This window comes from Hyperoodon ampullatus, assembly GCF_949752795.1.
Source record: "Hyperoodon ampullatus genome assembly, chromosome: 12".
Lineage (NCBI taxonomy): Eukaryota > Metazoa > Chordata > Mammalia > Artiodactyla > Ziphiidae > Hyperoodon > Hyperoodon ampullatus.
The window spans coordinates 77,106,478-77,394,835 of record NC_136925.1 but is presented as its reverse complement, the minus strand read 5'-3'; the positions used below and the strand labels follow the sequence as shown (position 1 = coordinate 77,394,835).

The window sequence follows — 288,358 nt, the reverse complement described above, 5'->3', positions numbered from 1 at the left end:
GCCTCCCAGCTCTTGAGTTTGAAAGTGAAGTGGTGAGGGGAGAGAGAGGGGTCAGAGAGGGGAGTCGGACTTCCAGTACCTGCATGCAGAGCACATCCACGAGATGGCCATGTTTAAAATATGACATCTACCTGTTACTGATATGAAGCAGAGATAAAGATCATTCTGATGACAGGTGGGAAGCTTTCGTTTCGTTTTGTTTGGGGATGTGATGTCTGACTGTGGGAGTTACCCTTACAAACAAAATGAGGCTTTGGCACTCAGCGTAGGGCACAGCTCAGCCTGCATTGATGCACTGGTACCTGTGGGTACCCCAGCGGCAGCGGGAAAGCTCCTGAAGCCTGAGAAATAAATACCCTGCATGCCCCCTTCGGGCACTCATCCCATCCCCAGTGAGGCCAGATTTGTATTAAAATAAGTCACACCTGTTCTGTACTTAGTGTAGTCAAGATATTGAAAACAGCTGTGGCTTAGAAAGCAGATGTGGCTTGAAATCCTTAAGAAAATCAGCAGCAGGGACTTCCTTGGTGGTGCAGTGGTTAAGAATCCGCCTGCCAAAACAGCAGACATGGGTTCAGATCCCTGGTCCGGGAAGATCCCACATGCTGCACAGCAACTAAACCCGCTGAGCCACAACTACTGAGAGGCCACGTGCCACAACTACTGAAGCCCGAGTGCCTAGAGCCGGCGCTCCACAACCAGAGAAGCCACTGTGATGAGAAGCCCGTGCACCGCAACGAAGAGTAGCCCCTGCTTGCTGCGACTAGAGAAAGCCCGCACGCAGCAACAAAGACCCAAGGTAGCCAAAAATAAATTAATACATTAATTAATCAAAAAAATTTTTAAAAAATCAGCAGCAAAATAGTGGCAAAAATTGCCAAGGTCATTTTAAGAAAAGGTGGTTTCCTAATCCTGTTCCACAGTATCATCATCATCACCATTCACAGCATCAGAAGCAGCACCTGTAACCCTGCAGGTGGCTGTAGCAGGGAGGGGGGTTGGAGGGGTGCTGTACTCTCTAAAGCAGCAGCAGCAGTTCTGATTCTGGGTAAAATGATAAATTAGGCAAAAAATTGTTTTGCCTTCTCATCTTCCTCTTCTTAGTCCTGGGGTGCTTTCTCCTTTAACTACCATTGTCTCTCTTTTACTCTTTTCCCTAGAAATTATTTTCATACATTTATTTATTCATCCAGCAGACATTTATTGAGGTCCTTCTATGCCATGTGCCAGGAATACAAAAACGAATAAGATATAGTCCTTCGTCTCCAGGATGGTCTAGTGAAGTGAGAAGATTATGAGGATAAGGGGGAAAAAAAATCACAAGAGAGAAATCTTTGCCAAAGGTATGACCTCCTTGAGTGGTTAGAGTGCCAATATTCTGGGTAAAAGCTGAAGGTGGTAATTAACTTCCCTACAGAGACATCCCATTTGCCAGAACATAAGAGCTTAGGATGTTCCTCAGCTCTGGAGTGTTTATGCCACTAGACTCAGAAAAGAAAGGAAGGAAAATAGTCTGTGCCAAGTTCCTATGTCTCACCATTTTCACATCCATTATCCCCAGGTAACAGATGTGGAAATAAGTGTTCACGGAAGAAGCGACGTGCTAAAAGTCCAGAGTGTGCAGAGAAGCTGAGATCTGAGCTCAGGTCTGCCTGAAATTGAAGTCCAGGCTCCCTCTACTTTATCACACTGCCTATGCAGGAAAAGCTCTCTAATTATACAACCTCAGATGCTGTAATAGATTAGGGACCAATATTTTAGGGGCACAGAGCCCTCCCAGCTTCCATTTTGTCATCCAGGCAGGCAAATGCATGTGAGACTGGCCCTTCATGGTGACAGCTGAACTCTCCTGTCCTTCTCTGCTGACAAAGCAAACCAGAGGACCAGCAGGCAGAGTGGATGCGCTCAGAGGGTCTGGCTCTGGATAGGCTGATCATTCAATCGGAGCCATACAAAGCAAGTCGGGTCCAGTGCCTTTTACTGTGGTTCTCTTCCCCATCCTCACACTGCAGTTCTCAGATCCCACACCTCCCAGAAGGGCCTCCGAAAGCTCTTTCAGGGCAGGGGACGTGCCCTGAATTAATTTTTTTTTTTTTTTTTTTTGCGGTACGCGGGCCTCTCACTGTTGTGGCCTCTCCCATTGTGGAGCCCAGGCTCCGGACGCGCAGGCTCAGCGGCCATGGCTCACGGGCCCAGCCGCTCCACGGCATGTGGGATCCTCCCGGACTGGGGCACAAACCCGTATCCCCCGCATCGGCAGGCGGACTCTCAACCACTGCACCACCAGGGAAGCCCCTGAATTAATTTTGTAGCCCCTTCTGTGCCCAACAATAAGATTCAAAACTTCTTCAGAAATCTTTTTGGCAAACTCTGGACACTATATTTTTACAGAATATTGCTTGGCTCTATTAAAGAGTTGAAAATTGGTATTTCATGACTAAGGTTTTCTCATGAACTCCACCTTGAAAGCACTGTTGTTGACTCAGACAGGAAGCGCTGTTGTGATCACAAAGAAATACACGATTCGCAGGAAAGCTTGCCTTGATTCCTCAGCTGCCTCCACAGTCATGTGGTTTGAGATGCTTGAGCATTCCGGGAGTTCCCAGTCTTGTTTTGATTCCTTTTCCATGAATTTCCCTCCTATCCAGGCCCTCCTCCCTGAAAGTGGCACGTTTTCCACGTCGTTAGAAACAAAACACAACAGGACAACACATCACAAACCCAGAAATTCTTAACCAGCCCACTGTGATCATTTAAAAATCAAACACACACGCACACACCCCTCACAACATTCCCTTCATTTCCTTCGACACTTTGCAGCTCAAGGCCAGCAACACCAACTCCAGAGGTTTTCTTTGGCAGGCAGACTCCAAACATATATTTTCCATCCCTTATAGAAAACAGACAAGAAACACTCTTTTCCTTTGCTTTCTCAGCGTCGCTGGGATTATTCTTTTTGTTTCCACTGGTGACTGGTGCAGAACTTGACCCCTGCCTGGTTCCTGGTTCTGGCCCAGGCTTCCAGCTCATATCTCACACTGGCTTGGCCAGTGTCTCCTGTTTATGGACTGTGAACACGGTGGTCTGCAGAATGTGATTCAAGTTCCCCTTTCTCAAAATACTGTTCTCCCTTTCTATGTGTTCCCAAGGCTGAACCATATAATTTCTTTTCTGGTTAGTGAGGCAGGTGGAGCGAGAGCAGAAGGCCACCCCAGAGGCAGGAGAGGCTTCATTAGCGCACATGATTCTGTCAGGTCAGCTGACTGGCAAGTGGGTAAATACAGGAAGCCACATCCTGAAGTGTAAAGACAATGGACAGGCAGAAGAAACGACAAACTTCAGGGGACTGTACACACCTGAAATTGAATCAAAGCAAAGGCAGGCACCCAGAGGAAGAGGGATATGACACGGGTTGAGAGCTTAAGCTTCCCATTTTGCCTTGAACTGGCCTCTACCCAGTTCGGGGGATAAACTAGCGTGTCTGGTTCTGTAAATGGAGGTGAGAAAAATAAGAAAGGAGAAATAAAAAATGAAAAATCGTAGAAAAGTGTCAGACAATTTGATTCAAAATGTAATAAGAGAGTAAACCTGTGTTGATACATTGTAACTACCCACAAACAGATGATCCTTCCAATAATGTAATTCAACTGTTTGTTTTCGGACAAAAAGTCTCTTTAGAAACGGACAAGCCTCCAAGTGAGGCAAGGACACTCTTATGAGTTGCCTTTTCGGGTGACGGAAAGGACTGACAGAAGTTAAGAGGCCTGCGAGATCACACAGCTGGTTAGTGACAGAGCTGTGACCCGAGTCACACATGTCCCGAGTTCAGTCCTCACCCACTGAGCCATGCTGCCTCCTGTGTTTCAGTGAGGCTCTGGGGAAAAGCCTAGCACAGATCTCTTCCTTCCTATTCTACTGGGGTGAAAACAATATAGTGATTTAGGATGAAAGTAAGACGGTATGAGAATATATTTGGACACTAATCCCCTGTGAAATATAGATGGACTTTTGGGGGAGGAATTGATTATATCGGATTAATTCTCTTTTCACTTAAAGTGACATTAAGGAAAAATGGGAAGAATAAGCAGTTCTGCAAATCTTACCTCGAGATACAGGTCTTGAGGCTGAAAATTCCAAGTCAGGATCAAACAGGACAGTTTTCTGCTTTTTCGCGCTCAGAGCAGACCAACCTGGCACCTGATACCAAGACTCCTCTTTGAAATTTCAAAGGGAGAAATTCCCCTTTCAAAACTATAGGAATATGTAGGACCAACTTGTCTCTTTGGGGATCTATTAATAGAGAACTTCCTGTGGTTTTTAAATTAAGGCTGGATCTCTTGCAATATACAATAGCTTATTAACCAAAACTTTGAGTTATGACTTGTTGGGTTTTGAGTGGAATTTCAGGTATCTCTCAAGCTGTCATGGGGGCAGACAAGATCATGCTCTGGTAACAATCAACCCCCAAATCTCAGTGGCTGAAAACAACAAAGGTTCCTTTCTCACTCATGCTACATTTTCTAGTGGGTTGGCAGAGGGGCTTTGCTTACAGTGGTCCTTCAGATCTTCAGGCTGATGGAGAAGGTTGCCATGAGAGAGGGAGAAAAGAGAGAACCCAGGAAATCTCACACTGAAAATCAAGTCCTCCAGAATAGGAGTGACATTGCTCACAGTCCACTGGCCAGATCAGTCATATGGCTCCACCCCTAATGGGACCAGGAAATCCAGTCCTACTGTGTGCCCAGAAGGCAGAAAACTGGAAATACTGGAAACTAGCACCAATGGCTCTCACGCTCCATACATAAATAGATGAGACCATGGTCAATAAAATCCTGTAAGTTAAATCTTTTTTCCTAATGATGTTGATGATACAATTATCTAAAAAATGGACTATTCTAAGATGCTTGTTCATAGCTATAGTCACTAAATGAGAAGTGTGGTTCAAGGTTAGGAGAAAAATGGGATTTTAATGTAGTCATTATTACATATTGTTCATGAGCTTAGGGGGAAGGAAGCTCTTCTTTGATCAGGAAGTAAAGTAGTAAGTCAAGTTTTTTGTTTGTTTTTTGTGCAGAAGATGCTGCAGTATGTTAGAGAGATTCTAGGGTAGGGATGGCAATTTGATTTTATCTTCTACAAAAATTCCAATTGATTGGTTATGGCACCTTAAAATAGCAAACTCCAAACTTCTTTGAGATTTCTCATTCCTATTGGTAAAGCATACAACTTATTTACTTTCACCTCCTCTCATATATATATTTATCTAATTATAAATTACTACTACTTATTGCATATACTGAAAAACATTGACAAAAATAGAAGTTAAAACTAGAAATAGGCAGTTTCTTCCTACCTCACAACGAACTGTCTTATCTGTCCACTTTGGAAACAACAGTTCTTTAGCACTTATTGAACTGGATTTTCAGGCTAGATTAAGGTTCAGTTCTTCTCCTTTTTTTTAAAATTGATCTTTATTGGAGCATAGATGATTGACAATGTTGTGTTAGTTTCTGCTGTACAGCAAAGTGAATCAGTTATACATATACATATATCCACTCTTTTTTGGATTCTTTTCCCACATAGGTCATTACAGAGTATTGAGTAGAGTTCCCTGTGCTATACAGTAGGTCCTTGTTAGTTATCTATTTGATATATAGTAGAGTGTATATGTCTACTATGTCACATGTCAGTCCCAGTCTCCCAATTTATCCCTCCCCCGCTTTCCCCCTTGGTAATCATAAGTTTGTGCTCTACATCTGTGACTCTATTTCTGTTTTGTAAATAAGTTCATTTGTACCATTTTTTTAGATTCCAGCTATAAGCAATATCATAAGATATTTGTCATTCTCTGTCTGACTTACTTCACTCCATATGACAATCTCTAGGTCCATCCATGTCACTGCAAATGGCATTATTTCATTCTCTTTTATGGCTGAGTAATATTCCTTTGTATATATGTACCACATCTTCTTTATCCATTCCTCTGTTTATGGACCTTTAGGTTGCCTCCATGCCCTGGCTATTGTAAATAGTGCTGCAGTGAACACTGGGGTGCATGTATCTTTTCAAATTATGTTTGTCTCCGGATATATGCTCAGGAGTAGGATTGCTGGATCATATGGTAGCTCTATTTTAAGGAACCTCCATACTGTTCTCCATAGTGGCTGTACCAATTTACATTCCCATCAACAGTGTAGGAAGTTTCCCTTTTCCCCACACCCTCTTCAGCATTTATAGATTTTTTGATAATGGCCATTCTGACTGGTGTGACGTGATACCTCATTGTAGTTTTGATTTGCGTTTCTCTAATAATTAGTGATGTTGAGCATATTTTTGTATGCTTTTTGGCCATCTGTATGTCTTCTTTGGAGAAATGTCTATTTAGATCTTCTGCCATTTTTTGATTGGGTTGTTTGGTCTTTTGATATTGAGCTGCATGAGCTGTGTGTATATTTTGGAGATTAATCCCTTGTCGGTTGCTTAGGAAACCATAAACAACCCACAGAATGGGAGAAGGCTCAGTTCTTCCTGAGTAGCAATGCCTGTCAAGCAAAGGGAGAAGGATGCTGTATGTTCCAGGTGGTTGACGTCTCTGATTGGAGTTAGGATTCTCTCACGTGGGTTGGCTACTCTACATTCATTTTTGCGTCTTTCCTATTGTCACAAGACATCCCACCCCAGGTCTCCATTTTTAGATCATGGTAAGTTACACCACTTGACAGCTCTTCCTTGACTCTTTCAAGTGGGTTCTTCCTAAGCTGGATCAAGTGGAAATTGTACAGAGGAATCAACAAGCATCTGAAAGTTTACAACTGCAAGCAATTAAACAATGGTTAGCAAGTTGGATCCAGAAACTGTAAACTGCATGTATAAGATTTCATGTGATATGTTTCTATAATATGGAAGATGCCTGAACTTTTTTGTAGTAAATATACTTCGACTCATCTATAACATTTTATATCAAAACTAATAACAAATTTAGGAATCATAAATTTGAAGCACAGGAACTACTATGTGCTAGACAGATTTTTTAAAATATATTTTTTGCATAATAGCTGATATCTTCCAGAAAAGGATTAAAGAACTCTCTGTGCTCATGGTTGGAACTACCCATGTTTTATTTATTTTTATCACAGAAAGTGATTTTATTTTATTTATTTATTTATTTTTAATATATTTATTTATTTATTTTTGGCTGCTTCAGGTCTTCGTTGCTGCGTGCGGGCTTTCTCTAGTTGCAGCGAGCGGGGGCTACTCTTCGTTGCGGTGCACGGGCTTCTCACTGCGGTGGCTTCTCTTGTTGCGGAGCACGGGCTTTAGGCACGCGGGCTTCAGCAGTTGTGGCACGTGGGCTCAGTAGTTATGGCTCACGGGCTGTAGAGCACAGGCTTAGTAGTTGTGGCGCACGGGCTTAGCTGCTCCGCGGCATGTGGGATCTTCCCGGACCAGGGCTCGAACCCATGTCCCCTGCATTGGCAGGTGGATTCTTAACCACTGCGTCACCAGGGAAGCCCACAGAAAGTGATTTTAAATTTATTTATTTATTTACTTATGGCTGTGTTGGGTCTTCGTTTCTGTGCGAGGGCTTTCTCTAGTTGTGGCAAGCAGGGGCCACTCTTCATCTGGTGCATGGGCCTCTCACTATCGCGGCCTCTCTTGTTGCGGAGCACAGGCTCCAGACGCGCAGGCTCAGTAATTGTGGCTCACGGGCCCAGTTGCTCCGTGGCATGTGGGATCTTCCCAGATCAGGGCTCGAACCCGTGTCCTCTGCATTGGTAGGCAGATTCTCAACCACTGCGCCACCAGGGAAGCCCAGAAAGTTCTTTTAGAAGCATTGAGTTTTTAGGAAGCTTGAAAGGTTGAGAAAAGAATTTGGATCTAAAAGATTGACTTCTAGGTCATTGTGATTAGTGATAATACATTTTCTTCCCTTCTTGTACTTACTGAACTCAAGCAGGAAGACCAGGTACTCTGGTGTTTAGATGTTTATGCATTGTACTAGGCCAGAAATTTTGTTCAAAATACGAAATAAACATATCATATTTCCCAAGGATTGGTATTGCAATGAGAATGTCTATTTATTTAAGTTTTAATTTATTTGTTTTGGAAAGAGGGTTTTAATATACTGTGCAAAATTTATTGACAATCACTTCAAATCTGGCAGTGGTTTATAGGAGTATAATATGTAACTATCAAAATCAGAAACTTCCAAAAATTCAGAGGAACAGATTCTGTGTGACAAGTGTAGTTGTTTCAGAGTTTAAAGAAGTGGAAGAAATAAAGGTGGTGACATTTCAAAGATATCTACAGGCTGCAAAAATTAATAAAGATTTTTATATTTATATATAAATAATATATAAATTATATATTATATATAAAATAATTTAGACTTTGTGTGTGTTTAACAGCCCAACCTACACAAATAGACTACTACACAAATGGGAGATGTGATATATAAACACAGTTTGGTACTTGTTCCACTGAACTGTGGCTTCTAATCCTAATATGGTTCTTTATCAAGCACTTTAGAAAGACAAACATTTTTTTCATATATCAAAAATGTTTAACTGGTGATTGACATTGCTTCTTTCCAACAGATGGTGCTGTCTTACTGCCAACTATTCCAGGGCAAACACTCCAGACAAATAAAATAAATCCCTCTCTCCACTTATCAACCACTGGTTCAGGTACATCTGCCCCATGAGCCAATCGAGTATCCTAATAGCTTAAGAACAAAGTCTCTTAAAAACTTTCTAATAATACATTTGTTGAATTCCTCAGTAATTTTCTTTCATTAGCCTCTTCTATTTATTGAAAGCCAGACATATAATGGATGCATAACTTATTTCTATTGACCTGGCTGTCAATAGATTAAAGCAAGCTATTTATTAACACAGCTGGATTGTGTTGACCTAAAATACCAAAGGGATTTTGATTAACTCTTCTATGCACATCTCTAAACATTTAAAAAGAAAAAGATAGCTTTATTGTGTGAGACATTTTCAGAAGCAAAGGTCATCTGGTGACTTCTCTAAGTCTCTTTAAGCTTTATGATTTCTTGACATCATGATTTTTGAGTTGTATTAAGCCAATTAACGTTGTTGGATGCAACATGTAAATACAGATATAGCTAATGTGTTAGTCATTTGCATCTCCTTGGTCAGGTTTCTGTTGAATATTCCCACATTTAATGGAATGCCTTGAAAAGTAAAGGTAAGTATAACAATTGAGTTATACTGAATACTTAATAGAGTGTGTCTTTATAAAGCAATTTTAATTTAATCTCTCATTACCTTTTTTAAAAGTTTTTACTGAGAAAAATTTCAAACATACATAAAAGTAGAAGGAATAGCATAATGAAACACCATTACCCATAATTATTAATATATTGCCAAACTTGTTTTATCTGTATGTCCCTACATCTGATCCCTTGCTGGTTATTTTTTTTAACAGTTTTATTGAGGTATAAGTTTACATACCATAAAAGTCACCCATTTTAAGCAAATGTACACTTATATTGAATTGTAATACAATCTTTCTTTAATTGAGGTATAACGTACAATATTATATGTTTCAGGTATATGATAATACTGATTCACAATTTTTAAAGATTATACTTCATTTATAGTTATTATAAAATATTGGCTATATTCCCTGTGCTGTACAATATATACTTGTAGCTTATTTATTTTATACATAGTAGTTTGTACCTCTTAATGCCCTACCCCTGTATAGTCCCTCTCCCTTTCTCTTGCCCCACTGGTAACCACTGGTTTGTTTTCTATACCTGTGAGTCTGTTTCTTTTTTGTTATATTCACTAGTTTGTTTTATTTCTTAGATTCCACATATAACTGATATCACACAGTGCTTGTCTTCCTCTGTCTGATTAAGCATAATACCCTCCAAGTGCATCCATGTTGCAAACGGCAAAATTTCATTCTTTTTTTATGACTGAGCGGTATTCCATTGTATATATATACCACATCTTCTTTATCCATTCATCTGTTGATGAACACTTAGGTTGCTTCCGTATCTTGGCTATTGTAAACAGTGTTGCTATGCACATTGTGGTGCATGTATCTTTTAGAATTAATGTTTTTGCTTTCTTTGGATATATAACCAGGAGTGGAATTGCTGGATCATATGGTATTCTATTTTTAGTTTTTTGAGGAACTGCTATACTGTTTTCCACAGTGACTACAGCAATTTACATTTACACCAACAGTGTAGGAGGGTTCCCTTTTCTCCACACCCTCTCCAACATTTGTTGTTTGTAGTCTTTTTTTTTTTGTGGTACGCAAGCCTCTCACTGTTGTGGCCTCTCCCGTTGCGGAGCACAGGCTCCGGACGTGCAGGCTCCGGATGCGCAGGCTCAGCGGCCATGGCTCAAGGGCCCAGCCGCTCCGCGGCATGTGGGATCTTCCCGGACCGGGGCACGAACCCGTGTTCCCTGCATCAGCAGGCGGACTCCCAACCACTGTACCACCAAGGAAGCCCTGTAGTCTTTTTTATGATAGTCATTCTGACTGGTGTGAGGTGATAACTCATTTGATTTTTATTTCTCTGATTTTTGTGCTCTGATGTGGAGCATGTTTTCATGTGCCTGTTGGAAATGTAATGTATCCATACAATGAAATACAATTCAGCAATAAAAAGATATGAGCTACTATTACATGCTATAGCATTGATGAACATTATATCAAAAACATTATGCTAAATTAAAAAAGTAAGATTCAAAAGACCATGTATTGTATAATTCCATTTATATATAAAGACTCAGTATAGCAGAAATATCAATTCTCCCCAGGGAATTCCCTGGCAGTCCAGTGGTTAGGACTCTGCACTTTCACTGTCATGGGCCTGGGTTCAATACCTGTTCAGGGAATTAAGATCCCACAAACCGCAGGGTGCAGCCAAAAAAAGAAAAAAAAATTCTCCCCAGTAGATTTGTAGATCAAATAAAATCCCAATAAAAATCACTGCAAGTATAATTTTTTGGACATTGAGTTGATATTTAGATTTATATAAAAATTTAACGGGTAAAAAATAGCCAGGACTATCTGCAGGAAGAACAAACTTGACAAACTTATATTACCAGATATCATGACTATAAAGTTATAGTTATATATATATAAAATGTTTAGAAAAAGGAAATCTATAGATATGGTGATTAGTGGTTACCTGAGGCTGAGTGTGGGAGTGGGGATTAACTGTAAACAGGCACCAGGAAACTTGCTGGGGTGACGGAAATTGTGGTGATCGTTTCACAACTCAATAAATTCACTTAAAATCATTGGATTACAGTACAATGTAAGTGCACATTTGCTTACAATGGGTGAATTATATGGAGGTTAGAAGTCTAAGATCAAGGTGTTGGCAGGGTTGGTTTCCCTTCTTGGCTTGTAGACAGCCATCCCCTCTCTGTGTCTTCACGTGATCTTCCGTCTGTACAAGTGTCCTAAGCTCTTCTAATAAGCAGTCATATTGGATTACGGTCCACCCTAAGGACCTCATTTCAACTTAATTATCTCTTTAAAGGCCCTAGCTCCAAATATGGTCACATTCTGAGGTATTGGTGGTTAGGACCTCAGTATATGAGTTTTGGAAGGACATAAGTCAGTCCATAACAATGACTAAAAAGGAAGAAACACAGCTCCTGTTACCCATGGATGACATGATTATTTACATAGCAGATCAAAAGGCTCTATGGCTAAACTATTAGAATTAATAAATGAATTTATTAAGTTGCTGGATATACGGTCAATATATAAAAATTATTTGTGTTTCTATAAAACAGCAAAAAAAAGAAAATAGAAATGAAAAATATCATTTATGTTAGCATCAAAACCACCACATTCCTGTTAACAAATCTGATAAATGCTACACAAGACCTTTTTACCAAAAGAAAAAAAACCCTACAAAATGTTATTTAGAAAATTGGAAGAAATGAAAGAAGACCTAACTATAGTTTTGGAAGACCCAATATAGCAGAAATATCCATTCTCCCCAAGGAATTCCTGACTATATCATGACTATAAAGTTATAGTAATTAGTGCTGCATCAGGGGTCCCCAAGACCATCTTGAGGTTTGATGATTCTTTAGGGGGACTCACAAAGGACTCAGCATATAGTCATACTCATGGATATGATTTATTACAGTGAAAGGATTCAAAGCAAAATCAGATATGGGAAAAGGCACATGAGGTGAAGTCTGGAGGACACCAGGGGCAAGCTTCCAAAAGTCTTCTCCTGGTGGAGTCACATTTAATTTCCCCAGCAAGTGATGACAACATACGTGAAATGTCTTGCAGAGAAGCTCTTATTCACTGCCCGGGATTTTTACCGGGGGCTTGTCATGTGCACGCATTCTATCTAGCATACACCCAAGTTCCAAACTCCTAGAAGGAAAACAAGGATTCAGCATAAACCATATTGTTTGTATAAACAGTTTAGACACAGTGAGACACTCTAATTAGGTCTGGGAGTAATAGGAACTCTCCCCAAATCTAAGTTCCCACACTCAAGCCAAGGACCAACCCCATATGCAGGCCTTTCAAAGGATAGCATCCTCAGGCCTGCTTTGTTAAATCTTTCCTGAACAGGTGCAAAGATGGATAAATAGAGCGATAGAACAGGAAAAAATCTGGAAGTAAATCTACACATATACCTGATATATGACAAAGATGTCACTGCAATACAGTGAGGAAAAGAAGGAATTTTTAATAAATGATGCTGGATCATCTGGTTATCTAAATGGAAAAAAAAGTAGATCTTGACACCTACTTTACATGATATCCAAATATCAATTCCAGATGGGTCAAAATAATAAAGCTTAGAGAAGGTAACTTGGTCAAGACGTCATCATGAACTTGTAGGCAAGGTGTTTTTGAAAGTTCCCAAAAAGCAGTAATCATAAAGGAAAAGATAGATACATTGGACATGATTAAAATTGGGAACTTTGTTTTCAAAAGATTGCAATGAGTAAAAGAAATAATCCATGGAAGAAAGCATGATAGATATTGTAATTTACAAAGGTCTTGAATGCAGAATATATAAGGAATTCCCACAATCAAAACAAACAAACAAAAATTTAAAAAAGTGGACAAAAGACTTAACCAGACAGCCACTTAACAAAAAAGGGTATCCATACAGCCAATAGACATATGAAAAGGTTACTATATGAGTTTCTAACTGCTGCTGTAACAAGTTACCACAAGCTTAGTGATCTATGAATGACTCCTTGGATTAAACCCAACAGAAGTGTGTACCGATACTTATCAAGATACATATGCTAGAATCCACACAGTAGTGCTATTCATAATAGCTTCCAACTGGAAACTATCCAAATCTCCAGCAACAGTAAAATGAATAAATAAATTGAGGCATATTCATGTAATGGAATACTAGACAGCAATGAGAATGAAGGAACTACTACTATTACTACGTGTAAGTACATGGATGACTCTCCCAAATGTAACAGAGAGCAAAAGCATCCAGACACACAGGGTACATACTGTCTGATTCCACTTACATAAACCTCAAAATTAGGCAAAATTATCGTACAGCATTAGAAGCCAGAATATCAGTCCGTTTGGGGATGGTAATGTAGAGGAAGAGGCAATGGGAAGTTTTGGCAGTGCTGGTGATGCTCTAGATCTTGATTTGGGGCTGGTTACACAGATGTGTTCATTCTAAAACGTTCAACAAGCTCTCACGGCTTGTGCACTTTCCTACATGTATGTTATATTTCAATAAAATGAACTTAACTTACAAAATAAGTAAATAAATATGCATAGAGTCTTCCTGAGAAATCTCTGAAGGGGAAGCAAATCATTATCTTGTAAACGTTTCCCTTTCCCACTCCACCTTGAAGTTTTTTACTTGAAGAAAAATTTGTTTCCTTTTCAGGATCCTCACAGTTTCCAGCTGAAGGCTGGGTCCAATTTTAAGTTAGCAGAGTAGTTGGAAAGTTGAGAATATCCTTTCAGGAAATGGGTCTTGAATAGTTTGGATGTGTTTCACAGGTTACAAAAACCAGCTTGGTGGGAATTTCAGTTTCAGTATTTAATCTACTGCCAACTGCACTTGACATAGATACTCCAGTGACTCATCATCTCAGGTTGTGACAATGAGATTAAGATGAGTCTGGAAGTTCAGGCACAGAGAGGATCAGTTACTAGCAAGCCAGTTTTACTTTGTTTTGTCTTTTCAATAATGTAGATGTTCTCAGCGGCTTTCAACCCTCTGTATGACTGAAGATGTCCTTTAAGTATAAGACTCCATACAGTTCTTTAAAGTTTCTTTTTATTTCACTGAAATTGTTTGCTTGTTTACTTATTTACAAACTTGCTTTAAGAAACCCTGTAGTGAAAGATAGAAAAGGAAGACTGCATTTCTTTCCTTTGGAATCACAGAATCTCGATTTATGGAGCCCTTAAGGATCATTCAGTCAACCACATATCCAAAGACTTGAGGGGACCATATTTCTGGATCTTCATGTTTTCATAAAAGAGAATGTCCACTCTAGTTCCTTAGAGGGAACCTTAGGAGGATAACTTCTGCTTTTCTGTCATCTACCTCCACTTGGTGACTTACCTGCTTGATGAGATTGGAGAGAACCCTGAGCCCTCAGTGGCTTGGTTCCCTGTCTCTCAGAGTGTGTCCTGAAGCTGTTGGCTTTATCTCTCATCCAGTGGAGCACTTCCTGGAGAGGGTGATGTCTCTGCAGTGGATGGGCTTGTGGGTATTTAAGCAGAACTCATGGCCATAGATACTAGGAGGTTGATTGTGGCTACAGGTCCAAGCTGCCTCATCAGCAATAAATCTTATAATTTGATCTCTTTTCCCTCTGACTCTGTGTCTCTTTCTTTTTTCTTTTTTTTTTTTTTGCGGTACAGGGGCCTCTCACTGTTGTGGCCTCTCCCGTTGCGGAGCACAGGCTCCGGATGCGCAGGCTCAGTGGCCATGGCTCACGGGCCCAGCCACTCCGCGGCATGTGGGATCCTCCCGGACCGGGGCATGAACCCATGTCCCCTGCATCAGCAGGCGGATTCTCAACCACTGTGCCACCAGGGAAGCCCTGTGTCTCCTTCTTAATTGGGCTCATTTCACTTTGATTTCAGATGGTCACAGTTCTTAGTCTGTTTAGACTGCTACAATAAAATACCAAACACAGTGGCTTATAAGCAACAGAAATTTATTTTTCACAGTTCTGGAGGCTGAGAAGTCCAAGGTCAAGTGTCCAGCAGATTTGGTGTCTGGTAAGGGCTGTTCTTTCACATGGTGGAAAGGGCAAGGTAACTTTCTGGGGGTCTCTGCTATAAGGGCACTAATCCCATTCATGAGGGCTCAGCCCTCGTGACCTAATCACCTCCCGAAGTTCCCACTTCCCAAAACCATCACATTGGGAGCTAGAATTTAACATACGAATTTTGAAAAACACAAACATTCAGTCTATAGCACCACACAATGTCCAGGAGTGTGCTGTTCTTCCTGCAAGGCTCAGAAAGCATGGCCATATCACCCTGCACAGTTGAACAGATTAGCTTGTTAGAAAGAAAAGAAAGCTTTGCTAAGTTTTAAGGAGAGATCAAAAAAGGAAAGCAAGAAATACACAAAGAAATACTGTATGATATCACTTATATGTGGAATCTAAAAATACAGCAAACTAGTGAATAGTAAAAAAAAAAGAAGCAGACTCACAGACAGAACAAACTAGTAGTTATCAGTGGGGAAGGGGCAATAAAGCAGTTGGGGGGGTGGAAGGTACAAACTATTGGGTGTAAGGCTACAAGGATGTATTATACAACGTAGGGGATATAGCCAATATTTTGTAATAACTGTAAATGAAGTGTAGCCTTGAAAAATTGTATAAAAATAAAAAAGAAATATACCAAGAAAAACAAGAATAATAAAATAGTTAAAGACTGAAAGCTATGTAAATGCTGGAATCAGGAATCTGGATGCCTCAAGTCTCTTTCCTTGAGATTGGTTCATCTGTAGATCTGCTGCTCCAAAAGTCAACAAGGAAAATGATGTTATTAGTCTTCTGATTATATAGGTAATACTAATGCAGAAAACTCTAGCAACAGAACAGTATAAAGAAGAAAGCTGAAAAATCACTTAAAATTCCTCCAGTAGGGTACAAACTCAATGTTTTTGGAAACATTCTTCAGAGAAGGGGCCTGAGGGAGCCTTTTGGAGTCCTGGAAATGTCCTATATTTTTATGTGGGTGGTAGTTACATGGGTGTATACAAAATAAAAATTCATCAAGCTGTAAAAGATTTGTGCACTTAACTGTATATGTTTTACATGTCAACTTAAAAATCTTCCAGTTACTTCTCTCTGTCTGTACAATTTTACAGAAACAGACTTTTATTATCCATGCTGTTTTGATAACTCACTCCTCAAGAAGTCACTCCTTATCTTTCCATAGCAATATACTTTCTTATACATCTTTGTCTCAGACAATGAATGTTTGGTGGCAAAGTTTAGAGTCTTATGAAAGTTGGTTTAAGAAAATAGAGGTTATGGGGGCTTCCCTGGTGGCACAGGGGTTGAGAGTCCGCCTGCCGATGCAGGGGACACGGGTTCGTGCCCCGGTCCGGGAAAATCCCACATGCCGCGGAGCGGCTGGGCCCGTGAGCCATGGCTGCTGAGCCTGCGCGTCCGGAGCCTGTGCTCCGCAATGGGAGAGGCCACAACAGTGAGAGGCCCACGTACCGCAAAAAAAAAAAAAAAAAAAAAAAAGAAAAGAAAATAGAGGTTTTAGGGAAAGCAAATAATAGGTATTCTCACAGCATCCCAGACCAATTATATGTTTTATTTTAAAATTTCTTGATTACCTTTAAGCCAATCTTCTGACCCTTCTCTAATTTTCCTACTTGCTATTAATTTGGGAATCTTAGAATTTCTTCGTAATCTCAGAGAGTAGTGTCATGATTTCCATCAGACAGAGTGCTTGCTGAAAGTTCATTTAATGAGGTCTAGATGAATCCATGGAATCCATTGTGTTCATATTCTGTGCTACCCAATGTAGCTATGCTCACAAAGCAGAAAAATAAATAACAGGGACGGTAACCTGCATCTTGCCAACAAATCAAAACCATTGGTTTAACTATGTGGGCAAATGGCAGAAATATCTTTTGTTATTATGTTAGAAATTCATTCAGTGGACATTTTTTGGTTGAGAATCTAATGGGTGCAACATTGTGTTGGATGCTGGGGATACAATAATGAGCATGATGTTTATACTGGACCCCAATGAACACAGATTCCAGTATAAAGATGAGTATAGAATGCTCCTTTCAAAACACGTTCCTAAGATGGATATTTCCTGATTCCCTGATTGCCCAAGGGTGAGAGCTGCATGATGAATGCCAAAAATGAAGGAAATGTGTAGTTAGAAAGAGTAAAGCTAAGCAGAGATCTAAAAACACGGAGAGGCATTTGGAGGGTGGTAAAAAAGTGAAGCAGGTCAGTAGAAGATAAGCAGGCCAGGTTTCAAAGCCAAAAATTTGAGACAAGGGCAACAAAAAGAAGTGAATCCACAGTAGAAGGGAATGGGGAAATTAACGTCCTAAAAGAGAGCGAAGAAGGGTAAAATGAAGCACAGGTAACTGCTGGCGTTGGAGGTTTGACATTAAGGGTAGGTACATTGGGCTAGGTGGCCCGGGGGACAAAAGAAAACAGATGAAAAAATATATGTGCAGGAAATTTGATATAACTCTGGAACTCACAAGAACCTGTGGTTAGGTCTGCTTTGTCTTAACTGCAAACCTAGATAAATTGCACTTGATTCCGTTTTAAGTATCATCTTTATTAAAAAGAAGATAAAAGTTTTAATTGCCTGGTAAAGGATGCATAAACATTGTTGGTCATACTCTCCCCCCACCAAGAACATATTACATCTTCTGGTATTTTCTTAGATTCCTACTCCTGTCCACTTAGGTTACATGTTAAATAGAAACAACAACAGGAAACTTGAGTCTTTTCATTAACGGAGTATAAATTCTACTGAAGATGGATTAAAAACACAACATAAAATACAACAAAATATTACCAGTTGGCAGTTGGTGGGTGGTCTGGTTTGTTAATTGTTCTAGAATAAGCCTCTTACTGTCAAACTGGAAAAATGTAAGAACCAAACAAAAATTATGACCCAAGATAGGATACTTAATTCTGATCATTAAGAATGAGAAAGGGCATTTGAAGAAGTAAAACACAGGTTAATTGAATGTGAATAAATGTCCATGTTTAATATAATGGCTAATGGACTCACCTCTACTAACCCCTAACCTGACATCTAAGCCAAATACTTAGCATGAAAGAAATGCTAATCAGCTCTGTGGAGTTTGATCCCAGTGGAAATTTCATATCTATTGTTTCTCAGAATAAGTAGATTTATCTTGGCTTCCATTGTTTAAGGAAATGCTTTGATTCCTGCGTTCTTTCCACCCAAGGGCACAGGGAAGACTTCCAGAGTAGGAAGCAAGCTGTGTGTGTGTGTGTCTCTGTTGCAGACTTGGACAGTTATTAGGAATTTTCAATTCAGAATTGATGTGGGAAGATGGAAAGAATCTTATGATGAAAAAAGCAACTACAACCCAGAGATTTGGTGCCTCTAACCTGCTGCATCAGGGCCAGTGATACTGAAGTTTTAACTTTGTTGCTTTCACTCTTCCATATACAAAATACATGCATTTTAATTAAATTTCTCATTCACAATAGCTTATCAGAGGGAGAGAGAGAGATACAGAGAGCTAGAGCGGGAGAGAGAGAAGCTTCTATTGTACTTCTATTGCTGTGGATGTAAAGTTGGTATTATTAAATATGGACACTTCCTAGTATTTGCTTTCTAATCAATTTTTTTTTTTTATATATCAATTGGCCATATCCAATGCTTTAGGTACCTAAGAATGATCTCATGACCATTGGATTAGTATGTACTTACCCAAAACACAGGAAACATAGAGACCTCATTCTATACCCAGGAAAGTACTGGCAGGATCACTGGACGTTGGTGTGTACTTGCTTATCATTAAAGTGCTTGAAAGACCCGTAGTCACGAAATATGAATGCTAAGGACCCCACTTGCAGGAAGAAAGAAGAAAAAGGAGGTGGAGGAAGATGAAGAAGAAGAAGAGGAGGAGGAGAAAGCAGCAGGAGCAGACCAGGAAAGGAAGGAAGGAAGGAAGGAAGGAAAAAAAAAGATACCACTAGCTCCCACTAGTTTAAGTATTCGTAGTTATTACCAAATTCTAGATACAGGCAGGCTGGCCACACATTTTTGTGCTAGTGCCGTGGCCTGGAATATTGACCCTTCCATGAGAGCACAGATGTTCTCCACGAGTCTTTCTGTCTCTAGCTCCTCTGCATGTCAGTTGCATTTACAAGTAAGGCCAAGAGGGAATTCCGTGGCGGTCCAGCAGTTAGGACTCCACACTCTCACTGCTGAGGGCCTGGGTTCAATCCCTGGTCCGGTAACTAAGATCCCACAATCTGTGCGGTGTGGCCAAAAAAAAAAAAAAAAAAAAGACAAGTAAGGCCAAGTAGTTTAATACATAATGGTTTTCTAATATATCATATTTGCTAGCTTTCTCTTTCTAATATGCTGTATCTTCATAAATCCTCCCTGTATGTCACAGTGTGTGGTGGTACAGAAACAGGAGAGAAGCGGGCAGGGTACAACCTTTAAAAGAATGACATAGCCCTTGAGGACATAACCTGGTTAGAACCATCTAGGTCCAAGATGATGAAAGATTCAACTTCCAGTGAAGTTGAGCCTCATTATATACTCACTGTAATGCATTAGCTAAATGACACACCAGCACCATGACAGTCCCAAGGCCAACCATAAAAGGCCAAAAAGTGGGCGGTGGCTGAATTCCTGGAAATCTCCGCCCTTTCACCAAATAGTTGGAATAATCCTCCCACTTATTAGCCTATGAAATTACCCAGCCCATAAAAACTAACCACCCCATATCTCAGGCCTCTCACCTTCTGAGATGGCCCACACTCTGCCTGTGGAGTGTGTGTTTCCCTTGGCCACTCTTACTTTCTGAGATGACCCCATGCCCTGGGGCTGCTCTCGTCTTTCGAGACAAATTGCATTCTTTCTATGAATGTGCATCTCTCTAAATAAATCCACTTCTTTTTTTTTTTTTTTTTTTTTTGCGGCAGGCGGGCCTCTCACTGTTGTGGCCTCTCCCCTTGCGGAGCACAGGCTCCGGAGCACAGGCTCAGTGGCCATGGCTCACGGGCCCAGCCGCTCTGCGGCATGCGGGATCTTCCCAGACCGGGGCACGAACCCGTGTCCCCTGCATCGGCAGGCGGACTCTCAACCACTGCGCCACCAGGGAAGCCCCAATCCACTTCTTATCTATCACTTTGTCTCTCACTGAATTATTTCTGTGACGAGACATCAAGAACCTGAACTTCATTAAGTCCTGAGACCAGGAGTGTGATCTCAATTAGAAGACAGTGGGTTCAAGTCCCAATCTGGGTTCTGGCTGGGCTCAAGTCCCTGCCCATGGGTTCAAGTCCCATCTGAGTTGTGCGGTTTCAGTACTACATAAGTAATAAGTACTCACTGATCCACGACTTTTGAAAAGTTACACTTTACGTTGTTCCCTATCCACCCAGTTACCCTCTTCAGAGGGGAACATTACCAGTTTCTTGGATGGCCTTCCAGTGACAATCTCTGCATATTCCAATTGTTACATGTATGGTTCCCCTGCCCCATTTTTACCCAAATGATATTCTGCATTTTGCTTTTTTTCATCTGAACATATATCTTGATTTTTGTTGCACATCAGAATATAAGGAGTGGACTTCCCTGGTGGCACAGTGGTTAAGAATCCGCCTGCCAATACAGGGGACACGGGTTCGCTCCCTGGTCCGGGAAGAGCCCACATGCCGCAGAGCAACTGAGCCCGTGCTCCACAACTACTGAGCCCACTCTCTAGAACCTGCACTCCAGAACAAGAGAAGCCACTGCAATGAGAAGCCCGAGCACCGCAATGAAGAGTAGCCCCCACTCGCCGCAAATAGAGAAAGCCCGCGCGCAGCAACGAAGACCCAATGCAGCCAAAAATAAATAAATAAATAAGTAAATAAATTTATTAAAAAAAAAAGAATATAAGGAGCTTCCTCATCCTATCTTTAAATAGCTCTTTAGCATTCTGTTCCAACATAGGAAGTGTCATGATTTTTCAAATCAGCCAACTCTTGATTGACTTTTATGGTACTTCTGCTATTTTGCTACTTAATATTCTACTATAATTAATGAATAGCCTTAAAATATATCATCTTATAGAGGTGTGAGTATATATGTAGTGTGTGTGTGTGTGTGTGTGTGTGTGTGTAACTGGCTAGGTTAAAACGTATGCATATTTAATTTAATTTATTTTTTTAAATTAGTTTTTATTAGAGTATAGTTGATTTACAACGTTGTGTTAGTTTCTGCTGTACGGCAAAGTGAATCAGTTATACATATACATATAGCCACTCTTTTTTAGATTCTATTCCCATATAGGTCATTATAAAGTATTGAGTAGAGTTTCCTGTGCTATACAGTAGGTATGCATATTTTAAATATTAGTAGTTATTACCAAATTCCCTCCATGGAGGCATCAAGTACAACCCAGTCAGTAATGTCCAAGCACTAACACACTACATCATTAAATTTTTCATCTTTACAAATCTGATCATTGGAAAAAAATACCTCAGTAAAATTTGAATTAGCATTTCCTTGATTTCAAGTGAGGTAGACTATCTTTTCATATGTTAAAAAGCTATTTGTATTTCCCTTTCTGTGATCTGTCTGGTAATATCTTTTACCTATTTTTCTACTGGTTGTTGTTGTTGTTAATATTTATTTATTTTGGCTGTGCCGGCTGTTAGTTGTGGCATGCAGATTCTTAGTTGCGGCATGTGGGCTTCTTAGTTGCAGCATCCAGACTCTTGGGGCATGCAGACTTCTTAGTTGTGGCATGCATATGGGATCTAGTTAAACGACCAGGGATTGAACCTGGGCTCCCTGCATTGGGAGCATGGAGTCTTAACTGCTGGACCACCAGGGAAGTCCCTGATTTTTTCCTTAATTCTGGGATATCTGTACATATTATGGAAATGAGCTCTTTGTCAGTGATAAGACTTACAAGTATTTTCCAGTTTAATATTACTTTTATGTAGCCAAGATTAGCAACTCTTTATTTAATGGTTTCTATATTTTGAGTCATATTTAAAAAGGCCTTCACCATGAGTTCTGTAAGGCTTTCTCTCTTTTTTTCTCTTCATTTACATTTAATTCTTTGATCCACCTGAAATTTATGTTGGTATAATTTGTGAGATCCTTTAATTTAAATTTGTTACAGTATCAGATGATTGCTTTGTCATTGATATGCCCACTCTCATAAAGTTAGTTACCATGTCAGTGTGGTTTATAGAACCAACAATGGCTCTTAGAAGGAATGAAACTTGAATCTAATAAGAAATAAATCAGTGTGCCATGTTAAATGTTATGAAACATTTAAAGCACTACCGAGTAGGTTGTTAACTGTATAAACGTTGTTTTCTGTAGTACAAGATCTCCATTATATCATTAAAAAATATCTTAATATTACAGATTGAAAAATGTATTTTGTGTAATTTGAGGCTGAACTTAATTGCACCTCTCAAAAATAAACACTTCCTGCAAAAGAATCAGCGTTTAACATATTGGGTAAAGTAAGTCTTATTGATGTATTTTAGGATGTTTTTCCATGTGAAAGAGGTCATTTTGTAAGCCCAGACCATACAGAAGCTTTTTGTAACTTTTGACTTCTCCAGCATGGGGGCATTGAAAGGATACCACAGCGGAAAGATAGGAAATGTCAATAAACAGATTTCAGGGCCAAAGGCAGAAGAAAAATTGTTAACTTTCTCTATCATTTTGCTAACTTTTACTGAACCTAATTAAGGAATTTAAAGTAAAAGCAGATAATTCAACTAAGTAAAACGTTTTGGATTTATGTCTACTTAAGAGTGACCTTGGTTGTTGTTTACTGTTTTTGTTAAAGTGGAGTGCCTGCTGAAGAAGGCCACTTGCTGCCACCCAGTTCTACAAGAATTAAGTCATTAGCCCCAGCAGTCGCTGACCTTCAACACACCCTGAAAGGAATTCAGGGCAGAGATCAGGAATGAGGCACTCTATGCTCTGGGAAAACTGGCAGAACAGGCCTTCAGATAATTAGATATTTTCAGGAGAAATTTTTATGAACCTGGATTCTTGCATCTTCCCATACTTAGAAAAGCACTAAAACCATTAACTAAGACGTCTGTTCCTTGGCACCAGCAGAACCTTCTACCAAGATGTGTGCTTGGTTGCAAGTACCCTTTGCCAAAATCACGTATATCCTGACCTCCTCCCTTACCTCTTTTTTTTTTGTTTGTTTTTTTGCGGTACGCGAGCCTCTCACTGTTGCGGCCTCTCCCCTTGCGGAGCACAGGCTCCGGACGCGCAGACTCAGCGGCCATGGCTCACAGGCCCAGCCGCTCCGCGGCATGTGGGATCCTCCCAGACTGGGGCACGAACCTGTGTCCCCTGCATCGGCAGGCGGACTCTCAACCACTGCGCCACCAGGGAAGGTCCCCCACCCCTTACCTCTTCATAACAGTTTCTCAGAGCTCTCTGAGAGGCAGTCTCCTGGGCAATAGTCCTCCTTAAAACACTGAATAAACTCAACTCACAGCTCTTACATTGTGCGTTTTTTTTCCCAAGTCAACAGTAGTGTAGGGCTGAAATAGAATGCATATTGTGAGTAAGTTTAAGCTTTCATTGAAAGTTCAGTTGAACCATAGAAAGTTACTTTGGAGGTAATCTTTAGCTAATCTTCTCATTTTGCTGATTAAGAAATAAAGGATCAATAAGATCAGATAACATGTCTACAGACTTCATATTACTAGCAAATAGGTTTAAAACAAAGTATTTATGGATTTATAGAAATGCATAAAAATACAGAAAGTAGGGAGAGAAAATTAAAAATCTTTTAATTCATCAGTCTTCCTAAGAGAAGGTAAAATGTGTTGCCTTATAAAGAAAATATTTGAAATAAGTTTTCAAATATCAGGAAGAGATTTAGGGGCAGCTTGGAAAGCTCAACTAAATCATTTTAGGACAAACAAGAATGATTTTTCTATGTGAAGAGTAAGTTCATGGAACTTATTTCCTCAGAAAATGCTCCCTGTTAAACTACAAAGAGGTTAAGTTTATGGATGATTATATTATTAAGAAAAACTAGAGTTTTTCTGAGTACATTTTTTACCTTTTGAGTTTAACTTCATGGAAGGCAACCATGGCTTTTCAGAATCCATGCCTGTCAGGAAGAGGATAGTAGGCTGGTTTAACTCAGTAGCAAGTTTTCTTAATGAAAGTCAGTTTAAATAGAAATAACATTATGTCTCTTCCAGTCACCAAAAACTTCCTTTCAGAATATTTATCCTTACAAATGAAAAACAAATATTAGGAACAGTATTTGTTCCTAATATTTGTTCCTAACAAATGAATGAGATTCCTTTTCCCTAACCGCCCAGGTTATTAGAAAAACAATAAAGTCAATTGCCCATTCTGGCTGTTGGAAAGCTGTCAAGAGGCACATTCAGGGAAATTCGTATTTGTGGAATTATAAAAGAAATGAAGTTTTGAAAGCCAGAGTCCTGTGGCGAGAATTAAAATCGGTAGAAATATTTAAATGCAAAAGGCTTTATGTTTAGAATTTGCCACAAATTCTTATCTTTTATGCTGGCTGTTTTTCTTCTAAAAAGAAAACAGGAAACTTCTCAAAAAGTCATTGGCTCTAGGCTTAAAATCAAAATGACCTTTAGAACTAACTGTAGGGTTTTAAAAAAATTAAATGAAGACTATTGTGTCACTGATTTCAAGACTTGATCTTTCTTTATCAGTTGTTTATTAAGCGGAGAGTGATGACATTTCAGGAAATTGAGGATAGATTGTCTGCAAAATATGAAAAAGGAAATATGAGAGCAGAATTCTTTTCTGAGATGTGTTCCTAGTTTTTTTCTCTTTGTTCCTAACTTAGCTAAGCCAGGTCCTGTGGCATGTGTCCTTTGAAGTTCACATTTTGGATTTTACCAAGCCAGACTTTCTTCTGTAAGAAAAATACTAAGTACTTATATACTTTAGATATTTATGTATATACTTTTATCAAAGAAGACATTAGCATTTTCTTCAAAAATTTGTACTTATAATTTATTCTTTTTTTAAAAAATTTATTTATTTATGGCTGTGTTGGGTCTTTATGCTGCATGCGGGCTTTCTCTAGTTGCGGCGAGCGGGGGCTACTCTTCGTTGCAGTGCGCGGGCTTCTCATGGCGGTGGCTTCTCTTGTTGCGGAGCACAGGCTCTGGGCCCGCAGGCTTCAGTAGTTGTGGCACGTGGGCTCAGTAGTTGTGGCTCACGGGCTTAGTTGCTCCGCGGCATGTGGGATCTTCCTGGACCAGGACTCGAACCCGTGTCCCTTGCACTGGCAGATGGATTCTTAACCACTGTGCCACCAGGGAAGTCCCTTATAATTTATTCTTATGATTTGGAATAAGACTTCGTTTCTAAAGAGTTTAAAATTTCCCTTGATCTCTCTTGTATTCCCTATCTCTGCTATGAAAATACATCAGTATTATATATGTTGTAATGTATATTGGATACATAAATCCAATAAGTAATTTGGGAATAACACTGTTTCTTTTTCTCTATATTTGGGAACAAATAGGGTTGATCTGTGTGAACATTGGCAGTTTGTGTTTTTTCTGTGCTACTATTAGAATATAAATTGAAATAGTCTGTAGATTCAGGGCAAAATGCTAAGGGGAGAGACAAAGGCAAGTTCTGGTCACAATTATTTAACTATATCCCTTAGAGAGAAAAGATGGCCTCAAGTTGGCTGGCTTAACTTGGCATCCATAAAATGGTCATTCTTTCCTTCTATTCCATAGCCAAAGATATAAGGGAGAATAAAAATATAAGGTTCTTTTGTGTTGGTTGGTTTTCCTTCTTTTGCATTCAATAAAACCATCTCTGATTTCATGCTTGAGTATGTGATTTCTTGAAAATCAGTTAGATATTTGAGAAGTAGGATGGCATAAGGACATTTTTATCTTCATTGATTTGAACAGTCAAACTAGATAGCTATCTTTTGCCAGAATTGTCTTTGCACAATTTAAAGAGAGAGAAAAGGGAAAATGTATTACATGACTTTAATTTGTCTTCCCATAGACAACAACAAAATACTGAGGTATTCCTAAGCTGAAACAAACAATCAGAATATAGCTGAATGTAGAAAATTACACTCTGAGAATAATTAGGATATTTCTTCCCAAGTGTGGATCTCTCACATATTTTACTTCTTACACATCTCTCTCTGTAGTCTTTGGAGTGATATTTGTAAATTTTTCCTTGCCAGCATTTGACCTCCCTTACCGTGTTGGAGAATCAGCCATGTGTAAGTTTTGGAAGCCAAAGAGTCACTTATGTGCTTCTCCTGACTCCTGGCAGTTAGGATACCAGCCATTGGCTCAGGAATTCAGAGGCTGCTCCTTAGACGCTGAGAGGCAGATAAAGCGGTGGAGCTGGCCTGCCTGGGTTTGAGGGCCTTAGGCAAGCTGCTCAGTTTTTGTGAGCCTCAGTAGCCTCACCTGTAAAATGGGACAATTACTCCCCTCCGGGTGTCAGTGAGAATTAAATGAGATGGTGTTAACTTGCTTAGAACAGACTCCACAGAGTATAAATTCACAGTAGATGTGAATTCTTACTGTGAAGGGGCCAACAAGGCAACCAAACAAAGACAATTTAGAATCCATCTGGCAGTGGCCGTGTCTTGTACCTGGAGTCTGGTGGTGGCTTAGCAACTAAGCAGTTCCTTTTACATGACTCCGGTTGTGGATTCCTTTGGTTCTGTCCTGTTTTCCAAATGTAGTCCTAGAGCCTTCCAATCAATTTTGTGAGCCACTCAATAACTTTCCAGAAAATTCTTTTTCGGCTTTAAGTTTGCCAGAACCCATATCCAGATGGATATTGTCTGTGACAACCAAATGAATGTCTGACTACTGTGTCAGAGTGTTTTACTTTGGTTTCGTTTATATGCACCTTTTCCTGATAAAGAGGGAGTTCACTTCTGAACTACAAAACCCTACCTTGCTTTTTGTTTGTATCAGCCTCAGAGTCCTGCATGGTCCTGGGTCCAGGACCAGCAGGTGCCACCTTCTCCTGGCACATGAGCTGGCACAGAGGAGGCCAAGGGAATACGTAAAGGGGAATGTTGGATGAAAGAATGAATGAACTCAATAGATGTTGTCGACTCAGGGCTCTGACATGGTCGAGCTGTGCTATCAATCCTTTAACAAGCTTCTGGTTAAATGAAACAGAAATTCTTATATTGTTTGTTATTTTTGAAATTCTTATATTGTTTGTTATTTTGGGTATTCTGTAATTGTAGTCAAATAGATTCTGACATTAAGATTAAAAGTGTTTTGGGACTTCCCTGGTGGTCCAGTCGTCAAGAATCTGTCTTGCAATGCAGAGGACGCCAGTTCAATCCCTGGTCAGGGAACTAAGATCCCACGTGCCACGGGGCAACTGAGCCCGTGTGCCACAACTAGACAGCCGGTGCGCCACAACTACTGAGCCCACTCACCTGGAACCCACGTGCCCGTTGCAATTAACAAGCCCTCGCTACCACTAGAGAGAAGCCCACACGCTGCAACAAAGAGCCCGCGTGCGGCAACTAAGACCCGACGCAGCCAAAAAAAAAAAAAATAAATATTTAAAAAAAGATTAAAAGTTTTTTTCCCTTAGACTCTAACCAACCCCCCTTTTGTTATCTGTCTGCTGCTGAAGAAGTACTTCTTGCCATTTTCTGAGAAGTGATTTACAAGTGTGCTCTACAAAATTCTGTTGGGAACAAATATTACTTTGGACAGATTTTGTATGGTTCACTGAAACCAGCACCGTTTCACTCTTTAACTGAGGAGAATCTCTTTCTGTGTGGTTGGTAGAACATCAGAACTGATGGAATAAGAGTAGATGAAATAAAAGATTGAGGCAAATGCTTTTCCTTCAGAATGAGCTTTTTGTAAAGTTTTTGCATGGTTTGTCATATTTTGCATTAATTTGTCATTAAGGGATAATAAAGTTATTTGGATTATACATGTTCCAAAAATTTTTTTAAAGATGAAAAAATTTTCTGTTTAATTCTGAACTGCCTCCATGACCTGTTTTTACAAAGGTATTTTATAAAACAGCTAGAGTCAACATAGAACGAGGAATCTGAGTGGGCACAACAAATCCTTGGAAAGAACTCTAACAGAACTTTCATCTGACCACCAACCTGAAATGCTGATCACAAGCCAGAGAATCTCTCCATGTCATCTCTCTTCAAGGGGTGTTAAATTGCAGTGTAGTCAGGATAAAAAAACAAGTCAGATTTTAATAATATCCAGTCTTCGATGCCATCAGTAAGATGACATTTCCTGGAAAGAACTATGTGATTACAGTATTATTATTTGTAATGATTTGCTTGACATGATCAACAAAGGAAAAGTAAATGATCCAAATGGGACTTCTGGCAGGGAACTGCATTCTCATTAAAAGAGGTATTAGTGGGCCAAACACATCTGAGTAAACACAGAATATGACCTTAATGTTAGAAAAGAGAGGTGTTCATGTAGACCACAGGAATTTATGAGGCCAAGGAATTCTGGTTTCACCCACTTCGAGTAAAACCAGGCTGACCTTTGTCAGACCTCTTGGCAGCCTGAGCCAGGATTTATATTTAAGGAAAACTTAAAAGTCAAAATTACATAGTTTACACGATGTCATGTGCTTTATCATTTCCATCTTTTAGATACACAGACATAATGGCGTAAACCCTAGCGCTCAGGCATGTCAGAAAAATACCAGGAAGAATGGGGGTAGGGGAAAAGACTTCAAGTTCTTTGCCATGAGGTCAGTAAGCTTGAAAGATAATCAAAAAATTAGAGCTGCCAGGCTCTGAATGCGTTACTGACTCAGTTTGCCAAGGAGAAAAACATGATACAAAAACTTTAACAATGAGATGTATGGGTTAGTTATACAAAGACTAGAGATAATTTAACCAAACCTGTTTATTTCTATGTTTTGTATAGTTGTCTTTTAAAAATACATAAGATGAAAAAAAAAAAAACAAGGAAAATTTGAGTTAGGTAAATGATGATCTGAGACAGTCTCCTGATAGACGCCTGCCAGTTCCTGCTGTAATAAATGTCAATATTATTTTCTAAAGATCCCTGTATAAATATAAGATCTCCAAGTCCCAGATGTTCAGTGATCTAATTCAAGTAATGTTAGATCCAAATCATAAATGGAAGACATTAAACAATTTAGAATTACTTGTAATAGAGTAAGAGCAATACTATTATTAAATAACTATGAAAGTACAGAAACATAACTGTTAATTATTCTACAAAGAAGATATATATATGTATATATATATATATATATATTTTTTTTTTTTTTTGCGGTACGCGGGCCTCTCACTTTTGTGGCCTCTCCCGTTGCGGAGCACAGGCTCCGGATGCGCAGGCTCAGCAGCCATGGCTCACGGGCGCAGCCACTCCGCGGCACGTGGGATCTTCCCGGACCGGGGCACGAACCCGTGTCCCCTGCATCGGCAGGCGGACTCTCAACCACTGCGCCACCAGGGAAGCCCTCTTCCAGGTTTTATACTAAGAAATAAATCAGTCTTTTTTTTTTTGGCTGTGGGGCATGTGGGATCTCATCTCCCCAACCAGGGATCGACCCTGCTTCTCATCCCCTGCATTGGAAACACAGAGTCTTAACCACTGGACCGCCAGGGAAGTTCCAATATGAATCAGTCTTGAATGATACTCCGTGCGTCTGCCAAACAGCAGTAGGTTCATTCAGAGGTTTGCTCAAAAGATGAAACTTTATGCAAAAATGCCTCCAAACCAGCTGGGGAGATGGATCCAAACGTCACATTCTTATATAGGGAATGTGCTACGCATTTACAAATGAGACAGTCTTAGGCTGGTGAGGGTAGGGGGAGAGTGAGATGCAAAGAAACTTGGGACCACTTTGTCAGTCTCTGACAAATTTGTGATCGATGGATTACAAAGGGTTACCAGAAGGCAGGCTCTCCTACGCTTCCGTGTAAAGTTCCTTTTAGGGACATCTACGACACTAGGACAACTGGACTGTTTACAGATGTAAACCTCCCTCTCCTGGCCCCTCCGCCTCCCCCTCTCCCTACCCCCCCCCATTAATAGTCCCTTCATTCCCGGCAGGGAATGAAGGTCCAGGTGGATGCCAAATTTGAGTCACTTTCTCATCCCTTAGGACCAAATATTCTGCACCTGGTCCCATTCTTATAACAATACCCTGCATGTAGTCCAGATTCTTTGATTAACATTTGTTGAATCGGAATGTAGAAAGAATTGGTTTCAAAGGGGATCTGGCTTTGGGGGCCTCCTGACCCATTTGCATTCATTAATGCTATTTGCAAGGTCTCTGGTACCATTAGATGAAGACCAGCCGGCCCAGGTGATGGTAATTATGGTTGAGGGCCAAACCTGGAGCTCCCGGAAACCCAAAGGGCAACTTGGAAAGAGAAGCTTGAGAGTTCTTCCCTCTTGGGTGGCTATTTTGCTTTTAACTGGAACAATGTACTCTTTCCATAGCTGGAAAAATAGTTCTGAATTTCAGAATTTACTTGAGTAGTTTTGAACACCCGCAGTAGGAACCATTTATGCTCACTCAAAATTTTCCACGTTCCTCTGCATGTTCTTCACCTCGTGTAAAACATAGTCTTCCCTTGGGGGCTTTCCCCTCCTCACTGCTGAAGTCAAAGCTCAGCTGTTACCTTTGCAACTGCATCTTGGGAAGGTTTCCCTTTCTGGGGTTGGGGCTCTACTTAGAATGTATCAATAAGAGAATCTAGATGCCCTTTTCTAAACCTCTGTTACTACTTCATTGATTCTGAGGCACACAGTTTTTCACATTAGTATTTCTGGAACAGAGATGCTTGTTTCAATCTGTGGCATCTCAAAAACATTTTTATAAACACTCACTTGTCAGTTACTTTCATTCTTGAATTGGGCATAATTTCCAATCAAGTAAATTCGGGCAAAAAAATTCTCCAGTTGTTAAATGTATATGAAAGAGCCACCATGTATGCCAGGCATCAGAATTGCATTTTGTCCTGATTTCTCTGCTTTGGAGCAGTGGCTCTTGCTGTTAATCTAAAAAACATTTTGGATTTTGTCATACCTGCATATTTGGGTTAGTGAATTGACTGTTTCTTTGTACTAGTTTGTAAATTTAAAAAACACTTAGGTTTCAATCAACTATAAATTATATAAAATTTATATGAAACTGTATAACTATATGAATTATATAAATTTATATATCAACTATAAATGCATGCAAAATTATATAAATGCCTCTTATTAGGCACTCCAAAGGCACAGTCTTGGGCCCGAAGGGAGAGTGATTTTCTTATCTAGTGCAAGTGATTTATTTATTTATTTATTTATATTTATTTATTTTTTAGGCCATGCACCATGTGGGATCTCAGTTCCCCGACCAGGGATCGAACCCGTGTCGCCAGTATTGGGAGCGTGGAGTCTTAACCACTGAACAGCCAGGGAAGTTCCAAGTGCAAGTGATTTAGTATTGCGGGAAAAACTTATAGGTAAGTGAGAAAATGACAAGAAAATAAGCAAAGACTTGGTTTTAGATGAATCCCAAGGGTAGCTCTGGAGCGTGGAGAGAAGGGATTGTGCTTTTTAGCTCAGCCAGTGGCGTGCCCTGCCCTAGCAGGGAGGGGTAGGAGACCCATAAACTTCTGGGTGGTTCTTGGTGAGGACAGTTCTCCTGGGAAGGGGGTAGCTGTGAGCCACCAGCAGCCAGCACTCATCGAAGCTGGCCAGGGGTTTGGGGATGGGCCACTCTCCTGGTAAAGGGACAGGGCAAGGCACCAACAGTGTCCACCACACACCCCAGGGAAGCGGGATAGGGAGAAATGAGCAGTAATCTCACAGAAATGGGAAACTTGGATTTGGCTGCCCTTTGACATTTGGAATTATTTTCCATCTTAATCAGTTATTAAGTGACTTTTGATCAGGGAAAGTGAACCTGCACATAGTTATGTCTATAACTCAAAAGAAAAGGGAGAACTGAATCGTCTTACCTTCAGACCTTTGAGAACTTAAAGTTTATTGCTAATTTAATAAACCTGAGATCAAAGTGTCCACTTTCTCTTAAACTCCTTTTGTAGCTCTTTAGGAAAGTGAAGTCCAGTTGGGGATAAAAAACAAAAACACCAACACCTATTTGATTAAAAACTGAAAGGAGTGCCTGTAAAAAAGAGTAATTATTGTATTCATTTTATTAAATGCCAAAACTACTAATCGCTCATTGGTACAATTTGGAGTATGCGAGGTATTTAAAGAAAGAGACAGTCATTTTGTCTCTTCCCGTTTCTGAACACATAAAACGTGAAGCACTTAAAGCTTCCTTTTCTATTTTTTTTTTTTTTTTTTTTTTTTTTTTGCGGTATGTGGGCCTCTCACTGTTGTGGCCTCTCCCGTTGCGGAGCACAGGCTCCGGACGCACAGGCCCAGCGGCCATGGCTCACGGGCCCAGCCGCTCCGCGGCATGTGGGATCCTCCCAGACCGGGGCACGAACCCGTTTCCCCTGCACCGGCAGGCGGACTCTCAACCACTGCGCCACCAGGGAAGCCCCCTTTTCTATTTTTTAACAAAAGGGATTACCTTTTTAAAAAAGTAGACGTATGATGATATACTGTGGCCCTGGGTTCAGTGAGCACCATTTGTGCTTAGCTCTGCTTTATTAAAATGATAAAAAGTCGAAATTCCACGCATAGGGACCCAGAGGTGAGGGTTACGGGATGTCATATCTGGTCAAGAAGGAAACGTGGCCCTTGGTCAGGGTAAGAGAACCAGAATAGCTGCACTGAGAGGTTGATGCCCTTGACCGTAAGTCAGGCTTTAGAGTTTTGAAGTCTGTAAGAACATTTTGGAGTCACTTTTGAAGAGAGCTAAGGTTTTCAATGTTTATGTTCTAGACTATCTCCTTGGAAGGTTACCTGTTGCTTTTCCTTATGACTGTATGCAGAGACAGCATAAACATTTCCCTTCTTGATAACAAGCTGCTGTTTTACATTAGTAGGCATCGCCCCAGGTCCCAGAGTTAAGGAACTGTTTAGAACTGAAAGGGAGCCACACAGTTATGGCCTATACCTTCTAGGACATTCAGCATAAGGGACTTACCCTCATCTACACTGTAGGCTCTGGTAGGTATCTATCTTCTAATGGCTGGTCCAGTCTCCTGGCACACACTGGGCCCCACTCATGTTTAGTCCTATTTTACTGATGGGGAAACTGAGACTCAGAGAGTTACATCACTTGCTCAGGGTCACATGGCCCAAGGTCACATACTTAGAGTCTGATAGAGCCTCCCTTTGAGTCTAGGTTTGTTTAACTTCAAATGCCATGTATTCTCCATTGCATTGCACTGACATTCACAATCCTGCGCCAGAATTTTACCAGTTGGTGGGCATTGCAAGTGTTTCTCCCACATGAAAAAAACTCTACCAGATATAGCAGCTGAGAGCAGAACAAGGTGCCAAAAGATTGAGATGGGAATGGTAAAGAGGATTACAAATCCAGAGACTTGGACTCCAGGGCAGCTGGTTAGTTTTAGGTGAGTCACTTAACCTAACTGGGCTCAGTCTCCCATTTGTCAATCAAGAGTGTGAGCAATAGAATTAGAAGTTCCAGTGCTAACATTTTCTGGCTCTGATCAAGGAAGTTTGGAAGGAACAAGTATACGAACTTTGTCTTGAAGGGAGAAGTGAAGGAATGATGGAAGGACAGTTCAGATTAGGAGAGTAATTTAAGCTCTGAGATGAGTTCAGACAAGCTGTATTCTTGGGGTCAGTAACAGACCTCATATGTTCATTCACAAAGCAAAGTACAGTACAGTTTAGACAGAGGGTGAGAGCAATGCCAGTGTAGAAAGGATTTGGAGGCCCATGCTTAACCCACTAGTTGTGGATGTCATCTCATCTATTTTCCCTCTAGTTAAAAGTTTCTTACTCTTCACTCTGAGATGGTGAATTGGAAATTTAATAATTCTTAAAATATAATGACATGGGAGTTCGCTGGCGGTCCAGTGGTTAAGAGTCCATGCTTCAGCTGCAGGGTGAAAGGATTTGATCCCTGGTCAGGGAACTAAGATCCTGCATGCCACACAGCCAAAAAACAAAACAAAACAAACAAACAAACAAACAAAAATATATATGGGACTACCTGCTAAATGCTACAGAGAAGCATTTTCTTACTGACAAGGAAAGAGATCAAATGGGGACTAGGGATTTGAGGAAACTCCCATATATGTACTGAGTAATGAGGTTGCATTTATCTTCTCTTATCCTTGCTGGGTGTTCAATGCCATCCAAGCAACAACTATGAAGAGCTGATTATACACATGGCGTTATGGATAAAAGCAGCTCACAGTCAAATGAGTTATGGGGTAAAGGACAGTGAAACTGCTAGAGAAGAGCTATGGGGCTATGGGAATTGAGCGATTAAACCAGGCCAGAGGGACTGGAAAAGGCTTCCTAGAGAAAGGGAAAATTGAACTGTAGAAGAAGGAAGGGAAGAAGAGGGAGGGAAAACCAAACCAGATGAAGGGAACAGCATGAGGAAAGGCACAGAAGCATGCCATGCCCAAGCTGATCAGAGAATGACAAGACCCCCAGGACATGGCAGGGGTGGTCCATGGAGAGTTGGAGAAGGACATAGATGAACGTGAGCTAAGGTCTCATAATGGCTCTGCAGGTGCTGAGCAAAAATTTTCTGAATTTTAAAAACATGTTAATTACCATACCACATCACAAGACATAGTATGGGATTCTGGGTTTGTTGGAACATTACTGTTGCAGGACAGAAAAAATGGAATAAAGTGGCTGACTGAAATCAAATGCCAAACCAAATACACTATTGAGGTTAATAGGCTAAAAAACAGAGGGGTGGGGAACTGAATATGGGGAAGATTAACTGAATATGGGCTGAATAAAGACTCTGGTATAAAATTATATTTTAAATTTACTGTAGAGCACGGGGAACTGTATTCACTATCTTCTTATAAACGATAATGGAAAAGAATAGAAAAAAAAAATATAGATATATACATATATATGTATAACCAAATCACTTTGCTGTACCCTTGAAACTAACACAATATTGTAAATCAACTATACTTCAATTTAAAAAATTATATTTAAAAAAATGAGTTTAGGTTCAGTCAGAATCATCAGAAATTGATTCAGTAGTTCAGGAAATAAAAATTTGACTTTTATCTTGTGCTATGTTGAAACTTTGTTAATTGGACTTTACCTTAAAACTAATTAAATGAAAAAAAATAACAACAACAACAAAAAAAACTAATTAAATGAACATGCCCTACTTAAAGAAAAGCACAGTTAAGTGATGGGTGTTTCTTAGAGTAAGGTTGGTTTATTACTGTTGTTCTTGGACCAGCACTGCTGAAGGCTGTCCCCCTGTGAAAATAATTTCAATAAATATTTAAAAGGTGATTCATTGCTCAAGATTGGACATTTGCACTTTTTTTTTTCATCTGAGGGCTCAGAAAATTATTTAATAGACTCAATTAGTTTAGTCAATGCCCATGCATTCATCAAACATTTATACTTTTTAGTTTTTACTGTACTTGGTTCTAAGTCAGTAGGAGGAAGAGATTCATAGACTCTCCATAGGTAGAGTATCATGAGTTTGCTTAAGAATCTCAATAGGAAAATGAAAAAAAAAACTAAGGGACAAGTTTGAAGTATTTTGTAAGCATATACACATTTTTAAAGTTAATTTTATTTATTGCATTTTATCTATCAATTACTAAATATAAAGGGGATGAGGAGACTCATCCTTGAAGCAGTATGCCACGGTAAAAATCTGAGTTATTCTTAGCTATTTTTCCTCTCCTTAATTTGCTCCCAGCCACCCCACTCAACCCCACCACTGATTCAGTCTGTCATCAAGCCCCACTGAGTCTACCTCTAAAGTGTAATCTTTCTGTGCTTTTTTTCTTCCCTGCTCTCTGTACCTTGGGCCTATTACCTACTCAGTGGTTCTCAAAGTATGTTCTCAAGATCCCTGGGATCCCTGAAACTCTTGCAGGAGAGCTGTGAGATCAAAATATTTTCATCACAATAGTGAAACATTAATTTCTTCTTTCACTCTCATGCTTTAGGGAGTAGAAAGTGGAGCTTTTCAGAAGCTGCAGAAACTATGATGCTATCACGTCTCTGATGGCTAACAGAATGTGTGCTTGCATTCTTGTATTTCAGAATTCTCTTAAGTTAAATTTATAACACAGTAGTATATAGATAGATATAACTCACATAAATGAAAGTTCTTTGGGGTCCCCAATAATTTTTAAGAGGGTAAAGAGGTCTTGAGACCACTAGTGTGAGAATTGCTGACCTCGATGGATGTCTTTACTTCTCATGCTTCTCCAGACTTGTCCCTACCCTGATCACCCTCCACACTCAACAGAGTCTTCTTTCTGAGACATAGTTCTGGTAGTTGCCTTGAGCTTAGATGTTTACAATGGTTTCACATTTTTGTACAGAATGACACCCTAGACGAACATTGAAAGGTTGTTACAGTCTGGCCTAAATCTTCCTTTCTAGTTCCATTTCCTACCATATACCACATCACCTAAACCCTAGGCATCCAGAGCTAAAGATGGCTGAAGATGACAATTCACTGAGTACGTTTTCTTAATAACCTCCCAATCAAAATGAACTACTCTCATGTTCATTGCAGCACTATTCACAATAGCCAAGATGTGGAAACAACCTAAGTGTCCATTGATAGATGAATGGATAAAGAAAATATGGTATAAATACAGTGGAATCTTACTCAGCCTTAAAAAAGAAGGAAATTCTGTAATATGTGACAATGTGAATAAATCTTGAGAATATTTGTTAAAAGAATAAGCCAATCACAGAAAGACAAACACTGTATGATTCCACTTATATGAGTTATCTAAAATTGTCAGATTTATAGAATCAAACAATGGGATGGTGGTTGCCAGGGACTGGTGAGAGAGGAGGAAATGGGGAGTTACTAATCAACAGCCAGAACTTTTCAGTTAAGCAAGATGAGCAACTTCTAGAGAATATTGTACCTCTAGTCAACAATACTGTATTGTACACATAAAAATTTGTTAAGAGGGTAGATTGTATGTTAAATGTTCTCCTCAATAAAAAATCACATCAAGGGGCTTCCCTGGTGGCGCAGTGGTTGAGAGTCCGCCTGCCGATGCAGGGGATACGGGTTCGTGCCCCGGTCTGGGAAGATCCCACATGCCGTAGAGCGGCTGGGCCCGTGAGCCATGGCCGCTGAGCCTGCACGTCTGGAGTCTGTGCTCCGCAATGGGAGAGGCCACAACAGTTAGAGGCCCGAGTACCAAAAAAAAAAAAAAAAATCACATCAAATCAAATCTTAAATTATTGCCAAATTAAAAAATAAGACCTACTCCAGAATCTGTGTTCCCAAAGTATAGTGTTTACACCATTATTTGTTATTGCTCACAGTCTGACTTGTGTGGTAAACAGGTAGATGTCTTGATTCACCTACCCTTGAATGTGAGTTCCTTAGGCACAGAGACCAGGTATCACCCATTCTTGCTGTACCTCAGACCTAGACAGTGCTATGCTTATTGAATTTTTAAAAAAGTACTTTGCTGAATGAATGAATGAATAAATCCTTATAATAACTAGATTCTATTATCTATATATGTAAGCATATCTATATATGTAAGCATTTTGTAGTAGGTACAGATTTAGTTATAAAATATTAAGACTGATTTTTACACCAAGTTACCTTATGACACATATAAAGACATTAATCTCATTATTTGCAGACATTTCTAGGTTTGTATAAAATAGCATTGCTCAGCCCAATTACCCACTTTGTTCATCAAAGTAGGTACTAATCTGCTTTGATCTTTTTATCATCATATATCTATCCTCAGAGCATTAAGATTTGCCACCACTGGGGTTGTTAAAAAGAATATGTCATCTGATGCTGGGCTTAATTACAGTTCTGTTCCATTCCAGTCCATTCCATTCAACAGGCACTTAGTGGGTTAGCAGCTTTGCAGGAGGCTGCAGAGATGGAGATGGAGGTAGAGATGGAGATGGAGGTGGAGATGGAGGTGGAGGTGGAGGTGGAGATGGAACACTCCCAAACTCATTCTGCGAGGCCACTATAACCCTGATACCAAAACCAGACAAAGATGTCACAAAGAAAGAAGACTACAGGCCAATATCACTGATGAACACAGATGCAAAAGTCCTCAACAAAATACTAGCAAACAGAATCCAACAGCACATTAAAAGGATCATACACCATGATCAAGTGGGGTTTATCCCAGGAATGCAAGCATTCTTCAATATATGCAAATGAATCAATGTGATACACCACATATTAACAAACTGAAGCATAAAAACCATATGATATTCTCAATAGATGCAGAGAAAGCTTTTGACAAAATTCAACACCCATTTATGATCAAAACTCTCTGGAAAGTAGGCATAGAGGGAACTTACCTCAACATAGTCAAGGTCATATACAACAAACCCACACCCAACATCATTCTCAATGGCGAAAAACTGAAACCATTTCCTCTAAGATCAGGAACAAGAAAAGGGTGCCAAGAAAAGGGAAGATTTAGCCACAGCAGTCAGAGAAGGAAAAGAAACAAAAATAATCCAAATGGGAAAAGAAGAAGTAAAACTGTCACTGCTTGCAGATGACGTGATACTATACATAGAGAATCCTAAAGATGCTACCAGAAAACTACTAGAGCTAATGAATGAATTTGGTAATGTAGCAGGATACAAAATTAATGCACAGAAATCTCTTGCATTCTTATACACTAATGATGAAAAATCTGAAAGAGAAATTAAGGAAACACTCCCATTTACCATTGCAACAAAAAGAATAAAATACCTAGGAATAAACGTACCTAAGGAGACAAAAGACCTGTATGCAGAAAACTATAAGACACTGATGAAAGAAATTAAAGATGATACAAGCAGATGAAGAGATATACCATGTTCTTGTATTGGAAAAATCAACATTGTGAAAATGACTCTACTACCCAAAGCAATCTACAGATTCATTGCAATCCCTATCAAACTACCACTGGCATTTTTCACAGAACTAGAACAAAAAATTTCACAATTTGTATGGAAACACAAAAGATCCTGAATAGCCAAAGCAATCTTGAGAAAGAAAAACAGAGCTGGAGGAATCAGACTCCCTGACTTCAGAGTATACTACAAACTTACAGTAATCAAGACAGTATGGTACTGGCACAAAAACAGAAATATAGATCAATGGAACAGGATAGAAAGCCCAGAGATAAACCCATGCGCATATGGTCACCTTATCTTTGACAAAGGAGGCAAGAATACACAATGGAGAAAAGACAGCCTCTCCAATAAGTGGTGCTGGGAAAACTGGACAGCTACATATAAAAGAATGAAATTAGAACACTTCCAGGAACTTCCTTGGTGGTGTGGTGGTTAAGAATCTTCCTGCCAATACAGGGGACATGGGTACGAGCCTTGGTCCGGGAAGATCCCACATGTCACGAAGCAACTAAGGCTGTGTGCCACAACTACTGAGGCCGCGTGCCACAACTACTGAAGCCTGCTTGCCTAGAGACCGTGCTCTGCAACAAGAGAAGCCACCGCAATGAGAAGCCCGTGCACCGCAACAAAAAGTAGACCCTGGTTGCTGAAACTAGAGAAAACCCGCACGCAGCAACAAAGACGCAAAGCAGCAACCCTCCCCCGAAAAGAATAACTAAATTAAAGAAAATAAAAAAAAAAGAACACTTCCTAACACCATACACAAAAATAAGTTCAAAATGGGTTAAAGGCCTAAATGTAAGGCCAGACAATATAAAACTTTTTTTTTAATTTTTAAGTTTTATTTTATTCATTTTTTTATACAGCAGTTTCTTATTGGTTATCCATTTTATACATATTAGTGTATACATGTCAATCCCAATATCCCAATTCATCACCCCCCCACACACACACCGCTTTCCCCCCTTGGTGTCCATACGTTTGTTCTCTACATCTGTGTCTCTATTTCTGCCCTGCAAACCGGTTCATCTGTACCATTTTTCTAGGTTCCACATATATGCATTAATATATGATATTTGTTTTTCTCTTTCTGACTTGCTTCACTCTGTATGACAGTCTCTAGATTCATCCACGTCTCTACAAATGACTCAATTTTGCTCCTTTTTATGGCTGAGTAATATTCCATTGTATATATGTACCGCATCTTCTTTATCCATTCATCTGTCAATGGGCATTTAGGTTGCTTCCATGACCTGGCTATTGTAAATAGAGCTGCAGTGAACATTGGGGTGCATGTGTCTCTTTGAATTATGGTTTTCTCTGGGTATATGCCCAGTAGTGGGATTGCTGGGTCATATGGTAATTCTATTTTTAGTTTTTTAAGGAACCTCCCTACTGTTCTCCATAGTGGCTGTATCAATTTACATTCCCACCAACAGTGCAAGAGGGTTCCCTTTTCTCCACACTCTTTACATCATTTATTGTTTGTAGATTTTTTGATGATGCCCATTCTAACTGGTGTGAGGTGATACCTCATTGTAGTCTTGATTTGTGTTTCTCTAATATTAATTAGTGATGTTGAGCAGCTTTTCATGTGCTTGTGGGCCATCTGTATGTCTTCTTAGGGGAAATATCTGTTTATGTCTTCTGCCCATTTTTGGATTGGGTTGTTTGTTTTTTCAATATTGAGCTGCATGAACTGTTTATATACTTTGGAGATTAATCCTTTGTCTGTTGATTCATTTGCAAATATTTTCTCCCATTCTGAGGGTTTTCTTTTCGTCTTGTCTGTAGTTTCTTTTGCTTTGCAAATGCTTTTAAGTTTCATTAGGTCCCATTTGTTTCTTTTTGTTTTTATTTCCATTACTCTAGGAGGTGCATCAAAAAAGATCTTGCTGTGATTTATGTCAAAGAGTGTTCTTCCTATGTTTTCCTCTAAGAGTTTTATAGTGTCTGGTCTTACATTTAGATCTTTAATCCATTTTGAGTTTATTTTTGTGAATGGTGTTAGGGAATGTTCTAATTTCATTCTTTTACATGTAGCTGTCCAGTTTTCCCAGCACCACTTACTGAAGAGACTGTCTTTTCTCCATTGTATATCCTTGCCTCCTTTGTCATAGATTAATTGACCATAGGTGCGTGGGTTTACCTCTGGGCTTTCTATCCTGTTCCATTGAGCTATATTTCTGTTTTTGTGCCAGTACCATATTGTCTTGATTACTGTAGCTTTGTAGTATAGTCTGAAGTCAGGGAGTCTGATTCCTCCAGCTCTGTTTTTTCCCCTTAAGACTGATTTGGCTATTAGGGGTCTTTTGTGTCTCCATACAAATTTTAAGATTTTTTGTTCTAGTTCTGTATAAAATGCCATTGGTAATTTGATAGGGATTGCATTGAATCTGTAGATTGCTTTGGACAGTATAGTCATTTTCACACTATTGATTCTTCCAATCCAAGACCATGGTATATCTTCCATCTGTTTGTATCATCTTTAATTTCTTTCATCAGTGTCTTATAGTTTTCTGCATACAGGTCTTTTGTCTCCCTAGGTAGGTTTATTCCTAGGTATTTTATTCTTTTTGTTGCAATGGTAAATGGGAGTGTTTCCTTAATTTCTCTTTCAGATTTTTCATCATTAGTGTATAGGAATGCAAGAGATTTCTGTGCATTAATTTTGTATCCTGCTACTTTACCAAATTCATTCATTAGCTCTAGTAGTTTCCTGGTGGCATCTTTAGGATTCTCTATGTATAGTATCATGTCATCTGCAAACAGTGACAGTTTTACTTCTTCTTTTCCCATTTATATTATTTTTATTCCTTTTTCTTCTCTGATTGCCATGGTTAGGACTTCCAAAACTATGTTGAATAATAGTAGTGAGAGTGGACATCCTTGTCTTGTTCCTGATCTTAGAGGAAATGCTTTCAGTTTTTCACCATTGAGAATGATGTTTGCTGTGGGTTTGTTGTATATGGCCTTCATTATGTTGAGGTTGGTTCCCTCTATGACCACTTTCTGGAGAGTTTTTTTTTTATCATAAATGGGTGTTGAACTTTGTCAAAAGCTTTTTCTGCATCTGTTGAGATGATCATGGTTTTTATTCTTCAATTTGTTAATATAGTGTATCACATTGATTGATTGGCGTATATTGAAGAATCCTCGCATCCCTGGGATAAATCCCACTTGATCATGGTGTATGATCCTTTTAATGTGTTGTTGGATTCTGTTTGCTAGTATTTTGTTGAGGATTTTTGTATCTACATTCATCAGTGATACTGGTCTGAAATTTTCTTTTTTTGTAGTATCTTTGTCTAGTTTTGGTATCAGGGTGATGGTGGCCTTATAGAATGACTTTGGGAGTATTCCTTCCTCATCAATTTTTTGGAAGAGTTTGAGAAGGATGGGTGTTAGCTCTTCTCTACATGTCTTATAGAATTCACCTGTGAAGCCATCTGGTCCTGGACTTTTGTTTGTTGGAAGATTTTTATTCACAGTTTCAATTTCATTACTTGTGATTGGTCCGTTCATATTTTCTATTTCTTCCTGGTTCGGTCTTGGAAGGTTATACCTTTCTAAGAATTTGTCCATTTCTTCCAGGTTGTCCATTTTATTGGCATAGAGTTGCTTGTAGTAGTCTCTTAGGATGCTTTGTATTTCTGCAGCAGAGACTATAAAACTCTTAGAGGAAAGCATAGGAAGAACTCTCTTTGACATAAGTCATAGCAAGAATCTTTTTGACCTACCTCCTAGAGAAATGGAATTAAAAACAAAAATAAACAAATGGGACCTAATAAAACTTAAAAGCTTTTGCACAGCAAAGGAAACCATAAAGAAGACAAAAAGATAACCCTCAGAATGGGAGAAAATATTTGCACATGAAGCAACTGACAAGGGATTTATCTCCAAAATTCGCAAGCAGCTCATGCAGCTCAATATAAAAAATACAAACAAACAACCCAATCCAAAAATGGGCAGAAGACCTAAATAGATGTTTGTCTGAAGAAGATATACACTTTGCCAACAAACACATGAAAGTATGTTCAACATCACTAATCATTAGAGAAATGCGAATCAAAACTACAGTGAGGTATCACCTCACACCTGTCATAACTGCCATCATCAAAAAACCTACAAACAATAAATGCTGTAGACGGTGTGGAGAAAAGGGAACCCTCTTGCACTGTTTTTGGAAATGTAAATTGATACAGCCACTATGGAGAACAGTATGGAGGTTCCTTAAAAAACTAAAAATAGAACTACCATTTGACCTAGCAATCCCGGTATTGGGTATATGACCTGAGAAAACCGTAATTCAAGAAGACACATGCACCCCAATGTTCATTGCAGCTCTATTTACAATAGCCAGGACATGGAAGCAACCTAAGTGTCCATCGACAGGTGAATGGATAAAGAAGATGTGGCACATATGTACAATGGAATATCACTCAGCCATAAAAAGAATGAAATTGAGTTATTTGTAGTTAAGTGGATGGACCTAGAGTCTGTCATACAGAGTGAAGTAAATCAGAAAGAGAAAAAGAAATACTGTATGCTAACACATATATATGGAATCTAAGAAAAAAAAACGTTCTTAAGAACCTAGGGCAGGACAGGAATAAAGATGCACATGTAGAGAATGGACTTGAGGACACGGGGAGGAGGAAGGGTAAGCTGGGAGGAAGTGAGAGAGTGGCATTGACATATATACACTACCAAATATAAAATAGATAGCTAGTGGGAAGCAGCCGCATAGCACAGGGAGATCAGCCTGGTGCTTTGTGACCACCTAGAGGGGTGGGATAGGGAGGGTGGGAGGGAGACGCAAGAGGGGGATTATGGGGATATATGTATACATGTGGCTGATTCACTTTGTTGTACGGTGGAAAGTAGCACAACACTGTAGGCAATTATACTGCAATAAAGATGTTAAAAGAATAGAAAAGTAAAATATAGATCGTTATAATGAAATTTGTTAGAGTCATTATTATTTATCTTCTTACTCAGGAAGTCCAGGAAGTCAAAGGAAATGTTTACTGTTTGAAAAACCAGGGCGGTATCTGTAACCACAGCCCAAATGAGAAGCAATTATAGAAATTCTGTGCTCATGAAATAAAAACATTCCACAACGACATTGTTTCCTCCTCCACGCTGAGAAATTAAGTTTGAAAACCGACGTAAATATTGGTAATGCTGCTTTGATGAGCCTGAATTCCTCACAGTGTGGTTAATGAGTTAGAGGCAGTGATGAAAAATAAACATATCTGAGCTGACACCGAAGGGAGGGTGACAGAATTCCTTTGGCTGGCCACGCACATGGGTTCAAAAACTCAGATTCGTCATGGCGGGTGCAATGGTATATCTGGTCCAGAATAACTTCCACAAGGAACCAGGAAGTGTAGGGAAGTGATCCAGATGAAATGCCACCTTTTACCCTATCCTTTGTTCAGCTACACTGGTCTATCAGTACTTTCTGTCCCTTAACTAATACTCCCCCTCGGAGCCCCCAAATATGCAGTTCCTACCCCACCCCCCAGAGTGTCCTCTTACCCAATCACAAGTCCTTCCTAGTATAAGACTTTCAACTTTCAATATTAAAGTTTCATCTCCTCAGGGAAGCCATGCCCTAATATTCCAGGCATCAGATTTATGAGTCAAATACAACTAGATTAAAATCCTGGTTCTGCTACTTGCTGGCTGTATGGCTTTGAACAAATACTCCTCAGTTTCCTTTTTGAAACTTGGAAAATGAATATAATAATACCTATCAATATTTCATTAGGCTGTTATAAGAATGAATGAAATACCCTTGGAAAACACCTCGCACAGGGCAGGCCCTCAGTGAAAGTGGGTTCCTGTCTTCTGTGTAATCACAGTAGTTTCTTGGAATCTCTGTTTTAGCATAGATCCCACTCTACAGTGATTTTTGGATCGTCTCCTTCCCCCAATTGATTGCAGTCTCCTTGAAGATAAGAAATGTTTCTTAATTTTATCTTAGAATCTTCCACACTATCTAGAAATATACTTGGCAGAAGAATGGACTTGATAATTGTTCAATGAATGAAGAAAGAATACATGAATAAATTAATAAATGAGTAATTAACTGATATCCCCTAATTCAGTAGTCTTTAAGCTCTTGTTTTTTTCAGAGAAGTATTAAATGATTACCTTCAGGAACTACATTGGTGTGTGTGTGTGCGGTGTGTGTGTATGTGTGTGTGTGTGGTGTGTGTGTATGTGTGCTGAAGACTGAACCTGTAGAACATGAGGTCAATGGCTATTTTCTACGTCAAGTTATAAATTGGGTTGAAATTTAACTTTCACCAATGATACAGATTTAAGGAGAGGTGCATGTGTTTTTATGGTTGGGCTGGGGGCCCCTGGGGATGGTGGTTATCAATCTGATTTTTATGGCATGTGTTTGTTATAGAGAGGTTTTTGGTTCTCACAGATACTGTGGAAGTGAGTTATTATGATTAGCCCAGCCTTTCAATGACTAAATTTTGATTGCCTTATATATTAAGTAGTAATGCCTTTGGCTGTCAATGTCTGCCGTGAGTTAATGACTGGATAGTTTTTTATTTAATTGTTTATAGCACTAGACCTAGATCATCTGGGGGCATTTGGTCTTAGATGACTCAATGGTTATTTCACATTCACCTCTATTTAATGAGGTACCCATCTCTCCCATACTCATTGCCTGGAGAACTTGATAGTGAATAAACTATATAACAATAATTTAATTCCTTTAACCTGCTAGAGAGAAAGCTCATGTTTCCCAACCTAGAGAGGGTCTGACACATGGGCAAGCGTTCATTCACCAATTCATTCATTCCCATTCATTCAAGGAATATTTATTGAGTCTATTATGTGTCAGGTACCGTTTTAGGTACTGAGCATACAACAGTGAACAAGGCAGCTAAGTTTAGAGGTAGATATATTGTTACTGAGGGCCTCCTAGGTTCCAGGCACTATAGTGCACTCTGGAGTTACACCAAGAAAAAATGAGTTCTGGCTGCACACAAATGATGGAACACATTCACAGATGGGGAGAATGTAAGTACCTGTAAAGATGGCTTTCTGCTTCCTTGAGTGTTAACACTTAAGAATAGCTGCCCAGCCTTGTATGGTTACTCTAAGTCTCCACTTTTATCCCTAATCATGCCCCAGGCACCACAATAAAGAGTTTCAGCAGAATTTTCCAGCTGTTGAACAGCTTTATTTTAAAATTATTTATTTATTTATTTATTTTTGGCTGCATTGGGTGTTCACTGCTGCATGAGGGCTTTTCTCTAGTTGCGGCGAGTGGGGGCTACTCTTCGTTGCAGTGCGCGGGCTCCTCATTGCAGTGGCTTCTCTTGTTGTGGAGCACAGGCTCTAGGAGTGCGGGCTTCAGTAGTTGTGGCACGCAGGCTCACTAGTTGTGGCTCATGGGCTCTAGGGCGCAGGCTCAGTAGTTGTGGCGCATGGGCTTAGCTGCTCTGCAGCATGTGGGATCCTCCCGGACCAGGGCTTGAACCCGTGTCCCCTGCATTGGCAGGCAGATTCTTAACCACTGCGCCACCAGGGAAGCCCTGTTGAATAGCTTTAATTTTGAAACAGTTGCCTTATTCCATACATGACATTTTTCCCTCCTTTTGGTTTTCCATTTTGTAGATTAACCTCGAATCTTGAACTTGTTGTTCATACCCTGGGTTCTCCTGGACCACAGTCAGAGCTTTCCCTCCATCTACACTTGCTCAGACTGCTTTGGCTTAACTCCTGTCCCAGTTCAGCCAGACCCAGGATTGCAGATGTTCCAGCTGACTGACATTTTATGAGGCCATCCCAAATCCAAGAGTAGGATTTGAACAAACCCAATTTATTTCAAATCTTGTTTCTCAAAATCTTTCTCAAATGTCTGTATCCATTTCCGCCTTATGTCTATTCAATACATTGACTTGAATCTTTCTTTGATACTTGAGGCTCTTGTATTGCTTTGCAGTTGATCAGCTTAAACCCTTATCCTTAAACATTACAGTAACCCTTATAAAAAGATTGTTATATTTAGAAACCAGCCTACACTTCATTAATATTCTTAGCCAATAAATCAAAATGAATTAAAAAAATTGAAGTATAGTTTACAATGTTGTATTAATTTCTGCTGTACAGCAAAGTGATTCAGTTATACATATATATATTCTTTTTCATATTCTTTTCCATTATGGTTTATTACAGGATATTGAATATAGTTCCTTATGCTATACAGTAGGACCTTGTTCTTTATCCATCCTATACATAATAGTTTGCATCTGCTAACCCCAAACTCCCAATCCATCCCTCCCACATCCGCCCTCCCCCTTGGCAACCACAAGTCTGTTCTCTATGTCTGTGAGTCTGTTTCTGTTTCATAGATAAGTTCATTTGTGTCATATTTTAAATTCCACTTATAAGTGATATCATATGGTAAAATGAATTTAAGTACTAATTATGTTTATGTGACTGAACTAAGAGGGCTAAATGCTAAGAGACATCAGAGTTCTAAAGGAATGAAATAGAGTGAGAAAGTTTACTTCATTGAAAGTCAGCAACATAATACAATCCATGATAGCTACCAAATTAGCGGCATGGGTAGCGAGTGCTATCAGAATTCAGAGCTGTGAGAAAATCACTTCCGAATGGGGTGGAATCTGAGCTTGGCCTTGAAGAAGAGCTGGGATTTCAATAGGAGGAGAGGAGGGGTGAAACCACAGGCAAGGTTGATGGCATGAACAAAGACAGAGGGGTGAGGAGGTACCAGCCTCTGCATAACATCAAAGAACTTCAGTTTTATTGACTGGCCGAAGCCTCCACGGCTTTCAGGAGGTCATTGTGTTACGGGAAAATTTGAGTTCCCAGATAAGGATGACTGGCAGCTTTCTGAAGACTTCAGTTGAAAAGCAGAAAGAGAAATGATGGTCCTGCGAGGCAGTTTGCTTAATTCTATAAACCTTGAATCTCTTTTGATACTGCTCAGGAGAGCCATTCCCTTCATCAGTGATTGGACTTTTAAGGTTTAGCTTCTCTACTAGGAAAAAAAAAATCTCTTTGGTTGCTTAACTCAGGTCATTAGAGGCCTTCTCTGGAGAATTACTCTGTGGATAATTTCACTCACTGCCCAGTCAGATTAAGACCTTCAGCTGCAGATAATGACATTATCCCTGGACTGTTGTTTCTGTGAACTCCATTGTGACAGCTTATATTTAAAAGGTGAATTTGTGTAAACAGTGTGTCTGATGGGATTTTTAAGTTTGGTATGAAAAGTGTTCAGTACAGCTGTGACTCAGAGAGTTTTGATTCTCTACAATTTTTCAGGAATGGATTTCCTGTATTAGCCAGCTGATTTCCGGTTTTGTGCCTAGGGAAGAGTGAAGTCTGGTGGTTGGTACCTGCCAGCCGGTCTGGGTCACATTGGAGAAATACACTTCCTTTGGGGAGGGATGGGAAAGGATTGCTATTGATCAGGGGGTCTGTAGAGGGTGTTCAGAGGAGAGCAATTGGTGTGAACCCCAATTGTAGATATTGAGATGCCAAGGATGCATCCAGAAGGATAGCGCTTGGTGTTAAATCTAAGGGTGGGAATAAGATACGTGTGAAAAGTTAGAAGTTTGAGGATTGTGGGAATTCCTTAGCGGTCCAGTGGTTAAGACTCCGGGCTCTCACTGCTGAGGGTCCAGGTTCAATCCCCGGTTGGGGAACTAAGATCCCACAAGCCGCGCAGTGTGGGCAGAAAGAAAAAACAACAACAAAGAAGTTTGAGGACTGAAAGCAGGACACAGTGCAATGTGAGAAACGGTTGTTATAGGCAGTTCTTCGAGAAAGGGCTGATGCCACAATGCCTGGTGTGTGATGCATCCGGGCCCAGAGGAACCATACGGAGACTGGACTCCATTCTTTCCTGGGTGGGGAGCAGGGGGGTGTTGGTGTCCTGTATGGGTGAGAGAGGGAGCTCTGTGTCAGGACCTCAGTGTAGAGGAACACATGGTGTTTCAGGGAACGTCAGAGTTGGAAGGTGGGTGACGCAGTCACCCTATGAGCAAAGGTCATGGGGCCAAGTGTCCTCAGAGCGACGTGGTTCATGCATTCCACATAGAATGGACGTGGAACCCGAGTGGCAGACACTGGGCACGTTTCTTTGTATGAATGGGATCTTGAAGAGTAACTTTGAACCGCAGAGACTTCCAGTGAAGTTTCTCTGGGCTTCAAGCTGGACATATTCAAGTGTGCTCAGGTGAAATCACGTTTTTGTTTATTTCACCCTGCGTGTGAGTGTGTGTGTGTGTGTGAGCACGTGCGCGCACATGCATGCCTACATGTGCAATGTTATAGAAATCCCACTGACTCCAAGCACAGGAAGGAAATTTTAATTTCAATGAAACTGCAGTTATGTCATTCAGACTGAAAGCTGAAAAGCCTGCTGGAACCTGAAACCGCTCCCCCAGTTTCTCATGGGAAACGTGGTTTCTTGCCTCTGTTTCTCTCTGTGCATTGACTGCAGTGTCCCCAACAGCAGACTTTCTCTGCTTTTTCATCTCACACATGGGCCAGCTTGGTTGCCAGCCCTGATGCTACATCAGACCATCACTGGCTGGGGCTATCTATTAGTTCACGTTTTTTCCAAGGGGGAAACCGCTTGGATGCTGGGAAGTCCATGGATTGGCTGGCCTGGATCACGTGTGCAGCTCCAATCCAGTCACCTATGGCTGTAGTGACAAAGACGTAGCACTGTCCCTTCAAAGGCTGGAGTAAACTGTGGCTGGAAGAAGAGTGTAGTCCTGAATTCCTCTATCTGCTGTGCTGCAGTGGGTTAGGCTGTAGTCTGACCATCCCTCTCGGAAGCAGAGTGACAAAGGCTGGTGCCAGCATGGCTGGTCCGACGAAGAAGAGGACTGTGGTGGCCGTGGGATGAGGAAGTGGCTCGTGCCAAAGTCTGTGGTTGTAGGATCCCAGGCAGGAGCAACCCTGCTGCCCTGACAGTGTCCCAGTGTGTCTTTGGTCTTGGCTGCGGCCTTCCCATTTTTTGCACATCTAGGTACAGTACAACACTGGGGACAGCCCTTCCACAGCAGTGGTCCTGGGTCTGCTGGGAGATTCAGCTGGTGTCAGTGACATGGGAATGCTCGAACCCTATGCCCGTTAACTGAGGCATGGAGGTGGCTCAGTCTCCATACGGGTTTTCAGTTCTAAATGGGGCTAACGAACTCCCGGTTCTGGAGGAAGGAAGTGCTGAAAGGCCATGCTTTGAGGGCTTGGCAATGGCCTGGCAGACTTGACTTTTGAGTAGGTGTGGTAGATGCAATGTCTGGGACAAGAACACAGCTAGAGGCCCTCCACCTGCCGTGCAGTGCCATTCACTCTCAGCGCTCCCCCGCCCCCGGCTTTGTCCTTCACTTCAAGGACCTCGCTCAGGAGTACAGACCCTCCAGCCCATGTGTCCCAGTGATGCGTACTCTCCCCACACACAGTCACCCACGGGCCATCCTTCTGTCCTGAGGGCGTGCATCCCAGCTGTGCAGTGTTGGCTCCCTTAGGAAAAGGCCTGTGTTGGTCCTACATGAAGTGAGCTCAGGATCACGTGGGCAGGAAATTCTGGGTCTTGGATGACCAGAGCAGATTCTAGGTGTGGTGAGTGGTGTGCACTCAGAGTGGGGACATCAGGTGAAGCTCAGAGTTGTCCCCTGGTCACTTCATCTGAACAGGAGGGGTGTGGCCAGAGAAGGTCCAGAACAGGACCCTCTAAAACAGGCGCTCCAGAACCTGGGGGCCATTCCGTTTATAGTTTTCAGCGTGGAATTATAACTTTGAAAGAATGGGCTCACAGAATCCAGTGTGGCTATTTTGATTAGCTCCAGAGAGGCAGACAGATCTCATGATCACGGGGTATTAGTCCTCTTGAAATCAAGTCTCTAAGCCCAGGTAGGATGCCTCCTGTCATACGGTACCATTGGTCTTGGCAAGGTCTGTTGAAATAGATATGTGTACACGACAGGTCTTTGGCAACACTTTCCAGCCCCTCTTTTCCCCTCCACTGCCTGCATTTGTTTGAGGAATTCTTCAGTTTGTGGGAAGCTACCCCTTGTTATAGAAATAAAAGATGAAAATTGCTACTTGCTTTCCCATCCTCCTTTGTAGCTAGGGAATATGACCTGGGCTCAGCCAAGTAGACATACCTACCTAGGGCAGAGCTTCTCAACCAGTGTGCTGTGGCAAAGCGGTAGACCATGAATAGATCATAGGAAGGCTGAGATAGGGAATTCTTCACTCCTTGGAAATGTCTGGTAGGGCCTGGGGTGGTCAAAGCTCCTGGACATGTCACCTCTGACTGCAGCATCCTCATGTACCCCAGTGTATTGTAAAAATACAATTTTCTGTAGTGCTGTGGCATGAAAAAGCTGGGAGGCACTGGACTGGGAAACTGAACTGGGAGCTTGGAAGGTTCTCTCCATTGTTGCTGCAAGATGTCACGTCGTGGGCTGCCCTGGGCCAAGTGTTCTCTCCTGGGACCACTTCTGTGACAGCGTTCTCCATTCCTTCAGTTAATATTTAAAAATTTTAATAGATTCATTTTCTGTCTCAATCAGTCAGCATTTTGTAATAGCTATACAATAATAGCTACTGCAACAGTTACAACACAGAAACTCTAAGGGAGGGGAAACTGGTTAGGAGAGCAAATACTTTTCTTCCCATTCCAGGGTAAACTTGAGCAATCTGAGCCTTTTGTTGGACAGAGATATTCCTGAAAAGTCACACACTATAAAATTTAGAGCTTGAAGGGGCTTTGAAGGTTCTTCTAGTTCAATCCTCTCATTATAGCCATACTACTACGAAGCCAAAGTGAAAGGGCTTGCAAGCTCACATAGTTAATGGAAGAATTTCTAGAAATTCAGAACCACGCGTTCCCCAAAGTTTTCCATCATTATAAAGGGTTTTGTTGCTGTTGCTTGGTTCCCCCGCCCCTCCCCAGAGCAAATGCAATCCAAACCAAGAATAAACTTTGAGCACTTTGTTTTTCAAAGTTAAAGTTTCCAGTTAGTTTGTTCTATAGAGTATTGATGAAGAAGTTGCTCAATAATCGACACTTCCATGGAAACAGAAGGCATTCCACTCAGGTGAAATCTGGTTTATTTCTATTATTTGAGGGGGTATTTCTTTTAGCAATGCCCTCTCTCGATTTTTAATAAAAACTTGGACCATTTCAGTGTCTAGCTGTTCCTGGCATTCCCTTTTCCATAGGAAAGAATGCTTTTAATGGCCTTAAGCTAAAGCAAATACTTCTTTTCCTGATGCTTGCTAAACAAGCCAACTATGTTCTTTGCTCCCTTGGAATTTTCTTGTATTTTACTTATTTATTTTTTAACGTGAAAAGTGTGCCAGACGACTAGGCAGATTGCCATGTAAATTTTACATGGATTAGCAAGAAGCCTTAGAGCTTCAGAAGGTTTACATTAAGCAATTAAAGGCGTGCTTGCAAAGAATCACTTTTTAAAAGTGTTTTGTTTGTTTCTTTTGTTTTGTTTTTAAGGCATATGAAAGATGCCTGGGGATGGGAGTTGGGCAGTGGGCGGGGCTGATGGGAGGAATTACCCAGGAGTGGGAGGAAACTTTTGGGGAGATGAGGATGTGCATCATCCTGATAACAGCAAACATACCTCAAAACTAATTAAATTGTACACTTTAAGCATGTGCAGTCTGTCCTATGTCAATTATAGCTCAACAAGGTTGTTTATAAAAAATGAAACAGTTCAAAAAAAGACTGTGTAAAAAGTTAGGGAAGGAGAGAGAGCCAAAGGATCAGAAAGTCTGCTGACCATGCTGCTGACCACATGGTTAAAGAGGATGTGGAAAGCATTATTTTGAAAAAGCTGCCAACTCAGCTCACAGGTGGTGGCCAGATCGGAAGACCCACACCACGACCAAAAGCCATTTCTTTATGAACGGCACTTCCAGTGGCCTCCTCCCAGGTCTGCTTTCTCTAAATGCTTTACCTAGGTTTTGTGAGTCCCTTGATCATCTCTGCTTAACGTGGGAGATGGGCCGTCTTTGTGTTTTAAAAAATTACCCATTTATTTTTCAGGAGAGTGCAGCAAGGATTTATGTTTATTAAATGTAATTCTGTAATTGATCTGAAGGTTCCTGGAATGTGTAAATTATAGATCAAACTCTTAGCCGTAAGCCATAAGGCACTACTCAAATTATTATGTTTCATAGGAATTCACTGGAATTTCATCCTATCAGCTGCTGTGTGGAATAAATGGGAGAGAGGCTCAGAAGCAGAGGCTGAGCTCCTATTGAAACTGGTTAGAAACAGAGTGACCATATAATTTATTATCCAAACAGAGACACTTTTGAGAGTGAGAAGAATCTACTGTTGATTTGTATTTATGTTGACAACACAGACGTAAACTAGGACTGTGCCTGATAAAGGAGGACATCTGGTCACCCTCGTTAGAAGACTCTTTGATTTTATAAAAGTAGAAATTGATGAGCCCAGGTCACCCTTTCTGTGTGCTGGGGAGTAAAGCAATGTTCACACAGACAAAGGGAGCTAGATCTGAGTATCTGGTGGACCTGCTTTACTTGGAGCTGGAGAGAGAATGAGGTGGGGAGGGAAAGAAGGCAGGGATTACTCACAGGGGTTTCAAGGACCCAAGTCAGCCACTGATGACAAGGACTGATTGTTCCTTACGAGGGTTTTGGGTGAATCTGTCTTTATTTCTTTGACCTGAGGAACATCAGAGCTATATATAAGGAAATCTTTGCATGATGGCAACATATTCCGCCTCTCATATTTGAAGAAAATGTTGGTTAAGACAAATATGACTTTTCTTCAATTCAGTTTCCTGAATCTGTCATGATTTTTGAAGCTCAGAAAGCAGAATTTAAGCAGACTCTTTTGGTTGTTTGTTTTGTTTTTTAATAAAAATTATAATTTTTTTTTATAGCTTGTACTTCCTTTTCCTACAGTCTTAAAGAATTACCATTAGGCCTAAGTAGCTAGAATTTGAAAATGGAAGAGTAGATGGCAACATCACAGAGATGAGAATTACAAAGGTTTTCAAAGATATGAAACTATCTTTATTATCCTGCCTGGGGATTAAAGGTACAGGATGTGTCTTGGATAAGCTTTCATGAGTCCACAGTAATTAGTTTTTATTACATTGTGTTGAACAGCTTTTCCTAACATGTACCTTTTGCCAAACACAGTGGTGCGCAAGGCTCTATATGATTTTATTCTTGCTTATCTTGCTAGCCTCATCTCTCAAGCCTTGCTTGACTCACACTTTAAATTCTAGCAATATTAAACTTCTTGTAGTACCCCCGTGCCCCACACAGAAGACTTCAGAGACTTTGAACAGCTCTTTATCTCTTAGTCCTGTTCATTGCTATGTTCTTTGTAGAGAATGTATTTCCTTCTACTTCACTCCTCCTCTTCTTTAAACATTCAGTGGTCACTGCTTCCAGGAAGCCCTCCCTAACTCATTTCCTCACTTCTCCCCTAGCTGCTTTAGGATTCCTTTTCTTCACCTCCTTAATATGTATGCAACTCTCTATTACTATGTGTTATATTTATGTAATAGGGAAGAATAAATCTGACTCCATATGGGATTGTTTCTTTTACTCTAACCTTTGTATTCTACTGCTTTTCCTACAAGTTAAGTATGCTGCCTATAGCCTGAAATATACAGGATAGCCCATTCTCAAGGTTCTGACCTTTAAAGGTACAACATTTTCCCATTCATACAAGATTCAAAAGTTGCAGAACAGAGAATAACCTCTGTCTTTTTTTTTTTTTTTTTTTTGCGGTACGCGGGCCTCTCACTGTTGTGGCCTCTCCCGTTGCGGAGCACAGGCTCCGGACGCGCAGGCTCAGCGGCCATGGCTCACGGGCCCAGCCGCTCCACGGCATGTGGGATCTTCCCGGACCGGGGCACGAGCCCGTGTCCCCTGCATCGGCAGGCGGACTCTCAACCACTGTGCCACCAGGGAAGCCCACCGCTGTCTTGTTGGAGGTTTATAGGAACATTGTGACCAGACCAACATGGGCAGCTGCAAGAACAAAGGATTCTAGCACCAAGAGGTTTACAGCAAGCAAATACACTCCCTCCCCTTTTAGTAAAAAAGAAGCCTTCTAACTCAGGGAAGATGGTTCTTTGGGACACTAGTCCACCATCTTCTCTGCCTTTTGAATAAAGTCGCTATTCTTTGCCCCAACAACTCATCTCTTGATTTATTGGCCTATCGGTCATGTGGGGAGCAGTATGAGCTTGGACTCAGTAACAGTTATAAGTTTTTATATTTGTGTCTGACGTACATTGAACAAGTATCTAGAAAACTAAATCTAGTATAGAATGTTCTCTCTCTCTCTGTGTCTCTCTAATGGCCAGCACAGTTGACTCAGAGTAGGTGTTTCCAAAGCCTATGAAAATGTACATGAACCTGAGAAAACAACCAGTTGAAACATTTCCAAGAAAGACAGGTGTGCAAACGATTCCAGCTGAGAGTAGATGCGGTGCTGTTTACTTTACTGCTCTTGAGCCAGCTTTGCTTTCTCATTTCCTCAGAGTACATATGTGTACATATTAGATAGCAGCAGATGTATAGAATTTAAGTGTAGTGGTGCTATCGTCAGATCAGAATAACACAGGCTTTGTTGATCCCACAATACTGGATTCATTTTTTGTTATTACTTTATTTCATGTCAGTTTCCATTTTTTCTTGGAACTGAGACATACCACATATTTAACTGCACATTTTTAAGGAAAATGATGATACTATAACAACTAGGAAGTGTTACTTCCAAACTACTACTAATGTGCTTGCAAGGTTTCTTTTTCCAATGTCCTTTTTGACTGAGCAAACACTGAATATTCTTGGACAGCATCTTTATTTTAGAAGAAGTATGTTACCCCAATTAGCAGGGGTATGAAAAGACTGGGGGAGAAAATGATGAGAAAAGTTCAAATATATTTAGTTTTTAACTTTCTGAAATCTTAATGCTTATTATCTGTTTAAATGGTAAACTTAAAAAAAATGATTAGTCCAAAAGCTGGGAATCAGGACTTGAAGTTAGTATAAAATGTTTCCCAAATTAATGTCACTAGAAAGCTAGCAAAAAGCAGGGTAATCTAAGCTTTGATTTCTGAATGCAGAAGAGAAGGTTAAGCAGTCTGATTGTTACCAAACCCAAGTTCATGTGCCTGACACACAGTGAGGCCACACAAACTGAAACATCGGAATTTGGAGCAGAGAAAAGTTTATTGCAGGGCCGAGCAAGGAGAATGGGTGGCTCATGCTCAAAAAACCCTGAACTCCCTGATGGTTTCTGGGAAGAAGTTTTTAATAGGCAAAATTTGGGGTGAGGGCTGCAGGGTGTGTGACTTTCTTCTGATTGGTTGATGGTGTGGTAACAGGGTGGTGCTCCAGGAATCTTGTGCTCAGCCTGAAGTTACCATCCTCCACTTGGGTGGGGGCCTTAGTTCTTGCAGAAGAACTCAGAGACATTGTTAGGTATATTCCTTGAGGAGGAACCAGGACCTTGGCCCAAGGCTCCACTATAGTTTCTTGACTGCTCCACCTTTGTTTCTGCCTTTCCTCCCTTCCCTGATTAGCAACTGTTTGAATTTGCCCTTGGAACTCAGTGAAGGTCAAGGAGGCTGAATGAAGCCTATTTTCTACAAACAAGAAACAGGGGACACAGAAAGGCTTTTGTGCCCAGGAGGGCCTCACAGGGTCCTGCTTGGTTTCATGATCTATTTATTAAGTGCACATGAGTATAATTATTTTTAACTATACAGATAAACCAATGGAATTTGGGATGGCTAGAGTATTCAGACCAAAATTCCCGGTCATTATTCAAAACACAAATGGGTAACTGGACAAAGGAAGGTGGCTCTGGATACATCACTCTAAGTACAACAGGGGTGAATTTTGTTAAAGCTTTCCTCTGCAGAAGCCCAAAGTTTAGGAATTACCAGTTCAGTGTGCAACAGGAGGAGGCATCGGGCTTCTGCAAGGTCCTTTCTTAATTAACCAAGGCTGAGGCACCTGTGCCTTCTGATTTTACATGTACTAGGCAGGTTAATTACAGTGCCTACTGCCATGAATTTTTTGTTTTTGTTTTGTCATTGTTGTTGTTTTTAAATAGCAGAACCCTCCTGGCCACAACCTCTTGCTTAGCGATGTGATGTCTGATGATAGTTGTACAGGGTCGCCTCTGGTATGGGATCAGCATTGAGCACCCAAACCAAGGATAGATGTGAAAGGCTTTGTTCTATGGAAGAGTAGTAATTAGCTAAGCCAACCAGACTAGTTCCCTCCAAAATTGTTTTTGGGGAATGCAGAGTAGATTCATAGAAATGTGGAGTAGATACATAGATCAGAGCAATGGTACTTTGAAGGAAAGAATACATGGGCGGTTGTTAGGGGAACCATTGACCGAAACTGCCTACCCTGGCCAGGCACTGTAGTAACCACTTGCATGAGTTATCTTGCAGCAGGAGGTCATGATAAGGAACACAGAACTAACAAGCCACCACCAGCTAGAAGAATTCGGGAAAGGCCAAAAGGAGAGAGGGACGTCAGTCCAGGTGTCCTACCAACCTCCCAGAATCCTTCTCGCTGGAATCCATCTTGGCTGAGTGATGTGTGCACCACCAGGAAGGACCCTGAGTCAGAGTGATTGGCTAGAGACAACCTGGAAACTAACCCCATCACCATAAACCCTGAGACTGTGAGCCACGTGGCAGGCAGAGCAGTTCTCCTGGGTTCCCTTACCCCACTGCTCTCCACCTGGATGCCCGTTCCCAATAAAGTCTCTTGCTTTGACAGCACGTGTGTCTCGTTGGACAATTCAGTTCGAGTGTTAGATAAGAGCCCACTCTTGGGCCCTGGAAGGGGTTCCCCCTTCCTGCAACACTATGGGAGAGGTGAAGCAGAGAGTTGTCTCAAGACCTGCCTAATATTCTCATAGCTAAGTTCTGACACTCACATACCTTTATATGTCCTCACTTTTCTTAAGGTGGCCTGAGAGAATCTCTGTTCCTGATAATCAAGGGTCTAATGACCACACCCAAGGGACAAAAGATGACTGCATAAAACCCTACAGCCAACAAAGAGAGAGTTGCTAATCAGAGACTCTTAACAGAAGGAGAAGTGGAGAAAAAAAGACACAAGGTGCAAAGTGCCAACTCCTTTAAAGCTCCAAACAAATGCTGGAGATTCCTCCCTATGCCAATCCTAGATGGCCCCAGGCAAAAATGACCATACTAAGATCAACTGAAATCATTGAAGAGGGTATGGCTAAGATAAAAAAATAGAAGTTCTAGTAATTATTTAATCCTCTTACATTGTTAGGACGTCAACTTTTGGCCAGAAGAGAGGAAGTCCCTTCCCCATGATATACAGATGGTCAAAAAGCTTTTGGTTTCCTGGAGCTGCTATTTAAAATTCCAAGTATCTGAGTATAAATTAGAGGCATTAAAGGTTTGGCTAGGGGACTTCCTTGGTGGCGCAGTGGTTAAGAATCCGCCTGCCAATGCAGGGGACAAGGGTTTGGGCCCTGGTATGGGAAGATCCCACATGCTGGGGAGCAACTAAGCCCATGTGCCACAACTACTGAAGCCCGCGCCTCTAGAGCCCATGCTCCGCAACAAGAGAAGCCATTGCAATGAGAAGCCCGCACACCGCAAAGAAGAGTGGCCCCCACTCGGTGCAACTAGAGAAAGCCCGCATTCATCAACGAAGACCCAACACAGCCAAAAATAAATAAAAATTAAAAAAAAAAGAGGCAACACGAGCTTTGTTTTTCAGAACTCACTTCCTACAAACCTCTTTGCTTAACATATTTTTTATTAGCTTTTCTAATTTATGAATATGGCAAAAACATACAAATGAGTGTAAGTATCCAGACATGGCATATAATATACAAAATCTCTTGTATTTTTAATTAAAAATTTTTTTGTTTTCTTATATATAACTTGGGTTCCTTTTGGCCGTTTGAAGTTAGGATCTCTTTAGATCTGGGACCTGCTACATCTGTGATCCCATGAACCTCCATCATCACAGACTCTATTCTAGGTGGGTTCACTACTCACCAGCTTTTTGGCCTTGGACAGCTGTATCTCTTGGCCTCTGTATCTCTTTAGTTCTTAGCTCCTTACCTGTAAATTGAGGGGCTGAGTAGATCAATGGTTTTCTGACTGTGTTCTATAAAGCCTTGATGTGACTGTGGATACCCTTAGGGACCTCTGGGTGGGATGGGAGCAGTGGGCACAAGCTGCTGGGGCTGTGGGATCCCATAGTACCTGCTCAAATGGAGCAGTTTTACTTACGTCTACTGGATTTATTGGAGTTCTATATGAGCTTTCACTTGATGAAAGAGTTGTAAGGCCAAAAAAAAAAAGAAAAAGATTTGCAAACCACTAGACTAGATAAAAATTGTTACTGTTTTGTTCTAGAATTAAATTATTCTACTCCAAGCACCTTAATCGGTTCTGGCATGAAATGGCTCTCAAGAAATATCTGTTAATGGGACTTCCCTGGCAGTCCAGTGGTTAAGACTTTGCCTGTCCTTCCCCTGCAAGGGACACGGGTTCAATTCCTGGTTGGGAAACTAAGATCCCACATGCCGTGTGGCATGGCCAAAAAAAAAAAAAAATCTGTTGGATGAATGGCGTCCCTGCCCTTAGGGAATTTATAACCAGATGAAAAATCTTCCTCATCTTAGAAAATACTATAGTTAAAATAATGCTTCTTTTACCCTATTGCCATCATACATTCAATTGTTTAATTTTTGTATTTTGTAAGAAGCAAAAGAGAATGTCTATTCTTCATCTTCAAATGGCCCACACTAAAATCGTCCCTTTCAGATGAATATCAGGTGACAAATTGCAGGCTATGATTGTTAGAAGTTTCATCATTAATTTGTGTAGTATCTATAAGAGAGATAGGCTAGAAACATTGATCTTACTGTACTAACATGGGACTTTTTGGTAGGATTAATGGAAATCTTTCTTTATAGAGAGAAAGCTCTTCCAATGGTATGTGCATGAGTACAAATGAATATATCTTAGTATGCTTTCTGAAGAATTTATCAGGAAATCTTTCAGTGAGTCCACATCAGAACAAGTGTAGAAAACCATGGAGTTGAAACAGTGTTGCAGTCCATGAAAATCCGGAGATCTTTAATATGTGATTGTCTTTTTTTAAAAAACGTATTTATTTTATTTATTTATTTTTGTCTGCGTTGGGTCTTCATTGCGGTGAGTGGGCTTCTCATTGTGGTGGCTTCTCTTGTTGCAGAGCACGGGCTCTAGGCATGTGGGCTTCAGTACTTGTGTCATGTGGGCTCAGTAGTTGTGGCTCACTGGCTCTAGAGCACAGGCTCAGTAATTGTGGCCCATGGGCTTAGTTGCTCTGCGGCATGTGGGATCTTCCCGGACCAGGGATCGTACCTGTGTCCCCTGCATTGGCAGGCGGATTCTCAACCACTGCACCACCAGGGAAGCCCTGTGATTGTCTTTTTGTCAACTCTTTGTACATCCGAAACTGTAGCCTTTCAGAATGTAACATTCTCAAAGTTATCCTGGTATTTCACATCTACATCTATTACAACTACTTAGAATGTCCTTCTCACATTTTCCACCTATGTCTGTCTTATTTAACCTTCAAAATGTCCTACAAGCATCGCCTACTCCAGGTTCACTTCTGGAGTGAATTATTTTTGCTGAGATATTCCTCCTCCATACCCCAAATCCTACCCATTTGTCTAATTTAACCTATATCCAATGACTGTAACCATGTGTTTACCTTTCTTTCTCCCTGGCCATAATGAAATCTCTTTTAGGATAGGGATCATATCTTATTTATTTAACTTTGTGTTCCTAGTGCCTAAAAAAGTGCCTGGCATGTTGTAATTGCCCAATGAATTATTATGATATTTTAATGAAAAACTGGTGGCTTTAAGAACGTTGTTCTATAGTCACTATATTAATCAGAGTCCTAACAGAAAAGTAGAGACCACTCTGAGTATTTCCGATAGAGCCAACTTACTATGGGGAGTTGGTTTCAAATGCATCAGAAGAGCTGGAGGAGCAAAAGAATGAAGAGGAGAGCCTGAAGAGCAAAAAAGAATAAGGGTGATCCCTGAAGACCAGAAGCCACAGATGCCCCTGAGCTGAAAGAAGCCCAGGATCCTGAGCCTTCACCTGCTGTTGCACTGTTGCTTCTGGATCTACTGAAGAAGTAGGTACCATTAAGGAAGTGGACACTTCCTGGACTGATGAGGTAGCTTCCCATCCTACCTCCATCTTACCAACTGCTGAAAAATACCAGCAGCTACCACTAAACCAAAGGCTTCTCTCTGCCTCAGATTACTGCTTCTTCCTGACAGAACCTAACAGAGAGCTGACAAGAATGTAGAGAATGTGGCATGCAGACCCACAGCCTTGGTGGGTCAGAGAGCTGGGAGACAAAAGTCACTAAGAGACTTCTGCTTCCAGGAAGCCCCCATTTTAGAATCCATGGTGCTAAATATCAATATATTGGAGTTTTTCAGCAGAACAATTACTGATTGATTAAAAAGCATGAATGTGAATATGTCAGACATTTCATCTCCTGCCTAAAGACATGCTAATCAAACTTATCTATGACACAAAAATGGGGGATAGGAGGCATCTCTATGAAATCCATCAGAATTAATATTCAAAATTATCACAGTAGACTAGAACTATGATTCTTAAGTCAGTGAAAGAAAATCTAACAGAAAAGAAGGAAGTTCTGACATATGCTACAGCATGGATGAACCTGGAGAACATTATGCTAAGTGAAATAAGCCAGTCACAAATACTGAATAATTCCACCTATATGAGGTACCTAGAATAGTCCAATTCATAAAGAAATACCAGTTTCTCCATCCTTTTGCTTTTAATTCATCTTTTTCTTTACATTTAAAGTTCTTTTCTCATAGACAGCACTGTAGTTAGGTCTTGCTATTTTTTATCTGACAACCTCTGTCTTTTAATTGGAGTGTTTAATGTAAATATTGATATGGTTGTGATTAAATCTACCATCTCGCTATTTGTTTTCTAGTTATCCAATTTAGATTTTTTTCCTCTTTTTTCTTGCTTCCTGCTTCCTTTTGGATTAATCAGGGTTTTTTTGTTTTTGTTTTTGTTTTGTTTTCCAAATGATTTCATTCTTTCCTCACTATTGGCTGATACATTTTGTTTTATTTTTTAGTGGCTGCTCCAAGGTTTACAGTATACATCTTTAAATGATCACAATCCATCTCCAAATAATATTATATGACTACACATATAATGTAAGGCCCTTACAACAGTGTACCTTTGTTTTTTTCCTTCTAGCCCTTTGCACTGTTGCTTCTTACATGTGTTACCATACATTGGCACAGTTTTTGTCATACATGCCCCACAGTACATACTATTATTGTGGCTTTAAATAATCACTTTTAAAGAGATTTAAAATGAGAGTCTTTTTATATGTTTCCACACGTCTATCATTTCCATGCTCTTCATTCCTTTGTGCAGATACAGAATTCCATTTGGCATTATTTTCCTTCTGTCTGAAAGAATTCTATTCATGTTGCTGTGTTGCATCTCTCTGGTGAAGAATTCTTTCAGCTTCTGTATGTAGAATTCTAGATAGAAAACTTTTTCTTCAATACTTTAGAGATGCCACTCCATTGCCTTCCAGCCTGCAAAGTTTCTGATGAGAAATCTGCTGTCATTTTTAATCTTTGTTCTTCCATATGTAATGTGTCCCTACAACTCTCCCTCCAGAACTTTTAAGATTTTCTCTTTATCATTGATTTTATGATGTTTCTTAGCTTTATTCTTTATGTTTGTTCTTCTTTGAGTTCCTTGAGAATCCTAAATCTGAGAGTTTATAACTTTCATCAAATTTGACAATTCCAGCTATCATTCTTTAGTTTTTCTGTTCCTCCCACCTATTCTAGCTGGTACTCCCTTTATACATGTTTTAGACCACTTGATGTTTTTCGATGTGTCACTGATCCTCTATTTTTTTCCTTCAATCTTTCTTCTCTTTATGCTTCATTTTGGAGAGATACTCTTGCTTCAAGTTTACTGATCATTTTTGCTGCAGTGTTTAATCTGCTATTAATCCCATCTAGTGTTTTTTCCTATCAGGTATCACATACATATTATATATATATATAAATATATATTTATATAATATATATATATTTCATTTATATAAATATATATATTTTTGGCTGCACTGTACGGCTTGCAGGATCTCATTTCTGGGACCAGGGATTGAACCCGGGCCATGGCAGTAAAAGCCTGAATCCTAACCACTAAGCCACCAGGGAACTCCTTCAGGTATCATATGTATCATCAGTATTTAGTAAAAAATTTGAGAGAAACTTTTTGCAGATCTCGGAGTTCTCTCTCTGTGTGCAGCTCCCTTCTTGCCAATACTCTGTCTCACAAATTCTAGCCACTCTGGCCTTTTTAACTCTAATCTCTGTCTCCTCATCTCAGTGAGATTCCTGGGCTGTGTGCCATGGTTTGGAAACTGCTTCTAGGCAGAAAGCTGGAGCAACGATAGCACTCATTTCATTAGATCTCTCCTTTCAGGGATCACAGTGTGGCTGGTGCTGCCAGTTGTCCAACATCTGAAAACAGATGTTTCATGTAGTTTGTTCAGTTTTCAATTCATGCATGGCAGGAAGATAATTACCATAGCCATGCATACTTTATGAGCAGTTGGTGCAAGTCTAAATAAGTAAATTGGAATGTTACTTTAGTATCACTGTGACTGCAACAGTTACAAAACAAACTGACATAGGTGCTCTCTTTTTGGTGCCTCCCATATCAGGAGCAATTGTTAGTGATTTTCTTCAATGGCTAATTACTTTTGGTAAATTTCCAAACAAAATAGGTCTCAATTTTCCCTGGTCACATGATAGTTGCATTCTTAGAGAATTTTGTAAATATTAAAATGAAAATACTTTGTGTTTAGATGTAAAATGGAGTTAGGTTCTGGGCTCAGATAATATACCTGTAAATGGGTGTTCCTTTTACAGAAAAGTCACATAGGGTATGGGACCACAATCCCTCGTGTAGGACTGTGGTGTGGCATCCTTGGCCCTTGTTGGAAACCACTGTCTGCATAATGAGTGCCTTTCATACTTCATGTATTTTATCTGCTGAATGCATAACCATGTGGTAATTTTGAAGCCTACATGTTGTGGGAAAGGCAACAAATAAGTTATATCTTAGCTGCAGTTCCTGTTATAAGGGAAAAGAAGAGCTACTTAACATTGTTTTACCAAGATAATCATGGTTAATAATCATTCCTTTATAATGAAGGAATCTATTCTTAGTTCACCTTCCAAACAAGGGACTCTTTCTGCAGAAAGTCATTGTAAAATGTTCCCACATCATCATTCGTTCATTCAACAAATTTTTATTGCGCTGCCATATGTGCCAGGTATTGAGGATATATGAGTGATCCAAACAGACAAGAATCTCTGTCCTCATGGAGCTTACATGTTTATTAAGGTTCAGGGCAGAGAAACTGGCCACCAAAGGAAACATTCACACATCCCTCAAATTTAAAGACAGAGTTTCCACATCACACATTTCCGTTAAGTAATAAAACAGGATACGAGAATTTTATTTATTTATTAAGATTTTTTTGATGTGGACCATTTTTAAAGTTTTTAATTGAATTTGTTACAATATTGCTTCTGGGGACTTCCCTGGTAGCCCAGCAGGTAAGACTCTATGCTCCCAATGCAGGGGGCTGGGGTTCAATCCCTGGGTGGGGAACTAGATCCCACATGCATGCTACAACTAAGAGTTCACATGCTGCAGTTAAGACCTGGTGCAGTCGAAATAAATAAATAAATAAATAATAAATATTAAAAACAAAACAAAAAAACCCCATTGCTCTGAAGAAGTGCATAACCAAAGTTGAAGACCAGGGCATCCAATCAAATTTGGATGATTTGCTTCAATTATATTGATAGGTTCAAAGGGATGATCAAATAATCCAGCTCAACCCACACTTCATGCTTTCCTGAAAGAGCAGAAGAAGCCTCCTTTCTCACAGAACTCAGTTGCCCTAGATCACCTTGGCTGTTGAAGAATTATTAGTTTGGCTGGGATCCCACCTTCAGAACATACTTCCTTAGATCCGGCAACTTGAATTCTGGATTGATGACCACTTGGCTAGTTTGAACGGATTCTCTGGTTCACTCTCTGATGTGGCCTCAAGTAAAATGCACATTGTCCCCCTCCCCCCAGACAGCTGCAATACCACCATGGGGCTGCAATGGGAAGTTTGGGATCTGCAACTCTATGGAATGTGTAGCCACAGAAATAAAACTTGGTGTTAGGAGTCCTAGGTTCAAATCCCTGACACAAGATCTACTTCATATGGATCCTGGGGGGAACCAATGAATTTTCTTCTGAGGCTCAGCGACTCCAACTCTAAAACAAGGACAATGGTAATTTTGTTCAAGAGTTGTTATAAGGATTACAATGAAACCATGTATGTCAGAATGAGTTGCAAGCCACACAGCACCATATACATACGGGCATACGTACACCATACATGTACGCATTGCTGTAGTGGTCAGTGATCATGAGTAGGGTAGGGGGCCTGTTGAAAGATTCTGAGGTCTGAAAACTCTGTAGCCCTCTGGCCTGTACTTCTGAATGTACTGTATTATTTTGCTGCTTTTCCTGATGAAACAACAGTAAGCTTTTGCTCTCAGTACGCTTTCCAGTTTTCACTTCCCTGTTGGATTTGTAGTCATTGCTTGTGGTCCAGTCTAAATGTGATTAAGTTTGATGCCCAAGAGACAGTGAAGTAGGTGCACTTGGTACCCAGCTTCCCTTCCCTTAGTGTGGGAGATTCTGCCCGGGGCTGACCGCCTTCTCTGGTTTGGGGGAGGTCCCAGTGTAGCTGCCTCAAACTGGCTGACCTGAAGGGGATCCAGACACACCTGTGAATTCCTTACCTTGCTGGGTGGTGCCAGTCCTGGGGCAGGCTTACTCCTGTGATCTCTGTGGCCCAGTAAAAGATGATTATGGCTCCACTTGCTGGGTGGGAGTCAGTGAGGTGATGACAGCCTCCCTTGAGAGATAGCAGGCATGTATTCTTGTACTAACAAGAATTTCTTGCTGGATCATCAAGACATTTCCCTTGTGGGGACTGGACCTTGTAGAATCTTACTCCTAGGTCTGACGCTTCAGCATCTGTGTTTTATCGTCAGTCTGACCTGTCTTCAAACAAAAGATCTGGCAAGAAACGCTTTTCCAGAAATCAGCCACGTGCTGTTGACTTTTACTTTCCACTGTATCCCTTTCTCCCTACCCCCAGCAATTTCCCATGAATACTACATAAGTGTCTTGGGCTAATTGAACCGACCTGCTTTGTCAGATCTATTTACAAGCTCCTTTTAGTTTGTTTACTTAGCTTCCATTCTGGGTATGCTATTTCACCGTTTTTTTGGTTTAGATAAAAAAACATACAAATCGCAGTGTTTCCATCATGTGATCAATATGATAATAATAATCATTTCCATACTCTATTATGAATCAGATGTCTTATACATCTGATCTGATTTAATCCCCATAATGTTCCAGAGTAGACATTATTATCTCCCTTTTACCCATGAAGCTTAGAGGGTACAATAATTTGTTTAAAACTACAAAGTTAGTAATTATTAGACCTGGAATTGAAATCTAGGTAGGTTTAAATCCAAGTCTACATTCTTTTCACTATATCATACTGGATCTTGAATCTTTAGTTACTATTTAGCATGGCGTTGGAAATCAGTACTATCTTTGAGCTTAAGCTCAGATTCCCTTTAGTTTTTCTGTGCAAGGCTGGAGGACAGGGTACAGGTGGTTCCAAATTTCACAAACCAACATGTTCCTAGAAAGCATGCTATGAAGCAGATTGTCAGGAATTACATTAAACACCCAGAGCTACGTCAAGATTATTGATAGTCAGAAGGAAAGCCTAACGCCATGAACAGTGTGAAATGGTAGATGGACCCCAAGTTCGGACTCCCTTCAAACTTCCGTTCAGTAGCCAGACTAATCATCTGAAAACACAAATCTGATTATGCCTTTACCACAATGTATAAATTTGCTTTCATCTGTGGGATCGTTCTTAAGTTAATGACAGTCTTCCCCAATAGACTCCAAGCTCTACACGGGCAAGGAGCATCTTTCTTTCATTTGGCCCTGGATCCCACGCTTAATGCACACCTGTCCCTAGTTCTTTAACACACCAGAGTTGGTCCTGGTTCCAGACAGTTGTGCTGACTGCTCCCTGTGCCTGGAAAGCCACCTCCCCTTCCCCTGACACCTGCATGTCCCTCTCTCATCTCATGCAAGATTCTGCTCAAATAGTCCCTCCTCTGTGAGCCCTGCTTGACCACCCTTTCTAAAGTGACACTCCCTGCCCCTACCCCATGTCCATCACCTCTGAATCTTTTGATTTTTATATTAAAAAAATGTTTTTCCTAGCACAAGTCACTGACCGACTTTACATTATTACTTATTAAAAAATCTGTCTTCCTCCACTAGATTCTAAGCTTATCGAGGGCAGGGACTTACTTTATTTACTACTGCAACCTTGGCCCTTAAAACAGTGCCTGGAGATAGTACATGCTGAGTAAATATTTGATGATCTAATCAATTAATAAATAATTTAATAAAGATTTATTGAATTCATGAACAATTCCCAAAACATGTCCCTCAATCTTGTCTGCAGCAGATACCACTGCTGCCCTGTGCCACATCCCTCTGCCCAGCTCTGCCTGCAGCTGTGCTGAGGCAGTGGGGTGGAGGTGGGCAGGAGGTGGACTTTCTGTGCACGTCGAATGCTGGTTCACCTCACCTGCAGGCAGAGTCCCCTGCTTCTCTGCATCAGGCTTTCTCAGAAGTTGTCTGGGAAGTTGCCTCATAGCCTGGAAGTGCTGGAGAGTTATATCCCCAGGGGCAGCCCTCTACCAGTAGAGGAAGGGAGTCAGGGGCAAGTGCCAGGATGCCCTCCTTCAGAGGGACAGTTGGGTACCTTCTACAGCAGTGGTCCCCAGTATTTTTGGCACCAGGGACCAGTTTCATGGAAGACAATTTTTCCATGGACTGGGGGGTTGGGGGGATGGTTTCGGGATGATTCAAGTGCATTACATTTATTGTGCACTTTATTTCTATTATTATTACATTGTAATATATAATGAAATAATTATACAACTCACCATAATGCAGAATCAGTGGGAACCCTGAGCTTGTTTTCCTGCAACTAGATGGTCCCATCCGGGGGTGACGGGAGACAGTGACACCAAAGTGTGTTGCTTATGTCCAGTCTACTCAGCTTAATTGTCACTTGCCACTCACTGATAGGGTTTTGATATGAGTCTGCAAGCAACTGATATATTACGGTCTCTGTGCAGTCAGACCTCTCTGCTAACGATAATCTGTATTTGCAGCCGCTCCCCAGCACCAGCATCACTGCCTCACCTCCACCTCAGATCATTAAGTATTAGATTCTCATAAGGAGCATGCAACCTGGATCCCTCGCATGTACAGTTCACAGTACGATTTGCGTCCCTATGAGAATCTAATGCCACTACTGATCTGACAGGACGCGGAGCTTAGGCGGTAATGCGAGCGATGGGGAGTGGCTGTAAATAGATGAAGCCTCACTCACTCGCCCACTGCTCACTGCCCTCTGTGCAGCCTGGTTCCTAATAGGCCATGGACACGTATCGGTCTGTGGCCCCGGGGTTGGGGACCCCTGTTCTACAGAGTTGCTGCGAGTCTCCAGCAGGGCTGCGTCCACAGCTTAGGAAGCCCTCTTCATGACGCTCCCTCCTCCCCCCTCACTCTGCCCCTTGCTCTGGCTTCCTTGGGTCACCTCTTAAAGTATCTGCCTCCAAGTCTCTGCATTGGGAAAACCAGTGGCTAAGGTTGGTTCAGTGGGTTGTGTAGGCTTCCTGGTGGAGGGGACTGGTTCTTGTGTTCTGGTGGATGAGGCTAGATCTTGTCTTTCTGATTGGCAGGACCACATCTGGTGGTGTGTTTTGGGGTGTCTGTGACCTTATTATGATTTTAGGCAGCCTTTCTGCTAATGGGTGGGGTTGTGTTCCTGTCTTGCTAGTTGTTTGGCTTGTGGTGTTCAGCACTGTAGCTTGTAGCTTGCTGGTCTTTGAGTGGAGCTGGGTCTTAACATTGAGATGGAGATTTCTTGGAGAGCTTTTGCCATTTGATATTATGTGGAGCAGGGAGGTCTCTGGTGGAGCAACGTCCTGAACTCAGAAATAAGCAACATCTCAAATAAACAACCCAACTTTACACCTAAAGCAGTTAGAGAAAGAAGAACAACAAGAAAAAACCCCCAAAGTTAGCAGAAGGAAAGATTTCATAAAGATCAGATCAGAAAAAAATGAAAAAGAAATGAAGGAAACAGTAGCAAAGATAAATAAAACTAAAAGCTGGTTCTTTGAGAAGATAAAATTGATAAACCAGTCAGACTCATCAAGAAAAAAAGGGAGAAGACTCAAATCAATAAAATTAGAAATGAAAAAGGAGAAGTAAAAACTGACACTGCAGAAATACAAAGGATCATGAGAGATCACTACAAGCCACTATATGCCAATAAAATGGACAACCTGGAAGAGGTGGACACATTCTTAGAAAAGCACAACTTTCCAAGACTGAACCAGGAAGAAAGAAAACATAAAAAGACCAATCACAAGCACTGAAATTGAAACTGTGATTAAAAATCTTCCAACAAACAAAAGCTCAGGACCAGATGGCTTCACAGGCGAATTCTATCAACCATTTAGGGAAGAGCTAACACCTATCCTTCTCCAGTTCTTCCAAAATATAGCAGAGGGAGGAACACTCCCAAACTCACTCTATGAGGCCACCACCACCCTGATACCAAAACCAAAGATGTCATAAAAAATGAAAACTATAGGCAATATCACTGATGAACATGGATGCAAAAATTCTCAACAAAATACTAGCAAACAGAATCCAGGCACATTAAAAGGATCATACACCATGATCAAGTGGGCTTTATCCCAAGATTTCAAGGATTCTACAATATATGCAAATCAATCAATGTGATACACCATATTAACAAATTGAAGGAAAAAACCATATGATCATCTCAATAGATGCAGAAAAAGCTTTTGACAAAATTCAACACCTATTTATGATTAAAACCCTCCAGAAAGTAGGCATAGAGGGAACTTACCTCAACATAATAAAGGCCATATATGACAAACCCATACCAACATCACTCTCAGTGGTGAAAAACTGAAACCATTTCCTCTAAGATCAGGAACAAGACAAGGTTGTTCACTCTCACCACTATTATTCAACATAGTTTTGGAAGTTATAGCCACAGCAAGCAGAGAAGAAAAAGAAATAAAAGGAATCTAAATCAGAAAAGAAGTAAAGCTGTCACTGTTTGCAGATGACATGATACTATACATAGAGAATCCTAAAGATGCTACCAGAAAACTACTAGAGCTAATGAATGAATTTGCTAAAGTAGCAGGATACAGAATTAATGCACAGAAATCCCTTGCATTCCTATACACTAATGATGAAATATCTGAAAGAGAAATTCAGGAAACACTCCCATTTACCACTGCAGCGAAAAAAATAAAATACCTAGGAGTAAACCTACCTAAGGAGACAAAAGAACTGTATGCAGAAAAGTATAAGACGCTGATGAAAGGAATTAAAGATGATACAAACAGATGGAGAGATATACCATGTTCTTGGATTGGAAGAACCAACATTGTGAAAATGACTATACTGTCCAAAGCAATCTACAGATTCAATGCAATCCCTATCAAACTACCAATGGCATTTTTCACAGTACTTGAACAAAAAATTTCACAATTTGTATGGAAACACAAAAGAATAGCCAAAGCAAACTTGAGAAAGAAAAATGGAGCTGGAGTATCTGGCTCCCTAACTTCAGACTATACTACAAACCTACAGTAATCAAGACAGTATGGTACTGGCACAAAAACAGAAATATAGATCAAAGGAGCAGGATAGAAAGCCCAGAGATAAACCTACACACATATGGTCACCTTATTTTTGATAAAGGAGGTGAGAATATACAATGGAGAAAAGACAGCCTCTTCAATAAGTGGTGCTGGGGGCTTCCCTGGTGGCACAGTGGTTGAGAGTCCGCCTGCCAATGCAGGGGACACGGGTTCGTGCCCCGGTCCGGGAGGATCCCACATGCCGCGGAGCGGCTGGGCCCGTGAGCCATGACCGCTGAGCCTGCGTGTCCGGAGCCCGTGCTCCACAACGGGAGAGGCCACAACAGTGAGAAGCCCGCGTACTGCAAAAAAAAAAGAAAAAAAAAAAGTAGTGCTGGGAAAACTGGACAGCTACATGTAAAAGAATGAAATTAGAACACTCCCTAACACCATACACAAAAATAAACTGAAAATGGACTAAAGACCTAAATGTAAGGCCAAACACTATAAAACTCTTAGAGGAAAACATAGGCAGAACACTCTGTGACATAAATCACAGCAAGGTCCTTTTTGACCCACCTCCTAGAGTAATGGAAATAAAAGCAAAAATCAACAAAGTGGACCTAATGAAATTTAAAAGCTTTTGCACAGCAAAGGAAACCATAAAAAAGACGAAAAGATAACCCTCAGAATGGGAGAAAATATTTACAAATGAAGCAAATGACAAGGATTAATCTCCAAAATTTACAAGCAGCTCATGCAGCTCAATAGCAAAAAAACAAACAACCCAATCCAAAAATGGGCAAAAGACCTAAACAGACATTTGTCCAAAGAAGGTATACAGACTGCCAACAAACACATGAAAGAATGCTCAACATCATTAATCATTAGAGAAATGCAAATCAAAACTACAATGAGATATCATCTCACACCAGTCAGAATGGCCATCATCAAAAAATCTACAAACAATAAATGATGTAAAGAGTGTGAGAAAAGGGAACCCTCTTGCACCGTTGGTGGGAATGTAAATTGATACAGCCACTATGGAGAACAGTATGGAGGTTCTTTAAAAAATTAAAAATAGGGCTTCCCTGGTGGCGCAGTGGTTGAGAGTCCGCCTGCCGATGCAGGGGACGCGGGTTCGTGCCCCGGTTCGGGAAGATCCCACATGCGGCTGGGCCCGTGAGCCATGGCCACTGAGCCTGCGCGTCCGGAGCCTGTGTTCCGCAACGGGAGAGGCCACAGCAGTGAGAGGCCCGCGAACTGAAAAAAAAAAAAAAAAAAAAAAAAAAAATTAAAAATAGAACTACCACATGACCCAGCAATCCCACTACTGGGCATATACACTGAGAAAACCATAATTCAAAAAGAGTCATGTACCACAATGTTCATTGCAGCTCTATTTACAATAGCCAGGACATAGAAGCAAGCTAAGCGTCCATCGACAGATGAATGGATAAAGAAGATGTGGCACATATATACAATGGAATATTACTCAGCCATAAAAAGAAACGTAACTGAGTTCTTTGTAGTGAGGTGGATGGACCTAGAGTCTGTCATACAGAGTGAAGTAAGTCAGAAAGAGAAAAACAAATACCATATGCTAACACATATATATGGAATCTAAAAAAAAAAAAAAAGGTCCTGAAGAACATAGGGGCAGGACAGGAAAAAAGACGCAGACATAGAGAATGGACTTGAGGACACAGGGAGGGGGAAGGGTAAGCTGGGATGAAGTGAGAGAATGACATGGACATATATACACCACTAAATGTAAAATAGATAGCTAGTGGGCAGCAGCCGCATAGCACAGGGAGATCAGCTTGGTGCTTTGTGACCACCTAGAGGGGTGGGATAGTGAGGGTGGGAGGGAGACGCAAGAGGGAGGAGATATGGGGACATATGTATATGTATAACTGATTCACTTTGTTATAAAGCAGAAACTAACACACCATTGTAAAGCAATTATACTCCAATAAAGATGTTAAAAAAAAATAGTGGATTTCACTTGTTAGTCCAAAATATAAAGGCCAGGTCTAGGCAAACAAAGCCCAGAACAAGAAAAGACTGTCATCATACTTCTCACCTAGGAGTTCCACAGAAATGAGACATCTCAATGGAAAGTTAGTACTCTGATTAGTTAAAATTTTCTGAAATGCACATCCTTCAAAGGACCTGAGCGTGTTTTAAGAAGAGCATCCAGCGTTACAACATCACTAAAGCACTGAGGACTCTCTCCTAACAATGGGCTAGCCTCTTATCACTAACAGACACTTTTTTGGGAAACTCTGGGGGCATTTTCCCTTGGACCACACCACGGTGTGTTCTCTGCTCATTCGCATGAGAGTTCCTCTGAGGATACAGTTGTGGATGTCCGTGGACACGTGTGTGCCAGCCGATCCCTGCTGGGGAGTTATCTGCTTGCACCCAGGCCTGCCATGCCCTGTAGTAAACTGTCTCTCAGTGATGAAAACCCCAAAGACAGATGTTTCCTACCAAACACAGCATGCTGCAGAAAGTTCCACGAGAAATGTAAATAAGCAGATTTTGAAACAATATTCAGTTTCTGAAAGGTTTCTCCAGATTAATACCCTCTCATTATTAAAACCAGAGTAGGAAAGAAGAACAGGTGTTGTAGCAAATGTTCTGATTTAGAAATTTCCCCCGCTTATTCCAGATTGAGAACGAGAGATGACATAAAACAACAAAAGCAGCCAATTGAAAGACTACCCAAATATTGAGGCAGTGACTACAAGGCGCTTTAGGAAGAAGCCTGTGAGTATTCTTAATTATTATCGGGTCTCTAAGACTTTGTGTACTTTTATTGAACTTGACAGTGAACAAGAAGCTGATTGTTTGAGATATAGAAATCTCTTGACAAAGTTAACGTTGACTTTTTTTCCCTCTTTAATAGGATACTTTTCTCCAAATTTGAAAACCATAACTCTCCCTCCCTCAACCCCCTGTTTGATTTTTTTTTCCTGAAAGAATAATCCCCTAATACAAAGCCCATTAGTAAGGGAAAGAACAATAATAACTCTTTTAACATGTGCTGAGTACCTGCCTTATGGGTTATTATGTCATTTAATGGACACACACCACTCTAAGGTGAATATTGTTATGTGCAGACTCCGGTTTGTACACGAGGAAAGTGAAGCTTGGAGGAGTTCAGTGACTTGCTCATGATCATCTGAATAATAAGTGGAAATGAGGAAGGTGGGATTTGAATCCTTGCAGACTTTTTTTTTTTTTACATCTTTATTGGAGTATAATTGCTTTACAATGGTGTGTTAGTTTCTGCTTTATAACAAAGTGAATCAGTTATACATATACATATGTTCCCATATCTCTTCCCTGTTGCGTCTCCCTCCCTCCCACCCTCCCTATCCCACCCCTCCAGGCGGTCACAAAGCACCGAGCTGATCTCCCTGTGCTATGTGGCTGCTTCCCACTAGCTATCTATTTTACGTTTGGTAGTGTATATATGTCCATGCCTCTCTCTCACTTTGTCACAGCTTACCCTTCCCCCTCCCCATATCCTCAAATCCATTCTCAAGTAGGTCTGTGTCTTTATTCCTGTTTTACCCTTAGGTTCTTCATGACATTTTTTTTCTTAAATTCCATATATATGTGTTAACATAGGGTATTTGTCTTTCTCTTTCTGACTTACTTCACTCTGTATGACAGACTCTAAGTCTATCCACCTCATTACAAATAGCTCAATTTCGTTTCTTTTTATGGCTGAGTAATATTCCATTGTATATATGTGCCACATCTTCTTTATCCATTCATCTGATGATGGACACTTAGGTTGTTTCCATCTCTGGGCTATTGTAAATAGAGCTGCAATGAACATTTTGGTACATGACTCTTTTTGAATTATGGTTTTCTCAGGGTATATGCCCAGTAGTGGGATTGCTGGGTCATATGGTAGTCCTATTTGTAGTTTTTTAAGGAACCTCCATACTGTTCTCCATAGTGGCTGTACCAATTCACATTCCCACCAGCAGTGCAAGAGTGTTCCCTTTTCTCCTTGCAGACTTTTTCTAAACGACTCTACAACGTCTTCTGAAGGAGGAACTCCCAAATAACACTGCATAAGAAATCCCTTGTCCCTGTTTATGACTTTTTTATCCTGTTGAAGTCTTGTTCAAATCAAAGGTAGCAATAGTGGGGAAGGTGGCAGGGAGAAGGCAATGGGAGACTGAGTTGGGATCGTGGAGCAGCTAGAGTTAGTATTCAGACAACTCTATTTGTTATTAATATTTTATGATAGTTATTTTGTCACCTTCATCTGATCTCCTTCCCCTGCCCCGCCCCTCCGCCGCCCAAGTTGAACTTGGGCTGCTGGATTCTCCCAGGAAGGCATGGGTCCTTTAAACCAAGGGGCCTCTGTGAGTCTGCCTGACTGCCTGTATCCCACTAACCATCTATAGTTTGCTTGACTATGATTGTAATTGATAGAGCAAATCTTTTCTGTGTCTCTGCAAAATTCAGGATCAGTTATCTAGTTCCTAATCCAAAACTGGGTAGCTATGTGTCTTAGGTCTGGGCAGCCCCTCCCTTGATATCCTGCCCACCACGCCCGCTGTTGACTTAGCCACTCTTTCCTCATGTGACTGAGGTACCTAAACTGTCAGCAAACGGGAATCCCCTCAGTTCCTCAGAGCGTGTACGGTGTAGGTAATGCCAGGCCATTCAGAACTGGGTAAATAAAATTACATTCTACAGCATTTTCTGTAAGTTGACTTGCTTGTTGCAGCCAGGGTTGAAATATCTCTAAAGATTAGTGTTTTTTGGTGTGGACTGTGAGGAAACCTACATTTGGGGTTTAGTGTGTGTGTCTGAAACAGTATGAGAGAATCATTGCCAACAGACATTTAATAGAAAGCAGGCATCAATACTGTCCAAGTATCCCTTTTACCTTAAAATTGTTAGAATTAGAGGTGAGAAATTTTTTATTGAGCAGGTCCCACTTATTTCTTCCCCCCTTTTTTCCTCTTACATATCATATCCCTGTCCACTCAAAATGATAATTCACACTTCTAATACTGTGTCGTTGATAGATCACATTCACAGACATTATCTTATGGCTCCTTGACCTCACCCTGTGAGCCAGGCTGGCTGGATTATACCCATTTAACAAGGGAGGAAACTCAAGGTCAGAGATCTTATGATCACATTAAGCTCACATCTGTGGCGAATTGCCTCTGGCAGGAAGCCAGGTCATGTGAGTCTCTCTCAGTTCATTTCCACTAGACTCGGGGGCCAGCTGGCCTGTTTAGTGCTGGGTTTGGGGGATTCTGTTTTGTTTCTTGGGGCATGAGGTTTTGGCCCACAAAGTAAGAATGTAGTATCAGCCAGTCATAAAAACACAAACCCAAAAATAAATATCACTTTCCAGGATGTTAGGAGAGCAAATGTTCCATGCCACACAGAATAATACTGTGTCCAACCCTATCTGGCACTTGGACGGAAACGTATTTTACAATGATACCATCATCCATCTCGTGACATTCAAACTGACCAGTAATGCATTCAGACCACTCCAGATGTTATTCTTCTAGTGGGCCATTTCCCCTCATTGTATGCACAAAATGGTTACTAAAACACGAAGCTATCCCTGTAGATTTCTGGTACCTGATTGAAATTTTCCTGGATGTTCTTCTACTTCCTGGCAGCAATTTAATTGATGCAGAAATAGGAACTGAACTTGCCTTCTGGTTTTGACGTGTCCTCAAATTACAAGATGTTTCCCCCCAAAACCTAACAGCTGGTGTATACAGAAAGATCTGAAAAAAATCATTCAATAAAGTTTATTGGAAAAACTGTCCACCCCAAAATGCTATTTTGACGGCTGTTTAAAACACAGGCAGCTAAAGTGAACCCACTCAAGCACCCTCAATTTTATATCTTTAAATTGATGTATTGAATTGCCTCGCCTGATTTCATTTATTGTTTGAGTTCATATTTTGGAACCTAAGTATTTGTCTTGTATTACAAACACAAAAGTCTATAGAAATGCTAACTTGTGCTTTTCTTAGGAGTTAACGATAGATTTTAAAAAAGATTTTGAATTATAATTTCTTTTCTCGAACATTCATTAATCCACCCGCTCATCCATGATCCATGTTTGAACTTGGTGTATACAGCTTTGCTTCTTGGTATTGCTCAGGACTTCAGGTGCGTGGGAAGTCTTTTATTTTTTATTTTTTGTTTTGGCCGCACTGCGCAGCACGTGGGATCTTAGTTCCCTGACCAGGGATTGAACCTATGCCCCCTGCAGTGGAAACGTGGAGTCTTAACCACTGGACCACCATGGAATTCCCTATTTTTGTTTTTTAAATATAACAGCTTTATAGATATATAATTTAAATACCATACAATTCACTTGTTTACAGTATAAAATTCAATGGTTTTTAGTATGTTTACAGAGTTGTGCGACCATAACCACAATAAATTTTAGGATATTTCATCACTCCCAAAAGAAACCTCACACTCACTAGTACTGCATGGACAATCTTTTGTATATGATTACAGCCCTGTAAATTCTGCTTAAACCCAGAAGATTAATACACGTGTTTATCTCTGCTTTTTCTCAAAGCCCCACTAAAATAATAATAAAGAAAAAATTTCTTTTAAAAGCTTAAAACCACAGATAGAAAGAAGAGAGGAGGTAACAGCCAGTGATTCTAAGTGATTTTGGAAACTGAACTGTGAATGGACCAGTTGTAACTGACTCAGACTAAAAGAGAGAACACTGAAAGCTAAGTACCTGCCAGGGGTGGCAGGTGGCAGCCAATCAGCAACAAGCTAATTCTCACTGCAGGACCCCAGAAAGGCTCAGAAATTTGAGGCACCTGCAACCTGAAAGCAGAGGTGCTGAATGGGGCTGCAGTTAGACTCTGATTATTGGGAAGCTGGTTGAAACACTTTTAAAGGAAGAGGTAATGTTTCAGTTTGAGGCTGAAGACACCATGAAAGAAAAAAAGAACAGTGTCCCCCCTTGAAAACAGTCAGGCAGGAGAAATGCCCTCTTATTCGAGGGAAGGTCAGCTTTTCTGTTCTATGCAGGCCTTCACCTGATTGGGTGATACCCACCCACATTAGGGAGGGCAATCTGCTTTACTCAGCCTACCCATTTAAATGTTAATCACATCCCAAAACACCCTCAAGAAATACCCAGAATAATGTTTGACCAAATATCTGGGCACCCCATGGCCCAGCCAAGTTGACATATAAAATTAACCATCACAGTCACCCTATCTGGAAGTCCAGCAACACTCAGAACTTTCGAGCAGCATTTGACTGTTTTATGCCCAAATATGAACAGAGAGCCCGGGATGGCCAGGCATCGGAGGACAGCCTCTAAGATGCAGGAGCGATCCCAAATAAAGGCAACTTGGAAGAAAACAGAAGGAAACATAAAAAACAAACAAACAAATAAACCGCTCACTATTAGTTAATATACTCGGAGAGGATGAGAGACAAAGTTCTTACCAAAAAAAATGAGAAAGCTTAAAAAAGTAACAGAGAATAAGAAAGAGCCTAATGGATATTAAAGTGAAGATGGCAAAGCTAAAAAATTAAATAGAAGGTAAGGAAAATGAAGTTGAGCAAACTCTTCCCAAAAATAGAGGGAAAAAAAGACACTGGGATAGAAAACAGGAGAAAAAAATAAAAAGAAAGAAAGAAAAGTAAATTAGAGGCTACGATGAAGAGTGGCCCCCGCTTGCCACAACTAGAGAAAGCCCGTGCACAGAAACGAAGACCCAACACAGCCATAAATAAATAAATAAATACATTAAAAAAAATAAAAGTAAATTAGAGGATCAATCAATAGTTGTACTGACTATTGAGAGAACAGCGAACACAAGGGATGGGTTGGGAATGGGAGGAGGAGTGGGAATTAGTTAGAAAACCAAGAGGCCTGTCAAGGGCTCAGAAGTAAATGCAGGGAACCATGTGACCCAAGCCAGAAGAGAGTATCTCCAGGATACAAATTAGGACCAAGAGAAGAAGACGGCTTTCCCTGCGAAGTTAGCAGGATGTAAGTTCAGTGTTTCTGGTGGTTGTTTCTGTTTCTCTTAACATTTGGAGAAAGCCACCTGCTTCATCCAGGGCAGAGATAAGAGATGGGGGGCTTCCCTGGTGGTGCAGTGGTTGAGAATCTGCCTGCTAATGCAGGGGACACGGGTTCGAACCCTGGTCTGGGAGGATCCCACATGCCATGGAGCAGCTAGGCCCGTGAGCCACAACTACTGAGCCTGCGCGTCTGGAGCCTGTGCTCCGCAACAAGAGAGGCCACGATAGCGAGAGGCCCGGGCACCGCGATGAGGAGTGGCCCCCGCTTGCCACAACTAGAGAAAGCCCTCGCACAGAAACGAAGACCCAGCACAGCAAAAATAAATAAATTAATTAATAAACTCCTACCCCCAACATCTAAAAAAAAAAAAGAGACCAGAGATGGGGAGAGAGACAGAGAGACAGACACAGAGAGAGAGAGAGGGAGGGAGGGAGGGAGGGAGAGAGGGATCCAGTGTTAGAACCTCTTCTTTTAGCCATTTGTGAGACCAGACTCAGCCTCCAGTCTTTCTCCTCGAGGATGATGGGAAACAATCAATTCTTTTCCCAATAAGGTTTTGAGAATTTTGTTTCCACCACTTACAACACGGCAGGTACAGGTGGTCTTGTGCTCATCACTGCTCTAGTCACCCTCACACCCACTCACGCATGCACGTGCACGTGCTATACACACATCTGCAAACTGCAGTTCACAAGAAAGAGCTTCATCTGATCACTCATGAAAGCAAATATTCTTATATGCTTATCACATTGCAGGCTCTGTGCTGAGCACCACAGATACAGCAAATGAGAGTCCGTCCCTGTTATTTAAGAAGCTTTCTGCCAAAAGGCAGAAAGACGTGCAATTTCACGTGGTTGATCCCTGAGGCACAGAGCACTAAAGGAAGACGTAGGAGGAACGTCCAGCCCGGCTTGGTGGCTGAGACAGTTCTCGGGAGGATGGTGTATCCGAGTTGAGTCTTCCTGAATAAATAAGGATGCCTGGCGGGCAGGAAGAGGAGGGGGAGGGTCTTTGGGAATTTGCAAGCAGTTCAGCGTGCCCAGAGCAAGAGATGAACTTGGGGAGGTCAGCGGGACCTAGGTCACGACGGAATAAACAACTACAAACATCAGTGCAGTGAAGCTAGTGAATAAGGGAATCGGAAAAGGACAAAAACACTCTCCTTACATGTTTCCCTAGTACTTGGCTGCAGTTTGTTGTGGTGAATATGTGAACTGGATATGACTTTTGGCTTTAAACTTGTCCCAATATCTCAAAATGCCTTTTCTCCACATCTGACAATTTCAGCTCTTGGGTCAGTTCCACGATTGCTGCTTGCCGGGTTGCAGCTAGACCCTGAGCGCAGGAGAATGCAGGGAGTTTGGGTGAATTGAGGGAGACTCCTGCCCTCCCCCGATTCCCTCTGAAGGATCCGGATGGTGGTGCCACTTTCCAGGATACCCCATTCGGCTATGCCAGGTGTGGTCAAGGTGCTGTCTTCAAAGGAGCAATAGAGTGATGCGGGCCAGCTCATGAAGCCCGGTCAGCCCCTGGAACACACTCACTGCTGGCCACCCATGGGCCTGTCCGTTGGTGACCTGCCAGACTCTAGACACTTTCTCCCACAGGCTCCTGAAAGGTCTCATGGGGCACGAAGATGTAAATGTCCAGACAGTTATTTAGATGGCTGCTAATCTGCTTTACATATTGGTAATTGTTTTCTCCCTCACATTCAAACCTGCTTTTAAATGTGGGGAGTGTGTTTTATTTTACCCATCCTCTATAGAATCATTACATGGTAGTAAAACAGAAAACACTTCAATCAGAGCAATACACCCAAGTTTTTACTCTGATTTGCTAACCCTGTACATGGTCAGAATATCTGTAGAGCTTTTTTTGCCCACATGAGAGAAAGACAAATAGAAAAAAACCTTTCTCTTCACCAGAAAATAAGTAGTGAGAGTTATAAGAACAGTTGCCAGTTTACACCCTAGAAGAAATTTCATAAGGATACTTGTCCCCTCTCTTCTGTCAGAAAAACCCTTTTGGTGTTGTGCCTGGCCTAGGATGGAATGGGTTTTCCAGGGCATTCCGACTGTAGCTGAAGAATTCAGGAGTGTTAGATGTCATGTTACCAAAACATTGACTCCTCATTTCAGCCTGTTCAGATGGGCGGCCTCTGACCCCTCTGACTTCTCACCCTCACGGTAACAAAACGGAGTTCATGCTTGCTTGCCGTGGGTGTTACTGTGCTCCAGGATTACACATTAATCCAGACTATGTAATTACCTTGAAACTTATTTCTCTTAATTGTGCTGAGGTATCTAAGGAATTCGACAGTGCTGGTGCTAAGGTTGGCATTTGTTTATACCAACAACATACATCATTAAGCAGCTTAGGTGGCATAAATTTAAGGCATTAGAAATGACATAGTTTAAAAGTGAAACCATATCACCGAGCATATCTTAACACAGGTGCAAAACTGTGACTTTTTATAATGAGTAAAAGGAGTCATTCCCTTGGGCTAGGTCATGGTTAAGTTGAACACAGAAACAACATCATCCTGACTTGGGGCGTTTGGCCTCATGTGTACTGTACGTTGCATCCTTAATAAAGGGGGGAGTTATCTTGTGTCTTTCAGTATGAGAAGAAAAGACATCAGGTTTAAAGCAAATTAAGTGCAAATCATTTTCACAGTCTTAAAACTGGGCTTCCTACAAGTGGACTCAAAGAAGCAGTATGTGAACTGGTTCAGGGAAAATCTGAAGTTGCCCACCTTTCCCTATTCTTTACCTGCCAATGATACTCTAGACACCACTAAATGGGAGATTCTATGTCCAGGAGGCGTGCTGAGCCTAGGACCCTAACGTCTCTGCAGAGAGAGTCGGCATGGTAATACCATACCAGTGGGGAGGGTCTAGAGATATGTGTATGGCTGTACGTTAAACGCTGAGCCTCCATGGATCACAAACCAAACAGTCTCATTTTTTTCCAATGTGCGTTTTGCTCAGGAAGGAAAAGGCTTGGGGCCGGGACAGAAACTTGAAGGGCAGGTGGAACCCTGGGCCTTATCCTGGTTCACTTTTAACTGTCTCTATGACTTTACACATAAAATGGAAGCATTTTGGAAGTGGTAAAATATACATAGATTTGCAACTTTTAAAAATAAATTGTGTGGGATAGGGGAACAATGACTGGTTTGGGCAGCAGAGAGGTCAGGTCTGAATCTTGGCTCTGGGACTGAGTTTCTGAATTGTCCAGGCAAGTTACCCTTGGAATCTCTCAGGGATTCCACTCCCTCCCTCTTAAGTAAAAATAGCTCCCTCATAGAGTGTCCTGTGAATTAATGCCATCATATCTGTTGTGCAACCAGGTCATTGCCTAAAAAGGAGGAGGTACTCAGTAAACAGTAAGAATTCTTATTATCTGTAAAATGTGCAGGTTGGGTAACATGATCTCTAGGGTCTTTGTTATCAGCAACTCCTTTGCTCCGTAGTAATACCTTCCTTACTTCAGAATTTGCAAGAACATCTTCCCCACGGCTTTGGAAACGCCTTCCAATCTCCATGAATTGGTACCACTTTTTATTCAGCTGTTCAGTCAAACACAAGGTCCTTCTTCCATCTAATTAGTATCCCTCAGATCCATTCATTGTTCCCCATATCCACTGCCACAGAGAACTACTGTTTAGATAATTATCTCTCTCTCTCTTTTTTTTTTTTTTGCTTTCCTCATTATCTCCATTAATCCTGTCACTTGCTACCTAATATCCTAGCATCACATACTGTTAGAAACCATCTTGGTGTATGAGCTGTGAAATTTCATTTAGAAATCTAAGTTTCTCTTCTGACTTTTCATCCACTTATGAGAGTATTAAACTTCCTGTTTGTTTTACTTTGAGAACTGTCCTAAGACTTAGATAATTATCTCTTGCATGAATTGTTGCAATTGCCTTTTTTTAAAAAATTGAAGTATGTATATATAATATATACATATATTCTTTTTCAGATTTTTTGCATTACAGTTTATGACAAGATATTGAATGTAGCTCTCTGTAATTTACAGTAGCACTGTGTTGTTTATCTAATATTTTATATATAGTAGTTTGTATCTGCGAATCCCAAACTCCTAATTTATCCCTCCCTGCCTTTCCCTTTTGGTAACCATAAGTTTGTTTTCCATGTCTGTGAGTCTGTTTCCGTTTTATTAATGAGTTCATTTGTATCACTTTTTTAGATTCCACATATTTGATGTCACATGGTATTTGTCTTTCTGTCTGACTTCTTTCACTTACTATGATAATCTCTAGGTCCATCCATGTTGCTGCAAATGGCATTATTTCATTCTTTTTTATGGCTGAGTAATATTCCCTTGTATATGTGTACCACATCTTCTTTAGCCATTCATCTGTCTGTCGATGGACACTTAGGTTGCTTCCACGTCTTGGCTATTGTAAACAGTGCTGCTATGAATGTAGAGGTGCACGTATCTTTTCGAACTAGAGTTTTCTCAGGATATATGCCCAGGAGTGGGATTGCTGGATCATATGGCAATTGCCTTTTAACTGGCTTCCTGCCTTCCAGACTTGTACTACCTACTTTATCAATGCGTAACCATGAAGGCACTCCAGGTGTGTTCATCCCCTCAGCCCTCGTGGAAGGGCCTGGGGCCACCTCTTTCTGTTCCCTCATGGTGTCTTACAATATTACCATTTTCCATGAGTGTCATGGGTGCAAAATCAGGGAAGACCTAGCATCTAATCCACTCTCTACACTGCAGCCAAAGGGACCTTTGAAAGAAAATACAATCATGTTTTTAAGTCAGTGGCTCTTCATGTTACCTTTAGGATCAATCAAAATTCCTTTAGCCTGCTTGATTAAGTTCACTTCATCAGCTTTAATTTATATCAGGCTTGCCAGGCTATCTTGAGAAAATATTTTCCAAATTATTTTAATTCCTTTTTTAGCATACCAACAACTAAGCTTGGAGAGGAGAGCTTACAGAATTTTCCCACAGTGTAGAGGAGAGACTCCTGCCCTCAACCGTAGATGAAGTCAGAAAGAGAAGGACAGGATGGTGGCAAAGTGCAAGAAAAGTCCACCTGTTCGTTTTCTGGCCCTGGGGAGGGTGGGAGGCGAAGGGAGACCGAGAGTGTTTGTATGAAGGCTAAGGCGAGGAAGGAGAGCCAGACATCAGTCCTGAATCTCTGAGAGGGTGGGGACCTGTTAAATCAGCGGGTTACATCGAGGGCAAGTTTGGGAGGTATCGCCACAGCCACCCTAGGGTGTGGCCTTGGAAAAATACAGCAGCATGGATACTTTCTGACGTTCAGCCTCAGTTTCTGTGTGACCACGAAGCTAAGTCAGCCTGGGGCCTGTTGAGGCATGGCAAGGCGACCTGCGGCAGGGCTCAGAGCCCAGGGCACTTGGGTCAGGGAAGAGAGCCGGCCGCAGCCCAGGTGAGGTGGGGGGCAGCCACAGGGCCCTTCTGGTCCTGACCAAGCCCAGAGGACCCGATTATAGGTCCCACAAACACCTAGGATGCCGAGGAACGCTGGATGATGCTGTGTGGATCTGAGAACCGTAGCATCTCCCCCAGACCTCAGAGACACATCCATCCCATACTTCTGTTCCTGTACACCCATAAACACTTCAAGAAAGACAGAGAAGATGAGCAGGCTTCTTAAGCATTTTTTCCAGAGAGACTTGGCATTCCCTTCCTGTGCTGTTTCAACTACTAGACTGAGCGACACTTTTAACAGATGTGAACTTCCCTTAATTTGTTTTTCTATTAAGTAGACTTATGAAAAAGACCAACCTAAAGAAATCACATGGTTCTGCACATCTCCGTTGGAATGTGTGAAACATTCTGCTCACTGTTATTTGTAAACTCGAAGAAGAGTGTGGTATAAAGTAGAATATAAAATGCTCACTTCCCTTTTCCCACTTTCCCCCTTTCTCCTGCTTCACGTGTTTTGCAAAGTCGGTAGAGAACAGAGGGCAATGTTTTGAGGCTCCAGTTTTGGGCGACTGATTGCATGAGGCTACTGCAAACACACGTGAGACTGGAGTGGATTGGGAACTGGGAATGTGATTATGACTGCATTTTGGACAAGTTTAACTTGATGTAATTATGCATGATCAACATCAAGATATATTTTGGAAGTTGGGGGTATCTACTTGGAGCTTAAGCAAGAGATTGGGGCAGGAGGTACAGATTGGAGAGTCTTCAATAGATGAGTGATATGTGAAGCTATGGGGCTGGATAAGGTCTCCTTTGGTGAATATGAAGAAGGATATGTATGGATGGCAGAGGAAAAGACCAGCAAAAAAGACTGAGAAAGAAGAATATTGTTCGTAAAGTGGCCAACTGGGAAAAAGCAAGACAATGTCGTGGAAGGCAAAGGAGAGAGAGTTTCAGGAAAGCGTCTGTGATAATCTGGGTCAAATTAGTGAATTAATTATTAATCCATTCGACAGCAATTAAGCACTCATCCTGGGCCCGGTGTGGAATTAGGCTCTGGAGATACAAAGATGAAAAGACAAAAGCTGCAAAGTCATTGGTAGCATGTGAATTTGGAAGAGGCCACTGGATTTTGCCACCAGGAAGGCACAGTGTATGTAGTTTTAATAAAGTGATGGGATTAGAGGTAAAGCTGCAGCAGCTGAGGCGGGGCTGAAGAGGAGGAGACTCTTTCAAGGCAATTTGGGGTGAAATGCAGGAAACCAGTGGGGCTCCCTGGAATGCATATTGGGAAGAATGGTGTTTTAGGGAGGGTATCAAGACAATGTGTGTAAACTGAGAGGAATAAGCCAAATGGATTCAATATGTTCTTTCGGCAAATATTTACGGAATAGCTCGACTGTGTCAGACACTGTTATTGCAGGGGGGCGTGCGAAACAGTGACTAAAACGCTGTCCTCAGGGGCCCCAATCTAGTCGGGGAGACAGACATAAATCTGAACGTATATAAACATTTTCAGACGGTGGCAAATGTTATAAACAACATACAAGGCGGGTGAAGTGAGGGAGGGGCCCTTGTGCAGAGGCCGGGACCCCTGGGGGGGGACGCTGAGACCTGAGTGAGGGGAGTGGCAGCGCCCAGTCACCCAGGTGAGCCGTCGGGGGGGGTCGGGGGGGTCGGGGCGGGGTGGGGGATGAGCGGGGTGGGGGTGGGTGGGAGGAAACGCCAGGCGGGAGCAGGGCTGCAGGAGGGGAGGCTGGAAACCCAGGCAGCGTCAGCTCGCGCAGGGCTTCGCTGGGCAGGGCAAAGCGATCGGCTTTTGTGTTTTAATGGCGCTGGGAAACTACTGGAGGTTTTAAACGGGGGCTTGATGTTTTCTCTTGAGGCACCTTGGCTATTAATGGAGAGAGTCTGTTGGGACAAGAGACACGGCAGGGAGGCCTGGGTGGTGGGTGAGGCCAGAGTGCTGGGCCTGGACCAGGCCTAGGAGTTTGGAACTGAGGATGTTGCCAGGTGGTGCCACTTAGGACATTTCTGGGAGGTAATGCCATCAGGAGACCCAGGAAAGTCGGTGGTGTGGTTCAGTCCCAACCCACAGGCCTGAGAACCAGGGGCCTGCTGGTTTAAGGCCGGGAGTCCGAAGGCTGGAGAAGCAGCAGTGCCGATGTGCCAGGGCAGCAGAGGATGGACGTCCCGCTCCAGGAGAAGAGTGAGGATTGGCCCTTCCTTCTGCTTGCCCGTGCCCGGCGGGCCCCCAAGAGACTGATGGTGCCGCCCTCGCGGGGGACGTGGAGCTCTTGACTCTTCACTCAGGTTCAAACGCTGATGGAGAAACAGCCTCACAGGCCCAGAAATACCAGCTATCTGCGCATCCCTCAGTCCAGTCAAGCTGGCACATAAAGTTTATCATCACCGGGGTTAACGGAAAGACTGGATTAGAAAAAGGGAAGTCACAGGAGGATGGAGCAATTGATAAAATCCCCGGAAGAGGTGAGAGGCACGGGTGTGTGTGCACAGGTGTGTGTGTGTGCGCGCGTGTGTGCAAGATTTGATAGGGATGCTTCGTTTTATCTTTTTTTTTTTTTTAATATTTAGTTATTTGGCTGCGTCGGGTCTTAATTGCGGCACATGGGATCTTTGTTGTGGCATGTGGGGTCCTTTGTTGTGGCACACGGCTCTTTGTTGAGGCACTCAGGCTCCAGAGCACGTGGGCTCAGTATTTGCGGTGCAGGGCCTCTCTAGTTGTGGCTCACGGGCTCTAGAGTGCTTGGGCTCTGTAGTTGCGGTGCATGGGCTTAGTTTCCCCATGGCAGGTGGGATCTTAGTTCCCTGACCAGGGATTGAACCTGCGTCTGGCAGATTCTTAACCACTGGACGACCAGGGAAGTCCCCGTTTTATTTTATCTTATTTTTTTAATTTTTTCCCAGTTTTTTGAGGCATAATTGACAAATACAATTGTAAGGTACGTAAAGTGTACAACGTGCTGATTTGATATATGTATACATCGTGAAGGATTCTCTCCCATCCCCTCCAGGGACTTACATCCATCACCTCACATATTTACTTTTTTTTTTTTTTTTTCTGGTGAGAACATTTAGTCCTACTCTCAGCAAATTTCAATTATGCAGCACAGTGTTATCAACTCTGGGATGCTTCTTTTTAGACGCAGAGGAGGAACACATAAGTGAAGAAACTCTGGTGAATTCCTGAACCTCTCTGAGCCTTTTTTGTAAAGCAGAGAATTATCCTTGGGATTAAATTGGCTCACACGTGCTAAGGGCCTGGCGTAATGCCTGGCACCATAGCAGGTAGGTAGCCAGTAGGCTGTACACATGGGGAGAGAGAAAGACTTTGAAACAGAGGCAGAGGGAGCTGAAGGGATACTTACCTTATGAACTGTATTGTCTTGGAGAGCTACTTCAGGAGCTTCTCTGAGAGCAAGGGCCTGGGGGGAGGAGCAGGATGGGGCCAGAGGAGAGTGATAACATTTAGAGAGCTGCCTGGGGGGAGGGGGACGGGGGGTGTTGGGAACTCCTAAGACTTCTAAGGTTTTTGTTACTCTGTAGTTCAGTGATATTTTTTCCCCCCTGAAGTATTTTTTTAAGCAAACGGTTTTATCCAAAACTGAAGTCTCTTTGTACTGTGCCCAAGAACAACAGAAGTCATATTACAATGACAAGACTTGACAGGAAAACAGTACCCAAGAGAGCTGTCCTGGTATATGCTTGGGAGGGGGGCTCCCTACCCAATCGCCCACCTTGACCTGAGTCTGTTCCAGCCTGAAGAGTCTTACCTTGAAAAGGGACCTTACCTTGGAAAGGATGGCATTGGTGATGGTGATGGTGGCTATGTCAGTTTACTTCTTGGTCCAGTCCATATGTGGGGTTCCTTTACTCAGAGCTATGGGATTTGGTTACATCCAGTAAGAGACTGAGGAATAGGCATTGATGTACAATGTTTTGATACACAGTTTATATGGCACAACATCCAATTAGGGTATATTTTGATGGATTTAAATACCCAGCTCATACTCTTTTTTCCATTTAAAAACATGTATATGTATATATTAGTTTTGGCTGCACCGTGCGGCTTGCGGGATCCTAGTTCCCCGACCAGGGATCGAACCTGGCCCCTTGGCAGTGAAAGCGCCAAGTCCTAACCACTGGACCACCAGAAAATTCCCTAAAAACATATTTTGAAAGCATATAATATGCATATAATACTCCTATCCTAAAAAATTACTTAAAATTTGTGCTATTTTTCTTTGTAAGTAGCTTTCCTTGCTCAACAAATACAGGTAATATTGCCATTAAAATATTGTGCTTTTATTTTTTTAACGTCCACTATCTTTGAAGTCATTAGATGAATTAAACTTCTTTTGTATGTCTTGTTTTCTTTATATAATAAATAAAATGTACAAGTATTTTCATGTAGCTATTAATAAAAGAAGTTAATTTAATCCTTTGTGATACTGATTTAACAATTTTTTTTCCTATAAATTTCCGTTGCTTATTTTAATGAAACAACCTGTGAAATTTCCTGAAGTACTGTTATTTTTCCTTCTCTTCCTTTTTCTCACATACTTTCAAATTTAATTTGGAAGTTTGCAACATCTTTATATTGGTTTCTAACTGTTAAGGTTCTTATCCTTAGAAAAGCTTTCTTACACAGAAATTAAAAATCCAGAATAAATTTATGGCTTTAGACTTGTGTTTAAGTTAGGAAGCAGTATCTGTTGCTGATGGGTAAGAAAAAGATCTTCACCCATGCAGTTCTCTTTGACTTTTCTTGGAAAGTGACCTTTTCCTGTTAAATGGCAGTTATTAGGAGAGTCATGAGAAGAGGTGGAAGGACACTGCATGGGGTTTATTAATGATGTTATCTCCTTGATATTAAGTCTATGAAATACATCAACACTTCAGATGTGGATATCCTATACAGATGCTTGGCTTGAAAATATGATCAGAGGTCAATGTAAGTGCAGTCCTTGGACCATCTAGCCCCCTCCACTGGTACTGTGACTCTTTTTGGCAGTCCAGGTGGTTCCACTTTCTGGACTATTCCTCTTTAGTTTAACTGAAGTTGTAAGTTGTTTTGGGTAGCTGTATAGTGGCATCTATGTACTGAATATGATGTCTGTAAACAGACGTCACCACGTGAGCAAACTGAAAAGCTGTTGACTTTGCTAATTACCAATGATTCAACCTATATTATAACACTATTTGCTTTAAGTATTTTTAACATTTTCTTGCTGTTTTGGACTGTGATCAAATCCACGAAGGAAATGATGCAAATATTAATTCAGACTGAACTTCTATGTGTGTTAAATTTCCACTCTTGGAAAAGTTAAAACATCCAGTGCTTTTGGTCAATCTTTTTTTTCTTGATTGTTTTATGATTCATGCTTTAAATTCGGCTTTAACGATCACAATGTGATATAGTTTGACATTTGAACAATGACAACACATTAGCTTTTGGCTGCACAGCACAGCCTGTGGGAGGTCCCCCACCAGGGCTTGAACCCGGGGCCCTGGCAGTGAAAGCACGGACTCCTAACTGCTGGACCGCCAGGGAATTCCCTAGCTCGCTAGCTATTTTTAAAAGAATGTCGTAGGCTTAGGATGGAGGGAAAGTGTGAAATAAAAGCATTGGGAATATAGATTTTCTGGTCACCAGGGAATGGATTTTTTTCCACCTGGCATGATGAAAATGAGAAAATTTGTTTAGAAGTCAGGGTCAGAGAATCATGAAATTTCTGAGGTATGGAGAATCTTTAATTCTAATATAATCGAATACAACTCTCTTATTTTTATACAGATGAAGGCAGAAGAGAAAGGAAGTGATTTGTCTGTAGATATTTAGCTGTTAGTGGTAGAGACGGAGCTGGGGCTGAACTGTAGTGTCCAAATTCAATGCTCTGCTTACTTTCCAACAAATCATGTAAGTGGAGGTAGGGGGAATAAGGGGGATTGGGACAGGATTTTGAAAACAATTATCACCGAGTTCTCTTTGCTGAGTCCAGCCTTTTTGGAACCCACAACTCTGAACCAAATGGAACTAACCAAGCAGGGTCAAGGGGAAAAAGCAGGTGAAATTTGCCTTGATGTGTTTCACACCTTGAAGCCTGCAAGAGATTTTGAATGGAATCCCAATTTTGACATTTACGATTTTAGGCTTAGATGCCTCAATTGTTTAAAAAAAAAAAATGTGTTGGCCTAAACGAGTGATTCTCCAACTTTACCACACATCACCTGGAGGGCTTGCTCAAAACTAGTCATCTAGGCCCAGCCCCCAAGTTTCGGGTTCAGTACCTCCAGGTGGGGCCTGAGAATTTGCATTTCTAACAAGCTTGTAGGTTGTCTGAGGACCATATTTTGAGAACTAGTGGCTTAGAGATCATTTTAAAGGTCTTTTCCTGCACAAAAGAATTCTTTCAAACAAAAACAACTTTATTGAGGTGTAATTTACATGGAATGAAATGCATGAATCTTAAGGAAATAGTGGGGTGGGACAAATGTATTCATGCATGTAACCACCGCCACAGGCAAGACGTGAAGACTTTTCCATCAAGGCAAAGAGCTCCCCAATGCCCTGCTGAAGTCAGCGTCATTTTCTTTTTTCTCTTTTTTTTAACCATTTTTTTAAATTGAAGTATAGTTAATTTACAATGTTGTGTTAGTTTCAAGTGTACAGCGAAGTGATTGTTACACATATACATATACATATATATATGTTGTTTTTCAGATTCTTTTCCATTATAGGTCCTGCACGAAAAATTCTTAACCTTCTCAACAAACAGAAGTTTATACATTCATGGCACTTGGAAAGCATGGGCAGGGAGATGTTTTATTTTATGAGAAACCAAGTTTTGTGAGGTCTTCAAATGAAAGATACAAGTTACTTTAAGTATGATTTTAATATAGTATTCTGTCCAAAGTCACAAATGTTGTTGGAAAAGGAATGAGGTAATTGTCAAGGTAATTGGCAAAGGAAAATTCTGGAAGGATTGTGCTATATATACTAAGTACAGCAAAGGCTTCTCATTAGTGCCTTGCCATGGAAGTGGATCTCAAAACAAACCTTATTTATTTAAATTGGAGTCAGTGGGAGTTCCCGACAAGAAAAATAGTTATAAGATCAAAGCACTAAGTGAAAAACCAGGAAACAAGAATTTTATGTAACTACCATCTAAAGAATTCTTAAGGTAAGAATTTTCAGTTACATTTTATTGATGTTCTTTCATAGTTGAAAGAGCATGAAGCTGTGGTTTGAAACCCACTTCACTCCTTTCTTAACCTTTAGTACAAATATGCTTGGTTATTTTATTGAGTTTGGCAGTTCTTTAATCATAACAAAGAGAAATGGGAAAGTCCAAATGTATAGTCAGTTCTTGTTCTTATTACAAATCCAGTATTATGTAACATTTTCTTGCAGGAATATACGTTGGCTGAGGTTGCTATGCTGGGGTTTTAGATATTACGGTTACATTTTGTACAATGTGTAATGTAATTGCTAAATGGATGCACTGTTTACACACTGTTTTAGGCCAGGTTTTAAAATATTCCCAAGAGTTGGAACATATCTTTTAAAAGGTAAAAATTACACTGTAGATGTAAAAATATACCCCCAGTATATAAGAATTTATTTTGTATTTCTTTAATTTAAAAATAACCCCAATTCTGATATAACCCACTTATAAAGAGGTGACTTTCTTTTTTCTGGTAAAGATCTAATGCACTGGTGATCTACTTTTGTCTTAATGAGATATGACCCTTGTAAAATGCAAATGTATAGGAAAGAAAGATGAACCCATACTTCTCAGTTGGCTTTCTGTTGCCTGTATAACAGTTAGCGTTTCACCTGTTTTTTCACCGACACAGCAGGGAGGAAGATGTGTGAGAAAGGGTTTTGTGATGAAAAGTAGCCTGATTGATCAGTTAAAGACCATCTGGGAAACTTGCCTCCAAATAGCTGGTGGGCGTCCCAGACACTGAGTGCTGGGCACCATTGTCCCACACAGCGTGGAGAAGCTCTGCGGCCCGTGTTTGGGGCTTAATTAGGGCTCGGAAATTTAAGACTTTCTTTTTTCCTAAATCTGAGTGATTTGTGACATTATCCGTGGTTTTATTTTAGAAGTAATTGCATCAGATTAAAAATGAAGTTCATTATGGTTATTTTTTTTAAAAGCTGGGTAATAACAAATGTTGGCAAAGATGTAGAGAAATTGGAACCCACGTATTTCATTGATGGGTTGCAAAATGGTGCAGCTGATTTGGAAAACAGTCTAGCACTTCCTTAAATGGTTAAACATAGAGTTCCTGTATGATTGGGCAATTCCACTCCTCTTTCTCTCTCCCCCTACCCCTTCTCCCTATATTCTTTCCAACTCTCCACCCTAGAGTGTAAGCTCCAGGAGAGTGCAGGCCTGGTCTGTCTGGTTGCTGCTCTGTCTCTGACATTTGGAACAGAGTTTGGCACATGGCAGGTACTCAATGGATTTTTAATTGAGCAAACCAGTAGGAAATAGGCATACAGTAAAGTTACTAAGAGCAAAGCCTCTGGAGTTAGCCTGCCTCACTGTGAATACTGGCCTAACTCTTCCTTTGGGACCTTGATTTTATTACTCAGTCTCTTTGAGCCTCAGTTTCCTCATCTGTGAAGTGGGATAGTAACAGCACATAAAATTTTTGAGTGACAAGCCCTCAAAAAATTTATTAAGAACAAAGAAAATTCATTTAAAAAACTTATTAGATATAAAGAAAATTCATTTAATAAAAAGTTATTAAGAATTGATTGCATAACACTTTGTACCATGTAATACGGGTATCATCTCTGTAGATGAATAAGACGTGGTCCCTGGCCTCAAGATAATAAGGAAGTGTCACCCTGGTAGGAAAGAGATCCCTAAAAGCCAAGAAAGGGGCCTAGGTCTGTGGAGAATACACTAAAGTTAAGGCACCTCCTTAGCCAAACGCATTAGGAATCATGCATCAGCCAAACTTTGTTCCCAGTTTTTAGCATTAAGGAGACAGTCATTTTGAAGTGAATTTATTTCTCCAGTATATTATATATGAAAATATTAATTCCTATGTATTTCAAGTGGACACAATTTAGCCATCATGAGAAAATTTAATTTTATGCCCGGCCAATTTACTTCATTTAAAAACAACGAAGGGAATTCCCTGGCAGTCCAGTGGTTGGGACTTCATGCGTTCACTGCCAAGGTCCTGGGTTCTATCCCTGGTCAGGGAACTAAGATCCCACAAGCTTCGCGGTGTGGCCAAAAATAAAAACAACAAAAATAAGTACATTGAGCACAGGATATATTCCAAAATATAGCTTTGTTTTGTCTTCTTTAAAATGTATTCAGTGGGAGTATTTTTCCCCTGTCCCTGATCATAACTTGGGCAGGTGCCTCAACTCTGGGGCTCACTTGTAGATCAATTTATTTCTGTTAGTTGTGATCATAGTAGCAGGTTGTGCCTTTCTTGACTTAAAGTTCCCCCTAGACCTGAGTTCCAGAAAATATGAAAGAATTCACAGTTCAGAAACATAATGCCTTATGGGAAAACAAAGCAGAGATGGGAGACTGGGCCACGATTCAATAGATCTATCCTCAGATTTACCAACTCTAGCTAATGACAATCAAATTTGGAACATTAATCAGCACAAAAGCAGCCCAAACTTCTGCAGGTGTTGTAAGATCACTTACAGTTGGAGAACGGTAGTTGGGACATTTTACAAAGTTTCTCAGAACATGCTATACAGATGTTTTCCAACATGGTGGCAAATGGAATCATTGCCAGGTGTGCCAGTTTGGGTGCTCCCAAGCTGGCTGTTTAAACCCCAGAAGACGTGTCTTGCTGACATCCTTAAAAGAGAGGAGACTCCCTGGGAGGAAAGGGTGGCAGCTGGGAGGTGGCACATTCTAATTCCTAGCAGACTGACATTAGGAAGTTTTGTAAGGAAATCATGGCTGGGTTTTTACCAACATATATATATTTTTAAAGGCATTGTTGGAAATAGCTGAAGTAAAAGTTGTTTATTGTTAAGAAAATTACTATAACCATAGGATGTCAAACCAATGGTTTACTGGTGTCACTATCATACCTAAAAAAATATTATATATATATATATATATATGTATATATATATGTATATATATATATGGGATGTGAGTATCTTTTTTATAGTCCTAATACTTGGCGAAGAGCCAAGTTTCAACATTCTGCTTTCAACTTAAATAGTGGAGGCATTTTCACCACTATTCTCTTAATACTGGAAATGTCAGTGCTTGCCACCTCTATAGGAGAGGCCCAGAGTGGCTTTTCTGTATAAAGCAAAACTAATTCTGTACAGAGCAGATGAAGATCCAATTAAGTAACAATCTTTGTGTGATGACAATTTATGTAGCCTTTACCAAGTCCCTTGTTCGTATTTTTACATTTAATAAAAGAAAAGAGTACCCTAAATTAAAATGCTTTTGGTGGCATCTTGTACACGTTACACTAATAGTAAGGGACCATTTCTTGTCATATACTCTAGCTAGAAGCTTTCTTTCTCTCCTCCTTGTCTAGCATCTTAAATAAATTAATTTTACTGTATAACAAAATAGATCCTAAGAGTAGCTTTTCCGCTTTCTGGTCCTCCATCCACACGTTCAGAGCCTCTTCTGGCTTCACCCTCCAGAGCTGTTAATGCTGGTCTCTGGGGTCCCAGTATGATCCCAGGAGGTGCAGACCTGAATAGTTGGGATGAGAAAAGTTTGGAGAAAACTTTACTTAAGCTATCTGATATAGTTAAACATTTCTCAATTTCCCAAACCCCCAGCCTCACTTTTCCCGGGACACAGGTTATACAGTCTTAGCTCTGCCCGCGATCACTTCTTGCCCGTGTGCCTGAATCTCTGTAGCCCGTCTAACTCTTCTGAGTCTCAGGTTTGCATTTCCATAAACTCCCACGTTACGTTCCTGGTCTGTACTGGACTTGATCACAAAAACCTTAGCTTCTGCTTTACGTAATTTTTTCTGTTCTTAACTCAGAGTATCTGCTTTTCTAATTATTTCCAAAAAAGTTTTATAATTCATGTGTACTGCATCAATCTTTGCTGTGATCTAAATACCACATAAAAGTGAATCCACTGTACCTGAAAATGGCATCAGGGAATGTGTGGCTGGGGAAGGAATTTAGTATTTAAAAACTAAAAGCTGGGGCTTCCCTGGTGGCGCAGTTGTTGAGAGTCCGCCTGCCGATGCAGGGGACACGGGTTCGTGCCCCGGTCCGGGAAGATCCCACATGCTGCGGAGCAGCTGGGCCCATGAGCCATGGCCGCTGAGCCTGCGTGTCCGGAGCCTGTGCTCCGCAACGGGAGAGGCCACAACAGCGAGAGGCCCGCGTACTGCAAAAAAAAAAAAAAAAAACTAAAAGCTGGACTTCCCTGGTGGCGCAGTGGTTAAGAATCCGCCTGCCAATGCAGGGGACGTGGGTTCGAGCCCTGGTCCAGGAAGATCCCACATGCCACAGAGCAACTAAGCCCATAAGCCACAACTACTGAGCCTGTGCTCCAAAGCCTCCGAGCCACAACTACGGAGCCCGCGCACTGCAATGAAGAGTAGCCCCCACGGGCTTCCCTGGTGGCGCAGTGGTTGAGAGTCCGCCTGCCGATGCAGGGGACACGGGTTCGTGCCCTGGTCCTGGAGGATCCCACATGCCTCCGAGCGGCTGGGCCTGTGGGCCATGGCCGCTGGGCCTGCGTGTCCGGAGCCTGTGCTCCGCGATGGGAGAGGCCGCAGCAGTGAGAGGCCTGCGTACCACAAAAACAAAACAAAAAAAACACAAAAAACAAAAAAAGAGTAGCCCCCACTCACCACAACTAGAGAAAGCCCACGCAGCAACGAAGACCCAACATAGCCAAAAATAAAATAAAATTAATTAATTAATTTAAAAAAACTAAAAGCAGATTGACAAATAGACACAACAAAACAAAAAAAATTTCAATTCACTGACTAACATCTTAATACAGGTTGTGCTACTTAAAAAATTATCATTGCTTGTTGCTAAATCTGTTCAGAAGATTTTGATAATGTACTGTAATATAGGCATTTTTTGCCCTCCTTTTCTTTAACCTTAAACTTTAATGAAAATATAAAACCTTTTGTTCTGCAGTTTCCTAGTGCATTGCTAAATGGGAAACCATAACATCTCCTTATATCACAGTTACAGTATCCACGACTGTCTGACCCTTGTACTATGTTGTAATGCCTCTGAAATCAGGGCTGGATTTTATTTATTTTCGCATTTCCCCCTGGCTCTTAACTTGTCAAATAAATTATTAGGGGAAAAATCTTTCTCATCACTGCTTTTTCTCTTCCTGGAAGATGATTTACAAAAAGTAATAAGGTCACTTGTCAGCATATACCCTCCAAAAAGAAATAAAATTTAATTTGTGCCAATTAGTCATTTATTTCAATGGGAAAGAATAAAGGATGAAAAATCAGGACAGTGTCTCCAGATCCTTTTCTAGCTAAAAAAGTCACACAAGGATCTTTCTTGTTTGAATGTTTTAGTTTGCTGCTGCTATTAGAAGAACTCTTAAATCACTACTCCAGACGCAGTTATTGTGGGCAAGTCTTCAAGATTCACCAACCTTTTCTCTTCAAACTAAAGCAGATCAATAAAAGGGAGAGATGGAAGACACAGAGAAGGAGGCGCGCGCGCACACACACACACACACACACACACACACGTGCACACTAACAAATGGCTGCCTCTGTGACGACCCTGCAGGCTCATGTGGTGTTTTATGGCCTTTATTGTCTTGCTCAGGACAGGGAACTGATGACCATACCACATGGTGACCTGTGCACACCCAGATGCAGCTGTGTGCTATTGTTGTCAAAGAAAGCAATACAGGTAAGCTCACACATGCCTAGTAATAAACGTAATTGTCACAGAGATGCATGGTAATTAAGCAGACATGTTCAGCATTTTATATAAATTGCTATCATAATTATTATATTTTTACAAAAAACGCAGGTTTTTGATTTTTTGCTTGGGTGTATTTGTAATCGGTCCAGAATATTCCCTGTAAAACCTACCATTCCTTTCTGTCATCCTCATCCCCCAATCCAGCTGCATTTGCTCACAGAGTACCTGGGACCCCTTACCCTCTGTGGCATCCCTCCTGTATCCCCAAGCCAACGTCCTGCCTGCGCACTCGGACCCTGGCCCAGCCTCCTCCATCCTCCCACACTACTCACACCAGCGGGGTCCTTACACCATGCTCCCTGCCCCCAGAACCAAGGAGGTGAGTGCAAGGTCAGAGGGCTGTGGACTCCACAGTGGCTGAGCAAGAAGATAATAATCCAGTGTAAAAGGGTGAGTAAGAAGGTAACAATCCGACATAAAAGGGATGGGAGGCCGAAGTTCAGGGACAGTCATGTAGGAATAAAAGGATCCACTGAGATTACGGGCTGACTCCCCAGAATCCTTGAATTGTGATCACATGTGCTGAAGGAGACGCGGCAGGAAGGAAGAGGAAGGAAGATGAGGGCCTGTCGCAAGCACCGTGTCAACCCTCCTCTCGGCATCACCTCCCACCCTGACCCGAAGCCACAGACTTCTAACCTGGCTCCCCTGCAGGACTCACAGGGGGTCTCTAACAGCCCCATCTACTATGGGGCATGCCTAGTGTGAATATTCTACATGGATGTGAAGTTTAGTAGGTTAATAATTATACCATGCCTATTGTGTTCGGAGCTATATAATTTTTTTTAAAATAAATTTATTTATTTTTGGCTGCATTGGGTCTTCGTTGCTGCGCGCGGGCTTTCTCTAGCTGCAGCGAGCGGGGGCTACTCTTTGTTGCGGTGCGCGGGCTTCTCATTGTGGTGGCCTCTCGTTGCAGAGCACAGGCTCTAGGAGCACAGGCTTCAGCAGTCGTGGCACGCACGCTCAGCAGTTGCGGCGCACGGGCTTAGTTGCTCCGCGGCATGCGGGATCCTCCCAGACCAGGGATCGAACCTGTGTCCCCTGCACTGGCAGGCGGACTCCCAACCACTGCGCCACCAGGGAAGTCCCCGGAGCTATATAATTTTATTTTATTTTATTATTATTTATTTATTTTTTTTTTTTTGCGGTACGCGGGCTTCTCACTGCTGTGGCCTCTCCCATTGCGGAGCACAGGTTCCGGACGCGCAGGCTCAGCGGCCACGGCTCACGGGCCCAGCCGCTCCGCAGCACGTGGGATCCTCCCGGACCGGGGCACGAACCCGCGTCCCCTGCATCGGCAGGCGGACTCTCAACCACTGCGCCACCAGGGAAGGCCCGCTATATAATTTTAAAAGAGTGTTCTCATTTTACTCCAATAACCCTGTGTGGTAGGCATTATTATCATTCCCATTTAAAAAATAATTTTTAAATTTCAGCTTCATTGAGTTATAATTGACGTATAAAATTGGAAGATAAAGTGTATATCACGGTAATCTGATACGTGCATATATTGTGAAAGGATTCCCCCATTTGGTTAATGAACATGTCCATCACCTCACATATTTATCTTTTTTTCCCCCCTTGGTGAGAACACTTAATTTCTACTCTCTTAGCAAATTTCAGTTATACCCATTTTTAAACAAGTCAGTTGAGGCTCAGAAATGAGCTGTCCCATAGTTAGCCGGTGGTCAAGCCAGAACCCTGACTCATGAAGCAGGGAACTCAGAGGAGGTGCTGTGAAGGTGAAGGCAAAGAAAATGGAAGATGGGGGCCCAAGAAGAGAGATTCGTGTCTCCCACTCCCCATTTTGTTGGGCTGGCCTCAGTTTACCTTCATCTTTGTGCAGTCAGTTAAGAACTGTCACAAGGGACTTCCCTGGTGGTGCAGTGGCTAAAACTCTGCACTCCCAATGCAGGGGGCTCGGGTTTCATCCCTAGTTGGGGAACTAGATCCCACATGCATGCCGCAACTAAGAGTTCTCATGCCACAACTAAGGATCCAGTGAGCCACAGCTAAGGAGCCAGAGAACTGCAACTAAGACCCGGTGCAACCAAATAAATAAATTAATTAATTAATTTTTTAAAAAGAGAGAGAACTGTCACAAAGGGGAATTGGGCCCTTGGAGGGTCTACTTTTTCATCTCAGCAAGAATTATTAGCTGCAATTTTGAAAAACTGAAAATAAAACTATCCTATTTTTGGAAATTGCTTCCTACAGTCTTCATTCTAGTCATATCACATTCTGTTTATAATGAATTTGAAGGGACCATAAAAACCCTTCAACTGTGCTGACATCTGGCATCAAATATTGCTTCTATGAGACATCTTAGGAAGCTTTCTTTCTCTTGGAATAGCTGAGTTCTGTTGTTTTAATGCCACCTATAAAATATTCTACCATAAAGTATTAAATATTGAACTGCTTCCCTGCTAATCCTACTCTTTTCTAATTTTAAAATAAGAAAAGAGGTTCATTTAATCTTTCAATGAGATTAAAAAAGTCTGTTGTTTTTCTATGGCAAGATATTGTCGGCCCACTCTTAGCAGCTGGGGAGCAGTTGCTCTTATGGACTTTTGCTTTTTACTCTTGCCTTTTGAATCCCATGTTCAGATCATTTTTCTATGAGTAGAGACAGGTTTATGTTACTTATAATGTACCAGCAGATCTGTAAATGACCAAATCAGTGGTTCTCAAACTTTTTAGTCTTAGGATCTTTTACACTCTTAAAAATTATCAAACAACCCCAGAAAATTCTTATGTGGGTTTTTCTGGGGTATATCTACCAATGTTTACCCATAATAGAAATGAAAACTAAGAAAATTGTGAAATATTTATTTATAATTCATTTAAAATAGCAATAATAATCTTAGCAGAAGTAACATTTTTTTAATGAAAAAATACCAAACCAAAAGAATTTTATGAGAATGGCATTGTTTTACATTTTTGCAAATGTCTTCAATATCTGCTTTAATAGAAGACAGCTGAATTCTCATATCTGTTTCTGCTTCAATCCGTTGCAATATCACACATCATGTAGTTTCTGGAAAACTCCACTGCAAAAAAGGCAAATAACTTCGTTTTATTATGAAAATAATTTTTTTTTAGAATAACATCTTTTTTGTGTGTGTGTGGTACGCGGGTCTCTCACTGTTGTGGCCTCTCCCTTTGCAGAGCACAGGCTCCAGACGCGCAGGCTCAGCGGCCATGGCTCATGGGCCCAGCCGCTCTGCAGCGTATGGGATCTTCCCAAACCGGGGCACGAACCCGTGTCCCCTGCATCGGCAGGCGGACTCTCAACCACTGCGCCACCAGGGAAGCCCAACATCTTTTTTTAAATTAAGTTATTTTTGTCTGCGTTGGGTCTTCGTTGCTGCAGGTGGGCTTTCTCTAGTTGAGGTGAGCGGGGGCTACTCTTCATTGTGGTGCGTGGGCTTCTCATTACGGTGACTTCTCTTGCTGCGGAGCACAGGCTCTAGGTACACAGGCTTCAGTAGTTGTGGCACGCAGGCTCAGTAGTTGTGGGGCACGGGCCTAGCTGCTCTGTGGCATGTGGGATCTTCCTGGACCAGGGCCGTAACCCGTGCCCCCTGCATTGGCAGGCGGATTCTTAACCACTGTGCCACCAGGGAAGTCCCTTGACCTGTTTCTTGCCCATTTTTTTTTAACCTGTAGATTGAAGTTATTGCTAGTATCTACCTCATAAGATTACTGTGAGTATTAAATGAGAAAGTAAAATAATATCGTTCTTGGCCCATAGAAGCGTGTGTTTTACTTATTATTGCTAATCATAATTACCATCACTTTATGAATCAAAGGCTTATTTTGAAAGTCACTAATCATTCTTTAATTTTCCTGTTACTGGGTGATTTGAAGTTTCATTAGACAACTATGGCAATGAAATTGCAATCATGATCTGCTCATTGAGGGGCTGTTAACAAGTCCAGATTAGTCTATCAAGTTTTGACTGCATCTTTTCATCCTTCTGCAGAATAATGTTTGTGCATAATCATACATCTTATGCCTCACACATGTCCTTGGTCAAACTTAACCTGGGCCTGGCTCATAGGTCCATGTTTCCTTTACTCTACGGCAGAATCCCTAGCTCTAGGCCAGCCAGTCTGAACTGGCTTTTTGCCCTTTTTATGCTTGAACGTTCTTCATTCTGCCCTGTCGTTCTTATATTGGATTTGGAATCATCTATTTTTAGTAAACTTCTTATTTCTTGATTATTCTCTTAGCTAGGATAAATTTTTAAGTTCCGGCTCCTCTGGTTTTGATTCTGTGTATGTTCCTGCCCTGAATGCATTACTCACTTCCTACTTAACTTAATATCCATATGATTACTTACTGCATGCATCCCATCCCATCATTCGGGTTTGATCCTTGATGGTCACTTCACAAGTATCTGAGCTTCATCTGTTAATTCTTTTTTTTTTTTTTTTGCAGTACACGGGCCTCTCACTGATGTGGCCTCTCCCGCTGCAGAGCACAGGCTCTGGACGCGCAGGCTCAGTGGCCATGGCTCACAGGCCCAGCCACTCCGCGGCATGTGGGATCCTCCCGGACCGGGGCACGAACCCGCGTCCCCTGCCTCGGCAGGCGGACTCGCAACCACTGCGCCACCAGGGAAGCCCCATTTACTAATTCTTGGTGCCTAACAAATCTAAACACTCCCATCTCAGTAATGTAAAGGTTTGTATGAGAAGTGGATTACGTGGCTTGATGAACAGTGGAGAACATAGAAATATCATTCTCTGATACATGTGAAATACATGGTGTACTCTAGCAGAGATGGGTCTGGTTGAGACAGCATTCTGTAATGGGTGCTGTTTATTAGATTTTGCCAGAATCTTGGTAGCAGTTGTTGTGAGTTCACCCAGCTCAGATATCTGTATAAAATAATAGCTATGAAATTATTAGGAAGACAGAAAGATTTATTGAGTAAGAAATGAGAAATGCATGCATTTTTCTATAGACCTATCCTAAATAAATTCTTATGGATTTATAGTAGGTTCAGATATCAATCTTTAAGTCCTTTTCAGTAAGGAGATGGTGGTAAACTTAAGGAGTATAGCTAAGAAAAGAGCCTCTATTTCAGTCTAGTTCAGTTTCTCAGCCTGGACACCATTGACATTTTGAGTGGATAATTCTATGTTGTCAGGGCCGTCCTGGGCATTGTCAGATGTTTAGCAGCTTCCCTGGCCCAACCTGCTAGATGCCAGTAGCATCCCCTTAGCCACGATGATCACAAATATCTCCAGACTTTGCGAAATGTCCTCTGGGGTTAAAAATCATCTCCTGTTGAGAACTGCTGGTCTAGTCTTTGTAAATTTATGACAGTATAGTCTAACTTGATTTTTCAGCAAAATGGGTACAAGAATATTGAACTTAATTTCTACCTTTAATTTTTTCATTTTGTGAAAGTATTTTATTATTGTAGCTTTTTGTTTTCATTCTTTTATTTTTTTGTTTCCCTTTTATTTTTTTGTTTCCCTTACCAGAATATTAAATTATTATACTGCACATATTCTTGTGAAATTGTTTTATTGTTATTATGATTACTATTATTATTAATCATTATCTGTTTTCCCCAGTAGCTTCTAAGCACTGTATGGAAAAAAACTTTTTCTAGACCAGTGTATGTCCTTGTCTATATTAATGGCTATCAGTTGGTAGATGCTTAATAAATATTGTGAGTGAATGAATGAATTCCTATGCTTGAATTGGGAGGCAGGATGTTCACTCAGGACCAGAAAAAGAGTCAGAAGGTCTGAGCGCACTGTGGGATTTTTGGCAAATCTTTTCATTTCACTGGCTTTCCATTTCCTCATAGGTAAAATGGTGACCCATGAAAGATCTTGTGTTAGTTTCCTAGGGCTCCTGTAACAAAGTACCAAGTACTGGGTGGCTTAAAACAGAAATTTATCTTTGCTCTTACGCTGGAAGTCTGAAATCAAAGTGTCCGCAGGGCCATGATCTCTCTCTGAAACCTGTAGGGGAGAATCCTTCCTTGCCTCTTCTCGCTTCTGATGTTTGTCAGTAATCCTTGGAGTTCCTTAGCTTCTAGATGCATCGCTCCAATCTCTACCTGCATTGTTAACACGATGTTCTTCCTGGCGTATGTCTCTGTCTCTGTGGCTCTTCTTACCTTATAAGGATTACCTTGTAAGGACACTACTTGTATTGAATTAGAACCCACCCTAATGACCTCATCTTAACTTGATTACATCTGCAAAGACCCTATTCCCAAATAAGGTCACATTCACAGGTAGCAGGGGTTAAGACTTCAACATATTTTTTTAGAGGGGTGGGCACATTTCAACCCATAACAGATCCTATTTCGTCTGAATGCTGCTATTATGGTCTTTGCCTTTGTCCATTGCTCTTAAATTATAGATCATAATTAATATTGAGAAAAGAATTAGAATCTGAATCCAGTTTCCTGGTTAGGTCCCTTGGAAAGAAATGGCCGAAATCTAACAGTGCTAGAGGAATCTCTCAGGGTTGGCTTTGTTTCACCGTCACCTACACTCTAATGTTGCTATCATGCAGACACCCAAGCTTCATCTCCACCCCCCTACACATAACCACACCTTAGAACTTGGGAGGGCACACTGGCAGCCTGTCCACACTTGGGAAGAGGGACTTGAGGAAGAGATTTGCACGGTCACTGACAGCAGACTTGGGTATATTGGGGCAGTATTATTTTCCTAAACTAAGGGCTGTTATAACAAAGTACCACAAATGGGTGGTTTCAACAACAGAAATTTATTGCCTCACAGTTCTGGAGGCCGAAGTCTGCATCAAGATGTTGGCAAAATTGGTTCCTTCTGAGGGCTGGGAGGCCTCTCCTCTTGGCTTGTAGATGGCCATCTCTTCCCTGGGTGTCTTCACATCATCTTCCGTCTACCTGTGTTTGCCCCTGTGCTCAAATTTCTTTTTTTTTTTTTTTTAATAAGGGCACCAATCATATTAGAGTAGGGTCCACTCTAATGACATCATTTTGATACTTCCCTGGCGGTCCAGTGGTTAAGACTCCATGCTTCCTTTGCAGGGGGCATGGGTTTGACCCCTGGTTGGGGAACTAAAATCCTGCATGCCACACAACACAGCAAACAAACCAACCAACAAACAAAACAAACATACAAATATCTAATGACATCATTTTAACTTATCTTTATAAAGACCCAATCTCCAAATGAGATCACATTCTGAGGTACTGGGGGTTAGGACTCCAACATATTTTTTATTTGGAGGATACAATTTATCCTTACCAGGCAGGAATTCTGGGATCCCATGGAGTGTGGTCCAGAAGGGGTTCCATGGATTCTGGGTGGCCATGTCCTCTTAGCTCCATGTCCTCTATACAGAGGAAGACCATAGGGGCCCAGTCAGTAGTGTGCCTGTGAGCAATGTACTCTATAATGTAGCATATATAATTATAAACTGTACCAAATTCTGCCCTACCCTTTCCCCCAGGCTTTGCCATTTCAGAGCAAGCTGGGTCTATGACCTACTGCCAGCATCTACATCCCTCGGCTAAAGGAGCCTGCTCTGTGCCAGGGAATTAACATTCCCCTGGGAGCAGCCCTCAACCCATGACTGAGGACGGCTAGGACACAGATGCTTCAGTTCCCTAGCTCCTTGGGAAGGATAATTCTGTGGAAAGGGTAAGTATGTGGGTCAATATCAAAGACTTTCCCCACTTTGTTTTATTTTTTTTTTATTTTTATTTTTTGCAGTACGCGGGCCCCTCATCGCTGCGGAGCACAGGCTCCGTGACCATGGCACACGGGCCCACCCGCTCCGCGGCATGTGGGATCTTCCTAGACCAGGGCATGAACCCGTGTCGCCTGCATCGGCAGGCGGACTCCCAACCACTGCGCCACCACGGAAGCCCCCCACTTTGTTTTAAAGTTTCATTGCAAGATATGTGTTTAATGTGAAAAAAAACACAATTGCCATATATAGACGTATTTTTTTCCTTCTGTATTTTATTTATTGTCTGTTTCCTCCACATTAAAGAGAAAGCCCCAAGAATACAGGGATTTTTGTCTGTTTAGTTGACTGCTGGATTCCCAAGCCAACACAGGGCCTGGCACGTGAGCAGGTGAGCAGTGCCTCCTGGGGATGTGAATGATGAGAGGGTGAGAATGACAGCACTCATGGGGTGGGGGAGGAAAGCAAGGAGGCCAAGTTCAGATTACTTTTTAAAAAAACATTTTTATCGGAGTATAGTTGGTTTACAATGTTGTGTTAGTTTCTGCTGTGCAGCAAAGTGAATCGGTTATACATATACATATATCCACTCTTTTTTAGATTCTTTTCCCATATAGGTCATTACAGAGTATTGAGTAGAGTTCCCCATGCTATACAGTAGGTCCTTATTAGTTATCTATTTTATATATAGTAGAGTGTATATGTCAGATTACTTATGATGTTGCGTTTAAGCATCTTATTTTGTTTTTACCATGATTTTCCTTCCCTCTAATATTATTATTATTTGAGAGTGGTTTCTACTTGACTCATGTTGTTTATTGGTATTTACATTTCCAAAATATCTGACCAAGGAAGAGATGTGGTTGTTGCCTGACTGGACCCATCCTAGGAACCATTCCGGTTACATACATACCCCTCAACCCACCCCCTGCTCTCTCTCCTTCCACACAAAAAATCATACAACAATTTAAATTCTTTCTCCTGGCACCAGTAATTCATAAAGAATCTCTTGTCATTTTTCTATTAAAGGAGGATCCCATTATTTAGTCAGTTTTTATGTAACTAATTGACTTGTACACTATTATTTTTCTCTGTCCATTCTCTTTTTCTTTTTTTATTTCCTAAGATTGTTTTCTTCAGGATGTGTAAGCCAATTTGGTTTTAGCTCAGACAACCCATACAAGGCCCGGCATTAAAGTTTTCTCCTTCTGAAATGTTGATCTATTTCTGATTTCACTGAACTTCCACAGTTTCCATTTCCGTGACACAATTCAGCTAGGAAATTGAATTAATTAATATACAATTTCCCCAGTTGCCTAACATAAGACTAGTGTGAGGATCTTTTCTATTACAGTAACATTTTGGGGGTGGGTTATATTTCCTTTTAGAAAAGATTATCTAATTTAAAAAAATCTTGTTTTATTTACATCACCTAGAACAGTAGGGGCTGGTGGTAGATATCAACTCCTTGTTGAACTGATAACAAGATAAGCACAGCCTTTTTAAAGCTGTCTTAGACCTGAATGGTAAAATATAGCATAGTCATTTACTAAGCATTTCTTTTATGTCCAGTGGGTACAAAGAAAATAAAATGACACAATGACTGCCATGGAAGAGTACAGAGGAACTTTACAACTTTAAAAAAGAGGTAATGTAATAGAGAAAGATTTAGTTGGACATGGGTAGAAAATAATTAGATTGACTAGATGGGTCTTTAGAGGCAAATAGGAAAGCTACTGAAATGGAGAAAACCAATGGACATATCTGAGTCTGTAGTAAACACAGGAAAGCAACAGCTTTGTAAGTGTTGGAAATGAACACTGTACTATTTATTTTGGCTCTGGGAGGACTTTGTACTCATGTTACCACATTGTACTCATGTTATGGTCCCTCAGCATTTTCAAGTTATCGATAGAGTTAATCACACGATTTAGAGAACATTTAGTCCATTCTCCCACACTGGATTCTGGGGTGGGGTGTGTGTGTGTTTGTGTGTGTTATTATCTTGATTTTTGTTTGTTTTTTTTTAATTGGATTCTCTTCTTGTACTTATTTGTTTGTTAACACTACATGGAGAGATTATAGAATTTATCTCCAGTTGAGCCTGTTCCTTTTGTCAACAAATTTCATAGATATTATATCTATCTAATGAAAATTATCTTAACATTAGAAAGGTTATTCCACCTTTACTATAAATATTATTACCACTTAGCCCCCTTACTGAACTTTATTTCGTTTACTACTGATGAAACAGTAGTTGGAAACTTTTTTTTAACCTGCACGTTTCATCTGATAGAGATTACGACAAATTCATCAAATGAGTCATACACTTAAGAAATATTTATTGAGCACCCACTCTGTGCCTTGCACTGTTTTTCACTGTAAATGCACAGCACAAAACAGGAATTTTCTGCTTTTAGGCAGCTGACATTCTATTGAGATGGGTTTGACAATGCAAAAATTAATAATGTTTGAGATAGTGACATATTGTATATTTATGTGAAAGAAATCTTAATGTAAAACTGGTTCAAATATTCTCTTTAGTCACCTAGTGCTGCAGAGCTTAACCCCAAATTTAGCTACTAAATAAATGCCTATTATCTCACCTACTTTCCATGAGTCAGGGATCCAGGGTCGGCCTAGCTAATGGTTCAGCCCAGGGTCTCTCATGAGGTTGGAATCAAGATGCTGGCCAAGGCTGGAATTATCTGAGGGTGGACTGGGTTTGAAGGATTCCTTTCAAGGAAGCTGACTCCCAGGGTTAGCAAGGTGGTGCTGGTCTTTGGCAGGAGGCCTCAGTTCCTCCCCACCTGGACCTCTCTGCAGGGCTGCTTGGGACGCCCACAACACAGAGGCTGGCTCCCACCCCAGAGGGTGATCCAAGAGCAAGAGGCAGAAGCCACATGTCCTGTAAGCCTTGGTCTCAACATCACTTATCTTCACCTCTGCCATATTCTGTTAGAAGAGAGTCAGTCACTCAAGGAGAGGAGAATTTAGAGTCTACCTTTTGAAGGGGTGGTATCAAAGAATTTGCACATTCTAAAAAAACCACCATAATTACTTAGATACATTTAAGAGCAAATTAAGCAAAGTAAATGGTATGTTTCAGAGATATTTCACAATGAATTATACCTTGTTTTATACTCATTGTTTGTGAGTATATAACGCCTTGTTATGCCTTATTTGCAGCTGTTTTTTAAAAATTGCTTTTTGGTGTTACTTTTGGACACAGAATCATTGAAAATTTAGGTTTCTTCTTACTCTTCTTCCTGCTTTGGTTGCTTTGCTACAATGCTGTCAACATTGTTTAGGGTTCCACAGATGAAAATATTTGAGATTTTTTTTTCATTTCTGGGATTAGTTGATGAATTCAAGATTATTTATATTACTTCATGTTTGTATTGAACATGAATTGTCTAAGTGACTGGGAGAATGGAATTTCATGGCCCAGGGGTAAAATAAAATCCCCTTTGGTTCTCAAATAAGTTACTTTTGGTGGGGCATCTAAAGTCTACAGAAACGTAGCTCCTGTGTGGAATCCACTTAAGCTTGTCTGCACATACATGCTGTACAATGGGATGACCATTTAAAATTGCGGTCAGCTCCACTTTAGCTTAGAAAGCTGGTGAGAGATTGTGTATGGCTGTTCAAAAGATAGAAATAACATATAGAGAAATGTGGGTGAAGGCTAATTCTTTGGCTACTTGGCTATAATATTTGTATATTTGACTAGAATAGATGAGAGTCTCCCCTTTGTGGCCCATGTATGATGACAGTTCCAGGGCTTATCTCTTAATGACTGAAATGATAAATTTGGAATTCATCAAACTTAACTTTTCTCCACGACTGGACTTCCCCTTTGGGCAGTCTTCCATGGGAAGCCTTTAGTGAGTCTTTAAAAGTACGGCAGCTCTACTGGAGATTGACAATGATTTAACCTTTGGACCTTTAAAGATAAAGGACTCTTGTCAACTGTATAAGGCCTCCTTTTCTCCGAAGGGAAGAATGCTTTTAAGTTTCTTAGAGGATTAATTAGTAACTGAAAATAGCACCATTCTTTGAATTGTTCCCACTTTTACAACAAATAACAATGGAAACAAGTGCTGTCAGAAGGAGAAATAAGAAAAAAGCATATAAAAGATGATCAAATTTCAGACCTTGTCATTTATGAGGAGATTTTATTCCTACTCCTAGATCCTGCCCTAAATAGAAGAAACTGTGGATGGAATCAGGTGTTAAAGAGGAAAGGGTGAGCAGGAGAGGTATTTTTCTCCCCCTGAATTCGTGGGAGTTTAGCGTCTTGAATATCTGAGACATTTCTAGTTGTACAGACAAGGATGGAAGCTTGTTGTCTCGGAAAGGCATACTATTTTACACAGTGAGAGTGAAATGAAGACTAAAAAAGAAATCAAGTGCTGATTAAAGCCATGCTTGGATCTGGGAATTCTTTTGCGTAGGAGGAGGCAGTCCTCAAATGTATTTATGTTGATTTTTAACCAATGTTAGGCAGCATTGCAATGGTTAAATTTATGATGACACAGAGCTGGGAGAGACTTTGTAGATGGTTTGGTTCTGACCCCAGAGAGATGAAATGACTTGGTGAATCATTACTCGGTGAAGAGATGTGGTCAGAGCTAGTTCTAGAAACTTCCAGTACATTTTTTTCTGGAAAAACCAAACCACCGATTTTGGATTTTTACATTTGGTAAAACAGTAATTTAATTAGAGGTTGTTTTGTGGATATGTTTTCATCTGAGGGGTAGGGAAAAAAAAAGGACCAAGAGCCACAGAATTAAATAGAATAGGAATTGTAAAAAAACCCCACAAACATTGAAATTATAATTCAAACAGTGTTTGCCTATGAGACCTCTTGGGCTGGGAAGAAGGCAGGGTGAAGGGGACAGGAAGTGAGACAGTGGTTCGGGTCCTAAATGAAACTGGGGCACCTCCCTTCACACCAGGTGACATTTCTCTCTTGGGGAGCCAGACCCTCAAGAGGAGTCAGAGTTGGCATCTGATGACTAGCAATGGTAATAAGTACTTCTCTGTGCATTTAATATTTTTGTTTATTTTGTTTTGATACTGACAGAAGTGAGACCCTTGGTTTGACAACCAAAGTATAATTTGCTATCATTACATTATTGATAGCTTCTCACAAATGGCAAAACTTCATTCTGACAAATTGCATATCTCCACTCCATGTTAAAATCTATAAACAATATACAGAATACTGAATCTCTATTTTCTCCTCTTATCATTATTCCACATCCTGCTTTCAAAGCCAATGTCAGCAAGTCAGTTTACACAACCATGGTGAGTCCTGCAGATTTACAGTAGACAGAAAGGAAGGGCTCAGGTCCCCATGGAAAACAGCCTTCCCCCCTGGTCTGCCCTCAACAACTGATATTGCAGCATTAGAAAAGATAATTTAAAAAAATTATTTATTTTAGGCTGCGTTGGGTCTTCGTTGCTGCACGCGGGCTTTCTCTAGTTGTGGAGAGCGGGGGCTACTCTTCGTTGCGGTGCACAGGCTTCTCATTGCAGTGGCTTCTCTTGTTGCGGAGCACAGGCTCTAGGCATGTGGGCTTCAGGAGTTGTGGCTCGCGGGCTTCAGTAGTTGTGGCTCGTGGGCTCTAGAGTGCAGGCTCAGTAGTTGTGGTGCACGGGCTTAGTTGCTCTGCGGCATGTGGGATCTTCCCAGACCAGGGATCGAACCCGTGTCCCCTGCATTGGCAGGTGGATTGTTAACCATTGTGCCACTAGGGAAGTCCCAGAAAAGGGAATTTTGAAGCTAATGCATCCTCAGAGTTCCTTTAGACCTAAATCCTCAATATATAGGCCCAAAGAAGCTGGTTTTCTCAAGGTTACAGGGCTGGTTATAGACTGCTTCAGAATTGGGATCATAAAGTCAGCTGGGATCTCAGAGAGTTTTCCTTCAAGATGAATTCTCTGAGAAAAGAACCATCTTAGGCCAGAATCTTGGTAGAGATGAAGTTATCTAACCACAAGACGTGGACACAAAGGGGGAGGAGGTGGCCCTGGGAGCAGAGGTGATACAGGAGCAGACTTGGCCTCCTTGACCATGTTGCCTGGGTCCCCGCAGGTGAGGCCAGCATCGTATTTCTCCTATTCTTATCTCCTGCTCCACCTGGCTGGCGACTGTGTGGCATCCACAGGGGACATTATTTGGAGCAGGACAGAGGTGAGGCCTGCTGGTTTGCCTCCCTGGCGTTATGCAGGTCCCCCCTTTGTTTCATTCCTCCCAGCACCAAGGATCTCCTAGGACCCAGGTAGCACGAGCTCAACCACCGAAGAGCTTTCTGTTCGCCCCTGAACTGAGGTTCCTTCAGCTCCTGGAATCCCCCACACCCTCACTCCACAGTTGTTTTACTGGGGCTAAGCCCAGGAGAAGGAAAACAACGTGGAAAAGGAACGAATACAACCCCATTCCTCTGTAACTCAAAGCAAAACTTATATGGAACGCAAATGGAAAAAGAGATTTGATCTGGGAGGTTTTTTTCCAGAGTGGAATGCATACTGTAAAATGATTACTGTAAAACAATTACTGTGGCTAGCATTTGTGAGTTAGTTGGTTGTGGATTTTAACAACCATTTTGCTGACTTTTAGGCAGCAAGTGTGAGTTTTCCTGTTCAATTAGACCATTGGGAGTGCTCTTAAAATCCTGTGGAATCATCTGACTTCCTCTGGGAAAACACTGATTGGTATTAACTTTCATCCTTTCCCTTTTGAGGCCGAAGTAGACTGAAATACTTCCTGCTTTTCTAATATGTTCTTTTTCTTTCCACCGTTCCCCCATCCCCAATGATTACAGTATTTCCAAGTACAAGGGACTAGTTGTGGAAAATTAAGGAACAGGCTCCCGTTACAGGCTCACATGTCTAAGGATCCCAAATGGGAGGTGTAAACGTGCTTTTAGTGAAAATGTGGGTGTGTTGAATATCAGGGGCTGCAGAATTTAAATACCCTTGATAGGTTACAACTAGAAGACAGTTTCCTCTTCTGTGTGCAAGTGTAACTATGTAATGAAAGAGCCAAGCATCCTTTAGACTGAACTCAAAGTTCATTAAAGCTGCTTAATTACAGTCTGGAGCACTTGAATTTATATTTCTTTTTCTTTTTAAAATATTTATTTATTTATTTGGCTGTGCCAGGTCTTTAGCTGTGGCATGTGGGATCTTTGTTGCAACATGCAGAATCTTTAGTTGTGGCATGCGAACTCTTAGTTGCAGCATGTGGGATCTAGTTCCCCGATCAGGAATTGAACCTGGGCTCCCCTGAATTGGGAGCATGGAGTCTTAGCCACTGGACCACAAATATTTCTATTTGATCTGAAGTGGCATTATAAAATATCTCTGTTATGCCAAAGTCAAATTAGGAAAATACAAAATAGTAAACAAATTATTTTTATATTCTTCTTGTTAACACTTTAGAGAATTTTGTAAAATTGTGGCTTAGTGTGTTTATGACCCTCAAATCTGTTTTTTATTTCTAATGTTAAAAGTGTACTTGGTTTACTATGGAGAACAGTATGGAGGTTCCTTAAAAAACTAAAAATAGTGTCACCATATGATCCAGCAATCCCACTCCTGGGCATATACCCAGAAAAGACCAAAGCTCTAATTAGAAAAGATACATGCACCCCAAAGTTCTAAGCAGCACTATTTACAATAGCCAAGACATGGAAACAACCTAAATGTCCATCGACAGATGAATGGATAAGGAAAATGTGGTACATATGTGCAATGGAATATTGCACAGCCATAAAAAAGAATGAAATAATGCCATTTGTAGCAACATGGATGGACCTAGAGATTATCATACTAAGTGAAGTAAATCAGACACAGAAAGAAAAATACCATGTGATATCACTTATATGTGGAATCTAACAAATGATACAATGAACTTATTTACAAAACAGAAAGAGAGTCAAAGACATAGAAAACAAACTTACGGTTACCAAAGGGGAAAGCAGGGTTGGGGGGAGGCATAAATTAGGAATTTGGGATTAATAGATACACACTACTATATATAAAATGTATAAAAAATAAGGACCTACTGTATAGCACAGGGAATTATATTCAAAATCTTGTAATAACCTAGAATGGAAAAGAATCTGAAAAAGAAAAAAATATATATATACATATATATACATATATATATACATACACATATATGCACACACATATATACATATATATGTGTGTGTGTATAACTAAATCACTTTGCTGTACACCTGAAACATTGTAAATCAACTATACTTCAATTAAAAAAATGTAAAAAATATTTTTACTTGGCCTAATTTATAGTTTTATTTTTAGGTTTAGCATGACAAACAATCTTTTTTCACCCTGAGCTTTTGTGTGTCATTATCAACATGGAACTTATGTTTGAAACAGAAGTCGTTGGGTCTGAAACTCTTGGCATTAGATTTACTGGTTCAGAGATGCTGAGCCCCACAATGTTAAACTGAAACTGTAAGAGCCACTGGTGCGAATGGAATTTGGTTCTTTCTGGACACTCCGCAACGTGATAGCTGGAAGGAAAGGTAGCATAAATCTGTGGGGGAAAGTGTAGGATTGATTGTTTCTTTTTGGTCTATAGCGTGCTCCCCCTGTTAACAGTTGCACATAAAGAAGCTCAACTTCTTTTCTGGGTATGGCCTCATATAACAACTCTTCAAAAATACAGCTATATGGGGAGGGTGGGAGGGAGGGAGATGCATGAGGGAAGGGATGTGGGAACAGATGTATATGTATGACTGATTCACTTTGTTATAAAGCAGAAACTAATAAAAAAATACAGCTATAAATCCTGGAAAAGAGGATTTAATGGTGTCAAATGCTTCTCTTTTGTGCTAGAAAAGCGTCATCAACTTCTCCAAGTCTGATATAAAATAGGTGAGGTTTTTGAACATTTATCCAATCAACATCGATCTCTGAGTTACAAATAGGGCTCAGTAAAAGAAAGCCAAATATCAGCTTTCCTACTGTTAGGAGGACTTAATTAATATGACTGATCAGAAGAATTTGAATACGTAGGGCAGCGCCTGTGAGACTTAAAAAAACAAAAAAAAAGTTGGAGGACTTTCCTACCTGAATTATCTGATAGGGAACCCGGCATATTAGGAAGATAACTACATGACTATGGTGTGAAGAATTCAGACCAAATGGAATTGAATGAAAGACAAGATCATCAACAGCCTGGATAATTTACTTAACTGATGACTTTGCAGTGAGGTAATGTTACAGATAAGAATGCTTAATGCAAACCAAGTAGGATATTTCCCAGGCAGCATTTTGAAGAATTGTTTGGGATCTTTCAAGATAAAAGATGGCATAAGAGGGGCTTCCCTGGTGGCGCAGTGGTTGAGAGTCCGCCTGCCGATGCAGGGGACATGGATTCGTGCCCTGGTGGGGGAGGATCCCACATGCCGCGGAGTGGCTAGGCCCGTGAGCCAGGGCCGCTGAGCCTGCGCGTCCGGAGCCTGTGCTCCGCAACGGGAGAGGCCACAGCAGTGAGAGGCCCGCGTACCGCAAAAAAAAAAAAAAAAAAAAAAAGATGTCATAAGAGACATACATGAGACAATATATGCAGAGAATGTTAAGTAATTTTGAATGTTCTGAAAAGAGTCAAAAAGCAATGTGATGGGAAAAAAGTGATAATCAAGAGAAAGATCATAGATTGTGAGATAAAGTAGATTATTTGGAGCAGCTCCCTTTTTTCATTTTTTCTCTCATTCTGGAAAACCTTGTTTTGAACTGGGGATGGAGCCTGGGTCTTTACAGATTAATTTGTTTAAAAGTTTGCTTATTTTGCTCCTTTTGTGTTTATCAAACAAAGTATGGTAATAACTACTAATTCAAACTGCTCCATTCCTAGTTCTCAAAAAATTAAGAAAATATGGACTGGCTCAAAATATTGATATCACATCGATCCTTAGAACTCTCCATCTGGGTCTAGCAGGGTACTTTCCTCTGATTAAAGACCAAAGAAGAAAATCCACCCTCTGAAAATCACATGATATCTTTGATCTACAAAGGCTACTTGGCATTTGTTTCTGAACCCTCCCTGTGCCTAGTTTAGTGCCTTACAAGTACAGAATAAATAAATGACCTAAATGTGCAACCCCAAGTCAGAAAAATAAAGGTGCTGAAAAGAGAAATCTAGGGAACCTGGGCTCTAGTATCAGTTCTACAAATTCAATTCAATTAAACAAAAAAAGGATTTATTCAGCTCTTTATTCTGTGTCAGGGATTGTGGTAAACATCAAGCTGCCCATGAGGAATTCTGCTTCTCAAGATGGCCTGGCTGTCATTTGGTAATGTGCATGCATATACAATGTAATAGGATGGCAAAGATTATAGCTAGCAGAGAAGAAAAATTAGCACATTCAAAAATGATCATTTTGTATCCACTTTAATTTCCAAAGCTATTTACCTAAGATTCTGCCTTTATTATCTGCCATTAGTGACACTGGATGTCTTCAAGTTTGCACTTCAGACAAGAAGGCCTCCCTCAAACTTTCACATGCTAACAACTGTAATTAAGGTAGAAGGCCTTATTTAGGTAGTAATTAGCCTCCAGGACTTGAAGTGTAAACAGAATGCTAATTCATTTAGATAGTTAATTGGTCTTCTGGGTTGGAGATCTTAGCATGGCCTTCTTCTTCAACAATGATGTATTTGTCATGAACATACAGATAGTGTGTTGACTTAGTGCAGTGAAATTTTGCAAACTCTTTGTTTGACTCTCAGAATTTTAGCTTTTAACTCTCTGGTAATGATGAATGCAAATGAATTTGAAAACATCATGAAAATATCAAGTAAAATTCTGTGGCAAAATCATGAACAGTTGACTTTTTCTTCATAATTACAGGGACCATATGGCTCAATCTATTCATGTTATTCCAGTGTAAGTATTGATAAATCCCCTTTCAGATTCAGGAATATCTTGGTTTGGAGATAAATTATGTGGTCACACTAATCATCATTAAAGATGATACAAAATACAGTGATTGCTGTAACTAAAGGTGTGGGTAAGATTGGTTACATTTTCCAGTGAATCCAATGACAGATGTTAAGATGCTCCCTACTTGCTGCCATAAAGAAAAGATGGTTAATAATTGATGTTATTAAGTTTTAAAAGTCATTTCTTTTTTGAAGGACAACTACGCCATCTGGAATTTTGTCATTGCCTTTACCAAGTCTCCTGGTCAACCAGCGACTCTTGCTCAAAAAACGACAACAAAAAATCATTGTGTTTGATAACTGCATGTCTTTGTGTTGTTGTGGCTCCCCTGCCGTAGATAAGTTGCATGGAAGGTGAGTCCGATGTTTCACTTTTTTTTTTTTTTTTTGCGGTACGCGGGCCTCTCACTGCTGTGGCCTCTCCCGTTGCGGAGCACAGGCTCTGGACGCGCAGGCTCAGCGGCCATGGCTCACGGGCCCAGCCGCTCCGCGGCATGTGGGATCTTCCCAGACCGGGGCACGAACCCGTGTCCCCTGCCTCAGGCAGGCGGACTCTCAACCACTGCGCCACCAGGGAAGCCCCGATGTTTCACTTTTTAAAGTAGGTTTCTTCTTCTTGGGTACTCCAGCTCATCACACTATGCAACAGATGCTTAGGCCTTCTGCTAGCCAGCCTTGCAACATGTGCATCCAAGTTGACCTGTATGAATAGTCCATATCATACTAATTCAACAGATATTTCATGAATGAAGTGGCTGGCACACAAGAGGCATCCAGATATATATTAAATGAATGAATAAATACCAACCGCACCTTTGACTCCCTGCTAGGTGGCACCAGCTAGGTGGTAGGAAGAGGGAGAGGAGAAAAAGCTCTATATAATATCAGGTAAGTTCTGCCTCCCAGGGGTTAACAGTCTCCAACGGGAAGATGTAAATACATAACGCAATGGAAGGTAAGAATCACTGAATGTCAGAGCATCTGTGAGTGGGGGTAGAGCTCACTGGGGCTGGAGAGGAGGGGGTGAAGTGAGGCTTGAAGGAGGAGAGGTAGGTTTTCAAATTTAGGATTTTCTCCCAGTTCGGGGTTAACTCTGGCCCCAGATTCAGCCCCTGAAAGTAAAAGGGCCCTTCTGTCAGTCGCTAGAACTGCACACAGTATCTTTTTTTCTTTTTTTGGAGCTGGCTAACAACTTTCCCTTCACGATTGATGACTAATTCAAATGAGCATTAGCTCACTTTGCAAATATGAATATTACAGTATGGCAATATAGAACGCTAAGAGCTACCACTTTATTATGATTCATCTTAGTTGCGAAGTTGAAATATTGCAGTAGCATTTAAAGAGAAGTGAGTTACAGACAGAGAGAACGGGTTGCCAAGGGGGAGGGGAGGTGGGAGAGGGATGGAGTGGGAGTTTGGGATTAGCAGATGCAAACTGTTGTGTAGAGAATGGATAAACAAGGTCCTACTGTAGAGCACAGGGAATTGTATTCAGTGTCCTGTGATAAACCGTAATGGGAAAGGATATGAAAAGGAATGTATATGTATAACTGAATCACTTTGCTGTAGAGCAGAAGTTAACACATGGTAAATCAACTATACTTCAGTAAAATAAATTTAAAAAGAAGTGAATTAGACTGTCACAATGTCATCCAAAATATAAATAAAATAAAATAATTTTCCCTTAAGCAATTTAAAAGGAGGAGGGCTTAATCGCATAGCAGTATTGACCCACAGCACTTAAAACGAACAGAACGTGCAGGTCTCACTTTAGTTTTGATTTTATTATTACTTTCTTTAGTGCACTGTTGCTCACAGCCAGACAGCCTGTACTGCTACCAATAGGACCCGGGCCTCACCAAAGCCGACGGGCTCTGCAGGATGCACGCGTATCTACAACCCGCCCCCTGAGAAAGAAAGTCCGGCCCGGGCCACTCTGAGTGTGCGGAGACCCGCTGAGAGAGGGAAAGTAACCGGAGTCGGCTGGCTGGGCGGCCCCGCCCCCTCCTAAGTTTCGCTGGGTGTCCAGCCCCGCCCCTTCTTTTATTCCGAGCGCGCAGCTTGGAGCTGGAACTTTGTAACCCGAGCGCACTCGCTCTGCGCTCCTCCCCGCCCCGGTGCAGCCCACGAGGGAGGCGCAGGAGGTGGGACCTGCGGGCGGGAAGACTCCGGACGCCGGCGCGCGAGGAGCCGGGACCCGGGAGAGCTCGCAGCCCAGAGGAGGAGCTGGAGGGGGAGCGGAGCGCGCGGTCCGAGAACCGGAGGCAGCGGTCCCGGCCGGAGGCGCAGAGGGGCGGCGGGGAGCAGCAGGTCCGCGAGAGTCCCGCTCGGAGCCGAGGCCGGGGGATCCGGGCTCACGGCCCCGAGGCTCAGCAGCTGCCGTCGCCCAGGAGCAGCAGCTGTGCCCGGGGTCCCGGCCGCGGCGGCCGCGGGAGGAGGAGCTGCAGCTGGACGGTGGCAGCTGGAGGAGGGGCCGCGCCGCCCGGGCTGAGCCGCGCTGGGATGTCCCGCTGACCGCGGCAGTCATGCAGCCTTGACGGGGCGCTCGGGCGCGGGAACCAGCCGCGGGGCGCGCCCTCCCTGGAAGGGGCAACGGGCGCGGGCAGCAGGACTTTACCGCCGACTCCAGCCCCGCTGGGTGCCCAGTCATCCACCATGGAGCCCGTGACCAAGTGGAGCCCCAAACAAGTGGTGGACTGGACCAGAGGTGAGCGAGCCTGGGGGGGCCCGGCATCTCCGGCCCCGGGCATCGGCTGGCGGGGAGCTGGGGTAGGGGGTGCTCAGCCCTTCCTGCAGGCGAGAAGCGTTGAGAGCGCAGCGCGGTGACAATGCAAACTTCTTCCCAGTGGCTTGTGCGTCCCTAGCTCTTGTGCCTGCTTTCGGGGGTGCGAGTGGTGGTGGCAAGCCGAGGAGAGGCCCGTCTTTAAACCGGGGGCGGGGTAGGGGTGGCCTCTGATGGAGGATGGAGGTCGGGGGTGCGGATCTCGGACGCGGGGCGCCCTCCCTGCCCTTCCCGGCGCCCCGGCTGCCTGTCCCGGAGCGCAGAGGCACAAGGCGCCTTTGTGTGGGTGACTCCCCTCGGACGTCGTCAACGCCGCCTGCCCAGAGCAGTTCGCAGGCGTGACGAGGAGGTTGGACAGGTAAAGGGAGACCCCGGCGGCTCGGCGAGCCTCTGTTTTTGTCGGAGAGGGAGAGAGGGCAGCGCAAAAACCAACACTGAGGCATTGGCGCCGGCGACGAGCCTTGAGCCAGACTCCCCGGGACTCGGCGACTTTCTCTCCGGGAAGGCGCCAGTACCCCCGGTGGCGCCGCATTTTTAGGCCATATTTAAACCCTGGGAAGAAGAAGTCTAACTGTTTGGAACCTTTTCCCTGAGTTATGCCGTCATTTGGGATGAGGAAAAGCAGGGTGTTGGTTGGCCAGGCGGCGGGTGCTGGAGCAGGGGTGGGTGGAAGCTTGGACTCTGAGCTGTCACGGTTACTTTTAAGTACCTGCCAAGATTTCGAGGGAAAAGTGACGGAGGTTTCTCAAGCCTCTTTGAACCTTCCAAGAGAACAAGCCCTCCAAGAACAGCCAATGTTTTAATGGGTTCCCCACCCACCTCCCAGCTCAGCATCTCTCTGTTTCAAGTTACTATTTTTTTTTTTTTTTTTTTTTACTTTCTTCTATCTGCTCTTCCAGGTGAGAGGAATGGTGTCCTTTCTCAATAATAATAACTAGAATTGTATAGCGCTTTACGGTTTGCTAAGAGCTCTCTCTCTGTTTTTGCCCTTGGTTATCAGTAAGCCTGAGAGGTAGGTAACACTGGTAAGATCAGGTCATCTTTCTAACTGTCTCACCCATGGCTGCGGCATCACAAACACTGGTCATCTCTGCATCTCATTTCTCATGCCTGCGTAGTACACACAGACCACGTGGAATGGGATGTCCCAGATGTATGGGAGGTATGGCACGTGTCAGCGGGGCATGTCTGACCATTTCCTGCTCCTTTGGGAGAAGGGACAGGGTACATCGCTCCTGAGAAGAGGTTTGCCCAGGGACCAAAATTTCCTGGGCTCATATTTAAAACAAACATGAAAACACCAAGTACTTGTACATTGAGTAACGTGTAAATAGCAATGTCACAGCTTGATACCAAACATAAACTTAAAAGCTATAAAGACCCAGATCCTATTTTGAAATGGGGTGTGTTCCCCCATTCAAGATACTACTAGGTCCCCTGTCTAGCGACTTGCCCAGTCTGAGTTGGTTGATCTATTTTACCAGTGTATCCATCATAGAAGCAAACCAAGAAACTGATGACTTCAGCAGTTTTTGACCTCAAGAGCTGCTTTGTCCAAAATGGTAACCAGACCACAAGTGGCTCTTGGGCCCTTGAAATATGGCTGGTCCAAATTGCCATGTGCTGTAAGTGTAAAATACACACTCGTGTGAAAAACAGCATATAAACTATCTCATTGCTAGTTTTTTATACTTACTACATGTTGAAATGATAATATTTTGATATATTGGGGTAAATAAAGTTTATTACTAAAATTAACTTCACCTGTTTATTTTTACCTTCTGAAAAGTGACTCCTAAAAAATTTAAAATTACACAGGCGGCTGACTTTTGCAGCTCACATTATATTTGTACTGGACAGTACTGCTCCTGAGTAAAAGAAAGGGTTACAATTTATCACTCTTTGGCTTTTCTGAGCTGCTGCCAGCCTACTTGATAAGGTACAACCAGAAAACCAGTAACAGGCAAACAGGGAGATTATGGAGTGAGATCTTCACACCCTCAAGATTTGTGTCTTTTTTTTTTTTTTTTTGGTCCCTCTTGGGATTGGGAGAGGAGAGGCATAAATTCACATCCTGTTATGTTTGTTTAGCATTTAAGTCAGAGCAGATTAAACTGTTTTTGGTATCCTGTTGCCTTGACGTTGTGACTTAGTTGAGATTGCTTTCACCCAGGGAAAGTTTTCTACTGACCTGAAAGAGGAATTATGGGTGGTTCAGTATCTTGGTGTCTGGAGCATTGGATACTGATTAGGTTACATACCTGTGGCTAGTACGTGGCAACTTTATACAAAATGCATGTACCCTTTTGGACCCTTAAGTACAGCCTCATAGAATGACCTGGATACTTTTTGTGTTAGAATCTAGAGAAGATAAAAGGAGGAAGTGTGTGGAGAACTATTAGACGAGAGGCTACATTCTCCCAAATTGGGTGGCACATTACTTGAATATTTCTCATAGTCATGATGTGAAAATATTGACTTTTTAATGAACTATTGGCTTATGCAAACTTGTTTGCATATAGAACTATTTTTAGCTGTCTTTGCTAACCTCCCTGCCCAACCCCCATTTTATAAATACATCCTACTGATAAGCAGCTCTTCTTGTAGATTGCCACTCCTGGCATTGCATGAGTGTGTCAGTGGTGATCCTGAGCGCTGTAGAAAGCCTTAGATTTAAAACTGTCTAAATCCGGCCACGACCTCCAGCTTGCTCTCATGTTGATGTTATTAGGCAGATGCATATATTAGGAAAAAGGTTGCTGTCTACAGAATGAAGTAATTCATCTGGCCTTTATTAGTAGTAGTATTTTATTATTATAGTTTTTATTTGTATTAATCGCTAGTTCTATTAACACCAGTGTTATAATATTAGTAGATCTTCAGTGCGTGTTAGCGCAGGTCTGAGCATTGTACAAGTGTTAGCTCATTTAAATACGTAAACACCCTTTGAGGTAGGAACTATCATTTCCATTTTGCACTTGAGGACACCGAGGCACAGGAAGGTTAAGTACTCTGACCAGTGTCACACAGCCACGAAGTGACAGAGCAGCGTTTGACCCTGGACAGTTTGGCTTCATTTCCTTCCATCTTCTTGGGAGCTTCTTCCCAGGGTCACCCCCAGAGGACGCTCAGCATCTTCACCACATTGACGAATAGAGCATCAGGATCCCTGTGATGAGTTATAGATCATTTAGTGGAGGAGAGTCATTCGCTATATGTATGTCTTATTCTGCCTATTCCGTATATGTCAGGAAAGTTATTTGTTAATCAAATTAATTCATAGTTTCATGCCACCTTGCCTTCCAAATGATTTGGTGAAGGCTTTTGCAAAGCAGATGAACTTTTATGATGTGCATCAGGCAAGAATAGGGTCAGCTGCGTATAACAGAAAACCCAGTTTTTGGTGGACTCTCCAAATGAGAGTTTTGATTTTTCCTTGGAAAAGAAGTCTGGAAATAGGGAATTCAGGATTGTGTGGGGTTTCCGTGGTGCCTCAGGACTCCAGGCTCCTTCTGTCATCCTGTTCAGCCATTCTGAGCAGGGGCCTGAACCCTTTATACCAAACACCTCAGTGCAGGATGGCTGCTCCACCACCAGGATCATGTTCTTGTTCCAGGCTGGAGAAAGGAGACCCAGAGGAGACAAAACACTGGTGGTAGCCAAGTCTTCCCCTTCAAAGAGCTCTCCTAGAGGTTCCATCAAATGACTTGGCTTACATCGTAGTTGCTACAACTGTCACGTGACTACCTCATGCTACAAGGGAAACTGGTCACTGTAGTTTTTTTAAAAAGTTTCATACACGGTGGCCTTGAAAAAAATTTGGAGTTTATTCAGTAAGGAAGAGGGGGAGAATAGATATTGGTAGGCAGCCAGTAGTGTCTGACATACAGTAATTTACATGTCCTGATACTCATAGATCAGCTCTCAAAGTAGGACACATGTCACAATTTCCCACTTCCCTCAAGCCCATGGGTCCGCCTTGTTTTAGAAATAGTGTTGTATTTTCATCCCTGTTAAGTTTTCTCAGGTCAGAACCTTAAGCTGATTATGAGGCCTTTGTCTCTAAGCCTGATTTTTTTTCTTGTTATATTTAATATGCTCATTTCATTTACAAAGATGTTTCATTGACAACAGTTAATTGCAACTTTATGGTAAAGAATTAAATTAAAAAATTCACATCTGGAGTTCCTTGTAATAATGGGAAAAGTTGGAAAGAGTCTGGCTTAAAGCCAAATCATTCTAAGCTTGATTTAAATATTAGAAGTTACATTGTAAAATGCCGCGTCCCAAGTTGTGTTTCTGCTTTCAGGCCTCTTCAGCAAGGAGCAACGGTTGCTGGTTTGTCCCTGCAGCCCTGTCTGTCCAGCCCTTGGTCGTTGATCGGTCTGCGACGGACAGTCTCGAAATAAGTGTTTTTGTTATTGAGGGAGCACATCTATAAAACCCGCTTTAGTCCCAGAACAGAAGTATCTCTGGCCACCTCCTGGTGCGGCCAGTGCGGTTAATGTTTCCCCATCACCAACCAAGAGGAAAGGGAGCTTTCTTGTTTGAGGTCTGAGCATGTGCTCAGGACATCTGCTCATTCTCTATATCTGGCCGTGGGCACTGCTTTTTTCTGATATGTTTGTAACATGTGGCAGGTCAGGAGTTTTAAAGTGCCTCACTATCTGGTCACAGAGGAGCTGGAGTTCCCGAGTTAACTGTAGAGGTCTTGTTCGTGGCTGGTCAAAGGCCAGTTCTTTTTGTCATTCTGATTCCAGTTAGGTTGTCCTTCCTTTAGCCTCTAGGGTCGCTGAAAAAGGGAGGTCGTTTCTTTTGGCAGTTGTAGGTCCACCATTTGGCTATAGGTCAAGAACTCTTTTCTTTATTCCAATTTCTTGCCAGTTCTATCTCTTGGACTCCAGCCACAGAGTTTTCTTAATCATAATAATAGAAAAACATTCACTGAAGTATTTAGTATGTATCAGACACTGGGCTAAGTGCTTTATTTAGACTCCCTCATTTACTCCTCAGAAAACCCGGTGAGGTGTGCGAACAATTATTAGCCCGTACTAAAGGCGAAGAAACTAAAGCAGAGACAGGGAGTCTCTGGTCTCGTGCTGACAGGCGGTGGTGCTCTTAAACGCTCTCCTCTCCTCCATCACTTCATCGCTCCTGTGGCTTGTACCAGGCGTTGGAACTTAAAGGTGAGAGTGTGGGCTCTGGAATCAGTCTCTGGCTTTGTATCCCAGTACCACCTCTGCCTGTGTGATCTTATGTAAGCTCTCAATAAATTACCACTTGTTTTTATTGCTTCCTCTCCTCTTTGATCGTATAGCTTCAGGACATAAATTATTCTCTCTGAGCCGCATGGTCTGTCATAAGGTTGATTCTTACCATTCAGGGACACCAGTCAGTGCCCTGGAGGTTTCCCTGCCATTTGCCAACCACTCAGAGGACCCGGGGTGGGACTTGCAGCTGGTCAGGAAGGTTCTTGTTTTTGTTTTTTGCTTTTTCTATGTTGATATTTTATTAAATTCTTTACATTTTATACTCACAACAATACTATTGCATCCTCTGTGCAAAGTAAATTCTAGGTGTATCTAAAGCTTAATTATGAAGAGCAAACTTAAAAATATTAGAACAAGTAGGGCTTCCCTGGTGGCGCAGTGGTTGAGAGTCCACCTGCCGATGCAGGGGACACGGGTTCGTGCCCCGGTCCGGGAAGATCCCACATGCCGCGGAGCGGCTGGGCCCGTGAGCCATGGCCGCTGAGCCTGCGCGTCCGGAGCCTGTGCTCCGCAACGGGAGAGGCCACAACAGTGAGAGGCCCACGTACCGCAAAAAAAAAAAAAAAAAAAAAAAAAAAAATTTAGAACAAGTATACGAAGGACTCTATTAATTCCTCTTAGGCATATTTCTTTTAAAAATACTAAGAAACAGAAATAATAACAAGTGACGAGACATACAGATGCCCAACAAGTATATGAAAGGATGCTCAACATCACTAATCAGGGGAAGGTTCTTGGTGCGCTGAGTGGTAGATGCCTCTTGCCAATATCATGAGCCCTCTTGGGGTAAATAAGTTCAAACTGTATTTTCTCAACTTTTTTCTTAGAGTCACTGGGCTTCCAGTGAGCATGGCGTTAGGACTGGCTCTTGCTTTGGACTGTTGACCCCTCTGTGGCACCTGGTCCATGACTAGTGGTACCCGCATTGCCCGGGAGCTTGTTGGAGATGCAGAAGCACAAGCCTGCTAACTCTGCATTCTAACAAGATCCCCTGGTGATCCATGTGCACATTGCAGCTGGAGAAGCTCTGCTCTAGCAGCCACTGCAAATGCGTTTTCGCACTTCACTGGTAGGTCCTGCTGTCTGATCTGACATGGGCTCCACCTATTTTATTTAAGTTCCCTGGTGATGACACTTGACTTGGCCACTAATTAAAACAGAAAAGCAGTCTTAGGGTGTGTGCTTATATTTATATATTTATAAGCACCACCTAGCGACAACATCAGGTGATTCTCTGTAAACTAAATGAGACATTTCCCTTGAGCTGTCTTCCATATTTCTTGGGATTTGAAGAGTTCTCATAACAATCCTTTTTTTTTTTTTTTTTTTTTTTAAAGCCAAGTAGGAAGAAGGGAGTCATGGGGTGGTCAGTGGGCTTGTGTGGTTGAAGTGTGTTCTCAGGATCCTTAGGTGGACTTTGGAGGATGAGCTGGGCTTTTGGCCAGCCACATGGTCCTGTAGTCTGTGACTGCACCAGGTTTATCAAACTTAGATGATTTTGGGGGGAGATTTCATTGTTGCTGGAAAGTGACACTGAATGTCATTCAGGGCAGTTCTTAAAATTTGGAAGTACATGCTGTGCCGAGGCCGGGTTCTGTGTCGGTGGAGATTGGGAGGTGACCTCTCCTTGTTCAGGCCTCACCGACATGCCTCCCTTTTGCATTCACATCATTGCGGAGAGCTGCAGGCACCTTAGTTTTCTGTCTTGCTGTTTCTGTGTCACTGCCTCGATGTTTGTTCATTCCTAGCCTGTTGTGTTCTAGCTCTGGGACATCCATGTTCTCACTTCCTTTTCCTCTTTGCTCTCATTTTGTGAGGTTTCTGGTGTTTTCACCACTGGTATAGCCATGAGCTAGGCTTTAAAGCTTGTTTTCATTTGATATTTTCACAAGCCCGAGAGGAGCACAGTGAAGGCCCAGTGAGGATAGAGGCTTTCGGACATGAAATGGTTGTCCAAGGTCAGAAGGCCAGGAGTTGGGACCAGACTCCACAGGCTTCTGTTCTCTTGTTCTGTGCAGCCCCTGGTTCCTCCTCTGGTCAAGGTGGCGCTTTTGGTTCTCTCTTCATCAAGTGTCAGGAGGGGCAACTTCAAAGAACTTTTGACTTTTGTGTTTCCTGATGATCCCTTCAGGGTTTACACTCATGGGATACATTCCTTTTCTTTCTCTTTCTTTTTCTTTTCTTTCTTTCTTTTTTTTAATTACACAGCTTAAGCAGGGCCCTACGTATTCTGAACCTGACCTTTTAGCATTTGAGACACTTCTTGCCCGTTATTTATTTTTATTGTAGTTTGTTGACTGTGTTGTATTGTTTCAGAATGCTACTCAGTAATGAATCATTTCTCTTTTTGACTCTCTTAATCTAATTTTTATTTTATCTTGAGTGTCATATGGCAGATTTTTTGTCTGGTACAATTCATATTTCTACTTGGTGGAATCACATCCATCCATCCATCCATTTAACTTTCTTAAATGATTTTTATGGCTTCATTTCCTGCTTGCCTTTGATTCTTCACAGCATTTTAACTGCTGAGGGAGAGATTGGGCATGGTGAATAACACACAGGCTTTGGAATAAAATAGAGCTGGATTCATATTCTGTATTTTTTAAAAAAAATTTTATTGAGGTGTAGTTGCTTCACAACAGATTCTGTATTTGATACTAACCGATTTGAAAACTTAGTAAAGTATCTTAAGTTCCCCAAGCCTGCCTTAGGTTTCTCATTTGTGAAATGTGACCGATAATTAGCTCACAGTGTTTTTGTTAGAATTAAAAGAGGTAACGCAGGGAAAGCATTTTGCATAATGTATGGCATATAAATGTTCACAAACTCATTATTGATTAATTCATAATAACTCCAAGTTAATACGTAGTATAATTGGATTATTGTTGCTTAAATATTTAATGATGTTGTGGCTGATAGTCACCTTTCACGTGTTTACTAATAATTTATGACAATTCCATCCTTCTCTGTATTGGTGGATAGGTGGTGAGTTAACTTAACTCTATTCTTTGTCTTCTCCTCGTTGTTTCCTTGGACACTTTTCCCTCACTTCCTTTGAGGACCTCGTATGTCCTGGAGGAAGGTGGCGCCATGGAAAGGTTTAGTAGTAGTTCTCTTGGAGACAGCTTCGGAGGAACACTTTCCTTGATGACAAATTCCACCCTGTAGTAATGAGAGAGTTTCATTCATTCAACAAGTGATTACTGAGGACCTACTAAGTTCCAGGTATTGTTCCAGGTGCTGGAAATCCAGCTGTGTTCTAGGTACAGGGTTCCAGCTGGGTCCCTCCTTTAATATGGTGGATGTGGGGATGACAAACAACAATACCAAAACCACCACCACAACAAAGCAGATGAACAAGAAAATATTCACTAGTGATAAGTGCTAAGAAGAAAGTAAAGCAGAGAGGTGAAGGAGAGTGACCTGGTGGGAGACTTCTTTGGATGGTGTCATTGGGGAAGCCTCTCTGAGAAGATGACACTTGGGTATGAATGACAAGAAGGAACCAGCCATTGGAAAATTAGGGGGAAGAGCATGTAGGCAGAAGGCACAGCTAGTGCAAAGGCCCTGAGGTGCAAATGAGCTTGGAGTGTTTGAGGAAAGGAAGCGCGGTGTAGTCATGAGGAGCAAGGACAGTGGGGTTGTGGTGGGTGGGGCGAGAGACACAGCTGTCAGATCATGGAGGGTCTTATAAGTCTTGGACAGGCATTTGCAACATTTTCTAATCATGAAAAGCAGGGGAGTGACGTGATCTGATTTGGGTTCTTGGGGCAGAAATGAGCTGAGGGAGCCCAGATGGAAGGCACTGCAGTATTCTGGAGATGATGGTGTCTTGAACGAAGGTATTGGTGGTTCTAGCATTTGTGAAGCCAAGTTCTAGGTAGAGTTGGTTCACTGATAGCTTCACATCCAGATAATTTAAAAACTATATTTGAACTTGGGGTGTAGATTCATTTTTTTCTTTCTCTGCCAGGGTTCAGAGCTCTCCCTGGCCTTCCCTCATCCTGATTACTCTCTTGTCATTTAAAAGGGAGAGCACAATCTGTCTTTCTGCGTTCACATGCTTTGTTTACATCATTGTTCTCTTCTGGCACATTTTGCAGGGAGCTACAGTTTCTGAAGCTGTTTATTCATCTATGAATAGGGTTTTTGTGAAAGTGGACTTAGCCTAGTTTGTTTTCTTTGACATCAGATGGCTGATGGAACAGTTTTTAACCTGGGATCAGAAGGGCAGATGCAGTTGTGTTTACTAGAGCAAAGCAGTTCCTTGGAATGCAGATCAGTAGTTGTCAAAATTAGAAAATTTTTTTATGAAAACGAAAAATAGTTGAGTCAAAGGAACTGGTCAATAGATCTAATTTAAAATATTTTGCTCTGCTGACAGACTGTCCTAATTTTACTTTGGAAAATAGAGTCACCATTTTTTGATTGAATAGATGGTATTTTGAGAAATTTCAACAGGTAGGAGTTGAACACATTTTTTTTTTTTTAAACACTCAATGCATCACTTACCAACAGGGTAGGAGTGAGTGGGAGAGAATCGAAGGTTGGTAGGTTTATATTAGAATAACCTAGAAACTTTACAACACACACCTCATGTCACCCCCTCTAGGGAGAGTATCTTTCAGACTTTTAGAGGAAAAACCCCTATGTGTCATCAGTCAGAAAAGGCGGTGATTATGATCATCTGAATCATGCTTTCCTGAGGAAAACCTTTTAGTGAAAAGAAACACTCTATTTCCTATTTTCAGAGATTTGCAGCAGAAGGGAAATTCAGTGCTTTTGGGTTTAGGAGTGGATGTGTGTGTACATGAGTGTGTGTGTGTGTGTGTGTGTCTGTTTATGTGTTTCTAACTTTAACCTGTGTTAACTGAACAGATTTTCATGTTCTCAGGGTAATTTTTTTTTTTTTTTTTTTGCGGTACGCAGGCCTCTCACTGCTGTGGCCTCTCCCATTGCGGAGCACAGGCTCCGGACGCGCAGGCTCAGCGGCCATGGCTCACGGGCCCAGCCGCTCTGCGGTACATGGGATCCTCCCAGACCGGGGCACGAACCCGCGTCCCCTGCATCGGCAGGCGGACTCCCAACCACTGCACCATGAGGGAAGCCCTCTCAGGATAATTTTATATTACCGTGTCTTAGGGAGAATCAAGTCAAAAGTCTACCTGGAATATGACCTTTGAAACAGGAAAACTAGCTTGATGTGTAGAGTGGAACAGATTTCATGAGGCACCATCTTAACATGGATTCCAACTGGAGTCTTTTCTTTTTTTTTTTTTTTGCGGTACACGGGCCTCTCACTGCTGTGGCCTCTCCCGTTGCGGAGCACAGGCTCTGGACGCGCAGGCTCAGCGGCCATGGCTCACGGGCCCAGCCGCTCCGTGGTACATGGGGTGCTCCCGGACCGGGGCACGAACCCACGTCCCCTGCATCGGCAGGCGGAGTCTCAACCACTGCGCCACCAGGGAAGCCCCCAACTGGAGTCTTAAACTAACCATGAGCAGATGACAGAGCTGTGAGTAGCATTTATGAAAATGGCTGTCTACACTAAAGCCTAAAATTGTTGGTAATAAGTGTTAAATAAAAAACACAAATACTGCTTGTGAGTAAGACATCTAAAGACAGATGGTATGAAGTGGTTTGGTTACAAGCACCCCTAGGCCAAGTTGAAGAATCTCATCTAAAACTGATCTGTAAAGAAAGACTCTTTTTGGAGGTGGAGAGACTCTTTGTTCTTATTTGGCGCCATCTAATCGGGATACTTAATGAGCACCTATAAATCTGTGACAATTGTCTCTGACTCCTGATGTTTTTAAAATTTTTTTATTTATTTGGTTGTGCCGGGTCTTAGTTGCAGCTCATGGTTTCCTTAGCTGTGGCATGCGAACTCTTAGTTGCGGCATGCATGTGGGATCCAGTTCCCTGACCAGGGATTGAACCCGGGCCCCCTGCATTGGGAGCGCAGAGTCCTAACCACTGTGCCACCAGGGAAGTCCCTCCTGATGTTTTTAAACGGAGATTTTCAAGACACCCTTTCCCAGCCACATATACGTGGCTCAACATCTTGTCACTGTTGTTCTTGAGCTTCCTCTTTTTTTTTTTCAGTGTTTGCAAAGTGTAATCTACTTTGTTTTAAACAAATATACACATTTAAAACCTAGATCCTGTTTTAGTTGGTCAGTTTTGTAAAAAGTTTTATTGAAGTATAGTTGATTTACAATGTCGTGTTTAATTTCTGCTGTACAGCAGAGTGACTCAGTTATACATATATATCGATATATTCTTTTTCATATTCTTTTCCATTATGGTTTATCACAGGATATTGAGTACAGTTCCTTGTGCTCTACAGTAGGACCTTGTTGTTTATCCATGGACCTTCCTTTTTCAACATGAGAGCTTAGATGTGTAAATCCTCAGGCCCCATCCCAGACTCACAGAATCAGAAACTCTGGGGGTGGGATGCAGGAAGCTGTGGTCCCTCAGTGATTCTAGTGCTGGCTAAAATTTGAGGACCACCAGTCTATACCAGTCGTGTGGAGCCTAGAAAAATAAATAATGTATGTCAGACCATCCCCCGTAATTCTTGTCTGCAGTTGGTTTTCAGCTAATACATAGTGATTGGGTAGGAAGGAGAACTTTTCTAGTAGGGACAGTTGTTGCATATTTCAGTAGGTGCATTAATGCATTGAGGTCTGTAAGTGTCCTTCCCACAGAGTGGGCAGGGAAGAGTTAAAGCCTTTGTCCCCATGGACTCCTAGACAGCTGTGCCACCCCAGGCCCAGGGGACCCTTTTGTTGTGTATCTCTGTGAGTGTTCAGCCCCAGGAAAACAGAATGAGGGGAATGTTTCCCAGTCTGAAGGGACCTGTTTAGGTTTTGTGTGGAATTTCCAGGCCTCGCTCTCTTAGAAGAGTAGAATGTGACACCCCGTCCCCCGTTCCATTTTGAGGGAGAGTGGATAGTTGTTCTCTTTCACGTAGCACTCAGGTTTTGGCTTTGAACAATGCATGCAGATGCAAAGGGAAATGAGAGGAAGAAAAAGCAGAAAAAAGAAATACTCAGAGTGGCAAATATGCTGCAGTCCAAGGTGAAAAGCTCTTTTGTTTTAGTTCATGGACATCGAATCAGTGCAGATGGAGTTTGAGAGTTCCCCATTCCCCCTCCACCCCACCCTGCCCTCTGCACAGTCAACAAAGGCCAAGAGAGTCCAAAATAAAAAAGCTGCTACAGAAGTGAACATTGAGGACTGGGAATGGCCCTGAGACTCGCAACAACAGTTGCAAACTTAGACGCCTACAGGGGCCAGGAGGCAATGTCAGAAATCGAAATGTAGGGGCAACTGAGACAGTAGGGAGTGGTGGAGACTGTGGCGAACCCAAAGATACATGGACTGCTCAGTTTCTGCTGACTGTGGACCTACAGTTTCTAGAATCTTATGCTTCTTTGTTGTTGTTCTTGTTTTCAAATGAAGTTGGGTGTCTGTATTTCTCTGTGACATTTTCCAGTTTTTAGAAATCTGTCAACAGTTTTTTTTTTGGTATAGGCCAAGCATAACATATCTGTGGGCTAGTGTGTTGATTCCCACTGTGGACAGCTGTGGTCAGGTTTGTCTTAGTGAGAAACAGGCGTATGATATGTGAATACAAGTAGCCGTAGAGCAACTCATTAATTATTTAGTAAATCTGTTTCTTAACCTATAATTTCATTTTGCTACTTAACTAATGACCTTATTTGTAAAATTGTAACATGTAACTCCCTACAGGTACTGTTAAGCCAGAAATACCGATACCTTGATGAACCCAGCAGGCCATTGAGTAGTTACTCTGCAGTGTAAAAGCAAGAATTTGGCTTCTTCTGAGTGAGTTTACTTTGCCACTCACTGGCTGTGTGGTATTGGTCCCTGACAGGAACTGTTTCTGTTTGTACAGAAAGATTCTATGTATAAAATAAAGCATATACCTTGGAAATAAGGTATGTGCTCCTAACTTCCGTGCTGGCTTGTGGGGTCCTGTTTGAAATAGTAAGTTATCAGTTTACTTAAGGTCTTTCTATCTTCCTAGTGCTCTGAATTGGGAGACAAAACAAACAGGAAAAGCACTAGTTTTAGTACTTAAACTGGAGTGCTACTGACCCCAGGATACAATCTGCAACACTTCTCAATAAAAATCTCAGAGCATTAGGCTTCCCTGGTGGCACAGTGGTTAAGAATCCGCCTGCCAGTGCAGAAGACGCGGGTTCGAGCCCTGGCCCTGGAAGATCCCACATGCCGCGGAGCAACTAAGCCCGCGAGCCACAACTACTGAGCCCACATGCCACAACTACTGAAGCCCACGAGCCACACCTACTGAAGCCTGTGTGCCTAGAGCCCATGCTCCGCAACAAGAGAAGCCATCACAGCGAAGAGTAGCCCCCACTTATGCAACTAGAGAAAGCCCACACTCAGCAATGAAGACCCAACGCAGCCAAAAATAAATAAGTAAATAGATAGATAGATAAATAAATAAATAAATAAAAATTTCCAGAATGTTTTAACTTTTCAGCTTATTTTGTAAGTGAACAGTCCATATACGTGTCTGTATACACATACACACATATAAGTATACAGACTATATTTACATATATATACACACACGTACATTCATTATGGATGATATTTTGTTAAACCTTCATGAGGTGTTTCTTTCAACCATTTATTCCCTTTAAAAACTTAAAATGAAAAAATATATAGATTTCCTTTCTAGCACCAGTTCCTCTGCTTCATGCTAGGAGCAAAAAGATGAATTATATGTAAACAAAGCCTGTCATGAAGAAGCACACTCCTCGGTCGGGGAGGCAGCAGTTAGCAGGTGCCATTTACTGAGATTTCTTATGTGCTCGGCCCTTGCTGTGGCTTTTCGTGAATTATCTCGTTTCGTCCTCACAATACTTGTTTGACGGCAGCACTTTTATCGTCTTCATTTCAGAGTTAAGGAGGCCAGGCCCTGACCCCTCTGAGGTTGTGTACACAGTAGATGGGGTTTGAGTCAAGAAACGTTTGATTCTAGAACCTGACCTTACCTGGCTGCTCTTGGGTAGGCACCGACGTAAGTTCGTCCTGATAATAAGTTTTTGTTTCTGTTTTTTTTGCGGTACGCAGGCCTCTCACTGCCATGGCCCCTCCCATTGTGGAGCACAGGCTCCAGACCCGCAGGCTCAGCGGCCATGGCTCACTGGCCCAGCCGCTCCGCAGCACGTGGCATCCTCCCGGACCGGGGCACGAACCCGTGTCCCCTGCATCGGCAGGCGGACTCTCAACCACTGCACCACCAGGGAAGCCCCTGATAATAAGTTTTGAGGGCAAGAGGAGAACACTGACGTTATTAACAGTATGGTCTGAATTGCTCTACTTAAATGTAACCTGTAATTTTACCACTCGATAAAGATAATTGTAGGGAATACTGTATCTATATTTTTTCTCTTTTTAATATTTGATAGGGTGACTGGAAAGGGAAGAAGAGGGATTTAAAAATGTACTTAATGGGGATTATGCACTTTTGGATAGTCACTTAATGTTTTCAAGTTCTAGTTTTGCCTAAGTTAAATTTCCGAGATTGTATGAATATATATGTACAAAAACTAGAAGGAAATATATTACAATGCCAGCATTGGTTCTCTATGGATGATGGAATTAGAGATGGCTTTTGTTCTCTTGTTTATACATTCTAGGGTAATCAGATGATTTTTCTACTGTATTCAGAGCCAGGGCTCCTTTCTGTTTGGCCTCATCCTTAGGCTGCTGGGGACTCAGAAGGGCCATAAAGGGCCACATGGGAGAGAATGTGGAACTTACTTTCCTGTCTTTCTCTCCAGGATTTTGAACCCTTAAGTTTGGCAGACTTAGCGGCTCTCTCTTACCTTCAAACTGCTAGCCCATCTTTTAAAAAATTTCGTTTTTACTCTTATGGGTTGGTTTGATATGTGTTAAGCCAGCACAGCCAGATGTGTCCAGCCATGTTGCTTGAATGCAAGACGTAGCGTGTTAGCACTTAGATTTTAGTGGGCCTGAGAGTCACTCGCTAATAAGGATTAAATGATTCCCGGCCCTAACTCCCCAGAGCCTGCTGCCGTAGGTGTGGGTGTAGGTGAGGCCCTGGTTGCTGGGTGCTTAGCAGGCAGCCCGTGAATCTTTTTCAGGTGTTCTGTGGACCACAGTTTGAGAGCCACTGACTTTTAGGAAGTTTGTACTTAATTCAGTGGTTAGTGGAGAAATGATAGAGGGGTTTGAAAGGAGGTGTGTTGCTGGCAGAACTGTGGGATGTAGGGAGGGCTTTGCAGGCAGGAGTGATTGGAATCTGAGAGACCAGCTCTGGGAGGCATTCGGGGTGGTCTCTTGGAGAGAGTTGAAGATGCCTGAGGAAGAGCAGGGGCCTTGAGAGAGAGAGAGAGACGGGAGAGGGGCTGCCGAGAGAGGCACCACCCATGAGTGTTCCAGAAGCCTTGGCAGGGTCTGCATGTGAGAGTGGAGAGAAGGGGACTTTCATGTCCACGATTTGTGCCTCGGTGCCTTAGCACGGCAGTACCACTGAAGCCTGCTGAATTCCGGGAGGAGCTGCTTTGCAGGTTCGAGAGTGAGCACACCTTGGGGGTAGCAACCTCAAAAGCCGTTCTAGGTTGTAGAAGAGACATCTTGCATGGTACCAGCATCTTACATGATTCAAATACTTCAGAAGACTCAGTGCCTTCTCTCACTGCAGCACTCTGATTGTCTCATGTTTTCATGAGGTGTAAATATCATGCAGCTTGGCACGCGGAATGTGTTAAAATAGGAGAGTGTTAGCTGAAATTCAGGTCCTCCAAGTTGAGTGTGAAATGATGCAATATACATGAATATGGCACCCTGAATTATTTCTGTACATCGCAGTCTAAGACATAGAACACATAGTGAAGTAGAGAAGATTAGGGTCCTACAGGAAGCTTGTCAATGGAGATATAAAATCAGTGCTGATAAATGCTAAATGCATCGTCGAGTAATCCTTGCAGTCTTGTCCAGTGCTTCGTGAGATCAGCAGTTCTGGCTGCAGTTGCTTTGTGGGATGGGGAGCCGGTTGCCTGAGATTAGTGCCTCCTTTGGATCGTACGGGCTGAGAGAGAGCCAAGGGCGTGGAGGGCTCTTCCAGGGTGTGGCGCTCAAGGGGGTGGCAGGTCTGTCCTTCACAGGCGTGATGGGGCCCGTTTTCTTGTTCGTCATTGGCCCATCCAACCCTTAGAAGTAGATGTGATTTCTTCTGTGAGTTTCAGGTAAAGTGAACAGATTCTTTACTTAATAGGATCAGCTATAAAACAATAGGTGATTTTTCTTATAACATCTCCCCGGTATTCTGCACAACTGACGTTTCCATTAAAATTTGCTCATTTCTGGGACTTCCCTGGCGGTCCAGTGGTTAAGACTCCTCGCTTCCACTGCAGGGGGGCACGGGTTCAGTCCCTGGCTGGGGAGCTAAAATCTTGCATGCCGCACGGCGCGGCCAAAAAAAAAAAGTTTTTTTTGCTCATTTCTCGTCTATGATTTTTAAAGTAATCCTAACTGCACAACCTGGTATTGTGAAATGATGCGCTTGTCTTTCACGTTAATTCGGGAAACGAAGTTTTGGATGAAGTAGGGCACCAGGTCACATTAGGAGAAATAGACCTAACTCTTTGCATTTAACTTTTCATCTGTTAACTAGAGTGCCCTCTTAACTGACACTTCCACTAAGTCTGATGAAAGTAGCTAGCCACTATGCATTCATTCAGCAGTGCTTACTGAGTGCTGACCCTGTACCAGGAGCTGTTCCAGGAGAGCTGAGGATAACAGCAGTGAATAGAAGAGACGGTAAGTAGTTCCTGTCTTCCCGGATCTGACATTCTAGTGGGGGTTGACATACAGTAAGTAAAACTCGTAACACATGGATGTGGTACATGTTGCAGGCAAGGGCCATAGGTGGATGCAGGTGGGAAGCAGGGATGCAGTGTTAACCGGGATGGCTGGGGGAAAGCCCTCAGTGAGCACTCGGCTAACAGGCGGAGGGGTGTTCTTGGCAGAGGGAACAGTAAGTGCAAATGCCCTGAGACAGGCCAGAGCCTGACACATGGAGGGAGCAGGGAGGCCAGCGTGGCTGGGATAGAGGGAGCCAAGGGCAGAGCAGCAGGAGGTGAGATCACGGGAGCGGGGGGGAAGATGGTGCTGAGCCTTAGGGACCGTTATGTGTGTTTTGGCTTTAATTTGATGTCTGGGGACCCATTGGAGGCTTTGGAGCCAAGGAGTGATATCAGATTCACATTTTAAGATTACAGTGGTTGCTGTGTTGAGTAGACAGAAGTTAGCAAGGGTGGAATCAGGGAGCCAGTTAAGATACTGGGGCAATAACCATCTGAAAGATGACACTTGGACCAGGTGGCAGCTGTGGTCACCATCACGAGAGGTGGCCATGTTCTGGGGGTTCCGAAAGGCCCGTGGGATTTACCAAGAGATCGGGTGGTGGTGTGAGAGGATACCCATGGCGTCTTTGGTCTGGGGAATTGGAAGGTTCGAGTGGCCATCCGCAGAGAGCTGGAAGAGCGTGGGAGGAGACGGTGAAGGGGATATTTGGGTTCGAAACATCTGTGCTTGTTAGTTTGCCAAGTGAAGTAGAGATGTGTGTCTGCATTAATGGGGGAGTTTGGGTGAAATTTGGTGGCCATTGGGGTATATACATGGTATGAAATCTCTGAGACTGGATGATATCACCCAATGAGTGGGCAGGGGGAGACAAGGGGAGAGAAGAAATCCAGGGCGTTCCCGCCCTTACAAGTCTGGGGGTTGAGCAACCAGCAAGTTGCTGCCAGTAAGTACAGGAAATCTTGGGAACGGTGGTGTCCTGGGGCCAGTGAGGAAAGTGCTCCCAGAAGGAAAGAGTGGTCAACTGGGCCCAGGACTGCTGGTGGACTAATAAGGGGAGACTGAGACTTGACCAGTGCATTTAGTGTGTGGAGAACATTGAACTTGAAAGTTAGTTTTGGTGGGTTGATGGGTGCAAACGTCTGAGTAAATTCAAGAGCAAATGGGAGAAGAGGCATCGATGTCCCGAGAGATCACACTGTGCTAAAGCATCTTCCTGAATGAACACAGCACAGTCTTAGTATGACTTAAGCACGGAATGCATTCTATTTGAATTCTTTAAAATCTGTAACCATCTTTTGGAATACATGACTGTTTGGTAAAGTAGATGTTTGATGAATTGGGACATGTTTCCTCCTTGAACTGGGTAACAGAACACCATAGATTATGGAGTCTCTTACTTTAATACTAACAGAGCTATTCATTCATTGAATGACTATGTACTAGTGGCTTCTATAGAGAAGAGTTATTCCACAGAAACTCTCTCTCTACTCCAAGTTTTCCCACAATTTTTTTTTTTTTGAAATGAGAGTAAATGCCTCTCTACCTGGGTTCTGTATTATTCCATAGTTTAACCATTTAGGTAGAAAAGATTTGTTATGGACGGCCCCAAAACCTTGGAAGAATACCTTGTTGCTTTTGATTTACCTTCGTATATTGTAGGATTTATCTGAAATATTCTGAATGCCGTGAAATTTTGTATAAATGATGTCTGTTACAGCCCAGAGGTGGAAGCCATTTGTTAGCAGGAACATTGGTGCAAATAGAGATTAACTAACTTTAAATATAAGTCATCAAACATATATAGAGCACCTATCATGTGTAATGTCTCTACTAGGTGCAGTGAAGTGGACAGGGTCCCTGTCTTTGGCACCTTCCATTGAGTGGAGAACACAGACAAGCCCACAGGTACGTCAGCAGAAGAGTAATTCACTCAGAGTTTGAACAGGCACAGCATGGAGGGCTTCTTGGAGGAAGCCACATCCAAATCCAGACCTGTAGGATGAGCAGGGGTAGCCAGGCCTAGAGGAGGGGAAAGAAAAGATTTGGGAGAAAACTGGGAGGCAAGAGAGATAAGGCATTTACTCACAACTGAAAGAACTTGATTGTTCTGGGTCTGTCCTGAGGTGGGGTGGAGAGAGGTGAACCTGGAGGGGTGCTGTGTGGGGAGGTGGGCTACATCACCAAGGCCCTGTTTATGCCTCTTAGTAGGTAGAGGCCAGTGGAGGACTTTATGTTTTTGAGTGGCCTTTCTTTGTGGAGGAAGTACGTGTGTGTGTGTGTGTGTATACATATGTAATACATATATAAATATCTATATCTATTTATCTATCTATCCTCACACACATATATAGAACTATACACATATGTGTATGAATTTTTTCAGGCTCCTAAATGTTATTTGATTCAGGATTCTATTAGGGCGGCACTTGCCTTTCTGTTAAGGAACATGGCAGTCTACTGGGTTTTAGACCTGGAGTGAACTGGTCCTTCTATTGTAGGGGAAGCCCCTGAATCTCAAGGAGAAAAACCAGTCAAAGGCTCTGTGCAAAACTTAACTTGACTTCCTGGGTATTTATTTCCTTTGATCTGTGAAATGTGAAATTGACTGGACTTTTATAGCATAAGGAAACATAAAGCCTCTTCATTGAAAAAAGGAGGAACTACTAAAACATTGACTAGAGTGAAAAAAAGAGATAGGAGTTTGGGCTGCCAGGCAGTGCAGGTGGGAGAGGGAGAAGGCGGTGAGGACCGGAGAGGAGAGGTGTCTGCAGAGGCGGCTGCTGCGGGAAGTGAGGGCTGAGGGGGTGTGGCCTGGAGGTCACAGCTGGAGCTGTGGGTGTCCTGTGTGTTAGCACCTGCCGTCCGCTGCCCGTGACTGATCAATGGTTAACCATCGCTCCTAGCTCTGCATATAAAGTGGTCTTTATATGTTCAGAGTCTTCACTCTAGTGGTTGAGCCAAAGCAATAGCAGAGCATTTGTAGGAATGTATGCTCTAGAAGTGGTCAGAAATAACATGCAAGCGTTTTTTTTTTTTTTTTTTTGTGACCACACCTGCATGTGGGATCTTAGCTCCCCAATCAGGGATCAAACCCTGCAGTGGATGCCCAGAGTTTTCATCACTGGACCACCAGGGAAGTCCCAGTCCAAGTGTTTGGAAGTCTCCCCACGCTTGCCACCCCAGAAGGATGCTGGAGCATGTAAGAAACACTGCCCTCTACTCCCATTTCCACTTTTAGTTTGGTGCATGGTGTACTGAAATCTTACAAATATATACTCTGAACATTTCAGACCCAGGCCCAGATGAATCATACCGGCTCTACCAGATCCAGAAGCAGCTGCATGGGTATTCATTTCTGAGGTCCTGAACTCTGGAAGAACACACAGATTATACTTAAAACTAATGGGGCTAGATTATGATAGGATGAAAAAAAAAAAAATGAGGACCCACCTCTGCAGGGTGTGGCTGCCCTTTCTCTTGCGCTGCATTGTTGCCCAGATTGTTGTGGGTGGTTGCCGTTGCCACATCATTCCCAGGGTTAAACATATACTCAGTTCTGGGAAAGCTTCCACCTTCAACCGTCCACACTGACAGTTCAGGGGAATGTGGTTTTAAAAATAATTTAACAAGGTAAATTTTTACTTTTTAGTAGTTACCACTTAAAAAAGCCAGCCAGTTTTTCTGCTTCTATTTCCACCTTGCTCCTTCCCCATGATTTCTGAGTGTGTGATCCCTTGGAGGATATTTATAGCTATTACTTTAATCAATTTAACACCTTTCTCTGTATATTTTAGCAATTTGAAATTCTGTTTGGTAATTTCTTCTTGCATCACTGAGGGTGTTTCTGTTTCTCCTTCATCTTTTTTTAAAAAGCCCTAGAATGGATATCGCAAAAGTATTTTATTAACCACTGTATAGCATAGGAACTCTGCTCAATGGTCTGTAATAACCTAAATGGGAAAAGAATTAGAAAAAGAATAGATACTTGTATATGGATAACTAAATCCACTTTGCTGTGCACCTAAAACTAACCCAACATTGTTAATCAACTATACTCCAATATAAAACAAAAATTAAAAAAATATCTTATTAAGGTAACATGCATATTGGTACCTTTTTCCTATTTTCTGATTTTAAAACTAACTTAATGTTAGATAATATGTAATGTTCCAGCTCAGCTGTAGAAATTTCATCTCCTAAAATCATGTTCTAATGAATCAGGGAGAAAAGAAACATTTAAGACAAACTAATAACAACAAAAAAAGAAAAGTATAAATGCCTAGAAGCAACCATAGGAATTCAGGGAGAACGCTGAGGATCTAAGAGAAAGCTATCTTATTAAATGTAGTTGTGGTACACTTTCTGGAAGTGATAAGTGTAGTGAAATCAATCTCTTATAATGACTTAATTGTCACCAGAAGATCTAAAAACAGTTTTGTGGGTTAAGGTATGTAATTATCATCCTTGGTGGTAACTATAATGACTATAATGTTCTAAAAACATTACAAGATTTTTTCTTATAAAAGCAGACTTCATATTATAGATCTTTTTATTATAATGGTTGGTTTTGTTTGCTTTTTATAGATCCAAAGATACAATATAATGAAAGTAACATATCGTTGCAGTGAGATGTAAGGAATAGAGTTGTTTTGTTTTGTTTTTTTTGTTCCATGCAGTTAACATTCTTTTTCTCTTTAAAAAAACCCAAACAAACATTTTCATTCCAAAGCCCAGTGACAGGATTAACATTTGCACTTGAGGTGGTCAGGGATGGTGTCTGTTTATCTGCCCAAATCAGGGCTCGTGCAATAAAGGCCTTTGGTCAACACTTGATGGGGGAGAAGGTAAAACCTGGGAATCTCCCTAACAAAGTTGGAATTAGTTTTTAAAAATCATGGCTCTCAATGGAATGTGTCTACTTTGGATGCCTGTAGTTAATTGCCTGCAATAGAGGAATAACTGTTTTACTCTTAAGGGTTTTGCCTGGAGAGAAAAGGTATTCATGTATCCATTCATAGTCTCTCTCTTTTCTGTCTGTTATGGTTGTCTAAATTTGTGTGTGTGTGTTTGGGCCATTCCTCATTCTAAAAACATCTGTGGCTGCTACAGTAGTACATGGTGGTTAAGACCAGGGCTGGCTGCTTACGTTTGGATCCTTTACCAATCACTTACTAGATGTGTGACGTTGGCCAATTTCTATGCATTGCTTAGTCAACTAGCTTATTTTTAAATTTGGGGTCATGCCGTTACTAAACTTTGAGGGTTTATGTTGAGGATTCAGTGAGATAATGCAGGTGAAGCGTTTACCACAATAAATGGTAAAATAAACTGTATAGCATATAGTAAGTGCTGAAAAAAACTCTAGCCGTTGTTTTGTTGCATACATTACAGGGATATCCTGGGGAATTTTTTTCACATTTCTGACAGAATAGTTTCAAAGTGAACACATACGCTGCCTTTTACAGATGGTAAATTACAACTCAGTGAGAAGAATGGTGAAGAGAAAGATTGGATCACATACCCTTTGGGGAGTGTGTCGACATCACATGGCATTAAAAAGGGGAGGTGCCGGGCTTCCCTGGTGCCGCAGTGGTTGAGAGTCCGCCTGCCGATGCAGGGGACGCGGGTTCGTGTCCCGGTCTGGGAGGATCCCACATGCCGCGGAGCGGCTGGGCCCGTGAGCCATGGCCGCTGAGCCTGCGCGTCCGGAGCCTGTGCTCTTCAACGGGAGAGGCCACAACAGTGAGAGGTCTGTGGACCAAAAAAAAAAAAAAAAAATGGGGGTGGGGAGGCGCCAATTATACCTCTTAAATTGTAAGATATGGATGATTTCTTAAATCTCACTCCCTGGTTATTCCACTAAGGTAGTGTTCTGAGGCTTGACAGCTGCTAATAGTAATCTGTAGAATACAGTCACTAAAAGTCAGAGGGAAGGCTGTCACCAAAGTCAGGCTCTTCAAGTTTGTATTTCCTGTTTTATCACAATTAATGTCCGCGGCAGCTTATTCCATTTCCTGCTTTGCTGTGGCATTGGATAACCGGTGGGTGTGACGGTAATCCCTGGGTGTGTCCCTGGTGTAGTGTGTGTTCCTCTGAGTAATCATCTTCTGTGATCAACTGGCCCATTAGCCCCCCATGGAAGGCAGTCTGTCTCACCAAGTCCAATTAAGGGAACCAGCCCGATTTCTTCTTGGGAGCCAAGAAGTTATTTCGTAAGATGTGCTCCTGTAAGCACTGTGGGAATAGCTGTCAGAATGGTGATTACTTCTGTTCTTTAGTCACCAGAGTCGATTCCCTCAGTTTCAAAACCTCAGAAAGTTGCAAACTTCTCAAAGGACTTTTATTTAGGGTTACACGTGCAAAGGGAGAAAGAATGGTCCCCACAGGTCTCAAAGAGGCATCTTTGCAGGTAGGCACCTGGAGTGATGTGGAGTCTGCTGTTAGTGCTAGAGCAGACCCGGGTTTATGGGCAAGACTCATCCCTGATGTTTCTTTGGGAGGCATAGGGAGTGAAAGGAAGAGCTTCAGAGTTTACCTGACTTGCTTATCTGTAGATGGAGTACTTTTTGTAAGACGTCCTTGAGCTGAGGGAATAAGTGTTTTTATATTTTAGTCCATGTGTACCTGCTTCTGGAACAGGATTTCAGCAGTGTTGAATGTAGACAAATTGTCTTAAAACTAGATTAATCTCTATTAGCCAGAGAAGGCCCTTTCCCCCTTGAGAAACTGTCACATGATTTCTTCTAGATCAGTTTCCAACTTAATATATTTGCTTAATTAGTTTCTATTTATTATTGCTTTAAAAATATGTGTTTGTAAGCTACCTATACTACTACTCCCCCCATTACAGCTTCAGAACTCTGTGTAGAGAGATGCAATCCGTTGTTAATGAATTAATGCACAGTATATTTTAGATGCTATCCATTTTTAGCTTATACATTGAATTTTTTTTTTTTTTGGTACACGGGCCTCTCACTGCCGTGGCCTCTCCCGCCGCGGGGCACAGGCTCTGGACGCGCAGGCTCAGCGGCCATGGCTCACGGGCCTAGCCGCTCTGTGGCATGTGGGATCCTCCCGGACCGGGGCGTGAACCCTTGTCCCCTGCATCGGCAGGCGGACTCCCAACCACTGCACCACCAGGGAAGCCCTATACATTGAATTTTTAAAAAAGATTATTTTTAAAATTGATGTATAGTTGATTTACAATGTTGTGTTAGTTTCAGGTGTACAGCAAAGAGATTCAGTTTTATATACATATATGTATATACATATATATATTCTTTTTCAGATTCTTTTCCCTTATAGATTATTACAAAATAGTGAGTATAGTTTCCTGTGCTATACAATGTACACTGAATTTAAAAGTTGAAAAAACATCCACCGAAAATCCCATAAAGAGAGAGTTAAAATCTGTGTTCATCAGCTGCGCTGTCTTCAGGGGAACTGCAGTTTTGCTCTTGAAGAAAGCAGGGGTGATGACTCAAGCTAAAAATCCCCCATCCAGGGGCTCGAAGCAGTCAGGCTGGGAGCAGCCACCAGGCCTGGGTGCCTACATTACCATCTGTTTACAAGCCTTAAAGACCCAGGTTCACTGTAAGCGTCCTTTGCTGCTTAAAATTGCAACAGAGGACTTTGCCGCAATTAAGATATTAGTGATTTATTTTTATTTTCATATTTTTTTCTTCATTTTGTTTGGAGGAAGTTGTAGGGGAAAATCATATTAGGTTTGAGATAAGGGAGACCAGGAGGATCTTTCTAGTGAAGGACTATTACGTGTTTGGAAATGCTAAGATGTTCATCTTGTTTCGGTTTGTGAACTGGAAGACGGCCTGTGTATTGGGAAAATTGGGGTGTTTCTTGACTTCTATTGGGAAAGGCAAGGGCATTTTTCCTAAGGCTCTGTGGTTCCAACACTCTGATTTCCATGTTTTTTTCCCATCGCTAACTATCTCATCTTGAGTGTTGGTGATAACCGTAGGTCACGCAGTCCAAATACGTGTTCTTTTGAGTGAATAAATTGTTTCAGTTTAACGCTAAAGAAACTGTGGCCCAGAGAGTTCCATGGCTAAGATGTAATGGCAGGACCCAGACTAGAATGGAATTCTCCAGACTCGCAGTTCTGGATGTTTCTGATTATGCTATTTTCCCAACCTTACCCGAATTACCCTCTACCCCCAAATCCTATAAAATTTATGGCCTTGTAGGTCCCACCCACCAGCTTTAGTGTGGAGCATCACTTGCCTGTCTGTACTGCCATCCAGGGCAGTCAGTGAGCCTGGTTAACCGTCTGTGATGCAGACTCAGTGTTGGCCTATGGGGGTCCAGTGGGGAGGCGTTTTCCATCTAGCAGGGAGGTAGGTGACAACACTGATTACGATACCATACTGTGTGGTGCATTTGATGATGGACATGTTTACAGGTGTAGGAGCCGTTCAGAGGAGCATAGAATGCATTGTGTGTGTGTGTGTGTGTGTGTGTGTGTATGTGTGCATGTAGTTTAGGGGGCAGTTTGCAGAGGGTTTTAAAGGATAAAGGGGACTTTGCCAGCCAGATTGGGGTTGAAGATGGATTCCTCTAGGTGAAGAGATTTGGGAAACTAAAAACCAGTCCATTGGCAGTGCTGGAGGGTGAACTTGGTGGTAGGATCGTGGCCCCCTGCTGACGTCTATAGGTTGTACTCACATCGTTCACCTGCTCCGACCTGTTTCAGAATGGAGAGAGGTGTTGAAAGTTCATCAGTGATCCTCTGTTTTCTTTCGGGCTAAAGAACATGAAATGTCTGAATAGGTATGACGTGGAGAGGTGGTGACGAGTGTGGACTGCCAGGTGCCTGGAGGCTCTGTGACTCAGGTGCGATCAGGGAAGAAAGTTCAGGAATAGTGCTTTGCTTTGGACTCAGAAATATAAAGGCAACAGGTTCTGTCCGGAGCCTTCCTGTCCTTCCTCCATGGTGCCACTGGGGTGAAGGGGTGGACACAGGTTTACATGTTCAGCTTCTGGAACCAGACACAACTGCCTTTCAGTTTTCACGGCCTTGGAGGAAACAGATAATGAATGATAGGAAACAGCTGCTCCTAACGTGGCAGCCAGAAATGCAGCCTCATGGAGCAACGTGGTAATCACGAGAATATTAATGGAAAGTCCTCTCTGATTAAACACTGGGAGCTGTGGAATGTGGTTTGTTTTCATATATTTACCCCTCCCCCCATTGTCTTTCTGTTGCCTGCAGATTTTATTTTTATTTGTCCAGTCATACAGAAATACTTTCTTGTGAAGTATTACAAGAAAGTTATCTAGAGTAGATAATTTAAAAAAATAGATAATTTCCTGCTAAACCCTTCACTTTTTTATTTTATTTTTTAATTTTTTAACATCTTTATTGGAGTATAATTGCTTAAAATGGTGTGTTAGTTTCTGCTTTATAACAAAGTGAATCAGTTATACATATACGTATGTTCCCATATCTCTTTCCTCTTGCGTCTCCCTCCCTCCCATCCTCCCTATCCCACCCCTCTAAGTGGTCACAAAGCATCGAGCTGATCTCCCTGTGCTATGTGGCTGCTTCCCACTAGCCATCTATTTTATGTTTGGTAGTGTATACATGTCCATGCCATTCTCTCACTTTGTCCCAGCTTACCCTTCCCCCTCCCCATAACCTCAAGTCCATTCTCTAGTAGGTCTGTGTCTTTATTCCCGTCTTACCCCTAGGTTCTTCATGACCTTTTTTTTCCCCCTTAGATTCCATATATATGTGTTAGCATATGGTATTTGTTTTTCTCTTTCTGACTTACTTCACTCTGTATGACAGACTCTGGATCCATCCACCTCACTACAAATATCTCAATTTCGTTTCTTTTTATGGCTGAGTAATATTCCATTGTATATATGTGCCACATCTTCTTTATCCATTCATCCGATGATGGACACTTAGGTTGCTTCCATGTCCTGGCTATTGTAAATAGAGCTGCAGTGAACATTTTGGTGCATGACTCTTTATGAATTATCGTCTTCTCAGGGTATATGCCCAGTAGTGGGATTGCTGGGTCGTATGGTAGTTCTATTTTTAGTTTTTTAAGGAACCTCCATACTATTCTCCATAGTGGCTGTATCATTTTACATTCCCACCAACAGTGCAAGAGTGTTCCCTTTTCTCCACACCCTCTCCAGCATTTATTGTTTCTAGGTTTTTTGATGATGGCCATTCTGACTGGTGTGAGATGATATCTCATTTAAACCCTTCACTTTTTTCAGAGTTGGGTGTGAGCACCTTCCAGAATCCTTCCTAGACATTTGCATACATGTTTATACAGATTAATGTATAATTATTTTCATTTACATAAATGGATTCACATGTAGCTTGAATCTGATCCAAAGTTTCTTTTTACGTTTCATACTGTCTTAAAAGTCTTTCCACATCACTCTATTTAGATAATCCTCAACCATTGCAGAAATAATTTTTTATACAATCAAACTTAATTAACTTTGTCAGTAATTTAGGAATGGCTGTATGGAAATATGGGTGCCTCTTAGGGACAGGAGGGTGTGATGGTTTACCCACATGGGTACCGAACAAGGATTCAGGATGTTTTACGGCAGACTGGCTGGCACCTGGCAAAATATCTTGGATCAGCCTGACAAGATAGAACTGATCTCTTGCTCTGAGAGTTTATTACTGTGACACCGGCTCTGCTTCAAGCACACCTTTAGTCTTTTCTTGCCAGAATCATATTAAAGTGAGAGGTGGCCTGATATATAATCTTTGAGATCTCCGACTAAGGCATCAGGAGAACGTGGGACTTGAATCTTTCTTCAAAGCTTGCTTCATAAACTTGCAAAGCTTGTTTAAGAGAAGTTGACCCAAAGGACAAGCGGAGTTTGAATTTTAACCCAGAGAAGTGGGACCCAGAATTGATGAGGGGGAAACCCTTTGGAAGGGGAAATGGGACAGGTCATTGTTTTGATACATTCATGGGCTGCTGACATGGGAAGCAGTTGGTGACATCTTGCTAAAATTGTACATTTGAGCTTGCCAAGCCCAAACAGACCACGGGCACTTGTGTCTGCTCCCCAAAGTGCGACAGCAGTTGTCCCAGGAGCTGTTGGAATGCCGTCGTTATGACCTCGGTACACGTTGTTTAGACAAAAGGGGGGGGAAGACGCCTTCTTGGCTTGACAATTTGCCAACCACCTGCTGCCATTCTTTTTCTTCAGTGCTTTGAAAGTGGCCAGAATCTGGTCATCGGGCCTCTTTTAAAAATAACAACGCAGGCATGTATAAAATCACAAAATCCAAAAAGCTGACGTAATTATAGAGGACACATGGCAATGGGTGCCTATTTTTCTCATCTCTTCTCTTGAAGGCATTGGGTCTCTTATATTTCACGTGGCCAGTTGCTGCCTTAAAGAGGGAAATTCTAGAGGAGAGATAGACTTTCATGGGAAAGTTCCTCAGATCTTTTACCGGAACGAACTGTTATCAAATAAGCATCAAAATGACCTTCAAGTTTCTCGACGATGTGTGGCCATGTCGTGGCTTTATAAAGAAATCGTAATCTCTAGATAAAATGGCACATGCGCAGTGAACTATTTTAATGTGGCTTTCAAGGAAGTTGGGGTTTGTGGGAGATTTAGAGGTTGGGAACGTGGTGTTTCTTCTGTTGGCTGTGAAATTGCTCTTTCCAGCTCCGTAGTGTCATGTCACCGTGGCTAATAGGGACAGGCTCACACATTTCTGTTTTTTTTTCACCCACTGCCTTCCTTCACTTAAGCATCCCTTAAACATCAGCCAGTTTGATCACATAGAGGACCAGTCAGGTAGACAGCTCTGTTTCCCTGTATCCATCCTGCTCTTGAGACCCTCCCACACTCGAGGGCATTACTTGCCTGGGGAGGTCACACTGCAGGAAGGGAGCTTCACATGCTATCACCTGCTGCCGGGAGAAGGTGGAGCCAGCCTGGGGCGGAGCAGAGAAGCCTGTGCGGAGTTCTCACTCCAGTGCTTTCTCTGGTGGGATAACCTTGCACGCTTAGCCCTTCAGAGCTTGCTTCCTCATCTGCAAAACGAGGATCATAATCCATCATGTGGTCCTTCTGAGAATTAATCAGACCCTGGGGGTGAGTGCCCAGCCCATGTTAGGGACTACAGAAAGGCCTAGGAAATGGTACTTGGGTGATTCCTTTCTTTCTTTCTTTCTTTCTTTTTCTTTCGTATTCCCTGTCCTGAAATGAGATGGCCCCAGCCCCGGACATTCTGGTGCTTGGTTCTCATTCACCAGGGATAACTTTCTTCTGTTGACAGTCAACAAAAAGAAAGTTGACCTCTCCAAAAATTACCTTCTGGAGTTGCAGCCATTCTGCCATCTGTTTGCCTCCGTCCCTCCCACACCCTGACCTCTGCAGTGCAGGAAACCCCAGATCTGTTCAAGGGCAAAATTAGTTTTAACCATGGCGTGAAGGAGTCTGGGGGCTGCGGGAACCAATAATATAAAGTTACAGTGAGTTGCACGTACAGAATCTCAGATTACTTTGGCACAAGTTTTACAGTTGAAAGTCTCTTCCAGGTGCTTCCTCTAGACTGAAGAAGTTAGAATTCCACAGAAAAGGACACTTCAGTTTTTAAAAAGCCATTTTGAAATACGGAAACACAAACTTTTCACAATAGGGATGGTCACTGCTGTAGTTGTGGGTTGTACATCTCCGTGTTAATCTTTAGCAGGGGGCTCAATTTGTGTGGTGATTGCTGTCAGCCCTGGTTTGACTCATGCATTCCTCACGGCCACAGTAAGATCTGTGTTTATGTGAAATATGGAAACGATTTCTTCCCCCTCTTTCTTTTGTGCTTGCGTTGGGATGGAGCCGCTGAGTTGTTTTCCTTTGTTATTTTTAAAGGGTCTTCAGTTTCAGAGCTCCACTCGGGGCTTGAGCAGGACAGCTGGCAGTGTGGCTTAGGCTGGTCCTCGTGAGATCTGGCTCTGAATCCAGCATCCTTACGTTGAAGCAGGAGGCTCTCCTTTCTAAAACTTTGACTTGCCCAACCCTAAAAACCAAATGGAAACTAAAATAGAGTAGAGGAATTTTCACTGAATGAAGAGTTTTTTACCCTGAATTTGTCTTCTTTATCATGACCCATATGTCTTGTGTCCTGCTCTCTGCCTTTTTTTTTTTTTTCCTTCTCCTCAACTGCTTGGGTACCATAAGGATGGGGAAGGCGTAGGCCGAGTTGTTAAAGGTCCAGAGTTTAACTGTACAAAAAGAAGAACCAAAAAAAAAGAGTGTGTGTTCCTCCCCATTTTTGAACAATTTATCCTCCTAAAAAAGAAAGTTTTGTGAGAAGGATCCCAGGCTATAAAAGAGAGGATTAGCTGCTTTCATTGGGTCCAACACCACATTCTCACTGCATCGTTGGCAATCCTTGTAAAGTGTCTTGGCAGATAGGGGCTCTTCCTTCACAGTGTAATGTTTTTCCAACTGCAGAGTTAGAGCTGCTTCATGTGCCATGACGCATGGCTAGGTGTCAAGATCATTTTATGGGACGAAAAACCCAAAAACACTTTTAAAATGTGCAGCTTTCGGGGAAAAAAAAAGTCAGTTTTACAAAGAGAGTTTTAAATAAAAGGGCATTCATGGGTTTATGCTTTCCTCACGGGCAGATCTTTTCAAAGATGGAATTGTAAAAAGAGGACATACATTTCTTTCATTCATTACCTGAGTCCGTAAGGTACAGCTGTCTTGAAGGACCAGGTGCTGGGGATACAGGGATGAGTGTCACCCTCTGGCCTTTAAGTAGCTCCCTTTTACTCAGGAGCCAGAGACATGAGTCAAAATACCTGGTCCAGATGGCAGGAAGGAGGGGGTGATGAACTTGGCTGGGGTGGGAGGTGCTGGGTGGCAGGTGTCCAGAGACGGCCTCATAAAGGAAGAGAAGCTTCAAGTGAATCTCGAAAGATCAGGAGGAATTTGCCGGATCAGATAGGAGTGTGGTAGGCCTTGCGGGCAGAAGAGCAAATGCAGAGGCTCCAATCTATGAAGCAGCAGGGTGTTGGGAGAAGGAATCCCAGCCCAGGGAGGCCGGAGTAGTCACATGCAGGAGGGAGAAAGCAGGGGAGAAGCGTGGCCAGGAAGCCCAGGGTCAACTTCCGGAGGCCTCTGCAGGTCGTAGGGTCATGCTGTCGCCTTCAGGACTTTGCTGCCCTCATGGGAGAGGCCTTCTCTGCCTAGTATCATTCTTGTTTCCTTCCCCTGCTTTAGCCTTCTTCCTAGCACTTACCCCCGACCTGTTTTAGGCTTATGAGTTTATTGCCTGTGCCCCATTGTTAGAATGAAGACCCCAGGAGGACAGGGACTTTCTTCTGGGTGGATGGCTATGTTCTCAGTGCCTGGCATCAGTGACGTTATAGAGTTTGGCTTCATCCTCTGGGTGCTGGGGAACCATTGCAGATGCTAAATAGGGGTGGGAGTGGAGGTGGGGTCACATGAGTACATGGGGGTGTTAGGAAGATCAAGGTGAATGTCACATATAGCCGATGACAGGTCTTTAGGAAGGGAGCTCCTTGGTGCATACGGAGGGCAAGAGAAGGAAGGAGGTTACTGATCTCACTCCTTGGCTACCTTGGACGATGCCCAGCTTTGCCGACCTGGTTAATTATCAGTAGCCAGTATCAATCTCATTTTGTGGCAAATGTTTGGAAACCTTGCTAAACAGCACAGAGAAGCTCCAAGAATTTTTTTTCCCTATTCTACAAACCCAGTAGCTGCCCAGGCATTCCAGTAGATGTCATGATGTCATACGTGATAATCATTTTCTTCACTTATTGCTACTTCCATGATAGATTTGAGAAATCTTAATGAATTATCTTTCTTTGCAATGCATTGAATGCTTTGATATAAAATGGCTTCTTTATGTAAAAATAGGTTTAATAGTTTCAAGAAGGCTGACCTCATAGCTGTTTGGGTCATGCAGTTAGGTTGTCTGGAAAGTTAAAAATAAAAAAGATAAGAAAGTGGACATTCTGCAGTTCTTCTGAGAGAATTGATATGATGTATCATCCTGTTGACTGGGAAATGATGAGGAAATGAACAGTTCCCCATATATAACTTTTCCTGGTAACTGAACTTCATCACTTTAAGACCTGGATATTTAAAATTTTTCTCTTCAATTTTGGATGGAAATCTTTCTAAAATTATTTACTTTCTTGTGCTCGTAAGCAGAGTGAATTCAACATTCCTTTCTTGGGAAAGAAAGAATTTTGCACGATGATTGAAGTATGTGATAATGTATTGGCACTTATGAGTGTCTTGCCAAGTGACCCCAGAATGCCATGTTTTCAACATTACTGCCCTTAGTTTTTAGGTAGTGGGTATGCTTCTAGCAGCATACCCACGTGTGCCTTTCTTGAATTTACTCAACTTGTCTCTTGAAGCCTGGGAAACAAGAAAGCTTACTCGCTTTGTAAAATGAGAATAAATATGCCTTGGGGGAGGCTGAGAAGGCCTGTGTAAGTCAAGTGAATGGATTTTATTGCACAGGCTTTATTATATCTTTAACATTTCAAAGAAAGAGGACTCATTTTATATTTTTCAAGTCTTCCTAACATTAAACTATCCGTATCTGAAAAAAAAAAAAGATTATAATATCTCCCCTTCTACTGTCAATGATGCTGGGTTTGCGAAGTGAAAGAAAAATCCCCAAGCCTCTTATAGTGTCTCTCCAGAGGCCTCCTCTCTTCCCTTTGGGTCCAAGGTGTATGAGGTGAGGTCACTGGAGGTGTTCCTATACTAAAGTTTGTTTGTCATCATCTTTGATTCCTTACTGGGCATCTATCATATGTAAGGCACTGTGAACAACACAGGGAGTGCCTTCTTCGTAGAAATTTAAATCCTAGTTTGGAAGAGGAAGTAGTGGAAGAGAAACAACTACAGTACTTGGATTTTGTCAGGGGATGCAGCAGCGTAGTACACCTCTAGAAAGTCCGGGGCTGAACAAGAGTCCTTTCTCCAGAAGGTTGACCTTTGACTGAGAATACAGACAAGCCAGATGGAGCCGAGGGGAATGAAGCAGCCCCAGGGAAGGCCCAGTAGCAGAATCAGCCGTGTCCATCCGTGGGGTGGCACATCGTGACCAGATCAGCATAGACAGGTTAAAGCTTGTCTGCACATGCCAGGAGAGCGAGGTGGACAGCAAGGGCCACGGGAGTTGGAGTAGGTGATCACATCCACGTGGGGAGGAGGGTGGTTCATGAAAACCGCATGGAGTGGGAGGGTTACTGTTGGATCTCGATGAATGAGTACAATTGCTGAACTGCAGAAGGGGAGAGAAGGCTGGCCAAGAGGAGAAGACTGCCTGGGATGGGGGGGGTGGGGGGTGCCGAAAGCCCAGGTGTGTGTTATAACTCTGTTCTGCTCTCTTCCCGAGAAGAAGACTTCTCTCTCTGAGCCTCCCAGTGGGAAGACAGTGGGTTCTGGAGTTGGATGAACTGGTCTCAAGACCAGTTCTTCCACTTTCTAGTTGTGTCATCCTCAGCAGCTTTCTTACTCCCTGTAACATCAACTCCCTCCTAAAAGTAAGGGAGATAATAAGACCGATCTGTGGACTCCTTGGAAGAATACATGAGAGTTATATTTGACCATGCACTATATAAACATAGCGTGTGCTCAGTCATTGGTAATTTTCTTGGGCCAGCCCTTCCTCACGGCCTTGAGCTGTGGCCTCCTGATGCCCACAGGCTGTGTCCACTTACTGACTCAATGAGAGGTCCAGTTCAACTCAGCAGGTGCAGGAGGAAGTGCATTGTGTCATCTTCTTCCTACACTTCTCCTCTCCCTTTTCACATCTCAATTGTTTGCCCTTCCCTGTTGCTGTTTCTATCTGGTTAGAGTTTGGAACAGTTAACCCAGCTCAAACCCTTGGTGTCGTCTTTGGTTAATTTTTGCCTTTCATGTGACATTTCTAGTCTGTCATCTGATCCTGTCCGTTTCTTCCTCTTGTGATGTTATCGCCTCCGTCTCCTGGGGGCTCACATCATGTCATGAATGGATTGCTCAGAAGCTTTCTGACTTTGGTCAGCCCTGTCCAGCTTGCACATTCTTTAGATACCACTGAACACCTCTGTCCTTCCATAATCCTTTGATTTGGCCGTACCTTTTCCATCTAACCTTGCTTTTCATTAGTTCTTAGAGTACTAACAGACACATTTATTTATGCTGCTTGTGTGCCAGGTATGTGTTAAGGACTTTATTTATATTAGACCATTTTCTTTATTTCAGCCCCCAACGTTGCACAGTTAATCAGTGTTTGAACCCAGGCAATCTGGGTTCACTCTTTTTTTGTTGTTTTTTGCTGCACCAGGTGGCATGCGGGATCTTAGTTCCCCAATTGGGGATCGAACCTACACCCCCTGCAGTGGAAGCTCGGAGTCCTAACCCCTGGTCCACCAGGGAAGTCCTCAGAGCCTACACTCTTAAGACCTGTGTGTCTTCATCGTCTTCCATCCATATAAACCCCTAGAGAGCAGGGGCCCCGTGATTTATCACTGCTCACCACACTCCGTGCCTTGTCCTGACATACAGTAGACACGACTGAATGCGTTCTCTGCATAATTTCCTCAATCCTTCTCTGGGCCCTAGTTCACGCCGTTCTCTCCCAGCATCATGGCGGGAGGTTCAGGAAGGGGTCGGTGGTCTGATATGAACTCATACAACCTGGGTTCATATCTCAGACATCTACCCACTATTTCACCTTGGTTGGGTCACTTCTCTGAAGCCACAGTTTTCCTCTACAAAATGGGGATATTAGTAACGCCACCTCATAAAGTTTATACGAAGAATCAATGAAGTCATGTGTGTCAAATGCTTTAGTCCTGTGCCTGGCACATGGAAAAGGGTCCATAAACATCAGCTCTTGTAAGCAGTAGAATTATGCCCTCCCCTGCCGCTTTCAGCTCACTTTTGTCTGTTCTTTTAGGCCTATCTCAACTGGCATCGTCTATCTGGCACTTGTGTAACTTCTTCAGCTCACAAAGAACCAGACACTTGCTTCTTTTTGACCATTTATTAGCTGCATGACTTTGAGCAGGTTACTGCATTGTACAAGTCTCAGTTGTATTATGGTGATAAAAAAGGGTTTTCTTTGTGTGGAGTAAAGACGGAGTATGTGACGCATTGTAAGCACTCAGTTCATTTTAGTTTTCTTGCCTCTTTTTCCCTCCCTCGTCACCAACTCCTCCTCTACCGACAGACCAGCAGGCCCCCATAAAGGCTCATTGACAGACTCAAGTCCTAACTTCGCTGTTGGAAGTTACATGGAAGAAAGGGAGGCTTCTACTGTATGGAAAGGACTGGATTGAGGTCCAGTAGCAGGAAACTCTAAGTTGAAGAACCCTTGCCCTGTGCCTTTGGTCTTGTTGAAATGTACTCTTGGTGGCCCTTATAAACATAGCCAAGTTTTATACTGTGTAACAAAATTTTGACATCCTTTGGACTCATTAATTCAACAAATGATTCTTGAATACCTACTTTGTGCCAAGAACTGTCCTAGCTGTCGAGGGTATGATGATGGACAAAACCAACCTGGTTTTTGTCTTCACAGAGCTTGTCCTGCCGGGGAGACAGACACCAGCCAGGCAAATATTACATTATAAAGCTGGATGTGTTACGAGGGGAAAGCAAAGGTGCTAGGAGATACATGCTAAGGGGATTTAGTGTTGAAGGCCAGGAAAATGTTCCCAGTGAAAAGGATGTTTGAGCTGAGATCTGAGGGCTGAGTACGAGTGCCCAAGGAAGGAGGCAAGGGAAACCTTCAGATTTAATACTCACTCTTATTCTCTTAATGTAAGATGCTATTTAGTGTTCTGTGAAGCTTGGATGATGACAGATGATAATTAGTTTTCAAACCTGGAGGTGCCTAAATATGCTGTCACTGACGGTTTTTATCTCACTTGTGCGTAAATAGTGTGTGTGTCGGGCTGGGAGAGGGAGGCTGAATGTACTTGAGCACAATCAGGCGTTGTATTTTTATTACACTCGGGGCCAATGCTGTCAGTCAGGCTCATCCAGGCACTTTGTCACGTGACGGGTCGCGTTGTCTGGGCTTGTCTGCTCAAGGGCAGGTGCTCTTTATTTTAATTTGTATTACGTATATTTGCTCTGTAAGTTGTTGTTTATTGGAACTTGGAGAGCCAGGTGCTTGCAGCTAGAGTATGGGCCAACTTTTTGGAAATTTGAATGAAGTTTGTTAACACAAATAAGGGACACCCTTCAGCCAAGTGTAACGGGCTACCGAAATATGACAGCTGTTAAGGAACCGTCCTTTAAACCCCTCCCCGCCGCTTCCCCTAGTATAATCATCTCAATGGAACACATTTTCTGACCTCTTTCAGGAAAGGTATTTCCTGAAACATTACAGCAGAGTTTTCCAAAGTGATGAGCCCATGATAGTATTAGAGATGATTTTAGACTGCCTGACTAGGTCAAGGGAAGACTGTGTTTGTAGCTAGCCTTTCTTCAACACCTGTCACTTGTGATTTCCCTTTTGACATCAAGAAGCAGGCCCTAGGACATTAATAACTTTGCTTTGTTTTCATTATACTTATGTTTATGATACTTTCTGTTTATGGCAAGTGATACTAATTTATAGCAGTGATTTACAGACTTTTTCAAAAATGATGTTAAAAATGAATTGATCTTTTAAAAAATAAAGTACATAATAGTAGAAATGGCACTCAGAGTTGACAAAATCATTAAGGTGGTTCTTGAATGACTGAAGTTTGGGAACACTGCCTTGGTGTAATCTGGACTTTTTTCCTGCTATCTGGCATTTGTATTCTGATTCTGAGGGCCTATAAAAATTTGGGTGTTAAAATCTGATAACACAATAAAATTATGTTACCCTCACTGTGGCTCTAATCAAAAAGATGGATAATAGTAAGTGTTGGTGAGGATATGGAGAAGTTGGAACCCTCATAAGTTGAGAGTAGGCATGAAAAATGGTGCAATTTCTTTGGGAAACAGTTTGACAGCTCCTCACAAAGTTAAAACATAGAGTTACCTTATGATCCAACAATTTCACTCCTAGGTATATACTCAAGAGAATTGAAAACCTATGTTCAGGTAAACACCTGTACCCGAATGCCTATTGCAGCGTTCTTCATAATGGCCAAAAAGTAGAAACAACCCATACGTCCAACAACTGATGAATGGATTAAAAGGTAGAGTGTATCCATCCATATCTGTATCCATCCATACAGATACTATTCAGCCATAAAAAGGAATGAAGTATTGATGCGTGCTGCAACATGGATAAACCTTGGAAACATTATGCTAAGTGAAATAAGCCAGACACAAAAGATTACATCTTGTAGCGTTCCATTTATAGGAAATGTCCAGAACAGGCATATCAGTAGAGGTAGAATGTAGATTAGTGACTGCAAGGTTTGGGTGGAGAGGGAATGGAGAGTGGTTGCCAGTGGGTATGGGGTTTATTTTTTGGGTGATGGAAATGTTCCCAAATTAGATGGTGGTCACACAACCTTTTTTTTTTAATAAACAGCTGAAATTTATTTCTCACGGTTCTGGAGGCCATACGTCCAAGTTCAAGGTGCTGGCATGGTTGGGTGAGGGTCCTCTTCTGAGTTGCAGACTTTTCTTTGTATCCTCACAAGGTTGAGGGACAAGCTATTAAATATACTAAAAATCACTGAATTGTACACTTTTTAAATTAGGATATAATTCCTAATACCATAGAATTTATGGCATGTGAATTGTATCTTAATAATAAAATTGGGCAGCATAAAGAAGTGTAGCTGTCCGTATGAAGGCTTCACGTGGCAGTGTTGACTACTACTGCTGCCAGTAGAATGACATTGCCCCTCTGTTATTAGGATTATGCTTTTCCCAGTAGTGCCCACGTGGCCTTTGGAGCCAGAATCCTAACACAGACCAACATGGGTAAGTTCTAACATGCTGTGCAAAGTGTAACATTACATTTCCATCTTCACAGCAGTACTCTGAGATCTGTGGGCTATTCATGTGTATGTGTATATACATATATATACCTAACTGAATATATATATGGATGTATGAATACATATATTACTCATACGTAATAGGGGGAGATGAGACTAAAGGAGTTGGGTGGTAGAGTAGGGCCTTGAACCAGTTCTTTGTGCTATACTTTCTCCTGTAATCTGTAAACAACTTGTCCCACACTTGAGAGGTAGCAGGCCAAGGTCACAGTTGCAAAATGGGGTTGAAGATGAGAAAGTTCACTCCTGCCAGATTAACTCACTTATTTAAAGATGTATTCTCATGAACCTTTTCATTGACGCCACTATAAATATTGACTCAAGATGTCTTAAACAGCCATAATAGAATACTTCGTAATTTACAAAGCACTCTCAAACACAGTACTTCATGTTATCTTAGTTTAAAGCTAGGGAAACCAAAGTCTGAAAGTTAAGTAACTGGCCCTAGACACATAGGAAAGTCAGAAGTCGAGTTGGATTTTAAGCCGGGTTGTCTGACTCCATGCCTGCTGTGTTTTCCGTCTTTCCCTACGCCCTCCCGTTGTTTTGTTTGGAACGTGTGGATCCATTCATTCTCCATTCATTTGACAGTTACTTACTGAGTGCCTCCTAGGGGTAAGAATCTGTTCTCGGAGCTGGAGCCAGGCTAGACGAGGACCCTAAATCTTACGGTGCAGATGGTTTAGGGGAGGGGCCCAGCTGGAGACCATTAGCCTAATAAAGCAAGGTACTTTCCAAGGGTGATGTCTTAAGAAGAAAATAAGAAGGTGGTGTGACAGAAGTGAGTGAGACGTGTCCAAGGACTTTTTTAGATTGGATGCTCAGGGAGCACCTCTCTGAAAGGTGACATTTGAGTTGAGACCAGAAGGACCTGAGAAAAGTCAGCCAGGCAAAGATCCAGCAGAAGATTTTTCTAGAAAGATGAACATCTAGTGTTCTGCATAGCCCCAGCGTTTCTAAGGCTCCTTCTAGGAATCGAATTCTGAGTCCTGAATTTAAACCATTGTTCTGGTCTTCTTCTGTATACACATCTGTCATTTTCTACTTTTTGGCAGTGTGTATGTATGTGTGTGTGTGTGTGTGTGTGTATACCTATATATATATATAATATAGCATGTGTATGTATGTATCTATAGATATACACACATGTTGTATTATACATAGTATAAATAAACAATTATAAAAATAAATTTCAAATTAAGTACTTCTTTTTCAGTAGAAAAATACCATTCTAAAGGTGTGATTTTCCTATCAGGCATAAGGCTTTTGCGAAATCACTTTGAGTGATTCCCTCTTAGGAATCTGACCTGGGGTTTTTGCTTGGGTGACTAAACAGTTGTTGTGATGACCATGAGAAGAAGATAGCATCTCCAGTTGTTGGCCGTCCTCAGGACCACCTGTTGACCATATATTTCATGAGACTCCCTGAAGGCATTTGCAAACCCTACACACACAAGTGCTGTTGGGCAGTGTCTATTTGATGCTAAATAAATAGATCTGAGTTGGCTCAGATGGAATGAATTCTTTGTTCCGGGGAAAATGTCATTCTTTCAGAACTTCCAAGCAGAAAGCTTTTGTTTTGTTGGTAGTGCCATGCATTCCAAAATAAGAAACAGGCCGATGAAAGGATAGAGGTGATTTGAGTCAAATACTGTGAGTTTCGGGGTGGGAGGTGGCTGGTGGTGACTGCGGTGGCATCTGGGGAGGATGAGGTAGGAGGTTCCGTGACAAGGATTTTGGTAGCTGTTGTCTCCCTTAAGAACTGGTCTCGGTGATGATCGTCAAGACTCTCTGGGGCTCTCAATGGAAACACAGCCGCTGTCGAACCTCAATTCCTCTTCCTCAAAGCTTCACCTTCCTCCTTGCTTTTCCGTATCTCCCTATACTGTATGTTCTCTCTGCAGTTAACTCTTTTCATAGAGCAACCCTTCCACATTTTCTTCCCCTTGTAAAAAAAAAATACAAGTGGAGGACAACAGCTCAGGACATCTCTGCCCCGCTCCCCCAGTCCCATCCCTCCCCAACAAAGGTTTCTCCCAGGGAGTTCTCCATTCTTTCCCTGAGAGCAGAGCCTGGGTCCCAGACTGTGGTAGAACCTTCCAGCTTTACGGTATTTCCCAGTTTCTGCAGCATCCTTGCTCATGCTTGCGTGTGCTTCTGGAGGGCAGGTGCTTCTTTTTGTGTGTATCGTAGATGCAAATCAGTACAGGAGCCCAGTGAACTGAGCTGTTCTCTGCCTAGAAAGCGTACCACACACGGGTTTTTTTCTTTTCTTTCTTTTTTTTCTCCTGTGGTTTACTTGGCTGATTTTTTTTTTAATTGAAGTATAGTTGATTTACAACATTGTGTTAGTTTCAGGTGTGCAGCAAAGTGATTCAGTTATATATATCTCCCTCTGTTCTTTTTCAGATTATTTTCCATTGTAGGTTATTAACAAGATATTGAATAAAGTTCCCTGTGCTATACAGTAGGTCCTTATTATCTATTTTATATATGGTAGTGTTTATCTGCCACACTCCTAATTTATCCCGCCCGCCCGCCTCTCCCCTTTGGTAACCACAGGTTTGTTTTCTGTGTCTGTGAGTCTATTTCTGTTTTGTAAATAAGTTCATTTGTATCACTTTTTTAGATTCCACATGTAAGTGATATCATATGATGCTTGTCTTCCTCTGTCTGACTTACTTCACTTAGTATGATAATCTCTTGGTCCGTCCGTGTTGCTGCAGATGGCATTTTTTCATTCTTTTGTATGGCTGAGTAATATTCCATTGTATATATGTACCACATCTTCATTATCCATTCATCTGTTGATGGACGCTTAGGTTGCTTCCATGCCCTGGCTATTGTAAATGGTGCTGCTATGAACGCTGGGGTGCGTGTCTTTTTTTGTTGTTTTTTTTCTGTAGCCCTCAGGATATACAGGTTGGTGTTGACCTGCACTGACAGCTACTTCTCATTTTCTCTCTCTCTCTCTTTTTTTTTTTGTAGTATTCTCTCTCTCTGCCTTTGTCTTTTCCTGGGATGCTAATGGCTTGCAGAAAACTTGAAGTATACCCCCTAATCTTCCCTATTTTTATTTGATCCTGAAAAGAGATAGCTTGCCTTTTTCTAAATTCAAGTTTTTGAAAAATTACTCTGGGAAATATAGATATGTAGAGAATTTTATGAATTCTGCAGATATTTAATCCTTTAAAGGCAGTCATTTTTACTGGTGTATCACCACCCTCTTATAGTCACTGCTGGCCTAAAAGGCCAGTTTCTAGAGTCACCTTCAAAAGTGAAAGAACTAGAAAAGAATTCAATTCAGATTTCCTAGAAAAAAAATAGAATCTATCTCACCTGTATTTTATGGTGTTGTTAAGAAACTTGGGACAGCGACTCAAGATGTTATCAACAGCAAGCCTGTAGGAATTGGTGTCCCAAGTTCCTTAATTTTCTCATTGACCCATCTAGGTGGGAGAGCCATTTCTATTTACATTACCATTAAAATTTCTGATGGTAGTCATAGACGGTAAACTAAGTCAGCTTAAATGACTTGAATAATTTCCTGGTATATAACACTGTACTTTCTTTAGATCATTTAAAGGGATGTCTGTGAATCTCCTGCATTGGAGGATGGAGAGGCACTGTATGGTGGTGAAGAGCAGAGACCCTGGCGCCAGCCCCCTGGCTCTCAGCCTGGCTCTGTGTGGCCTTGGGCAAGTCACCTCCCCTCTCTGTGCCTCAGCTTTTCAGCTCCGAAGTGGGACACTTCTAGTACCCAATCTTGGGGACCCTGGGAGGATTAAATGGTTTATATATATTAAATTTTGGCAAGGTGCCTGCCATGTGGTAAGTGACATTTAACTGTTCGTAATTTTATATATTTATTTTTCCTAATTCTAAGAAGTTTCTTCTTCTTAATTTTATATCACAGAAAACTTGATATCTTCTCAGCCATAGTATTTGGTGAGATAAATCAAGCCTATTTTATTTTGCATTAAAGGCTTTAGAATTTGTTTGAAGCCATCAATTTTGCAGGTCTTAAGACTGAAACTCCTCTGTTTATTCACCAAATACAGACCTCTTGGAGGGTTTTCACCTGCATTTCCTCCCGTACCCTGATGCCACACCTGAGAGGATCCTGGGAGCTTAGGCTTTATGGCTCATTCTGGCCCTTGACTTTCTTTTCTTTTTTTTTTTTTTTTTTAATAAATTTATTTATTTTGGCTGCGTTGGGTCTTTGTTGCTGCACAAGGGCTTTCTCTAGTTGAGGCAAGCGGGGGCTACTCTTCGTGGCGGTGCACGGGCTTCTCACTGCGGTGGCTTCTCTTGTTGCGGAGCATGGGCTTAGTTGCTCCGCGGCATGTGGGATCTTCCCGGACCAGGGCTCGAACCTGTGTCCCCTGCATTGGCAGGTGGATTCTTAACCACTGTGCCACCAGGGGAGCCCTGGCCCTTGACTTTCTTTAATGTTCTCTTAAAACCTATAATTTGTACTGTGTGTCAGTGTGCATGTTTCCACGTGTAGACTTTTTTCTTTTGTGTATCTCAGAAAGCTCTGTAGCCATCGTCTGGTCCCTCACTGAGGGAGACAGAGCAGGCGCTGCCGGCCCTGCTTCGTGAGGAGGGAGCGGGTACAGGGAGGCTAGTTGCACCGCATCCTGAGTCGGTGCTTGCTGAGCCAGCAGAGGGCCAGTGTCTAAACTATGTATACTTCAAAAACAAGAAGTATACTCTTGAATTCTGCCCTCATTCTGGGCGTATATGATCTTATAAGGTATTAACCTCAAAAGTACTATTTTTTCCTCGCGTCCATTGCTGTGTACAAATAGTGCCAACTACCTGCCCTGTGGGTGGGAGCTGGCTTTGGCATTTGGACCCTTGTCCTTTCTGTTAATAGGGGGCTGGATGATGGTGGTATCCTATTAATTTGAAGATGGGAAGAAGAAGACAGTGACCGAAGATTATAGGCCCGTATGGGAATTCCCTGGCGGTCCAATGGTTAGGGCTTGGCACTTTTACTGCCGTGGGCCTGGGTTGGATCCCTGGTTGGGGAACTAAGATCCTGCAAGCTGCACGGCGTGGCAAAAGAAAAAAGCAAAAAAGATTACAGAGTTGTAGAAATTCAGTGCTGGTTGGCCATGGGGTCAACTTTCCAGCCCCTGCCTTTACACACTGGAGAACAGGGGACAAGGTCTGCTCGAGGTCACATAGCTCCTAAGCTTAGAGCCACAGGCCTACATGGTGTTCCCCCTGCACAACATAAAGGCGACTTTGCAAGATGAGGACCTATGAGATCAATGTCACTCAGTAGCATAGGACATGATGCATTTCGTGTTTCCCTAGAGTGCAGTAAAAATGGGATTTTCTGGAGGACGAGGAGAAAGCTTCACTTTAATCACTCAGGAACCCAGAGTGGACGTTCTCTCAAGCCACAATCATAGTAAACTTGTGGGGAATTTGTGTTGAAGAATCTAGAAGATTCTTCCCCCGCCACACCATAAGCTGCGAGGGCTAGGACCTTCTCTATCGATTTTCCCATCAGGAATGTCTGCAGCTCTGGTCTCAGGGGGTTCATGAAAGAAAGATAAGAAGGTGCGAGCCGGACAGGGTCACTAAGAGGAATGTGAGACATGAGGGGGTCCTACAACCTCAAAAATTCACCCCTGTCAGAGTTGGGATCTTCAACCTCAACCAGGATTTCTTTTCTTTTCTCTTTTTTTTTTTTTTTTTTTTTTGCGGTACGCGGGCCTCTCACTGTTGTGGCCTGTCCCGTTGCGGAGCACAGGCTCCGGACGCGCAGGCTCAGCGGCCATGGCTCACGGGCCCAGCCACTCCGCGGCATGTGGGATCTTCCCGGACCGGGGCACGAACCTGTGTCCCCTGCATCGGCAGGCATACTCTCAACCACTGCACCACCAGGGAAGCCCTCTTTTCTCTCTTTTATCCAGCCAATATCTGAACGTCGCATTGTGCCAGGCAATGCATGAGACATAAGGCTGCGTCATCAACACAGGCATGGCCCCAGCCCCATATTTTAGAAAGGGAGAGAGGCAAATGCAGGATAATGAACAAATAAATACTCACAGGCTTGCTAAGTCCTGTGAAGGAAGCAAACGGGACACACAGGGAACAACAGCAATTTGGGGGCTCTGTTGCATACGGGGCTCCACCGGAGGCGTCCCTGTGATGTGATATTTGAGTTGAGACTGAGGGGTGAGAAGGCACGAACGTTCTAGGTTAAAGGAGCATCACAGTGACAGGCCTTGAGGTAGAAAGGGCCAGATATCCTCAGTGTCCAACGTGGTGGTCTGGGGAGAATGTGGCAGGAGACGAAGTTGGAGAGGCGGGCAGGACCCGGACAGACTAGCCTGGACTTTGCAGGCTGTGGATTTTCATCCCACAGGGCTTGGAGCAACATTTAAACTGTGTGTTGAGAAGGTTTTAATGAGTCTTCAGAACGTTAATCTACGTGAAAGACGCCCATCACCCAAGACCATATATTGTATGACTCGATTTATGTGCAATGTGCAGAATCCATTATGTGAAGTAGCCAGGCAAACCCAAAGAGACAGAGAATAGATTAGTGATGGCCCAGTGGTAGGTGGTGGGCCGTGTGACATGGACAGTGACTGATTTATGGGCCCAGGGAGTTTTTTTGGAGGGGGGGTGTTGAAAATAAAATTGGTTGTGGTTATGGTTGCATGAATATACCAGAACTCACTGAATTGTACACTCTATATAGGTGACTTGTAGGGTATATACATTATATTTCAACAAAGCTGTTATTAAAAAATAAAAAAGTCTACTGCTGCCTGACAAACCTGCTTCATTGTTCTAGGCAGCTGTCCCCAGTCTAGCAGCTGTGAGGGCCTTTCTCTGCCCTCCTGGCATGTGAGCATCTCCTGTGGCCTCACCAAGTAAAAGGCATCAGCTGCTGATAATGTCGCTTCTTTTTTTTTTTTTTTTTTTTTTTTTTGCGGTACGCGGGCCTCTCACTGTTGCGGCCTCTCCCGTTGCGGAGCACAGGCTCCGGACGCGCAGGCTCAGTGGTCATGGCTCACGGGCCCAGCCGCTCCGCGGCATGTGGGACCCTCCCGGACCGGGGCACGAACCCGTGTCCCCTGCATCAGCAGGCGGACTCTCAACCACTGCGCCACCAGGGAAGCCCCATGTCAGCTTATTGCATCAAACCTCCATGTCTTCCGATCCCGTACAGGCTTCTGTGCTGTCCTTTCACAATGCTCAGAAATGGTTTTAAATCCTGACTCTGCGTCTTGTTGGTTGTGTGACTTAGGCCAGTTATTCGACAGGTCCGTGAGCCCCAGTTTCATTTCTTTTTTTTTAAATTTAAAACTTTGTGGGCTTCCCTGGTTTGGTTCTTAGACCAAATCTAATTTATAGTTTTGGAAAAATAAACTGTGCTGGGGGTGGTGGAGCGTACAGTTTACTGGGTGAAGGACATTCTTTTCTCCTCTTTCACATGTTGCCCTCCTCCCCCCTTGGTCCAGGTGTTCCAGAATTGGATACAGTGGTTTGGTTACTGAATTACAACAACCAACCTTGGAAAGGACACGTTTCTTTTACCAGAGTGTTGTGCCATGCTTTGTGTTCATCTTCTCAATTTTGTTTTTGCTTTTAGAATCTGAAAACTTGGTTTGTAGTTTTTGTTGAATAACAACTATGATAGGTACGTATATGGTCGTTTACGCAAACACACGCATACACACACACACAACCTCAGACATCTACGTCACTGTTCAATTTCTTCCCTGCACTTGGTGTTATCTTTCAAGTTCATGATACTTTTTGGGGGTGGGGGTAAGGGAAGAGGAGCTCAATGCTGAGCATTCAGGGCTGTCATTATAGTCTGAATTCTGGTCTTTAGACCCTCAGTTCTTTGGTTGATTGTGATTTGCATGTCAGTTTTTTTCGCCAGTGTTTTAGAGCAGGTCTAAAGATCATCCAAAAGATGATTCCAGACAACACTAACTTCTGTCCTGTCCCCTGTCCCCTCTCTGGGCACTTTTCGCCTTCGTGGCTGGACTCAGGATGCTGTGGGCATGGCAGGCTGGGTCCCTTTCACAGCATCAGAAGTTGTGCAGAGTCTGGGTGGGTGGAACGCTGGGGGGCGGCGGGTGGGTTTGCCAGACCTTTAACTTGGAAGCCAGGCTTTCCTGGTTGAAATCTTCAGCTGGGATGCATTCCTTCCCAGTTCAGAAACCTCAAATGAGAGCAGTCCATCTGACTTGTTTTCTGGGTAGCTTGAATCCTTGAACTCCTATTTTCACTTCCTTAAATTATCCTGGCATGGACATATATGCTATTTCCAAGTTTTGTTTCAGTAATAAATCCTCTACTTATGTAGTAAAACCCAAAGAGTAGCTGTTTTTTGGTTACATCTTCTGATGTCTTCTGAGTGAGGTAAGTCTTAGAAGACACTGGTAACTAGTAAGAAAGTTGAGTTTGCTTTAGAAATAAAGTACTGTTTTTTTGTTGCTTCTTGTAAGAACTTGAAGCCATGGATTTGTTGCTGCATTCTTTTACAGCTCTTCCGGTGATGTGTGGACCAGCTTTGCCCAAATGTTTAAAAGCTGTGCCAAAGCGAGAGAGTGGCATGGACATATATACACTACCAACCGTAAAATAGATAGCTAGTGGGAAGCAGCCGCATAGCACAGGGAGATCAGCTCGGTCCTTTGTGACCACCTAGAGGGGTGGGATAGGGAGGGAGATGCAAGAGGGAAGAGATATGGGAACATATGTATATGTATAACTAATTCACTTTGTTATAAAGCAGAAACTAACACACCACTGTAAAGTAATTATACTCCAAGAAAGATGTTAAAAAAAAAAAAGCACAGACTTTCGTCTTCAGCATTTCTGTTCTTTCAGCTTGATGCCTTCCTCCCCACCCCAAATGGACAGCCGCGTGTTCCTCCTCCTTCACATCAGTTGCTCCATTCCATAAATGTAGTGAAGAGGCTTTGTTGGTTCTTAATTGAGCTTCCAGGGTCCTCGCCGCTGGATCTGTGGTTGTGTTTGGATTTCACACAGCTTCTGCTTTGAAGGCAGCGGGAGGCCTCAGCAACGACTGCACATGCTCACAGCTCTAATCAGGGCAGAAGACCTGACAGTTTTTCTCAGGACCAAGTTTATTGATTTGCTAATTGTTTTTGTCTCTGAGGAGGTTTGGGATTTAAGTTTCTAGGCAGTTTATTTCCTTCTTCATACTCTGCAATTGTAAGTACAGGTAACATACTAAGTGGAGAAGTGTAGACTTTTAGATCTGAAAGGTACTGAGAGTTCTTTTAACCTGCTTTTCAGACAGTGAATTTAGTTGTTGTCCCCTTTCTTCAAATTATATTAAACCAGAAGCCTGGCAGGATGACTGAGAAAATCAGAGTAGCGAGCAGTAGTGTATGTGGGTGTCAGGTTTTTTTTTTAATTTATTTTTTTTAAACATTTTTATTGGAGTATAAATTGCTTTACAATGGTGTGTTAGTTTCTGCTTTATAACAAAGTGAATCAGTTATACATATACATATGTTCCCATATCTCTTCCCTCTTGCGTCTCCCTCCCTCCCACCCTCCCTATCCCACCCCTCTAGGTGGTCACAAAGCACCGAGCTGATCTCCCTGTGCTATGCGGCTGCTTCCCACTAGCTATCTATTTTACGTTTGGTAGTGTATATATGTCCGTGCCACTCTCTCGCTTCATCCCAGCTTACCGTTCCCCTTCCCTGTGTCCTCAAGTCAGTTTTAAAGTAAGCCTGTTAGTTCACTCGAGGGGCCCAAGAACCAGAAGTAAGTGGTTTAGCCAGTGTTGTGCATGGCAGAACATGGACTAAAGCCAGACTAAGAAATCAGGTTCCCTTCATTAGAGAGCAGGTTATTGGCTGCCAGGGGCCGTAGGGAAAGAACTGACACAGCAAGAGGGCACAAGGGAACTGTCTGGGGGGACAGAAATGTTCACATCATGATTGTGGTGTGGTTACATGGCTGTATGTATTAGTCAAAACTCATCGACTGGTACACTGAAAATTGGTGAGTTTTATTATATACAAAGTGGATAAAAAGTTGTAAGGGGTCTCCTAAAACATGTTCAGGATTTTTTGGGGGAGGGAGGGAAGGAGATAACACTTTCTCTGCTTTTTAATTCAGTGTAATTATATTAAATGATTCTTTCAAAAATATCAAAAGAAAAGAAACAATCAGACTCACTTCATTCCCAGTCTCGTCTGTTTGTCCAGTTGGCAGATTTACCATCACTCTGGACTCCTTGCTGCTGTTAGTTATACCAAGGCTTTGCACACCTTTTCTCTAGAAGGCCAGATAGTAAGTATTTTGGGCCTTGTGGGCATTTGGTCTCTGTCTCAGTTACTCAATTCTGTTATTGTATCTTGAAAGCAGCCAGAGACAATATGTAAACAAAAGAGCATGGCTGTGTTCCCATAAAACTTTACCTCCAAAACTGGGTGGTGGGCCAGATTTGGCCCATGCCCTGTATTTGCCGATCTGTGAGTTACACCTTTGTTCCTTTTGGAGAAACTCAGCGAAATGGGCGTTTTTCTACATCCTCACCAGAGAGATGAATGTTATAGAAAAGCGGAATTGTAGAGGCGTTTGGCAGACAACAGGTCCTCAAGGGCTTGGAATGCCCAGCTAAGCTCACAGATTTCGCTCTGTCAAGGAGAGGATGGTTTTGCCCAGGTCGGATTGTGGAGGATGCACCAAGAGGGAGAAGGGACTGAGCATGGGAACCAGTTTCTGGATGATTGTAGAAACCTGGGCAGCTGTGACAGTAAGACAAGACGGAGGAGATCTAGTGGAGGGGTACTCAACATTAAGATGGAGAGAACTCAGAAACCTGAAGACTTGAAGTCCTGGGGATGAAGAATCTGGAGGAGGAGGCGGATGGCTTCCACCTTCTGGCTGGACAACTCTGTACGCCTTGGGGTCATTGACCAAAATAAGGAAAATGGGGGAGAGGCAGGCTTGATGAGAAAGATGAGTTTAGGTTTGAATTGTGTTGAGTTTTAGATTAGCAGAATTTGGAACACATCACTGTATAGCTCTGTAGCCTTCAGATTTTTGATCGTGCTTTTCCATAAGTAAACAATTTGCAGGCACACACTGACAGTACGTAGACATTTATCTCTAAGTAATACACACATTCTACTGGACTATAGTGCATATTATAAAACCTAACATAAGAATTAGGCATATCCAAAGGGTAAGAAATATTTTTTTTAAATTACAAGGCAAATATATGTTTAATGTGTGATTCTTCATGAACATTAGGATGTTACATCATTAGATGTGACACCATATTTCTAGTAGTGCTCTTAGATCTGGTCCTCATTTGATTAGAATCATCAATTCACCGTTTCTGATCGTTAGCTTGGGCTTGTGTTACCTTCAGTGTGCAGTTCATTTTGCTTTTCTTGCTACTCATTGTCCTTTTAAGATCGGTGTAGGATCCTGAGCCGAAGAAGGGAGGTCATGGCTGCAGTTGCCTCCCCTCAGAGTGCACACAGGATATTCTGACAGGGGTGAAAGAGGATGGCTTGTGAGGAAATTGGATCCTTCCACATCCAGAGGGAGGAACTGTGCTTCCATCAGGGGTCTCAGCAGGTGCAAAGGCAGCGACACAGCTGGCTGTGTCCTTTTGTCTCAGGCTGCTGCTGGGGCTGAGACAGGCTGGGACCTGGGACGCTTTGCTTCAGTGCCTGCACCTGGACACACGTCTCCTCGGGCAACAGAATACAAAGAAGCTACAAGGGATTAAAAATAACTGCGTGCATGCGCAGCTGGGGAAAATTCTGGACAAGATACAAAAAGACCAAAAATCCAACAGCTGCTTCTGAAGAGCCGGGAGAAAAAGCAGGACACTGCGCATGCCCCCTGCACTCAACCCCTCCAAAGGGGTGGGCAAAACACCTAAGCCCCGCCTCCAGCCCATCCCTCTGGACCCGCCCCCATCCTCACCCCATATAAGGAACCAGCTCGCCCCACCTCCGGGAGTGAGCAAAGGAACCTGTTACTTGTTTGTGCTCCCCCTGCTGCAGCAGGGGCCCCAATAAAGCCCTGCTTGAATTTTTTGTCTGGCCTCTGATCAACTTCTGTTGATTAAGGAGGCCAAGAACCCTGCTCGGTAACAGACTCCCCCCTTCACTGTTCTTCTTGGAGACACTGATTGTAGTTTTGACTCTTTAGGAAAGCCCAGTGGGTCAGGGGCCCGTCTGACCAGGCAAAAAGAATTCCTCAATCCTTCAACGTTATGGAGCTAAAACTCAGTACACCCTGTGTTTCAAACATGGTGTTATTGCCTGAATTCATACTGCTATACTTAAACCAGTTTTATCAGATAGTTTTTTGTTTTTGTTTTGTTTTTTAATATTTATTTATTTGGCTGCTCTGGGTCTTAGTTGCAGTACACGGGATCTTCGTTTCTGCATGCAGGATCTTTTCATTGCAGCATGTGAACTCTTAGTTGTGGCATGTGGGATCTAGTTCCGTGACCAGGGATCAAACCTGGGTCCCCTACATTGGGAAGGCAGAGTCTTAGCCACTGGATCATGAGGGAAGTCCCCTATCAGCTAGTTTTAAAATTAAGGCCTACAGACTTCAACAGAACGGGGTGACAAAGAAAGTTATTCTAGGGCTTCCCTGGTGGCGCAGTGGTTGAGAGTCCGCCTGCCAATGCAGGGGACGCGGGTTCATGCCCCACTCTGGGCAGATCCCACATGCCGCAGAGCGGCTGGGCCCGTGAGCCATGGCCGCTGAGCCTGCACGTCCGGAGCCTGTGCTCCGCAATGGGAGAGGCCACAACAGCGAGAGGCCTGCGTACCGCAAAAAAAAAAAAAAAAAGAAAAAAAAAGTCATTGTAGGATAGAGTTGGGTGTCTCACTTCACAAAAAGATACTTGGAGGTCCGAACAGTAGACCACCCTTCTGAATTTTGGGGAGACGTTATAATACGTTGAAGCAGGAGTGTCAGTAAGTTGAGAAGGCGGAGGAGTTTTGATGTCAGGTCCTTAACCATTTAATGTTTTTAGAAGTGTTGGGAATTCCGAGAATATTGTAATTAGATGTAAATGTTCCACCCAAGCCTTGCTTCCTTCCCTTTGGTTCAGATCATCAAGAACTGACCCCCTGCTAAGTGTTCCTCTCCTTTGCATTGGAGGTTCCTCCCCAGCACAGTGCCTTGTATGTGCTCGTTGCTCCATAGTGTTGCTGAATTAAATTGAATTGTGTGACCTGTGATTGATTCTCCTAGTCAAAGAATACAGTATACCCAAACCCTGTTTGCATCATCTGTCACTTGGTGGCCCTTTTAGGGAACCTACATGAGATGCAAATCTACAAACGTTAGTTAGATCGATTTCTGAATCAACACATTTACTTTATTTATTTATTTTTGAATTTTATTTTACTTATTTTTTTATACAGCTGGTTCTTATTAGTCATCCATTTAATACACATCAGTGTATACATGTCAATCCCAATCACCCAATTCATCACACCCCCACCCCCATCCCCTGCCGCTTTCCCCCCTTGGTGTCCATATGTTTGTTCTCTACATCTGTGTCTCTATTTCTGCCCTGCAAACTGGATGATCTGTACCATTTTTCTAGGTTCCACATATATGCATTAATATGCGGTATTTGTTTTTCTCTTTCTGACTTATTTCACTCTGTATGACAGTCTCTAGATTCATGCACATCTCTACAAATGACTCAATTTCGTTCCTTTTTATGGCTGAGTAATATTCCATTGTATATATGTACCGCATCTTCTTTATCCATTCATCTGTCGATGGGCATTTAGGTTGCTTCCATGACCTGGCTACTGTAAATAGTGCTGCAATGAACATTGGGGTGCAAGTGTCTTTTTGAATTATGGTTTTCTCTGGGTATACACCCAGTAGTGGGATTGCTGGGTCATATGGTAATTCTATTTTTAGTTTTTTAAGGAACCTCCATACTGTTCTCCATAGTGGCTGTATCAATTTACATTCCCACCAACAGTGCAAGAGGGTTCCCTTTTCTCCACACCCTCTCCAGCATTAGTTGTTTGTAGATTTTCTGATGGTACCCATTCTAACTGGTGTGAGATGATACCTCATTGTAGTTTTGATTTGCATTTCTCTAATAATTAGTGATGTTGAGCAGCTTTTCATGTGTTTCTTGGCCATCTGTATGTCTTCTTTGGAGAAATATCTATTTAGGTCTTCTGCCCATTTTTGGACTGGATTGTTTGTTTTTTAGTATTGAGCTGAATGAGCTGTTTATATATTTTTGAGATTAATCCTTTGTCCATTGATTTGTTTGCAAATATTTTCTCCCATTTTGAGGGTTGTCTTTTAGTCTTGTCTGTAGTTTCTTTTGCTTTGCAAACGCGTTTAAGTTTCGTTAGGTCCCATTTCTTTATTTTTGTTTTTATTTCCATTACTCTAGGAGGTGCATCAAAAAAGATCTTGCTGTGATTTATGTCAAAGAGTGTTCTTCCTATGTTTTCCTCTAAGAGTTTCATAGTGTCTGGCCTTACATTTAGGTCTTTAATCCCTTTTGAGTTTATTTTTGTGTATGGTGTTAGGGAGTGTTCTAATTTCATTCTTTTACATGTAGCTGTCCAGTTTCCCCAGCACCACTTATTGAAGAGACTGCCTTTTCTCCATTGTATATCCTTGCCTCCTTTGTCATAGATTAGTTGCCCATAGGTGCGTGGGTTTATCTCTGGGCTTTCTATCGTGTTCCATTGATCTATATTTCTGTTTTTGTGCCAGTACCATATTGTCTTGATTACTGTAGCTTTGTAGTATAGTCTGAAGTCAGGAAGTCTGATTTCTCCCGCTCCGTTTTTTTCCCTCAAGACTGCTTTGGCTATTCAGGGTCTTTTGTGTCTCTGTACAAATTTTAAGATTTTTTGTTCTAGTTCTGTAAAAAATTCCATTGGTAATTTGATACGGATCGCATTGAATCTGTAGATTGCTTTGGGTAGTATAGTCATTTTCACAATATTGATTCTTCCAATCCAAGAACATCTATCTGTTGGTATCATCTTTAATTTCTTTCATCAGTGTCTTATCATTTTCCACATACAGGTCTTTTGTCTTCCTAGGTAGGTTTATTCCTAGGTATTTTATTCTTTTTGTTGCAATGGTAAATGGGAGTGTTTCCTTAATTTCTCTTTCAGATTTTTCATCATTAGTATATAGGAATGCAAGAGATTTCTGTGCATTAATTTTGTATCCTGCAACTTTGCCAAATTCATTGATTAGCTCTAGTAGTTTTAGGATTCTCTATGTATAGTATTATGTCATCTGCAAATAGTGACAGTTTTACTTCTTCTTTTCCAATTTGTGTTCCTTTTATTCCTTTTTCTTCTCTGATTGCTGTGACCAGGACTTCCAAAACTATGTTGATAATAGTGATGAGAGTGGACATCCTTGTCTTTTTCCTATCTTAGAGGAAATGCTTTCAGTTTTTGACCATTGAGAGTGATGTTTGCTGTGGGTTTGTTGTATATGGCTTTTATTATGTTGAGGTAGGTTCCCTCTATGCCCATTTTCTGGAGAGTTTTGATCATAAATGGGTGTTGAATTTTGTCAAAAGCTTTTTCTGCATCTATTGAGATGACCATATGGTTTTTCTTCTTCAGTTTCTTAATATGGTGTATCACATTGATTGATTTATGTATATTGAAGAATGCTTGCATCCCTGGGATAAATCCCACTTGATCATGGTGTATGATCTTTTTAATGTGTTGTTGGATTCTGTTTGCTAGTATTTTGTTGAGGAGTTTTGCATCTATATTCATCAGTGATGTTGGTCTGTAATTTTCTTTTTCTGCAGTATCTTTGTCTGGTTTTGGTATCATGGTGATGGTGGCCTCATAGAATGAGTTTGGGAGTGTTCCTTCCTCTGCAAATTTTTGGAAGAGTTTGAGAAGGATAGGTGTTAGCTCTTCTCTAAATGTTTGATAAAATTCACCGGTGAAGACCTCTGGTCCTGGACTTTTATTTGTTGGAAGATTTTTAATCGCAGTTTCAATTTCATTACTTGTGATTGGTCTGTTCATATTTTCTATTTCTTCCTGGTTCAGTCTTGGAAGGTTATACCTTTCTAAGAATTTGTCCATTTCTTCCAGGTTGTCCATTTTATTGGTATAGAGTTGCTTGTAGTAGTCTCTTAGGATGCTTTGTATTTCTGCAGTGTCTGTTGTAACTTCTTTTTCAATTCTAACCCTATTGATTGGAGTCCTGCCCCTCTTTTTCTTGATGAGTCTGACTAATGGTTTATCAATTTTGTTTATCTTCTCAAAGAACCAGCTTTTACTTTTATTTATCTTTGCTATTGTTTTCTTTGTTTCTATTTCATTTATTTTTGCTGTGATCTTTACTATTTCTTTCCTTCTGCTAACTTTGGGTTTTGCTTGTTCTTCTTTCTCTAGTTCCTTTAGGTGTAAGGTTAAATTTTTTATTTGAGATTTTTCTTGTTTCTTGAGGTAGGCTTGTACAGCTATAAACTTACCTCTTAGAACTGCTTTTGCTGCACCCATAGGTTTTGGATGGTTGTGTTTTCATTGTCATTTGTCTCTAGGTATTTTTTGATTTTGTCTTTGATTTCTTCAGTGATCTCTTGGTTATTTAGTAACGTATTGTTTAACCTCCACGTGTATGTGTTCTTTACATTTTTTTCACTGTAATTCATTTCTAATCTCATAGTGTTGTGGTTAGAAAAGATGCTTGATATGATTTCAATTTTCTTAAATTTAGTGAGGCTTGATTTGTGACTCAAGATGTGATCTATCCTGGAGAATGTTCCCTGTGCACTTGACAAGAAAGTGTAATCTGCATTTGGATGGAATGTCCTATAAATATCAATTAAATCTATCTGGTCTATTGTGTCACTTAAAGCTTGTGTTTCCTTATTAACTTTCTGTTTGGATGATCTGTCCATTGGTGTAAGTGAGGTGTTAAAGTACCCCACTATTATTGTCGATTTCCTCTTTTATAGCTGTTAGCACTTGCCTTATGTATTGAGGTGCTCCTATGTTGGCTGCATAAATATTTATAATTGTTATATCTTCTTCTTGGATTGATCCCTTGATCATTATGTAGTGTCCTTCTCTGTCTCTTGTAATAGTCTTTATTTTAAAGTCTATTTTGTCTGATATGAGAATTGCTACTCCAGCTTTCTTTTGATTTCCATTTGCATGGAATATCTTTTTCCATCCCCTCACTTTCAGTCTGTATGTGTCTCTAGGTCTGAAGTGGGTCTCTTGTAGACAGCATATATATGTGTCTTGTTTTTGTATCCATTCAGCAAGCCTGTGTCTTTTGGTTGGAGCATTTAATCCATTCACGTTTAAGGTAATTATCTATATGTATGTTCCTAGTACCATTTTCTTAATTGTTTTGGGTTTGTTTTTGTGGTTCCTTTTCTTCTCTTGTGTTTCCCACTTAGAGAAGTTCCTTTAGCATTTGTTGTAAAGCTGGTTTGGTGGTGCTGAATTCTCTTAGCTTTTGCTTGCCTGTAAAGCTCTTGATTTCTCCATCAAATCTGAATGAGATCCTTGCTGGCTAGAGTAAGCTTGGTTGTAGATTCTTCCCCTTCATCACTTTAAATATATCGTGCCACTCCCTCTGGCTTTTATAGTTTCTGCTGAGCAATCAGCTGTTAATCTTATGGGAGTTCCCTTGTATGTTATTTGTCATTTTTCCCTTGTTGCTTTTAATAATTTTTCTTTGTCTTTGATTTTGTCAATTTGATTTTTATGTGTTTCAGCATGTTCTCCTTGTGTTTATCCTGCCTGGGACTCTCTGCGCTTCCTGGACTTGGGTGGCTATTTCCCTTCCCATGTTAGGGAAGTTTTCAACTATAATCTCTTCAAATATTTTCTTGGGTCCTTTCTCTCTCTCTTCTCCTTCTGGGACAGCTATAATGTGAATGTTGGTGCATTTAATGTTGTCCCAGAGTTCTCTTAGGTTGTCTTCATTTCTTTTCATCCTTTTTTCTTTATTCTGTTCCATGGCAGTGCATTCCACCATTCTGTCTTTCCAGTTGCTTATCCGTTCTTCTGCCTCAGTTATTCTGCTATTGATTCCTTCTAGTGTATTTTTCATTTCAGTTACTGTGTTGTTCATCTCTGTTTGTTTGTTGTTTAATTCTTCTAGGTGTTTTTCTTTAATTCTTGTAGGGCTTTTTTAAACATTTCTTGCATCTTCTCGATCTTTGCTTCCATTCTTTTTCTGAGGTCCTGGATCATCTTCACTATCATTATTCAGAATTCTTTTTTCTGGAAGGTTGCCTATCTCCACTTCCTTTAATTGTTTTTCTGGTGTTTTATCTTGTTCCTTCTTCTGGTCCATAGCCCTCTGCCTTTTCATTTTGTCTGTCTTTCTGTGAATGTGGTTTTTGTTCACAGGCTGCAGGATTGTAGTTCTTCTTGCTTCTGCCGTCTGCCCTCTGGTGGATGAGGCTATCTAAGAGTCTTATGCAAGCTTCCTGATGGGAGGGATTGGTGGTGGGTAGAGCTGGGTTTTGCTCTGGTGGGCAGAGCTCAGTAAAGCTTTAATCCACTTGTCTGCTGATGGGTGGGGCTGGGTTCCCTCCCTGTTGGTTGTTTGGCCTGAGGCCACCCAGCACTGGAGTTTACCTGGCTCTTTGGTGGGGCTAATGGCAGACTCTGGGAGGGCTCGTGCCCAGGACAACTTCCCAGAAATTCTGCTGCCAGTGTCCTTGTCCCCATGTTGAGCCACAGCTACCCCCTGCCTCTGCAGGAGACCCTCCAACACTAGCAGGTAGGTCTGGTTCAGTCTCCTCTGGGGTCACTGCTCTTTCCCCCGGGTCCTGATGAGCACACTACTTTGTGTGTGCCCTCCACGAGTGGAGTCTGTTTTTCCCCAAGTCCTGTCGAAGTCCCGCAATCAAATCCCGCTAGCCTCCAAAGTCTGATCCTCTAGGAATTTCTCCTCCCGTTGCCAGACCCCCAGGTTGGGAAGCCTGCTGTGGGGCTCAGAACCTTCAGTCCAGTGGATGGACTTCTGTGGTATAAGTGTTCTCCAGTTTGTGATTCACCCACCCAGCGGTTACGGGATTTGATTTTATCGTGATTGCACCCTTCCTGCCGTTTCATTGCAGCGTCTCCTTTGTCTTTGGATGTGGGGTATCTTTTTTGATGAGTTCCAGTGTCTTCCTGTCAATGACTGTTCGGCAGTTAGTTGTGATTCTGGTGCTCTTGCAAGAGGGAGTGAGTGCACGTCCTTCTACTCCGCCATCTTGAACTGGGACACCAACACATTTCCTTTAAAACATAGCAAAATAAAGCAAAATCCTGTGGTTAAAAATACTTTAATGATCAAAGTACTTGATGTGAAGGGCTGTCAGAACAACTCTGGGCTCACTGTCTTTGTGGAATTAGAGGTTTTGCTGATTTGAGCCTATAGGCTGAGAGCATAGCTTTGGGATGTCTTTCTAATGGGCCGCACCTGCCAGGACAGAGGCTGATCTAGTCAACAATCTGATTTCAGTCTCGTACAGAAAATTAGAAGGGAATAGCTCTAGAGTTTTTGCGCTGGGGCATTTACTGTCATGTCTTAATCTTCATGTACACAATCCTTTCCACATTTTGGAGAGATTAATTAGTTAATAAAAACTAATCCTTAGTACAGAGCAAGTATCTTGTCAAAGATTGGAGTTTTGTTTTGGGGTTTCATTTTGTTTATAATATTTCCCAGTGTAGAAATGACCTCCTTTAATCTTGAAACATTGAAACTTGCAACAAATACCCTGATATCACAATCAGTAGTTCTGTTAATTTTAGTTACTCACTTGCATGGGAAAATAAAATCAGGTGACTTGTGCGTTCGTAAGAACATGAAGTTCTTTGTCTTTCTTATGCATTGTTATTTATTTCACATACATTGTGCACCAACAATGTTCTAGATGCTAGGGAATAGCAGTGAATAAAAATGAAGACTCTACTTTCATGGTACTTGTATTCCAATATAAATCCTAAAATATTTTTAGGTAGGATCAATGATAACAGTAAGCTACCAAATTTGGGAATATATTCTGGGGAAGCTAATAACAAAGGCTGTTGTGATTTTATTTTATCTCCAATTTATGCTGTTCCAGAGGGGGCTACCTAAGCATTTGCGAGTTTGTGTGTCTCTCTAGCAACTTTTGTTCTGAACACTGAGGGGACTGACGACCTGAATAAATCAATTTTTTAATCGAACGAAATATGTAATTATTTGCTTCATAGTGTTCTAAGTTCTTTATAACTATTAACACTTAATTTTCATCACAGATCTGTGTAGTAAGTAGTGTTATTATCTCTGTTTTACAAATGAGCCAACTGGGTAACTTGCCCCAGGTACCCAGTTAGCAAGAAGTAGGATTGGATTGGAACTCAGGCTCTTAACCACTGCCCTGTTGCTTTCTGATATAAATTATAAAATAGTATTTTAAAAAATCATAAGATATTTCTTTTTTTTTTTCCTTTTTACCTTTGGGATTTCTCTGAAATTTTAGGTTTATTTACAGGTTTGGGAAGAGGGGAGGAAGTCTGGCTGTCTCTCCCTGCTGCTTCCATTCTGTGGGAACTCCCTCTCCTTTGCCTTCCTGATTCTTTTCACATTGAATTATGTGTTTAATTTGTGTAAATGGAATGTGTTTAATCTAATTTTATTTAATTCTGTGTTTCTCTCAGCGCTGCTAGACTTTCAATAAGTTCCTTGAAGCAAAGAACTGGTAAATAGATACATTTGACAAATAGGTTAAAGTGTACTGTGTATTACAAATTCTAAAACCAGTTTATTTGAAATTGGGGATTTTCCCCTCCTTCATGGGACTGCATAATAGTTTGATTTCGCTGTTTATAAATGTGTAATTGTATTCTAAACAATAGGATAACTGAACAATAGGCCATCTTGTATTGGAATAATAAAACTGGAGACAATACTATTTAAAACTTAGCATATTCAATAGACATGTCCCTTGAGGGGAAATTCTTTTTACTTTTTAAATTTTTTATTGAAGTATAGTTGATTTACAGTGTTGTGTTAGTTTCAAGTGTTTAGCAAAGTAATTCAGTTATATATACATATATATATATGTATTTTTATTCCTCTCCAGAGTCTTTTCCATTATAGGTTATTACAAGATATTGAATATAGTTCCCTGTACTATACAGTAGGCCCTTGTTGCTTATCTATTTTATATATAGTAGTGTTTATCTGCTAATCCCAAGCTCCTAATTTATCTCTCCCCACCCCTTCCCCTTTAGTAACCATAAATTTGTTTTCTTTGTCTGTGAGTTTGTTTCAAAGTTCATTTGTATCATTTTTTTAGATTCCATATATAAGTGATGTCATATGATATTTGTCTTTGTCTGACTTACTTTGCTTAGTATGATAATCTCAAGGTCCATCCATGTTGCTGCACATGGCATTAGTTCATTCTTTTTTATGACTGAGTAATATGCCATTGTATATGTATATCACATCTTCTTTATCCATTCATCTGTTGACGGGCATTTAGGCTGCTTCCACAGGGGAAAGTCTTTAAGCCACTCTAGATTCTGTATTTGGGTAGGTAGCAGCATGGTGTTTCCACTTGGTAATTCTCCTACATCTCAGAGATCTTCTGATTAGTTGAGGTCAAACCATTTATATTCCTCAGAATCCTCAAGGAGATTCTTGCCCTTTCTCAGGCAAATGTTCTGCTGTTTGGTTCAGTTCCCTCTTGTCCTATCCAGAAACTTCATCACACCTCTCATCTCAACCTTCTTCTCTGTGTCCGAAATATTTCCTTAATGCACTGAAGCTATTTCTGAAATCCTGTTTCTTCAGTGAAACTTTTCATAGTTAAAAGAGAAATCTGGCCTCATCTTTATTTCTACTTATTATTCAGGGGTGAAATTTTATGAACATCCATAGTGCATGGTTCCTTCACTTTACACTTAATGGACTGGTTTATTCTGCTAATATGAGTCGGTTTTGTTCTCGTATTTTGAGCAAAGAACTTGCCTGGCACAGTAAACATGAATTGCAATTCTTTTGGTCATTGGGCCTTGCTTATTTTAGGAAAGAGTTTATCGCATGTGGATGAACATGAAATAAAGTGTTATTAGGTTTGTGTTGGTTTGTTAGGGCTGTCATAACAAAGTATCACAGACTGGGTGGCTGAAACAACAGGAATTTATTTTCTTGAAATTCTGGAGGCTAGAAGTCTGAGATCACAGTGTTAGCAGAGATGGTTTCTTCTGAGGCCTCTCTCCTTGGCTTGTAGATACCTTCTTCTCCCTGTGTCTCCACATGTTCTTCTCTGTGTATGTGTGTCTCCTCTCCTTATAAGGACTCAGTCATATTGGGTTTGGGCTCATCCATATGACCTCATTTAACTTAATCACCTCTTTAAAGACACTACCTCCAAATACAGTGGTGCTCTGAGGTATTGTGTTGCTGATTAGAACTTCAACATATGAATCTTAGGAAGACCAATTCAGCCATGACAGGGTTGAAATGTACAATATAGTTGTCTTAAATTTTTATGACAAGTTAAAACAAAAATTCCTTTTAAAGCTTAAAAGAAGGCAAAGGAAGAGAACCTTCTGAAGGAGGGGAGATTGTAGGATATTGGTTTGATCTGGCTTAAAACTGGCTGAGTCATTTAGGGCAAAATTCATAGTAATTAGTCTTTTGTCCATACTTTCCCAATTTTTTGGATTCAATAAAATGTGAAGTATCTTTTAAGCACCTCTAGGTTTCCATGATTCTATTATAATAATAACTGTTTTGTAATTAGACCTTACTGCTGATTTAGAAAGGTGTTTGGAGAGGAATTTTTATAATCTCATGTTTGCAGGGTAGAATGCAAAAGGATCAGGGCTTCTGTCAACAAACCTTGATGTGAATTTGAGCTCTTTTCTTCTGTATTGAGCTGAAGAAAATGGCTGACAAAATCCTTCTCTTGGCAGCTATGTGACTGTGGACAAGTTATGCAACTTACATGAGCCCTAATTTAGTCATCTGTGAAATGGGAATAAAGTTGTAAGGAGGCTCTCCTTGGCTCTTGGCCCTTGTCACTGTTGACTACTGCAGCTGGATTGTGTGCAGCTGCCCCTGGCTGCCCCAGTGGCATGACACTCCATGCCTGCTGACTTATGTGGCCTCCACTGCCTGCTCAACTCACATGCCATGGAGGCCACTTGTGGCTCGAGGCCATCAAAGTAGATCTGAGTTTATATCAGTGTCCCCAACCTTGCTGCTGTGTGACAGATCCCCTCTGATAGACAGATGTCACTTCAGGGAGGATGGGTTGGTTCTGACTAGTTATCATAAAATTAATTTTTTCTTAACCTCCTCTTCCTGTATTTATTTGATCGTCCCAAACAGTTATCAGGACATTGTTCCTCTTCCTACATCTTATCAAGAGGTGAAAGCTTTTGCCACTTTCAAAACTTTCAAAAAAGTGGGGCAGAGATATCGTTTAGCCTAGGATATCAGATTTTGAGATGCATGGACTTTAGTGTTGCCAAAAGTAAGTGCCGGACCTACGTCTACTTTTCCTGGTTCAGAATACCCACATAGAGAGCTTTCGTGAGAGTTAAATGAAGTGTGTGTGTGCTTGTGTGTTTGGGTGGGAAGGGGACAGCAACATGCCTTCCACATACTTTATTCTAGTTAAATTGAGTTTTCATCCTTTGTGTTGGGATTGAATTTATATAAATCTACCTTTTAAAACACTAAGGTGGCTTTTATTTTTGGGCTTAAACAGATCAACTAGTTTAGTATAAGATTTTCCAGTAAAACCATTAACGTGTTGACCAGAGAGTTCTCTATACAGGAGTAAAGAATCCCAAGTTCTTTTAGGGTTACCTATTTTAATCATTATATAAGAACATTAAAATACAACACTGTTGGCAGTAGTATTTGACCTAGAAAAATTCCCATAAACTAACCCATTTAACATTGTCTTTCTCTGGTACCACTGCTGGTACCTACTCCTCTAGATCTTGTATTCATCAGAACTTTTTCAGTTGCAAGGGACAGAAACTCAACACAGATAAGCTTAAGCTAACAAGGGAATTTATTTTTATTTAAGTAAAAAATGCTGGGGTTAGAAGTATCTTTAAGTAGGGTTAGATCCAGGGACATGTTGGATGTTACTGGGACATCTTCTTTGTCTCGAATAGATTTATTTTGTAAAACTGATCAGAAAAATGACTGCCAGCATCCCCAAATTTGTATGTTTATGACTTCTAATTGGAAAGGAAGAAGGGGACTTTGTCTTCCTATGTTCATATATCAAATATCAGGGAAGATTTTGATTGGTTCTGCTTGAGTCACATGGTCATCCCTGAACCTATAACTGGTTGATGGATAGAATAGTGTGACCAATCACTGTGGCAAAGCATCTTGATTGGCAAGTCCACTGGGATCACATGGGCTGGGAGAGGGATGGTGTTCCAGAGGAAGACTGCTTAGCAAACAGACAAACATATGTCTAGCACAGATAACTAGCATTTCAAGTCAGCAGGGGTTAGTGTTTATTCTTTTAGCTGAAAGGGAATGGGACGGTAACTGTCAAAATTGTGTAGGATCCATTTGAAATTATTTTTTTTGCATTTTAAAAAATAAAACATTTTTAATTATTTATTTTTTTAAGGTGGTAAAAGATACAGCACATAAAATTGACCATTTTAACCTTTTTTTTTTATTGCAGTATAATTGCTTTACAATGTTGTGTTACTTTCTGCTGTACAAATAAACTGTGCATTAGATTTAAAATCTGCTTAAGAAGATGTGAGGACACACTTGAAAGATGTCCTTCAGGTGGAATACACATTGTATAGACAATCAAATAGTGGAGCATAATTGGCAATTCCTGAAGTTGATTTAAATGTGGGCATTTTTTTGAGTAAAGGAACAAAAATGACAATAATGGACCCTTTTGCTTTTTTTTTGGTAGGGTTAGATGATTGCCTGCAGCAGTATGTCCACAAGTTTGAACGGGAGAAGATAAATGGAGAGCAGCTGCTGCAGATTTCCCATCAGGATCTTGAGGAGCTGGGTGTCACACGAATTGGACACCAGGAACTTGTGTTGGAGGCTGTCGACCTTCTCTGTGCACTGGTTAGTTCAGGAAAAGGTGATCTGTACCGCCATATGTTTTTAAGAATCTCATCTTGTAAATCTCCACAGTTTTGCGCTTTAGCTTATTGTCATTTTCTTAATGATCCATGGAAGTAGAGCATGAGCTGAAGATAATATCAGAAGGGAAGAAAAGAAATCATTTGCTAGGTAGACTTGGCAAGCGAAGGCCTACAAGTTAAATCTGGCCCGCTATTTTTGTAAATAAAGTTTTATTGGAACGCAACCATGCCCGTTCATTTAAGTGTTATCTGTGGCTGCTTTTGTGCTACCATGGCAGAGATGGGTAGTGGTAACAGGGACCGTGTGGCCCCTGAGATCCTAAAATATTTACTCTCTTGGCCTTTACAGAAAAAGTTGACCTTTTATGGAACAAATTTCTGTATGCATCTTATTTTCTTATCTTTTAAAAAGAATAAAAAAGATGAAGATGGTCCTGAATGAACATGTCATCTTCTATATTGAAATGACAAATGGGTTCTGATTTTCGTGTCTGTTTTTGTTACTATAAAAAGAATTTTTATGTTTCACAGATATCTGTGATATTTCAGTAACTGATACTGGTGCTTGGAATAATCAACCTGTGAAATGGCAGCTAGATGGGAAAAAATGTGAACTTAGTTACATTTCGCAGCTGACTGAGTTTTGGCTTGAACGTGAGTGAGTAAAATCCTGCCAGGTTCCGACCCTTCATTACATCTGTGGCCGTGTGGGTAGTAGCTCTTTTAGGTATGGTTTAAAACCACCTCCAAGGGTACTGTGTTTATAAATTGGTTGGCATAGGGTGGGATCCTTGTCAGTCTGCTGTGATGCCATGAGAAGGATGCTGTTTCCTTAACTGTCAGGATTTGGGCAAACTCGGCAGCATTCAGGCTGGTTTAGTTATGCTGTGAACCTGAGCAAGGGGTTATATACAATTATATCCCTGAGAATGGTGGGAAAAAATGCGCTCCCGATTATCTTGCCATTGCTGGTCTGCGTTCCGTTGATTCTTTAACACTTGCTGCATTGTGCGTGTTCTTCTTAAAGTGGATAGAACCTTGTCTTCTGCTCTGATATGTGCTACTCTTGTTTAGGAAAGTAATGGGGAAATTATTTGTGGTTGATAAATGAGCTGCCACCAGGAAGATGCTGTGGCCAAGTGATGTGAGAGCTGGTCTGGGAAGCAGGCTTTTGCATTTTAATCCAGGCTTTGCTGCACACTCCTGGCTCTGTGACCTCCAGGGAGATGGTGGTGTGTGTTTTCCCCGTTTGTACAGTGATGCTCCCCTAGATGTGGCTGTCTACTAACCTGTAAGTGTTTTGCACTGCCCAGAAAATATCTGAGTCCTGTTTATTATTAAAACTGTATGTTTTTCATACAGTAAGACATGTTTGAGTTTAGTCTTGTCCTTTCTGGGAACATTACTTTTTGGACTTTTCTGCTATTTCAGATCATCTCTTTCACTTTGTGGTAGGACTTGGAGGGCAGGTCAATAACTTTGAAATCCACAGTGTGGGAGGAGAGCAGGCAGGATGGACTGGATGCAAGTTGTGGACCTCAAGTGGGATAATTAACATAACAGCTGCCTCCCTGCTTTCCTCCCTTCCCTACCTCTTAAAATATTAGACTAAAGTGAACAGAGCTGGACAAATGCCAGAACCTAAAGCTGTGTTTTATCTCTTACAATTTCCTCCTAATTTCCTTTGTAGACAAAGTTTTGACCTCAGACTCATTCTGGACGTGCTTCATGTAGCAGAGTGCTAGTGAATGCATTTGACACGAGAGTCACAGAGGGTTCTTAAATGAATGTGCCTTTTCTGGGTTGGGGAGGGTTTTAGAGTATTTCACTAAAATATCTTTAGCCTTGCTATAATCTCCTTTTAAAATATTCTTATGGTAATGCATCTATTGATCATACTGTGTTTAACCCATTCACACCATATAGATCTTTGTGTATATAAATAGGTGGTAATTTTTTGCCTTGAACAGTCCATCCCCTGGACAGTTAATATGTGTTTGCTGTTGTCCCTGGTATTATGGAAGACATTTTTATGTAAACAGTTTAGTGGATGTTGATTTTATGATGGACAGGAAATGAGTAGAATTAGAAGTAAGAGAGGGGGAGGAAAAAAACAAAAGCCACTGGAAAGATTTGGAAAGAAAAGTGCCGATCTTTAGGAATCTAAGGAATCTTTAGGAATCTTTAGGATCTTTAGGAATCTAAAATAGGGAATAGCTATTGATTAAGGTTCCAAACTGATGAGCAGATGGGCCACAAAGAGCTGGTTCTGGATATAGGGAGCAAGGAGAAAAACTCCCTTTTGTGAACACTGACCTTGGCTGGCTGGAGTGGCTTGGGAGAGTGACTTGTTTTCTGAGGCGAACCAGGACCACTTCCCAGGATTGAGTTCAGAGTCGGAGCCCACTTTTTCTCCCTCTATCTGGGGCAGAGGGTGACTGGGACCGGCTGTAGAGCTGCTTTTTCCAGTAGCTATTAGCCACATGTGACCATTTAAATTAAAATTAATTAAAGTGAAATAATAAAATTCAGTTCCTTAGTCACAGAGCTACATTTCAAGTGCTCAGTAGCTACTTGTGGCCAGTGGCTACCATATTTGGATAGTACAGACAGAGAACATTTTCATCATTGCAGAAAGTTCTGTTGGGGACAGCATTTGTCTCTAGGGTGGGATTGAGGGTAAAAATGTATAATTGCAAGACCCATTTTCATTGCCAGATCAACCAAACCCTAGTTTCCTAAAGACCAAGGCAGGGGCAGATTTGTTTTTAAGGTTGAAGTAGGCTGAGAAAGTGCACAAAGTTGGAATCCATACACGTTTGAAGTGATGCCACCTACCTGTGTGCTTAAGTGAAATACCTGTAATGTGTCTACCTGCCCTGGGTGCTTCTGTGCACTCGTGTACCCCTGAGATGACTCACTGTTTATTGTTTACCCAGCCATGGCAACAGTTAAAAACTGGTGTCCTTTTTGTTATGGGGAGAAATAGTGAAGGAAGAGGAGTCCGTTCTAGCAATTTGTATTTAACTTGATCTTGCTTATGAACTTATTAAACTGTGAAGTATACTTCTTAGGCTGAAACTTAATTGACCCAAGTCAGTAAAATGGATTTGATTGTGTGACTGTGAAACTCCTTAATCACCATGTATGTTAGATCACAGATAGAGCTAGTAGGAATGGGGAAAGAAGGTGGCGGAGAAGTTGTGTAAGGTTTGTCCTTAGCTAAAATGTGTACAGTTTATGACTCCAGAAGAGCGAGAATCTGCCTCTTTCCTTTTCTCCTGTCTCATGTGTTGTTTCTCTAGCCAGACCAGGAAATGACCCCTGATGGCTAACTTCTAATGACGTGAGATCTCAGTGGAAGGTTTGTAGTATGTGTCTAGATTTTTGGAGATTCATTTCATTTCTTAGTTCGTACTGTGTTGATACCTTATCTTAAATTAAGCAATTTCTGAAGGAGACAGATATTAGGGAAAAGATTAGTGACAGTAATCAAATCTGGTCTGAGAAATTATTCATTTACTGTCTTTCATTGTGGGACACTTAAGTCAATAATCCTTTCCTGATTATGTTTCTATAGTAGGGGTTCTTTGGAGCTAATATAATCAGTTTCTTGTTCTCTTCTTATTGTGGAATGGGGTGGAAGGGGATGGAATTTTCCTTCCTTTCTTTGTTCCTTCTTTACTGCTTTTTAAAATTATAATCTATGTAGAAAAAGCAAAACTACAGTGACAGAAAGAAGATCAGAGGTTGCCAGGGCCTGGGGGTTGGGGAAAGTGACTATGCAGGGGTATGAGGGATGTTTTGGGGGCGATGCAAATGTTCTGTATTGTGATTGTGATGGTGCTTATGTGACTATTTACATTTGTTAAAATTGATTATGTCGCGTACTTAAAATTAGTTTTATGCATCATAAAGTATACCTTAATAAAGCTGATTAAAATCTCTGAAGTACCTTAAAACATAAAATAAAATTATAATCTATTATAGCTACATCTGTCTACCCTTCTAGTCCCGTGATTTGTTTTTTGGGGAAAAAAAAAGAATCAGAGAAACTGAATGGAAATGAAAAGAACCAGTTAACAAGCTACACTCCTCCTTTGTTTTAATATTAAAAGTGGTAGGTTTATAGAAGATTGAGGTGTAAAATTTCCTGTAACCCTAAGATGAATTTAATCCTCTTTGAGTTCAAGAAATAAATGTTGTCTACAGTAATAAAAGTTCCGAGTAATTCATGGTGTCATTGGCTATAGAAAGCTGAGTTTCCTGCTTTTAGTTCAGAACTCTTGCTGTAAGTCGGCAGGCTGACTAATTAACTGAATAAGGGGACACTTCCCTTTAATCATAGTCACAAGTGCTTCAAAACAACCTGTGTCATGTGGCTCTTTATCCACTCAGTTTTGAGTCTTTGATTCTCTGATTTAAAAAGCCATGGTGAAAATCCATCTTTTTATTTTTGTCTTCTCTACTGAAGGACAATGCCATATTTTGGTCTCCAGAAAATGACAGTGGAACAAAAAAAGAATGAGTATCAAGTTTAGATGGAACATCACTGTTAATACAGAAGACTCATTTTTGTTCTGAAATTTACATTTTTTTTAAAGCTCACAAAGACAATTTCAGTTAATGCATCTGAAAAAAAATGCATTTTTTCTTTATAATTGTTCTTAACTCTTTTCTATATACATTTTAAAAAAAATATTTTTTATTTTCTAAGAAGCAACATGCCACATAAATTTAAACTTCACATAAAATCTAATTAAAGTGTACAGTGTTTTCATTCAGGGTATTGTCTTGTGTTGTTACTGTTGCTACTTACCATTGTTCATCTTGCCAAAAGAAAAAAGTTCTCACAGACTCCCTGGTTTATTTATGCTTTACGTATCTTGATTTGGGGACATGGCTCACCCCTCCCTGAGGCATTAGAGATGGGGCTATAACAGAGGAGGGACCAAGGGACAGGCTAGATGCAGTGGGGACAAAAGCAGTGATCAGATCCAAAGAGGGCCCACCGGCCTCTCAGAAGAGTGAGGTCCAGGTTGGCTGAAGCTGGCTGAAAGAAGCTTCTAACACATCAGAGGGGTTGGAGCAGGTCAGGATAGAATTTAGGGGGATCAAACAATTTGCTAGTTTGTGTTAGATCCAGGATGACTGGCCACTTCTCTTTTTTCTTGTCCAGTGCCCATCCTGGTTTCTGTCTCATCGCTTTGCCCGTTCTTGGACAGGGTGTGTGGAAGGGGGCATATACAGCATCATGATCCAAAGCTTGTACCCTCGATGCAGATTGCCTTGGTTAGAATCCCCCCCAACTGCCACCGATTAGCTGTGTGGCTTTGGAGAATTTATTGAATGTCTCTGTGCCTCAGTTTTCTCACCTGCAAAATAGAGATAATATCACTTCCAACCTCACATGCTGTTTTACCTGAGATATTTGCCGAGCACTAAGCCCGGTTTCTGGCATAAAGCGTTCAATAGTGTTGGCCATATATTATAACCAATTTTTAAATGATACCACATTCTTGCTTTGGGATGCTATTGACACAGTTTAATATACCCCAGAAATATTTTCACTTTTTTCTTAAAAAAGGATGAAACACCAATTTAAGATGTGTACATGCAATTGAATACTGAAATTCATCCTCCCCCCAAAGTCATGTCAGATTTACATGTCGTTTCTTGTTGTTACTTGGGATTTGTTCTTTATCTGGAAGAGAGTAGTCTAGGGCAATAGTGTCACGTGAAACGGATTTTTTTAAAAGCATCCAGGTAAGTCAAACATTGTTCAGAAAGAACGGAGGTTAGAAGCTCACAAGATGGAAATGACCTTCCAGGTGAATTGATGTTTAGTCAGTGCTGTTCTGTTTCTGTGTGACTTTTATCTGATGGAAATTCCTCCATTCAATGACTGCTTTACGTCTGCTGTCCTGGAAATGCAGTCATGAGTAATACACACAGACCCCAGCTCTCGCAGACCTTGCATCCGACTTAGAAAGACAGCAGTGAACAGGGTGGTTCAGAGATGACAGAGGTGATGGCTAGAGAGTGACCTCAGGAGGTACTTGGTAGTGTCTGGAGACATTTTTGTTTGTCACAACTGGGGACTGGATGCTACTGATATCTAAAGAGTAGAGGCCAGCTAAACATTCTACCATCTACAGGAATCCCACCCCCCAACCCAGACAAACAATTATTAGGCTTTCAATGTCACTAGGGCCCAGGTTGAGAAACTGCTCCAGATGGTCCTGGAAGCCGTGAAGAGGAGGGGACATTTGGGCTAATTAGGATGTGATAGGAAGGAGCTGTGCATGCCAACCTTTGTGGGAGGAGAATTTCGGGAAGAGAAACTAGCAAGACAAAGTCCCTGAGGCAAGAGGAACAGAGGCAAGGCTGGTGTGGCCCATGTGGGTGAGAACAACACTGTGAGCAAATCATGTAGGGTTTTGTGGCTGACATAGGAGTTACTCAGGTAGCTCAGTGGGTTTTTGGTTATTATGAGCGTTTGGACATTGTTGATTGTTTTGAAATTTTCCCTTTGATTTTGTTTTCCAGAATTATGGCCTTGAAACCGACAATATGAAAAACTTGGTTCTGAAACTGCGAGCATCTTCCCACAATTTACAGAATTACATAAGCAGCCGGAGAAAAAGTCCAGGCTATGATGGGAACACCTCCCACAAGCCCCCCAATGAGTTCCTGACTTCTGTGGTAGAGCTCATAGGCGCTGCCAAGGCCTTGTTAGCTTGGCTGGACCGGTAAGTGATGGGTGTGCTTTACTGTCCTGTAAAAGGAGGGTCCGAGATGCATAGAAGTCGGTGTTTTGCCTGAGGAACAGGAACCTTTATCCCTTTCTTGCCCTTGCCATTGGACCTGTCCAGGAGTTTGGGGTCAGTGGTGCATTTTAGGGTCCCTTTGGAAGTTCCTGAGGTGAATAGCAGGAATGAATTAACCTCAGCTTAGAGAAGAATTAAAGTTGAGTTTTACTGAGGTTAAACATTACTGATTATTTGTTTGTATGAAGGCTGTTAGTTGACTTTTGAAGGTATGTTCATTCTCTTGGCTCAGCTTTGGACGTGTTTTTATCTAGAACTTCTCTGTCTCTGTTCTACTCAGATTCCTATTTTCTGTGTTACTTGAGAGGAAACAGTTACATAACAATTTAAACCAGCCTGTTGTGTAGCTGTGCTTGTTAACACACAGTGTGGGATCCCAGTGGGTTTATCCTCTCCACTTTTTTTTTTTAAAGAGAACTTTCATTGCTTTCTAGGGCTCCATTTACAGGGATCACTGATTTCTCAATAACGAAGAACAAAATCATTCAGCTTTGCTTGGACCTGACCACTACAGTCCAGAAGGTCAGTACATCACTGGTGTTTTCTAAAAGTTTTTTTTCCCTTTTCCTTTTCTTCAAAGGGTTTACATGTAGGTATAAAGTACCATTCTTTCTTTCTCCCCCTTTCTGCCCCCATCAGAGCTGGGGAGAGATAAAGGGCTTTAAGTTAGATGAATTTACAGATAGTTTCTGTGAAAAATGACTAGTGACCTTTACATCAAAGATTACCTTCTTTTGCTTTAAAATAGTTGAGCGAATAGCCCTATACTTTCTCTAAAATGTTAGAGCACTTAATATTTTTAAAATAGAAATTCTGGAGTAACTACATTTCACCATAATCTTTGTTCTGAGTGTGTTACTGTATCTGCTTCTTAATTTTCTTTTCATTTTGACCTCTGGTGGTTAGGTTAACCAGTCAGGAGGAGCTTGGTGGTGATTCAGTAACAAACAGCCCCCAAACCTCAGCAATTTACTCCTGGATTCTCTATATCCAAATGGGTCAGCTGAGGGATCTGCTTCAGCTCGCCTCACTTCAGGTTGCAGGCTGACAGAACAACCAGTGTCTTATGTTGTTTGTCTCTGGGGCAGAGGTGCAGAGAACCTGGGTGATTCTCACACTGACAAATGTTCTGGTTTGGAAGTGACACGTCAGTTTCACACACAGCTCATTTGCCAGACCTTCGCATCTTAGTGAAGGCCAGGAAGATATTAACTGGCATGTAGCAGACTGTTGTAAAATTATTTTTGAATTGAGTTGAGGCCATAAAATGTACGGAAGAACTTGTTCTTTTTTCACATCTCACTAGGTTTGAAAATTCTGTGATTGCACATTTGTTTCCGCTGCTGATTTGGCAAAAAGTAAAGAACATCCTTTCCTCAGTTCTAATCATGCCATAAAATAGATGCAGTTCTGAAAAGCTATGTGCTTTGTGTCTGTTCCCGGAACATGAAGAGTGAAGTTTGGCTGTTGTTTAAGGTCCAGTCCTGAGCAGCCCTTGAACTTGAGGCATGTGGGACTTCATCATTATGCTTTTGAGGCCATGTTCTTAGGAAAACGCTCAGAGCAGTAAAGTGGCTCTGAGTTTCAGCTCTTTTTTATAGTGCATAAAATAATTTTGACAGAAAGAGTCTGATACCAATCACGGTGCATTCATCATGTAGCCACCAAGTCCTGGCATTTGCGGTAGAGGCTGCCCAGGGGTACAGATCCCACTCAGAAGGGTGCCCACTGGGCATCCTCATCACATTTACCCCTGTTTACTGGGGCCGCATGATGCCCGGCCCATGATTCATGGTACTTTTTAAATGTGTGTTTAAGCGAATGAGATAATGCTTTTGACAAATATGCTGTTGAGAATTTGTCGCTTATCGGGAAAAATTTAACCCAAACTTAAGGGGCACAACAGGTATTGTTTCTATTTGTGTTTATTTTTTGTTTTTGTTTTCCCTTTGGTGCTCATTGAGCGTATGCTTCAGAGACAGACAGCTATGGGTTCAAATACTACCTCTACCATTACTTAGCCCTGGGACATTGGACAAGTCACTTCAAACTTATGAGTCTCAATTTTCTTACCTGTAAAATGGGAATACTAACAGTTACGTTACCAGATGATTTGCTGGAATTTCTACAAGTTATTGTGGAGTAAGAAAAAAGGGGAAAAAAGTGTAAGAGGAAGACAAATGGTGACCAAAAAATTTTTAAATGTACGTATATATGTATTTGTAATATGCAGTACATCTGAAAACCTATATACAAAAGAATATATAAATACAGTGGGTAATTTGGAAGAAAAGTTGGGTTTACTTTGGCTGGAAGAAAAGTTGGGTTTACTTTGGCTGGGAGAAAAGTGGGGAGAGAATGTAGGAGGCAAGCCAAAGAACAGAAAACACTTATTCTTTTACAAAAAGCATGTATGTGACCACATTTACTTATTCATACAAAATTAGATCTAGAGAATTAGTATAGAATATTTAAAAAATAGTAATACCTACCTCAAAAGATTATGAAGATTAAATAAGATATATGTATAGCACAGTGCCCACTTAAGAAATAATAGCCTATAGTAGGAAATATAAAAATCTTTTCTGGTACTGCTTTTCTGGAGCCGAACTTGATGGCTTAAGAAGAACACAAAGTTAACAAACATGTTGGGATTTCTGGTACTTTTTAGTTTATTTAAATTTGAACAATTTTTAAGGATTAAGACTGGCAATGTGTAAATATATATGGGAATGTCATTTTATGAACTTAGTTTGAAAAACATGTTTAGCTCTTGACGGACGTGTGTTTTCTGTAGTAATTGGAGAACGTAGTCGCTTTGGCAAGTAGTAAAATTTGTGTGCACAGTTGAAGGATGAGTGGAATGTCTTTTTCCACGTGCGGTGTCGTGGCAGCAGCAAGGCTGAATTTGCCAGGGGTTTCACACCCTCTCACAACTGCGAGAAGTGCAGTTTTTCTCCAAACTTCTTGGCAAAAGATCTTTTGACTCTTTAGGAAGAAACCTGCCTTTTTCCATTTATTGCTTTTTTTTTTTCCCCTGGGGAATTGAAGGAATAAAAGCTGTGTCTCTTTATTTCTGGTGACAAGGAACATGTTCTCCTAGAGTCTTTATTCCCTGTGTCCCTGTGTGTGAAGACAGGCATTTGTTTGTCCCTTTTCTTCTTTCTCTATTCCACAAACTGCCACTCTCCCCTCCTCTTTCTTGTTACTTTCTCTGCATCCTTCCCTCTGATGACAGTGTGTACCTCTCCAGAGTGGAAGGATAAACAGTTGTTGTTTTCTTCCTCCGTAAGAAAATGGCACTCTTCTTCTTCTTCCTTGTGCTAATTAACTTTTTTTCTTTCCTTTTTTTAGTTGAAGTATAGTTAATTCACCATGTTGTGTTAGTTTCAGGTGTATAGCAAAGCGATTCATTTACGTCCCACACCGAGTCCGTGGATAGACCTTCCGTCCAGTTTTCAGGCTATAAGTTCAGGTGAAGTCTCCTGGTGGGAAGGGATTCTGATCTCTTTCTTTAATCTGTCCTCCTGAAGTTGCGAGGGCATGAAAACTGGCAGGAGACAACATGGCAGTGGCAGATGCTGGGTTCCAGTGTAGGAAGAAACGCTGAGCAGTAGAGAGCCCAGAAAAACTGAATGGAAAGGAAGCATACCATCCTGCAGAGGAGGGAAAGTCAGGAGACCATTTACTGGGAGCTGTTTGGGTCTCAGGTGTGGACTATCTGCCTGACGTGTGTTGTCACGTTTAATTCTCAACAGTTCTCTGAGACAGGTTTTACCATCCTCACTTTACAGAGAAGGAAACTGAGCTATGGAGAGGTTAAACCCATCTCCCAAGGCTCCTCAGTTAGTAAGAGAGTAGAATAAGGAAGAGTGGCAGAGAAGGAGCAGCTGCTAGCTGCCCTGGCTGGGTCTCTGCCAGGTTGATTGGCCTGAGTCTGCTGATCCAGGTGACCAAGGAATGTGACAAAGCTCAGGCTTCTGTCGGGGTCACGAAGGGCTGACTTGGTTCCAGTTCTTCTTTTTTCCATTCTGTTGCCTTCATGCCAAATAGCATGAAGTCAGGCCTGCAGCTGCTTCCTCCCGGTAGGAATGGGTGTGGGAACCCACGTTCACGGGGGCGGAAGGTGAAAAGCGGCGCTTTCACACGCTGCCTTGGACACTTCGTGGAGACGGGCGTGCTCCTCTCCCACTGGCTCCATCACCACAGGAGCCCATTTTCTTGGTGGCTTCTCGGATCCGTCAAGGAATCAAGTTTGAGGGACCATGAGGTCACACATGCACCTTGATGCTTGGGCCCTGGTGTATGGACAGGAGCTCTCTGCCTGTGGGTGATTACCTCCTGAGGATGACAGCCCTCGTACCATTTGGGATGTGTGGTGAAAAATCATAAACACAAATCATTCGTTTTATTTCTAGCACGAGACGGTGTAAGTCTTCTGTTTTGCTAAAGTTGACATTTATTTGAGAATTCTGTCCTTCAGATGGTGTGGGCCATCACAGTAGTTGATGGTTTAGTTCCATGCACAGGATGGAGGACGAAAAGCACAATTTTGAACTGTAATCATTCATATTTTACAGCAGGTGCTCCTGGAGTTTGAATTTAGATCAGATTCACACATGCAAAAATGCATTCCTAAATTTCCCTTTTTAAAGTGTTTTCTCACTAGGCTGCTCTTTTCCCGAGACTCTGTGTAAAGTTTGGGACTAGTAGAGTGACTATTATTTCCCACATTTTTACCTAGTAGAGAAAATGTAAAAACCTTTTCAGAAGAAGGCACCTAACATCTGCTTATAAAATCACATAGGGTAGACTATCATACATTTTTACCCCTACCCCCAGTGGCAGTAAAATATGACCTAAAATGACCTTTTGATTGACGTGAACATCTTTGTCTGATAAATCCAACAGAGTTGATTAGTATCCTTCCTGTACATAATATAATTCGCATTTTCCTTCGGGTGCCCCAGTTTGGGATTTACTGAATGGTGCCAAATAAACTGTCAAGAATCTCGTTGATCTCCCTTTTCTTCTGCAGGCACTCTGCCATGTTGATGGAAATCTGCTGTAGGTACGCTTTAGAAGGTTAACTGAGAGTTTCACGTTGGCAGTTTCACTTTGGCTGCTTTTTGACAGGACAATGGTTATTCCTATAATCAGCTAACTGGGTTCATAGGGTCCCGAGTCTTTTGTTCTTAAGCTGAGTAAACAATGCTTTGCATTCCAGCCCATTCTTTAATGTCATCAATAGCATGCCTCAAGACCACTTTTCTGGCAGTGTGTTAATGAACGTTTTGTTGAACGCTTTTCATCTATTAAGGGCTGAAATATCTGATTTAATCTCAGTGGCGCTTAAAATAAACTCTGTGGCTAAGTTTACTCAAGCCCTTATTTGAAAGCTATTCTTATGGGCAGGCCCAGAGCTAAAGACTCCAGGCTTGTTGGCCCAGTGCTAGCTCAGCCTGGGGTCACATTTGAGAGTCATTGTCAACTTTCTTGGACTCTGACTTCTGGCTTCCTACTCTCTGTACAGTCTGGATAGGTGGATTTTCAGTTCTGGTGGTTTTTGTAGGCTTTCTGATTAAATAATTGGTCAGATGGGTTCCTTGGATGATTAGCATCCTGGGTCAGGAGAGATTGAAATCTTAGGAGGAGTCAAATGTCAGCTCCTTTCCTGCTCTGCCCTCTTCTCCCATCCAGGTCTTTCCTCCAGATGGTCCAAGGACTGCTCAGGCTGCAGTGTGGGAGGTGTGTCAGGGACCTCCTTGGACCCCAGGAAATATCTAGTGAGCTAAGCCAACGGTTTCTGGAAGTTTTTAGCTCTTATAGTTTTCATTTTCTTCTTTCTTCCTTTTAGGATTGCCTTGTAGCAGAAATGGAGGATAAAGTTTTGGCTGTAGTAAGTATACCTTCTAAAAGTTACAGTAAAATTCCTTTTCCCAAAACAGTGGGAATCACATGAATTAAAGTAAATGTACTGTGGCTAATTATTTCAGGATATGCTTCGAAATATCGGCTTTCAGGATATGAGTCTATTAATTTAGGTGGAAAAGGAAGAATAAAAGTTATTTAACAATAAGACCAACTCCTGTGGAAATTCCTGTGCTTAAATTGGGTATATTGGGGTCTCTGCTTTACTTTTTTTTTCCCTGCTCTGAACCCTTCATCAGGGTACAATTATACTTAAATTACTAACTAGCCTGTTAAGCAGGGTTAAACTGATGTGCAGATTTCACTTTAGGACCATTTTGTTTAAAAAAAAAATCTTGGCAAAAACCTTATGATAGAGGGGAGATGTACTGTGACCGTTTAAAGAGCATTCTGTAACTATTCATCATCGCTTCCTCCTTTTGACATAAGCCAGCCTGTGCTCTTTTGATAAGGCCTTCCTCCTACTGATGTTGAGGAATTTAGCAATGAAACTTCTATAAATATATTTTCCATAAATAGGGAGGCTAAACACATTGGAGGAATGTAAAAAGTGTTACTTCTTGGATTCTCCCCCTTGGGAAAAAATAATCACTCTTTGGAATCTCCTGATTTCTTTAGTTGTTTAATTTTCAAAGGTTAGATGAATCTGATCGGGAGAAATAACCACACGTAGCCACTGTGATTTCTACACGGGGGCCACTTAACAGGGATCCTCACGTCTCTACGGTTGTACCTGGTCAGTGTTTTGCGTTCAGAGAATGTGAGCCATCACTAAAAAGATCATAGACCTAAATGTAAAATGCAAAACTATAAAATGCCTAGAAATAACAGGAGAAAATCTTGGTGACCTCGGGTTTGGCGATGAGTTTTTACATACAACACGAAAAGCGTGATCCAACACGAAAAGCGTGATCCATGAGAGAAAAATGGATAATGTAGACTGCATTAAAATGAAAAACACTGCTCCATCAATGCACTGAGAATGAAGAGACAAGCCACGGACTGGGAGAAACTGTTGAAACTCATATCAGATAAAGGACTTGTAGCCAAAATACACAGAGAATTCTTAAAACTCAATAATAAGAAAACAAACAACCTAATTAAAAAGTGGACAAAAGATCCGAACAGACACCTCATGGAAAATGATATACAGCTGGCAGATAAGTATATGAAAAGATGTTCAACATCATGTTTCATTAAGGAATTGCAAATTAAAGTAACAACAAGGTACCACTATACACCTATGAGGATAACTATAATCCAACACATGACGGCACCAAATGTGGAGCAATAGGAACTCTTGTTCATCACTGATAGGAATGCAAAATGGTACAGCCACACTGGAAGACCCTGTGTCAGTTTTTTACAAAACTAAACATACTCTTACCCTACGATCCAGCAGTTGTACACCTAGGTATTTACCCAAATGAAAGAAGCTTATATCACAAGAACCTTCACAGAATGTCATAGCAGCTTTAATCCTAACTGCCAAAACTTGGAAGTAGCCAAGATGTCCTGTAGGTGACTGGTAAACAAACTGGTACATCCAGACAATGGAATGTTATTCAGCAATAAAAAGAAACGAGCTATCAAGCCTTGAAAAGATATGGAGGAATCTTAAATGCATATGACGAAGCGAAAGAAACCAATCTGAAAAGGCTACATACTGTATGATTCCAACTATATAGAATTCTGGAAAAGACAAAACTATAGAGACAGTGAGAAGATGGGTGATTGCCAGGGGTTCATAGTAGGGGAGTGGAGACAGACAAGGAGGTGGAGCAGAGGGAATTTTTAGGGTAGTGAAACTCTTCTCTATGATACTGTGATGGTGAATATATGACATTATGCATTTGTGAAAACCCATAGAACTGTACACCACAGAGGGTGAACCCTGATGTAAACTACAGACCTTAGTTAACAATAATGTAACGCTATTGGTTGATCAGTTGTAACGCATGTACCACACTAATGCAAGATGTTAATAAAATCTTGTTATTATCAACTGTTATATAACTGTGTTGGAAACTGTGTTGGGGTAGGGAAGGAAGTATATAGAACTCTAACTTCTGCTCAGTTTTTCTCTAAAAACTGTTTAAAATATAAAATCTATTAAAAAAAAAGGTGCAGGTGGGCTTCCCTGGTGGCGCAGTGGTGGAGAGTCCACCTGCCGATGCAGGGGACACGGGTTTGTGCCCCGGTCCGGGAGGATCCCACGTGCCGCGGAGCGGCTGGGCCTGTGAGCCATGGCCGCTGAGCCTGCGCGTCCGGAGCCTGTGCTCCTCAACGGGAGAGGCCACAACAGTGAGAGGCCCGCGTACCACAAAAAAACAACAAAAAAGGTGCAGGCAGAAGTATATATTTTTGTACCTTGTCCGTATTTGGTATGCAGAGAATGTGAGCAATCCCTGAAAAACCACACAGATGGCTGGGGAATACAGGATTCTTTAACTGCTGAAAGGGGGTTTCTGCCCAGCCTGTGCGCTTCAGTGGTTATAAACGAGTTAATATAAAAGGTGCGCTTGTTAAGCAAAGCTGAAATATTGGCAGTATTCCCACACATTGCAAATATGGAACCCAAGTGCCATGTGTTCACTGAGCAGTATTATCACCGTACTATCACAACCAGAGCTAAAGATGATAGGTGAAGTGCATTTAAAAAAAAAATTCAGCCGGAGATAAACTTGGTTAATGATTGAACCTTCCCTGTTTGCCTCTCCAACTCTAGGTCAAGGTTTTAAATGGCATCTGTGATAAAACAATCCGATCTACCACGGATCCTGTTATGAGCCAGTGTGCGTGTCTGGAAGAAGTTCACTTACCAAATATTAAACCTGGGGAAGGCTTGGTAAGAATTCTGACAACACTTGTTTATTTTCAAATAACATCGTCATTTATTAAAGTTGGTGTGTATGTGTGTGTGTTTTTTTAAAATTCCTTATTGCTTTCACTAGAATTCTGAATAGTAGAATTCAATTAGACTGTCTTCCATTATGTAGTTAGGAATTTGCCATCTTGAACTGTTGATAAGTTTTATGTCTTCAAAGTATAAAAATAAATACTGTTTTAAAACTATATACTCATATCTCGAAGAAATTGTCTTAACAGTGTTATTTTTAGGCCTTAGCAATTCAAGGAGATAGAAAACATTTCCACAAAGGAAAGGTGGTCTCTGGGTATGAAACAACATCTGCTTTGAAGTCTCTGTTACCACTTAGGCTGAGAAGAGACTGGCTGAAGGAAATGATTCTTAAAAAAAAGTTCAGAAATGCTTTAGAAGTAATGTATGAGCTCTGTAATAACAGGCCCTGAGAATACATACAGGTAGATTCCTAGATCAGCACCTAGGTACCTACATCTCCAAATACCTAGCATGCAGCCGATATGGTTAATCTGCTGACATTTAAGTGAGGAAACTGTGAGGCCCATTGATGAGCTTAGAGGTTTTGAGTCAGAGAGTGTGGTTTAAATCCCAGCAGTCCAGTGACTTTACCTCTTTATGTGTCAATTTCCTCATCTGTCAAAAGTGAATAATAATAATGATAATAACCCTCACGGGGTTGTTGAATGTATTAAATTAGATGATGCCTGCTGAGTGCCAGATGCTGGACGAATAGTATGTGTGCAGTAATTGGTGGCTGCAGCTACTGTGGCTGGTATTGATGAGGGGGAGGGGGAGGGGGAGGGGGTGCCTAGTGTGTAGGTAGCTGAGGGGGGATATCAGGGCAGTCTCTGCTCTCAGATAGGAAAACAAAAATCAACCAAATGTCGACAAGCCCACATTCTTGGTAAGGAGAAATGTACATACCGAGACTGCTTGGCTTCAAAGTAAATGATGGCTTATAATGGAGTACACACAGAAGACTTCCTGGAGATGGGTTTATTCACATATTGAAGCGGAGACCTGCCTCGCGTGGGCAGAAATGGAGTTGCCATTTCAGAAGGTAAAGTTATACAAACAAAGCTCTGGGAAGAGGAGTACTGTGTGGAGGGGGAAGCCAATTACTCTGCCGATGCAAGTGGTGGGAAAGGAGAGGACAGGCAGAACCGTGCAGGTGTTAGTGTTGGATGAGGTGCTCATTGCCGAGTGTGGTAGGTTGCTGAGCAGGGCAAGTTCACGGTCAAAATGACTTCTGAGGAGAAGCTATGTTATTATCAATACAATATCCGTACCAGGGTGAGCAACTACTCTTTGCTCTGTTTACTTTTGCTCTTTGCCCATCTTATCAAAGTTTAATAAACCTTCTTTTTTATACATGCTGTGTCAAACTTCAGAGATGTTTCCTCCATGCTGGGCATTCACCTCTGAGTTTGACTACCGGGCCTTTGAGGAAGGAGAGTATTAATCTACACGCCCCCCTTAAAATGCAAGAGTGCCTGTTTCTAATTTACTTCCTATGTTGTGTTACTTAACAGTCTTTGCTCATACATCCTGGTCTGGTTGTTAGTGGCTTGAATAAGTTACCGTGCATGGACTGCTGAGACCAAATTAACTGAATATATTGTGTCACTACACAGAGAAGGAAGTGGTCAGGAGAGGACCTGCCTTGTTTGAACTGCCTCATTCATTCAACAGGTCTGAGAACATTCTTTCTGAGTCCCCAGAGTTAGACCAAAATTCTGTGCGCCTGGTACACAAATTATAATATCAAAGAGATCTTGTTTCTGATTTCTTTCACCAGTATTTCGCCTTGGTTAGTTCCCCTTTCTGCTCTGTGGATCTTGTTTTGCAATGTTTCAGGAGACTGAAAAACGAGTGGTGTTCTGAAGGGACTGCCTTTAATGTTTTATAAGTTTACGTCTCACTTGCGGCTCTATTTCTAAATGTTGGAGTAATGAGTTAATATGTCTGACTCACTCTAGGGCATGTACATCAAATCAACCTATGATGGATTGCACGTGATTACTGGAACCACAGAAAATGTAAGTGCTTATCCATTAAATGTAAAACCATTGTATGTTCAAACAGATTTGACAGAGTCCCTGTACTCTTCATTTAAATGTGTGCGTGCTGTTCTGTTGTATTATCTGTAGTGGGAGCAGCCGTGCCTGTTTTGTTTATTTCTGTGGCTAGCATGCAGCTTATCCAGCTGTCGTCAATGTATTATTTAAGTTGTCCTTTATTGCTCTGGTTCACACACCTTGCCCAGTTTTTACTGCCACCCTTGCGTTTATTATTATTATTATTATTTTTGCACCCTGAAAATGTTAACCCATAAATACAAAAAACAATGATCTCTTTGTTGTTGAGAATCCCTCTTATAAGAGCTGGAATTGGTGACCATATGTGTAAAATATAGATTTTTAAAAATGGAATTTATATGTGTCACCAGAGTGACTATTTTGGGATTTTTGCATGACAAAGATTCTTTTTATAGAGCTGTATTTCATAATATTTGCATGATATTGAAATTTAGTTTTTCTCCCCCCTAATCCTTTGAATAGAAAAAGCAGGGCTGCTTCTACTGAAAGGGACTTTGTACCCTGTTATCTTCCTTTTGAAAATTCTGCTACATGAAAGGTTTTTCTTTAGCCCCTCAAACATTTTGAATTTGTGAAAAGTAGAGCTAATTGAATACTTTCTTTATGCAACCTACCTACCGTATGGCTAGCTTTTGAACGACACTGATATGGAGCTAGAAATGTCTGAAAAGCTTCCCTGCATCTGTGGAAAAGAAGCATGTGTATATGGAATTAGTTACTATTTAATCAATTAAGAGGAAGTAATTCAAGAAGCAAGAGACTTGGCAACTACTTTTCTAATCTCTGGTGGAAATATGTATCGGAGTTTGAGCTTCAGCTGCTAGGTCTGTTGATAAAATAAAATAGCATGACCTTTGATCAGGGTTTGTGACACACACTTGATTTTTGTAATAAGAAAAAAATGGCATCGCTTAAGGCAGTCCATGAGTTATAAATTAATTGTGCAGTTCTGGGAGATGAATGAATAGAAGATGGTAGTGTCTTTAAGCATTCTTTGTTGAGCTCCACTGAGAATACACTGAGACCACTGGGAATTTTTATACTGCATCACCTAATAGGCAATAGTGGCACAGGACATTCTTCTTATAGGCTGGGGATGGTGCAAAAGAAAAAAAAAAATCACAACAAATGCTCCTCCCTTATCCTTATCAGAGACTTTCTATATTTTAGCTGAACCACAATGAGAACAGAGTCATACACCACTCAGTACATTTGGCGGGGGAAGGGGCTGGATAGATTCAGAAGAATGGTGAATGTCGTTTCAGTTTTGTGTCTAGCGATTTGGTGATTGCATTAACAACCAGACCTGGGCAGTTCCAGACTCAATCGGGTCTTTGAATCCATTTCATCTCGGAAGAACTTGTAGAACACTATAATAGTATTACCAGAAGGTGCACAGATTTCTTCCTTTCACTGTCTACCCCTCTCCCTCACCTCCCCCCTCTGCCCCTCGCCGCCACTTTTAAGGATGAGATAACTAAACAAAACTACCTTTGAATCAAATGAAATGTCAAATGATACGTTCTGTAGAATCCCTACCAGATCATACAGGACTGGGTGAGAGATTCAGGGTTCACCTGGATGTGGTCGATCCTGCTGCTTCCGTACAGGATGGTAAACAAGTCCTCCTAGAGAGAGGTGGTTTCCATCTTGTTAAAGATCAAAAAAGGGGAAACTTGTCTTTTTCCGTCTGGTAATCCACTTGAAAATGTCCCTCATTCTTTCAATCAACCACCTTGTGTTCATTGTGTGTCTGGAATACGCCAGATACTTTCTAATTCTTGTCGATGAAAGTGGGAAGTTAGGTAAGAGTCCACTTCTCAAGGGCTTGAGCTGGATATTTTACACTTAATGCTGGACATTTTACACTTAAATGACAGTAGAAAAGTACCAGCTCCAGGACAGCTTTCTGGCTATCACTTAAGGTCGTTATGACTTAAGCGACCCTAAGTCAGAATGTTTTAATGCAAGTCTAGTGTTGGGGGGTGGTAGTGGACAGAATCCCCAAACTGCATTCCCTCTATCTTGGACTCCAGGCTGAAGCAATGCGAGGAGGTCATCTCAGGCCTCCTGTCTACTTTTTTGGAGGTTACCTGAGCAGCCAGGATCATTCCAAGGTGAGACTAACAGGATCTAGTGATTCTCTATCTTCTTTTTTGATGTTGTTCAAGACCTTGGCAGACTTCTTGATAGGACCTCATCCGTACTCCTATCCCCCACCCCCAACAGGAGTTGGGAAGTAGGTGAGCCTCTGAAGAATGGATGCACTCTTCTCCAGGTCACCACTCTTCTGCAGCAAACCAGAACAAGCATCATTTTTCAATAGTCCGGCACATGGTGAAGATAGGCACGAGCTACTGCCCTAGGGAGAATTTTGGTTATCAGGCTCTCTCTTTACCAGTGTTCTGCCAAGCACAACTCTTAATCACTTGGTAGGATATTTGAGAAATGAATGGGAGAGGATCCTTAGGAAGGGAAGTCAGTTCAGGACACCCGGGCTTGTTTTTTAGATTGCATATCTATAAACAGGGACTTCCTGGCCTCAGGGCCATCTTTTAGAAAGTGAAGCGTACCTTAGAAGAATCCCCAGCCCAGGAAGATTAACTGGACTGGACTGATGACGATCAGACTTACTAAAGTTGATCTGTAACCATGGGTTAGGCATCTGACACCAGGGGCAAAAAGGAGCTTTGATACGTTCATTTGTTTAAGAAGTGCTTCAGTAGAAAGAGATTTGAGACAAGCCATCTCCCTGTGGTACCCACGATGCTAGTCTCTCAGGTGAGGCACTGCTGGTTGTTATGGTAGCAGGTTAAGTGCTTTCAAAAATAACTGTTATAGTTACCTTACGTTGGCCCTAGGTAAATCAAAGAGACTGTTTCTACAGTTTAACACTACTTGCTCATTTCCTTTCTTTTTTTTCTCTCTCTCTCTTTTTTTTTTAACTTGCTCATTTTTTTATTGAGCCTATCACAACAGCTGAGTGAGAAAATTCAGCAAGGGTGTCTTGAGTTTAATTGCTGTCCCCATCACTGTGTTCAAAGGTGCTATTTTTAAAGGATGGTTGTAAATTGAAGATTCAGTCAGCTATGTAAGTCACAAAATAAAACACTCTGGCTTAGATAACATTTGATTATAATTTGAAATCAAAGCTTGATCCTTTCTTTCTCTTTTGATCATATGAAATATCTTTTTTTTTTTTTTTTTTTGCGGTACGCGGGCCTCTCACCGCCGGGGCCCCTCCCGTCGCGGAGCACAGGCTCCAGACGCGCAGGCTCAGCGGCCACGGCTCACGGGCCCAGCCGCTCCTCCCGGACTGGGGCACGAACCCATGTCCCCTGAATCGGCAGGTGGACTCTCAACCACTGCGCCACCAGGGAAGCCCCGAAATATCTTTTTTTTTACATAGTTCTGTTTTATTTTACTCCGTGCATTTGTTGTTTTTACAATTTAATAATAATAATAATAATAATAATAAACTTATACTTCTAGGAAGGATTAGACATTACTCTTATTATAAAATATTTTTCAAATTTCATGTACAACTAAATGCCAAAATGTTTAAGTCTGAAAAATATATTAGTGAGAGAAAAAAATTTGAGATGAAATTATGGCACAGATTCCTTTTAAGATGAAATAATCACTTCAATATATAATTATAATTTGTCAGAGGAAAAATTTTAAGGTAGTACTTTAATTTTAAAAACCACATAATAAGCATAAAATTATATTCTGCATCTTTCACTTACTATGTGTCCATAACACTGGACACATAGTAAGTTATTTAACACTGAATCTCAGTGTTCTCAAAACTCCATAAAATAAACCTAATGATATCTTAGGCTTAGGTAAAGGTTGTTGGCAGAATTTTTTCTAACCATTTTTTAAAATCATCTGAAATATCTTAAACATAAAGAGTTTAGTTTGATTCAGTGAACCAGAAACTATGGGAAAATATTTGACAAACAGGTTACATCTATTTATCTGTCTGTACACACATATGTGGATGTATATATATTTGTATCAATCTTTGCAAATTTGTAGCAAACTATTATTTGAGGGAAACAAAGCCTGGACTTTGTTTTGATACCGTGACAACACATGCACTTAGAATTCCACCTGAAAATGCAAAAAATTTAAATTTTCTCTAAAGAAATATTTTCTATTGTCACTATCTTTCTATGTTAATAGCATTATGATAACATGTAAAAGAAGTTTAAGTAAAAGTAAGATTTAGTTTTAATAATTGCTTAAAAGGAAACGGTATGACAGGTACACTGATGATCTTTACACATTAAGCAGTTGGTCCACATTAAGCAGTTGGTCGGCTTTTACAAGATTAATTTTGATAGGGATATAGGTAAGTTTCATTTTAGATGAACCAATGGCTTTGATCAGCCCATTATGTGGACAGTGCGTCCCACTCTTCACGATAGGTTAGATGAACCTTGGCTGTTCCAGCTGACAGATTATCTCTTATAACAAACTGCTAATAGAAGAGAGAGCACCAGTACCCACATGCCAAGTTCTACGGGCTGTGTACTTTGAGGGAACTCAAGTACACTGTGTAACGTTTCCTGAGAAGATTCTATTTCCATTGCTCGTTTTCTGTAGCAAAAAGAAGGCACAAGAAATAGAAGCAGAAAGAAGTAGAAGGTTTAAAAAATATGACAGGTCTCTCTCTGTTTTTTTCTGATAGTCTCCTGCAGACAGATCTCAGAAGATTCATGCCGGTGATGAAGTCATTCAGGTCAATCAGCAAACTGTGGTGAGTTTGTTCCCTGAGACTTCCGACTTCATATTCCCCTCTAGAACTTTTTTTGTGGAGCACAGGCTCAGCGGCCATGGCTCACGGGCCCAGCCGCTCCACAGCATGTGGGATCCTCCCGGACCGGGGCACGAACCCATGTCCCCTGCATCGGCAGGCGGACTCTCAACCACTGCGCCACCAGGGAAGCCCCCCACCGCCGCCGCCGCCTCTAGAACTTTTAAACCGTTTTGCATGCATTTAAAAAATTTGCAATTTATATCCAATTTTCCATAATTTTAAGTAGTGCTAGGATGAACAGATTTGTGTCTGCCTATTTGCTCATAGCTGATTTCCTTGAGATAAATTCATAGGTTTGAGTTTTCGTAATTCATGAGCAAGTGCCCTTTCCTCATTTTCTTTCTTTGAAGGTGGGATGGCAGCTAAAAAATCTGGTGAGAAAGTTGAGAGAGAATCCTACAGGAGTTGTGTTACTGCTTAAGAAGCGGCCCACGAGTTCCTTCAACTTCACGCCCGCCCCCCTGAAAAACCTACGATGGAAGCCGCCTCTGGTCCAGGTACTGTCACTGGTTGAAATCTTTCCTCTGGCATCAGCACAAGGACAATGTCCAATATCCGATTTGTCTCCAAAAAGAAAGACTACACTTTGATTGGTTGTAGGAGTTTGTATATGGATAATTATCCTATAATCTTACTTATATGAAAATAGCCATGCTGGATCTGCATTGAACGCTATGGCAGCCACTAGCCACCAGTGTCTATTTCAACAATTAAAATGAAAGCTTCAGTTCCTCGGTCTCAGCGGCCACATTTCAGTGCTTGGTAGCCACTTGGTGGCGAGTGGCTGCCAGCAGTACAGAAGGTTCCTTCTGGTCCTTTTCCTCTCTCGTTTCAAACACATGCTCACAAAAAGGAATCCAGTTTGACCACTGATCTTAGAGAGACCGCATGGGGTTGAGTCCTCAGCGATGGTTTAAAAAGGCAGGGGTGTGGACCGTGAGAACAACCCGCCCAGCGGGGAGCTGTATCACTCCGTTGTTTAGATTTGGCAGTCTTGGGTGATAATAAAAAGCAGACCGTCTTTAGTGAGTTTTATTATTTAAATTCTCTACAAACAGTGCACTCCTTACTGCCTACACCTGGCTGCACCACGCACCCTGACCAGCCTCTTCCTTACGTCATCGGTTCTTAGTGTTTAATTCCTAAATCATGAATGAAAAGCAATCACATTTTAGTGCCCTTTCATAAGATTGAGATTTGCCATTTATATGTAACGTTCTGTGATTTTATTGTACATCTTAAAATGGAAGGAACAGCAGTGGTCTCAAGCCATCAATTTGGACACCTCGTGATGCATAGAGTACTGGAAATATGCCTATGTGTGTACCATAGGGGTGTGGAGGCACATAAAAATAAAGACCAGGATGTGGAGGGTGGAGCCAGGAAGGGGCACATAATTAAGTTCAGTTTTTAAATAATAATGGAACGTTATCAATCACACCCCAGCTGCTTCTGTTTGCACCACTCCGTATAAGGGGCACCATCTTTCAATAGTTTTGGAATTCTCAGAGTGTGTCACGTAACATCGAAGAGGTCTTCTCTGATGGTTGATGGAGTGCTTGCCACACAGCAACTCTGTCAGCTCCTTGGTGCAGGGGCGTAAATGTTAGGTTCTGAACAAGGGGCGGTGGGTATGGACAGGTGGGCGAAGGAGCCTCCCCCTGAGGAGGTGGGAGCCCTTTGGAGCCTGGAAAACTAGGTGGGATTTGGGAGGCAGATGGGAGGCTGTTTGGTGGAGGAGAGGAACGCTGTTCTTCAGACACACGCCCACCAACCGAGGATGTGCTGCCATCAGGGAAGGTGGTGTCCAGACAAGGTTTCCTAGAAGCAGAGTGTGTGACAGACATTCCTGTGAAAGCGATTTAGTGCCTGTGCTTCGGGTAAAACTTGTCCGGGGGGGAGGGAGGCAGAATAGGAGGAGAAGCCAGCAGATGCTGTCTCAGGTAGAGTCCAGTCTTTGCCTGTTACCCAGGTGTAACCACACAGCACGGGCTCTGGTAGCTCTACTCAGTGGTGGCAGCTGTCCGCCGAGGGCAGTTTTCCAGAGAAGGGGGCAGCCGTGAGCTTTTAGCAACAGACGCTCACAGCAGCCGGGTTCACTGACTGACCAAGGGCTCTGGGTAGACACCACAGCGCTCCTGTAAGAATAAGTAGACCAGACTCTTTGGGGCAGAGGGTGGGAGAGAAAGCTGGACCAGTGGGCTGAGCTGGATGGGTGGGTATAGGGTCCCAGGCTGAGGAGTATGGACTTCATCTCACAGGTAATTTTTGTCAACAGGTTGACAGCTGATTTTTACACTAGTATTTGCATCAGTTTGCTAGGGCCACTGTAACAAAGTACCAATGACTGGGTGACCAAAACAGAAGTTTATTCCTTCAAAAGTCTGGAGGGCTAGAAGTCTCAGATCAAGGTTGGCTTCTTCCAAGGTCTCTCTCCTTGGCTTGCAGATGACCGTCTTCTCCGTGTCTTCACGTGGTCTTTCCTCTGTGTGTCTGTGTCCTGATCTCCTCTTCTTATAGGGACACCAGTCATACTGGATTAAGGCCCACCCATATGACCTCGTTTTATTTTTCTAATTTTTAATTTTTATTTATTTAATTTTTTTGGGGGGGGGATGCGTGCTATGCGGCATGTGGGATCTTAGTTGCCTGACCCAGGGATCAAACCTGCACCCCCTGCAGTGAAAGTGCAGAGTCTTAACCACTGGACCACCAGGGAATTCCCACATGACCTCATTTTATTTATGTATGTATTTATTTATTTTGCGGTACGCAGGCCTCTCACTGTTGTGGCCTCTCCCGTTGCGGAGCACAGGCTCCGGACGCGCAGGCTCAGCGGCCATGGCTCACGGGCCCAGCCGCTCTGCGGCATGTGGGATCTTCCCGGACCGGGGCACGAACCTGTGTCCCCTGCATCGGCAGGCGGACTCTCAACCACTGCGCCACCAGGGAAGCCCCCTCATTTTAAATTAAACATGACTTTAAAAATCCTATCTCCAAAGTACAGTCACATTCTGAACTACTGGGGGTTTGGGGGACACAGTTTAGCCCATGATACTACCTAAACACAAGAAACCCCAGTTGGGAGCTGTTACATGTGTAGGTGATGGGTAATGTGGTTCTGGGCGAGGCTAGGACGGGGCAATTTTAGTGAAAGACTAATGCAAGAGGCCATTTGGAAGAAGCATCAAGAGGACTCACAAAGCAGCACAGCATAGTGGACAGGAAGGGGCCCTGGAGTTGAAGTCCTTGAGTTCAAATCCCACCTCTGCCACATCTTAGCTGTGGGGCCTCAGATAAGTATTTAGTATTTTTGAATCTCACTCCTAATTACTCATGTTGACAGCATAGGTTTTGGGGTAGGGGTGAGGAAGGTAGGCAAGGCAAGGAAGAAGCAGATGTGAAATGTGGCAGTGAACCTGGGTGGTAGTACCAGTGACAAAAATTAGAATGTCAGGAAAGAGCCATCTGGGAGGCAGAGATGATAGGTCTTCTGGGCATCACTGAGTTTGAAGTGACAGGAAAATTCAGGCGAATGTGTTCAGAAGGGAAGTGAAAATTATATCTAAGTATAGGCTAGAGTTAGTTCCTTGACCTATGGAAATTCACTTAGGAAGGGGCATGCTTCCTTTTTCTTTGGTTTTGTCTACCTTCCTGCCCGGTTCCACTAACTGTGCAATTTGGGGGAAGAGGTGAAGGTGAGGCGTGAGACACCTAGCTTTGCTTCTGACCCAGGAAGGGAAAACCATCAAAATGCAGAGGCCGTTTGACAGCATAGCTATTAAGCATGTGGTGATGTGTCCAGGATATTTTCAGAACATGAACTCTGGTAGACCAGTACTCTGTACAGTTTCTCAGCCCCCGCCCTGGCTGTTGTCCTGTGTGTCATTCTTCAGGGGTCTGTATGCCTGGGTGCCCACCTCTGCTGGGAGAGAGCATCTTTAGTTCTTGTCAACATCATTCATGTGGTCACTGAAAAGCTGTTCATCACTCTGTTTTTAGGCCACAATCCTGGTAAACAAGGGTTATTGATTTAGAAGTAACCATCCGTGTTGGAGTTTTCGGAAAATGCCTGTTCTATGGAAATGCTCCAATTTTCTTCTGTTTCTGTTTGTTGAGGGCCTGGGTCCTGGCCCCATGTTTTCAGACATTGTCCAAGATTATCAGAATGAGATGTGGATCAATTACATAGTTCGGAGAGTTGACAGACTGTGGTGTATGCTCTGGGAGACTGTCTCCCTGTGCCTCGGCATCTCTCCCCAAAAGGGGGCTGTCTCTCTGTGAGCACCGGCTACTCCCGTCCTCCCCACCCTTAGACTCCCATTCCCACTCTCACTTCCAGGAGATGGGGGGTCTTCCATCCATCACCACCTGGGCTAGATAGGGCGTAGGTGTCCTTTTCTTACTCCCCGGGGTCTAGCACTGTCCTCACGTGCTGCCTCCCACTGGCCTTCACCCAACATCTTCGTGCCTTGACTCCTTTTCTTGCTGTTCCTTTACCAACCAGAAAAGGCCCAGTCATTGCTGTTCGATTGTAGAAGAGATAAGATTGAAGGTCTCACACAAGATTTTAAAATATTTTTTAAAAGCTGTGTGGATTTTAAATTTTAAAAATTAACTTGTGGGTATGTGTATATGTGTATAATACTAAATTAGACAGCGTAAGGTTGGGTACTTACTATGTGACAAGCCCTGTGCTAAGCCCGTTATGTGTATTACGTTACCTAATTCTCACAGCTACCCTGTGTTGCTACTATCTTTGTCCCTGTTTATTCCCATTCTATAGAAGAGGCACAGAGAAGTTGAGTGATTTGCCTGGAAGATACACAGCTAATCAGAGGTATAACCAAGACTGCACCCAGGCAGTCCGCATGCCGAGCCCATACTCCTAGTGATAGGTAGCATTGTTTGTAATTAGTGTGAACTAACTCTTTCTGTCCTCACGGCAGCCCTACGTGAGAGGCACTGTCAGTATGGCTGTTTTTCAGAGGAGGAAACTAAGGCTTGGGAGCTTAGGTGATTTGCTCAGAGCTGGAATTCTAACCTGCCTGACACCTGGCTCCTGGGCCTCTGCCTTTCTTTCACTAGGCACCTAGGCTTTCAGAACTCTTGGTAAATGGTTTATATATACAATGGAATATCACTCAGCCATAAAAAAGAATGAAATAATGCCATTTGCAGCAACATGGAAGTACCTAGAGATTGTCACACTAAGTGAAGTCAGTCAGACAGAGACAAATACCATATGGTACCACTCATTTTGTGGAATCTAAAAAATGATACAAATGAACTCATTTACAAAACAGAAACAATCTCACAGACAGAAAACAAACTTATGGCTACCAAAGTGGGGAGGGAGGGAGGGATAAATTAGGAGTTTGGGATTAACAGATACACACTACTATATATATATATATAAAAGGTCCTACTGTATAGCACAGGGAACTATATTCAATACCTTATAATAACCTTTAATAGAAAAGCATCTGAAAATATACACACACAACTGTATCACTTTGCTATACACCTGAAACTAACACAACATTGTAAATCAACCATACTTTAAAAAAAAAACCAAAAACAAAACTCTCGGTACATTCTGAGTGTCTCAAAGCAGAATACATGTTGGATGTTGCTAGTAGCTGCAGACACACAAATGACCTGGGCCCCTGTTTACCCAGGGGCTGGTGTTGGTTTTGGGGAGAACGATCTCTGAGGTAATGTCCACGCTTTTACACTTAATCCCTTTCAGACCTCGCCTCCGCCCACGACCACTCAGTCCCCGGACAGCACGATGGATGCCTCACTGAAGAAGGAGAAGCCAGCCATCCTGGATCTTTATATCCCTCCTCCACCGACCGTTCCCTACTCCCCCCGGTATGTCGGTGCCCATGTCTATGGTGTGCACATCTCCTTGTGTGGAGGTGCTAGTGGTGGTGGGAAGGCCATGAGTATCTTGAGAGGAGACGCTGCTGACACTCCAGTGTGTTGGGGATGAGTCTTGAATCCACCGTCAAAAAGTATCGCCCCGGGTGTGGGCGTCGGGGAATGGGTGAAGGGGGTCGGAAAGGACAGACTTCCAGTTACAGGCGAAGTCCTGGGGGTGTAATGTACAGCGTGGTGACTGTTGTTAACAATGTTGTGTATTTTTCAAAGTTGCGTAGAGAGTAGATCTTAAAAGTGCTCATCACAGGAAAGCAAGAATTGGTAACCACGTGTGATGATTGTTTTGCCGTACATACGTAAATCATTACGTTGTATCTCTGAAATGAATACAGCGTTATATGTCGATTATATCTCAATGAAACCAGGGGTGGGGGAAGTGTGATCCTTTAGGGGGAAGTGTAGGAACAGATCTAGTCCTATGGGCCTTGAAGCCAGCCAGTATGATGGGGAGGGGGCTGATTAAAGCATGTGCTCTCGGGGACTGCATTGTTTTAATTCTTCACTGGGCATCGAAACGAGCTGTTTGGGGGTCCGTGAAGCTGAAGTTTCATTAGCTACACTGTAAATTCATCTCTGGGGCGGAAGATAATAAATATTTCTGTGAGATTGATTAAAGTTACAGTTTTATTTTGCTGAGAGGGATGTGTCCTTCGTAGGACTTAAAAAATGTGAAAATAGGTGTGGATGGGCTGTATTTGCATGGCCATGTGTGTTTATGTGTGTGTGTCTATTTTAAATTCTTCAGGATCATTACTTTCTTTTTTTTTTTTTTTTTTGCGGTACGCGGGCCTCTCACTGTTGTGGCGTCTCCCGTTGCGGAGCACAGGCTCCGGACACACAGGCTCAGCGGCCATGGCTCACGGGCCCAGCCGCTCCGCAGCATGTGGGATCTTCCCAGACCGGGGCATGAACCCGTGTCCCCTGCATCGGCAGGCGGACTCTCAACCACTGCACCACCAGGGAAGCCCAGGATCATTACTTTCTTAATGGCTATCTTAAATGTTTATGGTAAAATGAGGACGGTCATGCTAGATGTTATATAGGGGATGATTAAGGTATGAAAATATAGGCTTATTTATATCATCTTACATATTTACATATGCTGGTAAAAGTAGAGAATCTGGCTCATTTATGAAACATACATTTACTGAGAGTTGGGCCTGATTTACCATCTTATGCAAAACAGATGTAGTTCTTGCCCCCAGAGAACTGCCAATATCTTAATCAACTGTTCAAGAATAAATTGAGAAATACTTAATCATGCTGTAATATTTCATAAGACACAGTTTGGACTGAACTTACAGTGGTTTTTCACTTCAGGGTGGAGTTTTTCATTTGTTTGTTTTTGTTTTAAGCTGAGCTCTTTGCTTCTGCTGTGTTTCTTTCCTGGGCACAAAGAAAACTTAATGTCATTTTCCTCTTCCTTGAGTCTTGGTTTGCCCAGAAGTTATTATACCATGTAGAGCAGTGGCTGCAGTGATCAGGGGCTTTCTGGTTGGCAGACCAGGCTCTTCCCTGTACTCACAGACCAGAGTCCTGTGGTCACGAGATCTAAATTGTGTTTAAAATTACAAGGAGTTGTTGCTTTTGCACATAGAGGGCAGAGGGTTTCACTGATAGAACAAACCAGTGTGTGGACTGTTCTATCAGAAGCTGTAGGCTGCAGGGAGGATGGCCCCGACTCCCCTCATCCTGAATATTCTTGTCTGGGTCTCAGTGAGGGGTCTCAGGAGCTGTGGTAAGAAGAAGGGTATGTACATAGTAAAGGTGAAAGGGATCTGGCGCGTTGATTCTATTGGGGGAAACACGTGGGCACACGCACACCATTAATGAAGGGTATTTTATTTTTTTAATTTATTATTTACTTATTTATTTTTGGCTGTGTCGGGTCTTAGTGGATCTTGTGGCACGCTAGATCTTCGTTGAAGCATGCGGGATCTTTCGTTGCAACGCGGGCTTCTCTCTAGTTGTGGCGTGCGGGTTTTCTCTCTCTAGTTGTGGTGCACAGGCTCCAGAGCATGGGGGCTCTGTAGTTTGCAGCACGCAGCCTCTCTAGTCGAGGCGCGCGAGCTCAGTAGTTGCGGCGCGAGGGCTTAGTTGCCCCGCGGTATGTGAGATCTTAGTTCCCTGACCAGGGGTCGAACCCGCATCCCCTGCATTGGAAGGTGGGTTCTTTACCACTGGACCACCAGGGAAGTCACTGAAGGATATTTTATTAGGAATGAAATGTGCAAATGGTCACAGAGAACAAGTGGTGAGTCATGAAAGCTTTGTGAATGGGGAAGTTATATGCCAGGTTTAAAAGTATAGAAGAAGATAGATTCATGGTGGGGAAAGGGTATGCAGGCAGCAGGCTCACTGGGAATACCAATAGGCAAGGCTGATCCTTAGACTGTTTTTGAACTCAGTGGATTCTGGGTTTATCTAGTAGTTTTGCAATGAGCCCCTAATGGAATTTACTCAGTGCCAAAAATTTAACCAGCTGGTAATCTGGACTCAACTAAAATTAATTTTAAGTTTTATTATAAGCTGACATTTAGAAAGAATGAAGTTGCAAGCAGTGGTCCAATTTTTGCTGGTTTCTGTACTTTGTTTAGAACATAGATACTTTCCGTTGGCCACTCTAAAGGCCCCTTTGTAATTTTTGACATCATTTTCAAATCTAACAACTGCCATCACACATCAAGTGTCTTCTTTGCTGGATCTTGGCAAAGATACTACTCTTGGCATGAGAAAAAAGGTTCAGTAGATCATACCTTCACTTGTGGTGTCTGTAGTAAGGAGGAGATTCAACTCTAGGACAGATGTACAGGAAAACCAGAGCTAGCTTTTCAAGATATATGTGTATCCCTTAAACAAATATGAAAAAAAAATCTCATTTTCTCTTATTAATAGGATCATGGTATTTACTCTTATTTAATAGGATCTCTATGTATTTGAGAAGCAACTGTGATTGAAAAAGTGTTGCTTTTTCCTCCAGAGGAAAAGGAGGATTTGTTTTCTTCTGTGTGCTAGAAGCAGAATGTATCCTATAATTCTTTAGTGTGAGAGGATCTTCGTAAGCAACTTAATTATTGCCCTCTGTCTTGCAGGGAAGAGAATGGGAGTTCCGTTTACGGATTCAGTAAATGTAAACAGCCACAGCCTGGTCCTAAGCGTTCTGAGTCCCCCAATTCCTTCCTGGACCAGGAAAGCCGGAGACGGAGATTTACCATCGCTGATTCTGATCAGTTGCCTGGGTATTCCGTGGAAACCAATATTCTGCCCACAAAAATGAGAGAGAAAACACCATCCTATGGTACGTTGCTGAGTGTTTGTTTTGTTTCTCTTCCCCTCCCCCTTCCTTATTTGGAACTGTTGGATGAATTCGGCAGACTTGAAGGGTAATCCAAGGAAAACATAAACCTCAATGAAATTCTAAGTATGAGACCTTTGTTCATCTTTCTAAAGCTAAGGCTTGTTGAGTCATTACACTGCCTGGCATCCAAGCCCAGCGGGGTGAGATCATGTTACAGTTTCAACTTTCAGTGCCTGCATTTTAACTTGGAGCTGCTTTGCTCCGTGGACCCACAGACGCAAGTTCAGCATGCCTCTGTCCTAATGGTTTGCTGTGGAAATACAGTGCTTTAAAATACTTTTCTTATTTTTAAACTATGTTATTTTGCTTATGCTGAAGTGAGTGTGATGTCAGGGTGGGGGAGGGCCTCGTTCTAAATAAAGGGAAGGATTCTCTAAAGTCCAAAAACTCTGTCAGCTTTTCCTTTTCCTTCCCCTCCCTCTGAAGGCAAGCCCCGGCCTTTGTCCATGCCTGCGGATGCGAGCTGGATGGGGATTGTGGACCCTTTTGCTAGACCTCGAAGTCATGGGAGGAAAAGTAAGTTTAATTTAAGCAAACTGAAAAGTACCAAACCTGGAGTCCAAAGCCCAGACCCTCGTTTCAGCCCTTTTGTGCTCTAATGACCATAAAATCATCTTCTCATCTGCAAAATCAGGGGGTGCTGATGTGTAGAATGGCAGAAATATATATTCCTAGGTAGTGATTGTAAATCTCCTAAATAGTATTGTGTGCTTTAAAAAGGCTGTAGACACTGATGGTCCAATTTCTAAACACATAGAAATACACTATTCGTTAAACAATCTCATCGTCAATTTTATGACTATTATTATTGGAACCTGTTTGATTTTTGACCAACAGACATGGGTGTTTTTCTCCCCAATCCTTCTTGTGTTAGAGAGTAACTACTATTGGAAAAGAAACTTGTGTTTAATTTACCCCGTCATCAAAGTTACAGGTGATAACACTTGTCTTTTGAGGAAAATGTTTATAAATAGTCTTATTTTTGGCCAGATTACATTCGATTGTCAGGACATCGTAACATTGCTTTTGTGGCGCTGAAACAAAGAGCTGGTGAAAAGTTAGAGAACACTTGGCCTTAGATTGTAAAAGGAAGAAGAGAAAAGTTCTGGAGGCCTAACTTCCAAAGTGATCAACCCCTGACATTTCCCTGCGACTTGGTAAAGTTTGTCACCTAAGTACCCGAATCACCTGGATTACACTAAATTGGAAAAGGGAGAAGTTGCCTTCTAAGGTCCAAGATACCGTTCGTTGACACGAAAATCTGTGGAGCAGACAGCAGGGGGCAGGGCAGTTCTTTGTTTAGATTCAGAAATGTCCATATCTTCTTTGCCATTCTTTTTAGCATTTGAAGTCCCCGATTTAGACTTTTATTTCCTTTAAGGTTGAGATATGGGGTGTAGGGGTGGGGAGTGTGAGGTCAGGAAAATGGAAAGATACTTGACCTCCATCCCACCTTGCACATTTTTTCTGGTGTTATCATTTTAGAAAGAAAGGTACCTGCATAATGGGCAATTTACAAAAATAACAGCTTTTTTGAGAGACAACTCGCATACCATAAAGCTCACCCTGTTAAAATGTACGATTCAGTGGTTTTTAGTATATTCATAGAGTTGTGCTAATTCCAGAATCTTCTATCACTTCAACAAAAAACGCCTGTAAGCAGTCATTCCTCATTCCCTCCTCCTTCAGCTCCTGGCAACCAAAAATCTACTTTCTTTTTTTTTTTTTTTTTTAACTTTCATAGTTATCTTTTTTTTTTTTTTAAATAAATGTATTTATTTATTTATTTTTGGCTGCATTGGGTCTTCGTTGCAGTGCGCGGGCTTCTCATCTTGGTGGCTTCTCTTGTTGCAGAGCGCGGGCTCTAGGCACGTGAGCTTCAGTAGTTGTGGCACGTGGGCTCAGTAGTTGTGGCTCGCGGGCTCTAGAGCACAGGCTCAGTCGTTGTGGCACATAGGCTTAGTTGCTCTGCGGCATGTGGGATGTGGGATCTTCCTGGACCAGGGCTCGAACCCATGTTCTCTGCATTGGCAGGTGGATTCTAAACCACTGTGCCACCAGGGAAGCCCTGAAAATCTACTTTCTGTCTCTGGATTTACTTTTTCAAGGCATTTCATATAAATAGACTCCTCCAAACTGCGGCTTTTTGACAATGGGCACTTTTTAATGTAACTTTTCCCCTTTGATTACAGAAACAAAACACATTGTTGGAAAACCTCTAGAAGGTATGAGAAAAGTAATCTGTAATCTGCTTCCCCAACCTAGAAATAATCTGAATGTTTTGTGTATCTTCTAGTTGTTCCTATATTTACGTGTTATACGCTTAGAAAAATGTGCAAAATGGAATACATAGATATTGAGTAATACTATGAAAGGGGAACGTTAACAGGTGTATTTTTGGTAATAGCTGCATTAGTAATCCATCTTATGGCAATAGCAGCTCTTCCTTCAGTCCTCAATGGTTGAGCATTTAGGTTATCTGTGTTTTCCACCCCAGTTGTTAATACTGCTTCAGTAAGCATCTTGTATGTTGTTCTCTGTACGTTTTTAAAAGTGGAATTTCTGGGTCAAAAGAATGCTACATGTTGCCAGGGTGCCCTGCATTTTATGTTTCTATTCAGTTTCTTACCCCCCTGCTCCCCGTCCCAGGGGGTCTACTGGCTTTTAGGGTGGGATCATTCTTCCTTCTCCAGAAATGTCCCAAGCCTTGCAGAGCATTAAAATCTTTGAACCTCATCCATTAAAGGTGAAGTGTGCCTGCCCTGCATTCAGAGTGATAACCAAAGGCATCCCACCTCCTCACTGCTCCTTAGGGGATGCTCGGGAATAAGAACCACCGTTCCAGGGGCACGTGCTCTGGGCTGCAGGCATTGAGCAAGGACAGTTGTGGAAGGAGTGATAGAATTATAAGATTTTCTCTCTTTGGTTTTTTGATTTCAAGTGAAATTATGAAAATTCTACCCTGATTAAAAAGTGCGGGCTCTCTGATTCTGCTTGCCCCTGTGTTACCTCTCAGATGGAAAAGCAGCCTGAAGTGTGCACCTACCTCTCCCGTTTCTGCTTTCTCAACACCCAGTGGTGTGGGCCTGGCCGCCCGGGGGGCCTGGTAGCCCATCCCTGGGAGGAGGGCAGGGTGTGCTGCCACCTTCAGAGGCAGCGCCATGCAGAGGATGGGTATTTTAACGGACTACTTGTGGGCTTTGTCTGAAAACAGGTGAGGACGGCCTTTGCCGGTATTTCAGTAATGAGCGGATCTCTCCGATCGTCGAAGAAAGGTCATCCCCCCCATACCGTTTCTCAAGGCCCACGACCGAGAGGCAGCTGGTCCGAGGTGCAGACTACATCCGAAGCAGCAGGTGCTACATCAGTTCAGATCTCCACAGCAGCGCCACGATTCCGTTCTCGGAGGAAGGGACCAAAAAGAAAGCCAGCTCCTCGGCAGCCAAGTCCTCTTCCCCAGAACCGTCCCTGCTGGTCAGCTGGTTTACTCGCCTGAAACTGTTGACTCACTGAACCCTGCATTCCCGGGACCCTCCCTGTCTCCTGCTACCAAGTGCCTTGCTTCCTCCATCAGCAACTTGTTCTGATTTTCATCCACAGTATTATGCAGCGACCTTATGCGATTTCGTGGGTTTTCTTTTTCCTTTTTTTTTTTTTTTAGAAAGTTGTGTACTGCACTGGGAATTTTGAAGTCATTGGATGGGAACAAATCCAGAGAATCTTAGATGCTGGCTTATGGAGGCCAAAGGAGAGAAATGGGTAGAGTCCGCTTTTTTTTGGCTTCCTTAAGAGTCCGAACACGGAGACACACTCTCTAAACCAGAGCTTGGCCAGGACTGTTATCATCATTTTGAGGATCTGGGCCATTGTTCTTTTTAGGCGGGTGGGACTACAGTTGGTGGCCACTGTCACACAGATGTGTTGGTTTTTGGTCCAACTTCTTCACCTGAAAAAGCCAGTGGAGGAAACAGTTTTGTTTTGATTTTTCAAGCTACATACCACATGTGTAAGTGTAGCAGCTTTGACTTTGAAATAACACGTGGGAAGCATCTGATGCGCTTTCAGAGCAGAGGTTTGAGTGTAGGCCAGTTACACTTAGTTAATGCCCTTTTCATAACTGTCTCAGTGTAAGTCAGTTAATACAGAAACACGTGAAAATGTTTAGATAGGGCTTACTACACACAAATAAGTTTATGGTTATTTGTGAAGGGTGTTGTGTATTATTGTCTTTAAGGGAGAAGAAGCTATAAGATTTGCTGACAGCCAAAGTATCATTGAGAAAAATGAAGCAACCATACTTAGGTTTATGAGAGAGACATCAGTTTGCATTTTGACCTGTTCAATGACTATCTTCTAGAAAAGAATGGACAGTTCTTCAAAATTGTACACATTTTGCTAATTAGAAATCTCTTGGAAAATCCCACGATCACTCATTTTCAACTAGCATCAGGTATTTTGGAAAAGTGTGTCTGGATATTAACTCTTGTTTAAACTGAATGTATGATATTTTGCTAGAATGGAAAAGTACTATCTTGTTAATTTAAGTGTTTTAAATATAGTTGTATATTTTTCTTACTCTTAGTCACATGTAATTGATATATTTCTGTTTTGTGTCCTACATGAAGCTAATGAAAAAAGTGTTCAAGATGCTTTCAGGTTTACCAGTGACCACCTTGGCTGTTGCCACTGTGGTCACTATTGTTAAAAAAAACAAAATAAACCCTCCCAACCATTTTAGGATTTTATGGATTAGAAATGGGGGCATTGAGGGAGCGTGTGTAAAGTAAAATTACATTCGGAGAATTTTCTGAGCTATATCCCTGGGCAAAGCTGGTATCTCCTATTCAAAAATATCTACCCCTCACCCCTTGAACTGTCTACTTTGCTGAACTGCCTGAAATTGGAGATTGCTTGGGGTTAACATCTTCCTTTTAAAATGCCTCTGGTGGGACTTGCCTGGCGGTCCATTGGTTAAGACTCCATGCTTCCAGTGCAGGGGGTGCAGGTTCAATCCCTGGTCAGGGAACAAAGATCCCACGTGCTGCGCGTTGCAGCCAAAAAATTAAAAAAAAAAAAAAAAAAAGAAAGCCTCTCGTGGGGTTAAGGGAGCTGGCAACCACTCGCATATTAGTGTGAATGAATTCAGTCAGGCTGTTTTCCTGTCAACCAACCCCCAAGGGAACTGCAGTGAAGATATAGTTGTTTCATGGGGAATGAAAAGGGGTTTGGCCAGTGGAGGAAAGAAGAGGCTTGGAATGCGTGATTCATTGGGTGCTTGACAATACAGTATCAGGGCAGAGCAGGGGTGGGGAAGTCTGGTAACAGGGCACTGATGACTAGGGGGGACTATGGAAAGGGGGGAGAGCCAGCCCTCACCCTTTGACTGTTAACGTGGCCCAGAAAATGGGGTGGCAACTCTTCCTCTCACTCTCCAGATCACTCTCAGATCCCCTGAGTAATGAGTTTAGTGGTTTTGGAGGTCTTAGCTGGAGGTCAGCCCCTTTTCTGTGGAGTAAATGTCCTTTGTGATCAAATGACCATCCTCAAATGAATTTTCAGTGCCCAGCTCAAGTACAGTAACTGTGCCCAATCAGTGTTTTCCAGACTGTTCCCTGAAGTCCTAAGGGGAGGCCACAGAAGTTTCTGGGTTCTCTACCTTCAATCCGCCTCCACCGCTTCATTTTTATTTGGGATTTTCTCCTGAAATGTGTTTGAGAAATAGATTGCTGCTTAAAGAAGTTTCTATGTATCTTTATTGTTGACATATATAATTAATAGTTTAATACTAATTTCTTAAAAATTAATGGAAACTGCTTGCCTCAGTAATAATCCAGGTTGAATGGTAGACGTGTGTGAACATATGAAGATGTAGAATGACACTTTTTGACATGATCCTTTAAAACAGTGATTTTTGATTACTACCAGACCCAGCTCAACACTAACCCTTTTTTATAGTAAATATTTTATATCACTACAGTCATCAAATGAAATTCATGGATGATAAAACCTTTCATACATAAGAGCATCATCCCTATTTGCTGTTCCAAAACGAAATAGGTAATATAACTGACCTCTATACACCCCCATCAATATAAAGTCCTAACTGAATATAAACAAATATACATATATATTTTGTAATGAAATCATTATTTTAATAGGTAAATGCTCTAGCATGATTATATTACAAGATGTATGAAATAATGTAACAAAGCACATACTTGTATCTGTATATGAAATCACCATGCCTGTGGCAGCTACACAGGCCTGCTGTGCTGGCAACTCAACGTCGGAAATGGGACTGATGTCAGCAATGCAATTTTCTAAAATGTGGCCAATTCTTTTTTTTGTTTGTTTTAATTGAACGAACAATTCTTTAAATTCTATAGTGCTTTACAATTTTTAAAAGTTTCACACACGTGATTTCATATAATCCCATAATAATCCTTTTTTTCCCCCTACCCCTATCCTGCCCATTCTCCTTTCCCTCTCCCCACTGATAACTACTAGTTTCTTCTCTATATCCGTGAGTCTGCTTCTTTTTTGCTTTATTCACTGGTTTGTTGTATTTTTTTAGATTCAACATATACATGATATCCTACAGTATTTGTCTTTCTCTGTCTGACTTATTTCACTTAGCATAAAGCCCTCCAAGTCCATCCATGTGGCCACAAGTAACAAAATATCATTCTTTTTTATGGCTGAATAGTATTCCATTATATATATATATGTATTGCACATCTTCTTTGTCCATTCATCTGTTGATGGACGCTTAGGTTGCTTCTATACCTTGACAATTGTAAATAATGCTGCTATGAACATTGGGGTGCTTGTATCTTTTTGAATTCGTGTTTATGGTTTTTTTTGGATGTATACACAGGAGTGGGATTGCTGGGCCATATGGTAGCTCTAATTCTTAGTGTTTTGAGAAGCCCCCATACTGTTTTCCACAGTGGCTGCACCAATTTATATTCCCACCAACATTGTATGAGAGTTCCCTTTTCTTAAAATATGGCCAATTCTTGATAAGGTTCTAGACAAAACAATTCTATAACAGTTACATCCATATAGTGTTTACTGGGTGCCTGGCATTGTTCTAAATACTTACCTAACAACTTTATGAGGCGGGTGCCACTGTTATTCTCATTTTACATATGAGGGCACAGGGCTGATAGGGCAGAGCTGGGATTAAAATCAAAGCAGTCTAGCTCTGGCAACCTTGTTCATCATCACTTTGCTGTACACTTTCCCTCAGTTTATAGAATAATTGCATTCCTGAAAAATCCAATGCATACTAAAACTGGGCTAGAGGTTCCCTGTATGTTTATATATAAAAAAAATTAGATTCTAATTTTCAACTAAACTCAGATAATTCTAAATTGGCTTTCCATCTACATGAATATTTGGTCGGGCAATTGATAGTTGTGCTGATGGGGGACAGTTTCTTGCTGGGAGGGGTCTAACCTGTAGAACTTGTGTAGCATCCCTGTTCCATCTGTTGAATGCAGCTAGTGGCCCTCCTATCCTCAGCACCTCAAAAGCCCTTACAGTTCCAAAACCACATCTAAGGGGCAGTACCATCCCTTTGAGAACAAGTGATTTAAAAGTAATCCTGTTTCATCTTTGAGCAGAGTTCCAGTCTTCACGTTATATATTTGTCCATTTTCTGTCTTTTTTTTTTTTTATAAATTTTATTTATTTTGGCTATGTTGGGTCTTCATTTCTGTGCGAGGGCTTTCTCTAGTTGTGGCAAGCGGGGGCCACTCTTCATCGCGGTGCGCAGGCCTCTCACTGTTGCGGCTTCTCTTGTTGCAGAGCACAGGCTCCAGACGCGCAGGCTCAGCAGCTGTGGCTCACGGGCCCATTTGCTCCACGGCATGTGGGATCCTCCCAGACCAGGGCTCGAACCCGTGGGCCCTGCATTGGCAGGCAGATTCTCAACCACTGTGCCACCAGGGAAGCCCCATTTTCTGTCTTTACTTCTGTTTCCTCAGTTTTCTCCCCACCACCCCGGAAGTTTTAGAATCTGTTCTGTGAGGGTTGTTTTCGTTTTTGTTTTTCCACCTGAAAGTCAAGCAGTTGTTGCCTCCTCTGGCCCAAAGACCATCAGTATTCCCAAGTTTCAGTTTGTTAGCCCTCAGAAAACTCTAAGAGGTATTTACTCTTAACTTTTCATCCCCCAAAGAGCTGGTGTAAGCAAATGTCTTTGACACAAGTATGTTGCTTTTTTGCCACCGGAGGCATAAATGGGATGGCCATGCAGGCCTGATTTGGATGTTTCCACCTATTGAATCTGTCGTTAGTCCTTACAGAGAAGTGGGTCACATTTTGCTCCCACTCTTTTTTTTTTTTTACTTTTTGCCCTTTATGTACCAATTTTTTTTTAACATCTTTCTTGGAGTATAATTGCTTTACAATGGTGTGTTAGTTTTTGCTTTATAACAAAGTGAATCAGCTATACATATACATATGTTCCCATATCTCCTTCCTCTTGTGTCTCCCTCCCTCCCACCCTCCCTATCCCACCCCTCTAGGTGGTCACAAAGCACAGAGCTGATCTCCCTGTGCTATGTGGCTGCTTTATGTACCAGTTTATCTCTTTCAAGGTAGAATGGATTCATCAAATCTGTCTTAAAAGATTAAATTATTTGATTCCTTTACATTACAAGAGGTGACACCTGGCTTCTCATGACAGTGACACCCAGTCAAGTAGCACCTTCCGAGTGTGCCTGCTCCCCCAACACCCCGCCGCCACCCCTGGTACCATCCATGTGATTGAACCTTATACCGTTGTAGACAAACGCAGAGCTCGAGTTAATTTAGAAAACATATGCATAACCTGCCCATTCTTTTCCTAACCCCAAACATCCAAGACTAATGCAAGCCATGAACATGTTATTTCAGCTGTCAGAGTAATGAAACCAGTAGCCAGGAGGTGCAGGTAATTCAAGATTATTGAAGACACAGCATCTTAGCAGGGCATTTGAGTAGGTGTGTGTGTTTTTTCAAGCTCATATTTTAAAACTGAACATCATTCAAATGAATTGTTTAAAATGACTTTTTGTAATATGAATATACTGGAAAGTCAAAATAGAATGCCCAGTGAGAGCATAATTGTCAATGCAATAGACAAGGTTATAGAAAGTGTACCTGTCATGTCCTTCTTAGGGTCTATATCTATACTCATGTTATTTGCCCAGTGACTGGCTTTAATCAAATTCTCCCATCTCCTGACCTCAGTGCAACTGTCTTCATAACTGTCTTTGCTCCCACTCTTAGGAAGAGAATCACTGCATCATTTCCTTTGAGATGAGACTTCTGCCTGCTACTTCCTTGGAGATTATATGGAAGGTGGGCACCTTGAAAATGAAAAAAACTCCTTTTGGTAGGGCCACTTTTTGGGTTGGCCAATGACATTTGATTTTATTCACCTTTAGAGTTACCCTGCTTGTGTATATTTTTGATATATTCTTGCTAATCACCTGGAAGGTGAGTATTTAAAAATCTATTGATTAAAAACTGGATTAAAGGGAACACAAAGCTCACCTTTCCAATGTTTCTCCTGGATCTGACGGCCCTGGAGTCACTGCGCAGAGGAGGACAGTTCCCAGCCAGGGCCTTTGTGTCATGCTTGCAGCTGAATATTACACATGCTCTCCTTTCCCAAGCTTCCTGTTTCTCTGAAAAGTTGTGAAACTGAAGCTGTAGGAGAAAATTAAGAAATAAACCTCAAAGGTATTTTAAAAAGAAGAAGGGCTACATCACCCCTCAAGTCCAGGGATGTTGATATTCTCATCATTTTCTGTTTCCTCGCCTGGAGCATTGTAAACACTCAAATGTTTGTGAAGGAATGATTTAAAAGGAGAGAACATTAGGGGAAAAAACCCATTTTTTCCTTGTTCTTCCATTGACTAGACCCATTAAAAAAGATTTCCCATTTAACTTTGTTTTTAGGGTGACAAAGACTGGATTTTAAAATAATCCTTCAGCATTTTGACATATCTCAGTCTGAACATTTTGATTTATCTTAAAGAGAAAAAACTTTAAATATGAAGTTCAATATGAAGTAGTATTGTGCCTGAAGTAAGAAATTGTCCTTTTAATTTCGTGGGTGTGGGGTTCTCTTTTCTTACCCATATATACCTCTCTGTCATTCCAGCTGAGGCTGTATCAGAATAAGAATGGAAGGATTTCAGGGATTAGTACTAATTTAGAAGTCTTTGCCTCTTGGAAATGCATCCAGTAGTTAGAAGCAGTTGAGGGCTCAGCTTTTGAAGTTAGGTAATCCAGCTGTCTCACAAGCTCTGTGACTTGAAACAAGTTACTTATCTCTCTGCTCCCCGGTTATCTATGAAATGGGGATAATAATAGAATCTCATTCATAGGCTTATGGGGATTAAATGAGACTGTTTGTAAGGCCTGTAGGATAGTCCAGCAGCCAGCACTTAGGAGATGTTGACTCTTGCTGGAACACTCTAGTAGCAGTGTTTGCTCCGTCTTAACCTTTAGTAAATAAAGCATTCAGAGGTGGCCAATAGGCTTTCGTCCATAACCAGCAAGATAATGCCATGGCCACATTGTCAGAAGGTGGCTGTGTAGTCCATAGCCTGGAAATGTGGCTTTTACTGGTACAAATCTCAGTTACTCAGAAGTTTTGGCTGAGTCAGAACCCAAAAAATGATAAAAGTCTATGATTGGACACACTCAGAATAATAGAGTATTATTTTAATATTGGCTTGATTCATCAGCAGCATATTTTCCCTCTTTAATCCCCCAGCTTTCAACAGAATAATGTATGAAAACAAAAGAAATCTGAGCACTTCCCCATCGCCTAGTTGGCTGAATGACTTTTGCCTCCCATCCCTGGTTTGAAGTGGTACCCACAAATTTATTTCTGTGTTTCATATTGAAACTGTGCGCCTCAGATTGGGACTTGAACCCACGTGGCCAGGACTCGAACCCGGCCAAAACCCATGATCTTCCAACTGAGATCACACTCCTGGTTTCAGGGCTTAATGAAGCTCAGGTTCTTGATGCCTCATCGCAGAAAGAATTCAGTGAGAGACAAAGCGATAGGTAAGAAGTGGATTTATTTAGAGAGAAACACACTCCACTGAGTGTGGGCCATCCCAGAAGGTGAGAAAGGCACCAAGGTATGAGGTTGTCAGTTTTTATAGGGGTGGGTAATTTCATAGGCTAAAGAGTGGGAGGAGTGTTCCAGCTATTTCCGGAAGGGGCGGGGATTTCCAGGAGGTGGGCCACTGCCCACTTTTTGATCCTTCTGGTCTGTCTTCAACTGTCATGGCGCCTGTGGGTGTGTCATTTAGCTTGCTGATGTGTTGCAATGAGTGTATACTGAGGCTCAAGGTCTAGTGGAAGTTGACTTGTCCACCATCTTGGACCCATTTGGTTCTAATCCGTTTATGTCATGTCCTCGGGCTATGTCGTTCTTTCAGAGGTTGTGCCCTGCCCCCTTCCCTCCTGTTTCAATACGACTAGAAAAAAAGGAATCATGTAAAATGGTTTCTGTGTTGGAAATTCTCCTGAAAAGGAACTCTTTCATACATATAAAACTAATAGATTGTGTTGCCTTTGCAGAAGCTGAAAAGGATTGTCCTCTGCTGCCACTCCCAGCTAATGCTTTGGTAGGTCCAGGGAGAAAAAGGGAAAGAGGTTCTATGAGAGGGACAAAGGGAACTAGAAAATGGTTGTTAGGCTCAGCTTTCATTTGGTTTACTGAGTTTTGCCTGACTTTCAACCATCTGGACACATGCCCTGTATCAGCCAGACTGCAAGCACACAGACCAAGAGATGCTTAGCTAATACAGACACAGCAGCGCCCTTCCCTGCTTGAGCTTTTGTGTTTGTCTTTCTCATCTGTTAAGCAGAATCGTATGAATTTGTGAATATTTGGCCATATTAAAATAAAAACCAACGTAGTCAGCAGTCAGTGTGATTCAACCTAGTAGATTACAAATGTCCCAAGGACAGAGATCATATTTGTTTCTTCTTTTTACTTTCTAGCAAAACGCAATTCTCTTCTGTGCCGTGTGTCACAGTTATATTTTGTAATAACTGTTTGCCTCTGTGGATCTCTCCCCCACTCCACTGAACACCCAAAGAAGACCCTCAAATTTGATCCTACTTATCTGTTTATTTCCTAGGAAATAATCTGCTTAATTCCTAGGAAAAAGGGAAGACAATCATGGGTGAATGACTAGTGGCATTTTTACATTATAATGCTCATGGCAATGCCAAGGATGAATAAGGGTTGGCCATGGGTATTTAGCTCAGATGAGCAATTAAAAAAACAAAAGAAAAAAGCCCACAAAACAAAACAAAAAAAGAACAAAAACCCTAGAACCTGATTTTTAGAGAAGAAAAGAAATTAACCTAGACCTTTCAATATTTGCTTCTCTTTTTAGCTCTTATGACAATTTAATAAATGGAAAAATGTTTAAGCCAATCTTGTTTAGAATACTGTATTTTACTTGGAAGTGCTACTGCTTTTTTTTCAGATTTCTCCTCAAGGAAGGAATGTCACTGAACCCTACCTTAGAGGATATTCAAGGAAGTTAATTGAATTATACTCTATGTTGTCTTTAGACAACACAAAATACAAATTATCAAGGTGTAAGGTTTGGTTTGTGTGTTAGTTTTAATTAACTAAATTAACTAACAACTAGTTAACTTTAGCTAATGCTCTTCCTTAGGCCCCTGACTTAGCCCTGAGTTCTGGCTTCTTAGCCAGAGGATGGACTCATCCTTCTAGATCCAGTCACCAAGGGGACTTCCAAGGTCGTCCCTATGAGACCCTCCTTGACCTTCCTCTGGACAGAATTCATTAGTCTCTGCTGTGTTTCTATAGCACTGACTCATCTTGTTAGATCTTTGGCTCTCCAGCTTGGATTATGAACCTTTCTAAAGCAGGGTCTGTATAACTCACATGGTAGGGAGAGTCAATATTATTGAAGTAACTAGATGGTAAAATTAATGACCTTGCAGCCAGAAAAAAATTGAAAAAAATTATTAAAGTTTTATGTGAGAAAAAAAGATTTTATATTAAGTTTTTTTGCAGACAACTACATATAGAATTTCATTACATTGGCTCACATGCTAAAGAAAAACATTATACCAGGTGTCAGAACTCAATCATATTTATAGGAAGAATAAACCTTGGCTGTCAACCATAGCTTCTTTGGTTACAGGATTACAGTAACTGCTGAGAATGTAAGCACTTTCCAAAGTCTACAAAGGACTCATTTAAGAATCATACAGGCAGTTTTAAATTAGTCATAGGAAAATTAATAGTGGGGAGTACGGGCAAAAGGACGTTCCTATAAAGTTAAGCAAGATGGAGGACAATTCCAGTTGTATGACGTTTGGCTGAAGGAGAAGTAGTTTGCACCTGAGAAAACCAAGTGTATAAATACTAAAGCTGTTGACTACACAGTGAAATATTATTAAGAACCTTCATCCAAGTGAAGGAACTACCGAGAATATTGTTGCTGTGTTTTAGAGACAACAAGCAATGCTGCTGATACCGTGTGAGATATAAGTCTAGTTTTAAAATAATGTCCTTTGCTTGAGGCTACATTGGGCTCACATGAGTCTGTGGAATTCTACTTTGTTGATGTATGAAAACAAGCAGAAACTCTGCTCCCCCAGGAATCCGACTCTCCAAAAAGATGACAAGTAGCAGGAGACATTCAGCTAGGATGTAGTTCAACAAGCAATAAAAAGATTAAAAGGAAGAAATATCAGATGATTAAGTAAACTGCAAATTGAAGTTAATGATGATGATAACTGGGTCTCTGTGGGGCTGCATTTTCCAATAAATACAACTAGGTATTGTACTTTTATCAAAAGAGCTCTTGTAGAATTAGCTGCAAATGTGGGAAGTAGGATTGGATCCTCTTCTTGGCAATGGAAAATACTTGGTGCCCTCAAATGACAATACCTATTCTGTTTGTGTCTTTCCTCATTGCAGGGGAGCCTTTGCCCCGAGTGCTCCAGGAAACCCTGCTTCCTGCTCTGCTTGCTTTTCTTCCTCTTGCCCTTTTGCACCTTCAGTCTCTGACTTTTGGCCTCTTGCTCTGCTCTTTTGCCTTTGTGTTTTCCTGATGCCACGCAAACCCCAGTCATCCCTGTTTCCCAGATTTGCTCTCTATGCTCAGTCCATCTCCAACCTTTTTGCTTCCTGCATTGAGAAAATACAGCACATTTATTTGGCAATCAGATGAATAAGAAACAAATAATCCAGCCCATTCAGCTTTATATATGTGGGCTCTCAATGTGTTCTTTGGAACAGTGTGGAGAGATGAAAACACATTTGACAAGGATACCAAGACCAGAGTTGGGCAGTTACCTGATGGCTTTTCTAAGGCTCAGGAAAGAACAGCTCTCCCTCTGTTGAGTCTGCTGCTTCTTTGTTTTCCATTTCATTGATCTTTGCTCTTTCATTTTCTCCTTTATTTCCTTTGGGGTTATTCTTTTTTAAACTTCTTGTTTTAGGCTCATGCTGTAACAACCCCAGTATCTCAGTGACTTAACACACTAAGAGTTTACACTTTCCACATGCAAAGTCCACTGTGGGTGTTCCAGGATGGACAACCCTCTACGATGGCCCTGCTCCAACCAGGGACACAGGCCACACCTATTTCTGGTTTCTCCAACTTGGGACTTCAAACTTACCCTGGCATTATCCATCTGGTAGATTGGGGTGTGAGATATGAGAAAGTGAAACTGAGTAGTTAACCAACTTGGCCTAGAAATGACGATCATGGCCACCTTAACTGCAAGGGAGGTTGGGAAAGGGATATTGGTGAGGGCTAATGGTCTCTGCCATGTTCTCTAAGTCGGATACTTAGTTCATTAATATATAATTTTTCTTGTCTAATATTAACACTTAAGGCTATAAATTTCCCCCAAAACATTACTTTTGCTATATTTCACAAGGTTTGGTATGTAGTGTTTTCATTATCGTTCAATTCCAACTAATTTTTAATTTCCATTATGACTTATTCTTAGTTCATGCTTCATTTTGAGGTTTATATATTTTTATGATATTGGAATAGGGAAGAATTTCTTATACAAGACAATAAAAAGGCCAACTAAAAAGATGATTGTCGGGCTTCCCTGGTGGCGCAGTGGTTGAGAGTCCGCCTGCCAATGCAGGGGACATGGGTTCGTGTCCCGGTCCGGGAAGATCCCACATGCCGCGGAGCGGCTGGGCCTGTGAGCCATGGCCGCTGATCCCGTGTGTCCGGAGCCTGTGCTCCGCAACGGGAGAGGCCACAACAGTGAGAGGCCCACGTACCGCAAAAAAAAAAAAAAAAAAAGATGATTGATAAATTCAATTACATTAAAGCTAAGAACTGTTCATCAAAACGCACTGTAAAGAAAATAAAAGGAAGGCTACAAATTGAGGAAGCATAACAAATCTTAAAGATAATCATCATGAATATATAAATAATCCTTACAGATTATAGAGAAAGATAAATCAGTACAAAAATGAGCAAAAAGCATTTCACACAAAAACCCACAAATGGTCCATATGCACATGAAAAGCTACTCATTAGTCATCAGGGAAATCGAAATCAAAACCACAGGGAGGTATTCTTCCATACCTAATTGATCACCAGAAATGAAGTAACTGAAAAATACTAGGAGGATGTACTCAGAGGATCAGTGGGACCTCACATGCATTGGCTGGTGTGAGATTAAATTAGCACTGAATATTCATACCATATGACCCAGCAGTTTCACTCCTGGGAATATATTCTGGAGAATAAAATGGTAACTACCTGAGATGTAAATGCTAACATGTCAAAGACTGATACCCTATAAGCTGTTATCCCAGTAAAGGAGTTGGGCTCCTGCAGAGCTCCATGGAAGCTGGCTATGACCCATCGTTTAGGGCAATAAAATCTGATCAAATGCAAGGCTTAGAACCTACTTTCCTGGTGCTACCAGGGGAGGAAAGGGCTGGTTGTTCCCGACCATGGATGCTAAAGAAGCAAATCCTGCTGCTGGTTGGCAGTGTCACTCAGCTGCAATCACGACCCCTGATCATGCCAGGGGAGGGCCTGCTGCTTCCTTAAAGATGCAGCTTGAAATCCCCACAGGTCTAGTGACTTTGTCCCAGAGGCTGAGATTGGGCTCTGTCGACCTTCCATCTACTGCCCTCGATGAAACTGACAACAGGACCCGCACTCCTTCTGCTGCTTTTTCTGAGGGTCCCCAGCACATAGTCTCTAAAAGGCCTGTTTGTGCTCCTTGGCCATCTGCCTTTGTTTGCACAACACAACCTAATGCCCATCAGCAAAATAATGTTTATACTATGGTTTATTCTTAAAATGGAATAATCTGAAGCCAGTGAAAAATGGATTATAGCTGTTCACATCAAAGAGATGGGTTTTTTTTTAATGTAATGTTGAACAGAAAAAGTAAGTGCCAGAATGCAGCATATAGTGTAACACTTTATAACATTCTAAAACAGGTAAAACTGAAGAAAATATTTAGACACAACATATAAGTGAAAAGAGAAAAGAAAGGGGATGAAAACACCCAGTTCAGGATGTTGATTACCGGTGGGGTGGCAAGAGCGTAAGAAAGGGAGGAATCCACAGGTGCGTAATGGATTCTTGTATTAGTCCAGTTCTCACCGGAGTCAAGGATAAAAGTATCGATGCTTTATCTGCAAGTTAAAGCTCAGGGCAACTAGAATGAGGAAAAAAAGGGACGTGAAGCAAAAGAAGATGTGAAGTGGTACATGGTGTTATGGGCTGAATTGTGTCCCCCACAAATTCATGTGTTGAAGTCCTGACCCCAGTATCTCAGAATGTAACCATATTTGGAGATAAGATCTTCAAAGAAGTAATGAGGTCTTTAGGATGGGCCTTAATTCAATATGGTGTCCTTATAAGAGGGAATTTGGACACAGACGTGTGTGCACAGAAGAAGGACCATGTGAAGACACAGGGAGAAGACGGCCATCTACAAGCCAAGGAGAGAGACCTCAGTAAAAAACAACCCTGCTGACACCCTGATCTCAGACTTCTAGTTTCCAGAACTGTGAGACAATAAATTTCTGCTTTTTAAGCCACCCAGTCTGTGGGACTTTGTTACAGCATCCTGAGAAGACTAAGACACAAAGAGATGCATGGTCTCATCCACTGTCACTTCTGAGATGAGCCAGGAAGACAGAGAGTGGGTCTCTGGGCAATGGTGTTCCACTCGGTGGGGCTCCTCTGGAAGCTCTAAGGAGGGAGCTGAAGGGGAGATTTATCTTCCAGGTCAGGGCAGCCCGTGAGAAGTTAAAGTCCCTGTACTTTTTCATGTCACCTAGCCTCTTTGATGGCTGCTGAAAATGCCAGCGCCCATGCTGTGCAGTGTAGCTTTTCACCTGAGTCCGCAAAAGGCAGGAGGAGCTGGATATGCAGGAGCTTGGCCCGGCTTCACGCTCAGTGGTCAAGGAGATGCCCTGTGCTGATCTGCCCTGGACAGTGGACCCGGGAAGCCAGATGAGTTGGATTTGTGACTCATCGGGAATATTCCAGTCCTTGGTTAGGATAGTGGGTCTGTAGGTATTCATTTATTATTTTTTTAAATGAAATTTAAAAAGTAAAAGAAGGACAAGCATGGACCAACGATAGTAATGATGATGTATAAAGAACCAAAGACTAAATTATGATTAATTCAATTCTGTGTTCCTGAGTGTTTGTTTTTCTGTACAAAAGAGGATAGAGGCTGCTTTTCAATTCTGAGAACCCCTCACTCTTCCTTACATCCAGGAAATTAGCTGGTTATTTTGAAAAGCTAATTTAAACCTATTTTGAAGACAGAGGGAATCAAATCTCCAGTAAAAATTCAACTATTAAGTCTTTGACCAGTTTTATTCATAAGCTGTTATTTCAAATGTTAAAAAATAATGTAAAATACATTTGATTATAGAAAACCTTTCTTATTAAATAAAGCCTAACAAAATAATTAAATACATATGTTTCTAACTTCTAAGGCTTGCCAGTTTCTTATGTTTCATTAAAAGTGGAAAAATTGTTGCATGTGCATGTTCACGTCCATTGTGAATTACTCACGTGGCTGCAACAGGCAGCAATCTATGGTATCAGGGACCCTGAACTTGAGAAACATTCCAGCTTTTCTTAACATTCCTTTCCTATTGCCTTGATTAAATAATGCACACAGTGGAACAGCTTTCTTTAATTTTCTTTGCAGCAATGCCTAAATTATTTTCTTAGTTATGTAAAGTTGTGCACCCTGTGGTTGGCTTATTCTTTTCTAATTTACTTTCATTTGGAAAAGAGTGGAATACTTGATATATTGATACAAAGGCTAAAAAAGCCAGTCACGCACAGTACTGGTCATGGTCATTGAAGGAAACAGATGGCATCCTCAAAGGGGACCCTAATGAGAGTCTCATGAATGGGTTGTTTACAAAAGTGTCAGTAGATGCAGAGATTCCACAAGAGGTGGTGAAGCATCCCAGGATCAGCAAGAAGGATGGATGGTTAGGGGAGGGAAAGGTCCAGGGAACCCAGGGAGAATGTGGCAGTTGGAGAGGGGAGGGGATGCCCTTCAGGAGCCATGATCTTTGGTAGAAGATCACTGGTAATGCAGAGGAGGTGGGTGGGAAGGGAGAGGGAAGAAGGGAGGGAGGAAGAGAGAGAGAGAGAGAGAGAGAGAGAGGAGGGAATATGTGTTCTGACCTTTCTCTGCTTCTGTGAGTACCCGCCACTTGGCAGGACCCAACCAGAAGCCAGAGGGCTGAAGAGCCCCGTTGATGGGGTAGTCCATGGAGGGCAGTGTCCTTGGCCCAAAACAAGGGTGGGGGTAGGGGGGAGGTTCGAGGGCGTGAAGGGTAGCTCTGACGGGACCAACAGAAAGCATTTGGTACACTCACAGGGCAATTCTACAGGGGTAAATACATTTGTAATAATTCAGTTGGACTTAGTCCGATTTCAAAAGTGAAGCACTCTACAGGGGAAACTTGCCTTTGGATCTCGGGGGATGGCTGATACCGTTTTTGATCCTGGGGATGGACAGGTGAAAGGATGGTGTCAGAAACACATGCTCTTTGTTAGGGAGGAGGAACACAGAACAGAATGCTAATAATTTCGTATGAACCTTTGCATTTATGTAATCCATACGTGCCTTAAAATTACTTTTAAATGGAAGGTTTTAGGATTGCTAATCTGTAATGTAGAAAGATGCCTTTGGCAAATACTGCATGATCTCACTTATATGTGGAATCTTCGAAAAACAAAAACAAAAACAAAACCCAAGCTCATAAATGCAAAGAACTGATTGGTGGTTGCTAGAGGTGGAAGGTGGGGGGTGAGCAAAAGGGGTGAAGGGGGACAACAGGCACAAATTTCCAATTACAAGATAAATAAACCCTGGGATGTAATATACATCATGGCTACAGTTAATAATACCATGTTGCATATTTAAAAGTTGCTAAGAAAGTAGATCTTAAAAGGCCTTGAGGGCTTCCCTGGTGGCGCAGTGGTTGAGAGTCCGCCTGCCGATGCAGGGGACACGGGTTCGTGCCCCGGTCCGGGAGGATCCCACATGCCGCGGAGCGGCTGGGCCCGTGAACCATGGCCGCTGAGCCTGTGCGTCCGGAGCCTGTGCTCCGCAAGGGGAGAGGCCACAGCAGTGAGAGGCCCGAGTACAGCAAAAAAAAAAAAAAAAAAAAGTCCTTGAGACAAAAAAAAGTTCTTGAGAAAAAAAACGTTGTATCTATGTGTGGTGATGAGTGTTAACTAGACTTACTGTGGTGATGATTTCAAAATACATACAAGGAGTCACTCCTCCTTTAAGCAGGGTGGGGCTAGGTGCGCGTGCGCGGTTTTAACACTCCTCCCCAAACCTCCAACTCTTCGCGCAAGCGGGGTAGACGCGCCTTCCGTGGGTTTACGCGTGCGCACTAGCGTGCCTGGCTCCGGAAGAACAGACGCCTGCGCAGTGGGGACTACGGTGAGAGTCTCCTGACTGGGACGCCGGCCAGTCAAGGCGGAGCCTTGGTCTGGGCAGTCCTTGCAGGCTCTGCCGGCCACGGTGCTGGGCGCTCTGGGCGCCCTCGGCAGCGAGTTCCTGCCGGAGTGGGAGGCGCAGGACATGCGCGTGACCCTCTTCAAGCTGCTGCTGCTTTGCTTGGTGTTAAGTCTCCTGAGCATCCGGCTGGCGTGAGGGTTCTACGGGCGTACGGTGACCGGGCTGTATCACCGGCCAGGTGAGACGATCCACCAACTTTCGTGGCCGGCCACACCCTCCCCCACCGACTGTACCTTTGGACTCTGCAGAACCCCCCCCAGAGTACCAGTGGGTCCCCTGAGAACCTCATCACAACTTAACGCTGTACCCTGACCCATGTCAACATACCATTTCACGCCAGAAACCCCACCAGTCCACCCGTCACATATAAATTCCTTTCAACCCCCGTCAGACAATACCACTAGTCCCTTAGGGCCTCCACTACACTCTCCATCAAACAATACCACTGGCCTCTAACCTGACCTGGGCTGATGCCTACTCAGATACCCACCCCCAGCTTGCTACAGCTCTGGATGTGTTCCTGCCCCCAGGTCTGGGCGGCCAGAACGGATCCACACCTGATGGCTCCACACATTTCCCTTCCTGGTGAGTAAAACTACTCCTATGTCTACCCCATGCTTAGCAGGCAGAGGCCACTCCTGAGCTGAGGACAGGGGAAGGGAGTTCTCAGGGTAGGAGGCCACCAGCTTTGCAGCAAACCCCAGGGTCTGCAAAACAAAACAAAACAAAACATACAAATACCGACTCATTACGTTGTATGCCTGAAACTAATATAAGGGTGTATGTCGATTATATCTCAAAAAAGGAAGATGTTGTCTTTAAGAAATTTAGATATTTCAAGATGGAATAGACTCAGGGCTCTATTCCATAAACCTAGCTGCTTTTGCATTGTGCCTTTTTCTTTTCAAAGGATTCTGATAGATAAGAAAAAGGAAGTTGATGCATATAAATAGGATTATGCGTTTGAGTGCGTCTTTAGTTTGGGTGGGGTAAGATGACTTTTTCTTCCTCTAGAAAAGAAGAAAGTTCCTAGGATGTATGTAAGCTCTAAAGAGTCTATTTGAAAAAGCCATTGCTTTTGGCACTCCTACCTCCTTTCCTTGGAAGGTTGTCATTCTCTGTCACTTGGGCAGTGTTCCTTGCAGTCAAGGCTCTGGGGGAGCCCTGGACCCACCCCTCCTGTGTAAATCACCAGGGGCTGAGATTTGCTTCTGGATGCTATTATATCATAAAACCACGGATGCTGACAGGATGAAAAGTCTAAAATCTGAAAGTAATTCCTGGGCAGGCTCACAATCCATGTTGAGTAGATTTGGGGAAGATTTAAACAGAAGGAGATTCCAAACATGTAAAGTTTGGAGGGAAGATCATTCCTAGAGCCAGGTGGCTGCCCTCTCGAGGTGTGCTGTTCCCAGGAAAACTGAGGGGAGTGGGGGGGATGAAGAAGGAAAAGAGTAAGGCAGAGGCTTCCTCCTTGCATTCCTGTATCACCGGATTCTATGTCTTCCTGCAAGTTGATAATGGGGAGAGGACGTGATGAAAAGCCACCACGAGGTAGGAGAAGTTTCCGGCACTGAGCAGGGATGCACTAATTGCCGAAGGGCAGGATCTTAGCTTTCTTATTGTCTCCTGGAAGTCTAGAAAAATGTCTGGCACATTCTGGTGGTTGATTCTCTTATAAACATCTCTTGAATTTGATTATTCAGGAGGAAGAGGAGGCTTAGAAGATACTACTTTGTGTTGTTGATGCGCCTTGTGGAAAGATCCACCAGTTCTTCAGGGGTTTGGCAATTAAAGTTATATATAAATATTTTATAACCACTGCTTTGTTGAACTTTGTCAGCTTTCTGGCTTGCTAACCTAGCAGTGACAAGGCTACTATGGTTTTATAATTAGACTTATGACTTCCCGCCTCCTTAGAAGATTGTAAGGAGATTCCAGAAACTCTGCAGGTGCTATCATATCAAGCGTTCCTGAAAGCAAAGCAAAACAAAAAAATGGAGTCTGCCATTATTCATTAAGATGACACTTACTGTCCGGAGAAGAAGGGCAAGACGTTTTTCCATTAAATGGAGCTTATTATTCTGTGGAAAAATAACTAACCCAAAAGACTCTGGAGAGGCACACGTAGGAACCTTCCAGTAACAACTTTCTGCCATACCCCATTGTTTCTGTCAGCTTGGCTGCTTCTTGACCTTTAGTCATGAAATGTAATTTCATTTTTGGAATCTCAAGAAAGATGTAGGTGATAAGCCCCAAAGATAGGAGATTTCTTGCAAAAATGTGAAATCATCATCTTTTGCACAGGAAATGTAAACGTTCACTTTCTGCTCTTTATTCAGCCTATTGGAGTAGCTTACAAACTATCAAGCTTCAGGCTTTGGGGATCTTTGGCTTTATATCCCTTTCAAAGGAAAAGTATTTGCCAGGCTTAGTAGTCAGCCTAAGGAAGACCTCCAATGATCTCCACTTCCAAGTGTTCAACCCCCTGTGTAATTCCCTCCCACACTGAATAGAGAGGACTTGTGATACCAATTGTGATACTGTGGAAAGGACAGCATGTGACTTTTGAGGTAGGTCATGGGAGATGTGGAGGCTTCCACCTTGTTCTCTCTTGGATCACTCATCCTGAGGGAAGCCAGCTGCCATGTTGTGAGGACGCTCAAGCAGTCCTTTTACGGAGAGGACCACGTGCTGAGAAAGTGAGTTTCCCTGCAGCACTTAACACTGACTCGCTCGCCATGTGAGTGAGCCAACTTGGAGGTGGATCCTCTGATCAGTCAAGTCTTCAGATGACGGCAGCCCCAGCCGACACCCTGACAGTAACCCCATGTGTAATCTGGGGTCCCTCAGCTGGTCGTCCCCCAATTTCTGACTCACATAAATGGGGTCAGAAAATAAATGTTTATTGCTTTTCCAAACTGTTCAATTTTACAGGATTTGTTACACAGCAATAGATAACAGATACCAAGTGATGCTTATTAACTAGGAATTAGAATTAGTCATTAAGAATGATCAGAATAGGACCCGAGATTAGGCACAAGTGCAGATAAAAGTGTTTTTTGGTTGCGTACTTTTTACCAGGATTTTAAAAATCAAGGCCATGCAAGGACTTTGAGTTTGAGGCGTCCACTTTGTAAGCAGTACATGAGTTACAGCACTCACTTGAATGAGTGAAGGATGAGATAAGAAATGGGGTAGGGAGAGAAGATGTTTGTTTTTAAAATTCCTACAATCTTCTTAACCAGCAGGGCTCTGAAGGTAGATCTAGGTAATCAAGGACTAATCCTTGAAGAGTGAAATACCAAGAAACATACATTCATCTGAAACATGCAGAGGTTGGAACTTGGGCTGTCAAGGCTAAATTCTTGTTAGGCTGTCACTCATCCCGTGCCTACTCACAGTAGAAATTGAGCATGCATTCCTGAAGAGTCTAGAAAAAAAATCTCAAGGCCTTCAAGACAGAATTTCAGGTAACCACTACCAACTATTTGAAACTGTTGTAGATAATAAAACTCTTAAGGGGTAGTAGCATTTGAAATAGGATTTGTTGTAACCCTTCCTTATAGTATAGCAAGGAAGGGTGATGCTGTCGCAAGACCAGAGGCTAGAATTATGGAACCACAGACTTCTACTCATAGTAGTTTGGCCTACTAGCTACTATGAAGAACCGTCCTGCTACACTACAAATAAGTCTTGCATTCATCACCGTAAAGATATTTTATAAGGCACTGCTGGATCTGTAAATGCACGGGACCTCTACCAGTGAGCTCAGAATGACGAGGAGGGACACGGAAGTGTTCCTGAGGGCAAACTCTTACATCAGTCCTGAGAGGCGGAGCCTTGTCCAAATAATACAAAGTCTCACCAGTAGGACTCATAGGAGGCAAAGGTGGCCCAGGAGTCACCCAACTCTCAGCAAATGCAAACACACATCCTCTTTGGCAGAGGCAAGAAGGTAAGAAAGGAGACAGATAGGATTGAGCAAGAACACACAGGTAGCTTCAAGGATATGGTGATGGTCTAGTTCTTAACTTGCGGCATGGATTGTGTTTGTACTTCTTTTTTTTTTTTTTTTTTTTTTTTTTTGCGGTACGCGGGCCTCTCACTGTTGTGACCTCTCCCGTTGCGGAGCACAGGCTCTGGACGCACAGGCTCAGCGGCCATGGCTCACGGGCCCAGCCGCTCCGCGGCATGTGGGATCTTCCCGGACCAGGGCACGAACCCGTGTCCCCTGCATCGGCAGGCGGACTCTCAACCACTGCACCACCAGGGAAGCCCCGTGTTTGTACTTCTTAAATGGAGGCATGGATTGTGTTTGTACTTGCATCATTAGTTACATAGAATTTGCATATATATATGTAGCATTTTTTATTTAAACCAAATATAGGAAAATGAGTAAATAAAACAATACAATCTCCCTTCCTTACCTGTCCCCACAAACCAAGAACCCAGAAGATAGATTTAGGAGTTCAGTAGAGTGAGATCAGATATAGGAGTCCAGCCATGCCGTTCAAATTGCCAAGCTTTAAAGTGCTGCTGCCCTGACTAGGTCTCTTCCAAGGAAAATGAGGACTCCAGGGTCTGGGAGGAGAAGGGATGAGGATGACAGGGCTCCCTCATCGAGGGTGAAGATCTTGAAAACTACTGGGACAGAAAACGTTTGCAGTTGTGTGATTTACTTGATAGAAAAATGGAGTTGGGGAACAGAGGAATGTTGGATTAATAATAATGGATAATGTCTATTAATTCCTTCCACTAGCTCTCACGTGATAGATAGCTTATCACTTCCCCATGGTTTTCAGGGCAGGTTGGGTATTTGTTTTGTTCTGTTGTGGGACAGAGGGTAGTCAGAAGCCTTGTTTATTCTTCTGCACCTTGTTGTCCATTTAAAGAAACCTTCTGGGGCTTCCCTGGTGGCGCAGTGGTTGAGAGTCCGCCTGCCGATGCAGGGGACACGAGTTCGTGCCCCGGTCCGGGAAGATCCCACATGCCGCGGAGCGGCTGGGCCCGTGAGCCATGGCCGCTGAGCCTGCGCGTCCGGAGCCTGTGCTCCGCAAGGGGAGAGGCCACAACAGTGAGAGGCCCGCGTAACAAAAAAAAAAAAAAAAAAAGAAACCTTCTGATTTTATGGGTCAGCCTCCACAGCGCTGACTTCCCAGTGCTTTTCAGTTTTTAACTCTGCCCTTTTCCATGCAGGCTGCTAGAGTACAGTTCTGAGACCAGAATGTTTACATCACCTTTAAAAATATCTTTCTATGAATCGCCTTTTGGTCTCATGCATTGCTAATGAGAATGCAACATGACACAACCCCCATGGGTTTATTTGGCAATATTGAGCATAATTACACCTGCATTCACCCTTTGGTCCAGCAATCGCACTTCTTTTTTTTTTTGATATTTATTTATTTATGGCTGCGTTGGGTCTTTGTTGCTGCGCACGGGCTTCCTCTAGTTGCGGCGAGCGGGGGCTACTCTTTGAGGTGGTGCGCGGGCTTCTCCTTGCAGTGGCTTCTCTTGTTGCGGAGCATGGGCTCTAGGTGCGCGGGCTTCAGTAGCTGTGGCTCGAAGGCTCTAGAGTGCAGGCTCAGTAGTTGTGGCGCACGGGCTTAGTTGCTCTGCAGCATGTGGGATCTTCTGGGACCGGGGCTCGAACCCGTGTCTCTTGCATTGGCAGGAGAATTCTTAACCACTGCGCCACCAGGGAAGCCCAGCAATCGCACTTCTAAGAATTGATTCCAAAGTTACAACGGGTAAAAACACAAAAAGCAGCAAATAGACACCACGCCATTCAATGCAGCATTAAACAGCAGAAAACAGAAGTAGAAATGTCATTAATGCCCATCAGCAGAGGGCTGGTTGAACAAGCTACAGTGCATCCACATAATGGAGTGCTCCCAAGCTGTAAGAAGTGATGAGGTTCTCTCTCCGCTGCTCGGGTGTCATCTCCTGGTGTAAGTATCCTGATATATTAAGTTCATGAAAACGAAGTATGCCTCGCCCTCCTCCCTCTTCACCTTTCTTTGGTGGGTGTGTTCTTACGCATCCTTAAGAGAGTACAAGCAATTGCCTTCTCAGGAAAAAACCTTTCTTTCCCATTCATTCTCAAGATGGATTAGGCGCCCCTCCCCTCTGCTTTTAAAATACCCTGTGCACATCTCTGCCACTACACTCCCTGCATTGTGCCATAATGATCTGTTTGTGTATCTGTCAGCTAGTGCAAACAGCTGACTCTGAGAAGAGCACCCTTAACCTGTTCGTAACACACCCAACGATTAATATATCCTTGTTGAGTGAAAGAATGGAATAAACGAAGAACGTCAGCGAAGGAGTTTGAACTTTATCTGAGATACTGAGGACACAGGAGAGGTTTGTTTTCTTTAAAGAAGGGCAATGATTGCAACTTACTTTTGAAAGATAACAAAGCGTTGATGAGAACAAAGATAGGGAAGTATGAGCTGCAGAGGTGAGGGGCCTGGTCCAAGGTCCACGTGGTGGAGGAGGGAAAGGCTTCTTAAAGGAGGTGTTGTCTGAGGTGAGACTTGAGGATTCAGTCTTTCATTCATTTATTCAAAACTGATTTTACTGAGCACCTACTATTTGATAGGCTGTGGCAGAGACTAAGGCTATAAACATAAACAGACAGGTCACTGAGTTAGGCAGTCAGACACTGGGGGGCGGGGCAGGCATTCTAGAGGGGAAATAACTCTGAATATCAGGGCTGCCAGAGAAGGAGGCTTTCTAGTGAGTAGCTGGTAATTCAGGATAGAAGTAGAATATGTGCAAAATGTAATATGTGAGACTAGACTGAGGGGAGAAACTCCTGCATATCCCTTATTTTGAGGCTGAAAACTGGCATGAAGATGGCAACTACACTCCAGGTACACTCAGCTTTTTATGGGGAAAGATGCTTGGTGCGGGGAGCACCCAAGGTTTTAGAAATCTGTCTTTGAATTGCAGAGAACCACCAAGGGGGTGGTTACTGAAATAGTTTTCTTTACATGTGAAATAAGAATGATGATCCCTGAAAAAGAGCACTGATTTTCAGTTTAAGAGTGTGTATGTTAATCTGGAGGAAGGGTGATGACCATTTATTTTCTCTTTTTGGAGGGACACATGGCAATGCAAGGTAGGCAGGCAGTGATGTCGCCTTGGGAATTCTCATCAAGAGCATACATATCGGTATCTTGAGCAGAAAGCGGAATTTATGTTCCCATTTAAAATAGAGTCGACAGTTCTTGCTTTGCACAGTAGTGCAGGACCATGAGTACGATCATGCAAACCGACACCTTACAAAGTGATCTGAATAATCAACGGGCAAAGGTACAATCCTTCTGTGACTTTTACACTTTTTTGTCAAAACATCAAACGCTCCCTTTCTGACAGTTATAAATGTATAGGGAAGTGAAACAATAGTAAAACTGATATATATATAGTACCTGGTAATTTCAAATGTTAGAAAGATTGAGACTGAAAGCATTTTATTTCTTTGTAAAAGACTTTATCAAGGATAGTTGCTTGCCTTCTTTGGCCCCAACCCATTTACATTTGGTTGGAAATTGACTTCCAGCGTTATTACTTTTTATTTCTTTGCTGCACTTTTTGCTATTACATATTTGTCCATTTTTGTACACTGATCTTGATGTGCGCCTGCTATTTACGTAGTGATTAGGGGACTGAAAGGCTAGCAGCGAAGTTTATACTTTATGCAATTGTTCACAGTTAATACACTTCGGTAACTGCCATTTGCACCACGTTATTGCATGTCTGGTGTTGTTTAAACCATAGTAACTGAAATTCATGCATATTGGAACTATGCAAAGTGTGGACTATCTGTATATAAGATTGCAATATTTGGATGTGTTTTATTTCTTAATTTTTGATAAGGACAATCATACAGTAAAGCCACCTATATTATCCTAATATAAAATTTTAAGTTTATTTGCAAAATGCTATCACTGCTAGTAAGTTAATTAATCTCTGACACCATTTCTCCCCAGGCTTCTTCTTTCTCTTTCTCTGGGTCAAAAATGATCCCAATAGCGTTTCCCGCCCCCCATACTCTTAATTTCAAAAACTGAGGTGAAGGGGCTTCTCTGGTGGTGCAGTGGTTGAGAGTCCACCTGCCAATGCAGGGGACACTGGTTCGTGCCCCGGTCCAGGAAGATCCCACATGCCGCTGAGCGGCTGGGCCCGTCAGCCATGGCCGCTGAGCCTGCGCGTCCGGAGCCTGTGCTCCGCAACGGGAGAGGCCACAACAGTGAGAGGCCCGCGTACTGCAAAAAAAACAAAAAAAACTGAGGTGAAGCTTACTGATGTGATCTCGAATTCCACATTCAACTTCATGTTAACTTATCCCTAAATGCATTTTGCTGGCAGTCACGGCCTTTTAGTTATAATCTTAGTTTGGACTCAGTCTTTCAAACAGAGCCAGGGTTTTCAGGCTTTGTTTTCCTTCTCCCAGTGCCTGCAAGGGCTCTCTGTAAACTCCCGTCTGGAGCAAGACATGAGGATTCCAGGGAGAGATGCTTGGACCACCCTGCAGGCGGGCCGTTTGCTGTTGGCCTCACAGATCTGGGGAGCTCGCACAGCCTTTGATGGGAACAGTTCCGTCTCTTGCTCAGTGGTGATGCTTGGGGTGTGTTTTATGAGCTTAACCATGCATCTGGTTCCTTCTCCCTCCCTTTTTGCTCTCTGGAAGGATGTCAGAGCAGCACAGCCCAGGGGTCATGCAAGGCTAAGAGCAGTGAGCCTTCAGGAAGGTGCTCTGGAATTCTTTTCTCCTTGAAATGCAGAGCTTAGAGCCGCAGGCAACTCTGTAGGAAAACAGGGTTAGATCCGTCCCATAGCAAGGATGTTGATGAGAAACGAAGGAACTTTTCTGCAGGAGATTTCATTATAGAAATTGCTGACAATTAACTTGAGAGTTGAATGACGTTAGGTCCTGGGTGTTCTTTTGCCCCACTTGTAGGGGAAAATAGTCTCTCCAGAGTCCAGTCTCTTTGGGATTTCTCCTGCTTCTCTGCTCTCTGGCTGGTGCAGCCTTGGCCCTAAATCTTCCTGGTTTGGCTCTGATGTTCAATTTTTTCCCCCGATTATTATCAACATGTGAAAATCTTCTCCACTTTACTTGGGTCTGCAAAACTTTAAATCCGAAATGCCACATCAAAAAAAAAAAAAAAAAGCAAACTCAGATATATTTTAGTTCGTTTCAAGTTTTGTGGCTACCTAGATTTCCTGGCTGCTTGCGCACCCATTTAGGAAATACTTGAGGCAGTAACAGCATAATCATTGAGAGGTCATAGGTGAATAATTTGGGCTTCAGATATGTCCTGAGTTACCAGCTCTGTCTCAAACAAAACTGAGGACTGGCATTTTACCAAGAATTATAATCTAAATATACCACAATATTATTATAAATATTTAAAAAATCTCTAAATAGACCCAAACAAGAGAAAGGCAAAAGATAATGGACAGTGCCTGCATAAAAGGGAAAATGAACCATGTTGTGATTCTGATACTAGGGCCCTTTAGTACACTATTAGCAGCCCTTTGCATCAGATACTTCCAAGTAGCTTAGAGAGGCTTTTCCAGAACTATTTTTTTCAAGAATCACATTTTCCATCCTGTAATTTTAAATGTCAGAAGTATTTGATGTAAACTAGGAGTTAGAATATGGAATCAGAATTATTTAGAGTTTTCTGAACAGGATCCCTAACCGTATCCTAAGAAACATTTGGCATCCCAATTTTATGGGTGAAAACATAATAAGACCAATTAGTTTATAGTCATCATAATTAGAGATAATTTAGCTCCAAAGGCTGTTGTTTAGATTTGACGCCAGTGACTACAACCAATGAAAAACAGAAAAGAGATAGTCAGAAATCCACACATCAAATACAGATCTTATTTTTTAGATCCTCATTACTGCCTCCTTAATTAATGACTGCAAATCTCAGCTCATATATTCAGAGCACAGGAATAGATTCTAGGAGACCTGGCTACTAGTTTGGCTGTGCCACTAATTCTGTGAATTTAGTTGAGATGCTTCTTCTTCTTCCTTTGGCCTCACAGCTTGTGGAATCTCTGTTCCCGGACCAGGGATTGAAACACAGCCACGGCAGTGGAAGCCCAGAATCCTAACCACTAGGCCACCAGGGAACTCCTGAGATGCTTCTTCTTTATTTGCATTTTCCCATCTGTTAATAATGCACCGTCTTTATCAACTCCTTGGTTGTACCAGTCACATTTCAGTAGTCATGGTGTATCTAGTGGCTGCCATATTGAACAGTGCAAATCATGAAATATCTCTATCTTTGCAGGAAATTCTGTTGGACAGTGCTGGGCCTAGAGGTATACTTTTCAAGTATAGCTGAATTTGGGAGTTTGAACAAAGCCTTTGGGACTCTTGCTTCTTTCTGTCTTTCAACTATTTTTTCTATTGTGTTGGCTCCATTCTCAGTCCAGCAAGATGGCCATAGCAGCTGTAATCTCACCTCTTGACAAGTTTAAGTTCAACATGAAAGAGATTCTCTGCCCAAGAGATCCTGTACAAATAAATGCTGGAATCGGGCTGATTGGACCAGCTCAGATCACAAGGAAGTCTCTGATTGGCTTAGGCTTAGTCATGTGCTCTAGCCCTGGACCCTGCAGCATCAATGAAACACAAATGAGCAGAAAGCATAAAACAAGCTGACAGAGGAGCAGATATAGCAGTTTTGAGAAACACAAGCAGATACAAAGTCTTAAAATATGTTTCTACAAAGTACCAAACAGTATACTACAAACAACAAAAAACCAAAAATGAAATTACTTAGAGGGGTAAGAAAAAAAAAGATGGGCAAAGTTTAGTCATGCAGACAAAAGAAAACAGGGAGGGGCAATATTAATTTCAGATAACATAAATTTCAAGGCAAAAGCATTAGATAAGACAGAGTGTCATTTTAGATAAAAGATACAATCTACAAGGAAGATGTTGCAGTCAAAAACCTGTATAAGCCCAAGTACATGAATGTAAAACATATAAAACAACTCCCACTGGAAACATAAGGAGAAATTGACAAATACCCAAATGTCATAGAGGTTAACAAACCTCCCTCAGTCTTTGACAGATCAAGTAGACAAAGTAAATAAGGATTTAAAGAGCAGGGATATAATTTGAAAGTTGAATTAATAGATATAAATTATTTACAATACAGAGAATTGACTTTTTTAAAAAAAGGTGTTCATTGAACAAATACAGTAATCAATCATATACTTGGATAATAAGAACATTCAAATCTATTTTACAAAGCATAAATTATACACCTTACATTCTCTTATTATATCTTTTAACAGAAATAGAAACAAATAGCAAAACTTTAAACAATGATAAAAAGCAATCAAATGCTCCAAACTCAAAAACAAACAAAAAAGCAAATCAAAACATCATCCTTAATGACTTTCAGGTTTAATAGTATTTTTAGCTCATCCTTTTGTTCTCAAGGAACAGAGAGTCATGTAATTTACCTCAGGAAAAGGGGAGCATGTTGCTAAGCTACAGGAACTAGAATAGGAGCAGAAATGCCATCAGAACCCAGCTCCCTGCTTCTCTCTCTTAGGGGGCATCTATGTCTCCCCCAGCTCTTTCCTCCTGCCCTTGACTCCAACTCCTGTCATAGGTACTGAAGAGAGTAATCAGGTTAATGTCAAAATATAACGTGCTGCATTTCTTATCTCAAATGCATACATAAATCTGCTTTCAGGTTTTTGTGTGTGACTAGGTTAGGGTAAATCAGCATCCTTGTGTCCAGGAAACCCCAAGGCAGGGACAAAGTGGAGCTTCTGTGCCCTCAAGAATGGGCCCGACCCTGGACAGCAGTGAATTTACAGTGTGACACAGCAGGAGCCAACCCTCTAGGCAATGACTGGCCTTTCATGGCTGCACCAAGAGAAACAGGCACACCATGCAGTTCTAACTTCTATCGCAGGGAAGTTTAATTATAGATGGTTAAATTGTAAAAATAAGTTTTAATCCTTAAAGACATAAGCTTGAGTTACCTTGAAAATAACCTTCCAGGCTGTCGTATTCCCTTTAATGTCAAGTAAACGATGTATTATTGTGTTTTGCAAGGTTGAGTGCGGAAAGTAGAAGGAAAAAATAACTGATTTCTATGCTGACGCTCACAAGAATTTTTACCTCTTCTTTCCTGTCGTGATATAAAAATCCCGCAACTTGCTATTCTAAGTCTCAGCTCATCACTGGGCCAATGAAGGTCTGAGATATATTTCATGGCCTTCCTTACACGTCTAAGGCTTAACGGGAAGAATGAGAGGGTGCTGTCTGGGTTCCCTCATTCCAATGACTGCATTTGCCACTGGGTGGCAGTGATCAGTGTAGACCTGCCGAAGGAATCAATCACAAACTCCTGTGATTTATCTTCTGAATCGTGGAAATCTAATGTTATCAATATGCGGTAGCCACTCGTGTGAGTTACAGATGGACTAATGGACCAGTAATGGGCTTCCTTACAAAACTGAAATATGTGAAATCTAATCAAAATAATCAAAATAATAAGGAAGCAGCAGATCCTAGATTATAGGATCTACTTTTCAAAGAATTTTTTTTTTCAAATCAATATCAATTATCACCAGTTATGTTTCAGCTCATATTTCTTGAGGGGTTATGTGCAGCTCCTGAGGAGTGACGGATCTGTGTGTTTGAGGGATTACTCGGAATCACGGAGGATGACTTGGTGAGCTCTATTGCAGGTGAGGGGAGTGGCCAGAAAAGTATTGCAGTTCTGCTGAGGATGAGACCTGCAGGTGGAGTAAGGTTGCAGGTAGGGTTGGAAGAAAGTTAACGTGATAAAATTTGGTCATTTACCCATGAGGGTAGATAGGGGTCTGGGAAAAACCTAATGTCTCTCCTGCTTTGGCTTAGTTAGTTTCATTAACTGAGCTAGGGCTTGGAAGGAAATTATAATAGCTCACATTCTAAGTGAGATCTAGCCACTTACAGAATACACAAGCAGTGTGTATTATAAACTATTAGAATTAAGTGAAGGAAAAAGTCTACCCCAGTAGACTGTTGGTAGGCTGAATAATGGTCCCCCAATTATGTCTACGTGCTAATCCCCAGAATCTGTCATTTCACATGGCAAAGGGACATTGCAGATATGATTAAAGATCTTGAGACTGAGAGATTATTTTGGATTATCCTGTGGGTCCGGTGCAATCACAGGGTCCTTATAAGAGGGAGGTAGGAAGGTCAGAGTAAGAGAAGGTGATGTGACAACAGAAGCAGAGATTGGAGTGATGTGGGGCAATGGGCCAAGCAATTCAGGTAGCCTTTAGAGGCTGGAAAAGCAAAGAAGTCGTTCTCCCTTAGATTCTCTGAAGGAATACAGCCCTGCCCGCCCATTTTGAAATTTTGACCTTCAAAACCACAAGATACTAGGTCTGTGATGCTTTAAGTCACCAGATTTGTGGTGATTCGTTACAAGAGCAGCGGGAAACCGGCACATCCACTTACATCATTCCTCTACTTCCGTCTTTCCTTCACTTTCTCAACAAATATTCATGGAGTGCCTACTGTGTGCTGACCTCTGTGAGGTTCGTCAGTGAACAAGATACTGGCCCTGGCTTATAGGAATTTATAGTGTAGAGGGAATTATGATCATAGAAGTACTTCAATTTATAGTACCATGAATTTCTGGACCTGTAGATGTTGAAGAAACTATCCGTCCTTACTTATAGATGAATCCTTGTTCTACAGCACTTCCGTCTTCATTCTTTACTGACTAGTTTCTAGTAACATATTGAAAAATCAACAGATATAGTAAGTCCCCTACATACAAATGAGTTCTGTTCTAAGATCGCGTTTGTAAGTCCAATTAAGTTACCCTAGGTACCCAGCTAACACAAACGGCTATATAGTACTATATGTAATAGGTTTATAATATTTTTCACACAAATAATACATAAAACACAAGAAATAAAGAAAACATTTTAAATCTTACAGTACAGTGCCTTGAAAAGTACAGTAGTACAGTTACAACAGCTGATGTATACAGGGGCTGGCATTGAGTGAACAGGCAAGAAGAGTTACTGACTGGAGGAGGGAGGGGAGGTGGGAGATGGCGGAGCTGAAATCGCCAGCAATGGGAGATGGACGGCAAGCTGCAATTTCACTCATGCCTGATGTTGATGGAATACACGTTCGCATCTTTGAAAGTTCACAACTTGAATGTCAGTATGTAGGGGACTTACTCTAATGTATACTAGAAATCTTACTGCAGATATATATTTAAAAATATTTCCAGCAACTACCCCATTACTTGTGTGTCCAATTCTTTGATCATCTATTTTGTGAGAGTCTCTTATTTTGCCTCCACCATGATCCATCGTTTCAGGCTCCATAGTGTCTGCTGATGGATGATGCTCATAGATGGCAGGCATGGAAGATCCAGGGGAGCTGAGCCTCTGTCTGGGCCACGGCCACGGATACAGTCATGGCTGGAAATGTAGGAGATGGGGAAAGAGTGCTCAGGAGTGCTAGAAGGAGTACTTTGGGAGAAGCCTTCGTGGCTGAGAGATGAGACCTTCACTTGCCAAAGGCCTGCTTCATTAACCAGCCACAGTCTGGCTGGGGGCTCACCTGCCTTGGGTGGGCCCTGGCCTTACCTACAGAATGTTGGTTTAGTCCTGTCCTCAAGACCGAGTGAGGTAAGTACGGCTGAGATGCTGTGTCCCACCTGGGCATGGTCTTCCTATTATTGTTGATGAAGGCTCGATTCAGAGATGGTAAAACAAGGTTCTCAACCAACAGCATTGCAGACTCCATGGGATTTGTCAGCAGGTTGCTATTAAGAAACAATCCAGGCTAAAATTGCCTCAGTTACTATCCCATTTACTGAAACAGGGAATGGTTATTTTAAACTTTGCAATTCTTAGGCATAGGGGTTTCTTAAACTGATAAAATAACCCATTGGTGAGACTAATATGGGGATCTTTGCTTGTTAAGAGGAAGACCCAAAGGTATCAGGTTGGAGCTATTGATTTTCCTAATTAAGCAAGTGACTGAAGGGTGGAGAGGAAAGAGAGAGAGAGAGAGAAAGAGAGACAGAGAAGCCAAGCACCAAGCTTTTACATTCTAGTCTTTAATACTGGAAAATTTAATTAATTCAACAAACGTTACTTGACCATCATGTGCCAGACACTGTACCTTGGGGTTTACAGTTTTAAAAAAAATCCCTGTCTTTGGAAATCTTGCACCTTTTAACAAGGAGAAGATTTCTGCAAAGAAAAATGATAGAATGTTAGGAAACTACATTATATCCAGGATGCTTTTTATTCAAGGGGGCTGGGGTCCTTCTATACAACTCATTCCACACTCCTTGTCTTGGCAGGTGAGATGTGCCTTAGTCCCAGCCTCAGACATCCTTTCACTTTTATTTCTTGTTACTCCTCCCTCGCATAGCTTCATTTCTCATCCTTATCCAACTCTATGCTTCCCTTTTCTTGATAAAATATATATTGAAATGCCCTCTTTACTATCTTGAAATGAGATTCACAAATAATATAACCTACTTATAAACTTAAAAAACCCGACTTACATTTAAACTTAAAGAAAAAAACCCAATATAATGCAGTACAGTAATTTGGCTAAGGGCGTGAGGCCTGGAGCCAGCTTGCCCAGGTTTGAAACTGGGCTCTGCCGTGGTACCTTGGGCAAGTTACTTGACCTCTCTGTGCCTTAGTTTCTCACCTCTGAGATGGGGGTAAGAATACCTGTCTCGAGTTATTGTGAGGATCGAGAGAGTCATCTGCACAGCTCATAGAATATGTCTGGCACACAATAAGCCCTCTGTTAATTCTTCATGTCCTAAATGAGATATGAGGAAGAAATAAAAGTGGTTTACAATAAAATAATATGTGTTTTAACATATAAGTGCTCAGACATGATCATACTAGGAAAACAAAAGAAATAGACCCTTGCTCCAAATTATAAGGAATAAGTTTTGATTTAGTTAAGTAAGATGATACTCAACTAAATACTATTGATACTTTAAAAGGATATTTAGCTTTTGAAGAATACCTAACTAACCATATTTACATATGTATGTCAAAACACTGTGAATTTCACAGCTACTAATACAGGTGGATATAAGACTGATTCCATAAGCAGGCCTTCCAGTGCTACTTTGATTTTTTGAAATGGTGAATGGTTCTTCATAAAGTTCCAAACAAGACAAATTTACAAGATAAATTTGGAAGTAATGATATTTTAATGTATATTAAAGCCATGCAAAAAATTCTTTGCTTCTAGACTCAGGAAGGTAAAACTTGTATACTACTCATATTTATGAATAGCTGGCAGGACACGAAGTTGGGTGGGACATAGGATAATTCTTTGTTATGAGGCTTCACTTTGGTTTTGAGCAGCATCAAACTCTTGCCATGAAACCCACCCCCAGCCCAACTCAATGCCAGAAACAACTCTCAATCCCTGTAACAAACAAAAGCCCTATAAATCTCCAAAATGTCCCTTAGGGGGCTGTACGAGCTCAGCGAAAACCACCAAGCTGGTTGTCAACTTGCCCATCTCCAGAACCTTCTTTCTCTGCATAGATGGTCATCCCCTGCCCCATCTACCCTGTTGATACTTCATCTGTGCCTCAAGGATCAGAGAATATGCTGTGTCCTGTGCAAATTTGGCTCAGGGAGATCCAACCAGATTCTTTTCCGCTGTCTCTGACCTTTCATAGTCCTTCTATTTGGCCCCAGTCCTTTGCTGTCTCCTGTCCTCCTTTTCCTCGTAAGTCTCTGAGTTCTCATCCTGCCCAGGCTTCAGGACCCTCAGGTTCTAGCACTCAAGAAACATATTCCATAAATACATTGAATAGTATTTAATATTAATAATAGTAATAAATAGTAAATAAGGTGAAGGTTATTATATTGATTAGTGGAAAATATTGAAAAGATGCTTCAGGTCAGGCAAAAATTAGAGAGGATGTCATATATGTTTTGGACATATGTATACTCTTTTTAAAAAAAATCTTGAGTATTGATGTACTTTCATGTATAACTAACATTTTCACTTCACTGATTTGCAATGGCTGAGGCTCAGGAAGCTGAGTTATTTGTATGTATGTTTTACCAATACCGTCCCAAATCAGTAACACAGCTGTGTGTTGTGTTCAAAGTGTGAGCTTGAAATGATTTGCCTGCTTTTAGGATGGGGTTGATTCTCTCTGAACTGAAGGGATCTGTCAAGCTCATATTGGTTATGGTTCACTAGTGAAGCTTAAAGACTGCCTCTCCCAGAGGGATTGACAGTACAAGAGAAGGAAACGGCTTAAAAAGAAAGGAATAAAACTGTAATTATGTCATTTCAGGCATCAGAGAGTCAGAGATGCTTTATGGATGGTGTTAGGGTGACTCCTGGCATAGCACAAATCATGGTTTTCCTGAAAGATGGATTATGTTTTTGGATCTTAGAGTGTAAAATTATAGCCCTCACAAGTAAAATATATGTAAGTATCAGTTAGGCAAATGGTGATTTACCAAGGGCCCTATACTAGTTTATGGGGATACAAATTTAAAAAACAATCCATCCCTGCTTTCAAAGAGCTGACTGTCCAGTTAGCAGCGAAACTTCCAAGCAGGACAGCTGCATAATTTGCAGGTCCCAGTTCAAAATGAAAATAGGGGAACCCTTGTCCATGGGTTATTAGGAATTTTGAAAGGGTGATATTAGAGCATTATACCAAGTTCAGGGCCTTTCTAAGGACAGGGACTTGACAAGGCACATGTCACATAACATAATCATAATAAAATAGAATTCGAGATTTTGTAGATAATACTGTGAGAGCAAAGAGGAGGAAATAGCTCAGTCTGAAGGATGGGGAATGCTTTCCCGAGGAAGTGATTCATGGGCTGCACTTTGAGGACAGACAGCTGGGGTAGCTGGAGTGATCCCGGCAAGGGGAGCTAAGGGAAAAGCATCTTCGCGCTGGTGCAACCTTCTTCCCTCCAACCTGATCACAGGCTTTCCACTTAGCTCTTCTGTTTTGAATCCTTCTTGTGTTTTCTTTACACTGTATTCATGGTCTTTTTGTTTTGTCAATTTCAGACATTATCTACTGACCTCAGAGAACAAGCAATGAGAGGTTGACTCACTTGAGAACAAACACCCTCATCATCTCTTTCCTCCTCCCATTATAATTAAATTTCTATTTTTAATGCTTCTGTTGGTTACTTGGGTGACTTTCTGAACAGTATGCTTACACTTCATTCGTTTCTTGCCTATACAGCATCTCCTGACTGCTCACATTGTCAGTTAGCACCTCAAACTGTGCCCCCTGCCAGCACCATCCACTTCCCCACTTCTCCAGTGCTCTCCAATGGAATTTCTGCATTAGTAGAGATGTTCCATGTCCAATATGGTAGCCACTGGACACAAGTGGTCTTGAGCACTTGAATTGCAGCTAGTGTGACCTAGGAACTAGGGTTTTTAATTTCGTTTCACCTTAATTAACTAACATTTAAATTTCAATGGTTAGTGGCTATCGTGTTTTACAGCCCAGCATATTTTTTAAAATTTTAATTAAATTAATTAATTTATTATACAGCAGGTTCTTATTAGTTATCTATTTTACACATATTAGTATATATATGTCAATCCCAATCTCCCAGTTCATCACACCACCACCACCCCACCCCCGCTTTCTTCCCTTGGTGTCCATACGTTTGTTCTCTACACCTGTGTCTCTATTTCTGCCTTGCAAACCGGTTCATCTGTACCATTTTTCTAGATTCCACATATATGCGTTAATATACGATATTTGTTTTTCTCTTTCTGCCTTCACTCTGTATGACAGTCTCTAGGTCCATCCACGTCTCAATTTCATTCCTTTTTATGGCTGAGTAATATTCCATTGTATATATGTACCACATCTTCTTCATCCATTCTTCTGTCAATGGATAACGCAGCATATTTTAACTTTTATATTGTCAAGGCTTATTTACAGTCTTTTCTAATTTTATATTTTCTCTATACCTTGATTCTTAAAGTTGGAAATCAGTTGTGAGTATTGCATTGTCATGCCTATATAAGTATTACTTACTTTACCACCAAGTAATATAGAGTAATTGAGTTTTAGTTCTTTTACTGTTTTTATTTTGGGGTATTCTAACTACTTTTTCAATTCTTTTTTAAGATTTTTTTTTGATGTGGACCATTTTCAAAGTCTTTATTGAATTTGTTACAATATTGCTTCTGTTTTATGTTTCGGTTTTTTTTTGGCCACAAGGCATGTGGGATTTTAGCTCCTTGACCAGGGATTGAACCCACACCCCCTGCAGTGGAAGGCGAAGTCTTAACCACTGGACTGCCAGGAAGTCCCTCAATTTACTGTTTTAATTCTCTACCGACCCTTAGCTTACTCCATATTTTCAAGGATAGTACCACACTCTGTGATCCCATGTTTCTCCCCCAAACTTTGCTTTTGGAGCCATTTCCCCTCATGCTTCAATCTGCTGCATTGCTGTCTATGCCAGCAGCTTTATTGCACCTTTTCACTCCATTCCGAAGCTGGGTCTTCTGTTTCCTGGATTCTACCTCCTCCATTATCTGGTTTACTCCCTTTTTTGCAAGTAAATTTCTAAGACAGGGTGTGTGGGAGGTCATCTTTCTGCATCAGCTCTTTTGTGTCTGAAAATAAGCATGTTCTGCCTTCATACTTCATTGATAGCTTAGTTCAGGATCAACGAGCTACTGCCCACAGGCCAAATCTAGCTGCTGACTGTTTTCTGTACAGCTCATAAGTTAAGATAGTTTTGACATTTTTAAATGGATGAAAAAAAATCAGAAGAAGAATATTTTGTGACGCACAAAAATCATACACAATTCAAATTCTGGTGACCATAAATGAAGTTTTATTGGAACACAGTCTTGTTCATTCACTGGCATACTGTCTATGGCTGTTTTCAGACTGCAGCAGCAGAGGTGAATAGCTGATCTGTGACTACTTATTATTTAAATATTTACTATCTAACCCTTTACAGAAAAAGCTTGGCAACTCCTGGTTTAGGTGGTCAGAGCCAAAACCCAGGTTTCATGACCCCATGTGACCCAACCATAACTCTATATGGCTTCCCTTTACCTTCCTGAATACTTCTCTGCTCTGGCCAGACCGGCCTCCCTGCTGTTCTTCTACCCTACCAGTCAGGCTCTGGAGCCTCCGGACTTTTGCATTTGCTCATCCCTCTTCTGGTCACGCTCTTTCCTCTGATGTCTGCTGGCTCACTCCACTTCTTTCGGATATTTTCTCGGGGGTCACCTTATTTATGAGTCCTTCCCTGGATACCTCATCTAATTTTCAGCCTAATTGTCTCCCTATACTCTGTGTATTTCTTACACTGCTTTATTTTTTTTCCTCCTTAGCACTTATTACTACCTAACACATTAGCTGTGGCTTATTTTGTGTAGAGAGCACACCATCCTGATTGGAGCAAGAACAGAAGGCTCCTGAGGGCAGGGTTTGCCTTATTGTTCATTCTCTGCTGTATCCCCAGGGCCTGAAATGGTGCTCCAAGATGTTTGCTGAATGAATGAATGTTGTACTCTAGTGTGAAATCAAGGTCCTGCGGAACTTGGGAGGTTTTGCTCACTTGCCTTCTAACCCTCAATTCTACTTCCAGAGAAATCTGGAAACTTTCAGTTTCTAGTTTCTGTGGAAGTGACTTGTTTTCTCTATTTGGGAGATTTTAGGATTTTCTCTTTGTCTTTGGTGTTTGGGAATTTGACCATAACTTGAAATTCTTTCTCCTGGGTACTCAGTGAGACTTTTTTTTGTGTGTGTGTGGTACGCGGGCCTCTCACTGTTGTGGCCTCTCCCGTTGCGGAGCACAGGCTCCAGACGCGCAGGCTCAGCGGCCATGGCTCATGGGCCCAGCCGCTCCATGGCATGTGGGATCTTCCCGGACCGGGTCATGAACCCATGTCCCCTGCATTGGCAGGCGGACTCTCAACCACTGCGCCACCAGGGAAGCCCCACAGTGAGACTTTTTAATCCAAATACTCTTGAACCTCACTTAACGGAAATCTGTCATGTTAATTCTTTGATGAGGTCATTGAGTAACATTTCCTGAAAGATTTACTTGAATTTATCATCCAAGCTTCCATTAGAATCTTTATTTGGCAATCATATTTATGATATCCAAGGGTTCTTTCTTGTTCTCAGATTATTTATCTTTCTTAGCACCCTGTTCTTTTTTTATGGATACAATATCTTCATAAATATCTGTAAGGACACTGATTAGAAGGTGGTTTTCCCGCTTTTCTACATTTCGTGGTTACCCAAAAAGGAGATGATGTCATGCCCCAGCATGTGCTGAGTGACACTCTCATACCAGAATGTGGAGTTCTCACTCTGAAGTACCCATATGCACCTACATTGCCTATATTCTCTGTATAATTTCAAACTCTTTAGAGAAGAATCCCCTGTAATATTGCTCAGGGTGGGGTGAAATGGCTGCCTGCAGGATTGTGGGTGTTTGCTGTGTAAAGGCTGGGCTGATAGAGATGTTTGACAGAGGGGTATGGGAGGAAGGCTAGGTTCTTACAGACTTTCAGTGAATCTTCCAATTTTCAGCCCCCTCACTTATTTAGATTTTCAAGCTTCTCTTGGCTTTTTGAGTTCTGATGTGCTCAGGGATTCCTCATCACAGGCAGTCCATTTCTCCCACAGTGTCCTTCTTACGGGTGGGATGCTGTGATTCCCCTGCCCTCCTTCATCTCTTACCCCTCCTCTGTCATCCCATCTTCCAGAAATCTGTTGAGATCTCTCATGCTCTAATGCTCTTCCTCCATTTTTACTTTTGCTATTGTCAGTTTCTATATTTTTTATACTTTTCCTATCATTTTAATGAAGTCTTGGGAGGGAGGGAAAGGGGAAAAAAAATCTGTGATCAGCCCATCTTGAGGTGGAGGGACTTGAAGAGGATTCCACTTCTATAAACCAGGTGATCATGCTCAGAGAATTTAAGCGGCTCCAAGTCTAGCCCTACAATTGTCCATTATGTGCCCTTTGAGGATGTCTTTGAAGATGGCATCTAAAAGCCTGATGAGAAACGAGGCCCTGCTACTGATGTCACTAAATACTTTTCATATCATCTATTACTTTTGGGGGCTACCTAACGCAAACCACTAGAGGACAACTCAACACAGGGAGAAGAGGAGGCAGAACTGCCCAGAAAGAGAAGTTTCTACAAACCAGAAGCCACTGGGAGAACTTTCATTTGATCCCTGGTCAAAATGTATAGCATTTTATAATCCTGTCACTCCTCCACAGATTTGATTTAATTTTTATCTTCTCATGAAACTAACATAAAGAAATCAAAGATGTCTGAGACCAGAGACTGAACTAGTTTTCAAACTATTATTTAATCCCCAAAGGCAAAGCTTTGACAAGATAGCAACTTTGTTATACATTCTCTTTCTTTGCTCCCTCAACAGTTATTTATTTTTAACACAGTTTTTATTGACATTTGGATTGTGAGGTATGGGGGATGTCATGTTTAATCTATAAATTCAGAAACTTCTGAAAAAGCAGAAACGTAAACCATGCCTTACAGAGGGTTTCCACTTTGCTTTTGCAAATGTTGCCCTTAATCTATTGCCAGGTAAACTGCAAGTCAAGTGACACTGGTTTCTGTCACCTGTTATCAGTACCTCTTCAAATTAGGAAGATCTGGGCTTCCCTGGTGCTGCAGTGGTTGAGAGTCCGCCTGCTGATGCAGGGGACACGGGTTCGTGCCCCGGTCCGGGAAGATCCCACATGCTGTGGAGCGGCTGGGCCCGTGAGCCATGGCTGCTGAGCCTGCGCATCTGGAGCCTGTGCTCCGCAACGGGAGAGGCCACGGCAGTGAGAGGTCCGCGTACTGCAAAACAAACAAACAAAAAAACAAATTAGGAAGATCTAAAGTCAATTTAGATCTTAGAATTATTTACTTCTCCACCCAGAATGACCCTTTTCTCCTTATCTCCAGTGGTTGTGGGCCTGGAAACAGACCTTCTATTTGCCCTGGTCTAAGCAACTCTTGCTTAGAAAGGAAGACGGAAGGAGTGATCTGCTTTTGTACTTGGTAGGGTTGGGGGAGCCCCGTGCAGTAAAGCTCTGCCTTGTCATGCTTAGGAAGGAGCAGATTCATTGACCATTAAGAGGAGAAAGACCAGGTCGCAGGGAGTTCTGATCCTCATGGGGTAAGTGATTAAGGTGACTATATAAACCTATATAAGCTTATAGAAATGAGTCCAACTCTGGGCTTGCTTTGAGGTTTTTCTCATTCCTGTGGTTAGGTGAAAAGGTATTCTTTTTACTGCAATTGCTTCAGCCACCTTCCAGATTCTAGGCTAGTTTTATAGTGTCATTTAGGTTTTTGCTTGTGTGTTGCTTTGTTTCTTAGAGATAGAATGATGAGGATCATTAGGCTTTCAGGTCTGAGCAGTGCGATCTTGGAAATGACTAGCGTGGGCTGCAGGCTAATTTACCGCTTGGATGAAAGGCTCAGATTTCCCCTTAGTGCTATGAGTATATTGATGATTTTATCCTTAGATGAGTCTTCCCTCTTGTTAATATTTGAATGGACAGGGACAGCTTCAGTTTGGATAAAATTTTATATACTTTATTTAAATAAACCTGTAGGATAACCCCCTGTGATCCCCACCTCCTTGGAATGCACACTTTCTAGAGACCTCTCCTCCGGAGTGTAGACTGGACCAAGTAACTCGCTTCTAACAAACAGAATGTGGCAAAAGTGTTAGGATATCACTTCTGAGAGTAGGTTACAAAAGACTGTGACTTCTCTCTTGCTCACACCCTCTTTCTGTCAGGAGGTCAGCTGAGCTGGGCAGGGAGAGCTGAGCTGTCGGTGGCGGAGCAGCCGATTAAAGCCATAAGGCGACAGAGATCACTGCCCGTGAGCGCACAGGCAAGTCTATAGCTGGAGGAAGGGCCCGCTCCCCCTGTCCCATTTTCCCCAGGGAAAGGTGCATTGTCGGGGGTCAGGACCGAGGTGGGCATCTTCTCACTGGCGAGGGAACCCCAAATAAAAGGCTCCAGCGGTGTGATGGCCCCTGAGGTGTGTGTACACGTGTGAGAGGGGGCCGGGAATGGACTAGTCCTGGCTGAGTAACGGGGGGTTCCCACACCTCCCTTTATAAGGGGGCCTCAGCAGAGACACCAGAAGAGGACCTTGGTCCAAGGTCTCAGATAAAATGACTCTGGAATATAAATATGCAAAAGAGCAAGACTGACCCGGCAGGGCCAAGACCTTGACCACAACTCCCCTCAGATGCTGCCATACCCTGCTGTCGCCAAGTCTGCTGCGGGGAAGGCAGTGTCCCTGTGAGACCTGCCAGGGAAAGCCTTCGCAATTACCTGCGGTCAGGCCTGAAAGATGACGCGTGGGAGTTTAACCAGGAGCTGGACTCCTTGCTCCCTTTCTCTTTCACTCTCGCTTATTTGCTCTGATGAGGCCAGACGCCATGTTGTGAGCTGCCCGAGGGGAGACCCACGGGGTGAGGAACAGAGAGTGGCTTCCAGGCAACAGCCAGCATTGAACTGAGGCCCTCGGTCCCGTAGCCCTTGAGAAGCTGAATCCTGCCAATGACCACGTGGGTGAGCTTGGAGGAATTTCCTTTCCCAGCCAAGCCTTGAGATGATTACAGTCTCTGCTGGCACCTTGGCTGTAACCTTGGGGGAGACCTTAGCTGGAGAACCCAGCTAAGCTGGGCCCAGATTCCTGACACTCAGAGACTAAGAGGTAATAGGTGTTTGTTGTTTTCAGCCTCTAAGTCCTGGGGTCTTCTGTTACGTAGTGATAGATAACTAATACACGTGCTAGCGATCTAGCGACCACATCTTGGGAGACTGCATGGTCATGAGCCTCTTTCTAATGATTTGATTCCTTTTCTTTGAAAGTGGAGTATAAATATAATGAGATTGTGTTCTTTCCCCAGCAAGGTATAAAGGAAACTGGTATTGAAAAGGAGAAGTGGGAGGACTGGAATTTATGGGTGATGCATTCCAATCTAACTTTTCCCTGTCATTTTCCTTTTCTAGTGTGTGAAGGAAAAGTTTTGAGGTTAGTCTATTCAGTATGCTACAAAAGAATGGCAGGCTAAAACTTGTTCTTATCCTAAGATACTTTTTGTTTTGTTTTTGCGGTACGCAGGCCTCTCACTGCTGTGGCCTCTCCCGTTGCGGAGCACAGGCTCCGGACGTGCAGGCTCAGCGGCCATGGCTCAGGGGCCCAGCCGCTCCACGGCATGTGGGATCTTCCCGGACCAGGGCGCGAACCCCCTGTCCCCTGCATCAGCAGGCGGACTCTCAACCACTGTGCCACTAGGGAAGCCCCTAAGATACTTTTTAATGAATTTATCTGTGCCCTCTATTTATAAATAATATGAACCATTAAGAGAGGAGAAAGAAGGGAAATGTGAAAGAACATTGAGCCAAAAAAGACTGATGATAAAAAAGCAGCACTTCAACTAAACACACCGGGAACGGTTCTGCAGGTGACCTTGCATTCCATGCCTGCAGATGACCTTGCCCTCCATGCCTGCAAATAAACATCTTTGCCTCCAAAACAGCAAAGCCAAACCATGCAATGTTTCACACATGTCCTGGAAATGAACACACCGAGTAATGTTTAATGATCAGTGGAGCCAGACAGATGAGACATGACTGATTTGCATGAACTGTGTCCTGAGTTTCAGAATTGAGGAAGGGTTCATTAAATGACAAGAAGGAAGAACAATGAAATTGGGGAAGTAGAGATGACACTTCCTCTCCTTTCGAAAGAGCCTTACCCTCTGGTAATCGTCATCCTGTGTAGCCAGAGCTCCCTGAGCTGTGGCCGCTTACAGTGGAATCCTCAACCTTGGCCTCAGAGTATTATGAATTTTCTGAATTCAGGGATAAAGAGCCAGTGCTTGGATTTACTCTCTTTTTATTGCATGTAAGTAAAACCACTCCTTGGCTGATGTATGAAGTCATTGCTTGGCATCTCAAGATGGTAAAGCAATGGATACCCTAGTACCCTCTTTAAAATAGTGAGTTGTAACTAAGATGTGACTCTTGGGATGTACTGTTTGCTCAGCTCTTCATAAACTTGCTGCTGTGAAGTCCAGTGCTAAAGACACTCTTTAGCTCTGAAGGAGAGAGCTGTGTACTCACTCTGCTTTTCTCTGTTTCTTAAATGGATGTTGTATTGATAGCTGCTGGGACCGCAGACCATGGCTTTGATTTAGAAAAGCACAATTCAGCATGTGTCTGGGTCCTGAGGAGTTCATCTGGGGAAACACTCTGTGGCCACCCTCTTTTGAGAAGGTGTGTTCTTTGTGGAGAATCCCCCTTTGTATGCAGGCAGCTGGAGGGGATCTTACTTTTAGATAAAATCACAGGCTTGACAAGATATCTCTGTATGAAAATGAGAACTTGGTGATGTTGGTTCAGAGGTTTTTACCCAGGGCATCTGAAGCTTTTGGTTTTCTTTGCTTGTGTATGTGTGAAGGAAATTTAATTGTAAGAGACAGGGTTATAACCCACCAAGGCATCTTTGACTATGGTAGTGGAACTTATTAGTCTGTAGGGGCCTGTGTGTTCTTAGTACTGTCCTAGGCATTGTATAGTCATACACAGAGTCTGATTCCTCTCCAGCTAATTAAAATTTTACGTGGAAATAGAAACAGAAAGAACACAGGTTTCTTTCTGATCACATCATGCAAGTGAGAAGAAAAAGGACTTCAGTTTGTGTATTTCTTGGTGTTCTCATTCTTTAATTTATTTTTTAAACGTCCCTTTCCTCTCTTTTATAGCAAGTGTCTTTTCTGGAGAGGGTCCATGTGTGAACTCTTGCAGGCAAGCTGCATTAAGCAAATACACATCATCTGAGTACGGAAATAGGAAGTTCTTTCCTCCGGTAGCTTGCTGCGGCAATAAGAGATAAGAAATTACTTCATGACTATTGCCTGAGACTTTCCTTTTTACTCTCATATCCTTCTTAAGCAGCTCACTTCTGCTTTCCATCCGGCATGGAGGCCAGGCAATGTGAGCTGGGAACCCAAGCACAGGTTGATAACTTGCAAGCAGGTTTAATAGGGTAAATGGTGTGTGAGAGTGCAGAAAAATCCTTAAAAATAAGCTGTTTGGTATTGAAGAAAATCCTACAAATGGGAGAATTACTGGACCCTTCAGTGCTCCGGACAGTGCCTGACCCATAAAATTCTCTCAGTCAATGTTTGTTGAATGACTGAATGACTGATTGGGATTGTTCATAAAATGAATGTGGTAGGGTAGCCTTTGCCCTGTCTCCATTACCCAGGCACATAAGGAACTGCAGGTTGGAAAAGGTCAGAGTGAAGCAGGAAAGGAGGAGAATATGAAGGTGGGAAGAGAAGAAAGGGTATGTAGAAAGGAGATGATAAGAAGCCTTAAAGGTGGCAATATGGTGATGAAGGTGGAGGTGGAGGAGTGGTAGAGTGGTGGTGATGGAGGTGGTGATGGAGATACTGGAGGTGGTGATAGAGGTGATGGCGGAGGTGGAGGTGGAGTTGGTGGTGGAGGGGACTGTGGAGGTGATAGTGGTGGTGATGGAGGTGATGATGGAGATACTGGAGGTGGTGATAGAGGTGATGACGGAGGTGGTGGTGGAGTTGGTGGAGGGGGGACTGTGGAGGTGATAGTGGTGGTGATGGAGGTGATGATGGAGATACTGGAGGTGGTGATAGAGGTGATGACGGAGGTGGTGGTGGAGTTGGTGGAGGGGGGACTGTGGAGGTGATAGTGGTGGTGATGGAGGTGATGATGGAGATACTGGAGGTGGTGATAGAGGTGATGGCGGAGGTGGAGGTGGAGTTGGTGTTGGAGGGGACTGTGGAGGTGATAGTGGTGGTGATGGAGATGGTGGTGGAGATACTGGGGGTGGGGTGGAGGTGATGGCAGAGGAGGTGGTAGAGGTAGTGATAGAATGGGATTGGAAGTGGTGGTGATACAAGTAGTGGTGGAGGTGGTGGTGGAAGAAGTGGTGAAGTGGAGGTGATGATGGGCAGGCAGTGTGACATAGTCGGGAGAAATAGTTTTGGGATTAGACACAGCTGTTCAAAATCCGTATGCACCACTTACTAGCTCTATGACCTCTGAACCTGCAAAATGGTGGCTATAATAAACTGACCTTTTTGTGTTGTTCGATAAGGATTAGAAATACTATGATTGCATGGTGCCTGCCACCTCGTGGATCTTCACCAAATGGCCGTTACCAATATATTTTCTTCAGTTTTTAAATCGCTATAGCCACACTTACAGATTTAACCACCAATTTATCTTTTCTTCATGTTTTTTGCTGTTTTCTAAATTTCATAAATTGAGCCTGATTCTTTTAAAGAATTATTTATTAGAAATAAATGTTATATACCTAGTTATCAAGATGGTTAAGCACATGGTGGTATATCTGTATAAAAAATACTATCAATAAAATGATGTTTATGGAAATATTGTCATATATTAAAGCTAAGTTAAAAAAAGAGAAACATAACTCTCAGCTATGTAAAAACAGTGCAGAGACGCAAGATTGAGGTAAATATGTTAAACGTGAACATACAATTAAGTTGGTTTATAGCTGATAGTTATATTTGTCTTCATGCTTTTCTATTTTTTTTCAAAATTTTCGTTAGTGGAGCATATCAAGACTACCTTAAAAATCTGAAAACAAAATAAATGTTGAATTAAAATAAATCAGCAAAATTTTAACTCTCTTAACCTTCCACCAAAAGTGAAACAAAAGTAGTTTTTTAGTTACAGTGTGCTGAAGTTTGTGATTCATTGCAATGGATGAAATAACACAATGTATGTTATTTATTTAATTTTCGTAGGGGGGTCTCCTTTGAGATTAAGACTGGTACAGAATCGTGTGACAGTTCTAAAGTGAGAACAGTGAAAAAGGTCCCCTCTGGGGCTGACTGGTCTACTTAGTTCCTAGAATCGCATGAAAAAGGGCAGTTTTGTCTATATGATTTACAACTGCCTCTAAACCTGCATTGAGTGATTTTCTAGCAAGTTCAACATCAATTTGATCGTTCTAAATTAAGTTTAGATTTGCCACCATAAGAGTAATTAGTTTTTAAGGGAATGTTGACTTGTCTTTTTCATCTTGGTGTACCTGGGGAGAGATCAGAAAAATGTTTTTGTGCAGTAAGAAATATTTCTTTTTAGAATCTCGGCCATCCCATCTCACATGCTGGCCTGTCACTGTGGAGGAGGCCCTTATCAGAGACTTAACCAAAATCAAGTATTTTGGCTTATGGGTATTGGAATAAATCTCTTGTCCTTGTCTTAGAAATGATCAAGTGAGAGATAATTGGCAGACAAAGAGGCAAAAAAGTGAACAAATGTGAGCAAAAGACAGATTTCCTAAACTGACACGGGTGTTGAAATAGAAGGACTTGAAAGGTGAACAGTTAGCCAGTTTAAACTCACCCCAAAATTACTAGAATGTGGATGAAATCTTTAAAAAATTCTGAATAAAAAATGACCAGATCTTCAGTGAAAAGTGAAATTTAGATTAGATATGAAAGAATTAATCAAACAGACAATGGACCTTATGATCAGTTGTAAAAGCCAGAAAACCCAGTATGGAATATGAATTGAACTAGATGCAGCAACATGGTAGACTTTGGAACAGTTGGTCCATAGCATTTGCTGAATATTTCATGTGTGGAGCATTGAATACAAACCAATGATATTATTGAACACTTGCCATATTCAGGGCACTGTAATCAACACTTTCATTTTTACACGAACAACTGTCAAAGCAATCACTTTTCAAAACAATCCTGGGAAATAACACTACTGTTATCTCCACAAAACTGAAGTTTTGAGAGGTAAAGTACCCTAAAACCACTCTGCTAGGCAGGGGCAGAGATAGGATTCAAACCCAGATCTTTGTGTGTCTCTGAGCCTGTGGCCTAACTGCCATCATACATGACACTACATTGATTTCATTTGCATTAAAGATTTTCTTATACAGGATAGTTATCTGAGGCCAAGAATTGGGAGACCAAGGGGGATTATGAGCAGATTCATGGTCTACTTTGAAATCTCCTTAAGTGACATTCCTTTCCATTTCTTGGTTGAAGAGGTTGGAAAGGAATTTTTCCTTTCTTTTCAGGGAACTACCTATGCCCTGACATGACTGTACATATGTGGTTGTCAATGTAGCTGCTTCTTAGGCAGCCCTAAAGTATTATGTAAGGAGTGCTTCTCAACCAGCAGGAACCAAAGGGGTCTGGAGAGCCGGGGTGGGGGTGGGGGGTTGCATGACTTTCAGAACCATCCCTGGTTAGTCCACAACCTTAGTCAAGATGTGTAACACTTTCCCTTCACAAGGGTCCCTCCTGTTGCCCTTTCATAACAACATCCTATTTAATTTGAAAACATCCAGTTCCTTTCTTGAGTGTCACTGCACCCTTAGTGATATTGCTACACATTAGGCTCTATTTATTAGTGGGAGCAGACAGATGGAGACGTTAGTAGGCCTAAGTGCCCTGCCTGTGGCATATAAAGGTTGTGTGCTATCAAGCAAGGCCTTTAACTTCTCTGTGCTTCAGTTTTCTCATCCATAAAAGCTGAGATAAAAATACCTAACCAGTCTGTTTTGTTGTGTGGACCAAATGCAATTAAGTGGAAATGCTTTGAAGAAAGTAAAAACGTTATAAACCAATGGGGCCTTCTGTCTTGGCTCGGATTTTATTTTCCTACCATGTAGAGACTCAGTTGACATACAAGAGCTTTACTGGCATAAGAGGATTAGGTGAAAGATAGTAGGGGGTGTTATGGGTTAAACTGTGCCTCGTCCCCCAAGAAAAAGTATGCTGAAGTCCTAACCACCAGTACTTCAGAGTGTGACCATATTTGGAAATGGAGGTGTTGTGGATGTGATTAAATTAAGGTTAATGATCCAATGAGACTGATGTCCTTATAAGAAGAAAGCCCTGTGAAGACAGAGATACCCAGGGAGAAGACCATGTGATGTGGAGAACAGAGACTGGAGTGATGCAGCTGTAAGCCAATGGACACCAAGGAATTGCCGGCCCTCCAGATGCCTAGGAAAAGTCAAGGAGGGATTCTCCCCTGTGGGTTTCAGAGGGAGCATGGCCCTGACAACACCTTGATTTCAGATTTCTGGTCTCCAGAGCTATGAGAGAGTACATTTCTGTTGTTTTAAGCCACTCAACTTGTGGTCTTTTGTTACTATAGCCCTAGGAAACGAATACAGGGACTAAAGAATAAAAGCCATTTTAAATGCTGGTAATAAACTCATCTAATTGCTGGCAAGCACTTCTAGGGACCAAATCCAATATGACTCATTTCTCTGACTTGAACCTGTGGCATTGGGCCTCAGACAGTAGATTTACTACATCATTGAATGGGAATGAACACAGACACTAAACAATGGAACACATTTACAAAATGGAGATCAGGCTATTGTGAAATCTATAAAAGGGCATTCTTTCATAAGTTGAGTCTAGCTGGGGATTTCAGACTATTATACTGATGTGGTCATTTACTAGATATGGAACATTAGTGTCTGTTTGGGAGGATATTTACTTCTCCAAGTTGTATAGTGAAAGAAAAGTTCAAATATTTGGAATTGGAAAATGATGTAATGTGATAGCACTTTGGTCCAAACATAAAACCTAAGGCTCCAATCTAAACCTATAGCAAATGGAAACTCCCCAATTAATGGATGTTGGGTCATTTTAGTGGTTTCATCTATAATTGTTGATCCCTTTGATACATAAAGTTAGTTTGGTACCTGCATGGCTATTTTAATGACAGCATAAATAGCCAGGCTTTCAAGCATATTCTGTGTTTCTCTGCAACATAAGAATCCCTTACTTTCTCTTTTCAGTTGAGTTTAAATTATTCTAATTCCTATTACCATAATTATCCCTACCAGAGCAATGTTCTTTTAGCAGGAAAACATTATTGTAAGAGGCTACTCCATTTAATCTACTCAAAACTAAAAATATCTTTTTGCTCCTCCCCTTAATTGATTTATATTCAATTTTCTTTAGACTTGTTATTAATTTTATATAATTTCTTTCAAAATGCTCAATGGAAAGTTGTGACTGGTTAGATTCTTTCACATTTGAACAAGGTAGAATTTCTTTATTTTCCTGACTTTCACGAAAGGAAATACTTCCTTAGGAGTCTTGTGTACTAACCTCTAATATCACATAGGACGAGAACATTTAACCATTTATAGACAAATTTATATATTGATACCAAACACTGGTCTAAAATAGGAAAATACAAGACGTCTCAGAGAAAAGGAAAGAAATGGAGCTGACTCAAAATTCTTTCCGGGAGTCTCAATTTATCATTATCCACTCCTACAGGATATAATTCGTTATAAGGTGTCAGGACTCAGCCAGAAGACACTTGGCTGCGCTTATACTAAGTCACATTTTAAGGAAGAAACCTTTCATTCTTTTCAAAAACTGAGAAAATGGCTGCAGATATGAAAACCATACTTTTTAGGCTACTTGTTTATGATTATTCTGTTTGGATAGCTCAGAGTATAACACAATATGGGGGAAGTTTGCACTATTTTTCTGGTCTGATGACCTTATGTTGTCTCATTAATTTCTTGAACGTGTTGACGATTCTGCTAGTTTAGCAAACTAATGGTCGCAACAGGAACATTGTATTAATTCACTTGAAGTACAGGTCAGTTATAACAGCTTTGTTCTTTCCACCTGTTAAAAGCCTGAAGCAAATTATGCTAAAGGCCTTATTTGCTGGTTCCTTATTGAACCATAAATCCCAACCTCTCTTACGATCCTGACAAAATAGGCAAAGAATTGTTCTCACTCGTGAGTGTGAATATTAATCATACAGTGTGATGAATACCCATTTTTGAACATTTAATAGTCACCAAATGCCTATTGGATACCTCATGTTTTCCATGTGTTTTATTGTAAGAGAACAGACAAGATCACCTTTTAAGTTCCCTTATAATCGTGTGAATTAACACTACCTTTTCTTGGTTAGATTCGGTTACAGCCATTCTGTCAAAGAGAAAGCTCTGAACTTGAACTCTCTTGGTGAAATATGTCCAGGGTTTTCCAGCTAGAGCTGGATTTCACCCTGGAAGCTACCAAGCTCTCCTCCACTTGAATTTTCAACTTGATTAATCAGCCGGAGCCGTTTTGCGTAGGTAACAGGGACTTAGAGGGAATTGTCGAGCAAGGTTTGAGGTAGGCACTAGAGCTCAGTTGTTTTATTTTGTGGACGCTCACCAACATTCCAAAGTGATGTACAAATCAGTTGCCTTGAGAGGAACGCCAGACCCCTAGCTCTCCTGGGCCGAGAAGCCAGCGCGAGATGAGAGACCCCAGAGCATTCATCAAAGCAGAGTAAGTGACCAGAGCGTGATAGGCTTGGCTATTTCTTCCGAAGTGACTTTGCTTTTCACTTTGATGTTCCTGGTAGCAGCAGAGTCCTAGACTCAGGGTCATTTCCACTTTGCATTAAATACTTTGTGAGCTCTGCACTGGGAGCAAATTAGCAAGATTCTCCTCTCAATCCTGAATTGAGTTCAGACACTGAGCACTGCTGCCTTCCCCCCACAGCCTCATGTTTCTTACCAAGGACGTGCACCTTTTGCCAGTGGATGGAGGCCCCTGGCCAGTGAGGTGGTCTCTATATTGCTTGGAACTTTCTGGGCAGCGAGCACCGCTGAGGCAAGCCTTTGAATGAAGGCAGGAAACAGCATTCAAGAGGGCTCCTTGTTTACGATTGTAGTTTCTCAAACAGGCTGCATTTGTTTCCATGTCCCCAGCGGCTGTATGTCATGTGTAGTCGGTGCTACTGTTATTGCTAAGAGTTAACGTGTACTGTCCACTTGCTGTCTGCCAGGGAAAGGGTTAAAGGCTGTATATTCATTGTCTAATTTTCTTAACCAAATGACTCTAGGAAGCGCTGTTATTAACTAGCTTCCCTTTTCCTGATGAAGAAACAGGCTCAGAGAGTTTAAGAACCTGGCTCAAGGTCACACAGTAAGCGGTATAGTCAGGATCCCAACCTCAACAATTTGCTTCTGGAGTCAGAATTTGAACTGGGTCTGCTGGACCTGAGAGTCCAGTAACATATGGCTGCTTTGAGGGCAGAGGGAAAAGGATGCCACGTGATTTCTTATTTTTAGATAAGGCTGCTTTGTGCTTGTCCACCTTTCCATTCATTCCCCAGGCTGGGAATGTATGTAATCTGACCCATTTGGGCCAGAGGAAGTGTGTTTGGGTGAAAAATATAATGCTAAGAGTGCTTGTCACAGATTTGCCTGAGCCTTAAGGAAAATCTCCTTCCTAAAGACATTTCCAGATCACAGCTGAGGAGGCTTGGGACCAAGAGACAGAACATTTGCTTCTAAGAATTCAGAATGAAAAGGGGAAGAAAAATGGATATTAAAAGTTAGGAAGGCGGGATTTTGAGAAGATGTGTTTGAATAGTTTCCATTCATGATTTCTATTTATTATAAGACTAGGAAAAGTTCTTCAGAAAAAGAAAAGATTAGTAAATAGCAAATTAGATAAAAGGAGAGGAAAGAAGGAGCTCTTTAGGCAAATACTTTGCATTCAACCTCGTACTAAATTTATGTTATCAACTATCTTGCTATTTACTGCTTAAGTTTTTAAAATAACTTTTTTTCTGTAGCACACATGTAATGTATGTTTATTGCCAAAAATGCACATAAACAAGGAAAAGATAAATATTTCCCATGATCCTACCATATTGAACTAATCATAGCTAATATTTTGGTGCAAAAACTTCAATATTTTGTCTTTTTTCTTTATATATGAGTGTATTTGACAAAAATGAGATAAAACTGTACTCTGACATATTAAAATCATATTCCTATCACATTACATATTTTAGATATAATAATTTACCAAATAGGAGTGCAGTTACCAGACTTTTTGAATGGGTAATGATGGATAAGTGAAGAGCTTTTTCTTCATGATAACTGACCATAGAAAAGTTCAGATATTGAGAATTTGCAAATACTGCAAAGAAGTGGCAAGTTTAACAAGTTTTAATCCAAAAAGTGGCTAGTTGTCATATAAGACAAAACAGAAAATAACAAAAGAGCAAAATGCACTAGAGGGAAGGCCCCAGCATGAATTTGAATAGGCAAGTTTTGCGGTGTCATAGCAGGTGGCAGCAGCTGTCTTTTGGAAAGAGGGTTATCCTCAGCTGACTTGTCTTTTTGCAATCTTATTGTGGTGTCTGGTGGTCCTGAAGACTGGTGTAGGACCCTAGTCTCCATGTGTTTTTAAGTCTGTCAGCATCATCACTCATATGAATTTTTGAGTTACTTGTCCACAAATGGTATTGAAAAATTATTTCTTAAACATAGAAATTCTCTTATGGTCCCTGAGAAATTCACCAAAAATTTGTTGAGAATTTTCTCTGTATCAGGCATTGTGGAAAATATAAACAAAATATTTTTTAAAAGTTAGTCCCTAGAATATCTTACTAATTTACTGGGGCAACAAAACTAACACATGAGACATTAAACGAAAAGACGAAAGTGATTCATGAGTGTCATAATGAACAGTGTAGAGAGTTAGTACTGTAAAAGTTAGAGAATGAACCAGGAGAATTTAATGGTGGAGGAAGAAGTTGAGCAGAATATGAAAGGAAGGGTAAGTTTCAGGCAGATGGAAAGAAGAGAGATGACCACGGAGTCAGGGGGCAAAAATACAAACAGAGCTTTCCCCCTGGAGCCAAGACAAAATGGCACTCATGCTGCTGTATATCAGGCAGCTACGTAATGGGAAGAATCTTGGACCACAAGCCACATGCTTTGTTCTGCCAGTTGCTTGCTATGTCGGTGAACTTTGGGTTGTTACTTTTTCATGTCTCAGTTTCTCCATTTGTGAAATGGGTAGCATCATATCGCTACATGCCTCAAAGAGTTATTGGGGCCTTGCACGAGATGATGGTATACACATGCTGTGTCACTTGTGATAGTGATTTACTAGAAATACAGACAGAAGAAGAGCACAAAAGGACAATAAAGTAGTTATAACATACTCCAAGCCAAAGTTGAGTGTTTTGAAGACAGAGGGAGTATATCATTGGGTCAAACGTAGCAAGAGCAAAGGGGAAGGCAGAGTGTTGATAGGTTGATGGCATTGATAATTCCCCTCTGGAGACATGGAGAAATGAGGGGAAATGAGAAGATGAGGAGGAAAGTGGTTGATGGGGAAATGGAATGCTTTGGAGAAAGTTTGATGATAAGGATGGGTTTTCATACATTTGTATTTTTTCTAATAAAATGGCACTTTCTTGAGTATTGTGGGCAATGCATCATGTCAAATCTTTTAATATGTCCTTCCCACTAACTGAATTAGAGGAAAAGGATGTTTCTTCTTTTCTCCTTATTTCACTTATTTTCCCTTTGTATCCCTAGAAGCATCTGACACACTTCTCAACAAATAGCTGAAATAGTTTTGAAAAAATATTATCATCAATCCAACTGGGTAGTAGTTAGTTCTTGGGCAGAAGTTCTAGGCTTATGCATCACACTTCTCTTTTTAAACCAAGTCATAGAGCTATTATAAATTATTAAAGCTAAATATTGTATAATTAACTCATAATGAGTTATAGCCATGAGAATCAGATAAAGCATGAATGAATCCATACAATCCATAAAGGTACATTTCCATGTTTGTGCTTGTGTCATTCCTTTATTAAATATTGAATAGATTTTAACAATTAATGTCATCTTCCTTGTGCATTGAACCTTCTGGTGGACACAAAGCAAAAACCAAAAGACGTGTAGCAAGTAGGAGAAGAAAAAACAGAGAGGTTGGAGAATTCACACACTCTATAAGAGGCTCCTGAACTGACTTAATCTGGCAAATTTCCTGCCTATTTTTGTTCATTATACTCTATTCATACTGCTCTCTTTGGTCAAATCTAAGGCCTTTCTCAGCTCTCATCCTCCTGGATTCAGCATCCCTTTCTGTATTGATTACATCCCCACATTATCCCTTCTGTAGACTTCAAGACTCCCATAGACCTTGTCTGCCTTAAGGACATATACTCCATCTCTCAAATTTCTCCTTAAGCCATTCAACTATAGCATCTTATTTGATTTATGTCTTGGTTCCCTGTCTTGTTATCTGTGGAGGTTCTCTCTTGGGAAGTTCTCTGATCACAATTCTCTTCAACTATTATTCCACAATATTATTTGAAACCCCCATCTTTCCAGTCTTGATCCAACTCTGGTTCCCTACTCAGTTTCCTCTTACTAGCAGGGTTTTTTGCTCATATGCACTGGCATTGTTGCAACTCACATATGTTTAGAATTGAACTATTGCCCAATATTCTCTGGTTGTTCTCCTTATACTCTCTTGAGTATAGAGAGAGTTCTTAGAGAGTTTCTTGGCGAGTCGAGCAAAACAAATGAACTTGGGTATAATTTTAAAAAATCATTAAGCTCTCTTCCTCCCTCATTTAAGGGTTGATTTTGCTTTATCCAATCACACTTGCATTGGTATTGTCTACTTGTTCCAGGGTCAAGTTAGCTTTGTTGTCTGATACTTCTCTTCCTAGATGACCTAGTCATTCGGGGAAGAAAAGTCGTCTTCTTTTTCCCTACCTGTTCACCCCAATCAATAGCCCCCAGGGAATCTTGGCTGCGGCCAAACCTCTTTTCTCTACCTTTACCCCCAGATTTCTGTGCCTCTTCTTCACGATTATCTGGGCATGTTGGACTAATCCCTCTGCTGAGCCCTATCCTTTGCCTTCCTTCTCAGCATGTGTCCTGTTCCCTGGTGTAAAGCAGAGATTCTCTGATTCTTTTTCTTACTTGAATGTCTTACATGGTCCAGGGCTTTGAGTAAATATGACAAAGGCTTGGGTTTAGCAGTCTTTTCATTATGCAGTCATTTCCATTGAAAGCCTGCTTCCTGTTCTCCTGGAGAGCCTAGAGGAGTTTCATGTATTGACATTTCAGTGTCTATATTTTAGGAGTGGGCTAATAGAAAGCTGTTTACTCAAAAGTTTTCTTTTTTTCTAGGCTTTGTCTGTTTTTGTCTTATTCTTTGGGAAGGAGACCTCCCTCTAAATCCTGAATGCCTGTTTCTGTGGAGGCTCTGAGCTATGACTGCTTTACAATCCCCCCAAAATGTGCGTTTGTGCACGTTTTCTTAGACTGCCTTTTGCTGTCTGTGTGCAGGGCAGATAGTAATGCCCCCATGGAAGAAACCGAGGCTCAGAATGGTGAAATGACTTGTCCAAGGTTGTAGTACTAATGAATGGCTGATCTGAGGCTCGACTCTAGTTTGCTGTTTCTTACAGGAGGTTTCCCCCTCTGGAGCATTCTATTGTCTGACCTTTATCAGTCAGCTGTCTCTACTGATTTATCATCTAGGTAAAGTTTGAATTCAAGCCTAGTCACCTTCTCCTCCTCAGTGTGTCCCAGCCTGGATCATCCCATCGGGCATGTATTCTTAGCCTTATACTTGGGTGGGTAGAGGTCTCTACCCACCTGTGCTGGATGCCTGATGTCAGTGCTTATTGCATAGAATCAGACACCAAACTTATTTTAGCTCAGAGGCACTATGGACTCCATTTACTCTCCATTTACCAGTTTATGGATAAGGAACTGAGGTCCAAAGAGATTTTGTGATTTCCCAAACGTGAACAGCTTTTTAGAGGTAATGCTCACTTCACTGCCCAGATTTCCTGGACTCCTAGACTCTCCACTGTTAAATCTGGGATAAAATGAACCCGTTCTTGGAAAGGAAAGGTCTTTCAGTTGTTTTGAGTCACTAACACCACTGCGTGAATTAGCTAATCAGATCCTTCTGACTGGGAGCTAATTTGGGTTGCCAAACCACCCGGCTCACCCGTCCCACAACTCTGAGCTGATAAATGCCTAGTCTAAATGTCAACTACCCAACAACAAAGACTGCACCATTTATTTTTGAAGATTCTTTCAGCTTTTCTCATTTAAAATGTCTTTCAGCATAACGCAGTATTGTCCTTCGTGTTTGAAGATGGTAGATTTCCTTCATTTCATCCTTTCTCTCTCCTAATAATTATTTCTGTCAAGGCTTTGCATGTATAAGGCACTAGGGTTGAGTCTGTGACTGAGGAAGCATCTAAACAAGTTGGCTTATTTGAGGATCCAACCCATGACTTCAGTTTCAATAACACTCCAAAGACCATCAGAAAATGAAGTCGACATAGCTTTGGGGGCTTTGGATAAGAGACAAGCCTGTATTTCCACAAGGCAGGAGCTAATGCTGGCTTTTCCATTAGATGAAATTTCTTTCAAGTCTCTCCAACCACGATCCCCTCCAGGGTCCCCACCAGACCTGCTTTAAGATCAGCTGAGCATCGAGATACTTGTAAGGTCTTTGGGGAACCTCTTGATTACACATACCTTTACTGATAATTTTTCTTTACCTTGTGATGTGCTTATTTTAAACAGAGCCCCTACCCAGTCTCCCTTTCCCTCCTGAGCCTCTCTCATTAAGTGAAAACTTCCTTGGGCTTGGAAGGCATTTGTGCTGACTTTCTGCCTGGTGGTTTCTCCAGTGATTTAGAAATCTGCACAGATGGGGCTGGGGGAGGGAGGGTACCCAGTTGGCACAGAGGACGTGGCAAGCAGAACTGGACACAAAATACTTGAGTCTCCAGTTCCATTTGCCGAAGGAAAGAATCTCTTCAAAGTTTGCAAGATTTTTTTTTAATCAAAACGTTTTTAATCACACAGTAAAACAAACTGACCAGTTTTAGCTTCTTGATATATTAAGCTTAGATTTTCAGATAAGTATTTGTCACTCACAGGCTTTCACCAGAAGGTGGATTTTCCTCATAAAAAGTTATCAATAGGTCAAATGTCTCATGGGGTATAAAGATGAAAATGTCACGGCCCCTGATTTCTCAGTTGTGTTTGTCCTACATGTGAATTAATGAAATTGTAGCAGGGTTTTCTTGGTGGGGACTGCACCTTTAAAAGATGGAAACAAATGATTCCTTTATTAAGGTTCACCTTTAACTTGTAGACTATTTTGGCCCAGGAAGCTTTGGAAGCAAGGTGTAGTGATAAAAGTCAAAAGCTAATCAGAACTTAGGAAGGCCCGGTTTCATGTCTGAACATACTTGTGAGAGACACTGTAAGAGAAAATTCTTGGATTGGTTTTAACATTTCATCCAATAAAACTTTCTTGGGCAGAGTGTTAGTTGAAAGAGAGGCTATAATTTTAAAAGTCCTGGGACTTCCCGGTGGTCCAGTGGTTAAGAATCCGCCTTCCAGTGCAGGGGATGCGGGTTCAAACCCTAGTCGGGGAACTAGGATCCCACATGCCGTGGGGCAACTACTCCCATGTGCTACAACTAGAGAGTCCACGCAGCCAAAAAAAAAAAAAAGTCCTGTTGATATTCTGTTAACAAGAAGGTTGTTTCCCATCACATTTTGTTTCGGGGGAGTGGCTTGAACTGGATCTCTTTTGTTCCATACTTTAAAAAAAATGGATTTTGCATTTGTTGTTATTGGTTATTGCTGTGTTCTCTCAGACAGGATTATCCTCATGAGGAAGCCATTTGGTAGGTAATATTGAATTTCATTTGTTCTAAGCCCACACATATTTAGTCTTTTCACTTTCTTCTTGCCAGGGAACTAAGAGTGCGCTGCTTGTGACAGAGGTGTGCTGTGCTGTATTTCTTACAGATGGACGATTCAGGTTAGCTGTGAGCTAATAAGAAATTTGACAGCATGGATTTCAGAGTAGGACCAGGAAGTACTCTGGTGGAGTTTGCTGAGAGGAAAGCAAAGATTCAAAACTGAGACTAGTCCTGATTTGAGGTTAGATGAAAATTTCCTCTGATGTCAGGAGATCTCTTAATTAGCACAGAGAAGGGAGAAAGAAACAGAGGCTCAAAGTTAAGCAAACTTCTTCATTGAAGGATTTTTTTAGGGGGCTAATATGCTAACATAGTTGTCAATCTCCAGTATGGGGAAAATTTTTAATTGTGGGGAAACTTAATAAGCATCTTTTTCCAATGTATTGGCCAAGAAATCCCTTTATGACAGAGCACTGAGGAAGTCTCGTGTTCATCCACTATACTTTAGAATATTGTTTTTTAGCTTAGCCCATCCTTTAAACAAAATATAAATGTTTTTAATAGACGAAACAAAGTCTTAACGGCTGTAATTTTACATTTTGTTGGCATAGTTGTTCTATATCCAGAGAAAAAGATGTAGAGATGCAATGGAAATGGGAACTTAGGACACTGATGGGAATTTTATGTATATGGGTGACAGTAAAAGTCTTTGGGATTGTTTTTGTCCTGAATCTTCAGGACATAACTTAGATTTGAATTCTAAAGTAATGAATTAAGTAGTAAGGGAGTGAGAGGCTTCTAAACTCTCAATAGATAAACCATAAAATGAAGGCAGAGATTAGAAATGCTGTGTTGCAAGGACAATGAGGTTTTTAAATGGTATGGATACACATGGAGTCATGAAGGATAAATCTCTTCTTGCTTCTTCTAACTTGACAAAGCCTATCCAAATTATGATGACGACAATTGTGTCAGTTCCAAAGAATGCATTTCCATAGTTACTATTGTATGTAAGACTCAATATATTTACTTACATTAAAAAGGACACATATCCAAGAAAACATTCGTAAAGTTGCAGTCAAAAAATTACTATACTGAACACAATTCATTAGAGACTTTTATTATTCTCCCCCCAGGAGCATGTTAGAGCTGGAGACAGAGATTTATGTTGGTTTTCCATCACCTGTATTCTCAGTACTTCAACAGTGATTTGCACAAAGAAATGTTTGTTGAACACATTAACTTAGTTTTTTTATCAACTAGTTATTTTTCATTGAAAAGGTAAGGCAGACATACATTTAAAAATTTAAATGTTATAAAAAGCACACAGGATGGAGAGTGATGTTTACACCTCACTCAAGACTTCCAGGCTCCCACTATAGAAGCAACCACTGTAACCAGCTTATACAATGTTCTTCTAGAATGTTCTATGTGTATAAGCATAATGCATGTATGCGTGTATATAGATATGCATGTAGATATGTACACAGTTATTTTTACACAGGTAGAGGCGTACCATATAGATTGTTCTACATCTTTTAAATATTCTTAATGACATATATTTTAAGAAATGCGTTCCAATAAATGATTAGTCATATAACATTGACATTTTACTTTTCATTTCTTTATGATTGAGGTTGACTGTCTTTTCATATGTTACAAACCATTAGTGTTTGTTTTCTATGAACCGCCTCTAAGTGTCAATTTTTCTATTGGTTTAATGGTCTTTTATAACTGATTTGTAAGAGGTCTTTTTATATTAAGAAAATGAGCTCATTGTCATATGTGTTGAAATATTTTTCCCAGTTGATCATTTGTCTTTTGACTTTGTTGGTATTTTTTTCTGTGCAGAAAAAAACTTTTATGTCATCACATTCACTAATCTTTTTGGAATCTGGGTTTTGAGTATTGCTTAGAAAAGCTTTCTTATCTCCAAAAAGAAATAAATTCTCCTATATATACTTCTAACAGATTGGTTATTTTATTTTATATATTCAAACCTTTAATTTAACTGCAAGTTAATTTAGTGAAACATATCTTTTTAGATGTTTTCTACACAGCTAGTTAGTTGACAATGCCACATTGCTAAATTTCAGGGTATGTAACATTCATTAAAAAAAATAACTTTTTTATTATGGAAAATTCCCAACATATAAAAGTATAGGACCTTCAAGATGGCAGAGGAGTAAGACGTGGAGATCACCCTCCTCCTCATAAATACATCAAAAATACATCTACATGTGGAACAACTCCTACAGAACACCTACTGAACATTGGTAGAAGATCTTAGACTTCCCAAAAGGCAAGAAACTCCCCACGTACCTGGGTAGGGCAAAAGAAAAAAGAAAAAACAAGGACAAAAGAATAGGGATGAGACCCGTACCTCTGGGAGGGAGCTGTGAAGGAGGAAAAGTTTCCACACACTAGAAGCCCCTTCACGGGCGAAGACTGCGGGTGGCGGAGGGGGAAACTTCGGAGCCGCGGGGGAGAGCACAGCAACAGGGGTGCAGAGGGCAAAGCGGAGAGATTCCCACACAGAGGATCGGTGCCGACCAGCACTCACCAGCCCGAGAGGCTTGTCTGCTCGCCCGCTGGGGCGGGCGGGGCTGGGAGCTGAGGCTCGGGCTTCGGTTGGAGCGCAGGGAGAGGACTGGCAGCGTGAAAACAGCCTGAAGGGGTTAGTGCACCACGGCTAGCCGGGAGGGAGTCCGGGGAAAAGTCTGGAGCTGCCGAAGAGGCAAGAGACTTTTTCTTCCCTCTTTGTTTCCTGGTGCACGAGGAGAGGGGATTAAGAGCGCTGCTTAAAGGAGCTCCAGAGTCGGGCGTGAGCCGTGGCTGTCAGCGCGGACCCCTGAGACGGGCATGAGACGCTAAGGCTGCTGCTGCCGCCACCAAGAAGCCTGTGTGCAAGCACGGGTCACTATCCACACCTCCCCTCCTGGGAGCCTGTGCAGCCCGCCCCTGGCAGAGTCCTGAGATCCAGGGACAGCTTCCCTGGGAGAACACATGGCATGCCTCAGGCTGTTGTAATGTCATGCTGGCCTCTGCTGCCGCAGGCTCACCCCACATTCCAATTATGATAACTGTACCCCTCCCTCCTCCGGCCTGAGTGAGCAAGAGAGCCCTAATCAGCCGCTGCTTTAACCCCCTCCTGTCTGTGCAGGGAACAGACACCTGAGGGCAACCTACAGGTAGAGACAGGGCCAAAACTAAAGCTGAACCCCAGGAGCTGTGCGAACAAAGAAGAGAAAGGGAAATTTCTCTGTGCAGCCTCAAGAGCAGCGGATTAAATCCCCACCATCATCTTGATAAACCCTGCATCTGAAGGATACCTGAATAGATAACGAATGTTCCCAAAATTGTGGTGGTGGACTTTGGGAGCAACAGTAGACTTGGGGTTTGCCTTCTGCATCTAATATGTTTCTGGTTTTATTTTTATCTTAGTGTAGTATTTAGTGCATATTATCATTGGTGGATTTGCATATTGGCTTGGTTGCTACCTTCCTTTTATATATATATATATTTTTTTCTTTTTCTCTTTTTGTGAGTGTGTATTTGTATGCTTCTTTGTGAGATATTGTCTGTATAGGTTTGATTTTACCATTTGTCCTAGGGTTCTGTCTGTTTGTTTTTGTTTGTTTGTTTTTTCTCTCTTCCTTTTCTTCTCAGCTATGTGGCTGGCAGGGTCTTTGTTCTCTGACCAGGTGTTGGACCTGAGCCTTTGAGGTGGGAGGGCCGAGTCCAGGAAATGGGACCACCAGAAACCTGGCCCCACATAATATCAATCGGCGAGAGCTCTCCCAGGGATCTTCGTCTCAACACCAAGACCCAGCTCCACCCAAAGTTCAGCAAGCTCCAGTGCTGGACTCCCCATGCCAGACAACTAGCAAGACAGGAACACAACCCCACCTGTTAGCAGAGAGGCTGCCTAACATCATACTAAGTTCACTGACGCTCCAAAACACACCACCGGATGTGGCACTGCCCACCAAAAGGACAAGATCCAGCCCCACCCACCAGAACACAGGCACCAGTCCCCTCTACCAGGAAGCTGACACAAGCCACTGAAGCAGCCTCACCCACTGGGGGCAGACACCCAAAATAATGGGAACTATGAACCTGCAGCCAGTGAAAAGGAGACCCCCCCCCAAAAACAGTAAGATAAACAAAATGAGAAAACAGAGAAAGAGAAATACACAGCATATGAAGGAGCAAGGTAAAAATCCACCAGACCAAACAAATGAAGAGGAAATAGGCAGTCTACCTGAAAAAGAATTCAGATTAATTATAGTAAAGATGATCCAAAATCTTGGAAATAGAATGGAGAAAATACAAGAAACATTTAAGGACCTAGAAGAACTAAAGAGCAAAAAACCCATGGTGAACAACATAAAAAATGAAATTAAAAATACTCTGGAAGGAATCAATAGCAGAATAACTGAGGCAGAAGTATTGATAAGTGACCTGGAAGATAAAATAGTGGAAATAACTGCTGCAGAACACAATAAGAAGAAAGAATGAAAAGAATTGAGGACAGTCTCAGAGAACTCTGGGACAACATTAAATGCACCAACATTCGAATTATAGGAGTCCCAGAAAAGAAGAGAAAAAGAAAGGGCCTGAGAAAATATTTGAAGAGATTATAGTTGAAAACTTCACTAAAATGGGAAAGGAAACAGTCAATCAAGTCCAGGAAGCACAGAGAGTCCCATACAGGATAAATCCAAGGAGAAACATGCCAAGACACATATTAATCAAAGTATCAAAAAGTAAATTCAAATAAAAAATATTAAAAGCAGCAAAGGAAAAGCAACAAATAACATACAAGGGGAACCCCATAAGGTTAACAGCTGATCTTTCAGCAGAAACTCTGCAAGCCAGCAGGGAGTGGCAGGACATATTTAAAGTGATGAAAGGGAAAAACCTACAACCAAGATTACTCTAAGCAGCAAGGATCTCATTCAGATTTGATAGAGAAATTAAAACCTTTACAGACAAGCAAAAGTTAAGAGAATTCAGCACCACCAAACCAGCTCTACAACAAATGCTAAAGGAACTTCTCTAGGCAGGAAACACAGGAGGAGGAAAAGACCTGCAATAACAAACCCAAAACAACTAAGAAAATGGTAATTGGAACATACATAGTGATACTTACCTTAAATGTAAATGGATTAAATGCTCCAACCAAAAGATATAGACTGGCTGAATGGATACAAAAACAAGACCCATATATATGCTGTCTACAAGAGACCCACTTCAGACCTAGGGACACATACAGAGTGAAACTGAGGGAATGGAAAAAGATATTCCATGCAAATGGAAATCAAAATAAAGCTGGAGTAGCAATTCTCATATCACACAAAATAGACTTTAAAAAAAAACTATTACAAGAGACAAAGAAGGACACTACCTAGTGATCAAGGAGGATCAATCCAAGAAGAAGATATAACAATTGTAAATATTTATGCACCCAACATAGGAGTACCTCAATATGCAAGGCAAATGCTAACAGCCATAAAATGGGAAATAGACAGTAACACAATAATAGTAGGGGACTTTAACACCCCACTTTCACCAATGGACAGATCATCCAAAATGAAAATAAATAAGGAAACACAAGCTTTAAAAGGCACATTAGACCGGATGGACTTAATTGATATGTATAGGACATTCCATCCAAAAATAACAATACACTTTCTTCTCAAGAGCTCATGGAACATTCTCCAGGATAGATCATATCTTGGGTCACAAATCAAGCCTTGGTAAATTTAAGAAAGTTGAAATCGTATCAAGTATCCTTTCTGACCACAATACTATGAGGCTAGATAGCAGTGACGGGAAAAAAATGGTAAAAAATACAAACACATGGAGGCTAAACAATACACTACTAAATAACCAAGAGATCACTGAAGAAATCAAAGAGAAAATCAAAAAATACCTAGAAGCAAATGACAATGAAAACACGATGGCCCAAAACTTATGTGATGCAGCAAAAGCAGTTCTAAGAGGGAAGTTTATAGCAATACAATCCTACCTCAAGAAACAAGAAACATCTCAAATAAACAGCCTAACCTTACACCTAAAACAATTAGAGAAAGAAGAACAACCCCCCCCCCCAAGTTAGCAGAAGGAAAGAAATGATAAAGATCAGATCAGAAATAAATGAAAAAGAAATGAAGAAAAACATAGCAAAGATCAATAAACATAAAAGCATGTTCTTTGAGAAGATAAACAAAATTGATAAACCATTAGACTCATCGAGAAAAAAAGGGAGAAGACTCAAATCAACAGAATTAGAATTGAAAAAGATGTAACAACTGACACTGCAGAAATACAAAGGATCATGGGAGACTAATACAAGCAACTATATGCCAATAAAATGGACAATGTGGAAGAAATGGAAGAATTCTTGGAAAAGTACAAACTTCCAAGTCTGAACCAGGAAGAAATAGAAAATATAAACAGACCAATCACAAGCACTGAAATTGAAACTGTGATTAAAAATCTTCCAACAATATAAAGCCCAGGACCAGATGTTTTCACAGTGAATTCTATCAAACATTTAGAGAAGAGCTAACAGCTATCCTTCTCAAACTCATCCAAAATATAGCAGAGGGTGTTACACTCCCAAATTCATTCTAAGAGGCCACCATCACCCTGATACTAAAACCAGACAAAGATGTCACAAAAAAGAAAACTATAGGCCAACATCACTGATGAACATAGATGCAACAATCCTCAACAAAATATTAGCAAACAGAATCCAACAACACATTAAAAAGATCATACACCATGATAAGTAGGGTTTATCCCAGGAATGCATCGATTCTTCAATGTACACAAATCAATCAATGGGATACACCATTAACAAACTGAAGAATAAAAACCATATGATCATTTCAATAGATGCAGAAAAAGCTTTCAACAAAATTCAACACCGATTTATGATAAAAACTCTCCAGAAAATAGGCATAGAGGAAACTTATCTCAACATAATAAAAGCCATGTATGACAAACCCACAACCAACATTATTCTCAATGGTGAAAATCTGAAACCATTTTCTCTAAAATCAGGTACAAGGCAAGGATGCCCACTCTCACCACTATAATTCAACATAGTTTTGGAAGTTTTAGCCACAGAAATCAGAGAAGTAAAAGAAATAAAAGGAACCCAAATAGGAAAAGAAGAAGTAAAGCTGTCACTGTTTGCAGATGACATGACACTATACATAGAGAATCCTAAGGATGCTACCAGAAAACTACTAGAGCTAATCAATGAATTTATGGAGTAGCAGGATACAAAATTAATGCATGGAAATCTCTTGCATTCCTATACATTGACAAAAAGTCTGAAAGAGAAATTAAGGAAATACTCTCATTTACCATTGCAACAAAAATAATAAAATACCTAGGAATAAACCTACCTCGGGAGACAAAAGACCTGTATGTGGAAAACTATAAGACACTGATGAAAGAAATTAAAGATGATACAAACAGATGGAGAGTATCAAATGTGTTGCATTAAAATATAATCATTGTCAGAGAATGAGAAGACAAGCCACAGACTTGGGGAAAATATTTGCAAAAGGTGTATCTGATAAAGTACTGCAACCCAAAATATACAAGGAACTCTTAAAACTCAACAAAAAGAAAACAAAAAACATGATCAAAAAAATGGGCAAAAGATCTGAACATATACCTTACAAAAGATATAGATGACACATAAGTGTATGAAGAGTCTCGACATTTTATGTTGTTAGGGAAATGCAAATTAAAACAAGGAGATATGGCTACATACCCATCAGAATTGTCAAAATCCAAAAACACTGCCAATACCAAATGCCAGTGAGGATGTGGAGCAAGAGGGATACATGGCTAGTGGGAATGCAAAATAGTACAGCCATTTTTGGAAGTCCGTTTGTCAGTTTCTTACAAAACTAAACACATTCTTACCATATTATCCTTCAATTGCACTCCTTGGTTTTTACCCAAAGGAGTTGAAAACTTACATCCACAGAAAAACCTGCACAACAGATGTTTATAGCAACTTTATTCCCAACTGCCAAAACTTGGAATTGACCAAGATGTCTTTAGCAGGGGAATGGATACATAAACTATTGTTCAACCAGACAATGGACTAGTATTCAGCACTAAAAAGAAATGAGCTCTCAAGCTGTGAAAAGACATGGAGGATTCTTAAGTGAATATTACTAAGTGAAAGAAGTCAACCTGAGAAGGTTACGTGCCATACGGTTCCAACTACATGACGTTCTGGAAAAGCCTCAAGGAGCATTTCACATAAATGAGATCATGTTACTGCTCTGTTTATAATCCTCCACTTGAACACATTTCACACACCTGACTGAGCCTATAAAGACACATGTGGTCTGGCTCCGCTTACCTCTGACTTGGCCTTTTAACTCCTTCTCACTCATCTTGTTCTAGCCACACTGGCCTTCTTTCTTAAATTTATGGACACTAGTTCCATACTGGGATGTTAGGAAAAACCCCAGTTCTATTGGGGTATAATTGATGTTTAATAAATGGCACAATTTAAAGTGTACAGTTTGATAAGTTTTGACATATATCTATATCCATGAAACTATCATGACAATCAAGAAAATGTAATCCCTCTTGCCAACACTTCCCTGTTTTCCATATCCTCAGGTAACCACTGATCTGCTTTATACTACTATAGATTATTTCACATTTTCTAGGATTTTATGCACCTTTTTTTGTCTGACTTATTTCACTCATCATAATTATTTTGAGATTCATCCCTGTTGTTACCATGTATTGATATTCTGTTTTATTTATTTTTACAATGGCATAATATTTCATTGTATGGGTACACCACAATTTGTTTATCCATTCACTTATTGATAGGTTGTTTCCAGTTTTTGGCTATTTCAAATAAAGCTGCTATATACATTTGTGTACAAATCTTTGAACATACATATGCTTTCATTTCTCTTGGATAAATATCCAGGAATAGAATAGCTGGGTTCTAATAGGTGTATGTTTAACTTTTTAAGAAACTACCAAATTGTTTTCCAAAGTAATTGGACCATTTTATATTCCCACCAGTAACACATGAGCATTCCATTTGCTCCATATCTACATCAAGACTTGGTGAGATCAATATTTTTAACTTAAGCCATTCTAATAGGTATGTAGGGGTAACACTGTGTTTTTAATTTTCATTTCCCTAATGACTCTTAGCACTGAACACCTTTTCAAATGCTTAGTTGACATCTGTCTTCTTTTGTGAAGTTTCTGTTCACATCTTTTGCCCATATTTTATTGGGTTGTTTGTTTTCTTATTATTGAGTATTGAGAGGTCTTTAGATATTCTGGATATGAGCACTTTATTATCTATATATATATGATTCCCAGAATGTAGCTTGCCATTTCATTCTTTTAAAAATGTCTTTCAAGGAATAGAAGTTCTTAATTTTAATAAAATCTCCTATATTTTCTTCTAGAACTTGTATAGTTTCAGGTTTTACATTTAGGTCTGTGCTAACATTTTGAGTTAATTTTGTATCAAGGTATGGATCAAATGCGGGTTTTTTCTTTCTTTCTTTCTTTTTTTTTTTTTTTTTTTTTTGCGGTACGCGGGCCTCTCACTGTTGTGGCCTCTCCCGTTGTGGAGCACAGGCTCCAGACGCGCAGGCTCAGCGGCCATGGCTCATGGGCCCAGCCGCTCCGCAGCACGTGGGATCTTCCCGGACCAGGGCACGAACCCGTGTCCCCTGCATCAGCAGGCGGACTCTCAACCACCGCGCCACCAGGGAAGCCCTCTTTCTTTTTTTTTTTTTGTGCATTGATATTCAATTGTTCCATCACCATTTGTTGAAAAAATTATCTTTCTCTGCTGAGAGAAACTGCTTTTGCAGTTTTGTCAAAAATCAATTGACCATATATTTGTGGGTTTATTTTTGGACACTCTTCATGTCAAACCATATCGTCTTGATTACCTTAGCTTTACGATGAGTCCAGAATTAGGTGTGTAATTCCATTGGTGTTGTTATTGTTTTAAAGTTGTTTTGTCTATACTAGCTCCTTTGTATTTAATAAAAATATTAGAGTCAGTTTGTCAACTTAAGAAATCCTGCTGGAATTTTGATTGAGAGTGATTTGAATTGATAGATCAATTTGGAGAGAATTAACATCTTAACAGTATTGAGTCTTCTGACTCGTGGCAAAGGTATATCTTTCCATTTCTTTAGGTCTTTAATTCTGTCAGCAATGTTTTTTACATTTTACTGTGTCGGGTCTTTCACATCTTTTGTTAGATTTATCCCTGTTTTGTATTTTTGATGCTATTATAAATAACTTTATTTTATAATTTATTTCAATTTCCAGTTGTTCATTGTTAGAACATAAATATAAAATTTATATTTTGTACTTATCTTGTATCTCATCCTTTGATAACTCACTTATTCTAGAAGTTTTTATTTGTTTTAGTTTCTACAGGATTTTCTTTTAAACTGATCATGTCATCTGCAAATGACGAGTTTTTCTTCTTCCTTTACATTCTGTAGGACTTTAAAATTTTTTCTTGCCCCATTGCACTGGCTAGATGAGGAGAAGTGGTGAGAGTGCATTTACTCTCACCTTGTCCCTGATCTTTCCACGATGTGAGCTGGAGGTTCTGGCACATACACTTTCTGCATCTATTAAGATGATCATATGATTTTCTCCCTTTATTCTGTTAATATGGTGATTTATATTGATTGCTTTTCAAATGTTAAGCCTGGGATAAACTTCCCATAGTCATAATATAATATCCTTTCTATATATAACTGAATTCAACTCTCCAGTATTTTGTTAAGAATTTTTACACCTATGTTCATGATGGATACTGGTCTACAATTTTCTTTTCCTATAATGTCTTTGTCAGGTTTCAGTGTCAGGGTTCTGTTGTCATAAAAAAGAGTTGGGAAATAGTCCCTCTTCTACCTTCTGAAAGATTTTATAAGGTTCCTTGGGTCTTTTTGATGCTCATTATGTTTCAATTCTCCAAAAGTTAAGAAAAAAAAATTAAATGTCCCTAGTATCCTTTTTCCTGAAACGTTTATCTACTATGTAATGAAAGTTCATGGATAAAAAAATTTGGATCATCTGTAGGTCTTATTTATCCACATATTGTAATTATTTACCTTCTTCTAAAATTTGCATAGACATTTGAAGTGTCAGAACAGAAAACCAAAGCTAACGCTTACATATATATTTGTTTATATGTGTTATTTTATTAATATATATTCTGTAAATATATATGTTTGTTTGAGAAAATACATAGTATCCTAGGAGGTGCTTCTCTAAGTATATAGTGTGATTTCTGGATTTGAGCGATTTTTCATATTATTTCATAACAGAATGTCTAAAAATAGTATGTCTAAAAATCTACTGTTATGCTTTTTAATCAGTGTGACAGGAATTAAGAATATTAAGGATTATTTAAATTCTCAGATGCACCAAAAGCTTTATTAGAGCCAGATGTTCCAGGCTTCTTGAAAGTAAAGCTTTTCCTCAGGGCTGTTGAAGTCAATTACACTCATTTTAGTCTCATCTTCTTTTTTTTATCCAATCACTTTCTCTCCAGAGTGAAATGAGTTATGAAATGGCCAAAAGATAATCAGGGAAAACAAAAGAAAAAAATCAAGATCTTGAGTTAGACACAAATTGGAAAAATAGGTCTCAAAAAATAATAGAAGATATTAGTCGAAAATAATCATTCCTTTTATTTTTGCTTCGTGACTACGTATGACCTATGGTCCACTTCCAGGATTTATAATGCACTCAGGAGTTTTTGTTTTTGTTTTCATTCTTTTTTTTTTTTTTTTTTTGGCGGTACGTGGGCCTCTCACTGCTGTGGCCTCTCCCGTTGCGGAGCACAGGCTCCGGACGCGCAGGCTCAGCGGCCGTGGCTCACGGGCCCAGCCGCTCTGCGGCATGCGGGATCCTCCCGGGCCAGGGCACAAACCCGCGTCCCCTGCATCGGCAGGCAGACTCTCAACCACTGCGTCACCAGGGAAGCCCTTCATTCTTTTTTATTTTGCTTTGTTATTGCTTATGATAACATATGAATAAAAATGAGCAAATAGATTTCTGGATTAAAACCCAAGACAATAGAATGAAAGTCAGATAGGATCAATTTATTCTAAATTAGTGTTCTGAAGAATATACTCTCGTAATTTAACTGTGCTTTATATTTCTGGAAAAGCATATGAACTTAAAATAGGATTGATTTTGTTAAGCAAACCGGGGAAGAATTAGAACAGATGTTTTTGTTGCGATTTGAAATTTTGGGGACCTAGGAATCATTACCTCCTGAAGGCCAAGAATTTTCTTTCTTTTTTTTTTTTCTGAATTTGGAGAACTCATGCTTGAAGTTGTGCACTGTGAGCAAGAAACAGACTTCAGACATGTTTGTATCATCAGGGACTTTATTCAGATGAAGTCTTGCTAACCATGGAGTTAGCAATGAAGCCAGTTGTTCTGGGGGGCCTTTTTATTTAAATAAGATATTTTTGCCTTCACATCTCAACTTAATTTTGTGCTTCTCACCCACTGATTAAAAAAAAAGACATGATACATGGTTTGATTAGGCTTGGGAAGTAATGACTGGTAGCAAGAGAGGACCCCAAAGCCAGAGGAAGAAAATTAAGGAAACAGAGAGAGGCCATCTTATCTTCTGTTTTCTTTACAAAGAAATGTCTCAAGATGAGAGTAGAAACAATGTTTTGGGCAAATATATTTTAAAAATGTTTAGTAGGCACATTTTCCAGTTATGTTATGATGAGAAACAGATGTAGTGCTATTAAATCATGTCAAATATGAACTGCCTGTGTACCCTGTGTATATATGTAAATATTTAACTAGAAAAACAGTCACATGAGAACGACTCTGGAGAAATCTTGGAAGCAGGAAGCCACAAATTATAGGTCTGAAATTTACCATGCATGGTTTAGGAGTCCAGATAAGTAAAACCAAATGAAGAGACAGAAAGTTTTATAAGTAGTTCGTGTTTTCTGGTGGGGGAGGGAAGAGAAAGGATTAGGGAGAAT

General features: G+C 41.6%; 1 protein-coding gene across 1 annotated transcript; it reads left to right on the top strand.

Moving 5' to 3' along the window:
* Positions 1-119,173: 119,173 nt before the first annotated feature.
* CNKSR3 (CNKSR family member 3) lies at positions 119,174-218,028 on the top strand (the record flags this gene model as incomplete). The annotated part of the gene is made up of 13 exons (XM_079716704.1): positions 119,174-119,225; positions 182,456-182,619; positions 189,189-189,391; positions 189,904-189,991; positions 195,327-195,368; positions 198,129-198,248; positions 200,264-200,323; positions 205,083-205,151; positions 205,562-205,708; positions 210,964-211,088; positions 214,250-214,455; positions 214,942-215,031; positions 217,730-218,028. The coding sequence occupies 13 exons, from the start codon at positions 119,174-119,176 to the stop codon at positions 218,026-218,028; spliced, it is 1,665 nt and encodes a 554-aa protein (XP_079572830.1).
* Between the last annotated feature and the right edge of the window lie 70,330 nt (positions 218,029-288,358).